The sequence below is a fragment of the Hyla sarda genome, chromosome 10, assembly GCF_029499605.1.
Source record: "Hyla sarda isolate aHylSar1 chromosome 10, aHylSar1.hap1, whole genome shotgun sequence".
NCBI classification, from domain to species: Eukaryota; Metazoa; Chordata; class Amphibia; order Anura; family Hylidae; genus Hyla; species Hyla sarda.
This window is the reverse complement of record NC_079198.1, coordinates 58,570,441-58,858,798: the sequence shown is the minus strand read 5'-3', so window position 1 is coordinate 58,858,798 and position 288,358 is coordinate 58,570,441. Positions and strand designations below refer to the sequence as shown.

General features: G+C 42.6%; 1 protein-coding gene across 1 annotated transcript; it reads left to right on the top strand.

Moving 5' to 3' along the window:
* The first annotated feature begins 52,982 nt into the window (after positions 1-52,982).
* On the top strand, positions 52,983-271,724 carry LOC130293840 (cytoplasmic phosphatidylinositol transfer protein 1-like). The gene is made up of 10 exons (XM_056542999.1): positions 52,983-53,322; positions 139,388-139,536; positions 179,096-179,184; positions 240,134-240,141; positions 242,873-242,944; positions 247,881-247,973; positions 249,997-250,152; positions 252,676-252,739; positions 264,997-265,083; positions 270,356-271,724. Exons 1-10 carry the CDS (start codon positions 53,275-53,277, stop codon positions 270,511-270,513), a joined length of 924 nt encoding a protein of 307 aa, XP_056398974.1. The 5' UTR covers positions 52,983-53,274; the 3' UTR covers positions 270,514-271,724.
* Positions 271,725-288,358: the final 16,634 nt, after the last annotated feature.

Genomic DNA, 288,358 nt, shown 5'->3' with positions numbered 1-288,358 from the left:
TCAGCTCAAACTTGCAGCCAGATACTTACTGTAAGCCTCCGCCCATGTGAGTGTACCCTGTACATTCACATTGGGGGGGGGGGACATCCAGCTGTTGCAAAACTACAACTCCCAGCATGCGCTGACAGACTGTACATGCTGAGAGTTTTAGTTTTGCAACAGTTGTAGGCACACTGGTTAGGTATCACAGAGTTTGTGACCTTACTCAGTGTTTCAAAACCAGTGTGCCTCCAGCTGTTGCAAAACTACAACTCCCAGCATGTACGGTGCATGGTGTAAGGTGACTGCTGGGAGTTGTAGTTTGCAACAGCTGGAGGCACACCGGTCGTGAAACACTGAGTTAGGTAAAAAAAAACCTCTAAGTTTCACAACCAGTGTGCCTTCAGCTGTTGCAAAACTACAACTCTCAGCAGTCACCGACAGCCAACGGGCATGCTGGGAGTTGTAGTTATGCAACCAGCAGATGCACCACTACAACTCCCAGCATGCACTTTAACTGTTTGTGCAAGCTGGGAGTTGTAGTTATACAACAGCTGAAGGTACACTTTTCCATAGAAAAAATGTGCCTCCAGCTGTTGCAAAACCATAAGTCCCAGCATGCCTATAAGGGAATGCTGGGAGTTGTGGTTGTCTGCCTCCTGCTGTTGCATAACTACAGCTCCCAGCATGCCCTTTTTGCATGCTGGGGGCTGTTGCTAAGCAACAGCAGGAGGCTGTAACTCACCTCCTGCTGCTGCTTCATCGCAGGAAAGTCCCTCGCCGCCGCCATCGCTCCTGGGGCCCCGATCCCCGGCGTCCATGTTGGGATCGGCAACCAGCACCCGGGGTCGTCTTCCCGCACCCGCTCACGCCCTCTGGAAGAGGGGCGGAGCGGGTGCGGGAGTGACACCCGCAGCAGGCGCCCTGATTGGTCGGCCGGTAATCCGGCCGACGAATCAGGGCGATCGTGAGGTGGCACCAGTGCCACCTCACCCTTGCAGGCTCTGGCTGTTCGGGGCCGTCAGAGACAGCCAGTAATTCCGGGTCACCGCGTCAATGGAGACCCGATTGACCCGGAATCGCCGCAGATCGCTGGACTGAATTGTATAATGACCCCCCTGGGCGATATGCCGGGATGCCTGCTGAACGCTTTCAGCAGGCATCCGGCTCCGGTCCCCAATCGGCTAGCGGTGGGGACCGGAATTCCCACAGGCGTATGGATACGCCCTGCGTCCTAAAGGACTCGGAATGCAGGGCGTATGCATACGCCCTGCGTCCTTAAGAGGTTAATATCCCACAAAATAAACAAGTAATAAAGTATAACAAAAACTAAACTTGGGATTGCTGTAATCATACTGACCTGCAGAACAAAGAAAATAAGTCAGTTTTACCAAACAGAGTGAACAACATGAAAACGGAACCCCGCCACCTCACATGATTTTCTAACTGATGGCTGTTATTAAGGACTGTTAGTCAGAAACACCTTTATTGTCTATGTACTTGTCCCATTGTACATCTTATGCTCGGATTATGTTTGTAAAGCATCTAAAGAGTGGCCCATTTATATGGATACACCTTAATAAAATGGCAATGTAGGTGATATTAACTTCCTTTGTGGCACATCAGAATATGTGAGGGGGGAAACTTTTCAAGATGGGTAGTGACCATGGTGGCCATTTTGAAGTCGGACATTTTGAATTCAACTTTAGTTTTTTCAATAGGAAGAGGGTCATGTGACACATCAAGCTTATTGAAAATTTCACAAGAAAAACAATGATGTGCTTGGTTTTAACGTAACTTTATTCTTTCATGAGTTATTTACAAGTTTCTGACCACTTATAAAATGTGTTCAATGTGCTGCCCATTGTGTTGGATTGTCAATGCAACCCTCTTCTCCCACTCTTTACACACTGATAGCAACACCGCAGGAGAAATGCTAGCACAGGCTTCCAGTATCTGTAGTTTCAGGTGCTGCACATCTCGTATCTTCACAGCATAGACAATTGCCTTCAGATGACCCCAAAGATAAAAGTCTAAGGGGTCAGATCGGGAGACCTTGGGGGCCATTCAACTGGCCCACGACGACCAATCCGCTTTCCAGGAAACTGTTCATCTAGGAATGCTCGGACCTGACACCCATGATGTGGTGGTGAACCATCTTGCTGGAAAAACTCAGGGAACGTGCCGGCTTCAGTGCATAAAGAGGGAAACACATCATCATGTAAGCCACTGGAAATGCGAAATTGCTACATGATGATGTGTTTCCCTCTTTATGCACTGAAGCTGGAACATTCCCTGATTTTTTCCAGCAAGATGGTGCACCACCACATCATGGGTGTCAGGTCCGAGCATTCCTAGAGGGACAGTTTCCTGGAAAGTGGATTGGTCATCGTGGGCCAGTTGAATGGCTCCAAAGGTCTCCCGATCTGACCCCCTTAGACTTTTATCTTTGGGTTCATCTGAAGGCAATTGTCTATGCTGAGAAGATACGAGATTTGCAGCACCTGAAAGTACAGATACTGGAAGCCTGTGCTAGCATTTCCCCTGCAGTGTTGCTATCAGTGTGTGAAGAGTGGGAGAAGAGGGTTGCATTGACAATCCAACACAATGGGCAACACATTGAACACACTTTATAAGTGGTCAGAAACTTGTAAATAACTCATGAAAGAATAAAGTTAAGTTGAAACCAAGCACATCATTGTTTTCTTGTGAAATTCCCAATAAGTTTGATGTGTCACATGACCCTCTTCCTATTGAAAAAACAAAAGTTGGATTCAAAATGGCCGACTTCAAAATGGCTGCCATGGTCACCCCCATCTTGAAAAGTTTCCCCCTCACATATTTTAATGTGCCACAAACAGGAAATTAATATCACCAACCATTCCCATTTTATTAAGGTGTATCCATATAAATGGCCCACCCTGTATAATAAAGAATTGTTTGTTTGCATATTCATATCAGGAGAATAATAAAAACTAACACCTGGTCTCTAAGTGGAAGCTATAAGGATAGAATAAAGATTGTTTTACAATTTTTTGCTATTTTCTAGAGCAATTTTATTATTTGCACACTGAGGTATTGCTTCTAGAGTAATAAAAAAGAAAAGTTAGTTGAACCCGCAACAGGATGTGTATGAGGGATTCTCCATGACTGATAGGGGAAAGAAGGATCAGGTCTGTTGAAGTTCAATGATTTTTTTAAGCTCCCTGGAAATAAACTGACATTAAAAGTGTTTTAAAATTCCTTACGCTCTTATCTCCCCATTGAAAAAACAAAACAAAAAAAAAAAAAAAAACATGCCTGCTTGGCCAAGCAAAGCATGCATGTGTATGGGGTGTGTCATGATAGTTACGTGTAGGTTACCAGTTATTGAAGATATATGGGCCCCTTCATAATAAGGTCACCTGTAGAAATAATTGTATTATTATTGCTTTCTAGTGAATAATAGATCTCATAATCAAAGGCTCCCTCTCAACCCCCTCTGGTCTGCTTGTGGTCCCAGAGTTGGTTGAAAAGCCAAAAACAGGCAAATGTGGACTGTTTTTATGCAGTTTATTCAACTGCCACAGAAGGTGATCAGAGTTGCATAAGCAGCTTAGCACCATGAACAATACTGTAACAGTGCTACACTGTTTTTGTAACTTTCATCAGCATCAATGGGATAGGCCCTCGATGTCCAGATGGGAATTTGCCTTTAAGTGATCACATACTTTCTGTTTGCAGCAACCACTAGGGGGAGTTCATTATATACAAATTTATATGCAGTAGCTCCCATTCACTAAATACTGTCTGTATAAATTTGCATCATGCAATCTACACCTAGAGGTAGCTTAAAGCAGAAACAATCCTATTATCTAATTCCATAATATTAGATATTGGCCGACAAAGCAGTCCCAATATTTGGCCAAGCCCCTGCAGGCAGCATAACTTACATTTCCCTGAAGGCAGCCCTGAAAACAGCATTTATCACAGAGCATCTTTGGAACAGATTATATGTCATTATGTTGCATTTCACGTTGATAGATAGCAATTGTAAAACATTGAAAGCATACTGCAGAGGCTCATCGACCAGCAGAAAGAACTAAAACATATACTCAGATAATCATTATAAAGGATAATTCTAATCAGCCATAATTGTTATTGTTATACAAATTATAAATCTATTATGTAAATCCCACAACTGTGTTTATTTCAAACATAATTAGTGACAAAATGAATTTATGGCAAGGACATCTTCTGTAGTGAACTTATGCAATCTGTAGTGTTTGCTGTAAATATTAATGCAAGTTTGCTCTCCTCCAGAAAGAAGAAAATGATCTCATACTAGCCAAACTTGAGTCTCTTTCAAAATGATGAGACACCTATCTGCAGACAACTTTTTCAGGTTCCTGCCCCTCATCAGTACAGATCAGGGAACTGATAAGCAAGAGAAAAGCCATAAACTAGGCATGCACATGAAACGGATGTCGGTCCAATACTCATTCGGACACCATTTATCTTCTCTGACCACAACTCCCTCCCCCCAACACACACAAACATGCCCTTGATTGATGAACATGCATATGTTCCAATAGAAATAAGTTAGAATTCCACCATCAGATACCAATGTCAGCAACATAAAGGGATATTCTGGTTATGTAAAAAGTTTGTGATTGCGGGGGGTGGGGGACTACTGGAGTCCCAAAGCATGATCTCCAGAACAAGGTAATCTCTTAACTAAGAGTCCTCTGGCCCCGATCTTCCAATGCAGACTGGTCTCAGGAGTAAAAGCCCTCTCTGTCAATCACCACCTACAGGGATGTGCCACCTTAGCCGGTGATCGGTGGAGATCACGGGGATCCCAGAGGACAGAATTCCTTCCCTATCCCCACCACACAAAACCCCCCTCCCACACCTCCCACACCTGTGATCTCACTCTTATTCCCTATCCTGTGAATTGAGGAAAAATTTTAACATTTTCAGAAATCCCCTTTAATATATATCCTTTGCGTACTTGTAGGAAAGTCATGAGTACTAGATAGCCACACTCTTAGATCCTTGGTATAAAGCCAGAATGGAGAAATTTGTTTAATCTTCCCAGATGGAGGAGAGATTGGATTTTTATAGGGAGAAGCTATGATTCCAGCTTTCCACAGCTTACCACCAGCAAACACCTGCTGAACAGGGGTCTACTTTCCCTTCCCTGCTGAGTCAACACACCAATCCCCCTACCAGCACTAGCCCTGCAAGAGGTGGAAAATGCAGCTACTTATTTTGGATTACATGATGATGGAGTTTTTACTTTAGGTATTCCACTCTGACATGAATTGCCGCCAAAGGAATGTACACAACCACCTAAATAACCAGGTTAATGCATACTTAAACTTTGCCATTTCTCAGACAGTCACCATGAACCAAGAACCCATAGACTTATGCGTCACCAGATTAGACAGTTGGCCAGAAGTTGCCTTGTTTGCCAATGGTGTTCTGTCTTGTCTGTCCAGTATTGCATCAGAGAGTGTTTAGTACAGCAGTCAATACCACCAAGCCATCACCTTTGCTGCTGCTTCTACTAACCATGCCTAAACATACACAAGCCATGATCCTCAAAATAGGGATATTTTGTTGGTTTCTATTCATAGGCAATTTCTTCTTCACTATTTTGGTACTCAAATACTATTGCAGCTCCCAAAAGGGAGAACTTTTGGAAAGCTTGGACAAATTAATTGTGTCTTCACCCAGACTCAAAACCTGTTACTACTGCCAAAGAGGAAATAACAAGTTTGGTGAGCCTGTTTAGTTCAACTCTAATTACAAGAATGATAGGTGATGAGTGATGTGTAGTAAGCTATACAGGACACAAATCCATTCATGCCATGGTGGAGAGAGCTTCACCAAATAATGGTAAGTGGCTGGTGTGAGAGAACATGGTCAGAGTTCTTCTTTCACAAGATAGTGGGTGTAACAGCAAGAATGAACACAGGAAGGAAGATGTCAAAGGGCTTAGAGATATTTTTATTTCTTCCATGGAGCACTTTCTCTATATAGTTCAATAATTACAATGCAATAGCAGGTATACATGACACTCTTAAAACGCTGGGTCATCTAACCTGCTAAGAAGGCACCAATTAAGCTTTATCTAGAGATAATCAATGGAAAAGGAATAATCATGTTTGTGGATATGTTCTTATCTGCATTCATAGAACTATACTTATTAACATTCACAATCATCCCTCATCTCTTTCAACAAGCCTCTTTTTTAATGCAATAAAATAAATTGAATGGATGAGAAAAAAAAAATCTCAATCCAAACAATTGGGATCGTCTCTGATTACTCGGCAGCTCTATTTGCAGTGGGTCATATTTCCATAATCCTCTACATACAGATGAGGATGCCAAAAACTGCAAAGCTTCAATGAACAATTCATGAATAAAAAAAGAGGAGGAGATCTTAATATGAATAATTAAAACTATTGACTATGAAAAATAACATGGAGTAATTCTCACTATAGTCATATATTTCAAGTTACAACATTTACTCAAGCAGCAATGCAACCAGCGAATCGCCACTCAGGAAGTGTGTTGGGATGCTGCAGGGATGCCACTCCTTAATTGAGCGAATGGTGATGCAACACTTGACAAGTAACACTTAGCACCGATTATGGAGAACACACACAAGCCACATGGTGTGCCGGCATCCATAATGCTTGAGGTGTCAGCAGTGAGGCCCTAACCCACTGCTGAAGGGTGAGACAGCTGCTGGGTCCACAGAGAAAGTGACAGCAGCCCTTGAGTTAAGGGAACAAGTGCAGGGTTTCCCTCCTGTATGTGCCTGTGAGAGCCAGATGAGGATAAGAATTGTCCCCAGAAACCATTTTAGCCAAAGAGCACAGCCAACATCAGTAATAACTGATAAGGGAGTGTGGGAAGAAAGGGCCCTCTCCGCCAAGGAGGCTAAAGAGAGAACAATTGTGAGGGTCTTCAGTACTGAATACCACTGAAGGCCTTGGCATCTCCCTTGAATCAGGAAGGCTCCCTGGTACTCGAGAAGAGTATGCTTATGTGCCAGATAAGGAGGCAGAGTGATCAAGGAGCTGTGTGAAAGCTCTACAGTTGTGTGGGTGTGATAAGTGACTGGCGCAGTGTGGTGCAATGCAGTATTGTGTAGTCTCTGAATAGTGGTCCAAGAGACAAGACTGTGCAGGTGGGATGATAGTACTTCCCATGGAAAGGATGCTAAATAGCTAGTGTTGCATTGTAGGCTCCAGGTGGTACAAGAGAGTGAGAAGGGTCCTTATTTAAATTGTGGTCAATGCTTACCGGACAACGTACTTACCGAACATTGTTCTAGCAACCTTACCTAACGGTCTGAGGTGTGCCAAAACCGTACGTGAGGGCACGCCTATAGAGGGCATGCCCTATGTAATGGTGACAAGAAAAAGGGGAGGGCTGGGAGGGATTGAACGCTACATACGCACCTGTTGCAGGTAAGGGGAGGGTATATGTAGGGACTCCCAGCTCCTCCCACAAATTAAGCCTGATAGGCTTCCACTTGTGGTCAATGCTTACCGGACAACGTACTTACCGAACATTGTTCTAGCAACCTTACCTAACGGTCTGAGGTGTACCAAAACCGTATGTGAGGGCACGCCTATAGAGGGCAAAAACACACAGATAGGGTTTGAAAAGGTTTATTTTCAGAAACAACATTACAAAGCCCCGAGTGCCCAGATATGGAGTTGGGATCGTGGCCCAAGGAGGCTACTAGTGTACGAACGTGTTTAACGAACCAAGAGGTGGTGATTGGTAGGTTATTGTGCGGGAGTAATGGAAATGTAAGGACCTGAGCTGATAGTGCCGCCAGCAACTGCCGCAAAACCAGAACCGGGCACCATTTATGCCCAGAGGGGAAGAACCTGACCGGTACTGGTGTGAGGGAAGTTTTAGTATGTTTCAGGGTGAGGGTAAAATATGGGTCCTGGAAAACTAACTGGCCCTTCGACAGCCCCAAACACTTAGTGGAGGAAACAGTAAACTCACCTGGTAGTAGGAAACCATAGAACCCTAAGTAAATGGCCGCCTTGATGACTAAACTGTCCAAAAACCCAAAGGGAAGGGCGTCCAGAGCATCAGACACACCTCAGAACAGTACACCGGAAATGGAGACTCGACTAGGGGCATTGCGTGCTGATAACTTGAGAATACCCCTTAAAATAGCTCTGATTGGATGGGTGGCAAACAAGGACGGCCTACTAGGATGTCTGAGGGCCATGTGGTGTTGGATACCTGCCAAGTAGTTTTTGATGGTGCTATGTGACAGATGCAAAGTAGAATGGCAAAAAGCCACAAAACAAAGTAGGGAAGAGATATAGTCCTCCGTGTCTTGAGGGTTAGTGGCTAGAAAATTCTGATAAGCCTCCCATGCCACCCGATAGGCCCTCCTGGTGTTGGCTGACAGTGAACTGACGATGAGGCCGTTGGCAATGTGTCTGTAGGAGCTCAACCCATTATCAGGGACTGAAAAGGGGGGACCAGAGAGCCCGCTGCGTCTGCCCCGGGCATTGTCTGAAAGAAGAGATGAAATTTAGCTCTAGACAGGGAATCTGCAGCAACATTGTTAACCCCTTCTATGAACTGTGCGGTGAATTGGAAATTATGCAATAATGACAAATACACAAGCCTCCTGAGAAAGCGCATGATTTGAGAGGACTTTGATCTGTCTATGTTGAGAATTTCCACCGTGGCTGCGTTATCGCAGACAAAGGTGACCACTTTCCTGGACCAGAGCCTACCCCACAGCTGGGCTGCTACTACTACAGGGAAGATCTCAAAAAGTGCAGAACACGTTGAAAAACCTTGAATACCTCTAACCTGCTCCGGCCACGTGTCGGCCACCCAATGGCTGTCAAAAATTGCTGCAAAACCTATGGATGAAGAGGCGTCGGAAAAAACCCTGGGAGAGTCTAATGAGACACTGGGCACAAAAAAGGACACCCCATTCCAGTTCTGTAAGAACTCCTGCCACATGAGCAGATCAGCTACCGCCTTATGACCCAGATGGACCGCAACCTCTTGACTAGGGGCTAGTGGCAATAGTTCCAAGAGACCTGACACAAAGGAGCGACTCTGTGGTATAATCCTCATAGCGAAAGCTAACATACCAAGCAAGCTCTGGAGCTCTACTATGGTGGCTACCTGGGACGTCGTGAACCTACCAATCACGGAATGGATCCTGTCCAGTTTGTCTGAAGGTAGCCTAGCCTCCATCTTTACTGCATCCAATACCACCCCCAAAAAGGTCAGCGCGCTCACTGGACCTTCCACCTTTTTTGGGGACACGGGCACCCCTAAATGCTCGAATAGTGCTAGACACTCCTGTAACTGGAAACGAATTACCCCTGAAGGCTCAATGATGAGGAAGTCATCCAAATAATGGAGTACATTCCTGCACCCAACAACGTTCTCCATGGCCCAATGTAAGGCAATGGCCAACTGATCGATCAGCCAGGGGCTGCTCTTTGAGGCAAACGTTAGCTTAACCGCAAAGTAGTACAGCTGCTGCCATTTAATGCCGTACCACTGCCAGAGGTCCTGCCTGATGGGCAACAATTTAAAAGCATCGGTGATGTCAATTTTAGACAAAAACGCCCCTGGGCCTAGCTGCAAGATCATTTGAATGGCTTTATCGATGGATGCATATTTCATGCCGAATTCCTCTGAAGGAATTAGGGAATTCAAACTGGGGATTAAGGATGAATGAGGTGCGGACAAGTCATAAATCATACGTTTTTATTATTAAACTTACCCACCACTACTCCAATCGGGCTGACCCTCCAGGAGATAAATGGTGGAAGACAAAAGGGGCCAATGACAAAACCCTTAGTCACCTCCGCCTGTAACAGTTCCGTCACTGCCAGAGGATCCGCCATGGCGGACCTGAGGTTATCACACTCATGTGTGGATTGAGGCAATGCCACCAAGCCGGTATGGAAACCTTGCCGGAACCCGGTAAGCAGCCAATTAACCCATCCTCGGTCAAGGTGATCTCGCAAGACCCTGTCCAGTGCCATCACCTCAAACCCACCTAGTCATGCCTGAGAAGCTTTGACAGGACATACAGACCGAGGATGAGCCCGAAAACAATTAAAGCAAACCTGAAGAAGCCTACATTGATTGTAGTTGCATGTTGATATATTAAAATTATGACAAATCTGGTTGCACCCCAGGTACCTGACCGGTCTTCCCAACTTGTCGACATTGGCCGCGCCTTTCTGACCCCCGCCAGCCAATGCGCCAGACCCTCTGCCCACCTGGCTGTCCTCTTGCGCCAGGGAACATCACGCAGCCGTATGAGAGATGGACTGACACAGGGTACAGGCAGGAGCCCTCAAGCCCGCAAAATGCCTACAGAAGAGGTCAGTAGCGACCCTGGACCAATCAGTGACGTATCCGTACTGGGCAAAAGCGGCCGCAGCCTTAGCTGCGAATGACTTGTGGTAGTCATAAAAAGATGATCCGGCATATCTGTAACCTAGATCCGTCACGTCAAGGAGGTACATATCTAACTCCTCCCTCCTGTTCGGTCTGGCGGAACAGATAACATCACGGAAAAGGCTAAAGGCAATCACAAACTCAGGTATGATCAACTTCAGGTTCAGCCTGGCATCCTTACTCCTGAAGGTTACCGCCAGCTCCCCACAAGACACCGTTTTAGCCTCCGTGATGTCATGGGTGGATATGAGGAGAGATGCCAGATTGACATCCCTGACATCCCATCCCTCCAGAATATCCTTGCGGATGCTGGCCGTGATGAAATGGGAAGGAGCTACCCTGGGCGGTACCTTCTGCGTACCTGCAGCGGGTGTCAGAAATGAGGATGCAACTGGCATCAAAGCAGAACTAGGCCCCGGGAGAGGCTGACCAGCCGGCTCCATGACAGGAGTGCTGGCAGCTTGTGCGGCCTGGGCGTTGCTTCTGTTCATGGCGTCGAGCCTAGCCTGAAAGACCGCCATGGTATTCATGACAGACGACATCATGTCCTGCATCTGACTCCCAGAAGCGGGCTCTGGAGCCACCGGCTCTGGGTCCTGGCAGAGCCAGCACCTGACTTGGCAGCCAGTAACCTATAGAGTTCCACTTTCCGGGCGCACGCAGGGTACGCAATGCCTCTCCTGCGGAGCTCGTCCATCAGCCTGGGGATGGTCCACAAGCGGTACTGCAACCCGCTGTCCCTCTGAGAACTTCCCAGCGGGGTAGCCGGTAGAGACATCGTCTCTTCGATGTCCGAGCCATGTGACATATCCGCTCCCACCTAACCGGGCCAAACGGGTACCGGAATAAGAAAACAATCGTAAGAACACTGTAACACCAAATGTACGTGGCTCATTTGAGCGAGAATACACACCTGATGACAAGCCACTAACCTTGTTATTAACTATATATATATATTATTATTATATATATTTTTTTTTTTTGTTACCCTTGTGGTACATACTCACTCATGCGTATTGTAGTGTGTTCCCCTACCCCTGGACGTGTATAACCGTATGACTGCGCTGAAGACGAGTCAGGAGGCAGTGATAGCGTGATTGTACTGAAAGAGACAGTAACAAATACCCCAGTATGAAATGTTAGATTAACTGTACTGAGTGGAGTCAGGAGACAGTTTCAACTACGAAATTGCACTGAAGACGTGTCAGTAACAAATAATTGTGTACGTACGGATTGCTGCTCTGAAGATGAGTCAGGAGTCAGCATGAACGAAAATTGCTCTGAAGACGAGTCAGCAACAATTCCCCGAATGGGTATCAACTTAAACTGCTCTGAAGACGAGTCAGCAGACAGTTCGACTACTTAATTGCTCTGAAGTAACAATTAATAGGATGTATGTAGGGAATAACTACTGCTCTGAAGACGAGTCAGGAGACAGTAATGGTAGTGCCATCGCTCTGAGGACGAGTCAGTAACAATGACAGGGTAGGCTGTGTTGCTGCCGTGACAACCGAGTCCGGGGACAGCAAAGCGTAAGATTGCTCTGATGACGTGTCAGTAACAATTAATAAGATGTATGTAGGGAATAACTACTGCTCTGAAGACGAGTCAGGAGACAGTAATGATAGTGCCATCGCTCTGAGGACGAGTCAGTAACAATGACAGGGTATGCTGTGTTGCTGCCGTGACAACCGAGTCCGGGGACAGCAAAGCGTGAGATTGCTCTGATGACGTGTCAGTAACAATATATGATGCCAGGAGTGTACCCACTCTGAGGAAGAGTCAGAGGCAGCTACTGAGGTAACTAATAGCCCTACCTGACCGAGTCAGGAATGACCTCATGTGTATTGAAAATACGTACTGGTGTGTACCTATGTCTGAGTATATGTAACGTGTAGAGGCCCCCCTTTTTTATCCCCCCCCCACTACCTATACCCGCGCACAACCCTCCACAGTCTCCCCCTTATTATAATTTTTTTATAATTAAATTTTTTTATTTATTTTTATTTTTTTATTTTTATAAAAAAAATGTTTTCTTTTTTTCGTAACCCGTAGCAACCAGGCCCAAACTAACATAAACAAAAACCCCAAGAGTAAAAATGAATGGGGAGGCAACGCACCTGACACACTAAACCAAAGACAACACTGATACAGCAACGAAACGGCAATGAACGAAAACCGAGCACCGGGAACACCAAAGAACGCCGGGAACGTAAGAGCTAGTGGCAGTGTACTATGAAGAAACACTGTTGAACGCTACATACGCACCTGTTGCAGGTAAGGGGAGGGCATATGTAGGGACTCCCAGCTCCTCCCACAAATTAAGCCTGATAGGCTTCCACTACTGGTTCTTGAAGCAAAACACAGCCCCTGAGCACCTTCTTTGAAACTTCCACCATGTTAAAGCCTCATCTGCCAGTGAAGATTGTTGACCATAGATTCTAGATAGGGAACATCCCATATAGAGTCTACCAGCAAAGATGAACTGCTCCAGTTTAAACCTGTAGGAGTTGAATGGCCCAGGGCCGGGATAAGGTATTTTTGGCACTCTAGGCATATAAGAAAAATGCAACCCACCCCCACACACACCAAAAAAAAAAAAAATAAATAAAATACACACAATATATTATCCCCATACATGTTACCATCATACTGTTACTGACCAAATCTGATGTAACAGGACCAATATTACCAGTAAAAAAGAAGGAAATATTATTATACGTATTGTTACTGAAAAAATCCGGCATACGAAGGCCGGCGTTACCAATACTATCAGGGAAAACTAAAACCACCACATCATGATCACTACCATTACCACCATAAATATCCCCATACAGTGACCATACAGTTGTAGATAAGATCTGTACACAGGCTCTGCAACCTGTAAAGTGATTAGAATTATATCCAGTGACTCACGGGTATCACCTTCTCTAAAAAGGATGCGTTTTCCTCCTTTTATTTTCCAACCGGCCCTGGAAGCCATGACAATGTATCCTATTAACAACCTGTATCTGCAGAAACTGTTGCGGGCCGTGCCAGGGAGCGGAGTCTAAGGTGCCGCTGGTGTTCACCAGAGCTTGCCGCAAAGCGGGATGGTCTTGCTACAGCACGAGGCACCCAGGTCACTACCCCTGGCACAACTCGACCACACAGGCGGCTGAGGTGATGCAAGGCACAGGTGGGTTTCGGCAAGATGTGGTCTGGATAGCAGGAGGTCAGGGCTGGTGGCAGAGGTGTCTGGTCAGAAAACGTAGCAGGAGGTCAATTGGCAGGCATCACTGGAGCAGGGTCAGGGCACGGAGCAGAGGGTCTGGACACCGCAGAGCAAACACAGAACAAGCTTTCTCTATGGCTCAAGGCTAACATAGATCTGGCAGGGGTATGTGGGAGGTGCAGCTACTTATAACAAGGTGCAGGTGCAAGACACAATTACGGGTGCACTGGCCCTTTAAATCTGAGAGCTCCAGTTAGCGTGCACCCTAGGAGGTGGGGGCACGCGCGCAGGCACTGAGGGAGGGTGGAGAGGGCAGGAGAAAACGGAGGTGAGTGACGGGCTGGGATTCGCATGCGGGCTTGTCCCGCAATGCGAATCCAAGCCCTGCCTGCTTGGGAGGCGAGAGAAGGGGAGCGCTCACGGCCAGGGTGTCTGGCCGGAGTGCTGGATGTGACAGTACCCCCCCCCCCCTTTGGTCTCCTCCTCTTTCTGGGTTTCAAAAAGTCCAGAAGTAAAACACGGTCCAAGATATTCTCCACCGGCTCCAAAGACCTCTCCTCAGGACCAAATCCCTTCCAGTCGACCAAAAACCAAGAACCAGAGACAGGAGTGGGAACAGTATTCTTTTGAGAGTAACAGTTGATCACAAGAAGTTTGAGAAGAGATACATGGAACGAATTTGGAATATGTAAAAAAGAAGGTATATGTAGTTTATAGGAGACTGGATTAATTTTTGTAACACCTTGAATGACCCAGGTAGCGAGGACCAAACTTGCAGCTGTGAATCTTGAAACAAATGTATTTGGAGGAAAGCTAAACCATGTCATCAGGAGAGAAGGCTGGAGGAGGTCTTCTTTTTTTATCTGCCTGAGCTTTCATGCATGAGGAGGCTAGAGACAAAGAATGCCGAGTTTGTTGCCAAATGGAAGAGATGTCTCGGACAAGTTCATCAACAGCTGGCACACCGGAGGGAACTGGAACTGGAAGAGGAGAACAAAGATGATGTCCATAAACAACAAAAAATTCAGCCCAAGGTAGAAGGTCTACCCAATCGTCCTGAGGAGCAGAAACAAAATGACAGAGATAAGTCTCCAGAATTTAATTCACCCGCTCCACGTGACTGTTGGACTGAGGGTGGTAGGCAGAGGAAAAGTCCAGATTGATGTGAAGACGGTTACAGAGAGCACACCAGAACTTGGAAACAAACTGCACCCCACGATCCAAGATGATATGATTTGGAAGGCAATGAAGATGAAAAATATGTTGAAGAAAGTACTTTGACAGCTGTGGAGCAGATGGAAGACCTGGAAACTAAATAAAATGAGCCATCTTGGAAAATCGATCAATCACCACCCTTATGGCCGGAGATTTGTTGAATGGTATTTCGTATTCCAGGGTGACCAGCCAGCAAAGAAGAATGTCACCAATTCTACGTCTCAGTTAAACAGGCAAAAAGGATTACCCAGGGGGAACTTGTTGTAGATTGGAGGGAGCTGCAGAGACCAAACGCCCTGGAGGAATTATATGCCTAGGTATGGAGTCCAATCCTACGACATTGGAGGACCTGGAAAGAGCATCGGCTCTGACAATTTTGTTAGCAGGACGGAAATGAATAAAAAAATGTAATCTGGAAAAGAAAAGAGAACATCTAGCCTGGCGAGGGTTCAATCACTGAGCAGACAGGAGATATAAGAGATTCTTATGATCAGAATAGATGCTGACCGGATGAGAGGAACTTTCTAATAAATGTTGCCATTCCTCCAAGGCAAGCTAAATAGCAAGGAGTTCTCGATCACCAATAGAGTAGTTCCTCTCTGCAGGTGAGAAAGTCTTGGAGAAGAAACCACAGGTTACAACCTTGCCCTTAGAGTTTTTTGATTCTGTAAATCAATAGGGCAATCATAAGGACAATGTGGTGGAAGGATCTCAGCCTTCTTTTCACAGAATACATCTGAGTAATCTTGATATGGAAGAGGCAGACCAGGCAGAGGAGGAAGAGAAGAGACAGCTTTAGACTGGACTTGTACAAGACAGTGATTTTGACAAAACTGTCCCCAGTGTGTGATTTCACCTGATTTCCAGTCAAGTTTTGGAGAATGACATTGAAGCCAAGGAAGACCGAGAAGAAGCTCCGAAGTACAAAGTGGAAGCAAATAGAACTCAATTTTTTCCTTGTGCAAGACTCCTTCTTGACAAGAGGCTTTGTGCGGAATAGCACCTTGCAGTCCAGATTTTGTCCATTAACAGAAGAAATATGCAAGGGCTTAGTAAGCCGAGTCACAGGAAGTTGATGTTTATGGACCAAGGAGGCATCAATGAAGTCGCCAGTGGAACCAGAGTCCAAAAATGCAGAAGCGATGAATGAAGACTTGGCAGAAGTATAAACTTGAACAGGAATGGTCAATCGAGGAGAGATACTATTCACACCTAGGGATGCCTCTCCCACATGTCCTAGGTGCGAGCATTTTCTGGATGCTGTGGATGTATAGTACAGTCTTTGAGAAAGTGCTCCGGACTGGCACAATATAGGCACAAATTCTCAGTGCATCATCGGGATCTTTCCAGCTGCGTTAAGCGAGAACAGTCCATTTGCATAGCCTCTTCGGCAGGAGGCAATGAAGACTGTAGAGGTGGACGTTGGAACACGGGTGCCAAGTGAGGAAATGGAAACTCTTCCTGCCTCTCGGCAAAGCACACATCAATACGAGAGGCTAAATGGATTAGTTCACATGGTAGATGGATGATCTTGTGAAGTGAGAGCATCCTTAATTCTACTGGACAGTCCTTTTTTAAATATTACACACCGCGTAGTTGCCAACAGAGGAATTCCCATGGCAGAAGTTCAGAAGAGCCGTCTTGGCAGAGGAGGCTCGTGCGGGTTCTTCAAATACACTGTGAAATTCTGCTAGGAAGGCTGGCAGGTTAGAGGTAACTGGATCCTTATGATCCCAGAGAGGAGTAGCCCAGGCTAGAGCTTTTCCGGACAAAAAACTGAACACAAATGCCACTTTAGCTTGTTCTGTCGGGAACAGATCCACCATGAGCTCCAGATGCATGGAACACTGAGTCACAAAACCTCTACACAACTTTGGATCACCTTCATACTTTGTAGGTAAGGGTAAACAAAGCTTGGATCCAGAAGAAGCTGCAGGAACAGGTGGTGAGACAGGAGCAAGTTGCGGCTGCTGCTGCGATTGTTACTGCATGGCTAGAAGCTGTTGCATCATGGCAGACATTTCACTCAGTTGTTCTCAGTTGTGCCTGACGGGCTAACTGCTGCGACTGTAGAACCACGACAGAGGAGAGGTCTGAAACTTCTGGCAGTGGTACCTCGGCAGGATCCATGGCCGGACCTTACTGTAAGACTCACGGCAGTAGGCAGGACACACACAGAGGTAGGGGATCCGCTGGACCTGTGTGGCAGATGACGCGGGCCATGCAAGGGAGCGGAGTCTAAGGTACCGCTGGTTTTCACTATAGGAGGCATCCAGGTCGCTACCCCTGGCAAAACTCAACCACACAGGTGGCTGAGGTGATGCGAGGCACAGGAGCAGGGTCACAACACGGAGCAGAGGGTCTGGACACAGCAGAGCAAACACAGAATAAGCTTTCTCTATGGCACAAGGCTAACAAAGATCCGGCAGGGGTATGTGGGAGGTGCATCTACTTATAACAAAAGTTGCAGGTGCAAGACATAATTACGGGCGCACTGGCCCTTTAACCCCTAAAGGACCGGGGGTTTTCCATTTTTGCATTTTCGTTTTTTGCTCCTTGCATTTAAAAAATCATAACTCTTTCAATTTTGCACCTAAAAATCCATATGATGTCTTATTTTTTGCGCCACCAATTCTACTTTGTAATTATGTCAGTCATTGTGCCCAAAAATCTATGCAAAAAAAAATCATTGTGAAACAAAATTGAAAAAAAACCCGCTGTTTTGTAACTTTTGGGGGCTTCCGTTTCTACGTAGTACATTTTTCGGTAAAAATGACACATGATATTTATTCTGCAGGTTCATACGGTTAAAATGATACCCTACTTATATAGGTTTGATTTTGTCGTACTTCTGGAAAAAATCATAACTTCATGCTGGAAAATTAATACGTTTAAAATTGTCATTTCTGACCCCTATAACTTTTTTATTTTCCGTGTATGGGGCAGTATGAGGGCTCATTTTTTGCGCTGTGATTAAAAGTTTTTAACGGTACCATTTTTGCATTGATAGGAATTATTGATCGCTTTTTATTCATTTTTTCATGATATAACAAGTGACCAAAAATGCACTATTTTGGACTTTGGAATTTTTTTGCGCGCACGCCATTGACCGTGCGGTTTAACTAACGATATATTTTTATAATTCGGACATTTCCACCTGCGGCGATACCATATATGTTTATTTTTATTTTTAATTACACTGTGTTTTTTTTTTTTTTTATGGGAAAAGGGGGGTGATTCAAACTTTTAATAGGGAAGGGGTTAAATGATATTTATTCACTTTTTTTTCACTTTTTTTTTGCAGTGTTATAGGTCCCATAGGGACCTATAACACTGCACACACTGATCTTTCACATTGATCACTGATTTCTCATAAGAAACCAGTGATCGATGATTCTGCCGCTTGACTGCTCATGCCTGGATCTCAGGCACTGAGCAGTCATTCGGTGATCGGACAGCGAGGAGGCAGGTAGGGACCCTCCTGCTGTCCTGTAAGCTGTTCAGGATGCCGCGATTTCGCCGCGGTATCCCGAACAGCCCACTGAGCCAACCGTCATGGACTCGTCCAGGACTCGGCCGAGATGAGACAGAGAATGTAAGACAATGTATGAATAGTCATTAGCCAGCGGTGTTGCGGGCCGGGCGGCGGTTATGTCACAGTGCCAGTTGAAGGCAGTAAGCCCGTGCCAGTTAGCAGCTAATTTGAATATACTGAAAACCAGCTATAACGGGCGTACGGCACAGCGGATCCGGGTAAGGTAGGACTCAAAATGTTCAGTGTCACCCGCACTATCCACAGGTACCTGTCAATGCGGGACAAAACATATGACAGTTTTGCTTTAAGGGGTTAAAAGAGAATTTTGATTAAAATATATATTTTTTTTTTTTTTTTTTTGGGGGGGGGGGGGGGGGGGGGCATGTTGCATTTAGGAAGCCCCCATGGTGCCAGAACAGCAAAAAAAAAAAAAAAAACACATGGCTCACTTTTTGGGAAACTAAACCCCTCAAGGAATGTTACAAGGTTTTTGTGCGCCTTAACACCTCACAGGTGTTTGACGACTTTGCATTGAAGTTTGAGGGGAAAATGAAAATTTTGATTTTTAACACAAAAACTATGGTATTACCCCAAATTTTTCTTTTTCACAAAGGGTAATAGGAGAAAATAGACCCCAAAATTTCTCCCGATTAAGAAAATTCCCCATATGTGGACGTTAAGTACTCTGCTGGCGCACTACAGGTCTCAGAACAGAAGGAGCCCCATTGGACATTTTTTTGGCCTCATACGTGCATACCACATATGTACATCTAATAAGTGTACCATTTTGTACCTGTTAATCTGTCAAGGGCCTACATACTGTGAAAGTCCAAACTATTGTACTCACTGGCTGGTGTTTTACAAAAATTACAGAGTTTTTAGGCTCATTGTAGCGCAGTTTTCGGCCCTCATCAGTGCCTACCGCATACGTACATCAAATTAGTGTACCATTTTGTACCTGTTAATCTGTGAAAGGCCTACATACTGTGAAAGTCAAAGCAACAGTACTCACCGGCTGGTGTTTTACAAAAATACTGAGTTTTCAGTCGTACTGTAGCGCATTTTTCTGCCCTCATCAATGCATACCGCATACGTACATCTAATTAGTGCACCATTTTGTACCTGTTAATCTGTCAAGGGCCTACATACTGTGAAAGTCCAAGCAAAATGACTCACTGGCTGGTGTTTTAAAAAAAATACTGAGCTTTTAGGCTAAGTGCATACCACATACCTACATCAAGGCAGTCTACTATTTTGTATCTGTAAATCTGTAACAAGTCTAGATACTGGGAAAGACCAAGCAAAAATAATCACTGGCTGGTGTTTTACGAAAATGTGTTCTACAAGTGTAATGTAGCGCATTTTTTCCCCTCATACGTGCATCTAAGTATTGTACCATTTTGTACCTGTTAATCTGTCAAGGGCCTACATACTGTGAAAGGACAGCCAAAAGTAATCACCTGCTACTGTTCTAGACAAATACTGTTTAAAGAGTAGTGAACCGTATTGTAATTAGTGTTGAGCGGCATAGGCCATATTCGAATTCGCGAATATTCGCGAATATATGGACGAATATTCGTCATATTCGCGAATATTCGCATATTCGTAATATTCTCGTTGTATTTTCGCATATGTGAATATTCGCGTGTGCCAAAATTAACATATGCGAACATTCGCATATGCGAAAATTAGCATATGCACATTTTCGCATATGCGAAAATTCGCACACCGTTCTCTCACACAGTAGTATTAGAGCTTTCTTTACCCCACACAAGCTGGAAGCAGAGAGGGATGATCACTGTGATGTGTACTGTGAAAAAATAAATAAATAAAAAAAAAAAAAACGAATATTCGTAATTACGAATATATAGCGCTATATTCGCGAAATTCGCGAATTCGCGAATATGCGATATTCGCGAATAATATTCGAATTGCGAATATTCGCGAGCAACACTAATTGTAATATCCTCATATACGCACTAAGTATGTAAGGCAGAGAAGTGCCAGGATGTGCAGAGAGGAGTGGCAGAGGCCTAAATACTTCAGGTAGAGGTCGCAGCAGTCTAGGGGCGAGTGGCAGCAGGAGTCGCAGCGAGAGGCCTGAGCTCCCGTAATCAGCTAGCGGTCGTGTCTCGACCAGCTACCCATCTGCTATCATCGATTGGTTAACCCGCTCATCCACTTCATCACAAGTGACATCTGACACCCTCAGTCAACAGTCGGCATGGCCCAGGAGCAGTTCCTGTCCTCCCATTGCCTCTGTCCTATGCTGTTCCCTCCCCTAAAGAAGTATCTTAAGCTGTGGGTTCAGCTCCACTATTCACTGAGGACGATCTAATAGAGGACAGTCAGCAGCTACTGCCCAGCCAAGAAGGCGAGGAGACATGCGCAGCTTGCTCCGCTAGGCAGCCAAGAAGTAATGAGGAGAGTGACGTCGGAGGCGGTGTTGCAAGGGTTAAGGGTCCTGAAGTAGACACTGTTGGGGAATCTGAGGAGGACATCAGTGACATGCACACACTTGATGATATTGAAGCTGATCGCAATTGGGAGACGGGTGCAGAAGGGGCTTCATCATCATCAGGAGAAGAGAGTTGCAGGTGGCCCTTGAGGCAGCAGCTGAGCCAGCAAGGCGGTAGCATGATTGGCAGTCAGCATGGTGGCAGAAGTGGAAAATCTGGAGCCAAACATGCCCGGGGAGACCACCTTTTTCGGGGCAGCCTACCTTTCCGGGAGGTAGTGGAACAGGGGTTCCTGGAGACGGCGCCAGTGGCAGTCAATTAGTGCGGACAGTTGGTGGAAAAATTAGCTACTCTGCGGTGTGGCAGTTTTTCATCAGGCATCCGGAGGAGGTTCACGTAGCCACATGCAAGATATTTAGGCAGAAGGTGAAGCGTGTTCAGGGTCCCAATGTCAGCACCACGGCCCTGCATCAACACATGCTTCACCACCATAAAGCGGTCTGGGAGAACCGTGGCTCCAATGTAGTGGTCCAGCCTGCTGCATATCCCAGTGGCCAGCCGCTCATTCCTTCAGCCAGCCAAGGCTCCACCACCTCAGCCGAAGAGAGCTGTGTGTCAAACCCTCCTTCTGTCGCTCCAGATGCTCCTGCTTCTCCTACTTTTATTCAGCCATTCCGCCAACAATCCATCAGTGAAGCAATGTCCAAGAGACAACAGTATGCGACCACTCATCCAAAAGCACAGAAGTTGAAAGTGCTCCTGTCTAAGTTGCGGATGCTGCAGTCCCTCCCTTTTCAAGTCTTGGACTCTGCACGTTTCAGAGAATTGATGGCTTGTGCCGGGCCGAGGTGGAGAGTCCCAAGCCGTCATTTCTTTGCGAAGACGGCAATACCAGCCCTTCATAATTTTGTACAAAAGAAGGTGGGCCAGTCCTTGAGCCTGTCGGTGGGTTCAAAAGTGCATGGCAGCGCCAACATGTGGAGCTGTAACTATGGGCAGGGACAAAACATGTATTTTTTGGCCCACTAGGTAAATGTGGTTCATGCACAGCCACAACAGCAACTTGGACAGGTCACACCGCTTCCTCCTCCACGCTCTCGCTCTCAGACAATTGGTCCTGTGACAGTGTGCGACTCTGCCTCCTCATTCTCCACCGTGTCCTCGGCCTCCACTGCACAGGGCTCAGTGGCCCTTCATCGTACCATGCGTGTAGGGCACAGCGGTGTCACGCTGTTCTTCACATGGTTTGCCTTGGTGAACGGAGTCACACGGGAGGAACTGCTAAAATTAATTCGTCAAGAAATCCGAGTATGGTTTACCCTATGAAATCTGGAAATGGGAACCATTCTGACGGACAACGGGAAGAACATTGTGTCCGCGCTGCGACAAGGAAGTGTGAAACATACGCCCTGCATGGCACACGTGTTCAATCTGGTTGTCAAGCACTTCCTGAAGTCTTCACCCCATTTGCAAGACATCCTAACAATGGGAAGGAAACTGTGCATGCACTTCAGCCACTCGTACACCGCAAAGCACACCCTCCTTGAGCTGCAGCGTCAGAACGGTATCCCACAACATAGTCTTATTTGTGACGTTGCCATATGTTGGAATTCCACCCTCCACATGTTGGACAGACTATACGAACAAAGAAAAGCCATCACCGCTTTTTTGATGATTTCAACATTGATCTTTAAATGTAAGGGGTTATGAAACCGTCTTGGGTACTGTGAATGCCTGCTCCTGACTCATCATTTGTCTTTCAGGAACTACTTGCCTCACTGATGCTTCTGGCCTTGTGCCTTTAATTTTTGGAAGTTTAGCAGTAGATAAATACATGCTTAATGCAAATTTCAACATTGATCTTTAAATGTAAGGGGTTGTGAAACCCTCTTGGGTACTGTGAATGCCTGCTCCTGAATGCTCCTGTGTGTTTCAGGAATTATTTGGCTTACTGATGCTTCTGGGCTTGGGCCTTAAATTTTTGGATGGTAGCACTACCTAATATGCATCTTCAATAGAGATTTCAATGTTCACCTTTTAATTTTAGGGGTTGTGAACCCCTCTTGTGTACTCATGCTGCTTCCTGCACCACTCTGTCAGCTTGTTGGTCCTGTGACCGTGTGCGACTCTGCCTCCACATCCTACACTGTTTCCTAAGCCTCTACTGCCCAGACAAGTCTCAGTGGCCCTTCAGCATACCATGTGTGCAGGGCACGGCGGTGTCACGCTGTTCTTCACATGGTTTGTCTTGGTAAAAAGTCTTGGAAACAATGGCCGGTCAGGGCAATGGAGACATTGTGCCTACATCTCACGGCCACATGTGCCCTGTGGGGGCTTGTTAGATTTGGTCCTTTGTACCCACACTCCAGGGTCCGGGACACTCAAACTTTGATTTAAATTTCAAATAAAAAAAATCAGACATTTCAATGGTCTCCTCATGCTTCAGCCAACTCAAGGCTGTGTCATTCAGGCAATATGTGGTTTACTGATGCTGCTGCTGGGCCTGGATCTGGGAATTAAAATTTTATGATAGGTAGCACCCGCTATCCAAAATCTTCATTCTAAATTTAAAAAATTCTTGTGTTTTTTCTTGGGGATTGTGAAGCCATGGTGTGTACTCATGCTTCAGCCAACTCCAGGCTGTGTCATTCAGGCAATATATGGTTCACTGATGCCACTGCTGTGTCTGGGTCTGAGAATAAAAATTTGGTTATGGTAGGTAGCACCAGCTATCCAAAATCTTTGGTTTAAATTTCTAAATTCATCTTAGGGATTGTGAAGGCCTAGTGCCTACTCATGCTGCTGGCAACTCCTGGCTGTGCCATTCAGCCACTATATGGTCTCCTCATGCTGCCAACACCTCCACGCTGTGTCATTCAGCCACTATATGGTGTCCTCATGCTGCCAACACCTCCATGCTGTGTCATTCAGCCCCTATATGGTCTCCTCATGCTGCCAACACCTCCACGCTGTCATTCAGCCACTATATGGTGTCCTCATGCTGGCAACACCTCCACGCTGTGTCATTCAGCAACTATATGGTGTCCTCATGCCGCCAATACCTCCACACTGAGTCAATCAGCCACTATATGTGTTCTCATGCTTCAGCCTCATCCAAGCTGTGTCATTCAGCCACTACATGGTCTCCTCATGCCTGCCAACACCTTCATGCTGTGTTATTCAGCCACTACATGGTCTCCTCATGCTTCCGCCTCATCCAAGCTGTGTCATTCAACCACTATATGTCTCCTCATGCTGCCAACACCTCCACACTGTGTCATTCAACCACTATATGGTGTCCTCATGCTTCCGCCTCATCCAAGCTGTGTCATTCAACCACTATATGGTCTCCTCATGCTGCCAACACCTCCAAGCTGTGTCATTCAGCCACTATATGGTCTCCTCATGCTGCCAACACCTCCACACTGTGTCATTCAGCCACTATATGGTCTCCTCATGCTGCCAACACCTTCATGCTGTGTCATTCAGCCACTATATGATTTCTTCATGCTGCCAACACCTCCACGCTGTGTCACTCAGCCACTACATGGTCTCCTCACACTGATGCCACCTCTAGGCTCTGTCATTGTTCCTCTCTGCGGTAGTGGTTCTAAAAGCGATGCCGGTATTCTGCATGGTATTCTGAATAACAGTATTTTTTCACTACCCCAGCACACTCCATATGCATGTTAGAACACAGCAAAGTGTTCTATACCCCTATTGAGGCTGTCTGTAGGCTAGAAATAGCCTTTTTTAATTTAGATTCACTGCAAAAAAATTTGGATCGAAACAAACTTTTTCGGAAAGTTCGTCGAATCGGCCAAACCAAATTTTTGAAAAGTTTGCTCATCTCTAATATTGAAAGTGTTAGCCCAAATGTTTCATTTTCACATGGTGTAATAGGGCAAAGGCCCCAAAGAAAATACCTTATTTGTGGATGTAAAGTGCTCTGCGGGCGAACTGCAATGCTCAAAAAGTTTGTTGGAATTAAAGTCGGGGGCCATGTGCATTTACAAAGCCCCCATTGTGCAAAAACAGCAGTAACCCCACACATGTGACACCATTTTAGAAATGAAACCCCTCAAGGAACATAACAAGGGTTATAGTGAGTACTTACATCTCACGTGTTTTGAACAGTGGGCCGTAAAAGTGATAGAATTGATTTCTAACACTGAATTGCTGCTGTTAATTTTTTTTAGTTTCACAGATAGTAAGATAAAAAAAATCTCCACAAAATTTATAGCCCAATTTCTCCAGAATAAGGAAATGCCCCATATAAGGTGGAAAAGCACTATGCTGGTGCAAAACAGGACGTAGGAGTGAGACAGCACCGATGAGATTTGAGGCCTAAAGTGGTGCACCGCAATGGTTGAGATTCTGACATAAAATCTAAAAAATTAAATTAAATTAAAAAAACAGCAAATGACCACAATTTTGAAATAGGAGAAATTGGGTTACAAATTTTGGAGGGCTTTTTCCCCTGACTATGGAAATACATCCACATATGGGGTAACGTGCTGGGCGGGCGCACAACAAGGCTCAGAAGTCATAGAGGTCTGTTTGCATTTGTGGCCTATGGCATATCAGTATCTGACAGTTACATTTAGAGGGAAATACAAAAAAGAAACACCCACATGTGACACCATTACAGAAAGTACCCACCCTGAGGAATGGTTATACGGCTACAGAGGAGATTTTGAAGGCATGAGTGTTTCCTAAATTCATTTTCCAGGAATGGATGAAGGGTAGCTTTTGATAATTGCAATTTTCAACCTATGCTTTGCTTCATCATTCTGTAAACAACTAACAAGTGACTCCGAATTGTCGCCTGTAAATATGACAGAGCTCATGAGCGAGAACTCCGCATTTGAGGCCAATATTTCTTACGGACCTAACAGTTACATACATTCAAAAGGAAAATACAAGAAAGGAACACCCACATGTGAGCCTATTACAAACAGTACACCCCCTAGGGTAAGTGTATAGGGGTGAAGTGGAGATTTGGAACAGACGGGTGTTCCCTAAATTTATTTTCCAGGAATGGATGAAGTGTACTATGGGTAGGGGGTGGGGGTGTAAATTGCAATTTTAATACTGATATACCAATTATTTTCCCAGAATGATGACCCAGAGTATAGCCAAAAGTAAAAATGATGCCCGCCCCAAACCCTGTGCTCTGAATCATCATTTTGGGAATGTGATGTGTGTGGCCGCCCCTAACCTGTTACCTCAAATGCGCACCCAGCTCAGGTGGGGAGAGAGCGCTGAGCATTTGTGGCAACTGCAAACCCCCAATGCTGTTGACTATGTGTCCCAAGACCCATTTTTGTGGGGGAAAAAATATTATCAGGGGTATTGTTTTTTTTTTTTTTTTTTTGGGGGGGGGGGAGAGGGAGGGAAGTGTTTGGTTTTAAATAATGGAAGACAATGTACTCTGGAATGGTATAATTCTGGGGAATTAAAATTAGGGAAAATGATTAAAAATGTTGTGCTCCATGGAAGTGTGATACTCCCTGAAGCAGTTTTTGATGGCCCGGATGATCGGGGAAAGTGTCACACTGAAGGGTGGTGCCCTTCAGAATCCCCCTCCTGTGACACACTGTGCATTTTTTCTGGGATTGTCCCTTCTTTCCAGTGTGGGGGACCTTACCTGAAAAGTGTTGGCCTGGGACGATCTGGGGAACTGAAGTTCCAGAGGTTCTCTAACCCGCTCTTTCACGGTCACCAAAGAGAGATCAACTCCTCTCATATACCGATTGTAGTCAAGAATACAATCGGGCTTGAGGACCGGTCCCACGGTACCTCGCACAGAGACAGGCGTGCTGCCGCTCCCATGAATTTTCGTGAGCATAAGGACATCCCTTTTGTCCTTATCCTGGACCAGCAACAGGCATTCATGGGAAAAGGCAAGGGACTCCCCCCGGGGGATAGGAGCGTGTATGGGACGGGGCAGAAGGCCTCTTTGATTCTTCTGGACTGACCCACAATGACCGTGGATCTGGCGGCGAGGGATGTGAAGAGAGGGATACTAGTGTAAAAGTTATCCACGTAAAGGTGGTAACCTTTATCTAGCAATGGGTGCAAAAGGCCTTAAACTATTTTCCCGCTAACACCCAGAGTGGGGGAACATTATTGGGGTTTAGTACGGGAATCTCGTCCCTCATACACCATAAACTTGCAAGTGTACCTGAAGTACTCTCGCAAAGCCGCCTCCCGGCATATACGCAGCTGTGATTTTGATAACTGGTTGTGATTATCCTGTCTAAACTGCAATAAAACAGAAGCATATGCAAATCCTAATTTTACCCGTGATAACAATACTAGAGCATCTTTTTGTTTGATGCTCTTCAGTTTAATAGTATTCTGGGACTATATCTGGTCTGTGCTGTATTGTCTTGTGTGGTTTACAGTGGGACAGTAGTCAGTATAACGCCTATATAGACCACTGTATGGTCACTGTATATTAGTATTATTAGTTATATGGAAGCAAAATAGTATATATATAGTGATACACTTTTTTATGACTTTTATAAGTGTTCTCCTTTCTCTGAATTTTCCTGCTCCTGTACATTGTGTGCACGAAGCATACTCTATGGGGGCTATTTATCAAAGGATTTATGTGTTTTTTTTAACTTAACTTTGGCGCAATGCTTTAAGCGCAGTGTCTTTTTGCGCTAAAGTTTGGCGCATTTTCTCCACTGTCCTTTTTACAACTTTATCAAAATCCCACGGTCCTGTGTGTGATTTTAACTTTAGTCAGTAATTCATAATTTGCGCCAATCGATCTTTGGCGCAATTTTGTGCCTTTAGGGTTTTTCTTTGGTGCAAATCACCGCCAAGACATTTTGCACATGGAAAGACACACTTAGCAATGTCAGAAAATGTAAAGGTGTCAAAATACATTAAAACATTTTTTTGTGAAAGCAGCGACGCCTCCAGGGCTGCTCAATACTATCCTGCGACATAGTTGTCTCTAAGGGACCTTCACTCTCCGTTGAGCCAGCATTGGACATGGCCACACAGGTTCAGGAAAGGTAAGCACTAAAGCAGTGGTCTCCAACCTGCGGACCTCCAGATGTTTCAAAACTACAACTCCCAGCATGCCCGGACAGCCAACGGCTGTCCAGGCATGCTGGGAATTGTAGTTTTGCAACATCTGGAGGTCCGCAGGTTGAAGACCACTGCACTAAAGTAACAAAAAAAAAAAACTCCTCAAGTTGAAAATAAAATCTATTTCACATGGTGGCTATAAACCCCACAAAAGAAAATAACTCACGTCGCTTGCTGATATACTGCAGGAGGGACTCCGAAATGGCTGCTCTACAGGGTAAAATACGCGTCCTCTGTGGTGGTAAGTTCTGTGTAAAAGGCGCTGGGAACAGCTGATTTCAACATTTGAGCCAAAATTACTAACAACTCGCACCAAATGATACATTTGGTGCATGTCCACGAAAACCAAAGTGAAAAAAAAGGGGTAAAAAGAAACTGTCAACAGGTAAAATGTATAAATACCCCCCTATATGTCTTGTTGCTCTTTTTATATTTACTACTCTGAGGACAGGATATATACTACTGTGATGTTGGCAGTCCAGGCATACAGTGTATTTACCACACAGTAAGTCTACAGGAGCAAGGACTTCTGCCAAACAAAAAGTGCCCCTGCTACTGTACTCTATGCGAGGAGGCCACCTTGATAAGCAGAACTGCTGTTTGCGTCACCATTTACACACAGTACATTTTGTTCTTGGGCCAGCTAATGTTAACTTGTCTGAACTTAATAGATATGTGTCTTTTTTCAACCATTCTAACTTGGTAACTATGTAACTGAGTGTCAAGGGCTCCAGCTATATGACAGAAATATTTGCTCATGTGGAAACTTGTCCTGTTTATGCCACTGAATCTGACTCGAATCAGAGATAACAAATGGTGTAGGTGCAGTAAACATTGCTTATCTAGAATTCAGTAAGGCTTCTGACACTGTCCCACATAGAAGACTCATCAATAAACTACAGTCATTGGGGGAGATTTATCAAAACCTGTCCAGAGGAAAAGTTGCTGAGTTGCCCATAGCAACCAATCAGATCGCTTCTTTCGTTTTTGAAAAGGCCTCTGAAAGAAGCGATTTGATTGGTTGCTATGAGCAACTGGGCAACTTTTCCTCAGGATAGGTTTTGATAAATCTCCCCCATTGAGCTTGGACTCCCATATTGTTTGAGTGGATTAGGAAGTGGCTGAGGGAAAGACAACAGAGGGTTGCAGTCAATGGAGTATATTCAGACAATTGATATAAACACAAGGGGAGTATATGGTTTTGCGTCCCAACCACGTAGTGCAAAATATCACCTCAGCATATGAGATCAAAAATAATAGGAACAACTAATAAGTGCAAAAAATATGAGGTGTGACTAACACCTAACTTTTATTTGGTTGCTAGCTGAGTACCCGGCGTTGCCCGTTTTTTCCTTCCTAATCCTTTTTGGGGAGGAAAATAAACAAAGGAGGAAGCTTTTGACTTCATATGCAGTCCTCATATATTGTTGTCATATCCCGACCCCACATCCCGACCTCCTCTCCCGACCTCCTATCTCGACCTCCTGTCCGACCTCCTATCCCAATCTCCTATTCCATCCTCCTATCTCGTCCTCCTATCCCGTCCTGCTATCCCGTTCTCGACCTCCTATCCTGTCCTCCTATCTCGACCTCCTATCCCGACCTCCTATCCCGTCCTCCAATCTCGAGCTCCTATCCCATCCTCCTATCCTGACCTCCTATCCCGTCCTCCAATCTCAACCTCCTATCCCGTCCTCCTATCCTGACCTCCTATCCCGACCTCCTATCCCGACCTCCTATCCCGTCCTCCTATCTCGACCTCTTTTCCTGTCCTCATATCTCGACCTCCTATCTTGACCTCCTATCCCATCCTCCTATCTCGACCTCCTATCCAGACCTCCTATCCCGTCCTCCTATCCCGACCTCCTTTCCCGTCCTCATATCTCGTCCTCCTATCTTGACCTCCTATCCCGTCCTCCTATCTCAACCTCCTATCCCAACTTCCTATCCAGACCTCCTATCCCATCCTCATATCCCGTCCTCCTATCTTGTCCTCCTATCCCGACCTCCTATCCTGACATCCTATCCCGACCTCCTATCCCGACCTCCTTTCCTGTCCTCCTATCCCGACCTCCTATCCCGACCTCCTTTCCCGTCCTCATATCTCGACCTCCTATCTTGACCTCCTATCCCATCCTCCTATCTCGACCTCCTATCCTGATCTCCTATCTAGACCTCCTATCGTGTCCTCTTATCCTGACCTCCTTTCCCGTCCTCATATCTCGACCTCCTATCTTGACCTCCTATCCCATCCTCCTATCTCGACCTCCTATCCCAACCTCCTATCCAGACCTCCTATCCCGTCCTCCTATCTTGTCCTCCTATCCCGACCTCCTATCCCGACCTCCCATCCCGACATCCTATGCCGACCTCCTATCCCGACCTCCTATCCCGACCTCATATCTCGTCCTCCTATCCTGACCTCCTATCCCGACCTTCTATCCCGACCTCCTATCCCGTCCTCCTATCCCGTCCTCCTATCCTGACCTCCTATCCCGATCTCCTATCCCGTCCTCCTATCCCGTCCTCCTATCCCGTCTTCTTATCCCGACCTCCTATCTCGACCTCCTATCCTGTCCTCCTATCCCGTCCTCCTATCCCAACCTCCTATCCTGATATCCTATCCCGACCTCCTATCCCGGCCTCCTATCCCGACCTCCTATCTCGTCCTCCTATCCCGACCTCCTATCCCGACCTCCTATCCCGTATGCAGTCCTCATATATTGTTGTCATATCCCGACCCCACATCCCGACCTCCTATCTCGACCTCCTGTCCCGACTTCCTGTACCATCCTCCTATCCTGTCCTCCTATCCCGACCTCCTATCCTGACCTCCTATCCTGTCCTCCTATCCCGTCCTCCTATCCCGTCCTGCTATCCTGTCCTCGACCTCCTATCCCGTCCTCCTATCTCGACCTCCTATCCCGACCTCCTATCCCGTCCTCCAATCTCGAGCTCCTATCCCTTCCTCCTATCCTGACATCCTATCCCGTCCTCCAATCTCGACCTCCTATCCCGTCCTCCTATCCTGACCTCCTATCCCGACCTCCTATCCCGACCTCCTATCCCGTCCTCCCATCTCGACCTCCTATCTCAACCTCCTATCCCGCCGTCCTATCTCGACCTCCTATCCTGACCTCTTTTCCCTTCCTCATATCTCGACCTCCTATCTTGACCTCCTATCCCATCCTCCTATCTCGACCTCCTATCCAGACCTCCTATCCCGTCCTCCTATCCCGTCCTCCTATCCCGACCTCCTTTCCCGTCCTCATATCTCGACCTCCTATCTTGACCTCCTATCCCGTCCTCCTATCTCGACCTCCTATCCCGTCCTCATATCCCGTCCTCCTATCTTGTCCTCCTATCCCATCCTCCTATCCTGACATCCTATCCCGACCTCCTATCTCGACCTCATATCCCGTCCTCCTATCCCGACCTCCTATCCCGACCTCCTATCCGGCCTCCTATCCCGACATCCTATCCCGACCTCCTATCCCGACCTCATATCTCGCCCTCCTATCCCGACCTCCTATCCTCACCTCCTATCGTGTCCTCCTATCCTGACCTCCTTTCCCATCCTCATATCTCGACCTCCTATCTTGACCTCTTATCCCGTCCTCCTATCTCGACCTCCTATCCCGACCTCCTATCCGACCTCCTATCCCGACATCCTATCCCGACCTCCTATCCCAACCTCATATCTCGTCCTCCTATCCCGACCTCCTATCCCAACCTCCTATCCCGACCTCCTATCCCGTCATCCTTTCCCAACCTCCTATCCCGATCTACTATCCTGTCCTCCTATCCTGTCCTCCTATCCCGCCCTCTTATCCCGACCTCCTATCTCGACCTCCTATCTTGTCCTCCTATCCCATACTCCTATCCCGTCCTCCTATCCCGTCTTCCTATTCCGTCCTCCTATCCTGTCTTCCTATCCCGTCCTCCTATCCAGTACTCCAATCCAGTCCTCCTATCTCGACCTCCTATCCCGACCTCCTATCCCGACCTCCTATCCCGACCTCCTATCCTGTCCTCCAATCTGGACCTCCTATCCCGACCTCCTATCCCGACCTCCTATCTCGACCTCCTATCCCGTCCTCCTATCCCGTCCTCCTATCCCGTCCTCCTATCCCGACCTCCTATCCCGACCTCCTATCCCATCCTCCTATCCCGTCCTCCTATCCCGTCCTCCTATCCCGACCTCTTATCCTGTCCTCCTATCCCGTCCTCCTATCCCGACCTCCTATCCCGACCTCCTATCCCGTCCTCCAATCTGGACCTCCTATCCCGACCTCCTATCTCAACCTCCTATCCCGTCCTCCTATCCTGTCCTCCTATCCTGACCTCCTATCCCGACCTCCTATCCCGACCTCCTATCCCGATCTCCTTACCCGTCCTCATATCTCGACCTCCTATCTCGACCTCCTATCCCATCTTCCTATCCCATCCTCCTATCCCATCCTACTATCCCGACCGCCTATCCCGACCTCCTATTCAGACCTCCTATTTCGACCTCTTATCCCGACCTCCTTTCCCGTCCTCATATATCGACCTCCTATCTTGACCTCCTATCCCATCCTCCTATCTCGATCTCCTATCCCAACCTCCTATCCAGACCTCCCAACCCGTCCTCATATCCGGTCCTCCTATCCCATCCTCCTATCCCGACCTCCTACCTGACCTCCTATTCCGACCTCATATCTCGTCCTCATATCCCGTCATCCTATCCCGACCTCCCATCCCTACCTCCTATCCCGACCTCCCATCCCGTCCTCATATCCCGACCCGTAATATGTATACCAGGTATTGAAATAGCTCCAGCCGTGCGGAAATTATATGGGAACATACATTTCCCATTGATTTGGGAAATGACCCTTACAAATGGGGGTAGTTAAGGGTTAAATTAACTATCCTATATTTTAAGTGGACATATAAGTAACATATGACCAAGTATTATCGAAATATCTCCAGCTGTTTGGAAGTTATGCAGTAACACATATTTCCCATTGACTTGCATGGGACTTTAAACATAAGCCCCTCCCCTGGAAAATGGGGGGTGAGTAAGGGTTAAATTACCCATCCTATGTTTGTTGTTGACATATAAGTAACGTGTGCCAAGTTTCATGTTAATATCTTTAGCCGTTTGAAAGTTTTTGTGGAACATACATACATACATATATACATACATACACACACACACACGTTGAGTTTATATATATATATATATATATATATATATATATATATATATATATATATATATATATATAATAAAAACCACCAAATTGTAGTGCCTGTATATACCAACACCTTAATGAAATTAAACAATAAATGGTCATCACCAATAGCAACCGCACATGAAAAGGCTCTGCTGGGCCCTGCCAGCCTATCATGTGCTAGATCAGAGCTGGGCATTGTACGGCCGACCGTGCGGGGCGGTCAGAGCCAAACAAAGGGCTGTATGTGGCCCGCGGGCCGTACAATGCCCAGGTCTGTGCTAGATAGTATTTAGAACCGCCAGCGTGTTTCTACCACCAGGAAAGAGGTGGCATCATCAGGGAGGTAGATTAATATGTTATACACTGATGACCATATAGTAATCATAAAACATGGTAAGAACAGCAATATTGACCCAAATTTTAGAAGTAGCCTGCATTATATGGACCTACTGTTAAAGTAAAAACCCTGATATTCCTGTAGAGAAAAATGGGATCCAATTCAGCGTCCTGTAAAGAAATAGTGGTCTGTCCCCTCTCGGTCAAATATCAATGGTTGCCATTTCCACTTGAAATAAAACACAGGCAAAAGAAAAGCCCGTTCAATAATGTATCCTGAAAAGGAAATGTAGGGACATACAGTGGGGATCAAAAGTTTGGGCACCCCAGGTAAAAATTTGCATTAATGTGCATAAAGAAGCAAAGGAAAGATGGAAAAATCTCCAAAAGGCATCAAATTGCAGATTAGACATTCTTATAATATGTCAACAAAAGTTAGATTTTATTTCCATCATTTACACTTTCAAAATAACAGAAAATAAATAAATGGTGTCTGCAAAAGTTTGGGCACCCTGCAGAGTTAATATCTTGTACTGCCCCCTTTGGCAAGTATCACAGTTTGTAAACACTTTTTGTAGCCAGCCAAGAGTCTTTCAATTCTTGTTTGAGGTATCTTTGCCCATTCTTCCTTACAAAAGTCTTCCAGTTCTTTGAGATTTTTGTTACGCACTGCTCTTTTAAGGTCTATCCATAGAATTTCAATTATGTTGAGGTCAGGAGATTGTGAAGGCCATGGCAAAACCTTCAGTTTACGCCTCTTGATGTAATCCACCATGGATTTTGAGGTGTGTTTAGGATCATTATCCATTTGTAGAAGCCATCCTATCTTTAAATTCAGCTTTTTCACAGATGGCATCAAGTTAGCATCCAAAATTTGCTGACATTTTTTTAAATCCATTTTTCCTTCTACTCGTGAGATATTCCCTGTGCCACTGGCTGCAATACAACCCCAAAGCATGATTGATCCACCCCCATGGTTAACAGTTGGACAGAGGTTCTTTTCATTAAATTCTGTTCCCCTTCTTCTCCAAACGTACCTTTGCTCATTCCGTCCAAAAAGTTCAATTTTAACCTCATCGGTCCACAGAACTTGTTTCCAAAATGCATCAGGCTTGTCTATATGTTCATTTGCAAAGTTCAAACGCTGATTTTTGTGGTGAGGACGTAGAAGAAGTTTTCTTTTGATGACTCTTCCATGAAGACCATATTTGTACAAGTATCTCTTTATAGTGGAATAGTGTACCACAACTCCAGTGTCTGTCAGATCTTTCTGGAGGGATTGTGCAGTCAAACGTGGGTTTTGAATTGTTTTTCTCACAATCCTGCAAGCTGTTCTGTCTGATATTTTTCTTGGTCTTCCAGATCTTGCTTTAACTTCCACTGTTCCTGATGACTGCCATTTCTTAATTACATTCTGAACAGAGGATATTGACATCTGAAAACGTTTTGCTAACTTCTTATAGCCTTCTCCAGCTTTGTGAGCGTCAACTATTTTCAGTTTCAGATTTCTAGACAACTGCTTAGAAGAACCCATGGTGCTGATTGTTGTGGCAAGGTCAGATGAGTCTGGGCATTTAAAACCTTTGAGATTGACATCACCTGGTCTTCCCAGATGATGATTGAGAACAATCCATGACACTGGCAGGTCACAGCTTTGCAAAGGGGGCAGTGCATGCTATAAATTCTGCAGGGTGCCCAAAGTTTTGCAGATGCCATTTTTTTTGTTTTCTGTTATTTTGAAAGTGTAAATGATGGAAATAAAATCTAACTTTTGTTGACATATTATAAGAATGTCTAATCTGTAATTTGATGCATTATGGAGATTTTTCCATCTTTCCTTGGCTTCTTTATGCACATTAATACAAATTTTTACCTGGGGTGGCCTAAAACTTTTGATCCCAACTGTAGTAGATCCCTCTGAAAGTACTCATGGTTAGCTGTATCAGGAGCCGGGCTCAGCATTACCTGCTGTTGGGCAGGGAGCCGGGGAATGTTCCAGCACAACTCTCCTAGTGCGGCGAGATGCCGGTGTCTGACGTAACTACCGGTCTAAGGCGGAAGTTATAGCGCCCGGCTGACAGCCCACTCCGTGACGCACATAAACAGAGCGGGCGTGCTGCCGTAATTAACCTAGCCAGTGCGCATAGTATCTAACCTCCCCACATTATAGTAGTAACTGTAGTAAACAGGGTTTAAGGTAAGTATTGACCGTGATGCCAAACAGATAGATTTGTATGAGATGCATTCATACAACCTATATGGAGACTCTCCAAAAAATTTATTCATGGGCACATTTCATCATTTAAGGCAGGGAGAAGAAGGGGATGATCACTTTATCACAGGCTCTGATCTCATATCAACATAAATAAAACAGACTTTATGGGGGGTTTTCTTCATCCCTCCAGTCTGTAGCTATCCCCATGATATATGGACAGGGACTATTACATGAACTCAGACATATTGTAAAGGGGTTGCATATTGATACAGCCATGAAAGGGGGATTGCTGGGAGAGTCCCTAAGGGGAGGGGTGGGAGGGCAATATCAGTGGCTCTAATGGGCCCTGACCTGTCCCTAGTCAGCCCTGGGTCTCAGTCCCTAAGCCTAGGTGGGGTGGCCGCCCTAAAAAGGGCAGTCCCACTCTGGAACCTCCTGATGATCCCTAAACATTGTATCTAGGGTGACCCCTAGCTCCTAATCTGGCCGACTACGGCCCTCCCTCTCTACCTAACAGGGACGTGCACACATAGGAGTGAAAGGGGGCTGGAGCCCCTGCCCTTTTCCTCACCTGCCCCTCTAGTTCCCTCACAAAAGGAGGTGAAGTAAAAAGGATCCATTGCTGGGGAGATTTTTTATGTGGTTTAATGGAGGGTGCTGTGCCCTCCCTGCAGTAAGGGGGCGCCACTCACCCTGTCATTATCTGCCATTTCTCTGCTTCTCTCCACACGGAGGAGACAGGAGCAAAAGAGGCAGAGAGAAGCCCCGCCCACAGCATGTCCGGCCTCAGACTTCAGCCTGTGCAGAGGGGGATGGAGCCCTTACTTACTGTAAGTAACTGAAAATATATGTGAGTGATTGTATGTGTGTGTATATAGCTTTATGTGCCTGTGCAGAGGGGGATGGTACCCTTACTTACTGTAAGTAACTGAAAATATAAGTGAGTGATTGTATGTATGTATGTATGTGTGTATGTATGTATGTGCCTGTGCAGAGAGGGATGGCTGGGGCCTTAGTGTAAGTGAGTGTGTATATATGAGTAATTGTATGTCAGTGTGTCTGTATGATGTGTGTGTGTGTGTGTATATATATATATATATATACATATATATACAGTGGCGTTGCGACCCGGGTGCGGGGGGTGCGGCCCGCACCGGGTGACACCAACCTAATGGGGTGACACCAAGACGCTCCGCAGCACCCACACCCCCTCCCCAGCTACACTGACACCCCCCTATGTGCCCGACCGGCCTCCCATCCGTCAGCACCCCCCCGCCTGTGCTGTGTGTGCGGTGCGCCCGTCCGTTAGCACCCCCCCCCTTTCAGTGCGCCCGTCCGTCGTCACGCCCCCCCCCCCCCCTCACCTTCACCAGTACTGTGCCCGGCCTCCGCTCCCACGTCTGCGCCGGCCTGACGTCACACCGCATGGCCGCGCAGGGGGACGTCAGTTACGTCACCCGCATTGCGCCCGGTGAGAAGGATCGCTGCGCTGGATGGGTGAGTGTGTATGTCTGTCTCTATCTATGTTTGTGACTCTGTGTGTGTGTGTGTGACTGTGTGTTTGTGTGACTCTGTGTGTGTGACTCTGTGTGTGACTGTGTGTGTGTGACTGTGTGTCTGTCTGTGAGTGTGTGTCTCTCTGACTGTGTGTGTGTGACTGTGTGTCTGTCTGTGAGTGTGTGTCTCTCTGACTGTGTGTGTTTGTGTGTGTGTGTCTCTCTGTGTTGTATGTGTTTTTTTGTGTGTGTGTGTGTGTGTGTGGGGAGACTTTGACGCATTGTGGGGAACCTGCAAGGGAACGTGCGGCCTAATGTGGGGAGTCTATGCTACCTAATGTGGGGAGTCTATGCTACCTAATGTGGGGAGTCTATGCTACCTAATGTGGGGAGTCTATGCTACCTAATGTGCGGAGTCTATGCTACCTAATGTGCGGAGTCTATGCTACCTAATGTGCGGAGTCTATGCTAGCTAATGTGGGGAATCTGCTACCGAATGTGGGGAAACTGCTACCTAATGTGGGGAAATTGCTACCTAATGTGGGGTAACTGGTACCTACCTAATGTGGGGAAACTGGTACCAAATGTGGGGAATCTATGCTGCCTAATGTGGGGAAAAGATGCTACCTAATGTGGGGAAACTGCTACCTACCTAATGTGGGGGAACTGCTGCCTACCTAATGCTCCCCCCCCTGGCAGTAGCACCCTCATCATCTGCCAGCAACTACCCCCCCCCCCCCAGCAGCAGCACCTCCATCAGCAGATCCTGATGGTGGATGATGGCGGTGCTCCTGCCAGGAGGATGATCCTGCCGATGGATGATGGGGGTGATACTGCCAGGGGGGATGGCCAGTAGCACCCTCATCATCCTTCAGCAACACCCTCCCCCAGTAGTAGCACCCCGATCATCCACTAGCAACACCACCAATACCCCCCTCCCGTGGTAATAGCATCAGCTAACGGATGTTGAGGGGTGTTACTGCGGTTGTGGTATTATATTCAGAGGGTGCACTGTATGGCAACGTTATATTCAGAGGGCGCAGTTTGTGGTAGTATTATATTCAGAGGGCACAGTGGGTGGTAGTATTATATTCAGAGGGCGCAGTTTGTGGTAGTATTATTAGAGATGAGCGAACTTACAGTAAATTCGATTCGTCACGAACTTCTCGGCTCAGCAGTTGATGACTTGCGTAAATTAGTTCAGCCTTCAGGTGCTCCGGTGGGCTGGAAAAGGTGGATACATTCATAGGAAAGATTCTCCTAGGACAATATCCACCTTTTCCAGCCCACGGGAGCACCTGAAAGCTGAACTAACTTATGCAGGAAAATACATCAACTGCTGAGCCGAGAAGTTTGTGACGAGTTGAATTTACTGTAGTTTGCTCATCTCTAAGTATTATATTCAGAGGGCGCAGTGGGTGGTAGTAATATATTCAGAGTGTACAGTATGTGATAGTATTATATTCAGAGGGTACAGTATGTGATAGTATTATATTCAGAGGGTACAGTATGTGGCAGATTTATATTCAGAGGGTACAGTATGTACAGTGTGTGGTATTATTATATTCAGTGGGTATGGTGTATGGAAGGTTTATAATCAAAGAGTGTAGTGTATAGTAGTATTATATTTAGAGGATACAGTGTCTGGCAGGTTTATAATAATTATTGTTTTCATATAGAGGATGAGAATGCGCTGACATAGTGAGGAGACATCTGGGCGTCACATTCTACAGACAGAAGTTTTAGCTGGACCAGGCGGTATGTACCATCTGAATTAGATAAGGGAAGACTATAGAGAAGACGTCACCTGTAGTCACTGATATTATTGTGTATTCTCCTCACTATAGAGAAGACGTCACCTGTAATCACTGATATCATTGTGTATTCTCCTCACTATAGAGAAGACGTCACCTGTAATCACTGATATCATTGTGTATTCTCCTCACTATAGAGAAGACGTCACCTGTAGTCGCTGATATCATTGTGTATTCCCCTCACTATAGAGAAGACGTCACCTGTAGTCACTGATATCATTGTGTATTCTTCTCACTATAGAGAAGACGTCACCTGTAGTCACTGATATCATTGTGTATTCTTCTCACTATAGAGAAGACGTCACCTGTAATCACTGATATCATTGTGTATTGTCCTCACTATAGAGAAGACGTCACCTGTAGTCACTGATATCATTGTACATTCTCCTCACTATAGATAAGACGTCACCTGTAATCACTGATATCATTGTACATTCTCCTCACTATAGAGAAGACGTCACCTGTAGTCACTGATATCATTGTGTATTCTCCTCACTATAGAGAAGACGTCACCTGTAGTCACTGATATCATTGTACATTCTCCTCACTATAGAGATGTCACCTGTAGTCACTGATATCATTGTACATTCTCCTCACTATGTCCTATCAGAGCTGTAGTCACTTGTCAGTTCTACAGTTATGGTGAGTGAAACTACAACTCCCAGCATAACCTCACCACTGCTCAAAGGGGTACTCTACTGGAAAACATTTTTTTTTAATCAACTGGTGCTACAAAGTTAAACAGATTTGTAAATTACTTCTATTTAAAAATCTTAATCCTTCCAGTACTTATTAGCTGCTGTATAAGCGATTCACAGGAAGTTATTTTCTTTTTTAATTTCTTTTCTGTCTGACCACAGTGCTCTGTGCTGACACCTCTGTCCATGTCAAGAACTGTCCATAGTAGGAGCAAATCCCCATAGCAAACCTATCCTGCTCTGGACAGTTCCTGACATGGACAGAGGTGTCAGCAAATAGCACTGTGGTCAGATTGGAAAGAACTACACAACTTCCTGTGGAGCATACACCAGCTTATAAGTACTGTAAGTATTAAGATTTTAAATAGAAGTAATTTAAAAATCTGTTTAACTTTCTGGCACCAGTTGATATAAAAGTAAATGTTTTCCAGTGGAGTAACCCTTTAAGTAATTCTGGGAGCTGTATATTTAAATGGTGAAAACTTCTTTAACACTTTCCCATTCTGTGGCAACTGGTATATCTGATTATTATACTGGAATTTCTCACAATGCGCTACAACAGTGGTGTCTGTCACAACAGGCTAAAAATTTACTGGGGGGAGGGGGGAGGTATGGGGGTGACACCATTTTCTACCGCACCGGGTGACACCAACCCTAGCAACGCCACTGTATATATATATATATATATATATATATATATATATATGTATTCATACAGACACACTGACACACACACACATTATATATATATATATATATATATATATATATATATATATATATATAATAATAATGTGAGCAATTGAATGTATGTATATGTCTGTGTAGATATCTGTGAGTGATTGTATGTGTGTACCTGTATGTATGATGTGCCTGTTGATTATATCTTTTAGTATATATTCCATGTTGTATGTATGTGTCAGTGTCTCTATGTATATGTGTATATTACCTATGTACTGTATGTGTCTTTATGTTATGTGCTTGTATTTATTGAATGAAGCACATTATTAGGGAATTATTGGAGGAATGTAAGCACAGTATATAGGGAATTTATGGAAGCACAGAATATATTTCATTATATTGGAACATTATATTTTTATGTATTCTGGCACTGTGTATAGATCCTTAATGGTGGCACAGTATAGTTAAATAATAGTGGCACAGTATATAGTTCATTAATGGTGGCACAGTATATAATGAATTAATAGATGAATGGTGGCACAGTATATAGTTCATTAATAGATGAATGGTGTCACAGTATATAGTTCATTAATGGTGGCACAGTATATAATGAATTAATAGATGAATGGTGGCACAGTATATAGTTCATTAATGGTGGCACAGTATATAGGGAATTAATAGATGAATCGTGGCACAGTATATAGGGAATTAAGGGGGGTACGGTATATAATTAAAAGGAAACTGACAGGCTGTTTACTCGCACTAAACCCAATACACCAGGTTACAGTGCATGTATACAAAAATTGGTCTTTCCATTTTCTAGGTATTGCCCCACATTGCTAGTATGCGAAGTTAGTCTTGTGCGCAATGGAGGTGGAGCTTCCCTGCCTCCATCCTGTATGCTGTGCTATGCCTGGCAGTCTTTGTATATTTATAATTATTTTTTTGCCAGCATATTGCAGCATGTAAGCATATATTAGTGTGGTGTCCATCTCTTCAGTGTAAGAACCAGAGCTGTGTGGAGATTGCTGGGTGATTGGGGATGGGTGCTGGGTGATTGGGGATGGGTGATGGGTGCTGGGTGATTGGGGATGGGTGCTGGGTGATTGGGGATGGGTGCTGGGTGATGGGTGCTGGGTGATTGGGGATGGGTGCTGGGTGATTGGGGATGGGTGCTGGGTGAGGCCAGATACAGTGCACGTTCTGTCATATAGAGCTCAGGCCGGGGCATATAGGGGGAGATTTATTAAAACCTTTGCAGAGGAAAAGCCTTCTGCAAAACGATCTGATTGGTTGCTATGGGCAACTGCTCCGCTCTTTCTCTGCACAGGTTTTGTATAAATCTCCTATATAATACAGTATATTATAGGGCAGCTGTCACATGTTTTCTGTAAATAAGACTGACAACACAGCCAAAGTGTATATACACATGGCCGACCTCAGAGAAAATGTTCTTGACTCTATTTTACAAAAACACCAACTTTTATGGGGCTAGGAATGTCGAGGAGGCCTGGCGGGAGTCCACTGTGTACCTGGGCCGCAGCACATCTGCCCATTAAGTCTGGCAGACGTTTTTTTAAATAAGTGCCCTCTTTTTTTACTTGAGCCCCTGCCCTCTAAAATGTCTGTGCACGTCCCGGCTACCTAAGTGGTCACCCATATCCCCCCCTTCTGATTATTTACAAAAGGCAGCTAAAGTTTAGCCCCTGTGGTGATACCATATTTAATCTGTATATCCACCTGCATTCTTTATGTAACAGGTGTCTGTCCGTATTACCCTGTCTCTGGGATGGTAAGATTTTGTCAATGCCAGCAAAGCGTATATCTGAGAGGCTACCCTTATGGATCTGGTTCATATGAGTAGCTAGGGCAGTGTCCCTGTGGTTTCTAATGTCCCCTATGTGTTCCAGTATTCTCCTTCTCAGTTCCCTAATTGTTTTTTGGAAGAGAAAAGCGGAAAGGCGCTCCTAGTGGAGTAACGTAGAAGTAAGGGTAAACAAATAGGTAGATTCAATACAGCTTACCAGATCAGGTTGTGCAACTACATACACAATAATGGGTAAGGTGTGTAGTTAAAATGGATTCTGTCTGCAGCCTTCCTGAGCACATGTAGAGTAAAATCAAAAGGAAGCTTCATTTGGAACAGGATAGTGGCCCTAAGTGGAACAGAGGATCACAAAGCCAGGATAAAATCCATCTGATTTATTACCAACAATGCAACGCGTTTCGCTGTGTATGCACAGCTTCTTCAGGCATGGCAAGGTAAGGGAACACCCTTGGTTTTATACACAATAGGGTGTTAACCCTTTACAGAATTTAATTGCACAACATTACAAAGAATTACAAAAAGTATATGTGAGCATTCCTATTATCAAGAAGGATAATGCTAAGAAATTATTATATACTTTTAAATTACTTGATATTTTTTATTTTATTTCAACCTATATATAAATAAAAGAAATTAATATAGTATGCAAAAGACAATGAGCGCTATCGGGCTACTTACGGGATCAAATTTATTAGAGGAAAAAATTATATGTGTAAAGTATATATGCACAAAAATATATATATAAAGAAAAGAAGGGCAATTGAAGAAAAAACGCATGCAACTGATCATATGATGCGTTATTTCCAGAATTTGATGGAAAAAGTATAATATTAATAAATAAGGACGGTCACAATCATACCTGTACATAGACAAACTCTACTACCGTAGAACTTCAATAAGATGCAACATTCGATATAAAATTATTATAACAAAAATTGTAACAAAAATTATTAAAAGTGGGAAGAAGAATTAACAAACATTTTTGATAGTTTCATAGAGACCAAAAGGGACCAACGAACCTAACTTGTGAATCAAAAACGATTCACGATTAATAAGGCGTTGGTACCTATTATGAACATGTTCTGGGATAGTTTCTAAAATTATTAATTGTAGTGACTCAAGGGAACTAGCATGTTTAATAGTGAAGTGTCTTGAAAGGCTATGTAACATAAATTTATGTTTAATGTTCCAACGGTGTTTATTCCTGCGGGACCGCACCGTCTGAATGGTGCGGCCCGCATACTGGAGATTACAGCTGCAAGATAGAAGATATACAGCAAAGGTAGTGTCACAAGATACACAAGCCTTTATTTTATAAATGTTATTAGTATGTGACGACTGAAATTGAATTTTAGGTGTACCCACCTAAATAGTTTTTCGCACATACAAAAGTGGACAGGTACAGTATGCAACATATATGATTGATTTCGAAGTACAGTTTATAAAGTTTCTAATTTGCAGAGATTCGTGTCGCATTGGTACTATAGATGTTTAAGTAATATACTGGCAGGCTCAGCAGTTATGACATTTAAAGCATCCTGTTATATTTCCCATTTTATTCAGCCAGTTCTGGGTTGAGGAGTTATCTGGATGAAGGTGACTCTGGACCAATACATCCCCAATGCTCCCACCTGTCTAAATGTTATCTGGGGAGAGGGACCTATAATATCCCATAGACCCGGGTCCATTTTTTAAATATCCCAATGATGGGAGATTATTTCCCGGATCTTTGGAGATTGTCTATCAAAAGTTCCAATAATTCTTGCTGGTTGGGGTCCAGACTCCATAGATCTAGGGGTTAGCAAGTCATTCCTGGGTGTCAGAATTGCAGTGCGGTAAGCCTGTGACAAAACAAAATCGGGGTTTCCCCTGCTTTGAAATCTCTGCCTCATGACCAAGGCCTCTTTCTTAAATTCTCTTGGCGATGAACAGTTCCTCCTGAGGTGGAGATATTGGCCCTTTGGGATCCCCCTTTTAAGGGGTCCCGGGTGAAAACTCTCTCACCTCAGGAGGCTGTTCATCAAAGTTTTTTTTTCGGTATATGGTGCTCTGCAGAGTCCCTTCTGCATCCTTATAAATCTTGATGTCCAAGAAGCTCAATTCGTATATTCAAAGCAAGGTCTTGTTACCAGTGGGGACCTCAGGGATCTGTACTGGGACCAATTTAGTTTAATATCTTTATCAGTGAGATTGCGGAAGGTCTCGATGGTAAGGTATTGGTCTTTTTGCTGATGACACAAAGATTGGTAACAGGGTTGATGTTCTTGGAGGGATATGCCAAATGGAAAAGGGTTTGGGTAAACAAGATAAATGGTCAGAACTCTGGCAACTGAAGTTTAATACGCATAAGTGCAAGATAATGTACCTGGGATGTTAAAACCCTCAGACAGAGTATAGACTGTGATACAGTCCCAACCTCAGTATCTGAAAGGGGGAAAGGGATTTAGGGGTCACTATTTCAGAAGGCAGACATTGAAATAGAGCAGCAGGTAATGCTAGCAGAATGCTTGGATGTATAGGGAGAGGTATTAGCAGTAGAAAGAGGGAAGTGCTCATGCTGCTGTACAGAACACTGGTGAGATGTCACTTGGAGTATTGTGCACAGTACTGGAGGCCGTATCTCCAGAAGAATATCGATATTTTGGAGAAAGTTTAGAGAAGAGCTACTAAACTAGTCCATGGGTTGAAGGATAAAACTTATCAAGAAAGGTTAAAGGACCTTAACATGTATAGCTTGGAAGAAAGACAAGACAGAGGGGATATGATAGAAACTTTTAAACACATAAAGGGAATCAACACAAAGGAGGAGAGGATATTTAAAAGAAGAACTACCACAAGAGGACATAGTTTTAAATTAGAGGGGTTATAGTTTTAAAAAGTAATATGAGGAAGTATTACTTTACTGAGCGAGTAGTGGATGCATGAAATAGCCTTCCAGCAGAAGTAGTAGCTACAAATACTGTGAAGGAGTTTAAAGGGGTACTCCACCCCTAGACATCTTATCCCCTATCCTTTGGATAGGGGATAAGATGACTGATCACGGGGGTCCCGCCGCTGGGGACCCCCACAATATAGCATGCAGCACCCACCTGTTTCTTGTCCGGAAACACTGGAGGGTCTGGGTCGCGACCACGGGAACAGAAGTCCGTGACATCATGACTCCACCCCCATGTGACATCACGCCCCATCCCCTCAATGCAAGCCCTCCAGCACTTTCGGACAAGAAACAGGTGGGTGCCACATGCTATATTGCGGGGGTCCCCAGCGGCGGGACCCCCGCGATCAGACATCTTATCCCCTATCCTTTGGTTAGGGGATAAAATGTCTAGGGGTGGATTACCCCTTTAAGCATGCATGGGATAGGTATAAGGCTATCCTTTACATAAGATAGGGATAGGTATAAGGCTATTCTTCATATAAGGTAAGGACAAGGACTATTCATAGTATTCAGAATAATGGGCAGACTAGATGGGTCAAATGGCTCTTTTCTGCTGACACATTCTATGTTTCTATGACAGCCAATTTTGGTGAATTTCCCAAAAATTTATTTTGGGAGGTTCACTCATCTCCAATGCTGGGTGAATACCCAGCATTGGAGATGAGTGAACCTCCCAAAATTATTTTTGGGAGACAGAGATATTGAGGACAAACAACTATTAACTTAGAATTCCCTAACAAGGTAATTTAAAATTATAGAAGGTGAAGAAAAACATGCGCATGTCGTGAAGGACTGTTACGCCGAGCGCTCCGGGTCCCCGCTCCTCCCCGGAGCGCTCGCTTCTCTCTCTCCGCTGCAGCGCTCCGGTCACGTCCTCTGACCCGGGGCGCTGCGATCCCGCTGCCAGCCGGGATGCGATTCGCGATGCGGGTAGCGCCCGCTCGCGATGCGCACCCCGGCTCCCCTACCTGACTCGCTCCCCGTCTGTTCTGTCCCGGCGCGCGCGGCCCCGCTCCCTAGGGCGCGCGCGCGCCGGGTCTCTGCGATTTAAAGGGCCACTGCGCCGCTGATTGGCGCAGTGGTTCCAATTAGGGTAATCACCTGTGCACTTCCCTATATTACCTCACTTCCCTTGCACTCCCTTGCCGGATCTTGTTGCCTTAGTGCCAGTGAAAGCGTTCCTTGTGTGTTCCTAGCCTGTGTTCCAGACCTTCTGCCGTTGCCCCTGACTACGATCCTTGCTGCCTGCCCCGACCTTCTGCTACGTCCGACCTTGCTCCTGCCTACTCCCTTGTACCGCGCCTATCTTCAGCAGCCAGAGAGGTGAGCCGTTGCTAGTGGATACGACCTGGTCACTACCGCCGCAGCAAGACCATCCCGCTTTGCGGCGGGCTCTGGTGAAAACCAGTAGTGGCTTAGAACCGGTCCACTAGCACGGTCCACGCCAATCCCTCTCTGGCACAGAGGATCCACTACCTGCCAGCCGGCATCGTGACAGTAGATCCGGCCATGGATCCCGCTGAAGTTCCTCTGCCAGTTGTCGCTGACCTCACCACGGTGGTCGCCCAGCAGTCACAACAGATAGCGCAACAAGGCCAACAGCTGTCTCAACTGACCGTTATGCTACAACAGTTACTACCACAGCTTCAGCAGTCATCTCCTCCGCCAGCTCCTGCACCTCCTCCGCAGCGAGTGGCCGCTCCTGGGATACGCTTATCCTTGCCGGATAAATTTGATGGGGACTCTAAGTTTTGCCGTGGCTTTCTTTCCCAATGTTCCCTGCATCTGGAGATGATGTCGGACCTGTTTCCCACTGAAAGGTCTAAGGTGGCTTTCGTAGTCAGTCTTCTGTCCGGAAAAGCCCTGTCATGGGCCACACCGCTCTGGGACCGCAATGACCCCGTCACTGCCTCTGTACACTCCTTCTTCTCGGAAATCCGAAGTGTCTTTGAGGAACCTGCCCGAGCCTCTTCTGCTGAGACTGCCCTGTTGAACCTGGTCCAGGGTAATTCTTCCGTTGGCGAGTATGCCGTACAATTCCGTACACTTGCTTCAGAATTGTCCTGGAATAATGAGGCCCTCTGCGCGACCTTCAAAAAAGGCCTATCCAGCAACATTAAAGATGTTCTGGCCGCACGAGAAATTCCTGCTAATCTACATGAACTTATTCACCTAGCCACTCGCATTGACATGCGTTTTTCTGAAAGGCGTCAGGAACTCCGCCAAGATATGGACTCTGTTCGCACGAGGCGTTTCGTCTCCTCGGCTCCTCTCTCCTCTGGTCCCCTGCAATCTGTTCCTGTGCCTCCCGCCGTGGAGGCTATGCAGGTCGACCGGTCTCGCCTGACACCTCAAGAGAGGACACGACGCCGTATGGAGAACCTCTGCCTGTACTGTGCTAGTACCGAACACTTCCTGAGGGATTGTCCTATCCGTCCTCCCCGCCTGGAAAGACGTACGCTGACTCCGCACAAAGGTGAGACAGTCCTTGATGTCTACTCTGCTTCTCCACGTCTTACTGTGCCTGTGCGGATGTCTGCCTCTGCCTTCTCCTTCTCTACAGTGGCCTTCTTGGACTCTGGATCTGCAGGAAATTTTATTTTGGCCTCTCTCGTCAACAGGTTCAACATCCCGGTGACCAGTCTCGCCAGACCCCTCTACATCAATTGTGTAAATAATGAAAGATTGGACTGTACCATACGTTTCCGCACGGAGCCCCTTCTTATGAGCATCGGATCTCATCATGAGAGGATTGAACTTTTGGTCCTCCCCAATTGCACCTCGGAGATTCTCCTTGGACTTCCCTGGCTTCAACTTCATTCCCCAACCCTGGATTGGTCCACTGGGGAGATCAAGAGTTGGGGGTCCTCTTGTTCCAAGAACTGTCTAAAACCGGTTCCCAGTAACCCTTGCCGTAACTCTGTGGTTCCTCCAGTAACCGGTCTCCCTAAGGCCTATATGGACTTCGCGGATGTTTTCTGCAAAAAACAAGCTGAGACTCTACCTCCTCACAGGCCTTATGATTGCCCTATCGACCTCCTCCCGGGTACTACCCCACCCCGGGGCAGAATTTATCCTCTCTCTGCCCCAGAGACTCTTGCCATGTCCGAATACGTCCAGGAGAATCTAAAAAAGGGCTTTATCCGTAAATCCTCCTCCCCTGCCGGAGCCGGATTTTTCTTTGTGTCCAAAAAAGATGGCTCCCTACGTCCTTGCATTGACTACCGCGGTCTTAATAAAATCACGGTTAAGAACCGCTACCCCTTACCCCTCATCTCTGAACTCTTTGATCGCCTCCAAGGTGCCCACATCTTTACTAAATTGGACTTAAGAGGCGCCTATAACCTCATCCGCATCAGAGAGGGGGACGAGTGGAAAACGGCATTTAACACCAGAGATGGACACTTTGAGTATCTGGTCATGCCCTTTGGCCTGTGCAACGCCCCTGCCGTCTTCCAAGACTTTGTCAATGAAATTTTTCGTGATCTGTTATACTCCTGTGTTGTTGTATATCTGGACGATATCCTAATTTTTTCTGCCAATCTAGAAGAACACCGCCAGCATGTCCGCATGGTTCTTCAGAGACTTCGTGACAACCAACTCTATGCCAAAATCGAGAAATGTCGGTTTGAATGCCAATCTCTTCCTTTTCTAGGATATTTGGTCTCTGGCCGGGGACTACAGATGGATCCAGACAAACTCTCTGCCGTCTTAGATTGGCCACGCCCCTCCGGACTCCGTGCTATCCAACGCTTTTTGGGGTTCGCCAATTATTACAGGCAATTTATTCCACATTTTTCTACCATTGTGGCTCCTATCGTGGCTTTAACCAAAAAAAATGCTGATCCCAAGTCCTGGCCTCCTCAAGCAGAAGACGCCTTTAAACGACTCAAGTCTGCCTTTTCTTCGGCTCCCGTCCTCTCCAGACCTGACCCTTCCAAACCCTTCCTATTGGAGGTTGATGCCTCCTCAGTGGGAGCTGGAGCTGTTCTCCTACAAAAAAATTCTTCCGGGCATGCTGTCACTTGTGGTTTTTTCTCTAGGACCTTCTCTCCAGCGGAGAGGAACTACTCCATCGGGGATCGAGAGCTTCTAGCCATTAAATTAGCACTTGAGGAATGGAGGCATCTGCTGGAGGGATCAAGTTCTCCTGTTATTATCTACACCGACCACAAGAACCTCTCCTACCTCCAGTCTGCCCAACGGCTGAATCCTCGCCAGGCCCGGTGGTCTCTGTTCTTTGCCCGATTTAATTTTGAGATTCACTTTCGTCCTGCCGATAAGAACATTAGGGCCGATGCTCTCTCTCGTTCCTCGGATGCCTCAGAAGTTGAACTCTCTCCGCAACACATCATTTCACCTGACTGCCTGATCTCCACTTCTCCTGCCTCCATCAGGCAGACCCCTCCAGGAAAGACCTTTGTTTCTCCTCGCCAACGCCTCGGAATCCTCAAATGGGGTCACTCCTCCCATCTCGCAGGTCATCCGGGTATCAAGAAATCTGTGCAACTCATCTCCCGCTTCTATTGATGGCCGACTCTGGAGACGGATGTTGTGGACTTTGTGCGAGCCTGCACTATCTGTGCCCGGGATAAGACTCCTCGCCAGAAGCCCGCTGGGTTTCTTCATCCTCTGCCTGTCCCCGAACAGCCTTGGTCTCTGATTGGTATGGACTTTATTACTGATTTACCCCCTTCCCGTGGCAACACTGTTATTTGGGTGGTCGTTGATCGATTCTCCAAAATGGCACATTTCATCTCTCTTCCTGGTCTTCCTTCTGCGCCTCAGTTGGCTAAACAATTTTTTGTACACATTTTTCGTCTTCACGGGTTGCCTACGCAGATTGTCTCGGATAGAGGCGTCCAATTCGTGTCTAAATTCTGGAGGGCTCTCTGTAAACAACTCAAGATTAAATTAAATTTTTCTTCTGCATATCATCCCCAGTCCAATGGACAAGTAGAAAGAATTAACCAGATCTTGGGTGATTATTTGCGACATTTTGTTTCCTCCCGCCAGGATGACTGGGCAGATCTTCTCCCATGGGCCGAATTCTCGTATAACTTCAGGGTCTCTGAATCTTCCTCCAAATCCCCATTTTTCGTGGTGTACGGCCGTCACCCTCTTCCCCCCCTCCCTACTCCCTTGCCCTCTGGTCTGCCCGCTGTGGATGAAATTTCTCGTGACCTTTCCATCATATGGAGAGAGACCCAAAATTCTCTCTTACAGGCTTCTTCACGCATGAAGAGATTCGCGGATAAGAAAAGAAGAGCTCCTCCCGTTTTTTCCCCTGGAGACAAGGTATGGCTCTCCGCTAAATATGTCCGCTTCCGTGTCCCTAGCTACAAGTTGGGACCACGCTATCTTGGTCCTTTCAAAATTTTGCGTCAAATTAATCCTGTCTCTTATAAACTTCTTCTTCCTCCTTCTCTTCGTATCCCTAATGCCTTTCACGTCTCTCTTCTCAAACCACTCATCCTCAACCGTTTTTCTCCCAAATCTGTTCCTCCCACTCCTGTTTCCGGCTCCTCGGACATCTTCTCGGTCAAGGAAATCTTAGCTGCCAAAAAGGTCAGAGGAAAAAATTTTTTTTTAGTGGACTGGGAGGGTTGTGGTCCTGAAGAGAGATCCTGGGAACCTGAGGACAACATCCTAGACAAAAGTCTGCTCCTCAGGTTCTCAGGCTCTAAGAAGAGGGGGAGACCCAAGGGGGGGGGTACTGTTACGCCGAGCGCTCCGGGTCCCCGCTCCTCCCCGGAGCGCTCGCTTCTCTCTCTCCGCTGCAGCGCTCCGGTCACGTCCTCTGACCCGGGGCGCTGCGATCCCGCTGCCAGCCGGGATGCGATTCGCGATGCGGGTAGCGCCCGCTCGCGATGCGCACCCCGGCTCCCCTACCTGACTCGCTCCCCGTCTGTTCTGTCCCGGCGCGCGCGGCCCCGCTCCCTAGGGCGCGCGCGCGCCGGGTCTCTGCGATTTAAAGGGCCACTGCGCCGCTGATTGGCGCAGTGGTTCCAATTAGGGTAATCACCTGTGCACTTCCCTATATTACCTCACTTCCCTTGCACTCCTTTGCCGGATCTTGTTGCCTTAGTGCCAGTGAAAGCGTTCCTTGTGTGTTCCTAGCCTGTGTTCCAGACCTTCTGCCGTTGCCCCTGACTACGATCCTTGCTGCCTGCCCCGACCTTCTGCTACGTCCGACCTTGCTCCTGCCTACTCCCTTGTACCGCGCCTATCTTCAGCAGCCAGAGAGGTGAGCCGTTGCTAGTGGATACGACCTGGTCACTACCGCCGCAGCAAGACCATCCCGCTTTGCGGCGGGCTCTGGTGAAAACCAGTAGTGGCTTAGAACCGGTCCACTAGCACGGTCCACGCCAATCCCTCTCTGGCACAGAGGATCCACTACCTGCCAGCCGGCATCGTGACAAGGACATTAGCGGGAAAAGCAGTGGTAAGAACACAAAAATTGCTTCTTACCAGGAGGTGTTATGCTAAGAGCACAACACCTTGTAGTGCTAGAGATAAAAAGTGATGGTCAGGAGCCCCAGATCCCTTCGGTGAAAATGGTCATCTAGCGATAGAAGGTCAGGTAGAAATGGCTGTATCCTTATCGGCAAAAATGGGACATAAAACCAGGCACTTCTCTGCAATGAACAGTAGTTTTATTAAGGAAACATGCAAAACTACTGTTCATTGCACAGAAGCATCTGGTTTAATGTCCCATTTTTGCCGATAAGGTTACGACCATTTTCATGGTTTGGCCATGGCCCCAAGGAAATTATATGCAATACGCACAATCACCTTCGAGATAATTGTGAGCTTCAAGCTTTGTTGCAACACATTATTGGTCTTGCATTTTTGTATGTTCACTGTCTTGTTATTATTATTTCATGCAAATACATAAATTAAACCTTTAAAAAATTTCAATTGTTAGTGGGTATGGGTTTCCCCCTGGGTACTCCAGTATCCTCCTATGCTCCTATTGGACACAGGGGCAGTAAACAGTGGCAATGTCTGTATAGTGCTGCAGAATATGTTAATACTACATCGGCACCAAAAACAAAAATACATATGGATGTGACATTCAGAAGTCCACATACCTTAAACCAGAGAGTGTATCCTTTTACTAGTATTTCCATTAGTCTTTTTGGTGTTTGGAGTGGCGTCCTCCTTTATTCTAAAACCAATAGGTCACTAGGCTTTCTATGAAATTGCCCCACTATATGTGTCTTATACAGTGGACAAGTATGCAGTATAATGGACTGCATTTAAAGTTAGATATAGAGGGGATACATGCTGAGGGTACTTCCATTTACTAGATACAATAGTGCACAGATTGTGAGGGTTCAGGGAGCAATGTGAGTGAATAAATTAGGTACAGTGCTACAGAATACATGTAATGCCATCTTTCTATAAATAAGGAAGAAGTAATAAATATATGTGATCACAATCTCTCTCTATGACTATTGACCAAAATCACATAAGATTGACAGGAATATGGTAGCATAGTGCATTCCCATGGTCCCCATTCCAAGTGTTATATATTTTCCATTTGATATGAAGCATAAATACATTAAGTGCCAGAAATGCCATTAGTCTAAATGTGCTCTATAAATATAGTCTGAGCTGAATTGGCGGCTCTGATACACTTTAGTGACTGTGTGTCTGCTCCTTGTATATACTAGTAAATAATGCACGAGAAAATGCACATTTAGGCAGAAATCACACATCAATCAGGAAAGGCAAGAGAAGGCATTATGTTGAAACGGAGAAGGGAGAGGGGGATGTGAGGGAGAGAGAAGGCAAGAGAGAGAGAAAACAAGAACACTGCACTGACAGAGCTGCTTCAGGCTGGAGATGGGAGGTTATAGCAGGAGACTTTAGTGTCCCCGGCCACCGCACAGTCAGCAATGAGTTAACATTTTTGTGTGTGTGGTGGTAGGTGGAGTTTTTCACTTTCATGCAAAGGTGTGCCTGAAGCCCTGCTGAGAAAAGGCACATACTGCAAGGTGAGGGAAGCACAGAGAGCTTGACAAAGTTTTCCCAGAGTACAGAACCAACGCTGGGCCCAGGATGTTGGTAAAGGAGTACCGGATCTGTATGCCCCTAACAGTGGACGAGGTAAGCTACCAAATCCCATTCTCCTTTTACAGAACTGCATATGGTTTGGGTTACTGTATTTTCTTTCAGCAAATGCCAAACGTGCGCGCTTAATTCATTGCAGTGTGAACGCAGACAGAAGGACAGGCTGTATGGAGCTAGAAGAGATGTCTGCATTCAGTCCTTTATACTCAGGTGCTTCACATAAGGAGGTCAAACATGAGCGTCGATACTGTAACCATCAGCTTTTCATGTTCCTCCATGAGGCAGAGGGTTTTGATATGCAGGCTGAATAGCACTAATTCTACTTGAAAAAAAGGCAAATGTACCTACGTCAAAGCATTTTCTCACTGCCTATGCCAGCCTGCATTTACCCCGGAGAGAATACTGGATGGGAAATGTCTTTAACTGTGATGGGAAGTGCTCCTAGTTATCATTCCACAGCTGGCTTTAACTTGTAGGTACATGCCATGTCGGACCAGTAACCTACGACACATTGCTTGTGATCCTTTCAGTTGCCAAGCTCTAACACAACTCTCATGACCGGTCATCTTAAATGTGCCTCTTGCTCCACAGAGTCCCCTCAAAACTGTGCACATTAAATCTACCATGATCCTCGTTCATTCTGAGTGAAAGGGAATGTCAATAAAACAGTGTCACATCAATAACACCTGCTTTATTCAATCTTTACATTGGGGACTTAATGGTGTGTGTATGGATGGATTTTATTAAACTGATTCTATGCAAAACCTGAAAATACATTTTGTACACACAAGTTCGGGAAGTTGAGATAGAATGAGTTGTCTGGTAAGACCCTAATAGTCTACAGAAAGTTCTTTTCTACACCAATAGGATCAGTTGCTCTCTAGTAAGATGACCCTCAGCTATAAGAAGTTTCACTATGGGCCACAACAAGTTCTATAACTTTGCTTCTTTGCCTTATGGCAGTTATTGGGGTTATGCATGAATTTTGAGTCATTGAATGAAGATGGTCTTCAAAGTGTTGTTGTTACAATAAGTGTACTGTATCTTGTTGATAGTACATTTCCTTCATAGCTTTCAGTTGGAGGAAAAATTATCTAGAACTTAAACTAATGTTTCTTATACATTCTTTGAGCATTTTATAATGTCTTACGATAGGTGCCTAAGGAAAAAAAAACACTTATTAGTGCTATAGCTTACCATGGACTTTGGGGGAAAATTACAAGATAGATAGATCATAGTGATTGATCAGCAGCCAAAAAAATCCAACACAGCCATCAGCAGATTGAAACAAATAGGTTACATCTGCAAAAGCAAGACCTAACAAGAACTAATATTAGATGATCATCTAAAATGGTAGAAGTCACCCTCTTCTGCTGTCTATGTTATACAGTGGCCCCCAAACTCTCCATCGACAGCTGATGTGGGTCAAGAGAAGGGACGACATGTTGAGTTTTCAGTGTCCTACACTTTTGTAATTTCAGGCATACCCTGCAACCGGAGGTGTCTTTCCCCTCCCATCCCATCCCCATAGGAGAAACCTGATTGTTTGGCCATGCTGAATGTTCAAGTGTATGGAGAGTTTGGAAGAGATAATTGTTGGCCAAACAAGTATTCAACTAGTTGTCCGCCAGGAGCACTTTTGGTCCCTGAGTAGCTTTGATGAAAGGGGACATTGTACCTGGAACCTTTTGACCTGGAGGTGAAGGGTTTTGGTTTATTGGGGGGGCTCTCTCCTATCAGAGAAGGGCTTGCGATGGACCACATCCTAGTGCACGTTTTTGTGTGAACACGTTTTGTATTTTTTTCTGCACTTGGGTGACTTGAGGGAAGTCCCTCAGCTCTTAAAAAAACAAACAAAAAAAAGACGTATTGTCTAGGCCATTGTTTTTCCCAAGATAAGTGAAGATAAGATTGCTTGCCAGCTGCTCATGTCCTTACATTCATGCAAGATTCTATTATCATTGAACTTCTTTTTATAGCTTACATATAGAAAATAATCTCCAAAATGCATATTTGCTTTGTAAATCAATGACATATTGGGTCTGTCAAGCGATGGATCTGGCACCACTGTCATTTTTGTTGTTCTGATCCTGTGACAGAGACAATAGACATTGTAACACGGATGGGAAAATGCCCTAAGGGTGTATTATCCAAAGTTCTTTGTGTAAGTCACACTTCAATAAACTCATTTTTCTAGTGCAGTATTTATTAGGTAAGATGTCAGTCATTTTCTTTGCTACTCTTACTCAAAGTCCCATGTAAAAGAGAATTAAAGTAAATTACCATGACTGGATAAGATCTGGGTAAAGATGCGATGATCCTTATATATAAATACCAGAATTTAATGAACTTCTTAATCTTTATTCTTTAATAAAATTAAGATTGTTTTAAAGTGCTCTGTTTGCCAAATGGACAATGTAAAGTCCATACAATAATACAACTCACATCTGCTTTGTGTCCAATGATCATCATCTTATTCATTGGTTCTGAAATATATACAGGGCGGACTGACCAGCCGGTCCATTCGGCCGTGGTCCGAAGGCCCGGCTGGGTAAAAGGCCCGCTGCAGCTACTGCGGATTCAGGACACTTGCCCAGGATCCCCAGTTAAACAAGCGCTACTTTCAGGTGATGTCTTTATATAAATATCCCTGCACTGCTCCTGCTCTGCATATCATTAGCAGAGACAGGCAGCAACGCAGGAATAAAGGGAACCTGATTGATGGCTCCGCCCCCAGCACAGGAAGAGGTTGAAAGCTGACAGGACTCCCGGGAACACAGAGCGGCCACTTCATGTGATCAGCAGTATAACTTGGGGCTGGGTGATGTGTATAGTAGCAGTCCAGTGGGGTCACTTTCCCTCCTCCAGTGTCCACAGGTCACCAACAGGTCACATTACCAGAACAATTTTTGGGAAAAATTGTGGGAAAAATGGCGCCGTTTTACCACGATTTTTCAAAATTGCTGTAAAACTGCGCCATTTTTGCCACGATTTTTCAAAAAAAAATTCTGGTAATGTGACCTGTTGGTGACCTGTGGACACTGGAGGAGGGAAAGTGACCCTACTGGGGCGACAACATGTGAACACACTGCTTGTTTATTTATCATTAACCCCTTAAAGGGGTTATCCACCATGAGGTGATTTTAGTACATACCTGGCAGACAGTAATGGACATGCTTAGGAAGGATCTGCGCTTGTCTTGGGGCTAAATGGCTATGTTGTGAGATTACCATAACACTGTGGCTAGCTGTTTGTGAATTGGTATTTCCTGTTTACCTTTCTTTTTTTTACTACAAATCCCACAATTCCATTTTCCTCCCTCCCACACATCAGCCACCCCACCCATTGAAACATAAATGAGCTACATCCATTCAAAGACCTGTGGTTTTTAATCAGGGTGCCTACAGCTGTTGCAGATTGATTTCTCTCCCACCAAGCGATCCCTCCACCCATTGAAGCAGGCAGGCTCCCTGTCATCATCTGACTAGTGAGTCAGGTCTTGGCCACATTGCAAGCTGGGAAAAATCTGAGACAACAGTCATTTTGTATGCTGGTAAAAATAAATATTGGAGCGAAAATCACAGAAGAATTGTGAGAAAACCGTCACACACAGGTACAGACACTATATTATGAACTACACTAATTTTACAGCCCCTGTAGCATAGTCATATAAAAAAAAAATCCTGGAATACCCCTTTAAGGGTACATTCACATGTTCAGGATCTGCTGCATATTTTTGCTGCACATTTTGTGCAGCTGACTTTGCAACCCATTAGCTTCAATAGGTCGCAAAATCAGCTGCAGAAAATCTACAGCAGATCCTGTACGTGTGAACGTACCCTAAGTGCTCATTCACATGGATGGATTTGTAGCATATTTTACGATGTGGATCCGCTGACAATGGACCCTACAGTGCTGCCTCCATCTGTGTCTGCTCATAGCAGCAATCCACCGCTACGAGCAGACACGCTTCAAGGTGCATGTTTGCCATGCACATATGCAGTATACTCACACACATCACAGGCGCTCCTCCTGTTCCCTGAGCTAGGCTGAGAGCAGCCACGATGTGTGCGAGTATACTGCGCATGCGCGCGGCAAACATGAACATCAAAGCGTGTCTGTTTGTAGCGGCAGATTGCCACTATGAGCAGACACGGATGGAGGCAGCACTGTAGGGTCTATTTACAGCGGATCCGCACCGTAAAATACGCTGCAGATCCTTCCGTGTAAATGAGCCCTAAGGACACAAGGCGAACATGTACACACAGTGCCAGCTCCCACTCCCTCGGCTAATGCCAGACATCACCAATCAGGCTGCTGTCCGAATAGGAGTGGGGCAGAGGTGTGGCCAGGGGCCGACTGGGGGCCCTTGCTTTATTTGGTTTATATATATATATGATGATTCATTGAATTGCAGAGTTTTCAGTGAGCTGGAAAAGCACTTGGCATTTTCTCATGGCTTCTCTTCAAGAACTGTCACAGCCCTTTACAACGTTAAGAGAAAGTGTTTACATCTTAATTGCATCTCGGTTCTTTTGAAACATTAACCAGCCACCTATTGGTATTACCATCATATTTTACATACTCTGTTACTTCTCATCCAGTCCGCAAGGTAAAGCTGATTTACACTAATAAAAGATAAAACAAATGAATCATTTAAGGCATGCTTCATTACTGGAAGTTGTAAGCTGTGAGTTCTTCAGGGATCCTCTATTTAATATTTAATGCAGACATGCTACTTCTGTTACAGCGGCCTTTATGAAGATTAGAAGTGGACCTACAAGTTGGCCATGCCGGCAGTGCACCCCCAGTTGTTTATGTAGACTTTAAAGCATACCTGCACTTGTATAGAGTGCTATGTATTCTGCATGTGCTGACTTGTGTATATAGGTCACTTATTTCTGCTTACATTGTATTCATGTGAAGTGAAAAATTAATTTGGTCAAAGCACTTGCTATTCCTGATGCGTTTAATGGTCACAATGAGTGAAATGCATCAAGGGCTACAATACTGAAGAATTGTGATCTGCACTCCTAAAAGGACTTGATGTATCATTTATTATGCTTTACAGTCAATCCATTAGTAGCCTAAACAAAGGAAGAGCTACACGTCATTTAGTGCTGCTGACTGTGTATGTCTGCAGAGATGTAAGTAATGTCACCAGAACTATAGCAACATAGGATAAACATTAATAGTGTAAGGGATTATATAACTAAAACTCAAATATCCCAGAACATTTGTTGCTAGTATTTAGTATATAGTTTCCATAGATTCTTATGCCAAAATTGGGACAATGAAGCCCTGCCCCTGAGATGGCCCTGAAAAACCCCTGAACACCCACTTTGTGGTGGGATTTACATAAGTAACTCAAATTTTGCGCCATGGCTCATGGGATTATCCTAGAAAAATTAGCTTTCCTAGAAAGTATGGTGCTATGTTGCATCTGATTCCAGAGAGTTGTTCCATGACCTTGACTATAGAAACCCCTAATGTTGCATGTAAATAAACTACTCAGACCCGATCCTAGAAATTATCCCTTAGAACAGTTAACAGGTTAGAGGTCTCCATAAACCATAACTAAGAGCCCTCAGCACTCATATTATTTGTGTACTACAGCTTGCTTTTAGCTCAGGGTATTATCCACTTGTTGTGGTTACTTATATAGCAACCAGCAGCAGCAGTAGATGTGTCCTTATACAGTAACTTATAAAAGTTTGTGAAAAATAAGTGCATGGGAGGAAACTTTTTACAAGTACAGGCTTTATACAAGAGTATAAACAATAGAAATCCTCACCTTGAAACCATTTACTATATGTTCTGTTGTTTGGGAAGTAAATTAAAATAGCCAATGTTGTTTTATGCCGCTTAAACAAAGGTATGGTCTGTTTGCCAACTGGGTTTGGTGTATTTATATAAAAGAATAGATCAATTAATGAATTAAACCAAAAATGTTATATACATTGTAAAAGCATGTATACCTCTACAGTTACATACATGCTATATGCCATTGGGGGGAAAAAAAGTATATTTTAGGCCAAGGCCACACTTTGACTTTTAGTAGTATTACTTTATTGATTTTTGTGTGACAGCTACAGTCCTGGAGATTGCATACAACTCTATCCATTGTTTGCCCTACAGCCGTAACTCAAAAGTTAAAATTATGCATGTAGTATTACACTAAAAACACAATGTAGTTGTAGTCTTATAGTAAATGTTCATCTCAACATTTATGGCATATCCAAAGGATCTGCCATAAATCTTTGATAAGTGGGGGTCCCCCTTATTTACACTGCTCACAGAACTCCCAAGTCTCCAATAAGTAGTATTCAGCAGATACTCAGCTCCCTCTAGAGACTACCAGAAGCAGTCATAATCCGGCCATTTAAAGAGGCTGCCTCACAAAACATCAGTGGCAGATCCAGGGGGGGGGGGGGTGAACAGGGCAATTGCCCCCTCCCCCCCTCCCAGATTAATTTCGGCTGCGAGGACACACACATGGTGAGTTACCAGCGGAAAATAATCTTCGGTGCTTTAGCCACCGCTCCTCCAGTCCCGGGACCTACTGCTATAGACTGTAGGCCATAGCAGTAGATCATGACCCCTGACCGGAGTAACGGTGGTCGGAGCACTAAAGTGTGGCAGTACAAAGACATACAGCCTCCAGCCATACACTGTATATGGCTAAAGGCTGTATGTCTGTGGGGGCCACTGCCTACCTGATGTGGGGGAACTACAACCTAATGTGGGGGAACTATATTGCTAACCTAATGTGGGGGGGAACTATACTGCCAACCTAATGTGGGGGAACTATACTGCCAACTTAATGTGGGGGAAACTATACTGCCAACCTAATGTGGGGGAACTATACTGCCAACCTAATGTGGGGGAACTATACTGTTAACCTAATGTGGGGGAACTATACTGCCAACCAAATATGAAGGGAACTACAACCTATTGTTGGGGGAAATATACTGCCAACCTAATGTGGGGGAACTATTCTGCCTACCTAATTTGGGGAAACCACAACCTAATGTGGGGGAACTATACTGCCTACCTATTGTTGGGGAACCACAACCTAATGTGGGGGAACTATACTGCCAACATAATGTGGGGAAACTATACTGTCAACCTAATGTGGGGGAACTATGCTGCCAACTTGTGGAGGAACTATGCTGCCAATCTAACATGGGGGAACTATGCTGCCAATCTAATGTGGGGGGAATTATGCTGCCAATCTACTTAGTAACATAGTTCATAAGGTTGAAAAAATACCAGAGTCCATCAAGTTCAACCTATATCCCTAATGAGTTGATCCAGAGGAAGGCAAAAAACCCTCATACAAGAGGTAAAAATTCCTTCCCGATTCCAAATATGGCATTCAAAATAAATCCCTGGATCAATGTTCTGTCCCTATAAATCTAGTATACATAACCAGCAATGTTATCACTTTCCAAAGATGCATCCAGGCCCCTTTTGAACTCTTTTACAGAGTTTTCCATGACCACATCCTCTGGCAGAGAGTTCCATAGTCTCACTGCTCTTACAGTAAAGAATTCCCCATCTGTGCTGGTGTAGAAACCTTCATTTCTCGTATAGGATGCCCCCTTGTTATGGATACAGTCCTGGGTATAAATAGATCATGGGAGAGATCTCTGTATTGTCCCCTGATATATGTATACAGTTATTAGGTCTCCCCTAAGCCTTCTTTTTTCTAAAGTAAATAACCCCAATTCTCATAACTTTCTGGATACTGTAGTCCTTCCATTCCCCATATTAATCTAGTTGCCCGTCCTTGAACCCTCTCCAGCTCCACTATATCTTTCTTGTACACTGGTGCCCATTATTGTACACAGTATTCTATGTGTGGTCTGACGCACATGGTGAGTTACCAGCGGAAAATAATCTTCGGTGCTTTGGCCACCGCTCCTCCAGTCCCGGGACCTACTGCTATAGACTGTAGGCCATAGCAGTAGATCATGACCCCTGACCGGAGTAACGGTGGTCGGAGCACTAAAGTGTGGCAGTACAAAGACATACAGCCTCCAGCCATACACTGTATATGGCTAAAGGCTGTATGTCTGTGGGGGCCACTGCCTACCTGATGTGGGGGAACTACAACCTAATCTGGGGGAACTATACTGCTAACCTAATGTGGGGGGAACTATACTGCCAACCTAATGTGGGGGAACTATACTGCCAACCTAATGTGGGGGAAACTATACTGCCAACCTAATGTGAGGGGAACTATACTGCCAACCTGATGTGGGGGAACTATACTGCCAACCTAATGTGGGGGAACTACAACCTGATGTGGGGGAACTATACTGCTAGCCTAATGTGGGGGAACTATACTGCCAACCTAATGGGGGCACTACAACCTAATGTGGGGGAACTATACTGCCTACCTAATTTGGGGAAACCACAACCTAATGTGGGGGAACTATACTGCCTACCTAATGTGGGGGAACCACAACCTAATGTGGGGGAACTATACTGCCAACATAATGTGAGGAAACTATACTTTCAACCTAATGTGGGGGAATTATGCTGCCAACCTGTGGAGGAACTATGCTGCCAATCTAATATGGGGGATCTATGCTGCCAATCTAATGTGGGGGGAACTGTGCTGCCAATCTACATAGTAACATAGTTCATAAGGTTGAAAAAATACCAGAGTCCATCAAGTTCAACCTATATCCCTAATGAGTCCCTACTCATTAATAAATATACTAAAAAACAGGATTCAAGACTGACCCCTGTGGTACCCCACTAGTAACAGTCACCCAATCAGAATAAGTGCCATTTATAACCACCCTCTGTTTCCTATCACTGAGCCAGTTACTTACCCACTTGCACACATTCTACCCCAGCCCAATCCCTCTCATTTTATGCACCAATCCTTGATGTGGCACCGTATCAAATGCTTTGGAAAAATCCAGATATATACGACATCCAGCGATTCCCCTTGGTCCAGTCTGGAGCTCACCTCCTCATAAAAGCTGTCCAGGTTAGTTTGACAGGACCAATCCCTCATAAAGCCATGCTGATATGGGGTCAGAAATTTATTTTTACCAATATACTCCAAAACAGCATTCCTTAGAAAACCCTCAAACTATTTACATACAACAGAGGTTAAACTAACAGGTTTATAATTCCCGGGGTCAACTTTTGACCCCTTTTTAAATATTGGCACCCCATTTGCCATGTGGCGGGCACCAGTCCTGGGGAGCAGTCCCTGTTACTATAGAGTCTCTGAATATTAAGAATTGTAGGGGTTTGTCTATCACATTACTTAATTCCTTTAGAACACGGGGGTGAATGCCATCTGGAGATTTGCCTATTTTCATTTTTTGTAGGTGGCACTGTACTTCTTCCTGGGTTAGACAAGTGACCTGTACTGGGGAGTTTACCTTATCTCTCTCTATTTCACCTGGCATTTAATTTTCCTCGGTGAATACAGTGGAGAAGAATTTGTTTAATATATTTGCTTTTTCCTTATTCCCGTCTACAATTTCTTCCTCATAATTTTTCAAAGGGCCTACACTTTCATTTTTGACCTTTTTTTTGCTATTTACATAGTTAAACAAAATTTTGATTTTAGTTTTAGTCTCTTTGGCAATGAGTCTTTCTGTATCTATTTTTGCGGCTTTTATCTGTTTTTTACATATTTAACATTTTTCTCTATAGCTTTTTAATGCTTCTTCACTGCCGTCCTGTTTTAGTAGTTTAAATGCTTAATTTTTGTCATTTATTGCCCCCTTACATTTTTTATTCACCCATGTTGGTTTACTTTTATTCCTTACCCTTGTATACACCTCTTACAGTGAGAATTTAAAATATTCTTAAAAGTCCCCATTTAGTGTCAGTATTCTTGTTTTGGAGGACATTATCCCAATTTATATTGTTAAAGGGGTTATCCTGGAAGAAACTTTTTTGTATATATCAACTGGCTCTAGAAAGTTAAATAGATTTGTAAATTACTTCTATTAAAAAAAATCTTAATCCTTTCAGTACTTATGAGCTGCCGAAGTTGAGTTGTTCTTTTCTGTCTAAGTGCTCTCTGATGACACCTGTCTCGGGAACTGTACAGAGTAGAAGCAAATCCCCATAGCAAACCTCTTCTAGAGAAAAGCAGATATGTCAGCAGAGAGCACTGTTGCCAGACAGAAAATAACAACTCTACTTCAGCAGCTGATAGTTATTGGAAGGATTAAGATTTTTTAATAGAAGTACCTTACAAATCTGTTTGAACATGACCTCAGAATCAACATGTTAACCTCTTAAGGACTTAGGGCGTACCTGTACGCCCTAAGCCCGATCCCGGTGTGAAAAACGGGGTCACGCCGTGACCCCGCATCACACTGGGTCGGTCCCGGCTGCTAACAATAGCCGGGACCCTGGGCTAACAGCGCGCGGCATCGATCGTTGTGCCGCGCGCTGTTAACCCTTCAGACGCGGCGATCAAAGTTGACCGCCACGTCTGAAAACTAAAGTAAACGGTTCCCGACAGCTCAGTCGGGCTGATCGGGACATCACGATAAAATCGCGATGTTCCGATCAGCTGGGACGCAGGCGGAGGTCTCCTTACCTCTCTTCGCAGCGTCCGATCGGGGATTGATTGTTCCAAGGCTGAGCTACAGGCTTGAGCAATCGAGCACCTATCTGACTTATCCCTGCAAAGCTATGGCTTTGCAGGGATCAGCATAAGAGATCAGTGTGTGCAGTGTTATAGCTCTTAGAGATGAGTGAACTTACAGTAAATTTGATTCGTCACGAACTTCTCGACTCGGCAGTTGATGACGTTTCCTGCATAAATTAGTTCAGCTTTCAGGTGCTCCGGTGGGCTGGAAAAGGTGGATACAGTCCTAGGAAAGAGTCTCCTAGGACTGTATCCACCTTTTCCAGCCCACAGGAGCACCTGAAAGCTGAACTAATTTATGCAGGATAAGTCATCAACTGCCGAGCCGAGAAGTTTGTGACGAATCAAATTTACTGTAAGTTCGCTCATCTCTAAAAGCTCCCTATGGGAGCTATAACACTGCAAAAAAAAAAGTGAAAAAAAAATGTAAAAAAGGTCATTTAACCCCTTCCTTAAAAGTTTGAATCACCCCTCTTTTCCCATAAAAAAAAAAAACTGTGTAAATAAAAATAAACATATGTGGTATCACCGCATGCAAAATTGTCTGAACTATAAAAATATATTGTTAATTAAATTGCATGGTCAATGGCGTGCGCGCAAAAAAAGTCCAAAATAGTGTATTTTTGGTCACTTTTTATATCATGAAAAAATTTATAAAAAGCGATTAAAAAGTCCGATCAATACAAAAATGGAACCAATAAAAACTTCAGAACACGGCGCAAAAAATGTGTCCTCATCCCGGCCCGTACATGGAAAAATCTAAAAGTTATAGGGGTTAGAAGATGAGAATTTTTAACATATACATTTTCCTGCATGTAGTTATGATTTTTTTCTGAAGTACGACAATATCCAACCTTTATAAGTAGGGTATCATTTTAACCATATGGATCTACAGAATAAAGATAACGTGTTATTTTTACCGAAAAATGCACTGCGTAGAAACGGAAACCCCCAAAAGTTACAAAATGTAAATTTTTCTTCAATTTTGTAGCACAATAATTTGTTTTCCATTTCGCCGTGGATTTTTGGGTAAAATGACTAATGTCACTGCAAAGTAGAATTGGTTGCGCAAAAAAATAAGCCATCATATGGATTTTTAGGTGCAAAATTGAAAGCATTATGATCTTTAGAAGGTGATGAGGAAAAATGAAAATGCAAAAACGGATATATAGCAATAGCTTGTTATGTATTATGTAATATTTAATAGTCAGTTAAAGGGGTACTCTGCTGGAAAAAAAAACATTTTTTTTAATCAACTGGTGCCAGAAAGTTAAACAGATTTGTAAATTACTTCTATTAAAAAATCTTAATCCTTCCAGTACTTATCAGCTGCTGTATGATCCACAGGAAGTTCTTTTCTGTTTGAATTTCCTTTCTATCTGACCACAGTGCTCTCTGCTGACACCTCTGTCCATTTTAAGAACTGTCCAGAGTAGGAGCAAATCCCCATAGCAAACCCATCCTGCTTTGGAGAGTTCCTGGCATGGACAGAGATGTCAGCAGAGAGCACTGTGGTCAGACAGAAAAGAAATTCAAAAAGAAAAGAACTTCCTCTGTAGTATACAGTAGCTGATAAGTACTGGAAGGATTAAGATTTTTTAATAGAAGTAATTTACAAATCTGTTTAACTTTCTAGCACCAGTCGAATTAAAAGAAAATGTTTTCCAGTGGAGTACCCCCTTTAACCTCTTTAACTCTATATCTGCATGGGGCTTTGGAACTCAGTAAGAGGAATAATGGGACATCAATATATATATATAAAGATATATTGAGAGACTTAACAATACCAAATGTTTCACTTTGTAAATATTAATTAATAAACATAACAATATATGTTCATGCACTATGGCTTGCTCTTTTATGGGTGGGATATTGACTTACGGAGAGGCTGTCTATAGATGGCACTAATGAAACATTTTCTTCCTTCTGGGGGGAAGCTTATTTGCATAGATCATTAAAAAAAATTATATTTATTCTCATAACTAGATATTTACTTTAAAGGGGTACACCGGTGGAACACTTTTTTTTTTTTTTATCGACTGGTGCCAGAAAGTTAAACAGATTTGTAACTTACTTCTGTTAAAAAAAATCTTAATCCTTCCAGTACTTATTAGCTGCTGAATACTACAGAGGAAATTATTTTCTTTTTGGAACACAGAGCTCTCTGCTGACATCACGAGCACAGTGCTCTCTGCTGACATCTCTGTTCATTTTAAGAACTGTCCAGAGAAGGAGAAAATCCCCATAGCAAACATATGCTGCTCTGGGCAGTTCCTAAAATGGACAGAGATGTCAGCAGAGAGCACTGTGCTCATGATGTCAGCAGAGAGCTCTGTGTTCCCCAAAAATTTCCTCTGTAGTATAGAGCAGCTAATAAGTACTGGAAGGATTAAGATTTTAAAGGGTGAGTTCACACTCTAGTAGCTAGCAGCAAGTTTCCCGCTGTGGGAAACCCGCTGCGAGGTACGCTACCATTGATTTAAATGGGTCCACGGACAGTCCACAAATCTAACACTATTGCAGACTGTCTGTGGACCCATTCAAATCAATGGTAGTGTAACTCGCCGCAGGTTTCCCGCAGTGTGAAACCTGCTGCTAGCAATAGCGTGTGAATGCACCCTTAATATAAGTAATTTATAAATCTGTTTAACTTTCTGGAACCAGTTGATTAAAAAAAAAAAAGTTTTCCACAGGAGTACCCCTTTAATGTGTACATTTATAGAAGTATGCTGTTGTAATGGACAAAGTTTATAAAATATGGTATCCAGATGTAAACCAGTTCAATATATGCCAAAAGGTCACTGCAAGCTACAGGAATCCATAGAAATATTGTAATATACACCTGGACATCTTCCAGAGTTGTATGTTGAATGCAGTTTGCAAACATGGAAAAAGATTATAGGAACCTTTCTTATAGAGCCATAACAAACATGGGTATAAAGAACCAAAATGAAACCTAGAACTCAACTTAATAGGTATTTAATCCGTCAATAATAATTTAAATATAAACACAATATAAATAATATTTAATTCCCCTTATAATTAAACCAATACAGTAAAGCATCTTTACTTTAAGACATATAGAGCTCTTAAAGGAGATCCGCAGCCATAGATACTTATCCCCTATCCCCTATAAGTGTTTGATCGCGGGGGGTATTGGCTGAATGCTGGGACCCCCACAATCTCCTGTACACGGCTCTCCCGCGCAGGAGGCATGTCGTCATGACGCTGTGGCCGACATGTCCTTCTATGTATCTCTATGACAGAGATGCATCTCCGCCTTTCCCATAGAGCTGTATAGAGGGGCCAAGTCGTCAAACTCAGTGAGGTCTTACGACACGCGCATTAGCCGTGCAGAGCTGCGGCAATGCCGGATCCCAGTATTAGAGATCGCAGGGATCCCAGCGTTCGGACCCCATGCAATCAGACACTTATCCCGTATCCTGCTGATAGAGGTAAGTGTCTATGGCTGCAGTACTCCTTTAAAGTGTGTCTGTCACAGAGACAATTTGAAAGTTTTGATCGGTCAGAGTTTTCACACCAGTAGAACAATAGAATGTAAGTGTGCTTCTCTCTTTGCTGTCTGTTTATGGGATCCAGACAGTCACATAGACTTGCATTTTTAAACCAATTTGGTTACCTGGTTTAGGTGGGAGAGAACGCACTAAGCACACGCTACTCTCACCACTATCTAGCCATCAATTGGGGTCTGTATGACACATCAAAAAAGCAGTTCCATGACATTGCCCATTTAAAGACTTTTTTTAACCAACATACAGGAAACGTCAGTGTTTGAGAATGTTCTTGTTAATGCCAAGTTCCAGACACCCACTGGGAAGATTGTTGGTATTTTCTCAGAACCAGTCTGTTCTAATGTGAATGGAGTCCACACTGTGCAGAAATCCTGGTCCTATAAGTGCTATGTTCCCATACTGCTAAAATGTTTGCATTAGAAAGTTCTCTTCTGGTATGCAGTAGACCTTATTATTATTATTATTATTAGTCATTATATGGAAAGGTTTTACCAAGACTATATTCATTTATATCTATTTAAAAGAGGCTTGCAATTCTCTCATTCTGTAATCCACAATTAGAGATACTTTTCATAAAGCTGTTTGTTTTGTCAGTTTGCCTTTGAAATGTTTTTTGGCCTTATAGGATTAAAATTGAATGATCAGATGCTGTAGGCTGGGTATGCACATTCAGCGTCCAAAAATGGTTTATTTACTTTCTTAAAGAATAAGCTATTAGAAAAAGCCAATAACAGAGGGGGATACTCTGCTTAAGAGAAAAGGGGTATAGAATATGAAGTGAGGCATTTATACTTTGTGGTTAGTCATGAAGGGAAAGAATTACAAATTGCTTTTCAGTAAATTCATTCCCTATATATTTTTTTTGTAATCTGGTTATACTGTATGACTGTACATTTTATTTAATTTTTTTTGCTTATTATTATGGGGGCAACCATCTTTGGGGGCAACCATCTTGTCTGACCAGCTGTTAAAGGGGAACTCCGGTGGAAAACAAATTTTCTCTAATCAGCTGGTGCAAATTACTTCTATTTAAAAAATCTTAATCTTCCAGTACTTGTCAGCTGCTGTATACTACAGAGGAAGTTGAGTTGTTCTTTTCTGTCTGACCACAGTGCTCTCTGCTGATATCTCTGTCCATGTCATGAACTTCTCAGAGCAGCAGAGGTTTGCTATGGGGATTTGTTCCTGCTCTGAACTGTTCCTGACAGAAAAGAACAGCTCATCTTTCTCTGCAGCATACAGTAGCTGATAAGTGTTTAACTTTTTGGCACAAGTTAATGTAAAAAATTTTGTTTCCCACCAAAGTACCCCTTTAATAGCATATTGTGATATGCATTACAGCTAGCCCCACAGGGGCAACAGATTAGAGCTAACTATATTCATTGCTATGGAAGATCATTGCCGAGGTCATTGTGCATTGAGGTGACCATCGCCTATTGTAAATGGCCTGATGTCGTCTCATCTACTGGTGTTACCTTTTACTCTATTCTTGTCTGTGATGTTAAAAATGACACTACTGAAAAATGAGCTCCACAGAATAGGAAGTATCAGATTTTTATTGGACTTAGTGACGAGTATGAAAACTACATTTAATGATTTTTTTAATAATATACATAGTAAAATATAAAATTTTAGGATTATTTTATAATATAGATAGTAAAATGTAAAATAAGAACAAAACAAAGAAAGAGTTACAATAAACTTGGGTGAGGAAAGATTGCACTGGAAAACAACTTTAGGGAGGGACAGCATGGTGGCTCAGTGGTTAGCACTGTTGCTTTGTAGCGCTGGGTTCAAATTCCACCAAGGACAACATCTGCAAAGAGTTTGTATGTTCTCTCTGTGTTTGTGAGGGCAATCTCCAGGTACCCTGGCTTCCTCTCACACCCTAAAACAGATTAAATTATTCGCAGAAGCTCAAACTCCCAACGAGAAACTCACTGTAAACCCACACCTGTGTGAATGTGAAACACTACACTACACAAAAAAAAGTAAAACACTACATATACACCCCCTCACACAGTCCACCCCCCACCCAATAAAAAAAAAAAAAAACGTCTTGTGCGGCACTGTTTCCAAAACCTCCAGCTGTTGAACCTCCAGCTGTTGAAAAACAACAACTCCCAGTACTGCTGGAAAGCCACTGACTGTCAAGGCATGCTGGGAGCTTTGCAACAGCTGGAGACACCCTGTTTGGGAAACACTGCTGTAGGGTGTTTTTGTGGTGGCTGCAAATCCCCAATGTAGGCCTCAAATGCGCATGGCGCTCTTTCGATTTGGAGCCCTGTAGTATTTCAAGGCAACAGTTTAGTGTCACATATGGAGTATTTCTGTACTCGAGAGTAATTGCGTTACAAATTTTAGGGGGGCTTTTTCTCCTTTTACCCCTTATGAAAAGCTAAAGTTGGGGTCTACACCAGCATGTTAGTGTAAAAAAAATAAGCTTTTTTGCACTAACATGCTAGTGTTGCCCCATACTTTTAATTTTCACAAGCAGTAAAAGGAAAAAAGACTCCCAAAATTAGTAACACATTTTATTCTGAGTACGGAAATACATTATGTATGGAGGCAAAGTGCTCTGCGGGCGCACAACAAGGCTCACCAATTTGAGGTGTAAATTGGTGATTTGCACAGGAGTGACTGATTTAACAGTGGTTCTGACATAAACGCAAAACAATAAATATCCACATGTGATCCCATTTTTTAAACTACACCCCTCACGAAACATAACATAAGGGTATAGTGAGCCTTAACACCCCATAGGTGTTTGACAAATTTTCATTAAAATGAGATGTGAAAATGAAAAAAAAAAACACTAAAATGCTGGTGTTACCCTACATTTTTCATTTTCACAAGGAAAAATAGGAAAAAATCCCCCCAAAATTTGTAGCCACATTTCTTCTGAGTATGGAAATACCCCATATGTGGATGTAAAGTGCTCTGTGGGTGCATTACAATGCCCAGAAGAGAAGGAGCGCCATTGGGCTTTTGGAGAGAGAGAATGTGTCTGAAATTGAAGGCATGTGTGTTTACAAAGCCTCCATGGTGCCAGAATAGTGGACCCCCCACATGTGACCCTATTTTGGATACTACACCCCTCACTGAATGTAATAAGGGGTGCAGTGAGCATTTACACCCCACAGGTGTTTTTTTTTTTTTTCTAAATCAACTGGTGCCAGAAAGTTAACCCCTTAAAGACCAAGGACCTATGAGTACGTCCTTGGTCCCGCTCCCGTGATATAATGCGGGGTCCCACGGAGACCCCAAAACATATAGCGGTGGGCCTGGCATAGTGAAGCCGGGACCCGGCGCTAATAGCGCTCAAAGCTGAGCCACGCGGCTAAAAGTTAAAGTAAAAAGTGGCGGTTAGCTCAGGGAGCTGTTCGGGATCGCCGCGGTGAAATCGCGGCATCCCGAACGGCTGCACTACAGGAGGAAGGTCTCTTACCTTCCTTCCTGCAGTCCGATCGCCGATTGAATGCTTCAAGCCTGAGATCCAGGCTTGAGCAATCAATCGCCGAAAACCCTGATCAATGCATCCCTATGGAGATGCATTGAGCACTGTTAAAGATCAGTAAATGCAATGTTATAGTCCCCCATGGGGGCTATAATATTGCAAAAGAAAAGTGTAAAAAAATCATTAACCCTTTGAATTATCCCTTCCCCCTAATAAAAGTTTGAATCACCCGGCATTTCCAATAATAAAAAAAAACTATGTAAATAAAAACAAAAATAAACATATGTGGTATCGCCACGTGCGGAAATGTCCGAATTAAAAAAATATACCACTAATTTAACCGCACGGTCAATGGCGTACGTGCAAAAAAAATTCTAAGTCCAAAATAGCGTATTTTTGGTCACTTTTTATATCATGAAAAGATGAATAAAAGGCAATCAAAAAGTCAGATCAATGCAAAAATGGTACCACCAAAAACTTCAGATCACGTCGCAAAAAATGAACCCTCATAGCACCCTGAACACGGAAAAATAAAAAAGTTATAGGGGTCAGAAGATGACAATTTTAAACGTATAAATTTTCCTGCATGTAGTTATGATTTTTTTTCTGAAGTACAACAAATTCAAACCTATATAATTAGGGGATCATTTTAATCGTATGGACCTAGAGAATAAAGATAAGGTGTCACTTTTACCGAAAAATGTACTACGTAGAAACGGAAGCCCCCAAAATTTACAAAATAAACCATAATACAGATTTTTAGGTGCAAAATGTAAAGAGTTATGATTTTTTAAAGGTAAGGAGGAAAAAATGAAAGAGCAAAAACTGAAAAACGCCCAAAATATTTACCCTTCCAATACTTAATGGCAGCTATATGATACAGAGGAAATTCTATTCTTTTTGAATTTCTTTTTTTGTCTTGTCCACAGTGCTCTCTGCTGACACCTGATGCCCGTGTCAGAAACTGTCCAGAGCAGGAGAAAATCCCCATAGCAAATTTGTGCTGCTCTGGACAGTTCTTGACACGGACAGAGGTGTCAACAGAGAGTACTGTGGACAAGACAAAAAAGAAATTCAAAAAGAATAGAATTTCTTCTGTAGCATACAGCTGCTAACAAGTACTGGAAGGGTAAATATTTTTTAATAGCAGTAATTTATAAAGTTGTTTAACTTTCTGGCATCAGTTTATTTAAAAAAAAAAAAGTTTTCCGCCGGAGTACCCATTTAAGAGGAAAATGGTCTTGGTCCTTAAGGGGTTAAAAAGTATGTTAGATTAAAAAAAATGCTCCTCTTTTTTTAACCCCTTAAATGGCCATTTTGGCCTCGAGGACGCAGGAACTTTTCTTTTTTGCTTTTTCATTTTTTTCCTCCTCATTTTTTAAGAGCCTCTCTTTTACCTTTCCATCCACAGACCCTTATATGGACTTGTTTTTTTGTGGCACGACCAGTTTTACTTTGTAAAGACAACTTGTATTTAACCATAAATGTACCGTGACTCAAAAAAAAAATATTTATAAAAAAAAAGTACAATTGTGAAACTTCTGTGGGGTTTTGTTTTTATGTAGTGCACTTTACGTCAAAAATGACATGTTCTCTTTCTTCTGAAATATGATGTGACCAAAAATATGCATTTTCAGCTTTTGTTATTCTTTACGTTTAACTTTGCTGTTGGCGCGTCCCCAGGGTTTCCCCGACGCTCCGGCAAGGCCTCCGCTTCCCCGGCATCGTCACTCTCCGTCGCCGCCATCACGTCACTATGCACGCCGCTCCTATTGGATGATGGGACGGCGAGCGCAGCGACGTTATGACGACAATGGAGAGCGCCGATGATGCAGGGAATCCTGAAGAGGACGTGCCGGAGCCCCGAGGACAGGTAAGTGATCGTCAGCGGACCACACGGGGCACCGTAAACGGCTATCCAGTGGCAGCTGAAGTAGTCTGCGCTGCCGGATAGCCGTTTATGCGATGGCCCCGACATACAAAAGTCATATGTTGATGCTGCCTTCAACATGTAATGGCCTCTGAGAGGCCATCGTATGTTGAAATGATCGTATGTTGTGGCCATCATAGGTCAGGGGGTCACTGTATTTCCTCCAAGAGTTCCAGGCTATTGCCATGACAAGTATCTAAGAGGCGGGCTCAGCTATGATTGACAGTGCTAGCATCCACTCAGGAGACATCTAGAAGTGTCAACCATGGCTAAGAGAGGGAACCGAGGAAGCTATAGACACAGAGAGTTCAAGCTACTTATCCAGAAGAGCTGGCCTCTTGGGCATTCACCATAGCAGCTAGCAGGACATCAAACATGTTTTTCAGTCATGCAGGTTGCATGACTAAAACAGCAGGTGATATTACATTCTCTGACCTCTGTATAGCGCTGTTGCCAGTTTTGATTACACAAAAATTGCAGACTGACTCCTACCTATTGTGGGAAAGTAATATAACTGAAGCAATACAAGACAGTAGGTTTCCTACAATACAAACAATATAAGATTCATAAAGTCTGCGGGGAATCTTGTGTATGACCAGCTTAAAGGGGTAATCCGGTACTACAGTTTTAGCAAGTTTAGCACTTTTGTAATTCACACGTTATACACCTGCCCACAGCATATATGTTTTTTACTGACCTCTTTTCTGGGAAGGAAGTTTAGTAATTTTTCTGGTTGCTTTTGACTGTTTCCAAACTTGCGGCCATGTTTGTTCACTGTTGTGGACAAGACGTCAGTGCTGCAGGTGTTGCAGTTTGTTTTTTTCCTCCAATGGTTTTGCCCCTTTTCCACACCCCTGTAATGAATATTCATTGAATTGTTGCAGGGGGATGGATGTCTCCCCCCTCTGTCAGCGAGCCCTGCGCCTGGCTCACAATGTACTGAATACCCTGTATCAGCGCTGCGGCTGACATGTAAGCCCTTCCCCGCCATGGGGACCGTGCGCACGTGGGGAAAATCGTCTATCATCATTCCCCCCGTGGGCGAACGTTCCCCATGGCGGGGGAATTAGTAACATGTCAGCTGCAGCGCTATCATGCAGTCCCCACATCAGGGAATGAATCAATTGTCATCCACAGCGCGCTGTCCCCACATTAGGGAACTAATCATATGTGACCCGCGGGCACTGTTCTCCTTCTCCTCCCCCCCAATGAATTGTCATCTGCAGCGAGCTGTCCCCACATTAGGGAACTAATCAAAGGTAACCCGCGGGCGCTTCCTCTGTATTATACAGCAGCTGATAAGTACTGGAAGGATTAAGATTTTTAAATAGAAGTAATTTACAAATCTGTTTAACTTTCTGACACCTGTTGATTTAAAAAAAAATGTTTTCCATCGGAGCACCCCTTTAGCTTATCAAGCATATATATATATATATATATATATATATATATATATATATATCAAGTATTAACCCCTTAAGGACTCAGCCTTATTTTAACATTTTCGATTTTTCCTCCTCGCCTTCAAAAAATCATAACTCTTTTAGATTTTCATCCACAGACTAGTGTGAGGGCTTGTTTTTTGCGCGACCAGTTGTCTGTTGTAATGCCATCACTCACTTTACCATAAAATGTATGGCACAACCAAAAAAATACTATTTGTGTGAGGAAATTAAAAGGACAATTTTGGAGGAAATAAAAACCACAATTTAGCTAATTTTGGAAAGTGTTGTTTTCACGCCATACCATTTACAGTAAAAATGACATGTGTTCTTTATTCTTTGGGTCAATATTATTAAAATTACACCCATGATATCATGCCTTTCTATTACTGTTGCGCTTAAAAAAAATTGCAAACTTTTTTAACCAAATTAGTACGTTTAAAATCCCCTTATTTTGAAGACCTATAACTTTTTCATTTTTCCGTATAAGTGGTGGTATGAGGGCTCATTTTTTGTGCCGTGATCTGTACTTTTTAATTGATACCATCTTTGCTTATATAAAACTTTGAATACATTTTTTATAATTTTTTTTTTTTATATAATCTTATAAAAAAGCAGCTATTTTGGACTTTTTTTGTATATAAATATGTATATAAAATATTTTTTTTACACTTTTTGGGGGTGAAATAGGGAAAATGGGACAATTTACGTTATTATTGGGGGAGGGGTTTTTAAAATGTTTTTTTTTTACTTTTATTTTTTACTTTTTTTACTTTTATTTTTTCACTTTAATAGTCCCCATAGGGGACTATTTATAGTAATCATTCGATTGCTAATACTGTTCAGTGCTATACATAGGACATAGAACTGATCAGTATTATCGGTCATCTTCTGCTCTGGTCTGTTTGATTGCAGACTAGAGCAGAAGACCCGTGGAAGGCAGCGGAGGCAGGTGAGGATGTTCTGGATGATCGGATCGACGCGGTAGCGATGCGGGTGATCCGATCATCCATTTTAGTAACCACAATGCTGCAGATGCCGTGATCTGTATTGATCAGGGCATCTGAGTGGTTAATGGCAGACATCCGCCCGATTGCGGATGTCCACCATTACCGGCGGGTCCCTGGCTGCTATCAGCAGACAAACAAAATACAGCCTGCTAGGGATTTAAAATAATAAAATACACAGGCTGTCTGGTCAGCCTCAGTGACTTTGTTTTCTTCCCTGATGATGCACTCTCTCTACTCTTTCGATGACATCCTAAGCATACTGCAGACATTCACTGAGGCTGCATTGGGTTTAGAACAAGTAGGGACAGTGCATCATCAGGGTCAGTGAACAAAGGGAATGGGGCAGGCCAAAGCACCCCAGTGCCTCTGGTAAACCAGAAAACTAACTATCAGGTTGCATTTTGTTTCTTATTTGAGTTGGAGAATGCCTTCAAAGATGGTGTTTGATAGCATAATTATATTGAGCTTTGAAGTGAAATGAATAAAAATAAGATGTCCCTTATTTGTTTTGTTAATCTGAACACTGAAAAGACGGGCGAATCATCACACCTCATGAAATCTAGTGACGAAAAATGAGCCCATGTCAACAATGTAGTTCCACCAGTTCTAGAAACAAAAAAAAAGGAACTCAGCTAAGACTTGTATTGTAGGCAAAGGCCACCAAAACTGGTTTAGCTTTTTTTTTCTTCCCTGTAATTCTGTAATTGACATCAGCTGAACAATATTTACCTTGTTACAAGTGACACCTGAAATGTCACAAAGTACACTTAAAACACCTGGAGCCAGATATTTCTTCTGTTTTTATGTAGTCAGATTTTGTCAGTGATATACAATGGGGCAAAAAAGTATTTAGTCAGCCACCAATTGTACAAGTCCTTAAAGAGGTACTACCGTGCTGACAACTTATCCCCTATCTAAAGGATAGGGGATAAGTTGCCTGACCGCGCGGGGTCCCGCCGCTGGGGACCCCCGTGATCTCGCACGCAGCACCCCGCTCTCATCAGGCCCCGGAGCGAACATCCGCTCCGGGTCTGATGACGGGGCCGTTGATCGTGACATCACAGCTCCACCCCCATATAACGTCACACTCCGCCCCTCAATGCAAGTCTATGGCAGGGGGCGAGACAGCTGTCTTGCCCCCTGCCATAGACTTACATTGAGGGGGTGGAGCATGATGTCACATGGGGGCGGAGCCGTGATGTCACGATACTCCGGCCCCGGTGATCAGAAGTCATCAGATGCGGAGCGATGTTCGCTCCGGGGCCTGATGAGAGCGGGGTGCTGCGTGCGAGATAGCAGGGGTCCCCATTGGCAGTACCTCGCACGATCAGGCAACTTATCCCCTATCCTTTAGATAGGGGATAAGTTGTCAGCACAGTACTACCCCATTAAAAAGATGAGAGAGGCCTGAAATTTTCATCATAGGTATACCCCAACTTTGAGAGACATAATAAGAAAAAAAAAATCCATTAAATCACATTGTCTGATTTTTAAAGAATTTATTTGCAAATTATGATGGAAAATAAGTATTTGGTCAATAACAAAAGTTCATCTCAATGTTTTGTTATATACCCTTTGTTGGCAATGACAGAGGTCAAACATTTTCTATATGTCTTCACAAGGTTTTCACACACTGTTGCTGGTATTTTAGCCCATTCCTCTATGCAGATTTCCTCTAGAGCAGTGGTGTTTTGGGGCTGTCGCTGGGCAACACAGACTTTCAACTCCCTTCAAAGGTTTTCTATGGGGTTGATATCTGGAGACTGGCTAGGCCACTCCAGGACCTTGAAATGCTTCTTACAAAGCCACTCCTTCATTGCCCGGGTGGTGTGATCATTGTCATGCTGAAAAATCCAGCCATGCTTTATCTTCAATGCCTTTGCTGATGGAAGGAGGTTTTCCCTCAAAATCTCACAATACATGAACCCATTCATTCTTTCCTTTACACGGATCAGTCGTCCTGATCCCTTTGCTGAAAAACAGCCCAAAAACTTGATGTTTCCACCCCCCATGCTTCACAGTAGTTAAGGGGTTCTTTGGATGCAACTCAGCATTCTTTCTCCTCCAAACACGTAGAGTTGAGTTTTTACCAAAAAGTTCTACTTTGGTTTCATCTGACCATATGACATTTTCCCAATCCTCTTCTGGATCATCCAAGTGCTTTCTAGCAAACTTCAGACGGACATGTACTGGCTTAAACAGGGGGACGCATCTGTCACTGCATGATTTGAGTCCCTGGCGACGTAGTGTTTTACTGATTGTGGCTTTTGTTTCTTTGGTCCCAGATCTCTGCAGGTCATTCACTAGGTCTCCCCATGTGGTTTTGGGATTTTTGCTCACTGTTCTTGTGATCATTTTGACACCACAGGGAGAGATCTTGTTGTGGAGTCTCAGATTGAGGGAGATTATCAGTGGTCTTGTATGTCTTCCATTTCCTAATAATTGCTCCCACAGTTGATTTCTTCACACCAAGCTGCTTACCTATTGCAGATTCAGTCTTCCCAGCCTTGTGCAGGTCTGCAATTTTGTTTCTGGTGTCCTTCGACAGCTCCTTGGTCTTCGCCATAGTCGAGTTTGGAGTGTGACTGTTTGAGGTTGTGGATAGGTGTCTTTTATACTGATAACAAGTTCAAACAGGTGCCATTAATACAGGTAACGAGTGGAGGACAGAGGAGACTCTTAAAGAAGAAGTTACAGGTCTGTGAGAGCCAGCAACCTTCTTTGTTTTTAGGTGACAAATACTTATTTTCCATCCTAATTTGCAAATAAATTCTTAAAAAATCAGTTAATGGCCCTCATTTAATATTCTAAACCCCACTTGTTTTGTCGTTTTTTTTTTGGCGCTTCTTTGTCTGCGACATGTCGCAGACATCGTGCGCCAGTCTGCGACACGATGCTAATTTTTTCCCAACGGACCCGATGTGGATTCTCCCAAACCCGAAAAAGGGGCGTAAACGACATTTCTGAGCTTTCCCACGTATTTATAAAGGTTTCCAACCTGAATTTGTTGAATTGTTGTGGATTTTTTCCCGACAACTCAGAGGAGTTGGAAACCAAAACCAACAAAACCCACGTGCGACAAACAGGATGCGACATAATAATGAATATCAGGGGAAAAAAGCAGTCGGGTAAGAAAGCAAGATAGACTTACAACCCGATTTTCTAAGTAAATGAGGGCCAATGTGATTTTATTGATTTTTTTTTCTCATTATGTCTCATAGTTGAGGTATACCTATGATGAAAATTACAGGCCTCTCATCTTTTTTAAGTGGGAGAACTTGCACAATTGGAGGCTGACTAAATCCTTTTTTGCCCCACTGTGTTTATCGTTTGCTAAATATATGTTTTTGACTGTACCTGACTATGTTATAGGTTAATATATCACAATATTCATTAAAATGCATTTCTTGAATATTGTACTTACACCTCCTGACTCCTATTGCACTTTTTGGCCTTAAGTACATGTAAAATTATCCATTATTACTTTTGTTCCCTGTACAAAAGAAGCAGCCTATAAAAGACTAAGGCCAAATTTACATAGCAGTATTTTGAACTGTATTATGCATCACTATTTGTAAGCAGAAACCAGGATTTAAACTTACATGTGGAAGAGGTGCAAATCTTTCCATTACACTGTACTTTTTCTCCCTGCAGTTTGCACTCCTAGTTTTGGCTTACAGTTTCTAATATAAAATACAGATCTAAATGATGCTGTGTGAAAGAGGCCCCATACTGCATCCACAGGATACCTCAGCAAAAATGTTTTGTGGTGATGTAAACAATGTAAAATTCATAAATAGTCTGAAGAAAAAAAAAAGTTTCCTTAGGCCACATCAGATCACCAAATGTTTGCAATAAAATTTTTAGTAACATATATGTCTATACTCTACCTCACTATATATATATTTATATATTATAAACTTTAAGGACATCTAGTGCTTTGCTAAATAAAGCTCACATAGAAATCACAGCTCTTAATTTTATCCATGCTGTGTTGTCATCTTGAAAGATCCTACTTAAAGGGTTTTTCTTTTGATAGGGCAAATATAGGATAAAAAATAAATACTCACCTGACTCTGATCTCCCACTGATACCATTTCTATACTCATAGATTTGTGATCCTCTGCTCAAAAGTGCCAGAACAGTCAAATACTGGCCACACCAGTGACAGCTTTAGTGATTGAAAGGAGCAAGAAAAAAACGGAACCTTGTCTAGGTGCTGTTCGCAAATCAAGGACAATCAAACACAATTGTGTAAGAAAGTCCCAGGAGGCTCTATATTTATTAGTATAATTCCAATGATGTGTTTTGGAGGGTATTTCCTCCTCCCTCAGATTGGCCAATCTGAGGAATGAGGAAATACCCTCCGAAACGCATCATTGGAATTATGTGAATAAATATAGTGCCTCCTGGCGCTTTCTTCTTACACAATTGTGTTTGATTGTCCTGGATTTGCGAACAGCACCTAGACAAGGTTCCGTTTTTTTCTTGCTCCTTTCCTTACTACATGGGAGAAGATTCTATCCTCTCCTGTTGGACCCTGGACCTTGCAGTTCGCTCCTGTCTCCACGTCTAGTACCCCTGAGGGGCGATATGCCTGTTTTACTATCTATCTGGTGAGTGGCCATTTTAAAGGGGTACTTTGCCCCTAGACATCTTATCCCCTATCCAAAGGATAGGGGGTAAGATGTCAGATCACGGGGGTCCCGCCGTTGGGGACCCCCGGGATTTTGGCTGCAGTACCCACCTGTTGCAGCTTCCGGAAACGCTGAAGGCTTTGGCTCCCGACCACGGTGACGTGAGATCGTGACATCACGACTCCGCCCCCAGGGCAGTGTCATGACGTCAGAACCCTTTTTAATAAAGCAGTGCACCATATCTTCTTCCAGGGGAGTTGCCAATGTGTATCTTTGTTTCAAGGACTAAAGTAACATAATTAACACAAGTGGCAGACAGCAGTAGCAATAGTATAAATATTGCCTGTGGTAGCATATTAAATCAAAATATCTGGTCCTTGCTAAATATTTGGAGTGATTGATTTGGAAATTGTAATATTTGGTAGAAGGATTTATATTTATACTCTGTGCATGAATTCAGGGTGTCCCTTAAGAACGATAGTTGTAAATGTACATCCTGATGCGCTGGTACTTCGTGCACCAGGACGTACATTTACATCCTGTACATGACGCAAGCACTGTTCCAGTGCTCGCATCATGCCTGGCAGGCCCCGGCTGCTATCAGCAGCCAGGGACCCGACGGTAATGGCAGTCATCAGCGATCATGCTAATGTCAGCCATTAACCCCTCAGATGCCGTGATCAATACAGATCACAGCATCTGCAGCAATGTGGCAGTTTTAAAGGGGTTATCGAGGAAAAAACTTTTTTTTATATATATCAACTGGCTCCAGAAAGTTAAACAGATTTGTAAATTACTTCTATTAAAAAATCTTAATCCTTTCAGTACTTATGAGCCTCTGAAGTTAAAGTTGTTCTTTTCTGTCTAAGTGCTCTCTGATGGCACGTGTCTCGGGAACCGCCCAGTTTAGAAGCAAATCCCCATAGCAAACCTCTTTTTTATTCTGGGCGGTTCCCAAGACACATGTCATCAGAGAGGATTTAGACAGAAAAGAACAACCTTAACTTCAGAAGCTCATAAGTATTGAAAGGATTAAGATGTTTTAATAGAAGTAATTTACAAATCTGTTTAACTTTCTGTAGCCAGTTGATATATATAAAAAAGTTTTTTCCTGGATAACCCCTTTAAGGGCTAATCTAATTGCCCACAGCATGGCCATGGGGATCAGATCAGCCAAGATGGCAGAGAGAGGTCTGTCCTCCCGACATCTTCTTATCTGGTCTGCCTTCTAGCACTGAACAGTATTAGCCCTATTGTGACATAAAAAGTATGAAATAAATAAAAATGTACCTATAAAAATGTAATACAAATTATTAATAAACATATTTGCTATTGAAAATGTCCGAACTATCAGAATAAAATGTTAATGATCCCATACATTTTAAACATAAAAAAGTAAAAAAAAAAAAAAAAACTGTGTAAGCATAAACAAAAAAATAAATAAATCTGAAATTGCTGCTTTTAGGCCACCAGAGATGAGCGAACTTTTCAAAAAATCAGCTTGGCCTTTTTTTGCCAAATTTTTCCGAAAAGTTTGTTTCGGGTCGAATATATTTGCGGCGAAACTGTGTTAAAAACGGCTATTTCTGGACTACAGAGAGCCCATTAGGGGGGTAGAACACTTTGCCTTGCTGAAACACGCATAGGGAGTGTGCTAGGTTAGTGAAATCATACTGTTATTCACTTTAACATGCAGATTACAGGCATTGCCATTAGAATCACTACTGCAGAGAGTCTGTGTGGCAGCAGGGAGACCATAAGGTATCAACATTGAAGAGGATAAAGAGATCTTTTATGTCATATTTAATGTCATTTGATGTGAAAATAAAATTTTTATATTACCCATTCTGGCGAGCAACGAGCTGGTGGTCCTCCGCCAGTTGAGATACCACCTGTTCCAACCCCTGTCTCTCCTGTCTCTCAGTGCCCCCCTGATTATGAAAGTACAAATGTTTCATTTAACCCCGTAACGACCATTGACGTAAATGTACGTCCTGGCATGGTGGTACTTTGCACACCGGGATGTACATTTACATCCTGTGTATGACCGCGAGCATTGAAGCGGTGCTCGCGTCATACACGGCAGGTTCCCGCCGTTTATGGCCGACATCCACGATCGCGCGGATGTCCGCCATTAACCCCTCTGATGCCGTGATCAGTACAGATAAAAGGCATCTGCGGCAATGCTCGTGTTATAATAGATGATCGGATCAGCGATATGGTCATCTGTAATGGCGGACGGAGGTCCCCTCACCTGCCTCCATCCGTCTCCTTGGGTTTTCTGCTCTGGTCTGAGATTGAGCAGACCAGAGCAGAAGATCACCTATAATACTGATTAGTGCTATGTCCTATGCATAGCACTGAACAGTATTAGCAATCAAATGATTGCTATAGATAGTCCCCTATGGGGACATACATTTTTTTTAAAAAAAAGTTGAAAAATGTAAAATTAAAAAGTGGAAAAAAAAAAGAAAAATCCCCTCCCCCAATAAAAATGAACATTGTCAGTTTTTCCCATTTTACCCCCAAAAAGCATAATTTTTTTTAAATAAAAATATTTGGTATCGCCATGTGCGTAAATGTCCGAACTATCAAAATATAATGTTAATGATCCCGTACGGTGAACGGCGTAAACATAAAAGTCAAAAAATTCAGATTTTTTGTCACATTTTATGTTTATTAAAAAATGAATAAAAAAATCTGAAAGTTTTATATATGCAAATGTGAAATCGATAAAAAGTACAGATGACAGCGCAAAAAATTAGCCCTCATACCGCCCTATATACAGAAAAATTAAAAAGTTATAGGTTGTCCAAATAGGGCAATTTTAGATTACTGATTTTGTACAAAAGATTTAGATTTTTTTAAGCGATAAAAAAATATAAAAGTATCTAGCCAATGGTATCATTTTAATTGTATTGACCCACAGAATTAAGAACACATGTCATTTCTACTGTAAAGTGTACAATGTGAAAACGAAACAAAAATTGTGGTTTTCAATTAAATTTCCTCCCTAAAAAAATATTTTTTGGGTTCGCCGTACATTGTATGGTAAAATGAGAGGTTTCATTACAAAGGACAATTGGTCACGCAAAAAAAAAGCCCTTAAATGGGTCTGTAGATGGAAATATAAAAGAGTTATGGATTTTAGAAGGCGAGGAGGAAAAAACTAAAACGCAAAAATAAAATTGGCCTGGTTCTTAAGGTTAAAATGGGCTTGGTCCTTAAGGGGTTAATCAGTTATGCTCCATTACTATTGCTCCAACAGGTTTAATTGGATTCTTGTGAAAATGCCACAGGTCATATGACGTCGAGTGCCAAAGGGCCTCAGTCTTGAAAAAATAACAACCCCTAAAATTAAAAGATGAATGTTGAAATCTCTATTGAAGATGTTCACTATGCGGGTGAAGAAAGGTACTCATCAGCGACTGTAGACTCTGGCTAGTGCTGATGGAGCTGGTACTGCTCCTGCCACCCCACCCCTCCCCAGCAGCCATGGCAGTGGAAGGTGAGCGCAGAGGGCCCTCCCAGAGTAAGACCTGCTAGTGGATGAACGATGGCGCTGATAGGCATTAGCCAACTGATTGCGCAGGATTTCTCTGTAGTAGGTCAGTTTGTCCTCCCTCTCAGTGGGTGTAAAAAAGGCACCTATTTTGTGCCGATAGCGAGGGTCCAATAAGGTGGAGACCCAGAAGTCATCCCGCTGCCGAATGGTTACAATTCGACTGTCACTACGCAAGCAAGTGAGCATGCATCTTGCCATTTGTGCAAGTGACTCGGAGGGACTCTCTGCCTCCATCTCCACTGCATTCTGCCACGGTGTGTCTGGGTCCTCTGTCTTGCCTTCCTCATAACCCTCTAGCTCCTCTAGTTCATCATGCTCCTCCTCTCCTCAGATGACTAGAAAACCGCCCATCTCATCAAACCTAAACTGTGCTCCACTGTGCCCCTCATCCTCCTCCGGTTCAGCCCCCACAGGGACCATGTGACTGTGAGACGTAGGCGCAACGTTTCCATTGCCCTGACCAGCCATCGTTTCCAACACTTGTCCCCGGTAATTAGTGGTGTACCCCAAGGTTCTGTACTGGGACCGCTGTTTTTTAATTTATTTATCAATGATATAGAGGATGGCATTAACAGCTTTGTTTCTATCTTTGCAGATGACACCAAGCTTTGTAGCACGGTACAGTCTATAGAGGAGGTGTATAGGTTACAAGATGACTTGGATAGACTTGTCTGGGCATCCACTTGGCAAATGAGGTTCAATGTGGATAAATGTAAAGTTATGCATCTGGGTACTAATAACCTGCATGCGTTGTATGTCTTAGGGGGGATTAAACTGGCAGAGTCACTGGTAGAGAAGGATCTGGGTGTACTTGTAGATCACAGACTACAGAATAGCATGCAATGTCAGGCTGCTGCTTCCAAAGCCAGCAGGATATTGTCATGTATCAAAAGAGGCATGGACTCAAGGGACAGGGACATAATACTCCCCCTTTATAAAGCATTGGTACGGCCTCACCTGGAATATGCTGTTCAGTTTTGGTCACCTGCCCATAAGGGACACTGTGGAGCTGGAAAGGGTGCAGAGACGCGCGACTAAACTAATATGGGGCATGGAACATCTTAGCTATGAGGAGCGATTAAAGGAGTTACAATTGTTTAGTCTTGAGAAGAGACGTTTAAGGGGAGATGTGATAAACGTATATAAGTAAATTAATGGCCCATACAAAAAATATGGAGAAAAACTGTTCCAGGTTAAACCCCCCCCCCCAAAGGACGAGGGGGCACTCCCTCCGTCTGGAGAAGAAAAGGTTTAGTCTCAAGGGGCGACACGCCTTCTTTACCATGAGAACTGTGAACTTATGGAACAGTCTACCTCAGGAACTGGTCACAGCAGGAAAAATTAACAGCTTTAATACAGGATTAGATACATTCCTGGAACAAAATAACATTAAGGCTTATGAAGAAATATAAACTCCCATCCCTTCCCCAATATCTCGCCACACCCCTACCCTTCAATTCCCTGGTTGAACTTGATGGACATATGTCTTTTTTTTTACCTTTCTAACTATGTAACTATGTAACTTGTTGTAGGATATGAAGCAGTGGAATTACGTCGTTCATCCCGTAATCCTGGTGACTTATGTATAATGTGGCTTCCTCAAGGGCCTGAACAAACGGCAGGTGTCACGTATGAGCTGCCATTGGTTCACATTGAAGTTACACACGAGATTACCCCATCTGCTTGGATCATCAAGAAATTGGTTATGGCTTTTCTCTGTTCGTACAGGCGGTCCAACATATGGAGGGTGGAATTCCAATGTGGGGCAACGTCACAAATCAGACTATGTTGGGGGATACCATTCTGACACTGCAGCTCAAGGAGGGTGTGCTTTGCGGTGTATGAGTAGTGATGTCGCGAACATAAAATTTTCGGTTCGCGAACCGCGAACGCGAACTTCAGCAAAAGTTTGAAAAAATTTACTTCAATGGGCAGGCGAATTTTACAACCCACAGGGACTCTTTCTGGCCACAATAGTGATTTAAAAGTTGTTTCAAGGGGACTAACACCTGGACTATGGCGTGCCGGAGTGGAATCCATGGCAAAACTCCCATGGAAAATTACATAGTTGATGCAGAGTCTGATTTTAATCCATAAAGGGCATAAATCACCTAACATTCCTAAATAGTTTGGAATAGCGTGCTTAAGCCCCCTTTAGGCATCACATAGTTAGATCCCCCCTTTAGACAGCACATAGATTCCCCCATATTAAGCAGCACATAGTTAGAGCCTCCCTTTAGGCAGCACATGGATTCCCCCATGGTAGGCAGCACATAGTTAGAGCCCCCCTTGAGGCAGCACATAGTGGGATTTGAACCCAAGGATGCTAAAATGGACAGAGATGTCAGCAGAGACTATCAGAAAAATTAGGCATGTACACATGCCTGAAAAATTTGATATTGTTGCAGCCACTTCTGTAGCAGCGGCCAGAAAAATTGCAGCACCATAACAAGTGCAGCAGCAGAGGCCAGAAGAATTAGGCATATACACATGGATGAAAAATTTGGTATTGTTGCAGCCGCATCTGTAGCAGCAGCCAGAAAAATTGCAGCACCAGAAAAGTGCAGCAGCAGAGGCCAGAAAAAATAGGCATGTACACCTGACTGGAAAATTTGGTATTGTCGCAGCTGTAGCAGCGGCCATAAAAATTGCAGCACCATAACAAGTGCAGCAGCAGAGGCCCGAAAAATTAGGCATGTACACCTGGCTGGAAAATTTGGTATTGTCGCAGCCGCTGAAAGCCGCAGTAGCAGAAAAATTTCTGTTTGTTTCATCAGGCAGAAAGTGCCCTAAAATATTGCGGCTTGAACCCTAGTTGGTGGCGGATAAGTCACGCAAGTCATCCGGCATTCAGAGTTCAAATACAGCAGCGTGTGGACCATTTTTAGCCCAAGGCAGCTCATCTGATCAGGCCTTGTCCAGTGTCAGTCCCTTCAGGATCCATCCCTCATTCATCTTAAGAAAGGTGAGGTAATCCAGACTTTTTTGACTAAGGCGACTCCTCTTCTCAGTGACAATACCTCCTGCTGCACTGAAGGTCCTTTCTGACAGGACACTTGAAGCGGGACAGGCCAGAAGTTCGAGCGCAAATTGGGATAGCTCAGGCCACAGGTCAAGCCGGCACATCCAGTAGTCAAGGGGTTCATCGCTCCTCAGAGTGTCGGTATCTGCGGTTAAGGCCAGGTAGTCTGCTACCTGTCGGTCAAGTCGTTCTCTGATGGTGGACCCCGAAGGGCTGTGGCGATGCGTAGGACTTAAAAAGCTCTGCATGTCCTCCATCAACTCCACCATCTGTACAGCATCCTGTCCTTGCAGGCATGTTCGTGGGAGGAAGAGGAGGATTACTTTCACCTCTTCCCCTGTTAGATCCCTGTTGTGCTGTGACATGACCCTTATACGCTGTGTACAGCATACTTCTTAATTTATTTTGGACCTGCTGAATCCTTTCTGCCTTGCTGTAATGTGGTAACATGGCAGTTATGTTTATACCGGGGGTCTAGTAGCGTGGACACCCAGTACAGGTCGTTCTCTTTCAACCTTTTTATACGAGGGTCCCTCAACAGGCACAACAGCATGAAAGACCCCATTTGCACAAGGACGGATGCCGAGCTACTCATGTCCCATTCCTCGTCCTCAGTGATGTCCGGGAAGGTATAATCTTCTTCCCCCCTAACACGTACAACACCACAGGAACCAGATAGGTGACAAGGAACACCCTGGGATGCCTGCTGTGGTTGGTCTTCCTCCTCCTCTTCAAAGCCACATTCCTCCTTTGACTCCTCTTCCTCACAATCCTCTTCCAGCGTTGCCACAGGTCCAGCAAGCGATGCTGATAAGGCTGTTTCTGTTGGTGATGGTGTCCACAATTCTTCCTCTTCACGCTCATCTACTGCCTGATCCAGCACTCTTCGCAGGGCAAGCTCCAGGAAGAAAACAAACGGTATGATGTCGCTGATGGTGCCTTCGGTGCGACTGACCAGGTTTGTCACCTCCTCAAAAGGATGCATGAGCCTAAAGGCATTGCGCATGAGCCTCCAGTAACGTGGCAAAAAAATTCCCAGCTCCGCAGATGATGTCCTAGCACCCCGGTCATACAAATATTCGTTGACGGCTTTTTCTTGTTGGAGCAGGCGGTCGAACATTAGGAGTGTTGAATTCCAACGTGTCGGGCTGTCGCAAATCAAGTGCCTCCGTTGTCACAAACCACCTTGCCAATCTCCAGTTGGTGCAGAGTCAGCCACTGGTCCATCTGTGCGTTCAGGGCCAACAGGAGCGCTGGTGCGGTGTGACTCTCCGCTTTGAGGCAAGTCAACCCCAAGATGGGGTGACACTGCCGTAACCGGGATGTGGAATAGCACCTGGGGAGCTGGGGGGGTGCCGGTGATGTGGAGCAAGACGCAGCAGTGGAAGAGGACTCGGCCGAGGATGTTATGGAAGAGGATGGAGTAGGAGGAGTAGAGGAGGTGGCAGCAGGCCTGCCTGCAAGTCGTGGCGGTGTCACCAACTCCTCTGCAGAGCCACGCATTCCATGCTTTGCAGCCATCACCAGGTTTATCCAATGCTCAGTGTAGGTGATATACCTGCCCTGACCATGCTTTGCAGACCAGGTATCAGTGGTCAGATGGACCCTTCTTACCCCTACACTGTGTACCAGACATGCCATAATTTCCTTTTGCACAATGGAGTAAAGGTTGGGGATTGCCTTTTATGCAAAAATTTTTTGTCCGGGTACCTTCCACTGCGGTGTCCCAATGGCTACACATTTTTTAAAGGCCTCAGACTCCACCAGCTTGTATGGTAAAAGCTGGCGGGCTAGCAGTTCCGACAAGCCAGCTGTCAGACGCCGGGCTAGGGGGTGACTTTGAGACATTGTCTTCTTGCGCTCAAACATCTCCTTGACAGACACCTGACTGTGGGCAGATGAGCAGGAACTCCTCAAGGTGAGAGACGGAGAGGCAGATGGTTGAGAGGGGGCAAGGAGGGCAGCAGTGGTTGACCTGGCTGAAGATGCTGGACCAGGAGGAGGATGGCGGCTTTGACTTTGTGTGCTGTTGGTACTGACGTTTTGATCCCATAGGCGTTTGTGATGTAACATCATGTGCCTTCGCAAAGCAGTTGTGCCTAGGTGGTTGTTGGACTTCCTACGGCTCAGTTTCTTCTGGCACAGGATTGCAAATGGCCTCGATGTTGTCAGAGGCAGACACACAAAAAAAATGCCACACTGCTGAGCTCTGAGATGACGGCATTCTGGTGGTGGCAACAGCATGCGTTGATTGGCGTCCCGTCTGGCTGACCCCGGATGCCTATGCATGCTGTCTGACTGTGCCACTAGCTCCTTGAGACGACCTCCCCCTGCTTCCAACTCGTCTCCTCCTCCTCTCTGTCTCCCCATCTGAACTTTCCCCCTCTTCTTCTCTTCTAGCGGGCACCCACGTGGCATCCACGGACACATCGTCATCCTCAACACCTTCACCGCTATCTGACACCTCAAGAAAGGAAGCAGCAGCGGATACAACATCATCATCACACCGTACGTCCATGTGTATAATGCTGCCTAACTGAGACATATCCCTGTTAATTACATCCTCTGGCAATAATGGTTGCACATCACTCATGTCTTCAAACTGAAGTGTAAATATTTCCTCTGACGGATCAAGTAAAGCTGCTGTGCTGCTAGTGTTGGTGGGGGCGGCAGGCGGGCAAGTGGTAGCATGAGAGGTGCCCGAAGCTAAGCTAGAGGAGAAGGATGGTGCATCAAGGTTCCAAGCGGAAGCTGTAGTAGATTGGGTGTCTTGTGATAGCCAGTCAACTAAGTCCTCAGAACTTTGGGGGTTCAGGGTACGTGGCCTCTGAACACTGGCCATTCTAGGGCCAAAGGGAATCCCAGCACCACGACGGCCCCTGCGGGGTAGCCTTCCTCTGCCTGTCATTTTTTTGGTTAAATTTGCACAAGTGTCACACCAAATGTGATTTGCACTTGAACTGACAGTGACGACTGGTTTTATTAACAGCCAAAAAAGTTTTTTTTTTTTTTTTTTTTCATTTGCACAACTGTCACACCTAATGTGATTTGCACTAGGTTGACACAATTTTCCCTGCAGGCAAAAAAAACTGGCAACTGTGACGTGAACTGACAGTGACGACTGGTTTTATTTAACAGCTAAAAAAGGTATTTTTTTTAAATTTGCACAACTGTCACACCTAATGTGATTTGCACTAGGGTGACACAATTTTCCCTGCAGGCCAAAAAACTGGCAACTGTGACGTGAACTGACAGTGACGACTGGTTTTATTTAACAGCCAAAAGAGGCATTTTTTTGTAATTTGCACAACTGTCACACCTAATGTGATTTGCACTAGGGTGACACAATTTGCCCTGCAGGCAAAAAAACTGGCAACTGTGACGTGAACTGACAGTGATGACTGGTTTTATTTAACAGCCAAAAAAGGTATTTTTCTTTTATTTGCACAACTGTCACACCTAATGTGATTTGCACTAGGGTGACACAATTTGCCCTGCAGGCAAAAAAAACTGGCAACTGTGACGTGAACTGACAGTGATGACTGGTTTTATTTAACAGCTAAAAAAGTTTTTTTTTTTTAATTTGCACAACTGTCACACCTACTGTGATTTGCACTAGGGTGACACAATTTGCCCTGCAGGCAAAAAAAACTGGCAACTGTGACGTGAACTGACAGTGACGACTGGTTTTATTTAACAGCCAAAAAAGGTATTTTTCTTTTATTTGCACAACTGTCACACCTAATGTGATTTGCACTAGGGTGACACAATTTGCCTTGCAGGCAAAAAAAAACTGGCAACTGTGACGTGAACTGACAGTGACGACTGGTTTTATTTAACAGCAAAAATTTTTTATTTTTTTATTTGCACAACTGTCACTCCTAATGTGATTTGCACTAGGGTGACATAATTTGCCCTGCAGGCAAAAAAACTGGCAACTGTGAGGTGAACTGACAGTGACGACTGGTTTTATTTAACAGCCATAAAAGGTATATTTTTTTTAATTTGCACTACTGTCACACCTAATGTGATTTGCACTAGGGTGACACAATTTGCCCTGCAGGCAAAAAAACTGGCAACTGTGACGTGAACTGACAATGACGACTGGTTTTATTTAACAGCCAAAAAAGTGTTTTTTTTAAATTTGCACAACTGTCACACCAAATGTGATTTGCACTAGTGTAACAATGAGCAAAAAAGCTTGACAGCGGAGTTCCCCTTTTAAGCAGTGGTCCCCAACCAGGGTGCCTCCAGCTGCTGCAAAACACACAGACTGATATATTTCAGCACTTTGAATATTGTAGTAGTTAGTTGCTTTAAAGAAAAAAAGCTTGCCAGCGGAGTTCCCCTTTTGAGCAGTGGTCCCCAACCAGGGTGCCTCCAGCTGCTGCAAAACACACGGACTGATATATTTCAGCCCTTTGAATACTGTAGTAGTTAGTTGCTTTAAAGAAAAAAAGCTTGCCAGCGGAGTTCTTCTTTTAATCAGTGGTCCCCAACCAGGGGGACTCCAGCTGTTGCAAAACACACAGACTGATATCTTTCAGCCCTTTGAATAATGTAGTAGTTAGTTGCTTGAAGGAACTTAAGTTTTATACTGGAGTACCCCTTTTAACCAGCGGTTCCCTCCCAACCAGGGTGCCTGCAGCTGTTGCAAGACGCACGGGCTGATATCTTTCAGCCCTTTGAATACTGTAGTAGTTAGTTGCTCTAAGGAACTTAAGTTTTATTCTGGAGTACTCCTTTTAGCCAGCGGTTCCCTCCCAACCAGGGTGCCTCTAGCTGTTGCAAGACACACGGACTGATATCTTTCAGCCCTAAAAAGGATTTTTTGGGTGCTGTCCTGAAAGCAAATGTTACACTAGTGCTTCAGGAGTAAACTGGACCCTGAATACACCACCTAGCAGCAACCTAGCTGTCGCTTTCCCTATACAGCAGGAGCAGCTTCTCTGACCCTCCACTTCCTAAGCCTGCAGCATGCTGAATGAGGGTAAAATGGCATCCGTGCAAGAGGTAGTAGGGTCTGGAAGGGAGGGACTGCTGCTGATTGGCTGTAATGTGTCTGCTGACTCTGATTCACAGGATCAAAGTTTACTGCAATGTTAAAGTATAGGGGGTGGATCGAACTTCACATATGTTCGCCCGGCGATGCGAACATGAACATGCTAAATTCGCCGAGAACTGTTCGTTGTACTCATGCCAGCAGTTGGAGTAATTTCCTTTTTGATCTCTGTGAGCAATGGCACAGTTTCAGTTTTCCGGTTTCTAGTTATAATGTGTCTGGCTGCGATTAGAGAGTGTATGATAACAGTTCTATGAAAGTGAGAGTAGGCATGTATTTCCATATTCAGAAGGGCTATAGCAGGGCTAAGTATTATCGGTAAACCACACAAATGGGAAAGGAATCTGCCCAGTTTCCTCCAGAACTATAGTATTTTAGGGCATTCCCACCAAATATGTAGGAATGAACCTGACTCTGGACAGCACCAAAATTTATCAGGGGAGTCTGAGAAATGGGCCAACCTGGACGGAGTAAAGTACCAATGGAAAAGGAGTTTTTTAGAGGTTTCTCTATGACTGGCACATTTAGTGTGTTTGTGTATTTCTGAGAGAGCTTGATCCCAATGGTGATTCGTAAAGTGATCGCAGAGTTCAAGTTCTGATTTAGTAACATGTTGGTTAGGGGTAGGGGGAAGAGGAAGCCACCAAGAACGCATAGTTCCAAGTAATACAGTTAGTCAAGTTGGAGGGTTTAGAGAGCCAATTAATCAGTTCAGAATTATTTCTGTTATGCCAGTATTTTTAGGAGTCAAGGGCATGGCAGGTCTGGGGATACTTTTAAAAGTCTTTATTACCTATAGAGTACCTACTGTGCAGTTCCTCAAAAGCCACACATGTTTTGCCATCCCAAAAGTCTGACAGCGTGCGAATGTCCCCGTCAGACAAATGAGAGATATGAAGGTCAGGAATGGAAGCTTCCAATGTAGAGATGGGTAAAGAGGGGAGATTGGTGTGACATAAGTTGTTAGGGCAGAGATAAGATTGCCATACATGATATATCGCCCTTGTAGTTGGGTAAGAACTAAAAATTGTAATATTAAATATAAAGGCTGCTAAAAGAATATGTTTAATTGGCCCTGTTTTCATGAGGGAGGCCTCAATTGATACCCACAGTTTAGCATCATCTTGAAGCCACAATGATTTAAGTTGATCTAGCACTATAGCCCTGTAGTATTGAACAATGGAGGGGCATCCAATGCCTCCTTTTGTGATGGTGTGATAATGATGATGCTTTAATTCTCGTTTTTTTGTTGTACAATATATATTTCATTACGACCGATTGGAGATAAGAAATGGGTAAATATATTGGGATGCTTCTAAAAGTGTACAGGATCTTGGGTAAAATCATCTTTTTAATGGCAGCGACTCTACCTAGCCAAGTGATTCCCATGGTGGGAATATTAGAGATAATATGTTTGATATTACACAGGAGGGGGGAGCAGTTCACTTCGAATAAGTCGGAGCTGGGATTGACAACCAGATTTAATACGTGTTCCATGCAGACTGCATGGTTCACCCTTCCTTGTCACAGCGCGGCCACAATGTTCTTCCTGTTGTCGGTCACCATGGTTCCCATTCCCAGTTTTTGTGGCATTTTCTTTACAAATGACTTTTAGCAGTTCCAAGGCAAACCATGTGAAGAACAGCCTAACACAGCCGGGCCCTGCACACATGGTATGCTGAAGGGCCACTGAGACTTGTCCAGGCAGTGGAGGCTGAGGACATGGTGGAGAATGAGGAGGCAGAGTCGCACACTCACAGGACCAACGGGCTGACAGCGTGGAGGAGGAAGCGGCGTGACCTGTCCAAGTTGGGGTTGTGGCTGTGTAGGAACCACATTCACCATAGTGAGCCTTAAAGGTCATGTATTTTCCCTGACTGTAGTTACATCTCCAGACGTCGGCGCTGCTGTGCACTTTGGTACACACCAACAAGCTCAAGGACTAGCCCACCTTCTCTTCCACAAAATTGTGCAGGGCTGGTACTGCCTTTTTCGCAAAAGAAATGACAGCTTGGTACTCTCCACCTCGGCTCGACACAAGCCATCAGTTCTCTGAAAGGGGCAGAGTCCACCACTTGAAAAGAGAGGGACTGCAGCACCAGCAATTTAGACAGGAGCACATTCAGCTTCTGTGCCGTTGGATGAGTGGGCGCATACTGTTATCTCTTGGACAATGGCTGACTAAAAGTGGGAGAAGCAGGAGCATCTAGAGCGACAGAAGGAGGGTATGACATACAGCTCCCTTTGGCTGAGGTGGTGGAGCCTTTACTGGCTGAAGGAGGGAGCAGCTGGCCACTGGGTGATGCAGTAGGTTGGACCACTACATCGGTGGCACGATTCTCCCAGGCAGCTTTATGGTGGCGAAGCATGTGTTGATGCAGGGCCGGGGTGCCAACATTGGGACCCTGGTCACGCTTCACCTTCTACCGACATACCCTGCATGTGGCTATGTGAACCTTCTCCGGATGCTTGATGAAAAACTGCCTCACCGCCGAGTAGCTGATTTTCCCACCAACTGCCGCTGTCTCCGGGAACCCCTGTTCCACTACCTCTCGGAAAGGTAGGCTGCCGCGAAGCAGGTGGTCTCCCCCGTGCACGTTTGGCTCCAGAATTTCCACTTCTGCCACCACGCTGACTGCCAACCATGCTACCGCATAGCTGGCTCAGCTGCTGCCTCACGGGCAACCTGCAAATTTCTTCTCCTGATGATGATGAAGCCCCTTCTGCACCTGACTCCCAATTGCGATCAGCTTCATCATCTTCGAGTGGTGTCTGCACGTCACTGATGTCCTCCTCAGGTTCCTCAACAGTGTCTGCTTCAGGACCCTGAACCCTGGCAACACTGTCTCCCACGTCACTCTCCTCATCACTACTTGCCCGCCTAGCGGAGAAAGCGACGCATGTCTCCTCCCCTTCTTGGCTGGGCAGTAGCTGATGACTGTCCTCTATTAGATTGTGCTCAGTAAATGGTGGAGCTGAAACTGGGCCATGCCAACTGAAGGTTGTGTCTGAGGAACACAACGACTGTTGACTGGGGGTGTCAAAGGTCACTTGTGATGAAATGGATGACCGTGTTAACCAATCGACGACGACAGATGGGTTGCTGGTCGAGACACGACCACAAGCTGATAACGGGAGCTCAGGCCTCTTGCTGCGACTCCTGCTGCCACTTGCCCCTAGTCTGCTGTAACCTCTACCTGAAGGATTTAGGCCTCTGCCACTCCTCTGTGCACGTCCTGGCACTTCTCTGCCTGACATACTTAGTGCGTATATGAGTGGAGTAAAATACACTTCACTACTATGAAAACAATATTTGTCTAGAACAGCAGCATGTGATTACTTTTGCTTTGAGTTTCACAGTATGTAGGCCATTGACAGATTAACAGGAGCAAAATAGTACACTACTTAGATGTAGGTATGCGGTATGCACTGATGAGGGCAGAAAAATTAGCTACAATACGCCAAAAAACTCTGTATTTTTGTAAAACACCAGCTAGTGAGTACTGTTGCTTGGACTTTCACAGTATGTAGGCCCTTGACAGATTAACAGGAGCAAAATAGTACACTACTTAGATGTGGGTATGTGGTATGAGGGCAAAAAATGCGCTACAGTACACTTGGAAAATGTATTTTTGTAAAAAAAAACATCCGCTGATTACTTTTGCTTGGACTTTCACAGTATGTAGGCCCCTGACAGATTAACAAGTACTAAATAGTACACTACTTAGATGTATGTATGCGGTATGCACTGATGAGGGCAGAAAAATTAGCTACAATACGCCAAAAAAGCTCTTGTGTTTTTGTAAAACACCAGCTGGTGAGTACTGTTCCTTGAACTTTCACAGTATGTAGGCCCTTGACAGATTAACAGGTACAAAATAGTAAACTGCTTTGATGTAGTTATGTGGTATGCACGTATGAGGGCAGAAACTACTGTCCGCTGAAAAAACTTATTTTTGCACAGCAGCAGGACACAACAGTACAGCACCAGAAAAAAAAAGAAAAAGAAAAATGTGTATTAAACCCAAAATTGCACTCTGTCACAGAGTATTAAGAATGGTGTGAACTGCTGCTGGTTATTCTATCGTCTACAGACTAGTATAAGCAGCAGATGATTTCTTGTGGGAAAAATACACAGAATTGCGCTGAAAAATCTTTCCTGACTCCTGTGATAAGGTTCATGAAGTTATGGCAGCTTGTTGATATGTATGAGGCAACGAAAAGCTAACTGCCCCTCTGATAAAATGCTGAATAACGTGACTGGGTGGTTAATGGCTAGCGTAAAAATCCTTCTCAGTGAGAACAAGCACTGCATTTCTCTCTGTCCACAACTAGCAGTTGGAAGTGGAATGCTGCGTTATGATCAATTCAGCATGTCTGTAACACACAGAGACACAAAGCTGTCCTCTCTCTCTCTGCAGTGTATGGCAGGAAATGAGCAGCCGCAAAATGGCTGCCGATTATATAGGACTGTGACATCACAGGGGTCAATGAATGCTGATAGGCTGCATCCTGCATGTGATTCAGGGTCATCCTGCCTACCTACCTTCCCGCCTTGCCTTCCCAGCATCCCCTGCCCCATGTACTGACAGGTAGATCTGCCATTTTAGGTGTCCCGGAGCCTGGAACGCTGTTAAATGGAGTTTAATGAAGCAATTTGTACGATAGAATTGCGGCGATATTCACATTGGTTGCAAATTGAATAAATAATGAAATTCGTAACAAATTTGCATTCATCTGCTTCGATTCGCTCATCTCTATTGGCCACATCCCATTCCTGAAAAATAAAATAAAAAGGGATCAAAAAGTCACATATACACAAAAGTAATACTGATAAAAACTAAAGATCACAGAGCAAAAGATTAGACCCCATACAGCCCTGTATACGGAAAAATGTTGTTTAAAGTTTGATATTTTTTTAAGTAGCACAATAATAAAAAAAACATGTAAACATGGGTATCATTTTAATCATATTGACCCACACAAAAATGAAATATGTAATTTTTACTGTAAAGTGTACTGTGTAAATAGGAAACTCAAAGAATAGGGGATAAGATGTCTGACTGCAGGGGTCCCGCCGCTGGGGACCCCCCCCAATCTTGTCGTCATACAGGCGGAGTCGTGATGTCATGATAGTCGGGCCCCGTGTTCGTCACATGGCAGATTCTGAGCTGGCAGGGAAGGCGTACAGCTCCCTGAGGTGAGTGCTGAATGCAAGATTGCGGGGGTCCCCAGCGAACCCCCACGGTCAGACATCTCATTCCCTATCGTTTACATAGGGGAAAAGATGTCTTAGGGCTGGAGTACCCCTTCAAGGCCAAAATGTGCTGTGTACTTAGGAAAAATAGTAAATTAGCAAAATAGTAAATCTGCTAAATATTTCATAGTTCATAAAAATAAATTCTAAATTACGAATACCAAATTGGTTCATTTGCTTTCATTCTAGTCTGTAAAGAATAATTATAGAAATCTGAAATGTTCATTTTGTAAACCAATCATTGTGGAAGGCTTCTCTTTTAAACATTAGATTGTGTTCTTTTAAGAGGATTATATCAGAAGTGAGTATGACTAATTGAGGATGATGACTGGAGGCTTAGTTAAAAGAAGAGATTGGCAGATGATGGCGCCTCTGATGTAAATTTGACAGTTACTTAGTAATTTCTTCCCAGTTTTTGGAGCTGACCAAGATAGTGCATGACAAAATGATACATTTTGAAATGATGTCTAATTGTTTCTCTAGACATGTTGTCAGTGATAAAATAATGAATTTGCTAGTATTGTGGCATAACAGATTTGTGTTTTACCTTCGCTCCAGCAGTGTCTTTTATAGTTGTGAGTTATTGCAAATGAGAGCTAGTAGACATATTAAGGCAAATGGGATTCTTAAAATTCTAGATTATTTTATCATTTTTGACAGAGTATCCTGCTTTCACCTTTGTCTTCTGAATGTGAAAGTCCGAATTTCCTTTAGATGTTACTTGTAACATTGATATCAGACCATTTTTTTCATCAGCTTTAGTATTTCTCTGCATAAAAGCCAGGACTGATAAACAATTTCTGGTATTTTTAATATGGGTTGTGATTCTGAAAGGACTAGAGGATCGGTCTCTTTAGGGTCTATTGACACAGCAGAATTTCCACTTCAAATTAGAGCCCATAGACTTCTATAAAGCGGAACCACAAGTGGAAATTCAGAAGTGTGAATGGGAGTGCGGAATCCCATAGAAGTCCATGGGCTTTAATTTGAAGCGGAATTCCGCAAGCGGAAATTCTGCCGCATGAATAGACCCTTACCTATTCTCAGATAAGATTGCAGTAACCATGTTAGCCTACTTGAACTGATTGCTGTCTTATTTTCTGGCTTATCTTTTGTTGAAGTCCTCAATAAGAAGATCAGGACCTCGCTGTCTGGGGCATACTCCCCAACAAAAAGGTTACAATTTTGAAATTTATACTCACAACCAGACATTAGCACTACATATTGTTTACACCTTTAGAGTCTATTCACACGTACAGAATTATGCGCATATTTATGCACATGATTTGAAGCTGCATATTTAAAGCTGTTTTCAGCCATTTAGTTTACCCTGAAATCTGCAGCTCCAAATTCTGTGCAAATATGTGCTGGATAGTACACATGTGAATACACCCTTAAATGGGTTTTCCAAGTAAGCCAATTGCATTCTAAAGAAAGAGAATGAAATAATTGCATTCTAAAAAAAAGCATGTAGGACCAGCTTGAAAAATCCATATTTTTGGAATTAGGTTTCCATTTGCCTCAAGGTTTCCATTCAGAACAATAAACTTTCAAGATGTGATGCACAGTGTATACAGCTGGCAGACAAAAAATCTTAACAAAAAAAAAAAAAATTAAATACAAAATAGACCCAAAAAAGTAGATAGACCATGTTGTCTGTTTCTGCCATCAATCTTCTATGTTTCCATGTTGTTTTGACAAAAGAAAAACACACTTTATGCTTTTGTTTTTGTTTTTTCCAAAGTTAAACTGTGCTGATGTGGATGTGAGTATAGCTTTACTACTCTGTAGGGTTGTTGGTATTTGTCCTGGAAAAATTGTTGCCAGTCCTCAGTGCTGAACAGAGATAAACACTCACGCAGCTGCAGTTTTCAGAGATATTAAAACATTTTTAAAAGTTCAGAGTGATATTTAGCAACGAAAAATTTCCATTATTCCTTTTCCCTTCATTGACCTTGCTGCCATTTGCCCTCCCGTTCTGCTGTGCCTAAATTCAGAACAATGTCTGAGTCAGTGTCATTCTCGGCATAAGAAGATATCTGATGGCTGCTTCAGACTCCTGTCACACTGGCAGACATCTGAAATGTAAATGTGTTTACATCACCAGCATGCTTACAAAACAGCGATCAGTAGATCACCTGAACATTGTTGCTCTTAGGGCCCTATTACATGGAGCCATAATGAATCATGACCTTAAATGGGTCCTCCACTGTAAACATCTTATCCCCTATCCAAAGGATAGATGATAAGATGTTAGATCGCGGGGGGTCCAGCTGCTGGGGACCCTCGCGATCTCCGCTGCGGCACCCCTGTCATTCTGTGCACGGAGCAAACTCCACTCTGTGCCTGATGACTGGTGATGCCGGACGCCAGACCCCCTCCATTCACGTCTATGGGAGGAGGCGTGATGGCTATGATGGAGGGGGTGTGGCTTGACGTCACAAACGCGGAAGCTGCAAGCTTCTGTGTTTCGGACGGCACTGCTGCCGGCGGTGGGACCCCTACAATCTAACATCTTATCCATTTTTATTTTTTTTTTAAATAGGCCTCTGAAAAATTTAAGAAGCTTTGATAAATCTTTGATAAAGCTATCAAGTTTTGATAAATCTTCCCCATTTCTTTGAAAGTTAACACATTGATCAATGTTAAAGAGAAACTGACAGCTAATTCACCCCCACTAAACCCAATAAACTGGGTTATAGGACGAGTGTATAACTGTAAAAAGAGGGGTTATTTACATATTTAAGTAAAGTATTTCCAGAGTTATTCCTGTTACAAATTCTGTTTCACTCCAGCACGCAATAGAGGCAGGGAGGCGGATTACCCAGCTCCCCTGCCTCATTAATATTTACTCTGCTCCTTGCCACATCTGACTGTAGCTAGGCAGCGGTGCCTGCTCCCCCTCCCCGCTGCAGGCTCCTAGGTCACAGAAGGGGGCAGGCCAGGGAGTAAGTATTAATGAGGCAGGGGAGCAGGGCGAAATTAGTAACAGGCATAACTCTGTAAATACCTTATCTAAATAAGTAACCCTTCTTTTTACAGCAATTCACATGCACTTTAACCCAGTAAATTAGGTTTAGTGTAGGGGAATTAGCTGTCATTTTCTCTTTAAGTCTTAATGTAATAGAAATTTTGAAAACCCCTTTAAAGTTACAGTATCTTTTGACATTTTGACATAGGTAGTGGGCTTATATGTTTGCTAGTCGGGTTTTCCTGCTTTATCAGTCAAAGTTGTGGTATTCTCTTCCATTCTACTCTCTGTTTTGTTAAATTCCTTCCAGCAATGGGAATGGGACTAGCAGCTATGTCTTTTACAGTGTCAAGTAACATCATGGAATACATTGAAATGACTGTATTAGCTGTTGTGAGCCATATTCATTATCTCTACTTTGTAATTACTCGGTTGTCTTCGTGAAACTTAGAAAATGTTCCCTAAATCTTTACCGCCACAACACTTACAGTAGTGCCTCTCCAATTATACTCCTTTTCATGACCTTTTTATACAATGTATATAGTAATGGAAAAACAAAGAAATCATGAAACTGTTTTAAAGGAAACAGTGTTTATGATTATTTTATTATCTATTTACAAAGGGCCCAGCATTGTATAGGAATTGTCAGCATTTACATTGGACTCTCACAATCTCATGTCCCCTTTGTAAACACTCACTATGGTACATTTTTTTATTGGAAGTCTAATAACCTCTCAATATATTTTTGGAGAGTGAACACCCACCCACAGGGAGAACATAAAAACTCCATGCAGATAAACCCGGAACTCCTGCTTTGCAAGGCAACAGGAATAATCTTGGAGCCGCTACAGTCTATATAAAAGAGCACCTGCCATCTCTCCTGTCATGTCTGTTTAAGTTATTACTTGTAATACCCATGACATAATTCTGATAATCTTCTCTTAGTGTATAGTGTGTATTACAGCTTTCTTTGATTATTCAGCTTGCAAATGTAGGACCAAATAAACAATTGGGCATTGCAATGTTCCTGGTTAATAGAGTTTGCCCTTGCACCTACAGTTTCACCCTGTCAGCAGTGACTGGCCAGGGTTAGGCTACTGTATTTTTCGCCCTATAGGACGCATCGGCATATAAGATGCACCCAATTTTAAAGGTGCAAAATCTAGAAGAAAAAAAAATTCTGAACCCAACAGTGATCTTCAACCTGTGGACCTCCAGATGTTGCAAAACTACAACTCCGGGCATGCCTGGAGTTGTAGTTTTGCAACATCTGTAGGTCCGCAGGTTGAAGACCACTGGTAGGAGGTAATACTCACGTGTCCCCACCGCTCCGGACCCGTCACCGCTCGTCACCGCTGCCCTGGATGTCGCTCCATCGCTGTCGCCGTGTCCCTGTGGTGTCCCCGACGCTCCGGAAGTCTTCTTCCCCAGGATCCACGCTCTCCGTCGCCGTCATCATGTCGCTACGCACGCCGCTCCTATTGGATGACGGGACTGCGTGCGCGACGACGCGATGACTACAAAGGAGAGCGCCAGCCATGCAGGGGATCCTGGCCCGGAGCAGACACCAAGGAGGCAGGTAAGGTCCCTCCTGGTGTCCGGTAAGCTGTTTGGGACGCCGCACATTCACCGCGGCAGCCCGACTGAGCAGCCGAGTTAGTGTCACTTTCGCTTCAGACGCAGCGGTCACCTTTAATCGCCGCGTCTGAAGGGTTAATACAGGACATCACCACGATCGGTGATGTCCTGTATTAGCCGCGGGTCCCGGACATTGATGGCCGCAGCGACCGACCCGATAGGTGTGTGTTCGCCATATAAAAAAAAAAGAAAAGAAAAAGTGCATCTTATACGGCGAAAAATACAGTATATTCACAAGTTTTAATTTGATGCTCAACAATATTCTTGAATTAGCAATTTGCCAAATAAACCTTTAATTTTTAAGATTTTTATTTTTTGTGGGTATCTTATGTATGTTTTTGTTTACTGTGCATCTGCTCATCAGACCATTGCAGGCAAATCTCAGGTAATTTAAACCTGAGATAGCTTAAAGCACTGATATTATATCTGAAATAGGAGACATGTAATTTCTCTTCTTACAGCCATAACAATTATGCCCTAAAACCCCAATTCCCCCCCCCCCCCCCACCCCCACCCCCCGGAAAAAAAAAAAACATAAATTTTTTATTCAATGTAGTTAAGTGGAGAAGAGCACATAAAATAATTGTATTTTGAATCATAACATGAGCCTTTAACAATTTAAATACTATATGAATATAGCCTCAGAGTGTATAGATACATTCCCTATAGGAAAGGGAAATGGTGAGACTAGAGCTGCACAGTGACCTTGCCTACCAAGAGTCATGCAAGGCCAAAAGTTATCATTTCATTCTCAAATGTTTTCATATCAACCGGTGCCAGAAAGTTGAATAGATTTGTAAATTACTTCTATGTAAAAATTCTAATCCTTCCAGTACTTTTCAGCTGCTGTATACTACAGAGAACGTTGTGTAGCTCTTTCCAGTCTAACCACAATGCTCTCTGCTGTCACCTCTGTCTGCGTCAAGCTTTTCCCCACAGCAAACCTCTCCTGCTTCAGACAGTTCCTAACACAGACAGAGGTGGTAGCAGAGAGCACTGTGGTCAAACTGGAAAAGAACTACACAACTTCCTCTGCAGCATACAGCAGCTGATAAGTACTAGAAGGCTAAAGATATTTAAATAGAAGTAATGTACTAATCTGGATAACTTTCTGGCATTAGTTGATTTAAAAACATGTTTTTGCCCAACAGAGAACACCTGCAAGGATTGTGCTGCTTCAGCCTTCATGATTGTTGGGTCACAGTGGTGCAACCCCATTCGATCACAATTTGGGAAAACAATATGGCAATCTTTGGCCCTGTGACTTGTGTAATGGTCATAGCAATTTATTCAAACATATTCTAGAGGAAAAACAGATGAATGGCGCAATAATCAAGTTGAAATGATTGTTTATTAAGAACTGATATTTTATGGAACTATCAAGTATTTCCTAAAACATACTTATTAATACAGGTGTTTTTACATAATGGTGCGCTTGATCTATATTGAAATCATGTTCAGATCACAACTTTGCACAAAGCATATACAGTATACCAAGCAATGCCAGGATACAAATCAATAGAATATTTCCAGGCCAATTAACTGACTGACAGTAGGAAACTATATTTATATTTAATTGTATAAATATTTTAATTGTTAGAAATCAAAGTAATTTATTTTCTTGAAGAAGAATTCTCTTGATACGTAAGATTCCCCATAATAACACTGGATCCTTTCTTACCTATCTGCATTCTGCTGTTCCTTTGTTATTTCTCCTGGATGTGTATGAATAAAGAACTAGCAGATACCATTCCACAATGTAGAAATCAGAGATATATCAAACTAAGAAACACACCCAATTGACAAGAGGAGTAGTAAAGTTGTCAATGGATTCATACATTTCCAGGAGGAGTAATAGAGGAACTGTTATAATAAAAAATGGGTCCTGCATTAATATTTAATAGGGTTAGGAAGTATAAGCACATGCATTTACTGTTAAATAATAAAGCCGGATCTCCTGTACAGTAAGTGTCTGGGGTATGGTCTGGAGTATGTATTAGTTAAGGAAGTCTGGTTAGGGGTCTGTATTAAAGCAGCCAGATCTGGGATCTGTATTAGTTTATAATGACTTGGGGTCTTATTTAGGGCGTCTGTATTAGGTTGGGGGGAGTCTAGCATGGGGATTATATTTATTTAGGGGTCTGCTGTAGATTCTGTATCTGTTTAGAGGGTCTGGTCTGGAATCTCTATTAACCCCTTAAGGACGTAGGGTTTTTCCATTTTTGCACTTTCGTTTTTTCCTCCTTACCTTTTAAAAATCATAACCCTTTCAATTTTGCACCTAAAATTCCATATGATGGCTTGTTTTTTGCGCCACCAATTATACTTTGCAGTGACATTTGTCATTTTGCCAAAAAATCTATGGCAAAACGGAAAAAATATATAATTGTGCGACAAAATTGAAGAAAAAATGCAATTTTGTAACTTTTGGGGCTTCCGTTTCTATGCAGTGTATTTTTCAGTAAAAATAACACCTTATCTTTATTCCGTAGCTCCATGCGGTTAAAATGATACCCTACTTATATAGGTTTGATTTTTGTCTTACTTCTAGAAAAAAATCATAACTACATGCAGGAAAATGTATATGTTGACATTTTTCATCTTCTGACTCCCATAACTTTTTTATTTTTCCGTGTACGGGCCGGTTTGGAGCTATTTTTTTTTGCTGTGAAATTTTTATTTGTACCATTTTTGTTTTGATCGGACTTTTTGATCACTTTTTATACATTTTTTGATGCTATGAAAAGTGACCAAAAATATGCTATTTTGGACTTTTCAGAATTTTTTTGCGTGTATACGATTGACCGTGTGGTTTAATTAACGATATATTTTTTTAGTTTGGACATTTCCAAATGCAGCAATACCACATATGTTTATTTTTATTTTTATGAACACATTTTTTTGGGGGGGGGAAATGGGAAAAGGGGGGATTCTTACTTTTATTAGGGAAGGGGTTAATTCATCATTAGTAACTTTTTTTGCTATGTTTAACACTGATCATCGGCATAGAACTATATGCGGATGATCACTGGATCTCAGGCATGGAGAAGTCAATCGCCAATCGGACACCGAGGAAGCAGGTAGGGGAACTTCCTTTGGCATCCTAGCTGTTCCGGACACCGTGGTTTCACCGCGGTGTTCCCGATCAGCCCGCCTGAGCTGCCATGGTGCACGTTTTCAACTGTAGACGCGGCGATCAACTTTGATTGCCATGTCTAAAGGGTTAATAGCGCACGACAACGACCGGTGCTGCACGCTATTAGCCCAGGTTCCTGGCTTTCATTAGCCGCCGGAAACTACCCACTATGACGTGGGGTCACGGCGTACACCGGGATTGTGTGCAGGGCGTACACTTTTTTTTTTTTTTAAATCAACTGGTGCCAGAAAGTTAAACAGATTTGTAAATTACTTCTATTAAAAAATCTTAATCCTTCCAGTACTTATTAGCTGTTGAATACTGCAGAGGAAATGGTTTTCTTTTTGGAACATAGAGCTCTCTGCTGACATCATGACCACAGTGCTCTCTGCTGACATCACTGTCCATTTTAGGAACTGTCCAGAGTAGGAGAAAATCCCAATAGGAAACATATGCTGCTCTGGACAGTTCCTAAAATGGACAGAGATGTCAGCAGAGAGCACTGTGTTCCAAAAAGAAAACCATTTCCTCGGTAGTATACAGACCCTAAAAAGTACGGAAAGGATTAAGATTTTTTAATAGAAGTAATTTACAAATCTGTTTAACTTTCTGGCTCCAGTTGATTAAAAAAAAAGTTTTCCACGGGAGTACCCATTTAAGAGGTGAAGTGGATTTGGTCTGGCCCTGTATATGTTGAGGCAGTCTGGTTTGGGGGTCTGTATTTAAAAAAGGGAATCTCTCAGTTGTATTTGCTGCTTATAGCTGAATACACCATTGGATAGCTGTTGGGATGTAAAAGTAAATACATGCTACCTTTCCTTGAGCTAATGCTTTTTGCAAAACCTATAAAATCTCCTTTAAAATTTTTCCGCCAGGTGTCACAAAGGTGTGGCCTAGCAGATTAAGTGCCACAATCAAGCACTTCTCTTTATTCCTCTTTACCTCAAATCCCCTTCTTGACATACACAAAGCCCTATTCATCAGTCATGGAGTGTTTGGGAGGTGAGAGCACGCAAAGAGGCGTACCAGGATGTGCACCTAAGCTGCGAGGCTCTACCACCTTGACACTTGGAAAATAAATTAAAAAGGGGATTGTATAACTTGTTAAAAATCATCAGCTCCCAGAAAGGTACAGTTTTTTTTATACATCCCAACAGCTATACAATGGTGACTGCAGATCTTAGTTAAGAGGTTTGGTCTAAGATTTGTAGTAGGTGATCTGGAAAGTATCGGACCCCATCTACCTGATGTCAATAGTCAATAGTAGGCAATAGAGTATACCTTATTCTATGTGTGTACGTCACAAACCCAGCCATAACTATTCATGTAAGTGTGGGTGCTCCTGGTCATCTTTTGCCAGCCTAGATGTGGAGGAGTTATTGGGGCACAGATAGAACTGTATTCTGAGGAGCTAAATATACCTCTTACTTTTAACCCCTTCACTATCAATGAATCAATCGCAACCATTCTAAAGCGAATATATGGCAGGCATGGGGAACAAATTTACCTTATCTGCGCCTGGCCTGCTCTTATTAATTATAAATAATAAGTGTCATTTTCTAGGTAATAATCTGTGAAGAATCAATTGGCTCTGTACAAGCTACCAAAGCATGTGTCAGGAAAATAAAGCATTTTCCCAATGTTCAATTATATAGAACAAACCTAATAGAAAAAAAGTGATTTTCTCACATGAGTCATTCCATATTGTGACAGTTATCTAGCATTTCTACCAACATCTTTAGTAACAAGCGGACATCTGGAAACCATTTCTTTGTTGGCCAGACTAGATTTTAATTTACTGTTATCTGGAATGCTGCAGCACTGAATCCATTGTCAGCTAGTGATGCCTGCTTGTTTAAAGTTACAGTCCCAACAACAGAGAATGTTGTGTTTAATGTCTTCAAGCTGACTTATAAGTCAGGAAAGGAGCCACATGACAATAAAGCAGGCCACCGACTTGCCATTCAATATTTCTTGCCATTTTCTTATGCATAAAGGATCCGGCTGCCATTTATAGCTTCCTGCCACAGCAGTCACAGACTGACAGAAAGCAGCCTGTCATCTGCTGTACTGTTTGAAAGCTGGGAAGAGAAATGCCAAAATGAATGATAAAGATATCAGGTGGCTAACTTCTGTACCCCTACTTAAAGGGGTACTCCGCCCCTAGACATCTTATCCCCTATCCAAAGGATAGGGGATAAGATGTCAGATCACCGGGGTCCCGCTACTGGGGACCCCCTGGATCTACCATGCAGCACCCAGACTTCCGGAACCGTTGGAGGTCCTCAGACTGAGTCCATCTCGACCACGGGGACGGAAGATCGTGACGTCACGACTCTGCCCCTGTGTGACGACACACCCAGCCCCTCAATGCAAGTGTATGGGAGGGGGCGTGGCACGCCCCCTCCCATAGACTTGCATTGAGGGGCGGGGTGTGACGTCACACGGAGCAGAGCTGTGACATCACAATCTTATGTCCTGGTGGTCGAGATGGACTCAGCCTGAGGACCTCCAGCAGTTCCGGAAGCCGCTACAGGTGGGTGCTGCATGGTAGATCCAGGGGGTCCCCAGCAGCTGGACCCCGGTGATCTGACATCTTATCCCCTATCCTTTGGATAGTGGATAAGATATCTAGGGGCGGAGTACCCCTTTAATGAGTAATTCTTGCCAGTATTTTTGCTAGTGTTGCACTTTTTTTTAGGTTTAACCCCCCTTATGGACGCAGGGATTTTTCATTTTTGCACTTCCTTTTTTTTCCTCCTCACCTTTTAATACTCATAAAGTTTTAAATTTTTCACTGACAGATCCTCACCAGGGCTTGTTTATTTATTGATTTATTTTTTAGCGTTGATAGTTGTACTCTGTTATGAGGGGCTCTGTTTGGGGGCTTCTGTTTCTATACAGTACACTTTTCAGTAAAAATTACACATTATATTTTTTTTTGTAGGTCCATGTGATTAAAACTATACTAAATTTATGTAGGTTTTATTTTGTTTCACAACTTACAACATTTAGTATGTTTAAAATTGCCCTTTTCTGACCTCTATGACACTTTTATTTTAATGTACACAGGGATGAATGAGAACTCATTTTTTTGTGCTGTGATCTCTAGTTTTATTGGTACCATTTTTGTTTTGATGGGACTTTTTGATAATTTTTTATAATTTATTTTTCTGGTATATAAAGTGACCAAAAAACAGCAATTCTGGATTTTGGTATTTTATTACTTATACGCCATTAAATGTGCAGTTGAATTAACATAATATTTTATAAGTGTGGACATTTACACAGTTGGCGATGCCACATATGTTTATTTTTGTTTACATTATTTTATTTAAAAAATGGGAAAAGGGGCTTATTCACATTGATTTTTTTTGCACATTTTTTCACTATTTTGTAGTCCCCATAGGGGACTATTACAAGCTATTTTTCAATTGCATACACTAAAAAATGATGTGCTATAGCACTGCATTGATCATTGTTATCGGCACTTATACTGGTGAAGCTGTCTGCACTATAGGAGTGCTGATTGGACAAGCCAGAGGGAGGGACCCCCCGCCCGTCCGCTGAGCTGATCAGGACACCTTGATTTCACTGTGGTGGTCCCAATCAACTCCCTTGAGCTAACTGGCACTGTATTATAACACATTCAAGCATCACAATCAACTCTAATCATGACGTGTAAAGAGTTAATGCCAGGCATTGCCCTGATAGTTCATGTCTGGCATTATCATGATAGCAGTCAGGACCAACCATCCCTGAGTGCCCTTTATAGTCTGGGAGCAGGCACAGGGTGTACCTTTATGTATCCTTAAAAGGAAACTGTCTTAAGTGTCACCCACGCAAACCTGATGGTACAGGCTTATAGTGCAGGGGACATAGGTAAAAGTGATACTTACCACCCTATCCACGCAGCAGGTTTGGTGCACGCGTGTCTCTCCAGGAGCACACAGACTTCACATCTGCTGCTTCTTCAAGCCTGATCACAGCTCGGTGGAGTGAGGAAGCAGCGACCGTGATGTCAGCATGCTTCTGCCCAAATAAGGAGGATAGTGGGTGAGCGGGGCACAATGATCGACTCCTGGTTAATATCACTTTCCTCAATGTCAGTGAGGACACTGGTGACAATAATGACAGATTCCCTGTAAGAGGTGAAACTTTTGTAATTCTAATTTAGTTGCAGAAAATGAGTATATGCATGAAGGTCTCACCTGTTCTGTTGATGCAAGTACTATTCACTGTACTGAAGGGGCTTTCTAACAAAATATTTGATTGAATAAGGGGGTCCTTACCAATTCTGAAAACAGAGGTCCTGTGTCAGCTATTATAGTAAATACAAGATACAGAATTATCTGGCCACGTTCATTTGCCCTTTATCTATTTCACATAAAGTACAGTGAAACATCTCCAAAAGATTACCCCTGTGAGAAGATGACTCCACTGTCCAGAAAAGATTTCTTGTGGCACATATAATGCACAGTGGCTTCTTCTTTGAGAAGATCATCCCACTTAAGAGCACTTTTTAGAGCAATTTTGGTGTCATCTTAACGGTTTCACTGTTTAATAGAGGGTGACAATATATGTGCAGTAGCTCATTTACTCTAAATGTGGGAAGCAGGACATTAAATGCAAAGTTCTGCCCTCAAAAAAAAAAAAAAAAAAAAAAAAACAGAGGCCCATATATATGTGTCAGCCAGACCACCACTGGTCTTCTTCACAGCAACCCAATCTTTTTCAGTTGGGCCCTTATCTAGGAGTAGTCCATGCCCAAATTGGTAAATGGTGTGTCTTAAAACACTCCTCCAGAAGATTAAAAAAAAACTAAAATAACTATAAAAAACTTAAGGCTTAAAACAAATTAAAAATGCTAGAGATTGGGGCAGCAAGAAAAAAGCTTTTGCAACTTGCAACACTTCTGAAAAAACTACAAATCCAGCTTAGCCTTAAAGGGGTACTCCGCCTCTAAAAATCTCATCCCTTATACAAAGGATAGGGAATAAGATGTCTTATTGTCGGGGTTCCACCGCTGAGGACTCCTGCGATATCGGCTGCCACCCCAGACATCCGGTGCACGGAGCAAACTTTGCTCTGTTCCAGATGACTGGCGATGCGGGGTGGATGCTTGTGACATTACAGTCATGCTTGTGATGTCACAGCCACGTCCCCTCAATGCAAGTCTATAGACTTGCATTGAGGGGGCTTGGCCGTGACATCATGAGCAGGGGGCGGCTATGACGTCACAAGCCTCCAGCACTGCGCCCAACACTCTAAACGAACACCAGGTACAGCAGGGAAATCACAGGGGTCCGCGATAAGATGTCTAGTGGTGGAGTACCCCTTTAAGTAAAGGTTGCCTGATCGGTGCGCTAAATAAAACTGAAGTCTGAATGATCTTGAAGACAGCAGTTTTGATTCTTTTGCCAGCACCAGTCTGCAGTTAAAGGGGTCTACCAGGTCAATTCACTTATCTTCTGTCTACAAGATAGGGGCTAAGTGTCAAATTGTGGGGTCCCTAGCAATCTCAAGAGCAAGAACCTGAGTATGTGTTTTAAACAGAGCATTGAATCGACTCCATTCATTCTCTGTGGAGCTGCCAGAGATGGCAAGCACAGTGTAAGCATGAATGACGCAATGGTGCCCATTCACAACTCGCCGCTCGGTAAAAGACACACTAAACAAACACTGTTCTCACAACAAGTTAAACCCACTAGCAATCTGAAACTTATCCCCAATTTTGTGATTTAGCTTGGAATACCCCTATAATAATTTCAAGATTTTTTTTGTCAATGAAGTTAATATTCTGGATTGGTAAAAAAAAATCTATTATACAGCAATGCAGCATCTAAAAAAGTTAAACAATGTATCGGATTTCAGTTGTGTTCACTTATTTTACAAGATTTTAGACCGCTGGACAACAAAACAGCTCAAAAGCTCAGATTTCTCAAACTGTGTGAGAGAAAAAGTGGAGAGATTTTCCCACAGCGACCAATCACAGATCATAGTTGGGATTGGTCGCTGTGGATAAATCACTCCGCTTTTTCTCTCGCACAGTTTGATAAATTTGGGGCTATGTAGAGTATATGAATGTCCTTAGGGACTAAGGAAAGCATTTGTATACTCTTTGAGCTGTTTAGTTGACCAGCAGAATAAAATCTTGTTGTTACATAAGTGAACATAACTGAAATCCATTTTTTTTACATTTACGGTACACATTTTATAGCATTTTTAGAAGCTGCATTCTTGTAATGCTAGGTTTGCAGTCCAATGGAGTTACTCCCTGGCTCTATCAACAGTTCTTGGCGCTGTACAGATTTGTTTATCACACTTGGCAGCTTGTCTTTCCTGAATGACCAGGCTGGTATGAGCACTTAGGTTACTACATAGTATTTCTGAATAGCTACTTTGTAATAAAAGATAAGTCCCTATCACGCTGCCTTTTTCTTCTATTTAAAGTTTACCTGATTCTAATGTAATGTACTGTATATAGTTTATTTATACAATAAATCAATAGAAACTCTGCTTGGCCCATTTTTATAAATAATATAGAGGATAAAACCTTAATATCTGATTTCTCTTGGTTCTGTCTGTCCCTGTTTTATTCTGGACTGTGCGTATCCCAGTATCAAAGTGATGAGCCATATTGGCATATGACCAGTGTACAATAGAGACTGGAAGCTTCCATTATTATCAATTTACACAGTATTTCACTATTGCAGTTGGATGAGAAATGTTTTATTTATAATATATAACTTTTTTTTATTGATTGATTTATTATTGCAGAGGTACTGTTTATTAGTAATGAGCGGCATATGCCATATTCGAATTTGCAATATTTTGTAAACATAATATATAATATGGAGCTAGAGTAGTATAGATCCGGCACTGCAGAACTAGGGTCTGTATGGGAGTGCGGGATAATGGCAGTGCAGGTGAGGCATGAGTGTGGACAACGGTGGTGCAATTCAAATCAAGAAATGTAATCATCAAAGAAAGAAAGTCAGAGAGAATTGCACTCACCATCCACAAGCTTTATTCGTGGGAGTACGGGCATATTTAGCGGAGGTAGGGGCACAATGGGACAAGTTGTTTCGCGCTAAGGAGCGCTTCTTCTAGCCGAAGTGATAATGTATAATATAATATTCGTCCTATATTCACGAAATTTGCATATTCAATATATTTGCTGTTATTTTCGCTTTGCGTAAATGCGCATTTACACAAAGCAACAATAATTTATCTACCTATCTATCTATATTATCTATCTATCTATATCCTAATAATCTTTGTCTATACAGAAGTGATAATGGGTCTAAGACATTTTTCATTTTGAATATTGTCATGTCATATTCGCGAATATCATCACTATCTATCTACCTAATTTTAGTGATGATATTCACGAATATTCGCTCTCTAGTCTCACACAGTAAATAGTATAGGAGCCTTCTATGGACCAAAAGCTGGAAACAGGCAGGGATGAGATCACTGTCATGTGTTCTGTGGGGAAAAAAATATGAATATTCGTAATTGCGAATACATAGTGCTATATTTGCCGTATTCACGAATATGGGAAAATGCTAAATTCGTGTTAAATATTCGAATTGCCAAAATTTATGCTCAATACTAATGTTTATAATGAAATATACACACACAGATGACAAAAATGACACAAAATTAAAATACTACCACACTTTATTATCATGAAAACCAATCATTAATCATATTGATAAGATTTTGGTTTTTGAGCATAGAAATGACATACGGTAAGCTATTACATCTACAATAACAGGCAATAACTACACTGTGCCCCTGTGCAAGAACTGCATATGAGTCCTTCTATTACCGACCAATTTGTTGCTAGTTCAATGTTACACTTGGTTTATATATCCCAATCTTACCTGATGACAACACAATTGTGAAAGGACCTATGATGTCACATCAATGTACCTGACATAAAGAGAATTGTAATGTCAAAATAGCTTTGTAAGATTATGTAATCCGCCAGCAACTTACCTGAGAATAAAGAAATGTATGATGTCAAAGCACCTACCTGACACCGACCTGAGTTATGTCATAGCTACTTACCTAACTGAAACACTCTTGTGATATCGATGTAGCTGACACAGTGGCTGATACAAAGAACATCAGAATGCTGTGTAAGAACAGTATATGGTTTCCTTGACTTCCAAAATAGCATCGGGTGTTAGCCATAGACCTCTTTATTCATGAATGTTGCTCCATAAATGGGACCTGAAGGGCTTCCGGAATCTGCACAGGATGCACATATGATTCGTCTGCCACTGACAATGAGCCTTGTGTGGTTTAAGCAACATGTTTTATGTACCATATGTACTCGAGTATAAGCCGACCCGTATATAAGCCGAGGCCCCTAACTTCACCCCAAAAACCCAGGAAAAGTTATTGACTCGACTATAAGCCTAGGGTGGGAAATACATCATCCCCCCATGTCATCATCCAGACCCCCATCATTAACACCCTCGTCATCATCCCCCTCGTCAACATCCCCCCCCCCCCCTTCATCATCAACGCCTGTCAATCCCTTCATCAGTGGTCTTCAACCTGCGGACCTCCAGATGTTGCAAAACTACAACTCCCAGCATGCCCGGACAGCCATCGGCTGTCCGGGCATGCTGGGAGTTGTAGTTTTGAAACATCTGGAGGTCCGCAGGTTGAAGACCACTGCGGCCTTCGTCATCATCCGGGCCATCTATGCTGCTGGGAGTTGTAGTTTTGCAACATCTGGAGGTCCGCAGGTTGAAGACCACTAAGAAGGGATTGACAGGCGGAGAGTTCACTCGAGTATAAGCCAAGGGGAGCGTTTTCAGCACGAAACTCTGCTTATACTCGAGTATATATGGTACCATATATGCTATAAATAAACATAATTTTGGCTTAAATGTTTATACCAAACATAATATGTAAGGCTGCCACAAATTTTACTAATCTGATCATTTCTGTGGATTTGGTAGTGTTCAAACCTTTGAAAGGAAATAACAGAATGCGTCTCCATTCATATACTAAGTTAACCTCATTTCCATTCTAATGAAAATCTATTCTTACATGTAGTTCAAACAACAGGATTATTCTGGGCATGACACATGGCAGGGTAAAAGTGCAGCAACAGCTTTGTCCACTTCAGTCACATTAAATGTTTTGATACTTTGCAATGTTTGGAAGAAATATGTTTTGCTTTTTTCTTTTTAATTACCTTTCGTCGAGGAGCTCACTAAATCTTGGGGTACTTTTACATGGGCCGATGGGGGGCAGGAAATGAGAACCAATCTCAATTGGAGCTTGCTTGAAGAGCCAGTACAAGGCTCATTTAATTGTGCACCCAATTCTTTACTATTGGCCGCACATCCCCTTTTTAGATATGGGTATGGAGACACAAAGGTGTGATCAGCCAAAAAGCCATGACCCGTGTAAAAGGGCCTTAAGGCTGATCTGTGTTGCCTTTCTCTTTGCTTTATAAGACACTAGCTATTATGAGATAAGAAGTGTTGGGTGATCTCATATTACCATTGTTCCCTTATTCTCAGTGAGATAGTTTCCAGTGATTTACATTATAGGATCAGAGAAGTAAATGTTCTTGTCTGAACTTCTCTGTCTCCCGCCATTCTCTGCACTTACTGCCATCCCCTGAAGCCGGTGTTGGGCTGGGGCACATTAAGTTGCTGTAGCAAAGAGGCCGGCTGGAAAAAGACTTTCAATGTCAGCCTGTGCTTTGAAGTCTGCTTAGCACTTGAGTTGTGCGCGGCTGGAAGTCGTCAGCTTTACATATTTATAAAGATAATCGTCTGTTCTTACTTCTCTTCCATGCAAAGCTTAACAAGAAGAAACATACTCCGTGCTATTTTCATTAGACTGAAACCAAAACAGAAAAAAAGGTTACAGAAGGAGAACAAACAGAAAACATTTTATCTTTTGTCTTTAGGGGGTGAATGGTCTAAACAGTTCATCCAAATCGCTGTAGGTTACTTAAACATCTTCAAAAGAATTTCGAAAAAGAAAACAGCAAGTCTGGACTCCAACATGGCAAAAAAAATATACATATATTTGAATATTGCTCAATAACATATTGCTCAATAACAAGATGTGGACATATATTGCTCAATTGTATAACATTGTTCAAGATGTGGACAAAATGTGCATAAAAAAACAAGGCCATAGTCTACAATATACACACTGAAAACTGTTGTAGTTGACGGCCAAACTATTTGACACACTTTGTCTGAGCTAGAAACAGATTGCATTCTGTATTGCATTAAATTTGACAGAAGCACTTTAAACCTTAAAGCGGTTATCCAGGAATAGAAAAACAATGCTAATTACTTCTGAAAACAGCACCACATCCCTTTCCGCTGTTTGACGCCATGTTAGGCTGGGTTCACATATATCAGGCCTCCGGCATAGGGGAACTCAGCCTAGATCTCAACACAACTGATGACAAGTTGTCATCAATTGTATGGCATTCAGCATTTCTGCAGCAAGCTGCATTCCCCTGTCCGATGCCCTCCAGCATGTCCAACTATCGGGCCTCAAAATTGAGACGCTGGATGATTGTGAACTGTCTCATTCAAATGAATGGGATCAGTTCTAGCATCAGTTTCCCTCTGGTGCACGCCAGAGTGAAACTGTGACGGATGCCAGATATATGTGCACCCAGCCTTATAGAGCAGGTAGAGCTGAGCAGATTGATATAGCATTTAGAGAAATAAGTTTCAGGATAACTTGTAATTTATTCATGTAAACTTCTGCTTATTCTGGGCAAAGTAGTTAAGTGGGCGGTCCTTCTCAGTTATCTGTTTAGAAGTGTGCATATATAGAGAGCTGTCAATCACTGGTTAGGACCGCCCACATGGCTGTTTAGTCCAGGGGTTTAGGTGTTACATGACTAAATGGCATATTATCTTGGAACTTCTCCTGCAAAACTATATATCAATCTGATTAGCTTCCCTTACTGTAATATAAAATCTGCACATGCAGTTTTATAGATATTATGCCCTTAATGTTGTACTCCGCTGAAAACACCCTATCCAAAGGGCCGTCAACATCAGAGTCCGGAACACGAAAGCTTGCAGCTTCCACGTTCGTGACATTACGCCACCCCCCCCCTCCATTCATGTCTATGGGAGGGGGCGTGAGGCATTGTTAGTCATCAGTAACACAGCAGAGTTTGCTCTGTGCACCAAGTGACAGGGGTGCTGCAGCGGACATGGCGGGGGACCTCAGCATTAGTACCCCAGCATTTAGACATTTTATCCTCTATCCTTTGGATAGGGAATAAGATGTTTTCAGCAGAGTACCCCTTTAATTGATCGAAAGAGCTAAAATGCCAGCCCGCGGTTTCCTATTGACCTCCATGCTGCCAATTGTTGCTATTCTGATACAGTCTGCCACAGGCTGATATTACTTTTTTTGGGCTAAAAACACTGCAGCCAGGTATTAGCTGGCTTATTTTTTAAATAAAATAATGTAATACAAAATAAACATAAACATATGTGGTATCACTGTCTGCATAAATGTCCAAACTATCAAAATATAAGTTTAACCTCACAGTTGATGGCATACATTTTTAAAAAAAATACCAAAGTCCAAAATTGTGTATTTTTGGTCACTTCATAAACCATGAACAAATTTAATAAATAGTGATCAAAAAGTCCCATCAAAATAAAAATGGAACTGATATAAACTACAGACCACGGCGCAAAAAAAAAAAAAGGAGCCCTCATATAGCCCTTTGTTTCCAGGACTGGAGGTGTGACAATGGAGGGGGCATGAATGGAGGGGGCATGGTATGACATCACAAGGGGGTGTGGCATTGTATCACATGCCCAGTCCCGAAAACAAAGAGCTTTCCAAGACTGGAGAAGCATCCCTGCATAGAATGCAGGTGCTGTTCTTTGACCAGATAACCCCTTTAAGGACAGGCCAATTTTCATTTTTGCACTAGTTTTTTCCACCTCCCCTTCTAAAAATTATAACACCTTTAGTTTTGCAGGTGTGCACTTGCAGAATGCGGGTGCTGCACGGAGATCGCGGAGGGTCCCAGCCCAGGGCCCCTGCAATCGGGGATAAGATGTCTTTGGCTGGATAACCCCTTTAAGGCCAAAATGAGCTTCGTCCTTAAGGGGTTAAGCACAGTGGCTCAGCTTTTCAAAATGGCAGCATGCCCTGGGTGTGGAATTCTATTTCATATAGACATCAACAGGTGGAAAAAAAAACATCAGAAAAGCATGCCATGTTGGTGTTTGTTCTGATGTTTTTTTCGCCAATTCTTCAATAGAAATCACATGACATCATAAGAAAAGCACAGGGGATAAAATGGCAATTAAAACAACTATACTAATCTATTTTTTATGCATTTTTTAAATTTTTTTAAAGGTCACACAAACTGCATCATGGAAGAGAAAAATAAAACCGCCAAACAAGCTGTATATATCTGTAGCTTATTTTTTTTAAAATAAATTGGACCAAAAAAATACTGAGCTCTGAACAATGAAGAGAGGCTTTCCTAGGGATCCATTCTGTTATTAACAGCTGTCACGCCCCCTCCCATAGGCTTTCATTGAGGGGGCAGAGCATGATGTCACATGGGGGGCAGGGCCATGACATCACAATGCTCCGTCCCCCGTGATCGCCAGTAATCAGACCAGGAGCGAACGTGCTCCAGGGACTGATTGTAACGAGGTACTGCGTGCAAGATCACGGGGTCTCCAGCGGCGGGACCCCCGCGATCAGGCATCTTATGCCCTATCCTTTGGATAGGGGATAACATGTCTTAGCGCTGGAGTACCCCTTTAACTTGATTGAATATGATTGAATACAGATTAGCATCTGCAGGTTCAAACTTACAGAAATAAATATGCAGCAGATCCTGTTTGTAAAAATACACCTTTAGGGTCTGATCACACATCTTTATTCTTCTGCAGCAAAAATAAGTATGTGTGAAAAGTCCCTACCGAGTATGAAGATGGCACATTTCCGAATGGTCCAATCGCAGCTTGTTGTACTGCCGCTTGCAGTCTGTGGAACACACACCCAGAAATGTTCCAGGCAGACGTTCCGACGCGTGAACATACTTTTAAAGTCACAGTGAAAATTTGCAACTCTGCAAAATAAAAAGCATGTAATGAATCTAAGAATTCTGTAGTAAATTGGAAAAGCTTTGCTGGATTTTCAGTCTTCAACAAATGTGCAATATTTAAATATATATTAGTACACAAAACATATATAAATTCGAGAGAACCAGCACTGAGAGAAGCAGAAGACGGGTGCAAGGAAGTTGAAGTTGGACCAATAGAATAGTATGGTTCAGTCTTATATAAGGATCTTTTTTTAAGCTTGCTTTATTACAACAAAAAAATCTAAACGTATTAGGCAGTAAAGTGACACTATCACAAATGCTGCTAATTCAGCATAGTAAAAATAGAACAAACCATCAAAAACCAGTTTTTCTATTTCATAAGTTAGACTTTTTTTTCTTGGGTGGATCTTTCCTGTTAGGCTAGAACTTTTTCTTGGTGTTTCAGTAAAAATAATTATGCTGTGATCTGCTGCTTCTGTTACAACAACAAAATTAATGTTATTATTTAAATTATAATCAGATTTATTATTATTATTATTGCATAGACTCTAATTTATCATTAGAGCATTAGAATTATGTCAGGAAGGCAATTTATTCCCAGTGTTCCCTACCTTGTCTGGTCCTTCAGCGCCTGAACTCCACGTTCCTTGGAGGTTTTTGTTTTGCATTGCTACACTGGTGGAATGGCAGCAGTGGACCACTGTCACATACTCTCACCCAAGTTGTGCTGGCCCATGCACAACTTGCTTTGGTAAGCGCTATTTTCCACCTAGTGTCTTACATTGATTTGGCGATATTACACCATGGAGTGCTCCTTCTTTGTCTTTTTCTTTTTATATATGAGCCTGCCTGGTGACTAGCTGTTATCACTAGGTAAAGCCTTGTCTGGACATAACATTATTGAGAATAATGCTCTGTTCATATAACAACTATCAGTTTAACCCTTGGTTCTCACTGTTTTCCCATATTTAGCTGTCAAAAAAAATCTTTAATCTATATACACGGATTGCTGTGAGCATACAGGACTGTTATTATAAAGGTTAGCAATCACGCCTGTCTTTCACCTAAGCATTCAAGCCCCAAGTGGATTATAACACTAGAAAGTAGGTTGGCATAGCAACTACTGAAATTATTATACTATGTACACAGGAAATAATTCCAAAGACTAAAGCCCCACACACAAATATGTTTAATATAATACCTTACATGATATATTCACTGTATACTCCATAAATGTTGTATTGGTGGTTATCTATCTTACTGCTTGTGCTAAAACCAATGGCTACAATAGTTACTTAGTCACCTAGTTGATAAGGTTGAACAAAACTCTATTGGAGAGATTTTTCGAAACCTGTGCAGAGAAAAAGTGTTGCAGTTGCTTATAGCAACCAATCAGATAGCATTTTTCAGTTTCAAAAAGTCTTGTGAAACATGAAAGAATCAATCTGATTGGTTGCTTTAGGCAACTGGGAAACATCTCCTCTGCACAGGTTTTCATAAACCTCCCCCTATAACTCTACTGTGATTATCCAGAGAAAGACAAAAAAAAACAAACCCTCATGAGGCTGATACCAATTGCCCCAGGGGGGAAAAAAATCCTTCCCAAGTCCAAATGTGGCAATCAGAATAAAATCTTAGATCAGTAAGGATTTCCAGTCTCCTTAACTCCCACCACTAGAAAATATAACAACTATAGAGTGGTAGGTTATTTCTGTAAATTCAATAGAGTTTTATGGAACCAAAATCTGCATGCTCTATCTTCACTCCATCCAAACTTATTGTGCAGTAGACAAGGAACTGTTAGGGTATGTTCATATTACAAAATCTGTGCCAGGAGATATGCTGGGCAGCTGTTCCATCTGCAGCGGCCAACGCCAAAATCCATGTGGTGTCACCACTTCCGTACATAATTTTTTTGGCAGGTGCAGAATCCAGAATTTCTGCTGTGCATTTTCCACAGCTGAAGTTCTCATCCACACCAATGTTAAATTAATGAAGAAGAATTTTTTTTGCAGAAGTGTTCCACAGTGTGAGCATACCCTTAATGGGGATTTGAAGCAATATAACATTTATCATCTATGTAGCTGGATATAGGATATCGGTTTTCTGCTGAATTTTGCAGTAAACTAAAAAAAAAATAAAGTCATAAGAACACAGATTTGACCTGCAGCACTGAGGTCTGGTTGATCTGATGGCTGGTTAAAGTTAGTTTTATCTTTTAGATCAATGTTGGCTTAACTCAGGTCTAGCCTTAGTGAAGGCTTAAAAATACTGATTCTGAACATAACTTTACTGAAATCCTTACAGACTTTAACAACTTTCTTATATATTGACAATGGGTGGGGAATAATTTAGCATGCCTCCTAGAGGTACATGAGGGCAACAGGGCATAGTTAGTAGGTAGTGGCCTGGGCTGCCCAGTGTAGCTGCAACAGGCAGGAATCCATTTTTTCTTCCTTTTTATTTTATTTACTTTAACCCCTTAAGGACCAGGCACGTATGAGTACGTCCTGGCACCCTGGGCTTTAAGGACCAGGCACGTATGAGTACGTCCTGGCGGTTTCCGGTCCCTGCCGCGCGCCGGGCAGAGATCGGAATCGGATGCCTGCTGAAATGCTTCTGCAGGCATCAAGGGAAAACGCAGAGGGGGGCCATGTAGACCCCCCATGTTGGCGATCATCGCAAATCGCGTGGAAAATCGCCCCTGCGATCTGCGGCGATACCGGGCTGATCGGGTCTCTGGGACGCGACCGCCCGGTAATTTTGCATTAATTTTGCAGCCAGGACCATGCTGGAGTATAGGAGTTAGGTGGCAAGCCTGCCACCTCCTCCTATCCCCTGCGATTCCTCGGTTAGCTAACCGACCAATCGCAGGGGGGGCGGTTACTTCCTCCCGCCCTGCCCGGCCCCTGGAAGTCCGGAGAGAACGGGAGGAAGACCGGAGGGCGCGGCGGGGGGGACAGGGGAGTGTTGGGGCCTGGCCCCGGTACTTTCCCCGTCCCTGAAGACCCGGATCCCGGCGGCGGAGATGGCGGCAGCGGCGACAGGTGAGTGGATCTTCGGAGGCGTTGTGGGACCTTTGCAGCAGTCCAGACCGCTGTAAAGCGATCTGGACTGCTCCATCTGGTCCCCTTACACTACAACTACCAGCATGCCCAGACAGCCCTTGGCGTCTGGGCATGCTGGGAGTTGCAGTTTTTGCAACATCTGGAGGTCCACAGTTTGGAGACCACTGTGCCCTTCCAGATGTTGCAAAACTACACATCCTCAGCATGCCCTTACTGTCCAGGCATGCTGGGAGTTGTAATTCTGTAAAATCTGGCCCTTCAGATGTTGCAGAACTACAACTCCCAGCATGCCTGGACAGTTTTGGCATACTGGGAGTTGTAGTTTTGCAACATCTGGAAGGGCACAGATTGGGAACCACTGTATTAGTGGTCTGCAAACTGTAGTCCTCCAGATGTTGCAAAGCTACAACTCCAAGCATACTGGGAGTTGTAGTTCGGCAACATCTGGCTCTAAAGATGTTGCCGAACTACTACTTCCAGCATGCCTGAGAATGTTTGGGAGTTGTGGTTTTGCAACAACTGGAGGCACAGTGGTTGGGAAACATTGTCTTTTTCCTAACTCAGTGTTTCCCAACCCGTGTGCCTCCAGCTGTTGCAAAACCATAACTACCAGCATGCACTGATAGACCGTGCATGCTGGGAGTTGTAGTTTTGCAACAGCTGGAGCCCCCCCCCCCCCCTGTGAATGTACAGGGTACATTCACATGGGCAGGGGGCTTACAGTGAGTATCAGGCTGCAAGTTTGCGATGCAGCAAATTTTGTGCGGCAGCTCAAACTCGCAGCAGGAAACTCGCTGTAATCCCCCGCCCGTGTGACTGTACCCTAAAAACACTACACTACACTAACACAAAAGAAAAAGTAAAAAACACTACATATACACATACCCCTACACAGCCCCCCTCCCCTCCCCAATAAAAATGAAAAACGTCTGGTACGCCACTGTTTCCAAAACGGAGCCTCCAGCTGTTGCAAAACAACAACTCCCAGTATTGCCGGACAGCCGTTGACTGTCCAAGCATGTTGGGAGTTTTGCAACAGCTGGAGGCACCCTGTTTGCAATTTCTCCCGACTACAGAGATACCCCATATGTGGGCGCAAAGTGCTCTGGGGGTGCACAACAAGGCCCAGAAGGGAGAGTGCACCATGTACATTCGAGGTGATTTGCACAGGGGTGTCTGATTGTTACAGTGGTTTTGACAAACTCAAAAAAAAAAAAAAACATGTGACCCCATTTCAGAAACTACACCCCTCACGGAATGTAATGAGGGGTACAGTGATAATTTACACCCCACTGGTGTCTGACAGATCTTTGGAAGAGTGGGCTGTGCAAAATAAAAATTTTGTACAGCCCACTGTTCCAAAGATCTGGCAGACACCAGTGGGGGGGTAAATGCTCACTGTACCCCTTGTTACGTTCCTCAAGGGGTCTAGTTTCCAAAATGGTATGCCATGTGGTGGTTATTTTGCTGTCCTGGCACCATTGGGGCTTCCTAAATGCGACATGCCCCCCGAGCAAAATTTGCTCTCCAAAAGCCAATTATGACTCCTTCTCTTCTGAGCATTGTAGTTCGCCCGTAGTGCACTTCAGGTCCACTTATGGGGTACCTTCATATTCAGAAGAGATGGGGTTACAAATTTTGGGGGGTCTTTCCTGCTATTAACCCTTGAAAAAATGTGAAATTTGGGGGAAACACACATTTTAGTGAAATTATTATTATTTTTTTTTACATATGCAAAAGTCGTGAAACCCCTGTGGAGTATTAAGGCTCACTTTATTCCTTGTTATGTTCCTCAAGGGGTCTAGTTTCCAAAATGGTATGCCATGTGTTTTTTTTGCTGTTCTGGCACCATAGGGGTTTCCTAAATGCGACATGCCCCCCGACCAGAATTTGCTCTCAAAAAGCCAAATATGACTCCTTCTCTTCTGAGCATTGTAGTTTGCCCATAGTGCACTTCAGGTCAACTTATGGGGTACCTCCATACTCAGAAGAGATGGGGTTAAAAATTTTGGGGGGTATTTTCTGCTATTAATCCTTGCAAAAATGTGAAATTTGGGGGGAAACACACGTTTTAGTGAAAAAATATATTTTTTTTTTACATATGCAAAAGTCGTGAAACACTTTTGGGGTATTAAGGCTCACTTTATTCCTTGTTACGTTCCTCAAGAGGTCTAGTTTCCAAAATGGTATGCCCTTTGTTAGTTTTTTTGCTGTTCTGGCACCATAGGGGCTTCCTAAATGCAACATGCCCCCCAAAAACCATTTCAGAAAAACGTACTCTCCAAAATCCCCTTGTCGCTCCTTCGCTTCTGAGCCCTCTACTGCGCCCGCCGAACAATTTACATAGGCATATGAGGTTTGTGTTTATTCGAGAGAAATTGGGCTACAAATATAAGTATAAATTTTCTCCTTTTACCCCTTGTAAAAATAATAAAATAGGGTCTACAAGAACATGCGAGTGTAAAAAATGAAGATTGTGAATTTTCTCCTTCACTTTGCTGCTATTCCTGTGAAACACCTAAAGGGTTAAAACGCTGACTGAATGTCATTTTGAATACTTTGGGGGGGGGGGGGTGCAGTTTTTATAATGGGGTCTTTTATGTGGTATTTCTAATATGAAGACCCTTCAAATCCACTTCAAACCTGAACTGGTCCCTGAAAAATAGTGAGTTTGAACATTTTGTGAAAAATTGGAAAATTGCTGCTGAACTTTAAAGCCCTCTGATGTCTTCCAAAAGTAAAAACATGTCAATTTTATGATACAGTCATAAAGTAGACATATTGTTTATGTGAATCAAAAAAAATTATTTGGAATATCCATTTTCCTTACAAGCAGAGAGCTTCAAAGTTAGAAAAATGCAAAATTTTCAATTTTTTCATCAAATTTTTGAATTTTTCACTAAGAAACGATGCAAGTATCGACAAAATTTTACCAATAACATAAAGTAGAATATGTCACGAAAAAAATATCTCGGAATCAGAATGATAGGTAAAAGCCCGTGCTCGGGCCTCAAAAATAAACTACGAGCCCCCGTTGGTCTGGCACAGGCCTCATGGTCCGGCAGTGCTGACCTCATTCCAATTCCTGGGGACACCGCAGAGCCGTCGGCGTATCACCGGCCGAAGCGATGTCCCGCCCAGCCTGTGATAGGCTAAGCCCACTGTCATGTAAGGAGCTCTGGCCGGTTTCTTACATGACAGTGGGCTCAGCCTATCACAGGCTGGGTGGGACATCGCTTCGGCCGGTGATACGCCGATGGCTCTGCGGCGTCCCCGTCCCCAGGAAGTGGAATGAGGTCAGCACTGCCGGACCATGAGGCCTGTGCCGGATCACGGGGGCTCGTAAGAAGGTATGTATGAGTTTATTTAGTTTATTTTTGAGGCCAGAGCACGGGCATATATAAATGTTTACCACTGCAGTTGCCCTTCTAGATCTAGAATTTATTTGCACTTAAAGAGGTTCTCCGCCCCCAGACATCTTATCCCCTACCAAAGCATAGGGGATAAGATGTCTGATCGCTGGGGTCCTGCCACGGCGGGTCCCAGCACTGGGAACCCCTGCGATCTCTCCTGAAGCACCCCCTGTCATCTGGTGCAGGGACAGAGCTTCGCTCCATTCCTGATGACTGGCGATCGTTCCTAAGATGACAGGAGTGCTGCAGGAGAGATCGTGGGGGTCCCGCCGCTGGGAACATGCACGATCTCTCCTGCAGCACCCCCTGTCATCTGGTGCAGGGACCGAGCTTCGCTCCATTCCTGATGACTGGCGATCGTTCCTCAGATGACAGGAGTGCTGCAAGAGAGATCGTGGGGGTCCCGCCGCTGGGAACATGCACGATCTCTCCTGCAGCACCCCCTGTCATCTGGTGCAGGGACCGAGCTTCGCTCCATTCCTGATGACTGGCGATCGTTCCTCAGATGACAGGAGTGCTGCAGGAGAGATCGTGGGGATCCCGCCGCTGGGAACCTCCACGATCTCTCCTGCAGCACACCTGTCATTTAGATAGGGGAAAAGATGTCTAGGGTTGGAGTACCCCTTTAAGCATTAAATGAAGCCTATTGCACAATAATAATTTATATAGAAAGTAAAACAAGTTTTCTAGTTCAAGCATGCAGTGAAGTGCTGTTGTCTAGAAATGTCAAGTAATATTTATAGCCACAACTGCTAAACCAGAAAAGTGTTTACAAACAAGTTATGTACTCCATTACTTCCAGGCATGAGTGGGTGACAAGGTGTGAATACTTTAGACTCCTGCTGTAACTCATAGGCATTATAATCTTGCTAGAATGCCACCTTGAAAACAAGGATTTCAACTGAGTTGCGGAATAATTTTCCACTACAGGTATAACAGGAATAACATATAGATGACATATAAGCATGAAAAATATTTTTAAAAAATATTCCTAATCTTCTCTTTTTTCTTGTTATGTTGCAACTTTGTGCTAAAAAAATGATATTTTATTGAGAAGGAAAAACTAAAATATAGTATTAAAATAAAAATTTAGGCTCAGTACTTAATGCACCTTAGTTAAGCATTTGGCGCGGCCTGAGGTCCAGAGCACTCAGAATCAGTTTTTTTATTATTATTAAGAATGTCTCTGTACTTTGCTCCATTCAGCTCTCCCTCAACCATGACCAGTCTCCCTGTCAAGCTGCTGAAAAACACCAGCGCCATGCTTCATTGTAGGGATAGTATTAGAAAGGTCATACGTAGTGCCTGGTTTCCTTTAGAGAAGACACAAATTGAACATATTTAAAGCCAAAAAGTTCAAACTTGGTTTCATCAGACCAGAGTATCATGATTTTACAATCTTAGTCTTATAGGAGCTTTGTTTTTGCATGCTTTAGACAGGCTTCCATAGGTTTTTTTTTTCTGGCTGAGGAGAGGCTTCTTTCTGGCTACTATGCCACAAAGCCCAGATTGGTGGAGAACTGCAGTGATGGTTGACCTGGAAGTTTATCCCATCTGGACACAGGATCTGTGGAGCTCAGCCAGAGTTTTCATTGGGTTTTTGGTCACCTCTTTTACCAGGGTCCTTCTTATCCCTGATTACTTAGCATTAGGAAGAGTCCTGTTTGTTGCAACCACAGTCAAGGGTCTGAATACTTCTGTTCATGTGATTGTGATTGTAGTTTTTATTTTTAATAAATTAGCAAAAATTTCTCAAATTGTGTTTTCACATTCTCATTATGGGGTATTAAAGCGGTATTCAGGCCTTATGCATCTTATCCCCTATCCAAAGGATCGGGGATAAGATGTCTGATCACAGGGGTCCCGCCACTGGGACCCCCGTGATCTCGGTGCAGCCCCCGGCATTCTGTGCCAGGCGCTGCCTCCGAGACGTGAGATCGCGCTACGCCCCCTCTATTCATGTCTATGGGAGGGGGCGTGATGCCCCTCTCATAGACATGAATGGAGGAGGCATGGCATGATGCTACGAGAGGGCGTGGCTGTGATGTCACATCTTGGAGGCAGCGGCTGGCACAGATTGCCGGGCACTGCACCGAGAGGGACCCCCATCGGTGGGACCCCTGCAATCAGACATCTTATCCCCTGTGCTTTGGATAGGGGATAAGATGTATTATGCCGGAATACACCTTTAAGTGCAAACTGATGGGAAAATACTTTAGATTTTAGACAAATGTCATGGTAAATGAATCAGATTATTAGATCATTGATTTAAATTTTAGAGAAAGACCATCATACATAAACAAAACAACAGCTACACTAAGATAATGCCCATGTTGTGGTTTTCTCTGGACTCTTTTATTTCTTTACACTAAAAATGCTGATATGTCAAATTGTTTGCTATAAAATGGGTCCTTTAAAGAATACGTGTGTGCTGAAATGGTAATTTAAAATATGAAGCCTTATACGGTTAGGGACTGTTTCCTTCTTTTAGCCCTGAAAGCTTTTGGTAGAGGTAAGTATTTTTATGGGAATATGTATTCATTAGCTGTAATTCAAATGTGATTACAAGATCTAGATGACAGGAGAAATCTCAGTACATCCTGAAAATTTTTATGTTAGATAAACTTGTGTTTTGGTAGTTTGTATGATGAAACAACTCACAACTAATATGTAGAAACTTGTGAGCAGTGTAACTTGCATGCACTTCAATAAATGAGATGACTCTTGTGTGACTACCAAAAGTGTGTAAATGTTTACTTACAAAAATCACTCAAATCCTATTCACAAAACAGGAGATGACCAGAGAGAAAGGCAATGTCCAGCGCTTGACTCAGGAACATTTCTTTATTAATATGCCAGGATAAACATACAGAAACGCGATAAAAAGTGACATGTTTCGGCTTGCACTAGAAAGCCTTAGTCATAGCTATCATTTTGGTCTAAACCTGCCCTTTACAGGAGATATCCAGTGCTGAAAACGTATCCCCTATCCAAAGGATAGGGGATACGTTTCAGATCGCAGAGGGTCCGACTGCTGGGGCCCCCCACGATCTCCTGTACGGGGCCCCGTCAGCCCGCGGGAAGGGGGCATGTTGACCACCACACAAAGCGGCGGCTGACACGCCCCCTCAATACAACTCAGAGGGACGACAGACTGGGAAGGTGAGTGACGGGCTGAGATTTGCATGCGGGCACATCCTGCGACGCGAATCCCAGCCCCGCCGGCAGATGAAGACAGAGCAGGGGAGTGCCCACGGCCAGGACGTAACAGTACCCTTTCGTCTCCCCCGCTTTTTTTGGCACAAAGTTCTGGAGTAAATATCACGGTCTAGGATATTCTCCTCCGATCCCAAGATCTTTCCTCTGGACCAAATCCGTTCCAGTCAACCAAAAAGAATCATCTTTCTCTTACAGTTTTAGTGGCAAGAATTTCCTTGACTCCACCAGTAATGCCGGGAGATAAGTTGAACAGTCTTCCGTATTCCAGGGTGACCAGCCAGCAAAGAAAAATGTCCCCAATTCAATACTTTACATCTCAGTTAAACAGGCACAAAAGATTTCCCAGGGTCAAACGAGGAGAAGCAGAATTCACACCCGGGGTTGTCTCTCTCTTGTCCTAAATGTGAGCATTCTCCCAAACGCTGAGGACGTATAGAACAGTCTTTGAGAAAGTGCTCCGTACTGGCACAATATAAACACAAATTCTCATTGCATCTATGGGATCTTTCCTGTTGTATAAGGCGGGAGAAGTCCACTTGCATAGCCTCTTTGGCAGGAGGCATAGAAGACTGTAGAGGTGGACGTTGGAACACGGGTGCCAAGCAAGGATATCGCCATGTTCAGGCAGGTTCTTTTTCCATATGAAGCTCTTCCTGCCTCTCAGCAAAACACACATCAATACGAGTGGCTAAAGGAATAAGTTCATTCAGGATAGAAGGAGGATCTCGTGCAGCACCAACAGAGGAGATTCCTTGGCAGAGGTTCAGTAGAGCCGTCTCGGCAGAGGAAGCTCATGTGGGTTCTTCAAATACACTGCGAAATTCTGCTAGAAAGGCAGGCAGATTAGAGGAGAGCGGATCATTACGATCCCAGAGAGGAGTTGCCCAGGCCAAGGCTTTTCCAGACAATAAACTGACCACAAATGCCACTTTAGCTTACTCCGTAGGAAACTGAGCCAACATGAGCTCCAGATGCATACAGCAGTTTGTCAAGAAGCCTCTACACAACTTGGGATCACCTTCAAAGTTCATGTGTAGGGATAAACGAAGCTTGGATCCGAAAGGAGCTGCAGGAACAGGTGGAGAAACAGGAGCAGGTTGCAGCTGCAGTTGCTGTTGTTGTTCCTGGGCGGCAAAAAGCTGTTGCATCAAGGCAGTCAATTGATTTAGTTGTTGCACCTGATGGGCTAACTGCTGCGACTGTTGTGCCTTGACGGAGGAAAAATCCAAAACTTCTGGCAGAGGTACCTCAGCGGGATCCATGGCCGGATCTTACTTTCAGACTCATGGCAGTAGGCTGTAGCTCTCAGGGTAGTAGTGGATCCGCTGGACCTGTGTGGTAGATGGCGTGGGCCGTGCCAGGGAGCGGAGTCTAAGGTGTCACTGGTTTTCACCAGAGCAAAGTGGGATGGATTTGCTCTCGGCAGGCGGCACCCAGGTCGCTACCCCCGGCACGACTTGACCACACAGGCGGCTGAGGAGATTTGAAGCACAGGAGGGATATGGCAACTTGTGGTCTGGATAGCAGAAGGTCAGGGCAGGTGGCACAGGTGCTAAGTCAGGAACATAGCAGGAGGTCAATAGGCAGGTGGCACAGGAGCGAGGTCCGGTCTCAGAAACAATGGGGTCTGGAACATGGCAAGGCAATACACACAATTGCTTTCTCTCAGGCACTAGGGTAAACAAAGATCCAGCAGAGGTTAATGAGAGGTGCAGATACTTATAGAAAATGTGCAGGTGTAAAGGATAATTACTGGCGCACTGGCCCTTTAAATCTATGAGCTCAAGCGTGCGCACGCCCTAGAAGGTGGGGGCACGCACACCGGCGCTGGGAGAGGACCGGAGGGACAACAGGCAGGATGTAACTTGAACACATATCCTGCCTAATATAAAGTAAGAAATTTGAATTAGGTTCTAGAAATCCCTAAATAGAAATATGTCCCTATAATTGTGATTTTAATAAATATCACACTATGTACATTTCTTTTTGTTACCCCATGATGGGTCACACTTCACTCATCCAATTTCATCAGTGCCAAAAGGCCTGAAATGTACTCAATGACCTCTAGCTTATAAGGAGCTAATCCTGTCTTCCTTTTATGCTAGAAAAGCAGTAGCTGAGAAGCTCCAGAGAACATGGGCAAAATCATTTTCAATAGTTCTCAGTATTGAGACAGTAACTATTACCAGAACTTGATAGGACTGCTTATCCTTCTTTACTGAAAACAGGGCAAAGTACTACTTGAATTTCCGAGAACACTAATATACCAAGAAAAAGTAAAAAAGTAAACAGTACTTTAATTTTCATTTGACCCATTTTTTATGTAACTGCTTGGTTAAAATATTGTCACTTTAATGATATCCTTAGCATTTGAACAGACTTTTTGCTCTCCTATGAAGAAGGAGCCAAAATAAACACATAAAATCTGGTAGAGAAAATATTTCTAGACCTGGAGGCACACCCGGGAGAGTAGAATATCTGTGATACACTTTCCAGATGTCTGGCATTTTAATACAAAGTATCTCTGAAAAATTCTAGTTTGCTAGTAAAAAATGCATTAAATCCAGTGGAGATAGCTGCTGTTGCAATCCACGTGTTATGTATTTTTCCTTTATTAGTGGAAGCTCTCTAATGAAACAAAGACTGCAACAGGCTGGTAAAAGAACTTTAAGTGAAGCTATCAGGTGATTTCTGCTCCCCAACTAAGGATGTGATAGAGGGAGAGAAGCAGATCTCTTAGATATATAGGTTTATGTGATTTGAAGGAGGATTTCTGAGTAAAAAGCTTAGAAAATCCTGGCAGGACTCCTAGGAGAGACAGTAAGAGTCCTACTTTACCCGCCCACACAGGATGATTGACAGTTCACTCTGTACACACACTGATACAGGAAAAACTGTCAGGCATCATGTGTGGATACTAGTATTGTGGACTAATATTGGTGTCCACTCCCTTAATTAAACAACTCCCAAAGAGCATAGAGAAAATTGTAAGGGGGAGAAAATTATTGACGTGCTAGTTAAAACATAGCTTTTAATGTATAGATTAAAACACACTGAATTAACAAGGTGATGTATAGATAGTGACAGGGCAATATTGTCAGCCCTGTAACTTAAGAATAGACACAAACAAGGCTGTTAAAATTGCATGTGTAGAGATTGCCCCACACATGCAAAAGCCTAATTAGAATGTATGCTGGTACTGTAATAATTCAAATTAGAACTACTAGCTCCGTCCAACGCGTTTCAGCACATTGTTACATGTGACCTCATCAGGGGCTGACAGGCATAAAAGATTACAGTTATTACATATAGTGAATAACATCAGAGGTAGCTGATACAGTAGCGACCCCTGAGAAGAGCGTGCTTGATGTCCTGCACTAGTGCTCTACACAGCATATAGACAACAGGACCCACATGCAACAGTTCTGGCGTCTATCTAGGATAAATCCTGATGATGTGTGTGTAAACCCGCAGAGGCGGGGAGCCAAGCGTTCAAGCTGGCTGCTAGCACACAGGCGCTTGGCTTGGCTCCCCGCCACTGCGGGTTTACACACACATCCTCAGGATTTATCCTAGATAGACGCCAGAATTGTTGCGTGTGGGTCCTGTTGTCTATAGGCTGTGTAGAGCACTAGTGCATGACATCAAGCACGCTCTTCTCAGGGGTCGCTACTGTATCAGCTACCTCTGATGTTATTCACTATATGTAATAACTGTAATCTTTTATGCCTGTCAGCCCCTGATGAGGTCACATGTAACAATGTGCTGAAACGCGTTGGGCAGAGCTAGTAGTTCTAATTTGAATTATTATAGTACCAGCATACATTCTAATTAGGCTTTTGCATGTGTGGGGCAATCTCTACACATGCAATTTTAACAGCCTTGTTTGTGTCTATTCTTTAGTTACAGGGCTGACAATATTGCCCTGTCACTATCTATACATCACCTTGTTAATTCAGTGTGTTTTAATCTATACATTAAAAGCTATGTTTTAACTAGCACGTCAATAATTTTCTCCCCCTTACAATTTTCTTCAGGCATCATGTGTGGGCAAGGTAAACAGGAATCTCAATGTCTTCCCTGGAGTCCTATCTAAATTTCCTTTGTTATTTACTCAGAAATATTTCTCCAAATCATATAAACCTACAGGATATGTCATAGAGATCAGCTTTTCTCCATCTTTTAAAAGCTGCTGTCAGATAGGGCAGCAGAAATCCCTTGACAGGTTTTCTTTAAGAGCAGTAACTACATTGCTTTTTTTAATGGAGCTTTTTAATGTAGATCCCATACAGCCATTTCATATATTTTCTAAAAACTCTTATAGTGCTTGCCTAGTAAGGAGTCTACATACATCATCAGCATCGAGCAAACAAAACCAGACGGGCTCTTCCATTATGCAGCATTCTTATCATTGCACTAACCTATATTTCTACCAGTGTCCTAGAGTTATATAGTTAAAACATAAGAACACTGAAGAGAGTTTGAGCATCTATAAACATGTAGTGTACCATAACACATCATACATTCAACCACATTATGACTCCATACAACCTCAAGGCTATATGAAACCATAATATAGCACCTACAGAAGTGTATATGGCCCTTGTGTGGTTCTGTATACCTGCGGGTTCACACAAAGGCTAATTTTGGTTTAATTCATAACAAACCTATCTGAAAAAAATGTGCCATGTTCCATCTAGTGCGACATATTAGAAATATTTACAACTAGAATAGAAACCTTCAGAACAAATTGCTGTACCTAGGCAACTTAGACAGCATTGTAGTAATGGTATTCAGCCCTATGTTCCACCATAGAGGTTCTATGCATATGGCTCTGTCAAGTGTATGATACCTGAGGACATACATATAGATATGGCCTAGACTTCATTAGCACAATGCAGAAACGGAGTACTGTAAAGTCATTTGTACAAAAAAAATCAAGTACACAGACACAGGAATGGCTGTCTGTCAACCAATAAACTTCAATGCAGTGTAGGATCAATTTGCAAACTTGAATTGCTTAAAACTTAACGTTAGTAATAATAAAATAAGGAACCAAACATGCAAACAAAAGGTGCCCCAATCAGTGAGGATGTCCCGCCAACTGCTGCCACCAAGGAGGTGTATTAAAGTATCTCACAAATGAGTATCACCGATTCATACACTTTACATGTGAAAACATTGACTGCTTTTTGCGATACTCATTGTATTGTAAATATAATATGCAAATAATACATGTAAATAAAATAATCAAATACATTCCGTAACTTTTATTTTATAATTTATTTATTTATTTAATAAACAAATATATGGTATGTGATAGTCAACACAGCACTGCTTAGCCAGTCTTCGGACTAAATGATGTCCGCATCCGAGACCACAAGGGTTAGTAAACACAGTGACACAGCAAGCCAGCTCTTTGAGAATAGTGGTTTTTATTACCTCATGTACCACATGCAATGTTTTAGTCTCTCCATGACACCTTTATATTTGAGACATGAGTTAATAGAAACCAATGTGCTTAAGATATATATATATATATATATATATATATATATATATATATATATACACACACATATATATATATATATATATATATATATATATAGATATATATAGATTAGTTAGGAGTAGCCGTATTAGTCCAGTGATGCAAAAAACAAAATCATCGGTAGTTGCAGTATCTTGTAATACCTTTTTTATTGGACTAACAAGAGTTAGTCTTGTTAGTCCAATAAAAAAGGTATTACAAGATACTGCAACTACCGATGATTTTGCTATATATATATATATATATATATATATATATATATATATATAGTATAGATTCATGTCTCTGCATAGTAAAATATGGAATGTCCTTGCACTTTTCATTAGCAGTTGAGTCATTTTGCAATAACAGCAATATATTGTCACACCATAGAGAGACATAGGGGGAGATTTATCAAAACCTGTGCAGAGGAAAAGTTGCCCAGTTGCCCATAGCAACCAATCAGATCGCTTCTTTCATTTTTAACAAGGCCTCTGCAAAATGAAAGAAGCAATCTGATTGGTTGCTATGGGCAACTGGGCAACTTTTCCTCTGCACAGGTTTTGATAAATTTCCCCCATACAGTTTATATATTTTGCATGTATGGGTCCATAGAAATTCTGGATGTGCATATGTAATATGACCTTATAGTAGTGCAGGGATATACTCCATGGGATGCAATTATGTTTGTGAAATGTGTGGAATGATTTGCTTGTACTCCGAATAATAAGTATTATCCTGTAACTTGGTTTCTTAGGTTAGGACACATCTAACAAGTTTAAACTTTCTCTGACCTAAGTGTTAGATTGAGAGTAAGGAAAAACTAAACCCTCCTGGTCACTTAAAACCACTTTTAGCTCCAGGGCAATAATACAGGAATTTATGGGAACTAAACCCATAGCCCGTCCCAGCCCTCTCACCAACCTATGTATTTGTCTAAATATCATTCATTAGCTATGTACAGCAGTTTGTTTCCCTATTTCATCTGTCACTTACAGGCAGGAAATGAGAGAAAAATGTAATTCTCAAATCCACCTCGTCTTGGCGTAAACCCCTCACTGAGACAAGCCTCCACCCTTCAGGACAACACCACCTGATTTCTCACAGATTTCTATTTGGTCTAGACCTCTGGCTGTACAGCCACACCTCGCCTCCTCCTCCCCTCCCTGTGTGAGAGCTTGTGAGCTGTGAAAGAAAACCAGTGAAGATTCATAGTCCCAACTGAGCACATAGCTGCTGTTTTTCTGCTGGAAATCTAATCACTGACTTCTGCTATTCAGAGCACAGCATTATTTATAGGAGCGATAGTCTTAAAGAAAACTACAGTGTGTGTGTGAGCTTCAGTGTAAGCCTGCACTCAGATAGTGAAAGCAGTTGGCTGGCAGGCATTACACAGAGCTGCACTGACTTCTGGGAATTGCAGTCTGTGCTGAAAACAAGTAAAAAGTAATTAGGAGACATCAGGGGCCAAAGGAGCTGGTTTTTGTTTTTCTTTACTTCCCTGGAGTACCCCTTTAATGGTTGTCCAGTGAAAGAAACAACCTGTGTTTGGTGTCAAAACATGGGACCACGCTGTAGTATATGTTTTTTCTGCATACCTCTATGTGCTGCAAATTAAAATTGGGAGCGGAAATGCAAGTTTGCGCAATGAAAATAATTTATCATTCAAGTACACCAATTTATTTAAAAAAAAAAAATGTCATACTTTTGCGTCGCTTATGCCACTTTGCTGCAGCCAAGAGCAGGTCATTGGTATAAACTATAGCAGAAGTCTAAGCCAATTTGTGTAGGGGCTAGCATATCTTATTAGTAAGGCCAGCAAATGAAACAATGGACTAGAATCCCCACAAAATGTTTTGTTCACACGGCGGAAGGGTCCTATTATCTTCAACAGGATTCTCCTGCACCATGCATGCGGCTGAATTTTTTGCGCTGAAAAATCTGGCTGCAATTCAAATTCTGGCCTCCGCTAGTGTTGAGCGGCATAGGCCATATTCGAATTCGCGAATATTCGCGAATATATGGACGAATATTCGTCATATTCGCGAATATTCATAATATTCTCGTTTTATTTTCGCATATGCGAATATTCACGTGTGCGAAAATTAACATATGCGAAAATTTGTATGTACAAAAATTTACATATGCGAATATTCGCATATGCAAAAATTCGCGCACCAGTCTCACACAGTAGTATTAGAACCTTCTTACACCACATAAGCTGGAAGCAGAGAGGGATGATCACTGTGATGTGTACTGTGAAAAAAAAAAAACGAATATTCGTAATTACGAATATATAGCGCTATATTCGCGAATATTCGCGAAGTCGCGAATATGCGATATTCGCGAATAAAATTCAAATTGCGAATATTCATGAGCAACACTAGCCTCCACAGGAAGAATTGACTTTCCAAGTCTTTTGGGGGAATCCACTCACAAATGCATTGTCGTCTATGGGGACAGCACATTTCTAAGCGGTCTGAGCACTGACTGATTCAGCACCTGCCACAGAAACAATGTCCAACCGGAAGTTTTCTGGCCGGACATTTCGCAAAAATTCTGCTGTGTTAACAGGGCCTTTCTGTCCTCAGAGCAGAATACTTGTTTATATTTTTCTTTATATGAGTTCATAAGTATGAAATGTATAGGTTGTCCACTTTAAAATGCCTAATGAAAAGAATAACCTGTTCAGTAATATGTTCTCTATTACTATGGGACTTGTTGGTAAATCATTTATATTTCTGGGAAAGATTTCAAAAGATCATTGCCAGAGATGTGCCACTTAGCATTACATAACAAACATGCCGTTTTCTTCTTTTCATTAGGGATATTCTGGGTACTTCCTAGTGTAAATACGAGCTGGTTCATTGCCCAAATTAAGGCATCTTTCAGAAGCATAAATAACAATGGACTTGGAGATGTGTTTTCCTTTTTCCTTTCCTTTTACACAGTGACTGCAGATATCCCCCTGGCCTTTTTAACACATCATCAACTCTTGAGGCCCCCACCTTAAATCACCTTGCTGAAACTGTTGGTGACATGCCAAAATCCCTTGTCTTTGTTTTTTTTTTTTGTATGTGTGCTAACCTGTGTTGTGTACAAACAATTGGTATATGACACAGTCTGTACCTGTGTATTTTAGCTATGTTTTCAAACTGGAGTTATAGTGCTATATGTCTATATACCTGTAATCAACTGTTACAAAAATCCCATGTCTTAGGCAATGTCAAGACCCTCTATTTCAAAGATTTCTTATGAAAAATGTAGGTCTTAAACTTTTATAAATGTTTTTTGTATGCACATCAAGCATTTATAACTCCTATAGACATAACTTCCTGAATGTATAAATTGTGTATGGATTCTCTGTAGTAAATCAAAACAGGTCGCTGATATGTTCTTCAAGGTCTATTGAAGACAAAAGCCACAGACATAGAAGGGTTATAAAAAGACACAGCCAGTGATGTAATACAGTTGTATGGGTGAATTATCACTAAGAAAATACATTGTTCTCAATCAGAAAATTGCTGTAATCAAAGAAAATTATTCAGGAGAAACTAACATACTATGTGAGGCATAGAACATAAATACACAACACAATGGAAATGAGTCATTACCCATTTCAGAGAAGATGACAGCTTTTACCCATGATGTGCTTACCTTTAAAATAAAAAAATATATAAAAAAAATAATTTAAAGTACTTAAAGCATCATTGAGATAACCCTAGTAGCTGTTATTGGACTCATGGCATGGAAAGATCTAGCTTAAACCCGTTAAGGACAAATCCCATTTTCACCTTAAAGGGGTACTCCGGCGCTTAGACATCTTATCCCCTATCCAAAGGATAGGGGATAAGATGCCTGATCGTGGGGGTCCCGTCACTGGGGACCCACGTGATCTTGCATGCATCACCCCAGATAAAATCAGTCCCCGGAGCATGTTCTCTCTGGGTCTGATTACCGGCACCCACAGGGCAGGCGGCGTGTGATGTTACGCCTCCGCCCCCGTGTGATGTCATGCCCCGCCCCTCAATGCAAGCCTATGGGAGGGGGCGTGACCAGGCCAATTTTATTTTTGCACTTTCATTTTTTCCTCCTCGCCTACTAAAATCCATAGCTCCTTTATATTTCCATATAAGGGCTTGTTTTTTTGTGTGACCAATTTTACTTTGTAATGAAACCTCTCATTTTACCATAAAATGTACGGCGAACCCCAAAAAACATTTTTTAGGGAGGAAATTTAAATGAAAACCACAATTTTGCTCATTTTGGAGGGTTTTGTTTTCAGGCTGTACACTTTAGGGTAAAAATGACATGTGTTTTTTATTCTGTGGGTCAATATGATTAAAATGATACCCATGGCTAGATACTTTTATATTTTTGTAACGCTTAAAAAAAATCTGAACAAAATAAATCTGTACAAAATAATTCATCTAAAATTGCCCTATTTTGAAAACCTATAACTTTTTCATTTTTCCATATATAGGGCGGTATGAGGGCTAATTTTTTGCGCCATCATCTGTAATTTTTATCGATACCACATTTGCATATATAAAACTTTTAGATTATTTTTTATAAATTTTTTTGTAAAATGTGACAAAAAAGCTGCATTTTTGGACATTTTGTTTAAATTTTTTACGTTTATGCCATTCATTGTACAGGATAATTAACATTATATTTTGATAGTACTGACATTTTTGCACGCGTCAATACCAGATATATTTTTAAAAAACAACAATTTTTAAATCTGTAGCAATCGTTTGATTGCTAATACTGTTCAGTGCTATGTATAGGACATAGCACTGCTCAGTATTATCGGTCATCTTCTGCTCTGGTCTGCTCGATCTTAGACCAGAGCAGAAGACCCCGGCAGACGGCCGAAGCAAGGTGAGGGGACCTCCGGCCACCATCCTGGATGATCTTTTTGGAACACAGAGCTCTCTGCTAACATCTCTGTCCATTTTAAGAACTGTCCAGAGTAAGTGAAAATCCCCATAGAAAACATATGCTGCTCTGGACAGTTCCTAAAATGAACAGAGAGAGCACTGTGGTCATGATGTCAGCAGAGAGCTCTGTGTTCCAAAAAGAAAATAATTTCCTCTATAGTATTCAGCAGCTGTTAATGGGGTATTCCAGGCCAAAACTTTTTTTTAAATATCAACTGGCTCTTGAAAGTTAAACAGATTTGTAAATGACTTCTATTAAAAAATCTTAATCCTTCCAATAGTTATTAGCTTCTGAAGTTTTCTGTCTAACTGCTCAATGATGATGTCACGTCCCGGGAGCTGTGCATGATGGGAGAATATCCCCATAGGAGCTGCACAGCTCCCGGGACGTGAGTCATCAGAAAGCAGTTAGACAGAAAAAAACAACTCAACTTCAGAAGCTAATAACTATTGCAAGGATTAAGATTTTTTAATTGAAGTAATTTACAAATCTGTTTAACTTTCCGGAGCCAGTTGATATATATATATATATATATATATATATATATATATATATATATGTAAAAAGTTTTGGCCTGGAATACCCCTTTAAGTACTGGAAGGATTAAGATTTTTTAATAGAAGTAATTTACAAATCTTTTTAACTTTTTCGCACCGGTTGAAAAATAAATTCTCCACCGGAGTACCCCTTTAACAGGCTGGCATGCCATAGTGGCACTTGTTTGCATTGGCATTGTTGTTTTTTCCTTTTTTGCCGCATTGTTACTATTATCTTTCTCTCTTTTATATACATTTTTGGGTTATGTTTTTAAGACAGGAAATTCATATTTAAAGTAACAATGATCCAAAATGAATTTATTTCCTAGATGCTTACATACATGTGACTAGTAATAATTTATACATGTACAAGTCTATTTGCATTTCAATAAGTGTAGCTTTAATTCCTCACATAAAATAGAATATGCTTCACACCTTCTTCATAATGGGTAACATTATTAACATTATAATACATGAACCTTTCTTTGTAAAAAAAAAAGAGCAGCAGTGGGCGAGGAAGCTGTGTTATCCTGCCGTTCTGTAGATTTAGATCATTGCAGTATGTTCATGAAAAAAGAACATAATTATATGGTAGGGAAACCCTGTAACTAGTTCTCTCTCACTCCATTGTTTCTCCATGAGGCTTGACTTTTCTAGCACTTCTGAAGTCAGTGGGAACTAATGCTGCTTGTCTGGACAGGAGAACAATGTCAGTTCTTCCCACGCTTTCCTCTGCCTGTGATTCTCTGCCTATGAGCAATGCAGTGTCTAACAAGTTAGCATGCCCCAGATTCCCACCTGTTAAAACATGTTGTTCTGCATTGATTTCAGCTTAAAAATGTCATTTCAAACATGAAAAAAAATCTGGAAGCTGCGCCACCAATGCATGTCAAATCAGGTCTTGTGTTATACAGAACTCTGCTTACACATACAGAGCTTGTTGTATCACAATCCACTTACCTTGTCACGTGCCTCTTCTCTTTACAGTACAGGATTGGACAGCTGTACATGATCAGCAAGCACAGCCATGAACAAAGTTCTGATGGAGAAGGAGTAGAAGTGATCATCAATGAACCTTATGAAGATCCCATTCATGGCAGAGGACAATACACCGAGAAGAGAGTCTACCTGAACAGGTGTGATATTGCTCTGCCATAAAGCATTTGGATACCATTATCAAAATACAGTGACCCCCCCCCGACCTACGATGGCCCCAACATACGATCATTTCAACATATGATGGCCTCTCAGAGGCAGCATCAACATACGATGCTTTTGTATGTCGGGGCCATCGCATAAACGGCTATCCGGCAGCGTAGACTGCTTCAGCTGCCACCGGATAGCCGTTTACGGTGCCCCGTGGGGTCCGCTGACGATCACTTACCTGTCCTTGGGGCTCCGGCGCGTCCTCTTCAGGATCCCCGGCATTGCCAGCGCTCTTCATCGTCGTCATCACGTCGCTGCGCACGCCGTTCCATCATCCAATAGGAGCAGCGTGCATAGCGACGTGATGGCGGCGATGGAGAGCGAGAATGCCAGTGAAGCAGAGGCCTTGCCGGGGATGCGGGGACAGCGATGGAAGGCGACATCCAGGGCAGAGGTGACGAGCAGTGACGGTCCAGAGCAGCAGGGACTCGTGAGTACAAACTCCAATACCAGTGGTCTTCAACCTGTGGACCTCCAGATGTTACAAAACTACAACTCCCAGCATGCAAGTTTTGCAACATCTGGAGGTCAGCAGGTTGTAGACCACTGTCCTATACTTTACATTGCACGGATCCCTCAACATACGATGGTTTCAACAAACGATGGTCCATTTGGAACAGATTACCATCATATGTTGAGGGACCACTGTATAAACACCCTCTTTAGATAATTTCCTATTGATTACATTTATTGGTAAAATTGAAAGTTACTTTTTTAAATACTTGCAATTTTAGGAAGAGCTTTATAAAAATGACATGTATGCAAAGTTATACCTTGTTTATATATTTCTGCCACAATTTCTGATACCTTTGCTAAACAGTAGCTGAAGAAGCCAAAGCAGCTGCTACAAAATTCGGCTTGGAAATTGTGGTGTAGCAGCCTCACGTTGCCTTTAATGGAATTTTGCTGTGGTTGGACATCCTGTATATGCCATCATTTTCATAAATATTGGGTTAGGGAATATGCTGCTGTCTGGCTTAAAGTGAACTCTGGTACTTAACAACTTTTCCCCTATGCACAGGCTAGGGAATAATTGTTTGATCGTGAGGGGTCCGACCACTGGGACCCCCTAGTGTGTGTAGACCTCTGCACGAATTAGTGGTTGACACATGCCCATCGTGTATCCCTAAGGGAGAGCAGAAGATACACAACCGAACTATCTCCGGCTCTCCCATAGAGATGCATGGAGGGGGTGTGTTGGCCACTGCTTTGTGTGGTAGTCGGCACAGCTCTGTGCGTGGGGCGAGCCAGGGATGCCAGGCAGGAGATCACAGGGGGTCCCAGCTGTCTAACTCCCCCCCCCCCCCCCCCCCCCGCGATTAGACACTTATTTCCTATTCTGTGGATAGGGAATAAGTTGTTACCTAGTTAAGTTGTTACCTATGCTACCAATCATTTGGTTACCTTGGTGTTATTTAGTTTAACGGACAGTTCAGTCACAAATAGGTATTCTTTAACTTAATGTTCATAGATAACAATGTTTTTTTTTATTTAAGCAGTTATGCAATTACACATTAAATACAATATATTCGGTTTCTTGAGCAATTAGCACAAAGGAAAACATTTCTGAAGGGGAAAAGTATATTTGCAATCTTGTGTTAATAGAAGGAGGAGGATTGGAATGGTAGAATGACAGCAAGACAACTTTTATGTTCTTTTGATAGAACTTGATAAAGACAAACATGGGCAATGAAAAGTGAAATAGATTAAGGAGAAAAGGTCAGTGCTTAAAGGGAGGGAAAATAAGACAAATCTACCAGTAGGAAGGCATAGCTGATATATACTGCCTATGTGCCATGATACAAGGCCAGACCCCTGATTAAAAACATTGGGCAGACTCCTTTTCTAACCCTTTCATACACATAGTACAGAAATCTCTGTTTATGACAAAGTTTTGGCTGTACCCTACATACATATATAGTGAAATGGCCATTGTCATTTCAAACTACTTCCCTCCATTTGAGAGCCTAAATGAGTTCAAAAATATTTGTAAATCACTTCATTTTCCAGAAATATCCCACTAGGTGTCTCACTTTCCTACAAACCGCTGTCTACTACGTGTTATTAGAGAATTCTGTCTCTATAGGGACCAAGACAGAACACAGATAAATACCTACGTTCCTATTATGTATACAGTAATGCCTCCTGAATGTAACCCCAACCCTTTAGTCATCATCATTTTCAACAGTTCACTGTGCAGGCCGAGGCTGCTTTTGCAATGTAACCCCTTTCTGTAATACTCTCTGCTACTGTTCGTTTCCTTTCAGCTTAAATAGCAGTTTGCAAGTCAAGTACATCAGTCACCCCCATATGCACTTTTACCAGCACTAACTATATCATGGCATGGCAGGGGAGGAGGGTTTACAAGTAGGTGCTTCCCTGTGACTGGCCAGAACAAAGAGGAAAGGAAGGCCAGGTGAGAGTAATGGTGAAAGCTGGGCCTTATAGTCGGTATCTGTGGAGATGTAGTTGAACCCTTTCTCACATACTCTACATGTTGTAAGTGTATCTTAACTCATTGCTACATTGCTACTTCATGTACAGTTCCTCCAATCGAAAATTTACCACAGAGATATTCTTTTAAAATAATAGAATATCTTTATACTATGATATTTGATGGAGTATGCCACATTTATTTATTGGAAAAAGCTCTCTTACCTCTGTATAAAATGGGAAGCATATAGAGATAAAATAGGGCCTTTTCCACCTCTATGGTGCCATATTTCAGTTTTGGGTAACTCTGAGTTTGTCGAAAGCCATAATATGATCATTTGCAGAAGTGATATGTTTACTATATGAAAAATGCTCATTATTCTTAATCCTTCTTGTAGTGAACTATTTCAATATGCCAGTATTACGTTTTATTTTGTTCTTCTCCATTAAGGCTTCTAAATGTATGTATGACAGCAAATAATAAACATACAAATTATAAGGCAAACACACAGCTCTGTATCTAATTGCTTGGAACTATAAATCAACCATTAGCAAAACAACATCACACATTGATGTTCTGACCATATTCAAATTATCCTTGATGTTAAAATCTATAAGGTATTAAGGGAAGAGCAGCATGTGTAGTGAGCTGTAACAGTAGGAGAGCATTAACCATATTACATCTCTCCGACACCTCACAGTTTGTTCTAGAATAGCTGAGAGGAACTCATCAAAGTACACTGCGATGGAGATGTCAGTTGCGAACATACTGCAAAGACTCTGACTCACCCTCTTTGTATAAAAGTAGGGGAGTAAAGGCTGAAAATCTGCTAAAACTAGCAACTACAAAAAAGATAACTATAAATTTTCCCAGCTAACCTGGTGACATGCATGAATGCCTGCCCGGGTCAATCATTCACAGAGTACAATATGAATGTATATCCCAATCATTACCTGGCAGAAAAAAGGTGTCTGTATTTGAATAGAAAAGATTACAAGAAGAAGTGAGAGTATTATAAATCATTTGCTGTTCCATTGTGCTTTATCTCAATTGATATCATATTCACAGTGTGACTTATACGGCTACTGGGTGTAACCAATGTTTTCTATGTTTGTGTAGAGAGCACTGAAGGTCATTGAACAAAGTTTATTTTCACTAAAGGATAATTTAGGGATTTTGGGGGAGATTTATCAAAACCGGTGCAGAGGAAGAGTGGTGCAGTTGCCCATAGCAACCAATCAGATTGCTTCTTTCATTTTCCACAGGCCTCTAAAGAGGCCTGTGGAAAATGAAAGAAGCAATCTGATTGGTTGCTATGGGCAACTTCACCACTCTTCCTCTGCACAGGTTTTGATAAATCTCCCCCTTTGTCTACAAGGGCTCCCTAAAACTCAGTGAATTCAAATAATGAAATAGCTGAATGGTGAAAGCTGTTTCCCTTTTTTTCCAACTTTCTGGTGTTAAGAGATGAGGGACTTTTTTTTTGGGGGGGGGGATACTCAGCAATTTTTAATTTTATTATCTATCTTACGAAGCAATATGATTTTGTAAGAAGAAAAAAACATTTAAGGATAAGATTTGAGTATGACTATTGAAGTCTGAGAAATGGTGTCTAAGAAAACATGGTGAGGCCTATGTATTATGTAGGTGCCAGTGGCTACATATTGTAGGCAGTGATTTGCATTTGCCAAAAGACAGATTTTGCTTGTATTGATGACTGATTGCCAGATGGCCTAGTCAAAGGCCCAAAGTATACTCAACCCGAGTCAAAGAATGCAAAGATAAGCATCTTATCAAAGATGAGATTTAGCATTGGGTAAACCAGCTGGACTTTAACCCCTTAATGACAATGGACGTAAATGTACAACATGGTGCCGTGGTACTTAACGCACCATGACGTACATTTACGCTCCGCCATGACCGTGGCTATACGCAGCCAAGGATCCGCCGATAATGGCGGACATCTGCGATTGCGCGGATGTCTGCCATTAACCCCTCAGATGCCGTGATCAATACAGATAACGGCATCTGCGGCAGTGCGGTACTGTAAATGGATGATCGGATCACCCGCAACGATGCCGCGGGGATCTGATCATCCAGCATGGCAGCTGCAGGTCCCCTCACCTGGCTCTGGCTGTCTCCCAGGGTCTTCTGCTCTGGTCTGAGATCGAGCAGACGAGAGCAGAAGATCACCGATATACTGATCAGTGCTATGTCCTATGCAAATGATTGCTATAAATAGTCCCCTATGGAGACTATTAAAGTGAAAAAAAAAAGGTAAAAAAATTTGAAAAATCCCCTCCCCCACTAAAAATTAAAACGTCCGTTTTTCCCATTTTACCCTCCAAAAAGTGTTTAAAAAAAATTTATACACATATTTGGTATTGCAACGTGTGTAAAAGTCTGAACTATAATATATTAAAATATATTGTTAATTATCCTCTACGGTGAATGGCGTAAACGTAAAAAATAAAAAAGTCCAAAATTGCTGCTTTTTTGTTACATTTTATTCCAAAAAAAATGTATAAAAAATATATAAAAAGTAAAACCTAGGCAAAAGTGGTACTGATAGAAACTACAGATAATGGCACAAAAAATTAGCCCTCATACCGCCCCATATACAGAAAAATTAGAAAGTTTTAGGTGGTCAAAATAGGGCAATTTCAAACATACTCATTTTGTTAAAATGGTTTGAGATTTTTTTTTAAGCGGTACAATTATAGAAAAGCATATAAGATGGGCATCAGTTTAATCGTATTGGCCCAAAGAATAAAGAAAACATGTAATTTTTACCAAAAAGTGTACAGCGTGAAAACAAAACCTTCCAAAATTTGCTAAATTGTGGTTTTCTTTTCAATTTTCCCACATAAATAATATTTGTTTGGTTGCGCCGTACATTTTATGGTAAAATAAGTGATGTAATTACAAAGTAAAATTGGTGACACAAATAACAAGCCCTCATATGGGACTGGGGATGGAAATATAAAAGAGTTATGATTTTTAGAAGGCGAGGAGGAAAAAACGGAAATGCAAAAATAAAATTGGTCTGGTCCTTAAGGGGTTAAACCATAAACTAATGTTTGTCATGTAAGGTATAAGTGTATCTGAGTAGTCTTAAGAGTCAGTATTATTGAGCAAAATGTAATGCTGATGTGGAGCTCATGTTAAAGGGTCACTCTCATTAAAACTAATTTTTGCTATTGCACTCCTTATGGTAAATGAAAAATATTTCTAATATACCGTATTTATCGGCGTATAACACGCACTTTTTAGGCTAAAATTTTTAGCCTAAAGTCTATGTGCGTGTTATACGCCGATACATTGCCGGCGCCTATAGCCAGGGGGAGAGAAGCGGCGCCGACAGCCAAGGGGAAAGAAGGGGCAGCGGCACCCATTGCCGGCTCCGCTTCCCCGTTGCCTCCCCCCATCCCCGGTGGCATAATTACCTGGGTCGGGTCCGCGCTGCTGCAGGCCTCCGGCATGCGTCCCCGGCGTCGTTGCTATGCGCTGCACGGCGCGGCGCATGACGTCAGTGCGCCGCGCCATGCATAGCAACGACACAGGGGACGCGTGCCGGAGGCCTGCAGCAGCGCGGACCCGACCCAGGTAATTATGCCACCGGGGATGGGGGGAGGCAACGGGGCAGCGGCGCCGGCAATGGGTGCCGCTGCCCCTTCTCTCCCCCTGGCTGTCGGCCAGGGGGAGAGAAGGGCCGGCAGCAGGGCTCTAGACCCCAGGAAAGGCAGGGGGAGAGAAGTGGGCAGCGACGGCCTCTCTCCCGCTGCCTTTCCTGGGGGTGTATTGGGGTATACACGCGCACACACGCACCCTAATTTTACCATGGATATTTGGGTAAAAAACTTTTTTTACCCAAATATCTTTGGTAAAATGAGGGTGCGTGTTATAGGCCGGTGCGTGGTATACCCCGATAAATACGGTACTTTGTTTAAAAAAAAATTATTTTTCTATGTTTTATTTGTGCTTAACCTCTTAAGGACGCAGGGCGTATAGATATGCCCTGCATTCCGAGTCCTTAAGGACGCAGGGTGTATCCATATGCCCGTGGGAATTCCGGTCTTCACCGCTAGCCGATTGGGGACCGGAGCCGGATGCCTGCTGAAATCATTCAGCAGGCATCCCGGCATATCGCCCAGGGGGGTCATTATGCCCCCCCCCCATGTCGGCGATGGCCGCAGATCGCTGGACAATTCAGTCCAGCGATCTGCGGTGATTCCGGGTCAATCGGGTCTCCAGTGACCCGGTGACCCGGAATTACTGGCTGATCGGGGCCGTCTCTGCAGGGGTGAGGTGGCACTGGTGCCACCTCACGATCGCCCTGATTCGTCGGCCGACCAATCAGGGCGCCTGCTGCTGGTGTCACTCCCGCACCCGCTCCGCCCCTCTTCCGGAGGACGTGAGCGGGAAGAAGACCCCGGGTGCTGGGGACCCCGATCCCTGGCGTCCCTTTTAGGATCGGGGCCCCAGGAGCGACGGCCGCGGCGAGGGACTGACCTGCGACGGAGCAGCAGCAGGAGGTGAGTGACAGCCTCCTGCTGTTGCTTAGCAACAGCTCCCAGCATGCAAAAAGGGCATGCTGGGAGCTGTAGTTATGCAACAGCAGGAGGCAGACCACCACAACTCCCAGCATTACCTTATGGGCATGCTGGGACTTATGGTTTTGCAACAGCTGGAGGCACATTTTTTCTATGGAAAAGTGTACCTTCAGCTGTTGTATAACTACAACTCCCAGCTTGCACAAACAGCTAAAGTGCATGCTGGGAGTTGTAGTGGTGCATCTGCTGGTTGCATAACTACAACTCCCAGCATGCCCATTGGCTGTCGGTGACTGTTGAGAGTTGTAGTTTTGCAACAGCTGAAGGCACACTGGTTGTGAAACTCAGAGTTTTTTACCTAACTCAGTGTTTCATGACCGGTGTGCCTCCAGCTGTTGCAAACTACAACTCCCAGCAGTCACCTTACACCATGCACCGTACATGCTGGGAGTTGTAGTTTTGCAACAGCTGGAGGCACACTGGTTTTGAAACACTGAGTAAGGTCACAGACTCTGTGATACCTAACCAGTGTGCCTACAGCTGTTGCAAAACTAAAACTCTCAGCATGTACAGTCTGTCAGCGCATGCTGGGAGTTGTAGTTTTGCAACAGCTGGATGTCCCCCCCCCCCCCCATGTGAATGTACAGGGTACACTCACATGGGTGGAGGTTTACAGTAAGTATCGGGCTGCAAGTTTGAGCTGCGGCAAATTTTCTGGCGCAGCTCAAACTGCCAGCGAGAAGCTACTGTGAACCCCCGCCCGTGCGACTGTACCCTAAAAAAACACTACACTCACACAAAATAAAATAAAAAGTAAAAAACACTACATATACACATACCCCTACACAGCCCCCCTTCCCTCCCCAATAAAAATGAAAAACCTCTGGTACGCCACGGTTTAAAAAACAGAGCCTCCAGCTGTTGCAAAACAACTACTCCCAGTATTACCAGACAGCCACTGACTGTCCAGGCATGCTGGGAGTTTTACAACAGCTGGAGGCACCCTGTTTGGGAATCACTGGCGTAGAATTCCCCTATGTCCACCACTATGCAATCCCTAATTTAGGCCTCAAATGTGCATGGCGCTCTCACTTTGGAGCCCTGTCGTATTTCAAGGCAACAGTTTAGGGTCACAAATGGTGTATCGCCGTACTCGGGAGAAATTGTGTTACAAATTTTGGGGGGTATTTTCTGCTTTTACCCTTTTTAAAAATGTAAATTTTTTTTGAAAAGAAGCATTTTAGGTAAAAAGTTATAATTTTTTTTTTACATATGCAAAAGTCGTGAAATGTCTGTGGGGTATTAAGGTTTACTTAACCCCTTGCTACGTTCCCCGAGGGGTTTAGTTTCCAAAATGGTATGCCATGTGTTTTTTTTTTGTTGCTGTTCTGGCACCATAGGGGCTTCCTAAATGCGGCATGCCCCCAGAGCAAAATTTGCTTTCAAAAAACCAAATGTGACTCCCTCTCTTCTGAGACCTGTAGTGTGCCAGCAGAGCACTTTTCACCCCCATATGGGGTGTTTTCTGAATCGGGAGAAATTGGGCTTCAAATTATGGGGAGTATTTTCTGCTATTACCCTTTTTAAAAATGTAAAACCTTTGGGAAACCAAGCATTTTAGGTAAAACATTTTATTTATTTTTTTTACATATGCAAAAGTCGTGAATCACCTGTGGGGTATTAAGGTTTACTTTACCCCTTGTTATGTTCCCCGAGGGGTCTAGTTTCCAAAATAGTATGCCATGTGGGGTTTTTTGCTGTTCTGGCACGATAGGGACTTCCTAAAGGTGACATGCCCCCCAAAAACCATTTGTTGCTCCTTCCCTTCTGAGCCCTCTACTGCGCCCGCCGAACAATTAACATAGACATATGAGGTATGTACTTACTCGAGAAAATTTGGGTTTCAAATACAAGTAAAAATTTTCTCCTTTTTACCCCTTGCAAAAATTCAAAAATTGGGTCTACAAGAACATGCGAGTGTAAAAAATGAAGATTGTGAATTTTCTCCTTCACTTTGTTGCTATTCCTGTGAAACCCCTAAAGGGTTAAAACGCTTACTGAATGTCATTTTGAATACTTTGGGGGTGCAGTTTTTATAATGGGGTAATTTATGGGGTATTTCTAATATGAAGACCCTTCAAATCCACTTCAAACCTGAACTGGTCCCTGAAAAAAAGCAAGTTTCAAAATTTTGTGAAAAATTGGAAAATTGCTGCTGAACTTTGAAGCCCTCTGGTGTCTTCCAAAAGTAAAAACACGTCAATTTTATTATGCAAACATAAAGTAGACATATTGTTTATGTGAATAAAAAAAAAAATATTTGGAATATCCATTTTCCTTACAAGCAGAGAGCTTCAAAGTTAGAAAAATGCAAAATTTTCTAATTTTTCATCAAATTTTGGGATTTTTCACCAAGAAAGGATGCAAGTTACCACAAAATTTTACCACTATGTTAAAGTAGAATATGTCACGAAAAAAAAATCTCGGAATCAGAATGATAACTAAAAGCATTCCAGAGTTATTAATGTTTAATGTGACAGTGGTCAGAATTGCAAAAAATGGCTGAGTCCTTAAGGTGAAAAAGGTCTCAGTCCTTAAGGGGTTAAAAAAGCTCAAGAGCACATTTTCCCCCAACTCATACACAGACTTTGGACCAAAGTCCAAACACAGGAAGTGCCGCCTGGAGTGCTGAGGGGGGGGGGGGGGGATGTCCAACCAACAGCATATGGCAGTTATGTGTGAGAGGAGCTATGATTGGATGAGGCTGGACACCCCCCCCCCTCCCTCAGCACTCCAGGCGGCACTTCCTGTGTTTGGACTTTGGTCCAAAGTCTGTGTGTGAGTTGGGGGAAAATGTGCTCTTGAGCTTTTTTAAGCACAAATAAAACATAGAAAATTTAATTTATTTTTAAACAGAGTATATTTAGAAATATTTTTCATTTACCATAAGGAGTGCAATAGCAAAAAAAATGACCCTTTAAGTTATTATACTGAGTGCCCAAAGTGCCCCTGCCGTCTCTGCCACATCCACCGACCCCTGATATGCACTGCTAGCTTACAGTAAAGGCATAGCCTGGATGGTGAGTGCCGTCTTCTGTCTTTTCTTTATGTTCATGTAGGATCCTATCCATTAGACTGAGCACCGCTACAGTCCAGCTATAAGTGTCTGCCTATTCTCCTCCACCCTGCTATTTGTGAACCATTTCTAGTGAGGTAGTTGCTGGCTCCTCACTCCTCTATATGGAATGAATTTATCATACTGATGATGCTGTTCTGTACTAAAAGCAAATCTCCTATAGATGAGGCTCATGACCATCAAGTTATAAATGGTTGCACTTGAAGGACCTGAGTCTTATTTCAACTGTACTAAAAATGTAACTAAGATGGTTTCCCTTTATTGTTTTGGCCACATAGTGATCTGGGACCATATTCTTGTTGCACAAATGTTGGGCTATGCACATACAAATCTGAAAGGGGTAAGGATACCTTATCATTTAAAGCTCCTGTTTGAGGAAGAAAAATATGTTTTTCTTGTTTTCCAACAATGTGCCATAATAACAGCACACATTTCTCTAGAAAAAGTTAAAAAGGGTTCCATAATCTAATGACATTTATGGGAATCTTGGTTGGCAGAGCATTGGTTGCACCCTTTTAGCAGGAACAGGTAGAATGATGGCTTGTGCAGTTATGACAGTACAATGACAACAGATCTAAGGCAGAAATTCAAGACATGCCTGTGGATTTCTACCATGGATTTTCACTTTCTATTCTGCTGATTCTGCTACGGTGTTGGTGCAGATTTAGACCAATAATGGAGTTGATCAATGTCCAGGATAATGAGTGCAATTTCCTTGCAGAATTTTCCTTAGAAATTGATATTTCAGTTTTTTTCACATACATATTTCTAAATCTGCTTCATAAGTTTAGTATAAACTATGGCGAAAAATTCTTATTTAAAAAAGTAGGATATGGTCTGCAAGTACCATATTTATCAGGGTATACCACGCACCGGCCTATAACACGCACCCTCATTTTACCAAGGATATTTGGGTAAAAAAAGTTTTTTCCCAAATATCCATGGTAAAATGAGGGTGCGTGTGTGCGCGTGTATACCCCGATATACCCCCAGGAAAGGCAGGGGCAGAGAGGCCGTCGCTGCCCGCTTCTCTCCCCCTGCCTTTCCTGGGGTCTAGAGCGCTGCTGTTGGCCCTTCTCACCCCCTGGTTATCGGCGCCGCTGCCCGTTCTGTCCCCCTGACTATCGGTGCCGGCGCCGATAGCCAGGGCGAGAGAAGCGGCGCCGACAGCCAGGGGGAGAGAAGGGGCAGCGGCACCCATTGCCGGCGCCGCTGCCCCGTTGCCTCCCCCATCCCCGGTGGCATAATTACCTGAGTCGGGTCCGCGCTGCTGCAGGCCTCCGTCGTGCGTCCCCAGCGTCATTGCTATGCACGGCGCGGCGCACTGACGTCATGCGCCGCGCCGTTCAGCGCATAGCAACGACGCCGGGGACGCACAACGGAGGCCTGCAGCAGTGCGGACCCGACTCAGGTAATTATGCCACCGGGGATGGGGGGAGGCAACGGGGCAGCGGCGCCGGCAATGGGTGCCGCTGCCCCTTCTCTCCCCCTGGCTATCGGCGCCGGCACCGATAGTCAAGGGGACAGAACGGGCAGCGGTGCCGATAACCAGGGGGTGAGAAGGGCCGACAGCAGCGCTCTAGACCCCAGGGAAGTCAGGGGGAGAGAAGCGGGCAGCGACGGCCTCTCTCCCCCTGCCTTTCCTGGGGGTGTATCGGCGTATAACACGCACACAGACTTTAGGCAAAAAATTTTAGCCTAAAAAGTGCGTGTTATACGCCGATAAATACGGTATCTTCAATGCCAGAATCAACCTCAGAATCCATGCAGATTTTCTTCTGTGTAAAATGACTAGAGATGAGCGAACTTTTGAAAAATTTTATTTGGCCAATTCTCAGAATTTTCCAGAATTTTTTTTTCCGCGCCGAATTTGTTTGCGGCAGATATATATTAAAAATGGCCATTTCTTGCCTACAGAGAGCCTCAATAGGGGTGTAGAACACTTTGCTTTGTTCTAACATGCACCTGTAGTGTGCTGGGTTAGTGAAATAATACTGTTATTCAGTATAACATGCAGATTAACGGCATTGTATTTAGAATCACTGCTGCACAGCAGCACAATGACAGAGCCTGGAGGGGTCATCAGTATGAGGAGACCATATAGTGGCTGAATGACACAGCATGGAGGTGTTGGCAGCATGAGGAGACCATATAGTTGCTGAATGACTAGGGCTTCACAATTCCTAAGATTAAAAGATGAATTTTGAAATTTATGGTAGCTAGTGCTACCATAAACATTTTTAGGCCCAGGCCAAGCAGCATCAGTAAACCATATATTAGCTGAATGACACAGCCTGGAGGTTGTTGAATCAAGAGGAGACCCTATAGTTGCTGAATGGCACAGCCTAGAGGTGACTGAAGCTTGAGGAAACTATATAGTGGCAGAATGTCACAGCCTGGAGGTGGTTGAAGCATGAGGAGACCATATAGTGGCTGAATGGCACAGCCTGGAGGTGGCTAAAGCATGAGGAGACCCTATAGTGGCTAAATGAGACAGCCTGGAAGGAACTGAAGCATTAGGAGACCATATAGTGTCTGAAAGGCACAGCCTGGAGTTGGCAGAAGCATGAGAAGACCATTGAAATTTTAAATTTTCAAATTAAAATTGAAGATTTTGAAAGTGAAATTGAAGATTTTGAAATTTAAATTTCACCTCCCAAGTTTTAGTGTTCCGGGCCCCGGCGTGTGGGTACAAAGGACCAAATCTAACAAGGATTCACATGTCACATGGCAGCACAATGACAGAGCCTGGAGGTGACATCAGTATGAGGAGACCATATAGTGGCTGAATTACTGCCTGGAGTTTGTGGCAGCATTGGGAGACCATATATTGTCTGAATGGCACAGCCTGGAGTTGGCTGAAGCACGAGGATACCATATAGAGGCTGAATGACACAGCCTGGAATTTGCTGAAGCATAAGGATACCATATAGTGGCTTAATGGCACAGCCTGGAATTGGCTGAAGCATGAGGAGACCATATAGTGTCTGAATGGCACAGCCTGGAGTTGGCTGAAGCATGAGAATACCATATAGTGGATGAATGAGACAGCCTGGAGGTGGCATCAGGAGTCCTGAAAGTGATCCTAATGCAGAGGAATTTCTGAAACTGGGTGGCAGCATCAGCATGAGGAGACCATAGAGCAGCACAATGAAAGAGCCTGGAGGTGGTAGCATTAGCATGAGGAGACCATAGAGCAGCACAATGACAGAGCCTGGAGGTGGCAGCAGCAGCATGAGGGCCATACCAACTGAGGGTTGAGTGTGAGGAACCCACCAACTGTTGACTGAAGGTGTTGGCTGTCACTTGTGGATGACCAAGTGAACCGATCAATCGTGGCTGCTGGGTTGCTGGTCACGACACAACTGCTAGCTGACATCGGGAGCTCAGACCCCTACGCTGCTGCGACCTCTGCCTGCACCTGATGAATTTAGGCCTCTGCCATTCCTCTGTGCATGTCCTGGCACTACTCTGCCTGACATATTTATTGCATTTATGAGGGGAGTACAATATGCTTCACTATGCTTAAAACAATATTTGTCTAGAACAGCAGCAGGTGTGTACTATTGGTTGCCCTTTCACAGTATCTAGGCCATTTAGAGTTTAACAGGAACAAAAAAGTACACTACTTAGATGTAGGTATGTGGTATGCACTTATGAGAGCAGAAAAATGTGCTACAGTACACTTAAAAAAAAAGTATCTGAGTAAAAACACAAGCCGGTGATTACTTTTGCATGGACTTTCACAGTATCTAGGCCCTTGACAGATTGACAGGTACAAAATAATACACTACTTAGATGTACATATGTGGTTTGCACTTATGAAGGCAGAAGAAGAATGCGCTACAGTACACTTAAAAAAGTATCTTAGTACAACACCAGCCGGTGAGTACTTTTGCCTGGACTTTCAGAGTATCTAGGCCCTTGACAGATTAACAGGTACAAAATAGTACACCACTTCGCACTTATGAGGGCAGAAAAATGCGCTACAAAACGCGCTAAAAAAAAAGAAGGAGATTTGCCACACAACACAAGCAGTACACAACAATGCTGCAGCACACAGTCACTGTACTGAACCCAAAATTGCAAAAATACTTTCTCTCAAATACTATTAGGAATGGACTGCTGAGTATGGATTATACCGTCTACAGACTAGTATAACCAGCAGACCAGTTGTTGTGGAACAAAGACACAGATTGCCCTTAAAAACTATTTATCCCTCCTCTGAAAATGTTTCTGCAGCTGAGGCAACACACAGCTCTCTGCCCCTCTCTGCAATACAATGTTTTTCACAGTGACTGAGGGGTTAATCACTGCAGTAAGAATTTTGGTGCAAAAACACTATGCTCTGTGTCCTACAGAAGGCTGAGGTGACTGAGAGGTGAAACGCTGCTGCAAAAACCTTTTCTGTGTAACACACACACAGCGATGTCCATCCTATCTCTCTACAGTATAATGAATAAAATGACGAGCCAGAAAATGGCTGCCGAATATATAGGGCTGTGATTTCACCGGGGGGATTGGCTGCTGATAGGCAGCATCCTGCATGTGATTCAGAATCATCCTGCGTACCTGCCTTCCCACCTTGCCTTCCCGCCTTCCCAGCGTTCCTTTTTACTGACATGTGGATCCACCATTTTAGATGGAGATTAATGAAGCATTCGTTGCGAATAGAATTTTTCATGAAATTCGTAACGAATTTGGGTGCGTCAGCTTCGATTCGCTCATCTATAAAAGTGACCTAAGGTAAACTACAGATGTAGGGCCAATGATTTGAAGACCCTACTGACAGTAAGGTGCAACCCTCTGACCCTGGTGTTTTGTAAGCTTAGTGCTTTACATGGCGAATCTGTATTCTTTTGCCTTCTAAGTAATTCCATGCTATGGTTTTCCTCAAAGGCACACAGCTTCCATTTTTACAGATCAGCAGTTTATATTTGAAAATTATGATTTACGGTGACACTTTGGGACATTGTCCAGTGTTAATTATTGAAGAGATCAAATGAATGCCAGGATAACATTGCTTTTCTTGTGCTGGTATGAGACCAGAGGTAAATACACTAAATGGGAGGATGGGACTATGTACATCTGTTCATTTTTCCACATGAACTATCAGCAGGTTTTGAAAACAGATTGAATGTGACATTAATGTGACTGTGGAACGCAAGCTTAGCGTAAAGATGTTAATAATAACTTGAGGAAGCAGACATGTTGCAGACATGCTAGATAGCAGTTTTATGCGTCAACTTGTGCAGCCTAGCATTAAAGGGGTACTCCGGTGAAAACCTTTTTTCTTTTAAATCAACTGGTGGCAGAAAGTTAAACATATTTGTAAATTATTTCTATTAAAAAAATCTTAATCCTTCCTGTACTTATTAGCTGCTGAATACTACAGAGGAAAATTATTTTCTTTTTGGAATGCTCTCTGATGACATCACAAGCAAAGTTCTCTCTGCTGATGTTATAATAATAATGCTTTAGTTATTGTTGTTCTTAGTGGGATTTGAACCCAAGTCCCCAGCACTGCAAGGCAGTAGTGCTGACCACTGAGCCACCATGCTTCCCTTAGCATACATCTGCTATGCATCTGCTATGCATGGTTGCTAAAATGGACAGAGATGTCAGCAGAGAGCACTGTGCTCGTGATGTCATCAGTGTTCCAAAAAGAAAGGAATTTCCTCTGTAGCATTCAGCAGCTAATAAGTACTGGAAGGATTACGATTTTTTAATAGAAGTAATTTACAAATATGTTTAACTTTCTGCCACCAGTTGATTTTAAAGAAAAAAGGTTTTGACCGGAGTACCCCTTTAAGGAAACAATGGATTAACCTAACTGTGAAGAGAAGGGCATTGTTGTTATAAGCATTGAACACTGACTTGAAATGTTTTTTGTTTATGATAATTTAGAAATATGTGTCATATCAGTCTCAAAAGTGTTTCTACTTAGTCTCAAATAAAATTGACAATCTGCTGTAAATGCAAAAATGTATACATCTCAGCTGCAGCATGTCCTACAATAGAATGGAATTTAAATTGTAATACATTTTTAACCCCTTAAGGACACAGCTCATTTTCACCTTAAGAACGCAGGCCTTTTTTTGCAAAGCTGACCACTGTCACTTTAAGCATTAATAACTCTGGGATGCTTTTACCTTTCATTTTGACATATTCTACTTTATGTTAGTGGTAAAATTTCGTCGATACTTGCATAATTTGTTGGTGAAAAATTCCAACATTTCATGAAAAATTTGAAAATTTTGCATTTTTTTTTTACTTTGAAACTCTCTGCTTATAAGGAAAATGGAAATCCCAAATAAATTATACATTGATTCACATATACAATATGTCTACTTTGTGTTTGCATCATTAAGCTGACATGTTGTTACTTTTGGAAGACACCAGAGGGCTTCAAAGTGTAGCAGCAATTTTCCCCAAAATTTTCAAAATCTGAATTTTTAAGGGACCAGTTCAGTTTTGAAGTGGATTTGAGGGGTCTTCATATTAGAAATACCCAATAAATTACCCCATTATAAAAACTGCACCCATCAAAGTATTAAAAATGACATTCAGTAAGTGTGTTAACCCTTTAGGTGTTTCACAGGAATAGCAGCAAAGTGAAGGAGAAAATTCTAAATCTTCCTTTTTTCCACTCGCATGTTCTTGTAGACCCAGTTTTTGAATTTTTACAAGGGGTAAAAGGAGAAAAATCTTCCTAAAATTTGTAACCCAATTTCTCAAGTAAGGAAATACCTCATATGTGTATGTCAAGTGTTCTCTGGGTGCACTAGAGGGCTCAGAAGGGAAGAAGCTACAACAGGATTTTGGAGAGCGAATTTTTCTGAAATGGTTTTTGGGGGGCATGTCACATTTAGGAAGCCCCTATGGTGCCAGAACAGCAAGAAAACCCCCACATGGCATACTATTTTGGAAACTACATCCCTCAGGGAACATAACAAGGGGTCCAGTGAGCCTTATCACCCCACAGGTGTTTGACGACATTTCGTTAAAGTTGGACGTGTACATGAATGTATTTTTCTTCTCACTAAAATGCTGGTTTTTCCCCAAATTTTTCATTTCTACAAGGGGTAATAGGAGAAAATGCCCCCTAAAATTTGTAACCCCATTTCTTCTGAGTATGGAAATACCCCATGTGTGGACTAAAAGTGCTCTGCTGGCGCATTACAATGCTCAGAAGAGAAGGAGCGCCATTGAGCTTATGGAGAGAGAATTTGGTTGGAATAGAAGTTGGGGGCCTTGCGCATTTACACATGGTACCAGAACAGTGGACATGTGGACATTGTATTACTGAGGACAGGTGTCAGGTAGGAGAGGGGGTTCATGGCCCCTCCCCTAAGTTGTGTGCTGACTTTAGTAAGCCAGAGATTTTACTGTTTTAAAAAAAATGTTCTTGTGTGCAATTGCATGTTCTAATGTATTTTTGTATTAAATAAACATTTTCAATCATATATACTGGGTGTGCTACCATTTATCAGTGATGGCTCTTTCTGGTTTAGACATTCTGTTGTTTTTTTCACTGGGTAGCACCCCGCTTGCACTAGGTTGAGCCCCTCCTGTCTTTTTGTGTTTCTATCCAGAAGCTAACTCAGCTGTTTGGCAGATGAAGCCAAGATGGAATTCTGGATGTACAACTTGGCCCTACTGAAGCCATAACGCCTACCAGAATGGTACTACCGGGGTGAACATGGATAAAGGTAACCCAAGTGACCGCGATAGGAAATGTAGGAGAAGTGCTAGACAGACAGAAGGTACAATGAGTCAGTAAGATTGAGAAGTGGCCAAAACACAGACGTCAGTAAGTATTTACATAGGAAGTGCCAGAAGAGAAAAATTTGCAAAGTGTCCCGTGCTACACATATAAGTAATCCTATTGAACCATGCCATACGAAAAGTGACAACAACAGAAAGACCTGCATAGACAAAACATAAAAGGATATAACATACTTAACCCGAGGTTTTGTGTACCAGTAAGGCAGCATCCTCATGCTTATCGCAAAAGAAAAGGTACATGACAGCAGTTTACAAAGACCGATAAGGACAAATTTCCCAATAGGTACATGCGTGACAAGACATGAACAAGCTGTACCCACATCAAGAACTTAAAACTAAGACATGTACAACTAAGACCACAGATACATAGTTGCAAACATAAGAGGAAGAGAGAGATGACAACATGAGGCTCATGGACTGACATTGCAATCTGCCTCGGACAGAATAGTAAATAACACAGAAACAACATGAGGCTCGTGGATGGTCAAGCAATCTGCCTCTAACAGAGGAGTATGTAACGTACAAAATCAAATGATGACAAGAGGCTCGTGTATTGATGTTACAATCTGCCTCAAACAAGAACGTTTGTAATGTAAAAAGGAATGACAACGATATGAGGCCCGAGAATTGTCGGGCAGCCTATCTCTCACGGAGCGTGTGACTTATGAAAGCCATTTAAAGTGACGACTTAAAGCTTACCTGGAACGGCAAGGTCAAACTGGCTGTAACAAGGCATGTGTAATAACCAGAAAGGAAACTATAAAGATGAGGCTTTACGAATTGACGACAGCAATCAGCCTTCAACCACACCAAAGTATAGAGCTAAGAGGTAAACCAACCTGGTCATAGAATAATACCTGCTTGTGTATCCTAGGAATGTTGCCAACTATAATGACCGATAAGGGAAAATTTCCCAACAGGTATATGTGTGACAAAACATGAACAAGCTGTACCCACATCAAAGAACTTAACACTAAGATGTGTACAACTAAGACCACAATCAGACTCATAGTAACAAATAGACATGAGTGAATCGAAGCTGACGAACCTGAATTTGTTACGTATTTCATGAAATATTCGATACGAATGTGAATATCGCCATGATTCTATCGTGCAAATCACTTCATTAAACTCCATTTACTGAGGTCCAGCCTCCAGGGCATCTAAAATGGCCGATCCACATGTAAGTACATGGGGCAAGGAACGCTGGGAAGGCAAGGTTGGAAGGGAAGTAAGCGGGATGACCCTGAATCACATGCAGGATGCAGCCTATCAGCAGCCAGTCACCCCTGTGATGTCACAGCCCTATATATTCGGCAGCCATTTTTCAGCTCGTCATATCATTAATTACACTGCATAGAGATAGGATGGGCATCGCTGTGTGTGTGTTACACAGAAAAGCTCATTCCAGCAGTATTTCACCTCCTAGTCACATTGGCGTTCTGGTGGGCAGAGAGTAGTGTTTTTTTCACTGAAAAGGATTTTTACTGCAACCAATAACCTCCCAGTCACTTTCTTCAGCATTGTATTACAGAGAGGGGCAGATAGCTGTGTATTGCCTCACACATTTCAACAAGCTACCTCAACTTCATAAACCTTAGCAGAGGAGGCAGGAAAAACATTTCAGCGCAATTCTGTGTCTTTGTTCCACAACAAATCGTTTGACAGAGGGAAATTTTGTGTTTAGTACACAGCTTTTTTTGTGCTGCAGCACTATTGTGCTCTGCTGGTGTTGTGCAAAAATATGTTTTTTTAAGTGCACTGTACCGCATTTTTCTGCCCTCATAAGTGCATACCACATACGTGCATCTAAGTAGTGTATTGTTTTGTGCCTGTTAATATGTCAAGGGCCTAAATAATGTAAAAGGACAGCCAAAAGTAATCACCTTCTGATGTTTTACTGAAATTTTTTTTTAAGTGTACAGTAGCACATTTTTCTGCCCTCATAAGTGGATACCGCATACCTACATCTAAGTAGTGTACTACTTTGTACCTGTTAATCTGTCAAGGGCCTAGATACTGTGAAAGAACAGCCAAAAGTAATCACTGGCTGTTGTTTTACTCAAATATGTTTATTAAGTGTACTGTAGCTCATTTTTCTGCCCTCATAAATGCTTACCACATACCTACATCTAAGTAGTGTACTACTTTGTACCTGTTAATCTGTCAAGGGCCTAGATACTGTGAAAGTCCTGGCAAAAGTAATCACTAACTGGTGTATTACAATTTTTTTTTTTTAAGCGCACTGTACCGCATTTTTCTGCCCTCATAAGTGCATACCGCATACCTACATCTAAGTGGTGTACTGTTTTGTGCCTGTTAATATGTCAAGGGCCCAAATACTGTGAAAGGACACCCAAAAATAATTACCTTCTGGTGTTTTAATAAAAAAAAAATGTAAGTGTAGAGTAGCGCATTTTTCTGCCCTCATAAGTGCATAACACATACCTACATCTAAGTAGTGTACTACTTTGTACCTGTTAATCTGTCAAGGGCCTAGATACTGTGAAAGGACAGCCAAAAATAATCACCGGCTGTTGTTTTACTCAAATATGTTTAAGTGTACTGTAGCGCATTTTTCTGCCCTCATAAATGCTTACCACATACCTACATCTAAGTAGTGTACTTTAAACCTGTTAATCTGTCAAGGGCCTAGATACTGTGAAAGTCCAGGAAAAATACTCACTGGCTGGTGTTGTGCTCAGATACTTTTTTAAGTGTACTATAGTGCATTTTCTACCCTTATAAGTACATACCACATACTTACATCTAAGTAGGTAATTAATCTTTAAGGGCCTAGATACTGGGAAAGTCAAGCCAAAAGTACACACCTGCTGCTGTTCTAGACAAATACTGTTTTAAGCATTGTGAAGCGTTTTGTACTCCCCTCATATATGCACTAATTATGTCACGCAGAGAAGTGCCGGGACGTGCACAGAGGAGTGGCAGAGGCCTAAATGCATCATCCAGAGGTCGCAGCAGACTAGGGTCGAGTGGCAGCAGGAGTCGCAGCGAGAGACTTGAGCTCTAGGTATCAGCTAGCGTTCGTGCCTCGACCAGCAACCCATCTGCCGTCATCGATTGGTTAACACTGTCATCAACTTCATCCCAAGTGACATCTGATACCCCCCGTCAACAGTCGGTGGCTTTCTCAGACACTACCCTCAGTTGGCATGGCCCGGGAGCAGTCCCTGTCCTCCCATTGCCCCACTCTGTCCTATGCTGTTCCCTCCCCTTCAGAAGTATCTTATGCTGTGGGTTCAGCTCCACTATTCACTTCGGACGATCTTATATAGGACAGTCAGCAGCTACTGCCCAGCCAACAAATGGAGGAGGCATCCGCCGCTTTCTCCGCTAGGCGGGAAAGTGATGAGTAGAGTCACGTGGGAGGGCGGTGTTGCCAGGGTTCAGGGTCCTGAAGCAGAAACTGTTGAGGAACCTGAGGAGGACATCAGTGACGTGCAGACACTTGTTCATGATGAAGCTAATCGAAATTAGAAGCCGGGTGCAGAAGGGGCTTCATCATCATCAGGAGAAGTGAATTGAAGGTTGCCCGTGAGGCAGCAAGGTGGTAGCATGAATTAGATAAAAGAAGGTGTAGCTCACTCAGTGGGTGAATATACCTGAGGTTAACTGGTGTTACCTTCACCCAAAGGTCTAAATAGTACAGAAAAACGATTTAATTGATAAATCAACTAGGTACCAGTCCTCAAGGTATATGTAAAAGAAAGATAGTGGAATATAAAGAATAAGAATAGATGGAGATCCAGATATTAATTGAAAAAATATAATATATTTATTAAAGGTGATGTTATTCACTGGTATCTAGTGTCCCTGCAGGGCCCTTGCATGGGACAAAAGGCGCAGCGTAGAATAATAAAAATGTATAAAATCAATGAATTAATAATTCAATAGAGAGAATAAAATAAAATAAAATAAAACTTGCATCTATAGTTCATCCAATGTTGGCATCAATAATAATCAGTTAACAGTGTGCGTAACTGCTCAGTCTCTTATAAGCACAATGTGATGCCGATAGCCAAATACAATGTCAAATAACGGCTTGTTGTAACAGTTGCAGTGTCCAATCTCAATGAATCAGCCGATGGTAGTGCAGCGTAACAAACTGTCTCACAGATGTGAAGGATAACGAAAGTCCGGTGCACAGCACCACTCACCACCCTTGCGACCGCTGGTATTGCTGGTATCGGCAGAGGAGCTGCTTCTGTGATGTGGCACGGAGGTGTCAGGCCTCCGGCAGTGAAGGTCTGTATCTCCTGTGTCCGGCAGCGTTATAGGTAGCGCTGGAGTTGTCCTCTCCGCAAGGTCCGCGGCTGGCACGCAAGGCACCGGCCTCGTAGGTAAGCCGAAGGTCCTTGGCTGGTGGAATAAAGCGGTGCGTTCAAGGTAGCGGTGGGAGTGCGTGCAGCGCGCCCCGTGTAGTTGAGCGCTTGCACGCGCGCAGAGTGTCAGTGAAGCCGCAGTGGTCCCAATACTGGGGGCTTCCAGCTGTTTCAAATAGAGTTCAGTATAGAGCTGGGATATGGAGATGATTATAGATAGATGCAAGTAGAATACACAATTCTAGACGTGTTTCAAGGCCTCGGGCCTTTTCTTCAGTAGATACCTCTGATACCTCTACTACCGCTACCTTGAACGCACCGCTTTATTCCACCAGCCAAGGACCTTCGGCTTACCTACGAGGCCGGTGCCATCCGTGCCAGCCGCGGATCTTGCGGAGAGGACAACTCCAGCGCTACCTATAACGCTGCCGGACACAGGAGATACAGACCTTCACTGCCGGAGGCCTGACACCTCCGTGCCACATCACAGAAACAGCTCCTCTGCCGATACCAGCAATACCAGTGGTCGCAAGGGTGGTGAGTGGTGCTGTGCACCGGACTTTCGTTATCCTTCACATCTGTGAGACAGTTTGTTACACTGCACTACCATCGGCTGATTCATTGAGATTGGACACTGCAACTGTTACAACAAGCCGTTATTTGACATTGTATTTGGCTATCGGCATCACATCGTGCTTATAAGAGACTGAGCAGTTAAGCACACTGTTAACTGATTATTATTGATGCCAACGTTGGATGAACTATAGATGCAAGTTTTATTTTATTTTATTTTATTCTCTCTATTGAATTATTAATTCATTGATTTTATACAAGGTGGTAGCATGGTTGGCAGTCAGCTTGGTGAAAATTCTAAAGCCAAACGTGCCTGGGGGAGACCACCTGTTTTGAGGCAGCCTACCTTCCCGGGAGGTAGTGGAACAGGGGTTCCTGGAGATGGCGGCAGTAGCAGTCAATTACTATTGGTGGGAAAATCAGCAACTCAGCGATGTGGCAGTTTTTCATCAAGCATCTGGAGGAGGTTCACATAGCCACATGCATGATATGTTGGCAGAAGGTGAAGCGTGGCCAGGGTCCCAATGTTGGGACCACAGCCCTGCGTCAACACATGCTTCGCAACCATAAAGCGGCCTGGAAGAACCATGGCTCCGATGTAGTGGTCCAGCCTTCTGCATCACGCAGTGGCACGCCGCTCCCTCAGCCAGCCAAGGCTCCCCACCCTCAGCTGAAGGAAGCTTTGTATCATACCCTCCTTTTGTCGCTCCAGATGCTCCTGCTCTTCCTACTTTTAGTCAGCCATTCCGCCAACAATCCAGCGGCAAAGCAATGTCCAAGAGACAACAGTATGAGCCCACTAATCCAACGGTGCAGAAGCTGAATGTGCTCCTGTCCAAGTTGCTGGTGCTGCAGTCCCTCCATTTTCAAGTGGTGGACTCTGCACCTTTCAGAGAACTGATGGCTTGTGCCGAGCCGAGGTGGAGAGTGCCAAGCCGTCATTTCTTTGCGAAGAAGGCAGTACCTGCTCTGCAGAATTTTGTGGAAGAGAAGGTAGTCCAGTCCATGAGCCTGTCAGTGTGTACCAAAGGGCACGGCAGCGCTGACGTCTGGAGCTGTAACTATGGTCAGGGACAATACATGTCATTTACGGCTCACTGGGTGAATGTGGTTCCTGCACAGCCACAACACCAACTTAGACAGGTCACGCCGCTTCCTCCTCCACATTCTCAGGCCGTTGGTCCTGTGACAGTGTGCGACTCCACCTCCTCATCCTCCACCGTGCCCTCAGCCTCCACTGCCCAAACAAGTCTTCAGCATACCATGTGTGCAGGGCACAGCGGTGTCACGCTGTTCTTCACATGGTTTGCCTTGGTGAAAAGAGTCACACAGGGGAGTAACTGCTAAAAGTAATTCGTAAAGAAATCGGAGCATGGCTTACTCCATGAAAACTGGAAATGGGAACCATGGTTCACATGTTCAATCTGCTTGTGAAGCAGTTTCTGAAGTGTTCCCCCCATTTGGAAGACAGCATAACAATGTGAAGAAAACTTTGCATGCACTTCAGCCACTCGTACACCACAAAGCACATCCTCCTTGAGCTGCAGCATCAGAATGGTATCCCCAACATAGTCTGATTTGTGACGTTGCCACTCGTTGGAATTCCACCCTCCATATGTTGTACCGACTGTCCGAACACAGAAAAGCCATCACCGATTTCTTGATGATCCAAGCGGATAGGGGTACTCCTCTGTGTAACTTCAATGTGAACCAGTGGCAGCTCATATGTGACACCTGCCGTTTGCTCACGCCCTTTGAGGAAGCCACATTATTAGTAAGTCGCCAGGATTACAGGATGAACAACGTAATTCCACTGCTTCATTTCTTACAGTATGTGATGGAAACAATGGCTGGTCAGGGCACTGGAGATGTGGCACCTACATCTCACGGCCACATGAGCCTTGTGGGGGCTGAACTGGAGGAGGAGGAGGAGGAGGGGCACAGTGGAGCACAGTTTAGGTTTTGCCAATTGGGCGTTTTTCTAGTCATCTGACAGGAGAGGAGGAGTCGGAGCAGCCAGAGGAGCAAAAGGGTTATGAGGAAGGCGAAACAGAGGACCCAGACACACCGTGGCAGTATGCAGTGGAGATGGAGGCTGGGAGTCCCTCTGAGTCACTTGCACAAATGGCACGATGCATGCTCACTTGCTTGCGTAGTGACAGCCGAATTGTCACCATTCGGCAGCGGGATGACTTCGGTATCTCCACCTTTTTGGACCCTCGCTACCACCACAAAATAGGGACCTTTTTTACACCCACTGAGAGGGAGGACAAAGTCATCTACTACAGAGGCGTCCTATGTAGTCAGTTGGCTGATGCCTATCGGCACTATTGTCCATCCTCTCGCAGGTCTGAATCTGGGGGCTCCCTGCACTCACCTTCCACTGCCATGGCTGCCAGGGAGGGGTGGTGCGGCAGGAGCCGTACCAGCTCCATCAGCAGCAGCCTGAGTCTATAGTCGCTGATGAGTAGCTTTCTTCACCTGCATAGTGAATCAACTCATCAGCAGCAGGTAGACATGGAGCAGGACCTGAACCAGCAGGTGGTGGCATACCTTGACATGCCCATGCCAACACGCCTTGAAGATCCGCTGGACTTCTTGGCAGCCAAACTTGATTTGTGGCTGCAACTAGCAGAGTTTGCCCTGGAAAAGCTGTCCTGCCCGGCCAGTAGTGTGCCATCAGAGCGGGTGTTTAGTGCAGCAAGGGCCATAGTCACCACAAGGAGAATTCATTTGTCCACGAAAAATGTGGAGAGGCTGACCTTTGTGAAGATGAATCAGGCTTGGATCAGCCAGGATTTCCAACCACCAATGCCTGGTGCATGAGAGTAGATTGACAATGGTGCCACACCAACACAAATATGGATAGTGCCAAACAGATTTAAGGCGCTGTTCCCAGTTACAAACATTCCTCCGCATCAGACCTTTTTTCACCCACCTTCATCACCGGGTACTGGTATTGCCACCCACCGCACAACTCTGTCACCGGGTCACTTTCAGGACTCCTGATGCTGCTGCTGCCACCTCCAGGCTGTCTCATTCAGCCACTATATGGTCTCTTCTCATGCTTCAGCCAACTCCAGGCTGTGTCATTCAGCCACTATATGGTCTCCCCATGCTTCAGCCACCTCCAGGCTGTGCCATTCAGCCAATATCTGGCTTACTGATTCTTCAGCCAGTTCCAGTCTGTGTTATTCAGCAACTACATGGTTTAGTGATGATCCTGGGCCTAGGACATTACGAATATGTTTATGTTAGCACTAGGTTACATACATCTTCAATGGAAATTTTTAAATTAATCTTTTATTCTTAGAGATTGTAAGGCCCTGTTGTCTCCTCATCTGCCGCCGACTCCAGGCTGTGCCATTCAGACACTATATGGTCTCCTCATGCTTCAGCCAACTCCAGGCTGTGCCATTCAGACACTATATGGTCTCCTCATGCTTCAGCCACCTTAAGGTTGTTCCATTCAGCCACTGTATGGTCTCCCCATGCTGCCACAAACTCCAGGCAGTCATTCAGCCACTACATGGTCTCCTCATACTGATACCACCTCCAGGCTGTCACATTTAGCCATTATATGGTCTCTTCTCATGCTTCAACCAACTCCAGGCTGTGCCATTCAGCCACTATATGGTCTCCTCATACTGATGCCACCTCCAAGCTCTGTCATTGTGCTGCCATGTGACATGTGAATCCTTGTTAGATTTGGTCCTTTGTACCCACGCGCCGGGGCCCGGAACACTAAAACTTGGGAGTTAAAATTTAAATTTCAAAATCCACAATTTTAGTTTAAACATCTTAAATTTCTATTGAAAAATCTTAATTTTCAATGGTCTTGTCATGCATCTGCCAACTCCAGGCTGTGCCATTCAGACACTATATGGTCTCCTCATTCTTCAGCCAACTCCAGGCTGTGTCATTCAGTCAATATATGGTTTACTGATGCTGCTTGGCCTGGGCTTAAGAATTTTTATGGTAGCAGTAGCTACCCTAAATCTTCAATTTAAATTTCAAAATTTATCTTTTAATCTTAGGTATTGTGAAGCCCTAGTGTCTACTCATGTTGCTGCCAACTCCAGGCTGTGCCATTCAGACACTTTATGGTCTCCTCAATCTTTAGCCAACTCCAGCCTGTGTCATTCAGCCAATATATGGTTTACTGATGCTGCTGTTCCTGGGCCTAGAAAATTTTATGGTAGCAGTAGCTACCCTAAATCTTCAATTGAAATTTCAAAATTCATCTTTTAATCTTAGGGATTGGGAAGCCCTAGTGTCTACTCATGCTGCTGCTAACTCCAGGCTGTGACATTCAGACACTATATGGTCTAATCATGCTTCAGCCACATCCAAGCTGTGTCATTCAGCCACTATATGGTCTCCTCATGCTGCCAACACCTCCACACTGTGTCATTCAGCCACTATATGGACTCCCCATAATTATGCCACCTCCAGGCTCTGTCATGGTGCCACTCTGCAGCAGTGATTCTAGAAGTGATGCCTGTAATCTGCATGTCATTCTGTATAACAGTATTATTTCACTACCCCAGCACACTCCATATACGTGTTAGAACAAAGCAAAGTGTTCTACGCCCCTAGTCCAGAAATAGCCATTTTTAATATAGATTCGCCACAAATAAATTCGTATCGAACTAAATTTTTTCCCAAATTTCGGCGAATCGGCCGAATCGAATTTTTCAAAAGTTCGCTCATCTCTACTAACAAACATAAGAAGATAGAGATGACAACAACATAAGGCTCGAGGACTGACAGTGCAAACTGCTTCGGACAGAATCGTGTGTAACACAGAAACGGAAGCAACATGAGGCTCGTGGATTGTCAAGCAATCTGCCTCTAACAAGGGCATATGTAACGTACAAAAACAAATGACGACAAGGGGCTTGTGTATTAATTATACAATCTGCCCCAAACAAGAACATTTGTAATGTACAAAGGAATGACAACGATATGAGGCTCGAGGATTGTTGGGCAGCCTATCTCCCACGCAAGCATGTGACGTACGAAAGGCATGTAAAGTGACAACTTAAAGCTTACCCTGAACGGTAAAGTCAAACTGGCTGTGACAAGATGTGTATAATGACCAGAAAGGAAACTATAAAGATGAGGCTTTACGGATTGATGACAGCAATCAGCATCCAACCACACCAAAGTATAGAGCTAAGAGGTAAATCAACCTGGTCATAGAATATTACCTGGAATGTTGCCAACTATAATGATGTTTACTATACCTGACCTGCCTACAAGAACAACATGATGCTATACTAATATACCCGACCAAAGACAATGAAAACGTGAGTGGGATACTATGACCACAGCCTTAAATAATTGAATAGCGTACATAACTTAAGCATAATGTGACAGAGCTGAAACAAAAGAATGGAACAATAAACTATGAAACGTACACTGTAAGGAACTGTATGCATATTACCCTGTAGGGAAAAGTATGTATGTCACACTGTAGGTAATTGTACATATGTCACACTGTAAGTAACCATATGTATCGTATGAATGTCACACTGTAGGGAACCATATGTATGTCACACTGTAGGTAACTGTATGTATGTCACACTGTAGGGAGTCATATGTATGTGACACTGTAGGGAACCATATGTATGTCACACTGTGGGGAACCGTTAACGTTGAAGCATGGTATATCACTTGAGGTAACGTAAGCACCGTATAACATCTCCGGTAACATCAAGGCACAGTATATGAGCTTATAGTAATATAAGCCCTGAACAACATTAATGTTCAACTTAACAGCTAAATGAACCACTTATACACAGTATATATAAGCAACTGTAAAAACCACAAATTACCAGCAATAGTAACATAGGCCCATATGTGAGCTAAAATAATGTTAAATACCCAATATATCCGCAACATAAGCCTCAAGTAACATTAATGTACCGTATATATCAGTTAATTAACAATAACGCATAGCATATAGTACTAGTCACGTAACGCAAATTATTAGCTATAGTAACATAAGCACCGTATGACCACTATAGGGACAATAATGCACCATATGACAGCTATGGAAACGTAAACACAATATCGGCTTTAGTAACACAAAGCCCAATATGTCAACTATACCAAAACGAGCACAATACATAAGCTATGGTATCAACTCCTGGTAATGTATACCGGATATTATAATGTGAATCACGGTATCAGCTCAGGTAAAACACATGCCATCGGAACTAATGTAGCAGAAATGCCATAGTCACGTATGCGCAATGTGACAGCTCCAGAAAGGTATACGTAATTGTGAACGTTATGGGGTAAAATGACTCATATTCAATAAGATACAAAGGAGTAACATGACAGCGATGAACATGAAAAACCTCACATTGAAGGAAGCTATACGTATGTTACATCGTTAGGGAAGCATATGCATGTACACTGAGTAGGAACCTGAGTAATACACTGTGTGAAACATAAGTATGGAGCACTATGTCAAATGTAGGCATGGTAAACTGTGTGGAGCATAAGCATGGTCAGCGTGGTATACTGTGAACGGTCAGCGTGGTATACTGTGTGGGACATAAGCATGGAAAACTATGTGGAAGGTAAGCGTGGTATACTGTGTGGAGCTTAAGCAAGGAACACTATGTGGAAGGTAAGGTTTGTGGTACACAAACAAGTCAAATGTGACTATAAACCTATGAAACATGCATTGACGTAGCAGGTGGGCGCACAGTATATTCTATGGTGACATAACCCATACGTGACTACGTGTATGTAATAATAAAGTATACAAGTTATATTAATGGTGACATAAAACAGTATAGTAGAGACACATGGTGTATCTACGATAAGTGACATAACCACGGTGATGTATAACAGTATACTGACAGCAACTTACATGGTATATACTAAAGGAGGTATGCCTGGTGTACATATAACCATGACAATCACAGTAAATAATTGCACTGGTGTTGTATAACAGTACAATGTATAATGACAACTTATACACGGCCTATAAATGGATGACATGCTGCATGAGATAGAGCTCTGTCCTGGGCTGCAGCATGAAAGAGCGTACAGATGCGGGGAGACAGAAAAAGAGTCTCCAGCGAGGGGACAGTACAGAGAGCGGCTGTGAACATAAAACTGGATTACACCAGGTCACATATAAATGAAAAGGTAATCTCGTAAATGTAAGAACACAGTGAAAACATATAACACTTAGCAGGAATATGGAGCCCAACGTGGAGAGGGTTAAACCTGGGGATTCAGCAGCCTGTGCTGCTGTCAGCCCAAACACATCCTCCTTCTGCAGTCAATTATATGTATAAGCCACAGCTGTGACATCCTGACTTTATAGAGACCTACTATGAGTGATCTCTGCAGACTAAGAGACCGATGCAGGAAAGAGTTAACCTCAGGCTGAAATATGCAAGTTACCTGATAGCCAGCGGTCCAGGGCTGGAGTCTGCACAGCTACATATGTTTACTGAACCAGGGTTCATACTGACCAGACAGCATATTGTAGGAGCAAGATGTAGCTGCTTCACAGCCTGCAGCATGAAAGGTACCGTGACACATTACCGTACTCCCTGCAACATAGTTAGGCTAGCAAACAGTGCTTTTCTGCAATGTATGCAATCAAACCTCCCACCAAGACCACAGCATCTGGTGCAATGATGTCTTGCATGCTGCCGACAGCACCTGTGTGGATCAGGTGGGTATATAAAGACCAGACTCCTCCCACAAATCAGGTTAACTTAATTAACCTGTTGGGGACGGAGGGCGTACCCCTACGCCCTTCGCCCACTCCCGTTCTATAATAGCAGGTTGGGCCCGGGATCCGTGGCTAATAGCGCACGGCACTGATCACGGTGCCGTGTGCTATGAACCTTTAGGCGCAGTATTTTTTTCGAAATCGCTTGGTGTGCCGGCAATATGGTGGTGGCTTATTGTAGGTGTGGATTGCTGTGGGTTGGGTTTGTGGGGGTGTGGCTTGTCACAGAGTGAGTTTTTTTCTGAATTGTCCCTATATATTGTTCTCGCTGCAAGGACCTTACAGTGAGAACAACCATTTTAACTCAGACCTGTATAATACAGACCCCAGAATCAGTCCCCATCACAACACAGACCCCAGAATCACCACCCGCCATAATACAGACCCCAGAATCAGACTCCACCATAATACGGACTCCAGAATCACCACCCACCATAACACAGACCCCAGAATCAGTCCCCACCATAATACAGACCCCAGAATCACCAGCCACCACAATACAGACCCCAGAATCACCACCCACAATACAGACCCCAGAAACAGACCCCCACCATAATACAGACACCAGAATCACCACCCACCATAATACAGACCCCAAAATCACCACCCACCACAATAAAGACCCCAGAATCAGTCCCCACCACAATACAGATGCCAGAATCAGACTCCACCATAATACAAACCCCAGAATCAGACCCCTACATAATACAGACCCCATAATCAGACCCCACCACAATACCGACCCCAGAATCAGATCTCTCCATAATACAGAGCCCAAAATCACCACCCACCATAATACTGACCCCAGAATCACCACCCATCATAATACAGACCCTAGAATCAGACCCCACCATAATACAGACCCCAGAATTAGACCCCAGAATCAGACTTCACCATAATACAGCCCTAGAATCACCACCCACCATAATACAGACCTCAGAATCAGATCCCACCATAATACAGACACCAGAATCACCACCCACCATAATACAGACCCCAAAATCACCACCCACCACAATAAAGACCCCAGAATCAGTCCCCACCACAATACAGATGCCAGAATCAGACTCCACCATAATACAAACCCCAGAATCAGACGCCTACATAATACAGACCCCATAATCAGACCCCACCACAATACCGACCCCAGAATCAGATCTCTCCATAATACAGAGCCCAAAATCACCACCCACCATAATACTGACCCCAGAATCACCACCCATCATAATACAGACCCTAGAATCAGACCCCACCATAATACAGACCCCAGAATTAGACCCCAGAATCAGACTTCACCATAATACAGCCCTAGAATCACCACCCACCATAATACAGACCTCAGAATCAGATCCCACCATAATACAGACCCCAGAATCACCACCCACCATAATACAGAACCCAGAATCGCCACCCACCATAATACAGACCTCTGAATCACCATTCACCATAATACAGACCCGAGAATCAGATCCCACCATAATACAGACACCAGAATCACCACCCACCATAATACAGACCCCAGAATCACCACCTACCATAATACAGACCCCAGAATCACCATTCACCATAATACAGACTCCAGAATGAGACCCGACCACAATATAGACCCTCTCCCCCCCCCCTCCTTTACATAATACAGACCCCAGGATCAGACCCCAGTAGTGTTGCGCAATAATATACATGCAGTTACAGTAACTGACTCACAATTTACATCTTTCATGGTTGGCATTGTCCTCTTTCCTTCTGTTCTCCTTCTGGCTCAAACCACCATGATGACTTCTTCCAGCCAAAACCCATCACTGCAGCATCTGCAGGACAAAATCTTAGTTTCTGCATTTTTCTTTTGCAGTCCCCAGAAGTGCAGAATTCAGTGCAGTTTATTCCATTCCAAACAGTGTTACAGAGCAGGCTACGTTTCAGCAACCTGTCTTCGCCTTTGTCAAGTATGAGAGGCGACAAAACGTTGCCTGCTCTGTAACACTGTTTGAAGTGGAATAAACTGCACTGAATTATGTACTTTATACTTTGGTGAGCCACAATTTTTCTTGGATATAAGTAGTTAGGTAGGTAGCTATGAAGGTAGGTAAGTAGATATGGAGGTAAGTTCATAGGTAGGTAGCAAGGTAGGTAAATGGGTAGCTATGTATGTATGTACTTTGGTTGCTATGTAGGTAAGTAGCTATGTTGGTAGGTAACCAGATGGTTAAGTAGGTGAGTATGTAACCAGGAAATTAATAAGGTAGGTAGCCAGGCAGGTAATTGTGTAGGTAGCCAGGTAAGGAAGTAGCCAGTGCTCCTTCACATCCAAATCATTATCCCCCTCCCTGTCACTTGCTCCCCCTTCCCCCGTCACCTGCATCCCCCTCTCCGTCACCTTCCCTCCCCTGCTCTGCTAATGCCAGGATGATTAAAAAAAACTAACTTTTACTCACCTATTTCCCACGCTGGGATCTCCTGGGCAGCACAGGCTGGCTGCGTTCTCCCGCTACAGTGCAGGCGCCGATGAGTGACGTCATCGGCACCTGAGCTGTGTGCGGGCATAGGTCACCGGTCTCCTCTCAGTGAAGCTGCAGGTCCTGCAGCACATGCTGAGAGGAGGCTTTAGCTGTGTGTGCGTGTGCGTACACAGCTGAAAGCGGCACTCACTTGCCTGGGGATCCAGGACAAGTGTCCTGGATCCCAATTAGCATAGTGGGCGCCTCTCCGCCCGGGGCCCCATGTGCCACTCAAAAGCACCCCGCGTGCCGATGCCTGGTGTAGTGTAACCTGAAATCTGTCTAAATGTCAAACTCAACTTTTAAGTCCCTATGGGCTGAATATATGGGAGATCAAATGGAAAAGAAAGTTCAGGGTTACTGAAACAATACATAGAAGTTTGATTGACTGTAATTATTTCTGTGTTGGTGTGAAGATTCATTTTCCTGCTAAATAAGATGATAAGCATTTTAAAAGTAGCAGGTTAATTTTAAAGAGGGTGCCTGGCTATTTATAAAATAATAAAAGAAGAGATATTAACCTTACCCAAGCTCTGACGCTCCCTTCTGATGCTTCCTCGGTTCCCCACTGGTCTCTACTTACTTGCCCTTTTAACACAGAATCAGGGTGGCATCCAAACCAGATTCACAGGATCAGAAAGGTGCAGTACAGCTATTTGATGTATTACAACATTATGAACTGGATTTCAATGGCCATTGTCAGTTCAAATAACGTGTCACCAATGTGATTCCTGACATGTTTGTATAAAATTAATTTACCAAAAACCACCTCTTTTCCAGCCAAAATGTTCCAACGTCTTGGCTACTAGCTGTCTCCCTGCTCTTCAATTTACTTTCCACTACTAGTTATTAGGAGAATTCTGTCTCTAGTAACAACTAGATCATAAGAAAACACACTGCTGTAGGTACTGCTGTATTCAGTGGATGAGAAAGAGAGAGCCTTGGCTATGTACCTGAAAACTGAGCAAATCTAACTCTGCAATCTGTTGTTGTTATAGAAAATAGATGTCAGGTAACAGGTAGACCGGAATGGAACACAGGAAGTGGGGGCAGGACTTAGCTTCTCGTCTGTGCAGGATTAGGGTAGTAAGCCTGGACTATTACCCTGCAATCTGTAAAATTCCAGATCCTTATGGTTCCTGAAAGGCTTCCCTCTCATCCCATCAGCAGTAGGTCAGTGCTAATGAACTACCTCTTTGCTTGTCTGCCTGCTCCCTTCCTTGCTATTCTGCTGTTTCCTTTATTTCTGGTCACATAGCTCATTGCAAAGCCAATGCATCAGTGAACCCTCCCTGTATCCTTTTTCATTTTGTGTCCTATAAATCATCCCCAGCACAGCCTGATCAGGTAGTGCAATTTCACTAGCACTATACCATAACATGTCATTAAAGAGTAAATGCAATGCCATAATTGGCCAGACAAATAAGGGAAAGAAAGAACCTGTGTGTACTACTGGCCCAGCTTTGGCAACACCCCGCTGAAAAGGAAGAACTGAGAAATAGCTGTTAATCATGGAGGGGACTCTAAGGGACTCAATAACCACAGTGAGAACACTAAAATCACCTTGTTACCACTCTGAAGGGTTAACTTAACAAAGCCATTCGGATTTTTAAAAAATCTTCTGAAGTGACAGATGGGCTTTAACAATAATTAAAATGACTGGATACCTCATTTAAATTTTGAACTTTGAACATCTTCTTGTAATTCATTTAAGAGCGTATTTTACTTAGTTATTCTTTAACCTTTTACTAGTTATGCTTCATATTGTGCTATACTTATAAAAATAGAAAGGTTACAAATGTAAGATCTTGTTAACCTAGCATGCCTTATAGCCTTATGTTACCTTTTAGTAAGCGGTATTCTAGGTTATAACTATATTAAATTATTACATTATGTTCGGTAAGACTTCTGAAATTGTCTCTCAAGACAAATATAACTGTATAGCTATATCATATAGGTTTTCTCTGACTTGTACAATATGAAAAAGATATAAAACAGACAAAAGCGCAAAAGACATGTGGCATTACTCCGATGGTACAGAGGTAAATGAAAACAGCAGTAAGAATAACCACTCACTTGTAACCCAATATTAGGGTAAGATGTCGGGAAGCAGCCTGGATCCTGCCCGTCTCTGTGTAGCACAGTAGCGGTTGGGGAAATCACGTTTGAAACTGCAAGAGTTGCAGAGGAAAAAACTTGGATCCTCCTGGCGCTCACCAACCATAGTTAGCAAATAGGTGCTGTATGGCTAGGTTACAAAACATGTGACCGGTCTCCAAAAGCCGCTCGATGTACATTGCGGCTCAGGTGAGGATGGGAGACGGCCCGCAAACAAAAAGCAGTCTAGCCGTAATCGGAGGGCCATCATCAAACTAAGGAGATATATGTATTATATTATATTATATCGGTCGCTCTAGGTGATATATATATATTAAGTTATATATATATATATTACATTATATCGGTCGCTCCCATCCCACGAGCTTATAATAAATATCCAACATTTAGCATATAAGGCAAAAAGCTCAAAAAGATACATACATATCTAGACCAACACTATTTAAAATGAGTCAGTTCAATGGTTTCAGCAAAATTTCCAGATATAGCATAAAAACAAAATCATAACTGGTGAACGCTAAATTCTAGGCGCTAAAAGGAGTAAATGGTAATTTTTAACAAACAAGTTCAGTAATCTCATTTAAGCCAAACTGTTGCAGGGAGTGTAATGTATAAATCTAATACATTTCCTTACGGCATAGGACCTCAAATCGGTTCAGTACTGATATCGGGGTGTGTTCGAGTGGCATAATTGTGATTAGATTTGATTCTTCTAATTTATGTGTTAATGCAATATGACGTGAGAAACCGTGTTGTAAGAAACCTTTTTTGATGTTATTGCGATGTTGAGTCAAACGTAGGTGTAACTGTTGGCTTGTACGTCCGTCGTATTGTCTGACACATTTACAGGTTAGTAAGTAGATGGTAAAAGAAGTTTGGCAATCAATATGGGTTTTCATTGGGTATTTCTCTCCAGTATGAGTATTTAAAAACATAGTGCTTCCATGGTTAATCGACCGGCAGCAAAGGCATCTGGATTTGCCGCATTTAAACACTCCTTTCTTAACTAGAGAGCCGGAGGTCCTGGTGATTCTTCTAATTTATGTGTTAATGCAATATGACGTGAGAAACCGTGTTGTAAGAAACCTTTTTTGATGTTATTGCGATGTTGATTCAAACGTAGGTGTAACTGTTGGCTTGTACGTCCGTCGTATTGTCTGACACATTTACAGGTTATTAAGTAGATGGTAAAAGAAGTTTGACAATCAATATGGGTTTTTATTGGGTATTTCTCTCCAGTATGAGTACTTGAAAACATAGTGCTTCCATGGTTAATCGACCGGCAGCAAAGGCATCTGGATTTGCCACATTTAAACACTCCTTTCTTAACTAGAGAGCCGGAGGTCCTGGTGGAATTTATAGCAGGTGTAGTATATTTATTTGTACGACAATATTACGCAGGGAGGGAGCCCTGCGAAAAGTAATGCCGGGTTTATTTCGGCAATATTTTTCCCAAGTAGGGATCTGATCTTAAAATTCCCCAATGTTTATGAAGAATCTTCTTAATCAAAGAGTGTACTCCTGAATAAGTTGTAATAAAATTATTCCTGTGTTGTTGTCCTCCTGATGTCGACAGTGGATTATTTGGGCTAGATTTCAAAACTGAGTCAAATGCAATTTTGGACGAAGGTAGGCAATCATCTTGGGTGAGATTTGATGCTCGAGAATATGCGTTTTTAATAAGTTCATTAGGATAACCTTTCTTCAGGAACCGGTTTCTTAGAATTTTTGCTTGTTTCTTGAAGGTAGAAAGGTTGGTACAGTTCTTCCTTATGCGTCGGAACTGTCCATAAGGGATGTTAATTTTCCATTTATGATAATGTCCACTAGAAAAAGGCATATAGCTGTTTGAATCCACCGGCTTGAAATATGTTTCTGTAATTATCTCTCTGCCGGTGTGAGAGATGGAGAGATCTAAAAACTCAATGATATTGGCGGAATAGTTTGGAGTCAGAGTTATACCCCAATTGTTACTATTAATATGTTTCACAAAATCTTCTATTTGTGTCGGGGTACCTCTCCATAGGATGAACAAGTTGTCAATATATCTTTTGTACATCACTACATGCTTTTGAAAGAGGGGGTTGGATTTAATCCAAGTTTCCTCGAAGACCCCCATAAAGAGGTTCGCATACGAAGGGGCCATTCGAGTTCCCATTGCCGTACCCTTCTTTTGGTGGTATGTTCCACCATTAAAAATAAAAAAATTATTTTTAAAAATGAATTCCAAACACTGTAACAAAAAAGGAATCTGCTCATGTGTCATATCAGGATCGTTCTCTAAGAAAGATCGGGTGCTAGATATACCCAGATCATGATCTATATTACTATAGAGAGTGGTGACGTCCATAGCTGGAAAAATCATATCATCCTCCCATAGATGATTTTTCAGGAGGAGGATGAGATCGTCCGAATTTTTCAAATAACTCAGGAGTCTTTGTACATGAGGTTGCAGAATCAAATCGAGGTATTGTGAAATATTGCTAGTTGGGCTGTTAATCCAAGAGATTATTGGTCGTCCTGGGGGATGGGTAGCATTCTTGTGAACTTTGGGAAGATGGTAATAGAAAGAAACACTAGGATTCTGAATGTATACTTTTTTTTTTCTTTCTTTGTGATCAGATTCCTACTGAAACTGTCATTAATCAAATTGAGAATGGTTTTCTGAAGTTGTGGAAATAGGTCCCCAACAGTTCTCTCATAATAGGTGGAGTCTCCTAGTATCTTGGATGCTTCCTTTTCGTAATCCACAAAATCTTGGATGACAATCCCCCCCCCCCCCCCCCCTTTATCAGCAGGTTGAATTATAATCGCTGTGTTCTCTTTTATTCTTTTCAAAGCCATCTTTTCTTTCTTAGTTAAGAGCCCTTCTTTGGAGTGTGGTGGAATCGCTGTCGGAAACCTTCAGATTTAATTTGCCACAAGTTCGTGGAACGTTTTGATGTAGTGTCCCTGGCTAGCAGTGGGGTAAAACCGCGATTTAGTTTTGACCTCTGGGTGTACCCCTGGCAAGGGATCCTCGATATTGAATTTATCGGGTTTTCTATTAGGAAGTAAAAAGTGCCGTTGCAATGTGAGCCGGCGTGTAAATTGATGAAGGTCCAAAAAAAGATCAAATTTCTTAGAACTGTAGTGCGGGCAGTAGGACAAACCTTTCTGTAGCAGTGATGCTTCGTCATTGTTCAGGACATAATGAGATAGGTTAATAATTTTTATAGTAAATTGGTTAAAACTGGTAGAAGTGCCCCCTTCAGTTGTCTCCAAAGGGGGGATTCTAATCTCTTGTTGCTATTTTTCCTTGTTTTTTTGTTGGCTCCTCCTATTCAGCCCCTTCTAGTTTTCTTTTTCCAAATGTTCTCGGGAAGAAGTCTGTGATGGTTTCAATTTCACAGGTATCAGGGGGGCTTTCTCTAAAAAAGGAGGAGAAATGGAGGTAATGGTAGGGGATGATAGAGCAAAGAGATCCAATATCTGTGAATCCCCTTGGTCTGCCACCAAATGTAGTGTATTGATGGGTCTGATGCTAAACGGACTAATAGATGGTGGAATCAAGAGAGTGTTAAGTTTAACATTGTGATGGACCAGGGCCCATGTAGTGATTGTAGTGGCAATATTCAAAAGTGGTCGTAGGAACGGTACAGAGGCGGACACCCCTTACTGTTTTGCGGGCTTTCCCCCGTATATATATATATATATATATATATATATATATATATATATATGACGTGTATGACACCCATCCTATCAAATGACCTGACGAAGAGGGGGTCCCACCCCTTGAAATGCGTAGTCTCTAGCGCAGATTAAAGAATTGTGAATATTTTATCTACTGTCCTTCACGGCTTCTTCATTTATCGGGTCAGCACCAGGAGGATCCAAGTTTTCTCCTCTGCAACTTTTGCAGTTTCAAATGTGATAGTTTTTTTCTGGACACAGTTATACTAAAATTTGTAGGTGACTGCTTTTTCAATACAGTTGAGGCAACCAATATATACCAGTCAAAGTCTAAGGGCCTGTTGTACAGTTCTAGACATTTCACTAACATATATACTGAATGTGCACCACAGACATGGTGTGAACCTAGCCTTATTTTTATAATCATTACAGCTTTTGCCAAGTACTTCAGATAAGTACTTTCTAATACACAATTGTGCCGAAAGTTACTACCTTTGCAACATACATATGTTTAATGCACCATTTATGATGATGATGATATAAAGAAGATAACATTTTTTGTTAAATTCACAGTTATATTGATTATTTTGTGTTGGACTTTTTCAGCAAACTTCCAACATGGGTGAGAGGATTTGTGCCAAAGATATTCTACATTACAGAAAAGGCTTGGAACTACTATCCATATACTATAACAGGTAATAAAAAAACATACTTTCTAATGGAATAGTAATATAAAGTGTGAATGCATGACTGAATGCATGATAACAAGTATGATAAATAGTACTCAAATGTAAATATCCACTGAACATGGGGGTCGTTGCACATTGCATTGTTCTGCACCCCATAATTGTATTGTATCCCCCCCCCCATGTAGACCAAGTCTTCACAGTAAAAGTAAAAATGAGCAAATGTTGATATATTTACCATAAAAAAATTAAACAATTTTGGAGGCATATTGACCAAAATATATTGAGCAGAGCAAAGTAAGACATACACATTAGAATTGTGTTTGACAAAATTCAAAATTTTGGCAGGGCCAGCTAACAATTTAATGTGTACAGGAACTTTGAGGTTCTCTCTTGACAGCACATCTCCGGGTAGAGAAAGATCGGTAGTTGGAAGATGAACCACCTCCAGAGTCTTGCCTGTTATATGTATACAGACAGCTTTAAATGAGCACTATCAATAAAAAAATTTTTTTTGCATATGATAGAGCAGGTAAAATAAAAAAGATTTGTAATTTAATCCCTGTAAAAAAATGCATGGCCTTATAAATCTGGGCACTACGAGTCTCCCTTCTTGTCCAGACCGCATTCCTCATAGCACTTGCTCTCCCTGTTTCATACACAGGCAGATAACGAGTGTTATTCACTGCCTATGGCCAGACAGCACTTCCTGAGTTTGGTCTCCTGCCAGTCCAGCAGGAGACCAAAGTATGTGCTTTTGACGGAATGCGGTCTGGTCCAGAAGGGAGACCCCTAGTGGCCAGATGTATAAGGCCATGAAAGTGACATAAAAATATATATATTTTTTTTTACAGGAAGTAAACTACAAATCTTAATTATTTTACCTGCTCTATCATATGCCAAAAAATAATTTAAGTAAACTGCCAGTTTATTCTATTGGTTGATGCACCTCTTGCAGCTGAGACTAGCATACAAATTAAATGGGTGTCTGGGGAATAACTTTTACAATTTCATGTGGCCAGGATGTACAAATAATAAAAAACATCTATACATCTGTCTCGCTCTCCCTGGTGGCACTGTACAGCGCTTCCTGTTCTCCATCTTGACACAAGGAAGTGCCTGATTAGCCAATCAGTGGCTAGTCAAGTCTCCACTGTGGCCAATCAGTGGAGGGCACACTTCCTTGGGCCAAGATAAAAACTAGGATGTGCTATGCAGAAGGACCAGTAGCAGGTGAGTATATGTTTATTTGTTATAGTTTTTACCCCATTCTGGCAACATATGATTGTAAAAGTTCCCAAGACAACATTTTGTGTGGTGCAATATTCAGTTACCAAGGAAATCAACTATAGGCCTAAAAACCAACTTGTACCATTTTACATTCATTTCACAGTCTATAGTACAGTATACTGTATATTTTCATTGACTTATATGGAAACTATTTGTTAATATAAGTGGTATATTTTCATCAGAAGAAAAATAAAAACAAAATGCAAGGGGTTTAATTTTTTGTGATCCTTTTAAGAATTCTATTAGTTTGACTGATATGAGCACATTCACTCAGCTGTTATATTGAAGTATCTCTAGCATTATAGTTATTTAGAACCCATTAACACAGCAAGTATTCAAGGCTTCCAATATCTCATTTCCTGAGAAGGAACAACTACATTGCTTTACACTTTAAAATAACATTATACCAGTTTTAATAGCTTTGTAGGTGTAAAGATTTCACATTTCACACAGGGTCTATGGACTGCGCGACAACATTAGGCTCTATTCATGTCACATTTGAACACAAAGTTCGTAAAATATGGATATGAGGTAGATACCAGGAGGTGGATGTGCTCTTTTGTCTGACATTGTAGCTATTTCTTATTGTAAGGAGAAGATTATATTGCTTACACTTCAAAAAAAGGAAGAAACCACAAAAAATAATTGTAAAAAATACCTTTTTAATAATGGAAGTTAGTGACAGTTGTACGTATGTTTGCACAGCACATGTTTGGATCCCATAATGCATAAATTAGATGCTAGCTGAATGCAACTGTATGGATCTATTTATTGGATACCTAGAACATTTACAATTCATATACAAAGTCCAGAGGAGAAGTCAGCACTTGACCAGTTCTGTGCCATGCAGGTGACCAGCCAGTTTGGCAAGGCGGAAGCAACAATACAAGAAAATAAAAAAGTCACAGCACAACTTCATGGACCCAGTGTTCAAATTCAGGGCTGAAAATGTATTGACTTTTTTAAAACATTTTTGTACAATTCATATACAGTTTTTTTAATGCTTTTTTTTTGCCTTATAACCAACTTTTTATCACCATTTTACCATAAAATGTTATGTAAAACAAATATTTTGTGGGATGTAAAAACAACTCTTTAATTCAGCAAATGGGGGGGGGGGGGGGGATGCTTACTTTTATTCAGTTCACCATACAGTAACATTGACATGTTGACATTGTTCTGCAGATCAGCACTACCCAACATATATTGTTCTTGTTTAGTGTTGGGTGCGAATATTCGCAATTCGAATATTTATCGTGAATTTATCGTGAATATTTATCATGAAAATAACCGTGAATATATCGAATATGTGAATTTCGCAAATATAGGACGAATATTCATCCATACATTCGCGAAATATTGCAAATTCGAATATGGCATCACTATTCATGTTATGCAAACACAAAAGAAGGGAAAGATCCGCCACAGCCCTATATACCTGTCGGTGTAGACCTTCTACATATACACTAAAATGCACCAGGTGTCTGTTCTCCTACGGGTGGTGCTCTACGCTGAAAATATGCACAAATTCAAAGTTCACAGAAAAAAGAAATAGCGGACCAATTCACCCGATACTGAGGGAGTTATATCAAACAATGAACATTGCGAACAGGTGACAGTGCAGCGGGAGGCGGAGGATGTTACGGGGGGGATTAAGGCGTCGGGACACAGCCGTATCGCACCTCTTGATGCTTTGTCAGGCCCCTGCGACCTAAGATCCCATAGAAAACCTCTCCTGCTATGGACAGTTCCTGACACAAACAGAGGTGTCAGCAGAGAGCACTGTGGTCAGACTGGAAAGAACTACACAACTTTCTCTGGAGAAAACAGCAGCTGATAAGTACTGGAAGGATTAGGATTTTTACACAGGAGTACTCCTTTAAGGACCAGCACCTGTCAAATAATCATTCAGATACAGTGGTTGTTCTTGACTGTGGCATCTAGGAAGGTAAATTGCTGGAATCAGACAGAAGTTTGACAGTGAGTGTCAGCTATTGTACATAGCTGGCACCAGCCTTATAGAGAGCAAGCTCAGTTCATCCCATTCATCACATACATGGACATGAGAATGAGAAAAGGGGTTAAAGGTATTTCAGAGATGTAGATAGGCTGTCAGTCATCAGGAGCAAAGATTTAGCCCTTGCTTAGCATCTAGATACCTGGGACATGGTAAATAGTGATGAGCGGCAAGGGCCATATTCGAATTTGTGATATGTCGCAAATATATGGACAAATATTGTCCTATGTTCCCGAAAATCGCATATTCGCTATGTTCGTTCTTTTTTTTTTTCCATACGAAAATTCGTAATGAAATTCACATAGTGTGCATGTATTTTTCACCTAAAAGAAGGGAGGGATCAGTGTCCAGTCTGGAAGTGCCGATATTCATATAAATATTCGCGTAAATTCACATAAAAAAAAAAAAATATTCGTCAATACGAATATATCATTATATTCTAAATATTTGCCAAATTGCAAAGGGCCGATATTCACGGTAAAAAGTCGTATTTCGAATATTCGCACTCAACACTAATGGTAAAGTAGCTTTCTGGCTTCTTGTTGGCACCCAGCACTGAAGGCACATGACCCACCAGAGCATTGATACCCTAAGTTGCATCTAGTTAAACTAGATTGGGGATTTGTTTTGCTTGGCACAGTATATTAGCAGTCTGGTGAACTCTGAACCAGGATGAGCAGCACTGTCTATATATAGCTGTAATGTTTAGAAAAACATTGAAAATGAAATCACTGCACAATACAGAGCACCTGACAATTTCTGCATTGTCATAGGAATTTCCAGTCGTGTCATGAAGAGGAATTTATTTCTTGTTAATGTCATGACAGCAAGTTCTTATAGCTCTAAAAGTGACTTTTTACAGCTACTTTGTTTTAGATCAGTAATGCTAGGTTTCTATAGAGGTTTTTTTCTGGAATTTTTTTGGGAAAACTACTGCTGCTGTTTTTGAGCCTAAGCCAGAAGTGCATTCAAGGAATGGGAAATATAAAGGAAAGACTTATTTATTCGTCCTACTGGATCCACTTCAAACTTTGGCTCAAAAACTGTAGTGGAAGTTTTCCAAAATAAAAACGCCAGAAAAAGCCTACAAGAAAACCTAGATTTAGGCAGACAAATCTTACTAAAATATGAAAAAAACACCTTTCATTGTAGGAAGATACAGGGTTTGTATCTTTCATATCTACGTACAGACACAAGTCTCGAAAAAAATGTGACTTTCCAGAACCTCTAAAATCCAATGGAGCCAGTTTTCAGCTATTTTCTTGCTCTTTTACTGCTGTTTTAGAGCCCTGAAAATTCCCAGCACATCTATCACCATATATATGTGTAAAGTTGAAGGGGTTTTCCAGAGAAACAAAAAAATTCAGGACCCAGGGTGCTGCCAAAAATCAAATTTTTATTTCTTGTAAATGCTTTTTTAGTGAAGCATCACTTTGTGACCTTATTTCACCCCTATACCTTATTTTACTTACTTTATCTAGCCACATTGTGTAATGTAATGTTAGTGTACTGTCCATGACGAGCTGTGGAGATCACATGACAACATCCAATGATCACAGAAGCCACCCATCCCGATTACTGTTTGTTAAGAGCTGTATGCACTTGTCTGGTTTGGTTTTACAGGCTGTTTCTTTGATACCCAACACTTTCATTATATTATTATGTTACAGTCAAACAACAATATGCATGATATGTTTTAATAAAGACAAGTAATTGTTGAGAAATCTGGAGCATTAAAGAACGGATAAACAAATGTGTCTATGAATCCAATGTAATGTTTATTAACCTCCATTTATTAACCCCTTAAGGACATAGCATTTTTTCCTTCTTGCACTCTCGTTTTTTCCTCCTTACCTTTAAAAAATCATAACCCTTTCAAAAAATCATAACATCCATTATACAGAGTGCAGGCACTCATTAATGCATTGCCATAGCATAGCATTGATCAGTGTCATCGCCGCTTGACTGCTCCTGCCTGGATCTCAGCCACGCAGCAGTAATTCGGCGATTGGACGCGGAGGAGGCAGGTAAGATACCCTCCTCGTGTGTCCTAGCTGATCCGGACACTGCAGTTTCACCACGATGGTCCCGATCACCCCTACTGAGCTGCTGGGAAGCTTTCACTTTAGACGCAGCGATCAACTTTGATTGCCGTGTCTAAAAAGTTAATGCCGGACATCTGCCGGAATGGCAATGTCCAGCATTAGCCACGGGTCCTGGCTGCTGAAAGCAGAAAGGACCTTGCGGGTATGATACGAGCTCAGCTCCTGAGCTCGCTTCATAACCCTGCCATGCCGCAGCACCGTTTATAAATGGCGTTTTGCGGCAAGGGGTTAAAGCCTTTATAGAAGCAGATGAGCATAATCTCACATACAATAGGTGCCACAATACTTGAGTTTACTGTGTAAATGTTATGTGTAGTAAGAAGAGAAGAACCTTTACCCATTATTCCCCTAACTCTATAGTAGCTCTATTTCAGGCTGTGAAACTCACCATCCACAAATATTGACAGGATTGGCTGATTAGCTCTTGTGTATGGGGCCTACTGACAAGGGAAAAGAGGAAGCTATCTTGTTGGGTTATTAGCATGCCTGTTTCTTTGTTCTATTATTTACAGTCATGGTCGTAAATGTTGGCACCCCTGAAATTTTTCAAGAAAATGAAGTATTTCTCACAGAAAAGGATTACAGTAACACATGTGTTGCTATACACATGTTTATTCCCTTTGTGTGTATTGGAACTAAACCAAAAAAGGGAGGAACAAAATCTAATTGGACATAATGTCACACCAAACTCCAAAAATGGTCTGGACAAAATGATTGGCACCCTTTCAAAATTGTGGAAAAATAAGATTGTTTCAAGCATGTGATGCTTTTTTAAACTCACCTGGGGCAAGCAACAGGTGTGGGCAATATAAAAATCACACCTGAAAGCAAATAAAAAGGAGAGAAGTTCACTTAGTCTTTGCATTGTGTGTCTGTGTGTGCCACACTAAGCATGGACAATAAAAAGAGGAGAAGAGAACTTGAGAACCAAAATTGTGGAAAAATATGAACAATCTTAAGGTTACAAGTCCATCTCCAGAGATCTAGATTTTCCTTTGTCCACAGTGTGCAACATTATCAAGAAGTTTGCAACCCCTGGCACTCTAGCTAATCTCCCTGGGCATGGACAGAAGAGAAAAATTGATGAATGGTGTCAACGCAGGATAGTCCAGATGGTAGATAAGCAGCCCCAAACAAGTTCCAAAGATATTCAAACTGTCCTGCAGGCTCAGGGAGTATAAGTGTCAGCGCGAACTATCCGTTGACATTTAAATGAAATGAAATGTTATGGCAGGAGACCCAGGAGGACCCCACTGCTGACACAGATATAAAAAAGCAAGACTACAGTTTGCCAAAATGATCTTAAGTAAGCCAAAAGCATCTTGTGGACAGATGAGACCAAGATAGAGCTTTTTGGTAAAGCCCATCATTCTACTGTTTACCGAAAAACGGAATGAGGCTAAAAAAGAAAAGAACACAGTACCTACAGTGAAATATGGTGGAGGTTCAATGATGTTTTGGGGTTGTTTTGCTGCCTCTGACACTGCGTGCCTTGAATGTGTTCAAAGCATCATGAAATTTGAGGATTAGCAATAGATTTTGGGTCGCACTGTACAGCCCAGTGTCAGAAAGCGGGGTTTGTGTCCGAGATATTGGGTCTTCCAGCAGGACAATGACCCCAAACATATGTCAAAAAGCACCTAGAAATGGATGGATACAAAGCGCTGGAGAGTTCTGAAGTGGCCAGAAATTAGTCCAGATCTAAATCCCATTGAACACCTGTGGAGAGATCTTAAAATTGCTGTTGGGAAAAGGCCACCCTCCAATAAGAGAGACCTGAAGCAGTTTGCAAAGGAAGAGTGGTCCAGCATTCCGTCTGAGAGGTGTAAGAAGCTTATTGAAGGTTATAGGAAGTGACTGATGTCAGTTATTTGTTCCAAAGGGTGTACAACCATAAGTTAAGGGTGCCAATAATTTTGTCCATACCATTTTTTGGAGTTTGGTGTGACATTATGTCCAATTTGCTTTTTTTCCTTCCTTTTTTGGTTTAGCTCCAATACACAAAAAGAGAATAAACATATAGCATAACATGTGTTACTGCAATCCTTTTCTGAAGAAATACTTAATTTTCTTGAAAAATTTTAGGGGTGCCAACATTTACGGCCATGGCTGTACCTCTTTCTATTAAAAGCTACCAATATGCTGGGCCAAGTGAGTATGTTTACTGTGAAGCTGGTAGAGGTAGCTGTCATCCAACAGCACTCCAATGTGTATGTCCAAGAGTAGCTTCTTGTAATTCCTAAACAGTTCTTTGGAACATGCAAACTTGAAAAATAATATTTATTTATGTACATTTTACATATTTCTTTCAGACCTTTTCCTGCTTTTCATTAGCACAATATAAACAGAAACATAAAAAAATATTATCATTCTAGATTGTAAATATTAGTTCTTCTTTTTTTAAGAACATGTTTATGTGACCTTTGTATAAAATATATTTACATTATAAATCTTTGCATTCAAATGTTTTCTTTGGTTAATAAAGGTTGTGTAGAAGAGTCAAACTCTTCAGCATACCTACATTTTTCCAGGTGGTAACATAGCAACAAATAGCTCTCAGAGTACCCCTTTAATGACATTTTAACGGGAAAAAAAAATTAGAATTTTGAAAAATAAAAGGAAATCAGTTTTGGCTGCTTTTGTGTGCACTTAGATTTTACTACAGCTAAGATATAAGAGACAAAATAAACAGTCAGTGACCCTTAGTGCCACTGCCGGAGGCCTGACATTTTATGATGCTTATTTTGGCATCTAGTTTTATACTAAAGTGATGGCGTTTGAGGATGTGAAAAAAGCCTTTTCTTGTGAATTAGAGTAGTTTAACTCTCTAAAAGGTACACTAAAATTGCAATATCCCTTCTAAATATGTAACTTTTTTGTGAAGATTTAAAATTTATGCCTCAAGTAAATCTAGTTGGTAAATAACTCAAGTTAGTATTTCTCTAAAGTTTTAACATATGTGACCTAGTATTTAACAGGATAACTGATAGCTTTTATAAAGCCTTTTGTGGTACATGTTATATAAAATATGGACAAATAGATTACCGCTATATAAGACGCACTTTTTCTTCCCCAAAACTGGTGGGGGAAAGTTTGTACCTCTATAAGGCGAATACACACCTATCGTGGCCGATCCCTGCGGTCATCAATGGCCAGGACCCGCGGCTAATACAGGACATCACTGATCGCGGTGATGGCCTGTATTTACCCTTCAGATGTGGCGATCAAAGCTGACCGCCGCATCTGAAGCGAAAATAACACTAACCCGGCTGTTCAGTCGGGCTGTTCGGGACTGCCACGGTGAAATCGTGGCGGCCCGAACAGCTTACAGGACACCGGGAGGGACCTTACCTGCCTCCTTGGTGTCTGCTCCGTGCCGGGATCCCCTGCATGGCCGGTGCTCTCCTACATCATCATCAGTTCGTGGCGCACGCCGTACCGTCATCCAATAGGAGCGGCGTGCGTAGCAGCGTGCGTAGTGACATCATGGCGGCGACGGAGAGCGGGGATACCGGGCAGCAGAGACTTTCCGGAGCGATGGGGACCACCCGGGGACGCGGCGACAGCGATGGAGTGCGACATCCAGGGCAGCAGTGACGGGTCCGGAGTGGCGGGGACACGTGAGTACTACTTCCTATACCAGTGGTCTTCAACCTGCGGACCTCCAGATGTTGCAAAACTACAACTCCCAGCATGCTCGGACAGCCGTTGGCTGTCCGGGCATGCTGGGTGTTGTAATTTTGTAACATCTGGAGGTCCGCAGTTTGTAGACCACTGTCCTATACTTTACATTGTATTTGGTTCAAAATCTTTATTTTCTAGATTTTTATCCTATAAAATGTAGGTGCGTCTTATATGCCGGAGCGTCTTATATGACGAAAAATACGGTAATTACAAAATAACGAATTAATAAAAAAATGCCCTAATTTTCCAGTGATTAAAAAATATTTAAAATAATTAAAAATAATAAAATTAATAATAATTATAATAATACTGCACCAATGTAACCTGTGCATTCTTAACTACACATAGACTATATACATCAAGTTATTAGGTACTTTAAATGCATTGGTTTTGTGGATCTACCTCTGCTGTGTAAATGGCTTTATTTTTTCCTTTAATCTGGTATATCTGGGATAATTTTTGAACAATATGTAATTTTGCATGTTAGCGCAAACAAGTAAGACTCCTCTGCAAGGGCCAGCAGGATTGGAAATCAAAGAAAAGAGAAGTGATGAATCCTTTATATTTCATATAATAGCCTGTATGGTACATACTTAACAATGGGATTGATTTTAAATACCAGCTGCTGTAGAATGAATAAATGCCAGGGGTCAGATATGTGTTCTCTTATAATTTTCACTCACTGAATTTTGTTTTTGTAACTGGGAAACAAGAACTATAATTTAAATAGATAATGTGAGAGCAGTAAGAGTCATTTTGAAACAAAGAGTAATATACAGATGAAAAGTTTCTAGTTCTTTTTCAATATTAAGCAATTGCTTTTACTTATGTGCACCTGTTTTACCACATAAGTGCATGGTATTCTTCAGTATTCTTGACGGTTACTAAAGGATGGGTTTGAGCGTTTGTCACTGAGGATGTGATTCATTTTTACTTTTTAAAGAGAGAACATACTATGTATCAACAGTGTATTCAAAGATTGCATTGCTAGATAAACTACAGGCTAAAATTAATGATTTAGTTAAATGAAATCTGTCATCAGTTTCACCTGCACTAACCTGTCGGTACAGACAGGTAGTGCAGGTGACACTGATGACAACGGTACTTACCTTATCATGTTTTGTGCTGTAGTTCTCCAGCAATCCTCTTCAATATCTTCAGCTCCGAGCCTGACTTGGAACATGGGCAGAGCTTAGTGACGTTACCGCTTTTTTTTGCTAGCAGTGGGACCCAGCAGAGAACAGCAGTGATGATGTCACTAAGCTCCGCCCATGCCCTAAGTCAGGGCCGGAAGTAAATGAAGAGGATTGCCGGAGAACGACAGCACGGAATGGGACAAGGTAAGTACCGTTGTCATCAGTGTCACCTGCACTACCTGTCTGTACTGACAGGTTAATGCAGGAGACACTGATGACAGATTTCCATTAAGTATACAGTTTTGCAATAGATTACATTTCAAAAGAAAAAGCATAAAGCTAATGTCACTTACAACAATTTCAAACCACTTGATGAAGCCAAATACAGACATTTATCGTCTTTTCTCTTAAGCTCAAAAACGTGATGATACATTGCCCCAAAAACAATATTATGTTTCTAAAAATACTGTCTGTAAACTCCCCCTTAAAAGGGTACTCCTCTAGATATCTTGTCCCCTATCCAAAGGATAGGGGATAAGATTTCTGATCGTAGGGGGCTTGACCACAGCAACCCAGCCCCCTCCCATAGACATATATGCAGGGGTGTCACATCATAACTCATCGCCCAAAACTGGTGTTCTGAACATACGTGTTCAGAACGCTGGGTGCCAGTGGAATCGAGATGCTCATTGGACTCCCACAGTGAGATGATGGGAGTCTAATGAGTTAAAATGGCAGAGAAGGTCGCTTTTCTTCTTGCTGCAGGCAGGATCGTTACTCCACTGATTTAGCCTGGCAGGGCCAGGCTGAATCAGTAGAGCGCTGATCTCCATGAACAATGCTATGCAATAGCATGGCATCGTACTGTTAATGCAATCCAATGATTGCATATAATAGTTCCCTCCCCAAATAAAAATAAAGTAGCAATTAAATTTACCACCTTTTCAATTTTATTAAAAAATAAATAAAAATAAACATATTTGACATACTCACGTGCAGAATTGCCTGAACTATTAAAATATAATGATCACAATCCCGATTGGTGAATGGCATAAAGGAAAAAATTATTGTGATATTTCAGGAAAATTTGTACCAATAAAACAACAAATTACAAAAAAAAAGCCTAAAAAAAATAAAATAAATAAATATATCTATATAGAAGCAAATCATAAAATGTTGCAGTATCTTGTAATACCTTTTTTATTGGACTAACAGCATTTTGTAGAGAAGCTTTCGGGATTCCTCCCTTTATCAAGTCCAAAGCAAATCTAAGCTCACAAGTAGAAGACACAGGTTACATCTCACAAATATGCAGGGGTTAAGACAATAGATGTGGAGAATTCACACTAAGATGGGCCATAAATTGTCCTGTTATGGAAACATAGACTAAATAAATAAGGATGAGAAAAAAGGGGGAGGGAGGGGGTAGCAGGGGAGAGACTGATAATTAGCAGGACATAGTGAGATGCCAAAGAGAACACAGTGCAGGTTATAAGAGAATCCAGTATATAGCACAGGTTATAAGAAATGTTGATAATGAGATAAGTAGCTCAAATCCACATTGAGTCCCCTGTTTTTCGAGTCAAAAAACAGTATCATTTCTGCTTCAAATGTCTTTCTCTCTTGTGTGTTTTTGAAATTCCCTCGCAGTATCTTGATTGGAAGGTCATGTATGGAGTGGCCTGTTTGGGTAAAATGGTGTCCAACTGGGGTGCAGTAGTCATTTTCTTTATGGCGGTTGATTGAATGTCTGTGTAGATTCATCCTTTTGTTGAGTTTCCGGCTGGTTTCACCAATGTAGCATCCCATGTCACACTTGGTGCATTGTATCATGTAGACCACATTTGGGGATGTGCAGGAGTATGACTTAATGTGGATTTGAGCTACTTATCTCATTATCAACATTTCTTATAACCTGTGCTATATACTGGATTCTCTTATAACCTGCACTGTGTTCTCTTTTGCATCTCACTATGTTCTGCTAATTATCAGTCTCTCCCCTGCTCCCCCCTCCCTCCCCCTTTTTCTCATTCTTATCTATTTAGTCAATGTTCCCATAACAGGACAATTTATGGCCCATCTTAGTGTGAATTCTCCACATCTATTGTCTTAACCCCTGCATATTTGTGAGATGTAACCTGTGTCTTCTACTTGTGAGTTTAGATTTGCTTTGGACTTGATAAAGGGAGGAATCCCGAAAGCTTGTCTCTACAAAATTCTGTTAGTTCAATAAAAAAAGGTATTACAAGATACTGCAACATTTTATGATTTGCACCTGCATCACTGGACTAATACGACTACTCAAATATACAATATATATATATATATATATATATATATATATATATATATGTACTAGACATGTGCACACGGGAAATTTTTGTTTCGTTACTTTTTTCTTTCTTGCCTATTTGCAAGGTTAAAATACAAAAAAATACATATTAGATAAACATTATTGTATTAACAGAAAGTATATATTCAAATCACATATTTTACTATAAATATCTACATGAAAAATACAATAAAAATAAGCAACATGTCATGTTATACATAAATCACCCGTCAATCAAAAACAGGTTACCACGAAAAAGAAAGATGCTGTAGGGAATTGTGAGAAACTATTTTTATTTTATTTTTTATAACGAAATTCTTTTTTATTTTGAAGCAGGGGACCATTATCGGGAGCGGGTGCAGGAAAAGAATTGGAAGACAGGTAAGTGAATGTATCATTTTATATGATTTTTTAATACATGATGTAATGTTGAATGAATGAATGAATGAATGCTGCTTGAATGATTGATGTGTTTGATCGATGTGTTTGATTTATGTATAACATGTCATGTTGGTTATTTTTATTGTATTTTTCATGTAGATATTTATAGTAAAATATGTGATTTGAATATATACTTATTGTTAATACATGAATTTTTATGTAATGTGTATTTTTTTTGAAAATTTTAAATATGTTAGATACGTGTTTTACACTTGCGCTAACCCAGCGTTTCTGTTACCCAACAAACCAGGGTGCCTCCAGCTGTTGCAAAACTACAACACCCAGCATGCCCTGACAGCCAAAGGCTGTCTGGGCATACTGGGAGTTGTATTTTTGCAACAGCTTGAGGCACCCTGGCTCGTTTGCAAACAATGCCAACAATTTTTTTAAATTTACCTCTCTTTTCACTGAACTGGTTAGTATGTTAATGAAATGCATAGTAATTTGTCGTGGGAAATTTTTTTATTGACAAACCACAGACATAATTTGATAATTGCCCTTTAAAACGTTTGTGGCTTGGTCAATAAAAAAATGTCCCAAAACCTACTAACCAGTTCAGTAAAAAAGAGAGGTAAATTTAAAAAAGAAAAAACAGAAATAGGTTAGCGCATTGTTTGCCAATGAACCAGGGTGCTTCCAGCTGTTGAAAAACTTTGGCTATCAGGGCATGCTGGGTGTTGTAGTTTTGCAACAGCTGGAGGCACCCTGGTTTGTTGGGTAACAGAAACACTGGGTTAGCACAAGTGTAAAACACGTATCTAACATATTTTACATTTTCCTAAAAATACACATGACATAAAAATTTATGTATTAACAATAACTATATATTCAAATCACATATTTTACTATAAATATCTACATCAAAAATACAATAAAAATAACCAACATGACGTTATACATAAATCACCCGTCAATCAAACACATCGATCAAACACATGAAGCATTCAAGCAGCATTCATTCATTCATTCATTCATTCATTCATTCAACATTACATCATGTATTAAAAAATCACATAAAATTATACATTATCCTACCTGTCTTCCAATGTTCTGATCTCCGCGGGTCTCGTCTTTTCCGTGCACCTGCTCCTGATAATGGTCCCTTGCTTCTAAATTAAAAATAATTTTGTTTTAACAAAAATAAAATAAGTTTTTCACAATTTTGTAGGCATGTTTTGTTACAAATTCGGATTCATTTGGATGTAAATATTTTGTACATTTGGATCAGTCTGAATGTATGAAATATGAATAATTCGGGTAAAAACTAATTTCTTAAGAAACTAATTGCACATGTCTAGTGGATACAGTACTTTATATCTACATATTTCCATGAATACATTAACCCATTAAACATTTGAAGTTTGCTGGGTCTGAATGCCATTGGAGGCTGAGTATGACATAAGCCTTCAGGGTCTATTGGTGGTGTATAGGAATGGATGGGCTAGATCTTTAACATTGTGATTTTTTTGCCCATTGAAATCAATGGGCCCATTGTCGTCTATGGTGATCTTGCAGCAAATGGGGAAGAAAGCTAAACAGTAGGGTCCTGTTAGTAATGTGGATGGGAGACCTTGGTGTAGGTTCAATTCCCCGTTGATCTACAGTGTTGAGATTATACTTTAATTAGGATAGACATATCTGGGTCAATTGATAGTTAAAGGGGTATTCCAGGAAAAAAACTTTTTTTACATATCAACTGGCTCCAGAAAGTTAAGCAGATTTGTAAATTACTTCTATTAAACAATCTTAATCCTTTCAATAATTATCAGCTGCTGAAGTTGAGTTGTTGTTTTCTGTCTGGCAACAGTGCTCTCTGCTGACATATGTGCTTTTCTCGGGAACTGCACAGAGTAGAATAGGTTTGCTATGGGGATTTGCTTCTAAACTGGGCGGTCCCCGAGACATGTGTCATCAGAGAGAACAACTCAACTTCAGAAGCTCATAAGTACTGAAAGGATGAAGATTTTTTAATAGAAGTAATTTACAAATCTGTTTAACTTTCTGGAGCCAGTTGATATAAAAAAAAAAAAAGTTTTTTCCTGGATAACCCCTTTAAGTGTTTGAACCGTGGGAACTAGGTAGGTCAATTGAATACCATAAATGGGCAACTAGGTTAATTGAAACACAAAGTAATGTGTGGTATCCAATTGACCTAGTTCCCACGGTTAAAAAAAATCATGTCTATCCTAATTAAAGTATAATGCTAACATTGTATATCAACCCAGGAATTGAAGCTACATCAGGGTCTCCCATCCACTTTACTACCAGTCCCCTACTGTTTAGCTTTCTACCTCATTTGTAGCAAGATCTCCATAGACCACAACGGGCCCATTGATTTAAATGGGCAAAAAATCACAATATTATAGATCTAGCCCATTCATTCCTTAACACCCCCCCCCCCCCCCCAATAGACCCCGGAGGCTGACATCATACTCAGCCTCCAAAGGCATTCAGACCAAATGTTTAATGGGTTAATGTATTCATGCAAATATAAATATATAAAGCACTGTATCCACACACTGTAACTCGGACCTTAGGAAGGAGGGAGCCCCTCAGAAACGCATAGTCCTACCATGTATTGCCACGTTTTATGATTAGAAGTAGAAGAAACCCTGCAACAGAAATAAAGCTGCCTGCGACAGAATTTACAGTGCGAAAGAAAACCCTGCGACAGAAATTACTGTGCGACAGAACCATGAAACAGAAATTACCGTGTGACAGAATTTATCCCTGCGACTAAAAATATCTGGAAAAGTGCGACAGATTAGTAAATACCAAGTAAAAAAAAAGCTTGAAAACACAAAAAAGAAACACAAATCGACACTCCACTCTTACAAAATGAGGTCGCCACTGTGTCAGTTTTATTGTAAAGTGCATTATGTAAAAACAAAACCCACCAAAGTTTGCAAAATTGTAGATTTAAAACAAAAAAATTCCGTAAATATTATTTTTCTGGTTTCACTGTTCAGTTTATGGTAAAATAAAAGTGGTAGTTACAAAGTAAAATTGGTCCTGTAAACAACAATCTCTTATATGGGTCTGTAGATAAAAAAATAAAATAATGAGTTATGTTTCTTCATAGGTGAGGAGAAAAAAATGTAAAAGAAAAATGAGAACTGGTTGTGTCCTCAAGGCCAAAATGGGCTCTGTCCTTATGGGTTTAAGGGGTTGTCCCGCTCCACCAGCTTGTTTGAAGATGCCAAAATTTGCCAATGGGGAAGTTATCCGATTCTAGGAATAATATAAAGAGCATGGCCCACGGAGATACGCCTTTTGCTCAACTTTCATTAAAGTCAATGGGAGTTACTCAAATCTTGTATCTTCTTTACTTCGCCTGTGTCAGCTTTGCAGATCATCTCCAGCCACTGCAAACAGGCTGGAAGAGTGGATAAAGCCAAAAGGAGAGAGCTGGGACAACTCCTTTAAGCATTCCTTTATATTTTCCTCCATTAATTCAATTTATTTTATGGATCAACGTAAACTGAATTGTGAGATCACAGAGTTCACCCACAACTAGTTTCTACAACATGTCCTGAAAAAAAACGTAAACACACATCTAAATACATTCAAGACTCACTAACATTTATCTTACCAGTTTTCTCTAGGTGTAAACAGGATCTGTATTTTCTGAAAAGGGACAAGAAAAGTGGGCATATTCTTCAGAAGGCATTCAGGAGTACATTAACCCCTTAAGGACCAAGGGCGTACAGGTACGCCTTTGCTCCCTGGTACTTAAGGACCAAGGGCGTACCTGTACGCCCGTGGGAATTTCGGTCCCCGCCGCTCGCCGGGCGGGGATCGCGCCGGGCTGACTGCTGATATCTATCAGCAGGCACCCCGCGCAAATGCCCAGGGGGGTCATTAGACCCCCCCATGTCGGCGATCGGCGCAAATCGCAAGTGAATTCACACTTGCGATTTGCGCAGATTCCGGGTCATACGGGTCTATGGTGACCCGGTGACCTGGAATAGAAGGGGGATCGCGGGTGTCCTAGACACCCACGATCCCCCTGTAGCGATAGGAGTGAGGTGGCAGGGTTGCCACCCCTCCTATCTCTGCTATTGGTGGTCTAGACGCGACCACCAATAGCAGATCGGGGGCGGAGGGGTTTACTTTAGGTTTCCCCGTCCTGCCCTCCCACAATAGGCGGGGCAGGACGGGGAAACCAACAGGGACCGGCACCGAAGATCCACTTACCCATCGGCGATGGCAGCGGCGACGATCAGCGGCGGCAGCGGGCGACGATCGGCGGAAGAAGAGGACCGCGACGCAGCTCCCTGGATCCAACGGAAGCCGGTGAGTTACTTAGCAACATCTGGAGGGCTACAGTCTGAGACCACTATAGTGGTCTCTAAACTGTAACCCTCCAGATGTTGCAAAACTACAACTCCCAGCATGCCCAGAGAGCTGTTTAGGCTTGCTGGGAGTTGCAGTTTTGCAACAGCTGGAGGTCTACAGTTTGAGACCACTGCAAAGTGATCTCTATACTGTGCACCTCCAGATCTTGCAAAACTACAACTCCCAGCATGCCCAGACAGCAGTTTGCTGTCTGGGCATGCTGGGAGTTGTAGTTTTGCAACATCTGGAGGTCCACAGTTTGGAGACCACTATGCATTGATCTCTAAACTATAGCTCTACAGATGTTGCAAAACTGCAACTCCCAGCAAGCCTAAACAGCAAACAGCTGTCTCTGCATGCTGGGAGTTGTAGTTGCGATCCCTCCAGCTGTTGCATAACTACATCTCCCAGCATGCCTTTCGGCGATCAGTACATGCTGGGAGTTGAAGTTTTGCAACAGCTGGAGGCACACTGGTTGGAAAATACTGAGTTAGGTAACAGAACCTAACTGAAGGTTTTCCAACCAGAGTGCCTCCAGCTGTTGCAAAAGTACAACTCCCAGCATGCACGGTCTGTCAGTACATGCTGGTAGTTGTAGTTTTGAAACAGCTGGAGGTTTGCCCCCCCATGTGAACGTACAGGGTACATTCACACTGGCAGGTTTACAGTAAGTTTCCTGCTTCAAGTTTGGGCTGTGGCAAATTTTTCACCGCAGCGCAAACTCCTAGCGGTAAATTCACTGTAAACCCACCAGTGTGAATGTACCCTAAAAACACTACACTACACTTACACATAATAAAGAGTAAAACACAACATATACACCCCCTTACACTGTCCCCCTAATAAAAAATAAAAAACGTATTGTACGGCAGTGTTTCCAAAACAGAGCCTCCAGCTGTTGCAAAACAACAACTCCCAGCATTTCCGGACAGCCACTGACTGTCCAGGCATGCTGGGAGTTTAGCAACAGCTGGAGGCACCCTGTTTGGGAATCACTGGCGTAGAATACCCCTATGTCCACCCCTGTGCAATCCCTAATTTAGTCCTCAAATGCGCATGGCGCTCTCTCACTTCGGAGCCCTGTCGTATTTCAAGGAAACAGTTTAGTGCCACATATGGGGTATCTCCGTACTCGGGAGAAATTGCGTTACTAATTTTGGGGGCTTTTTTTCCTTTTACCCCTTATGAAAAAGAAAAGTTGGGGTCTACACCAGCCTGTGTAAAAAAGTGTAAAATTTTTTTACACTAACATGCTGGTGTTGTCCTTTACTTTTTATTTTCATGGGAGGTAAAAGGAAAAAAAGACCCCAAAATTTGTAATGCAATTTCTCCTGAGTACGGAGATACCCCATATGTGGGCGTAAAATGCTCTGCGGACGCACAACAAGGCTCAGGAGTGAGAGCGCACCATGTACATTTGAGGCCTAAATTGGTGATTTGCACAGGGGTGGCTGATTTTACAGTGGTTCTGACAAAAACACAAAACAATAAATACAGACATGTGACCCCATTTTGGAAACAACACCCTTCACGGAACGTAACAAGGGGTATAGTGAGCCTGAACACCCCACAGGTGTTTGACAAATTTTCATTAAAGTTGTATGGGAAAATGAAAAAAAAAAAAAAAAATCACAAAAATGCTGGTGTCACCCTAAATTTTTCATTTTCACAAGGGAAAATAAAAAAAAGCCCCCCAAAATTTGTAACCCAATTTCTTCTGAGTAAGCGCATACCCCATAAGTGGATGTAAAGTGCTCTATGGGTGCACTACAATGCTCAGAAGAGAAGGAGCGCCATTGGGATTTTGAAGAGAAAATTTGTCCGGAATTGAAGGCCACTTGTGTTTACAAAGCCCCCATGGTACCAGAACAATGGACCCCCCCCATATGTGACCCCATTTTGGAAACAAAACCCCTCATGTAATGTAATAAGGGGTGCAGTGAGCATTTACGCCCCACAGGTGTCCCACAGATTTTTGGAACAGTGATCCGTGAAAATGACAGCCCACTGTCCCAAAGATCTGTCAAACGCCAGTGGGGTGTAAATGCTCACTGCACCACTTATTAAATTCTGTGAGGGGTGTAGTTTTCAAAATGAGGTCACATGTGGGGGGGGGGGTCCACTGTTCTGGCACCACGGGGGGCTTTGTAAATGCACATGGCCCCTGACTACCATTCCAAACGAATTCTCTTTCCAAAAGCTCAATGGTGCTCCTCCTCTTCTGAGCATTGTAGTTTGCCCGTAGTGCACTTCAGGTCCACTTATGGGGTACCTCCATACTCAGAAGAGATGGGGTAACAAATTTTGGGGGGTATTTTCTGCTATTAACCCTTGCAAAAATGTGAAATTTGGGGGGAAACACACATTTTAGTGAATTTTTTTTTATTTTTTTTACATATGCAAAAGTCGTGAAACACCTGTGGGGTATTAAGGCTCACTTTATTCCTTGTTACGTTCCCCAAGGGGTCTAGTTTCCAAAATGGTATGCCATGTGGGTTATTTTTGCTGTTCTTGCACCATAGGGGCTTCCTAAATGCAACATGCCCCCCAAAAACCATTTCTGAAAAACGTACTCTCCAAAATCCCCTTGTCGCTCCTTCGCTTCTGAGCCCTCTACTGCGCCCGCCGAACACTTTACATAGACATATGAGGTATGTGCTTACTCGAGAGAAATTGGGCTACAAATATAAGCATACATTTTCTCCTTTTACCCCTTGTAAAAATTCAAAAATTGGGTTTACAAGAACATGCGAGTGTAAAAAATAAAGATTGTGAATTTTCTCCTTCACTTTGCTACTATTCCTGTGAAACACCTAAAGTGTTAAAACACTTACTGATTGTCATTTTGAATACTTTGGGGGGTGTATTTTTTATAATGGGGTCATTTGTGGGGTATTTCTAATGGGAAGACCCTTCAAATCCACTTCAAACCTGAACTGGTCTCTGAAAAAAAGCGAGGTTCAAAATTTTGTGAAAAATTGGAAAAGTGCTGCTGAACTTTGAAGCCCTCTGGTGTCTTCCAAAAGTAAAAACACGTCAATTTTATGATGCAATCATAAAGTAGACATATTGGAAATGTGAATAAAATAAAAAAATATTTTGAATATCCATTTTCCTTACAAGCAGAGAGCTTCAAAGTTAGAAAAATGCTAAATTTTCTAATTTTTCATCAAATTTTGGGATTTTTCACCAAGAAAGGATGCAAGTTACCACAAAATTTTACCACTATGTTAAAGTAGAATATGTCACAAAAAAACAATCTTGGAATCAGATTGATAACTAAAAGCATTCCAGAGTTATTAATGTTTAAAGTGACAGTGGTCAGATGTGCAAAAAACGCTCTGGTCCTAAGGTGTAAAATGGCCTGGTCCTTAATGGGTTAAAAAGGGAACATTTCTGATACATATGTTTATTTTTCTGCCAAGATTAAAGATCAAAAGTGAGAAGCGTATATCTCATGGTGCAAGTCACACCAACAACTCAATTAGTGGGGTGTACTTTAAAAAATTGCAATCTTAGTTAACATGGGCTTCAACACAAAAACATTTCACTTGGAATGAGCATTTAGATATTCACCCATTATAAAGCATTGCTCATATATAATGATGATGACCAATAATTTCCCACCTGAAGGATATTGGCGTGGAGCAGACAAGCATCAAGTATGAAATGATTAATACTGATGAATCAACGTTATGCAAGAAATAGAGGTACTGTAAATAGTGGTGCCTGTGGCTATGTGAACTTGTCTATTTAAATCAGTCCCTACTGTAATGAGAAAGGTTGGTGAAAAGTAAAATGCTGACTTATGTTAAGATAAGATCAGTGTCCACAGAATGTTTGCTTGGTCTTGCTACCTAAACCTTGTAAGTGAGAAAAAGCAACAAAGATGCTCTTTTCTTCATAACCTATCCTAATATTCTGTCCTCATATCCTGACCCCATGTCCCGTTCTCATATCCCGACCTCCTATCCTGTCCTATCCTATCCTTATATACTGTTCTAATATCCCACCCTCATATTCCAACCTCATATTCCATCCTTATATTCTTTCCTCCAAAATTGTCCTTATAGCCCAAGCTCATATCCTGATCTCAAATTACATCCCCCGTACTACATTTTCTTTGCAGCTGCCTGCCAGATAGTCAGCAGCAAGTTTAAAAGTTCTTGGTAATCTCTCTAGCCTGAGAGTAACACATTCAAGACAATACGATAAGTCCTATAGCCTTTTATGGGACTTCTGACAAAAAAACTCTATCCTCACAAATGGGGATGGGTTATGGTTGATTAAACATCCTCCTTTACTTTTAGTAACATACATTATGTACAAAGTTTCATCAAAATATCTCCAGCCATTTGGAGGTTATGCTGGAACACAGAAAGATGCATACATATGTTCAGTGTTATATCTGTACCAGCAGAGCCATATCCTGTTCTTATAATACCCTCCTCCTATCCGGACCTTATATGCCATCCTTATATACCGACCTCTTATTATGTCCTCATATGCTGACCGCATATTCACACCTAATATCCCACCCTCATATTTCATCTTCAAATCCTGACTTCATATCTCGTCCTTATATCTCATCCTCATATCCCGACCTCATATACCAACCACATTTCCCACCCTCATGTCCTTATCTCATGTCTTGCCCTCACATCCCATCCTCTTATCCAATCCTCATATACTGACTTTATATTCCATGCTTATATCTCGACCTTATATTTCATCCTCTTATCCCACCCTTATATCTAGTCCCCCGCACTAACTATTCTCTGCACCTGTCTGCTGGACATTCAGCAGTGTGTTTAAGGCTCTGCAGCCCAAGAATAACGCGATCAGAAGATGTATGGGAAGTCCCATAGACTTGCATAAAGCTTTAGGGAAAATACCCTACCCTTGCATAAGGGGACAGGTTGGAGTTAGCCTTTCCTAAAGATGATACACAAGAAAGCCTGCTAACTGTTTGCAAAAGACAAGCATATTAAGAACATAGTAACATAGTTCATAAGGTTGAAAAAATACCAGAGTCCATCAAGTTTAATCTATAACCCTAATGAGTCCCTACTGAGTTGATCCAGAGGAAGGCAAAAAACCCTCATACTAGAGGTAAAAAATTCCTTCCCGACTCCAAATATGGCATTAGAATAGATCCCTGGATCAATGTTCTGTCCCTATAAATCTAGTATCCATAATCAGCAATGTTATCACTCTCAAAATTCTTTTACAGAATTCCCCATGACCACCTCCTCTGGCAGAGCGTTCCATAGTCTCACTGCTCTTTCAGTAAAGAACCCCTGTCTGTGCTGGTGTAGAAACCTTCTTTCCTCAAGACTTAGAGGATGCCCCCTTGTTATAGATACAGTCCTGGGTATAAATAGATCATGGGAGAAAACTCTGTACGGTCCCCTGATATATTTATACATAGTTATTAGGTCTCCCCTAAGCCTTCTTTTTTCTAAACTAAATAACCCTAATTCTGATAATCTTTCTGGGTACTGTAGTCCGCCCATTCCTCGTATTACCCTGGTTGTCCGTCTTTGAACCCTCTCCAGCTCCACTATATCTTTCTTGTACACTGGTGCCCAGTACTGTACACAGTATTCTATGTGTGATCTGACTAGTGATTTGTACAGTGGTAGAATTATTTCCTTGTCGTGGGCATCTATGTCCCTATTGATGCACCCCATGATTTTATTTGCCTTGGCAGCAGCTGCCCGACACTGGTCACTACAGCTTAATTTACTGTTAATTAAGACTCCTAAGTACTTTTCCACGTCAGTCGTCCCAAGTGTTCTCCCATTTACTACATAACCCCAGCCCGGATTTTTCTTCCCCATGTGCATTACCTTACATTTATCAGAGTTGATCCTCATCTGCCACTTCCCAGCCCAAACCTCCAACCTATCCAGATCCATTTTGTAACAGTGCACTGTCCTCTATTGTGTTGACCACTTTGCAGAGTTTAGTATCATTTGCAAAGATTTCTACTTTACTATTCAACCACTCTACAAGGTCATTAATGAATATATTAACCCTTAAGGACCAAGGCCATTTTCACCTTTACCCCTTAAGGACCAAGGGCGTACAGGTACGCCCTTGGTCCTGCTCTCCTGATATAACGCGGGGTTACACAGTAACCCCGCGTCATATCAAGGCGGGCAGGCGTCATAGTGAAGCCGGGACCCGCCTCTAATAGCGCGCAGCGCCGATCGCGGCGCCACGCGCTATTAACCCTTTAGGCGCGCGCTCAGAGCTGAGCCGCGCGGCTAAAAGCGAAACCGAAAGTGGCCGGCTAGCTCAGTCGGGCTGTTCGGGATAGCCGCGGCTAATCGCGGCATCCCGAACAGCTGACAGGACAGCGGGAGGGCCCCTACCTGCCTCCTCGCTGTCCGATCGCCGAATGACTGCTCAGTGCCTGAGATCCAGGCATGAGCAGTCATGCGGCAGAATCGTTGATCACTGGTTTCTTATGAGAAACCAGTGATCAATGATGAAGATCAGTGTGTGCAGTGTTATAGGTCCCCATGGGACCTATAACACTGCAAAAAAAAGGTGAAAAAAAAGTGAATAAAGATCATTTAACTCCTCCCCTATTAAAAGTTTTAATCACCCCCCTTTTCCAATAAAAAAAAAAAACACAGTGTAAATAAAAATAAAAATAAACATATATGGTATTATTGCGTGCGGAAATGTCCGAATTATAAAAATATATCATTAATTAAACCGCTCGGTCAATGGCGTGCACGCAAAAAAATTCCAAAGTCCAAAATAGTGCATTTTTGGTCACTTTTTATATCATTTAAAAATGAATAAAAAGCAATCAATAAGTCCTATCAATGCAAAAATGGTACCGTTAAAAATTTCAGATCACGGTGCAAAAAATGAGCCCTCATACCGCCCAATACACGGAAAAATAAAAAGTTATAGGGGTCAGAAGATGACAATTTTAATCGTATTAATTTTCCTGCATGTAGTTATGATTTTTTCCAGAAGTCCGACAAAATCAAACCTATATAAGTAGGGTATCATTTTAATCGTATGGACCTACAGAATAAAGATAACGTGTCATTTTTACCGAAAAAAACGGAACGGAAGCCCCCAAAAGTTACAAAACGGCATTTTTTTTTTAATTTTGTCGCACAATGATTTCTTTTTCCGTTTCACCGTAGATTTTTGTGCAAAATGACTGATGTCATTACAAAGTAGAATTGGTGGCGCAAAAAATAAGCCATCATATGGATTTTTAGGTGCAAAATTGAAAGAGTTATGATTTTTTAAAGGCAAAGAGCAAAAAAACGAAAATGCAAAAACGGAAAACCCCCCGGTCCTTAAGGGGTTAAAGGGGTATTCCAGGATTTTTTTTTTATTTGACTATGCTACAGGGGCTGTAAAGTTAGTGTAGTTCATAATAAAGTGTCTTTACCTGTGTGTGATGGTTTTCTCACAATTCTTAGGTGATTTTCATCCCAATATTTATTTTTAACAGCATACAAAATGACTGCTGTCTCGGATTTTTCCCAGCTTGCAATGCGGTTGAGACCTGACTCCCTACTCAGCTGATGACAGGGAGCCTGTCTGCTTCAATGCAACCTGCAAGTAATGCAACAGCTGGAGGCACTCTGATTGAAAACCACAGGTCTGCAGCTCATTTATATTTCAATGGGTGGGGTAGCTGATGTGTGGGAAGGAGGAACATTTTATCATGGGATTTGTAGGCAAACAATAAAACTGAAAACAGGAAACACAAGTTCACAGAAAGCTAGCCACAGTGTTCTGGTAATCTCACAGCATAGCCATTTAGCCCAAGACAAGTGCAGATCCTTCCTAAGCATGTCAATTACTGTCTGCCAGGTACGTACTAAAATCACCTTATGCTGGATAACCCCTTTAAATGGGCACTGTCATGAAGTACAAAAATTGATATGATGTAGTACTTAAGTACTACAACATATCTCTAATATACTTTAATAAAAAAAAAAGTGATTTTAAACAAGTTTAAAATCACTTTTAAATTCTGCCACTAGGGGTCGCCCTCCTAGTGGCCGAATGCATTCGGCAGTGACTACACTACTGAATTTCGACTCATTGAAGACTGGCAATGAGTCGAAATTCAGGCACTGCGGTGCTCGCTCCCGCCTGTCAATCAAACAGGCGAGAGCGAGCACGCTGATAGCTGGGGCTGCGCACATTGGCCAGCTCCACTGGCCTCGCGCACTGCCCCGCCCGCCCCTTTTACCCTGTCCCTGTGCCCACTAGTGTCACATGTGCCCCCCGCGAGCGCCATCGCTACCATCACCGCTAGCGGGGTCCCTGTGCCCACTAGCGGTGTCACAAGAATGTCGAGCGTGGCTCTGTTCCCCGTCCCTGTCAGCTGTCAGGGTATGGGAACAGATTTAAAAGCCTTGCGCGCAGCTAATATAGTACTACGCATGCGCAGTACTACGCAAATAGTGTAGGGCTAACGCCAGGCTCCTAGCACTGCCTACGTTAGCCCTACTCTATTTGCGTAGTGCTGCGCCTGCGCAGTACTACGTTAGCCGCGCGCGAGGCTTTTAAATCTATTTCCGTACCCTGAGACTCTCAGGGTACGATAATAGATTTAAAAGCCTTGCACGCGGCTAACGTAGTACTGCGCAGGCGCAGCACTACGCAAATAGCATAGGGCTAACGCCAGGCTCCTAGCACTGCCTACGTTAGCCCTACACTATTTGCGTAGTGCTGCGCCTGCGCAGTACTACGTTAGCCGCGCACGAGGCTTTTAAATCTATTCCCGTACCCTGAGACTCTCAGGGTACGGGAATAGATTTAAAAGCCTCGCACGCGGCTTACGTAGTACTGCGCAGGCGCAGCACTACGCAAATAGCGTACGGCTAACGTAGGCAGCGCTAGGAGCCTGGCGTTAGCCCTACGCTATTTGCGTAGTACTGCGCATGCGCAGTACTACATTAGCTGCCCGCGAGGCTTTTAAAGGGGTTATCCAGGAAAAAACTATTTTTTTATATATATCAACTGGCTCCAGTAAGTTAAACAGATTTGTAAATTACTTCTATAAAAAAATCATAATCCTTTCAGTACTTATGAGCTTCTGAAGTTTAGGTTGTTCTTTTCTGTATAAGTAATCTCTGATGACATGTGTCTCGGGAACCGCCCAGTTTAGAAGAGGTTTGCTATGGGAATTTGCTTCTAAACTGGACGGTTCCCGAGACACGTGTCATCAGAGATTATTTAGACAGAAAAGAACAACCTTAACTTCAGAAGCTAATAGTACTGAAAGGATTAAGATTTTTTTAATAGAAGTAATTTACAAATCTGTCTTTCTGGAGCCAGTTGATATATATATAAAAAAGTTTTTTCATGGAATACCCGTTTAAATCTGTTCCTGTACCCTGACAGCTGACAGGGACGGGGAACAGAGCTGCGCTCGGCATTCTTGTGACACCGCTAGTGGGCACAGGGACCCCGCTAGCGGTGATGGTAGCGCTCGCGGGGGGCACATATGACACCGCTAGTGGGCACAGGGACCCCGCTAGCGGTGATGGTAGTGCTCGCGGGGGGCACATTTGACACCGCTAGTGGGCACAGGGACCCTACTAGCGGTGAAGGTAGCGCTCGCGCTCGCGGGGGGCACATTTGACACTGCTAGTGGGCACAGGGACCCCACTAGCGGTGATGGTAGTGATCGCGCTCGCGGGATTCATTCTTGTGACACTATGATATTAGACAATAGGGTGCCTCCAGCTGTTTCACAACTACAATTCTCAGCATGGCATGACAGCTAATAGCAATCATGGCATGCTGGGAGTTGTAGTTGGGAAACAGCTGGAGGCACCCTATTAGATAAATAAAACACTCATGCATAGACGATGTGAGGGCGGAAGCAAGCGCCCAGTAAGGCATCGGTGACGTCACGCCTGCTGGGAAGCGCTGCTTCCTGCCCTGCTTTATAGAGCAGATTTAAAAGCACTAAATCTGCTCTATTAAAGCGATTAAACATTTTTTGAAGCCAGGTAGGGGGTTAGGGCCAGATTACTACTAGGTAGGGACATATTAGATTACATAGTACTTGGTGGGAGCTACCCTTTAAGGACCAGAGCATTTTTTGCACATCTGACTACTGTCACTTTAAGAAATAATAATTCTGGGATGCTATTGTTTATGAATTTGATTCCGAGATAGTTTTTTCAGGACATATTCTACTTTAACATAGTGGCAAATTTTCGTAGATACTTGTATCATTTCTTGGTGAAAAATTCCAAAATGTCATGAAAAATTAGAAAATTTTGCATTTTTCTAACTTTTAAACTCTCTGCTTGTAAGGAAAATAGACATACCAAATTAATTACATATTGATTCACATATACAATATGTCTACTTAATGTTTGCATCATAAAGTTGACATGTTTTTACTTTTGGAACTATCAGAATGCTTCAAAGTTTCACAGGAACGTGAAGCAACATGAAGGAGAAAATTCTAAATCAAAATTTTTTTACACTTTTTTAGACCCAGTTTTTGAATTTTACAAGGGGTAAAAGGAGATAAAGCCCCCAAAATGTGTAACTCAATTTCTGTAGAGTAAGGAAATACCTCATATGTGAACATAAAGTGTTCTGTGGGTGTACTAGAGGGCTCAGAAGAGAAGGAGTGACAATGGAATGGTTTTGGGGGGGGGGCATGTCACATTTAGGAAGCCCCTATGTTGCCAGAACAGCAAAAAAAAAGCCCCACATGGCATAGTATTTGGGAAACAACACCCCTCAAGGAATGTAACAAGGGGTACAGTGAGCCTTTACACCCCACAGGAGTTTGACAAATTTCCGCTAAAGTTGGACATGAAAATGAAAAATTAACCCATATGTGGATGTAAAGTGCTCTGCAGGTGAACTACAATGCTCGGAAGAGAATGAGCACCATTGGGCTTTTGGAAAGAGAATTTGTTTGAAATGAAAGTTGGGGATCATGTGCGTTTACAAAGCCCCAATGGTACCAGAACAGTGGACCTCCACCCCTACATGTGACCCTATTTCAGAAACTACACCCCTCACGGAATGTAATAAGGGGTGCAGTGAGCATTTACACCCCACTGGCGTTCGACAGATCTTTGGAACAGTGGGCTTTGCAAATTAAAATTTACATTTTTACATTTACATTTTGCCTACTATACCCCTTATTACATCACGTGAGGATTGTAGTTTCCAAAATGGAGTCAAATGTGGGGGGAGGTCCACTGTTCTGGCACCATGGGGCTTTGTAGACGCACATAGCCTTCAAATCCAGACACATTCTCTCTCCAAAAGCTCAATGGCGCTCCTTCTCTTGGGAGCATTGTAGTGTGCCAGCGGAGCACTTTATGTCCACATATGGGGTATTTTTATATGGTGTTACAAATTATGGGGGGCATTTTTCCTATTACCCCTTGTGGAAATTAAAAATTTGGGATAACACCTGAATTTTAGTGGAAAAATACTAATTTTCAATTCCAATATTAACGAAAATTCTTCAAACACCCCTTGTTATGTTCTGTGAGGAGTGTAGTTTCCAAATTGGGGTCACATGTGGGTGTTTTTTGTTGTGTTTATGTCAGAACCACTGTAACGATCAGCAACCCCTGTCCAAATCACCACAAAAGTACATGGTGCTCTCACTCCTGAGCCTTGTATATATAGTGTTTTACTTTTTATTTTGTGTTAGTGTAGTGTTTTTAGGGTACATTCAAATGGGCGGGGGTTCACAGGTAGGTTCCCGCTGGGAGTTTGAGCTGCAGCGGAATATTTGCCGCATCTCAAACTTTCAGCGAGAAACTCGATTCTCCCTGGTCCAGTCTGGAGCTCATCTTCTCATAAAAGCTGATCAGGTTAGTTTGACAGGACCGATCCCTCATAAAGCCATGCTGATATGGAGTCATACATTTATTTTTATCAAGATGCTCCAAAATAGCCTCTATTAGAAAACCCTCAAACAATTTAAGGTTAAACTAACAGGCCTATATTTCCCAGGGTCACCTTTTGACCCCTTTTTAAATATTGGCACCACATTTGCCATGCGCCAGTCCTGGGGAACAGTCCCTGTCACTATAGAGTCCTTGAATATAAAAAATAGGGTTCTGTATATTACCTTACTAAATTCCTTTAGAACACGGGGGTCAATGCCATCTGGACCTGGTGATTTGTCTATTTAGATTTTTTGTAGGCGGCACTGTACTTCTTCCTGGGTTAGACAGGTGACCTGTACTGGGAAGTTTACCTTATCACACTGTATTTCACCTGGCATTTCCTTTTCCTCGGTGAATACAGTGGAGAAGACTTTATGTAATATAGTATATTTGCTTTTTCCTGAACCCCATCTAAAATTTCTTCCTCATCATTTTTTAAAGGGCCATCACTTTCATTTTTGACCTCTTTGCTATTTCTATAGTTAAAGAATATTTTGGAGTTAGTTTTACTCTCTTTGGCAATGAGTCTTTCTGTCTCTATTTTTGCGTCTTTTATGTGTTTTTCACATACCGTATATACCCGAGTACAAGCTGAGTTTTTCAGCACAATTTTTTGTGCTGAAAACGCCCCCCTCGGCTTATACTCGAGTGAACTCTCCGCCTGTCAATCCCTTCATCAGAGGTCTTCAACCTGCGGACCTCCAGATGTTGCAAAACTACAACTCCCAGCAAGCCCGGACAGCCATCGGGCGTCCCTGTGCGTAGTCGTCAAGGCAACGTCACTACTCCGGGGCCGGGGCCGAGGCACGGAGAAGAGGCCCCCCGGTGAAAATGGACAGCCTGCAACGACTAACCATCCCCACCGGACGGTCCCTGCAGCATAGATGGCCCGAACCAGCTCACATTAACGTCCCGCTGAGGGGAGGTGTGTACAAAACAAAAGGGGGGGGGGGGGCTGGATGATGACGAAGGCCGCAGTGGTCTTCAACCTGTGGACCTCCAGAGGTTTCAAAACTACAACCCCCAGAATGCCTGGATAGCCAGTGGCTGTCCGGGCATGCTGGGAGTTGTAGTTTTGCAACTCGGATTGACAGGGGGTGATGATGAAGGGGGGGATTATGACGGAGGTCTGGATGATGACATGGGGGGATGATGTATTTCCCACCCTAGGCTTATAGTCGAGTCAATAACTTTTCCTGGGTTTTTGGGGTAAAATTAGGGGCCTCGGCTTATATTCGGGTCGGCTTATACTCGAGTATATACAGTATTTTACATTTTTTCTCTATAGCTTTTTTTTATTATTATATATATATTTTTAAATACAAACAAAACAGCTTACAGTGAAATCAAACAATGGAATTCAACTTACTCCACATAGATCTCTACTTTTCATTCACTCTATCCCTCTGCAATAATTGAGTCCAGTATCGAATGCTAACACAATTGAACTACCAAGCAAGATAGGATAGGTTGTGAATAAGGGGATGTGGTAGAGGAGAAACAGAAAGAGAAAAAGGAAAGAGAGCCGAAAGGAAAAAGAAGAAACAGGAGGAAGCCTAGAATCAAGCCTGTCCTTAACTTAAGAAATGTTTATCTTTAATGGGGTACTCCCGTGGAAAACTTTTTTTTTTTCAATCAACTGGTGCCAGAAAGTTAAACAGATTTGTAAATCACTTCTTTTAAAAAATCTTAATCCTTCCAGTACTTTTTAGGGGCTGTATAATAAAGAGAAATCCAAAAAAGAAATGCTCGCTGTTGACCTCTGCTGTCCATTTTAGGAACTGTCCAGAGCAGCATATGTTTGCTATGGGGATTTTCTCCTGCTCTGGCCAGTTCCTAAAATGGACAGCAGAGGTCAGCAGAGAGCACTGTGGTCATGACATCAGAGGAAATGCATTTCGTTTTAGGATTTCTCTTTAGTATACAGCCCCTAAAAAGTACTGGAAAGATTGCTAAGTATAGTTGTTACATTTGTGTCCCTAAGGGAGACTCCACCTTTCTTGTGGACTGCAGGAGATGAAATAATGTTAGGGAGAAATTTATTTTTTAACCTGTGGAGGTCCTTGTCTTCAAGGTGTGTCTCCTGGACACAATTGTGTCTCCTGGATCTCTTATATGGTGAGTTCAGACCCTTAACATTAAGTGAGATAATCTTAACTACCATTATTACTAAACTTCCCCATGCTTAAAATGAATGCATTGTTCCAACAAGCTATCAACGTATCATATTCTATTTTATTTCTTTTATACCATTTTGCCACAAAGGAGATGGCTACTAGATAAATTGATTTAGATTTCAACAGGCTCATAGGAAAGAAGGCGACAGAGCGGATAGTAGGGAAATTAAAAGACTTATCTATAGCTTTTTAATGCTTCTTCACTCCCGTCCTGTTTAAGTATTTTAAATGCTTTATTTTTGTCTTTTATTGCCCCCTTAACATTTTTATTCATCCATATTGGTTTTCTTTTATTTCTGATCCTTTTATTCCCATGAGGTACATACCTCTTAAAGGGGTATTCCAGGCAAAAACTTTTTTTTTTAACATATATCAACTGGCTCCGGAAAGTTAAACAGATTTGTAAATTACTTCTATTAAAAAAATCTTAATCCTTTCAATAGTTATTAGCTTCTGAAGTTTTCTGTCTAACTGCTCAATGATGATGTCACGTCCCGGGAGCTGTGCATGATGGGAAAATATCCCCATAGGAGCTGCACAGCTCCCGGGACGTGAGTCATCAGAAAGCAGTTAGACAGAAAAAAAACAACTCAACTTCAGAAGCTAATAACTATTGCAAGGATTAAGATTTTTTAATCAAAGTAATTTACAAATCTGCTTAACTTTCCGGAGCCAGTTGATATATAAAAAAAAGTTTTGGCCTGGAATACCCCTTTAAAGTGAGAATTTAAAATATTCGTAAAAGTCTCCTATTTAGTGTCAGTATTCATGTTTTTGAGGACATTATCCCATTTTATATTGTTAAGGGCTTCTCTGAGTTGATCGAACTTTGCCTTCCTAAAGTTCATTGTTTTTGTGGCCCCTCGAGAGATTCCCTTATTGAAGAACAAGTTATAATGTATTATATTATGGTCACTATTTCCTAGGTATCCTTCTACTTGCACATTCGTTACTCTATCAGGTCTGTTGGTTAATATTAAGTCTAGTAGGGCGCCCCCTCTGGTCGGGCCCTGTACCATTTGGGACAGATAATTGTCTTTAGCTATAGTCAGTAACCTGTTTCCTTTATGAGATTGACAGGTCTCAGTCTCTCAATTTATATCAGGATAGTTAAAGTCCCCCATTATTATCACATCATTCTGATTTGCTGCCTTGTTTATTTGCCTCAGTAATTGATCTTCTGCCTCTTAAATTATGTTTGGTGGCTTATAGCAAACCCCTATCAGAATTGTTTTATTTATATCTCCATATATTTCTACCCATAATGACTCCACATTATCATTTCACACAAGTATTTTACATAAAGACAGACTCCTCCCCCTTTCCATTTTGTGCGATCCTTACTGAATAGACTATAACCCTGTATGTTGACCGCCCAGTCACAGGTATCATCCAAACAAGTCTCTGTTATACCCATTATGTCATTATTTTCCTCAGACATTATCAACTCCAGTTCGTCAGTTTTATTGGACAGACTTCTGGCATTAGTCAACATGCAATTCAAAGGTGTATGTTTTTTTTTCCCTATGAAGCCTATGCCTATTAACTATTCTAACCCCTCCCTCTGCTCCACCCCCTAAGTACATTAATAAGTCCCTACACTATCTTCCCCTTCTATGTTCTAGGTTCCCTAGTCCCCAGTCCCTAGTTTAAACACTCCTCCACCCTTCTAGCCATCTTCTCACCAAGCATGGCTGTACCCTCCTCATTGAGGTGAAGTCCGTCCCTACGGTAGAGTCGGTAACCAACAGCAAATTCGTCCCAGTTCTCCATGAACCAAAACCCCTCCTTTCTACACCAGCTTCTGAGCCACTTGTTTAACTCCCTAATCTCCCACTGCTTCTCTGGTGTGGCTCGTGGTACAGGTAATATTTTAGCTTGCGGTCTAGGTCCCTGAAATCATCTTTAAGGACACTCCATCTACCTCTTACTTTGTCATTGGTGCCGATATGTAACATGACCGCTGGGTCTTCTCCAGCCCCACCCAGCAACTTGTCAACCCGATCCGTAATTTTGCCGAACTCGACCGCCAGGTAGACAACACACTGTTCAGTGATCCTGGTCAATGTGACAGATCGCCCTGCCTGTCCTCCTAATAATAGAGTCCCCCACTACCAGTTCTTTTTGGCCTGCCCTTTTCTTTTCCTTCCCTCCTTACTGGAGCAGACACCCCCCTGGGGGTCAGAGGCAGTATCTTGCTGCAGTACTGCTAGCTTTGAAATGTCATCCGCCTCATCTGCCAACTGGGCATGCTTGTTGGGGTGTGCCAGTTCAGGACTAGTCTCCCTTACACTTTTCCCTCTACCCTGTTTTCTAACTGCAACCCAGCTATCTGCCTGACTGTCCTGCAACTCAGTCCCACTATCCTCCCCCAATTCTCTACCCCTGAGAGTGCTTGCTCAGTGTACAGGAGACTCCTCTCCAAGTTGTCAATGCGTCTCAGTGTTGCCAGTTGGTCCTATAGATCCAGAATCTGGGCTTCCAAATGAACAACCCGCACATATCTCGCATAGCAGTTTGCACCCTCAAACTGCTGTTCAAGGATTGCATACATCGAGCAAGATGTACACCGGACTGCATTTTCCAACATGGAGGCTGTTACGCCGAGCGCTCCGGGTCCCCGCTCCTCCCCGGAGCGCTCGCTTCACTCCCTCCGCTGCAGCGCTCCGGTCACGTCCTCTGACCCGGGGCGCTGCGATCCTGCTGCCAGCCGGGATGCGATTCGCGATGCGGGTAGCGCCCGCTCGCGATGCGCACCCCGGCTCCCCTACCTGACTCGCTCCCCGTCTGTTCTGTCCCGGCGCGCGCGGCCCCGCTCCCTAGGGCGCGCGCGCGCCGGGTCTCTGCGATTTAAAGGGCCACTGCGCCGCTGATTGGCGCAGTGGTTCCAATTAGGGTTTTCACCTGTGCACTTCCCTATATTACCTCACTTCCCTTGCACTCCCTTGCCGGATCTTGTTGCCTTAGTGCCAGTGAAAGCGTTCCTTGTGTGTTCCTTGCCTGTGTTTCCAGACCTTCTGCCGTTGCCCCTGACTACGATCCTTGCTGCCTGCCCCGACCTTCTGCTACGTCCGACCTTGCTTCTGCCTACTCCCTTGTACCGCGCCTATCTTCAGCAGCCAGAGAGGTGAGCCGTTGCTAGTGGATACGACCTGGTCACTACCGCCGCAGCAAGACCATCCCGCTTTGCGGCGGGCTCTGGTGAAAACCAGTAGTGGCTTAGAACCGGTCCACTAGCACGGTCCACGCCAATCCCTCTCTGGCACAGAGGGTCCACTACCTGCCAGCCGGCATCGTGACAGTAGATCCGGCCATGGATCCCGCTGAAGTTCCTCTGCCAGTTGTCGCTGACCTCACCACGGTGGTCGCCCAGCAGTCACAACAGATAGCGCAACAAGGCCAACAGCTGTCTCAACTGACCGTTATGCTACAACAGTTGCTACCACAGCTTCAGCAGTCATCTCCTCCGCCAGCTCCTGCACCTCCTCCGCAGCGAGTGGCCGCTCCTGGGATACGCTTATCCTTGCCGGATAAATTTGATGGGGACTCTAAGTTTTGCCGTGGCTTTCTTTCCCAATGTTCCCTGCATCTGGAGATGATGTCGGACCTGTTTCCCACTGAAAGGTCTAAGGTGGCTTTCGTAGTCAGTCTTCTGTCCGGAAAAGCCCTGTCATGGGCCACACCGCTCTGGGACCGCAATGACCCCGTCACTGCCTCTGTACACTCCTTCTTCTCGGAAATCCGAAGTGTCTTTGAGGAACCTGCCCGAGCCTCTTCTGCTGAGACTGCCCTGTTGAACCTGGTCCAGGGTAATTCTTCCGTTGGCGAGTATGCCGTACAATTCCGTACACTTGCTTCAGAATTGTCCTGGAATAATGAGGCCCTCTGCGCGACCTTCAAAAAAGGCCTATCCAGCAACATTAAAGATGTTCTGGCCGCACGAGAAATTCCTGCTAATCTACATGAACTTATTCACCTAGCCACTCGCATTGACATGCGTTTTTCTGAAAGGCGTCAGGAACTCCGCCAAGATATGGACTCTGTTCGCACGAGGCGTTTCGTCTCCTCGGCTCCTCTCTCCTCTGGTCCCCTGCAATCTGTTCCTGTGCCTCCCGCCGTGGAGGCTATGCAGGTCGACCGGTCTCGCCTGACACCTCAAGAGAGGACACGACGCCGTATGGAGAACCTCTGCCTGTACTGTGCTAGTACCGAACACTTCCTGAGGGATTGTCCTATCCGTCCTCCCCGCCTGGAAAGACGTACGCTGACTCCGCACAAAGGTGAGACAGTCCTTGATGTCTACTCTGCTTCTCCACGTCTTACTGTGCCTGTGCGGATGTCTGCCTCTGCCTTCTCCTTCTCTACAGTGGCCTTCTTGGACTCTGGATCTGCAGGAAATTTTATTTTGGCCTCTCTCGTCAACAGGTTCAACATCCCAGTGACCAGTCTCGCCAGACCCCTCTACATCAATTGTGTAAATAATGAAAGATTGGACTGTACCATACGTTTCCGCACGGAGCCCCTTCTTATGAGCATCGGGTCTCATCATGAGAGGATTGAACTTTTGGTCCTCCCCAATTGCACCTCGGAGATTCTCCTTGGACTTCCCTGGCTTCAACTTCATTCCCCAACCCTGGATTGGTCCACTGGGGAGATCAAGAGTTGGGGGTCCTCTTGTTCCAAGAACTGTCTAAAACCGGTTCCCAGTAACCCTTGCCGTAACTCTGTGGTTCCTCCAGTAACCGGTCTCCCTAAGGCCTATATGGACTTCGCGGATGTTTTCTGCAAAAAACAAGCTGAGACTCTACCTCCTCACAGGCCTTATGATTGCCCTATCGACCTCCTCCCGGGTACTACTCCACCCCGGGGCAGAATTTATCCTCTCTCTGCCCCAGAGACTCTTGCCATGTCCGAATACGTCCAGGAGAATCTAAAAAAGGGCTTTATCCGTAAATCCTCCTCTCCTGCCGGAGCCGGATTTTTCTTTGTGTCCAAAAAAGATGGCTCCCTACGTCCTTGCATTGACTACCGCGGTCTTAATAAAATCACGGTTAAGAACCGCTACCCCTTACCCCTCATCTCTGAACTCTTTGATCGCCTCCAAGGTGCCCACATCTTCACTAAATTGGACTTAAGAGGCGCCTATAACCTCATCCGCATCAGAGAGGGGGACGAGTGGAAAACGGCATTTAACACCAGAGATGGACACTTTGAGTATCTGGTCATGCCCTTTGGACTGTGCAATGCCCCTGCCGTCTTCCAAGACTTTGTCAATGAAATTTTTCGTGACCTGTTATACTCCTGTGTTGTGGTATATCTGGACGATATCCTAATTTTTTCTGCCAATCTAGAAGAACACCGCCAGCATGTCCGTATGGTTCTTCAGAGACTTCGTGACAACCAACTCTATGCCAAAATTGAGAAATGTCTGTTTGAATGCCAATCTCTTCCTTTTCTAGGATATTTGGTCTCTGGCCAGGGACTACAGATGGATCCAGACAAACTCTCTGCCGTCTTAAATTGGCCACGCCCCTCCGGACTCCGTGCTATCCAACGCTTTTTGGGGTTCGCCAATTATTACAGGCAATTTATTCCACATTTTTCTACCATTGTGGCTCCTATCGTGGCTTTAACCAAGAAAAATGCTGATCCCAAGTCCTGGCCTCCTCAAGCAGAAGACTCCTTTAAACGACTCAAGTCTGCCTTTTCTTCGGCTCCCGTGCTCTCCAGACCTGACCCTTCCAAACCCTTCCTATTGGAGGTTGATGCCTCCTCAGTAGGAGCTGGAGCTGTTCTTCTACAAAAAAATCCTTCCGGGCATGCTGTCACTTGTGGTTTTTTCTCTAGGACCTTCTCTCCAGCGGAGAGGAACTACTCCATCGGGGATCGAGAGCTTCTAGCCATTAAATTAGCACTTGAGGAATGGAGGCATCTGCTGGAGGGATCAAGATTTCCTGTTATTATCTACACCGACCACAAGAACCTCTCCTACCTCCAGTCGGCCCAACGGCTGAATCCTCGCCAGGCCCGGTGGTCTCTGTTCTTTGCCCGATTTAATTTTGAGATTCACTTTCGTCCTGCCGATAAGAACATTAGGGCCGATGCTCTCTCTCGTTCCTCGGATGCCTCAGAAGTTGATCTCCCTCCGCAACACATCATTCCACCTGACTGCCTGATCTCCACTTCTCCTGCCTCCATCAGGCAGACTCCTCCAGGAAAGACCTTTGTTTCTCCACGCCAACGCCTCGGAATCCTCAAATGGGGTCACTCCTCCCATCTCGCAGGTCATGCGGGCATCAAGAAATCTGTGCAACTCATCTCCCGCTTCTATTGGTGGCCGACTCTGGAGACGGATGTTGGGGACTTTGTGCGAGCCTGCACTATCTGTGCCCGGGATAAGACTCCTCGCCAGAAGCCCGCTGGTTTTCTTCATCCTCTGCCTGTCCCCGAACAGCCTTGGTCTCTGATTGGTATGGATTTTATTACTGATTTACCCCCTTCCCGTGGCAACACCGTTATTTGGGTGGTCGTTGATCGATTCTCCAAAATGGCACATTTCATCCCTCTTCCTGGTCTTCCTTCTGCGCCTCAGTTGGCTAAACAATTTTTTGTACACATTTTTCGTCTTCACGGGTTGCCTACGCAGATTGTCTCGGATAGAGGGGTCCAATTCGTGTCTAAATTCTGGAGGGCTCTCTGTAAACAACTCAAGATTAAATTAAATTTTTCCTCTGCATATCATCCCCAGTCCAATGGACAAGTAGAAAGAATTAACCAGATCCTGGGTGATTATTTGCGACATTTTGTTTCCTCCCGCCAGGATGACTGGGCAGATCTCCTTCCATGGGCCGAATTTTCGTATAACTTCAGGGTCTCTGAATCTTCCTCCAAATCCCCATTTTTCGTGGTGTACGGCCGTCACCCTCTTCCCCCCCTCCCTACCCCCTTGCCCTCTGGTCTGCCCGCTGTGGATGAAATTTCTCGTGACCTTTCCATTATATGGAGAGAGACCCAAAATTCTCTCTTACAGGCTTCTTCACGCATGAAGAGGTTCGCGGATAAGAAAAGAAGAGCTCCCCCCGTTTTTTCCCCTGGAGACAAGGTATGGCTCTCCGCTAAATATGTCCGCTTCCGTGTCCCTAGCTACAAGTTGGGACCACGCTATCTTGGTCCTTTCAAAATTTTGTGTCAAATTAATCCTGTCTCTTATAAACTTCTTCTTCCTCCTTCTCTTCGTATCCCTAATGCCTTTCACGTCTCTCTTCTCAAACCACTCATCCTCAACCGTTTTTCTCCCAAATCTGTTCCTCCCACTCCTGTTTCCGGCTCCTCGGACGTCTTCTCGGTCAAGGAAATTTTGGCTGCCAAAAAGGTCAGAGGGAAAAATTTTTTTTTAGTAGACTGGGAGGGTTGTGGTCCTGAAGAGAGATCCTGGGAACCTGAGGACAACATCCTTGACAAAAGTCTGCTCCTCAGGTTCTCAGGCTCCAAGAAGAGGGGGAGACCCAAGGGGGGGGGTACTGTTACGCCGAGCGCTCCGGGTCCCCGCTCCTCCCCGGAGCGCTCGCTTCACTCCCTCCGCTGCAGCGCTCCGGTCACGTCCTCTGACCCGGGGCGCTGCGATCCTGCTGCCAGCCGGGATGCGATTCGCGATGCGGGTAGCGCCCGCTCGCGATGCGCACCCCGGCTCCCCTACCTGACTCGCTCCCCGTCTGTTCTGTCCCGGCGCGCGCGGCCCCGCTCCCTAGGGCGCGCGCGCGCCGGGTCTCTGCGATTTAAAGGGCCACTGCGCCGCTGATTGGCGCAGTGGTTCCAATTAGGGTTTTCACCTGTGCACTTCCCTATATTACCTCACTTCCCTTGCACTCCCTTGCCGGATCTTGTTGCCTTAGTGCCAGTGAAAGCGTTCCTTGTGTGTTCCTTGCCTGTGTTTCCAGACCTTCTGCCGTTGCCCCTGACTACGATCCTTGCTGCCTGCCCCGACCTTCTGCTACGTCCGACCTTGCTTCTGCCTACTCCCTTGTACCGCGCCTATCTTCAGCAGCCAGAGAGGTGAGCCGTTGCTAGTGGATACGACCTGGTCACTACCGCCGCAGCAAGACCATCCCGCTTTGCGGCGGGCTCTGGTGAAAACCAGTAGTGGCTTAGAACCGGTCCACTAGCACGGTCCACGCCAATCCCTCTCTGGCACAGAGGGTCCACTACCTGCCAGCCGGCATCGTGACAGAGGCCATCAAGTTATGGGGATTTCACAGATTGCCAGCCAAAAACAGACAGTAAATATTACAATTTAAATTCTCTGTAGACTATGTGAGTTTAACCCCAGGGTTTTTCCGTTTTTGCACTTTCGTTTTTTCCTCCTTACCTTTAAAAAAAATCATAGTTCTTAAAATTTTGCACCTAAAAATCCATATGTGGCTTATTTTTTGTGCCACCAATTCTACTTTGTAATGACATCAGTCATTTTTCCCAAAAATCTACGGCAAAATGTAAAAAAGAAAATCGTTGTGTGACAAAATTGAAGCAAAAACACAATTTTGTAACTTCTGGGGGCTTCCGTTTCTACACAGTACTTTTGTGGGTAAAAATGACACCTTCTCTTTATTCTAGGTCCATATGATTAAAATGATACCCTAATTATATAGGTTGGATTTTGTTGTGCTTCTGGAAAAAATCAATACTACATGCAGAAAAATTTGTACATTTAAAATTGTCATCTTCTTACCCCTATAAATTTGTAATTTTTTTGCATATGGGGCGGTATGAGGGCTCATTTTTTGCACCGTGATCTGAAGATTTTAGCAGTAGCATTTTTTTATTGATCAGACTTTTTGGTCATTTTTTATTCATTTTTTCATGATATAAAAAGTGACCAAAAATATGCTATTTTGGACTTTGGCATTTGTTTGCATGTACGCCATTGACCGTGCGGTATAATTATTTATATATTATTATAATTCTGACATTTCTGCATGCGGCAATACCACATTTGTTTATTTTTATTTACACAGTTTTTTTTTTTAATGGGAAAAGGGGGTAGATTCAAACTTTAATTAGGGGAGGGGGCCATAAGACTGCACACACTGATCTTTTACATTGATCATTGTTATCTCATAGGATAACATTGATCAATGACTCTGCTGCTTGACTTCTCATATCTGGATGTCAGGTACTGAGCAGTCATTCGTCAATTCGTCAATTGTGACCAATCTACCCCTCCTCCTAGAGACAGAGTAGAGAAAAAAATGTGAAAAGGCTGTTTAAAATTCAGTGATCCCACTATGTGCAAATGTAAGTACTCACACAAGTCACTCCAACTCCACAGATTCACTCCGCACAGCAGATATCTCCTGTTTTTAAAACTCTCTTTCAGCAGCCTCTCTTCCAAAGCAACACTCAGACAGAGCATGATATGGATTAGGGTGCATGCACACCACGTTGTTGCTATCCAGTTCCCGTATCAGTTTTTTTGTAAAAAAAAAAAACGGATAGGCAAAAACCGGACTCAACCGTATTAAACCGTGTGCACATAGATCAACCTGTATCCGGTTTGAAACCGTATACGTTTGAATTGTGATGTACGGTTTAATCCGGTTGTATCCGTTTTCACCCTAAAAAAATGTATACATCTGTCAATGTTCACCTTGTTTTTAAATAAAGTTTTTCCAGAAAGAACATTCTAGAAGGTGGGTGGTGTTTTCGGCTTGCATTGCGCATGTGCAATAATAAAAACGGAGGGATTAAAACGGATGCAACCGTACACTCATGCGGTTTAGTCCAGTTCTCATTGACTTCCATGTTAATAAAAACGTATCCGGTTAGGATACGGTTGGTCAACCGGACCTAAAAACGCTTTATACTCCGTTTGCAATACGGTTTGCAATGTAAAGTCAACACATCTGGTTTTCAATACGTTTTAGTACGGTTTTTGAAGGAAAACCGTGTACAGGAACTGGATAGCAAAAATGTGGTGTGCATGCACCCTTACTGGGACCAAGTCTGCCTTGCCTACAGTCAAGCATGGTGATGGGAGTGTCCATGCTGGGAGCTGTAGTACCTGTACTAATAGACAGATTGCCCCGGTGTCACTTCTGAAACCCGTTGCAATCCTCCTTTATAATACTGAGATGCAGAGCCTCTCTCTGCAACGCACGCATCTCAGCTATGAACTCCGGGCCAGCCAGTGATGTGAATAGAAATTCCCATCACTGATTCCTATTTGCCGCTCAGAGCAATAATTGGCCAGATGGTGCTAGCCAATAACCGATCTAAGCGGCATCTATGAATCTGCGATGTGAATTTATATTCACATCACTGGCCGGCCGTATCACTGGCTGCTCCGCATCTCAGAAAGATAAAGGACAATTCCAAGGGTGTCAGGAGTGACACCAGCTGCGATCTGTCCCTTACTCCAGATACTACTGCTCCCAACATAGAGCACACTCTGCTCCATGATGGGAGCTGTAGTACCTGCATTAATAGACAGATCACAGCGGATGTAACTCCTGACACCCATTGCGACCCTCCTGTATAATCTATAGAAGCCGGCAGCACGGCCGCATTTCTCTGCTCTGTTTTTCTTCACATCAAAGTATCAGTACAGATACTACAGCTCCCAGCATACATTATTAACAAAAATACATTGCTAATAAAAAGTTTCACAAAATTAATTAAAAAAAAATAACAATAATAAAAAAAAAATTATTTTTACAATTAAATGGCTCCTTTATACATTTTTTACATTGCCGGCTACATTTTTATGTCCCTGCCCGCTTACATATATTGAAGATGCAAAAAAAGAAAAAAACAGGGGCACATCCTAGTGCCTTATATCTGACATAAAAAGGGGTCATTATATTAGAGCAGATTAGTTATGCTCACCAATGTAGGTTTTGCTAAGAGCAGAGCATCTGTTGCAGCGTGTAACAGGAGCGGGTAGGCAGCCCTGGAGACCCGATTTCCAAAGGATTTCGGCCGAGGTAGAGAGATGCAAGCAAGAGGAATAAAAGAAAAATGTTCTCCAGACTTGGCGCTTTTACCCTTAAAATTGTAGATTTATTCAATAAAAGATCCAGACAAGTATTAAAAGGCACTGGCTAGTGCCTTTTAATACTTGTCTGGATCTTTTATTGAATAAATCTACAATTTTTAGGGTAAAAGCGCCAAGTCTGGAGAACATTTTTCTTTTATTCCTCTCGCTTGCATCTCTCACTTACATAAATTGGTCCCTGTTTAAAAATCAATAAAGATTAGGTTCTAAAAAAGTACATTTTGGTCCCTACAATTTTTTTCCATCCTTACTTTTTTTTTTTTTAAATGGTGGTAACCTATGAAATTTAATTTAAAAAAAGCTAACTCCATCGATTTTTTTTGGTTTGCTAAAGTCCAAAAATAAATAAAAATCACCCGCAAAAATGCTAAAGTTAAAACTCACATAGTGTTTTTCTTGGCATTTTTCTTGGCGAGTCTCAACATGCTGTGATTTTGAAAAACTGCCAAGGAGCAGGAAAACGCCAAAGAGGAGTGAAAAAAATTCCAAAAGCATTAAAAAAACACCAAACTGAAAAATGCCAAGTGGATATGGCATTTTGCAGTTCCCTATTGACTTGCAGCTAACATCTGACCGCAGAGTTTTTTCACAAAAAAACAAAACAAAAAACAAGTGGAAACTTAGCTTTAGAGTGCTTTTAAACTGGCTGACGGGCAGCAGATGATGTTCCAATCTCGCGATCGGCACTTGTTTACTGAGCCTTCACACAGCTTGATCAATTGTTCACCCATTGTATTTATCACTGTTTACATAGGGCTATGCGGTCGATAATCGTGCCAAAGTTTGCACTATGAAAAGAATAAGACAGTGATAGTTAATCTGGGTTATGATCTTTGAGTGTATAGTTCCACTTTAGATAACATCACTATTTACATCTATCAAAATTATTTTTGCAGATAGTTTGTTTTATTGTCTTCCATCTGATTTAGAGATATTACATATAGAAATTAACCTAACAAACAATGCAACTTATATTAACTCTACTGATATGTGACCTTCAAGTATAACAGTGACAGTATAATTGTCACCTGAGGTCCCACTTGTCTCTGCCAAAATCCAGCAAAATACTTAATTCAGCGTAAAGGGGTACTCCGGCGCTTAGACATCTTATCCCCTTTCCAAAGGATAGGGGATAAGATGCCTGATGGCGGGGGTCCCGCCGCTGGGGACCCCCGTGATCTTGCACGCCGCACCCCGTTAAAATCAGTCCCCGGAGCGTGTTCGCTCCGGGTCTGATTACTGCCGATCACTGACGTCATTTCCCCCGCCCCCTCAATGCAAGCCTATGGGAGGGGGCGTGACCCCCGCGATCAGGCATCTTATCCCCTATACTTTGGATAGGGGATAAGATGTCTAAGCACCGGAGTGCCCCTTTAAGACAAGAATAAAGACTAATGTAGCTCTAAACAGATACAGAATTTCTAAACATGAAATCACTGGTAGTGATCAGTCTGGATTTGAAAGAATGAACAAGTGAAATATAAGTTTATGTGTAGTGTTAATACAGAAGTGTACAAAACTAATATAGGTCACTCCTAGTACAGCCTGTTAAACTGCAGTATTGGTGTAGAGAATTGCACAAAAAAGCCAATTTTCCTAATTTTAGGGTAAAAATGTGTTCCAAAGATAAATCGCATTTCCAGACTCAAGGTAACTTATGGTGGAAAATATGTAGGAGTCCTCCTAAGGAACTGGAACTGCTGCTGTGAATGCAATTTCCAGAGAACATAGAGAAAAGAGAATTTAAAAATCTCACGGTCTCACTTTTACTTTACATTTATCTCTCATATTCACACCCTAAGAAGTATGTTGTCCTTGAATGTTCCTTATTTAAACAAAATCTATTTTAATCTTTCCTTTTCCCTTATGCTCATTTTTGATGTTAGGGTACCCTCCTAATGACAAGCAGTAAACAGTAACGTATGGTAACAAACAGCTTGTTTAAAAATTAAGAATGGTCCAAAAATTTTTCATTTTTGGTGGCAGTTGCCTGCCAGTATAAATAGGTGCATGGAGGTACCCAAAGAAGCAATGGCTTTTTCCAAGCAGTCCAACAAATATCTCTTTTTAGAAGTAGCAATAGTACGTCACTTTGGCACACAGACTTTTTAAATTCAGAGGTGCCAGTTTTTTGTGGTAGAATATTCTTTGTCAATAAACCATAAATATGGGGTTTTGTGTTGTTTTCAAACTTCAAAGGATAAATATTTTTGGTAAACAAAAGGGTGAGACAGAACAGGTTAGAGAAAACAACACCCCCGCTATGTCCTCTGGCAGGAAGGATGTTTGTGCCAGTGCCAGGCCCAGTACCAGTATTGTGCATACCAGCCATGTACCCAGGCCCACTACAAGTAGCTGCAGCCATGTGCTCAGGTCTAGTCCAATTGTAGCAGCATCATGTACCTGGTAGTGGTAGCAGTAGAAGCCAGATTTGTCCATTTCCTTTGGTGGATGTTATGTCAGAGGATACATCAAAACCCTCTATGCACTGCTTTTTCCCATCTTATTTGTGTACTACTATGAATAATTGATACAATTGAATATGCAATTAAACAATGTGTTTGCAAACGTGACACAAAACCCTTATTTTTACTATTTTTTTTTTTATCACCGTTACGTGTATCCTAAAAAAAGACACCCACTAATCAGCACTTAAAAAACTGTGCACAAAAGGGAAACAAAAACCTTGTCTTTACTGCTTTTTCCCCTGAGTGTATTACACACAAAAACTGGCACACTTAAAAATGACTCAAGTCTTGTCCTGACAGAACAAATGCAGCACACTGTCTGCACCTTCTCTCTGTACTCTGCTTTGAAATATTGTAGTACTGGAGTGCTCCTATTCCTATTTGGGAGGTTAGATACATACTGCACACACTGTCCCTCACACAGATCTGCTTCTTACAGCTGCGATCCCTAAAATGACCACGGTGTGCATGGGTTTTTTTGGTGCCACTGACCCATTCCTGAGCTATCTTCCAATTGGCTGGATGCTATTTGCAAGTTATTATTGGCTTTCTTAAAGTCATGTGATCCTTCCTTCCAATTGCGAGGTATTCTGGACTACCCCGAGATCATGTGTTCCTTCACCTGATTTGATTTACTCAACACTAACCTGCAATATGCAATCTTTCCCATTTCTAGAGTACCAGCTCCAAATGACAAGGGATGTTATAATTTACCCTATTTCTACCCTAAACTACCAAGGGTATTATGACCATTCATGTTTTTTTTAAAGAAACAAACAAACAAAAAAAAAATATTATGTTTAAATATGAGCTAAAACCTGCAGGTGTAAAGCACAATGGGGGCCCACACCCTGTTTTTGCACTGGGGCCCTTAGATGTTTATTATGTGGCCCCTGGTAAGTAGTATGACCAAGTTGTTATCACCAGTAATTGCTGCTGCATCTGTAGCTACTATGGTTATATATTTTTACACCATTAGTGTAACATGCATGGTTATAGTCACTCATAAATGGTTCAGCTTTTTTGTGTACAGGTTGTATGTCCACTGTCACAAACCACTGCTAAGGGCCAACATGAATTCTCTAGTGACTATTTAATAATATGGTGTCTCTAGTGAACATTTACTTAAAAAGCTTAAATCAAGCAGGTGCACTCTGCTGTGCCAGCGAGGGAGTTTGACTGAAGCTTGTCACTGAACTGGCACAGAGTAAATGCAGAACAAATGTTTGCAAGACTGTTATTGGAACAAGAGTCAACATGGGGGAGGGAAGCTTTATATTCACAGAAGGCACAGTGAAAGGGTTTATAGACAGAGTGAAAGCAAGATTTACTGGGGGAGTCTATGAATATAGCCTGCTATTTAAAAACTGAAGAATAAATAGCAGTAGCCAAACATGTCCTAGAGGATAGAAAATCTAATGAAAATCAGCAGTAAGACTCTTGTGGTATAGGGGGCCCAAAGCTAAACAGATTCTTCTCTGACAACATTGTGCCTTGCATGTACTGTGGCAGCCTAGTATTTATTTTCACAAATTTAAGTCTAAAGTATCTTGTACTTTTCTGCATCCACATGATAATGATTGGGCAGAGCACCACTGAAGGACAACACTGATTAAGAGGTACCCTCCAGCACTAATGGCCGAGATTGGAGAAAACTCTGATCCCAGCTGTTTGGTCCTTTCTGCACATCATCAGTGCAGATTATATTGCTGATATAGGGAATGGCTTCCTTTGTCATCTTACCACCAGCCCAACATGCTGCAGAATCGATGTCCTAAACAGCTATATAGTTATAACAATTAAAGGTTGTGGCTGAAAGAATGCTGACAGGAAACAAAAAAAACATCTCTGGTCCTTAAAAAACACTTAAGGAATGAGTGTCTGATCAGTGAAGGTCCAACCACTGTGACCCCCCTACAGATCACAAAAATTGAGTTCTGTGTCTCTATTTAAACAGATTGGCAGTCGAACATATGCATTGCCTTACAAAGACAGTTTAAAGGGGTAGTTTGGCAAAAAACAACGTATCCTCTATCCACAAAATAGGGGATACGTGTCTGATCATGGGGGTCCAATCTCTTGTCTGGTGCCTCGGCTCTCTGATGGGAGAGTGTGCTGCAGACAGCCTATCCTCCATTCATTTCTATGGGAGCGCCAGAGATGCCCGAGTACAGCACTTGGGTCTCTTTGCTGTACTGGGCTATCTTCCTCAGGTCCATAAAATTAAATATAGCAGTAGCCTGCATGTCCAGCTACTGTTCCATTAAATCAGAGTTACACAGTGCAAACATTTTAGTGATCAGTGGTGGTCCCAGTGTTTAGACACCCAACCTCAGATATAGGATAGGATAAGTGTTTAGTGCTATTGGTGGGATAACTTTTTTAAGACCAAAAATGCTTTTCCTATGTTACATTTACATAGGCCCATATTTATCAATGTCTTTAGACAGTTTTTTGTGTCTAAAAAAGGGGCAAAAAAGGTGCAAGCAGGGTTTTTTGCGCCTTTTTCTGCCCCTTTTTGTTTACACATTTCTGCTGATTTTGAGTTGCAATCCACTGATTTTGGCAATAGACATGATATGGAAGTGCTTTATCATTGCGCCTTTTTGTAAAAAGGAGCAAAAAAAGGCGCAAAGCTACTGAAAAGTCTCTAAAACTACACCAGCCCAGACATGGTGTAGCTTTTTGGTGTATATGTAGACAGAAATTTCAGAAAATGTTTCCCTGCACAAAATTTATCAAAGCTCTTTTACCTTTTAATAAATTTGGGGCTCCTACACAATATTAGCACACAAAAAAAAAGGTGTAAAAAAATGCTTCACTTACACTGCAATGATAAATGTGGGCCATAGTCTCCACCTTGTAGCTGATTTTCTTTGGTTCGTAAATGCTTCCACTTTTCGTTTTCATTTTTTATTTAAATATTTTTCGTATAATAAACATAAAAGCAAAGCTTGAAACAGTGAATATTCATGAAGAGTTGATATGCAGTTCAATCAGATTAGGGGTTAGGCATCAAAAATGACAACAGTATAGATAACTATCATCAAGTAGGATGTGTCTGTATAAATAGCAGAATCCAATGATAATAGCATATCCAATATGAGGAAGAGAGATGGATTCAAGAAACCAGCAATAAACAAAAGTTGAGTACCACTAAAAGCTGGCTTGTAGCAAACATGGCATCCTATAACAATACCACGCTGGATTGCAGAGCGCTCTTCAGAACCAAAGTTCACAAGTACAGGATCTGTTGCATGTTTTTGCTGCATATTTTTTTCAGCTGATTTTGCTACCCATTGCAGAAAATATGCAGCAAAAATGAGCAGCAGATCCTGTACGTGAACATATTCTCACAAATGTTTGTAAAGGCAGACAAAAATGGTAGGTGCTGGATTCTATACACCTGAGGCAAGGGAACTGAATAAAATACCTGAATGTAATGATTAAGAAGCCTTTTCTCATTCTTTTGTCCATATACAGTGACCCCCCCGACCTACGATGGCCCCGACATACCATAATTTCAACATGCGATGGCCTCTCAGAGGCCATCGCATGTTGAAGGCAGCATCAACATACAATGCTTTTGTATGTTGGGGCCATCGCATAAACGGCTATCCGGCAGCGCAGACTGCTTCAGCCACCGCCGGATAGCAGTTTACGGTGTCCCGTGGGGTCGGCTAATGATCACTTACCTGTCCTCGGGGCTCCGGCACGTCCTCTTCTGGATCCCCTGCATCGTCGGTACTCTCCATCGACGTCACTGCGCACGCCGTCCCGTCATCCAATAGGAGCGGCATGCGTAACAACGTGATGGTGGCGACAGAGAGCAAATATGCCGGAAAGCAGAGGCCTTGCTGGAGCGTCGGGGACACCCCGGGGACACGGCGACAGCGATGGAGGGCGACATCCAGGACAGCGGTGACGAGCAGTGACGGTCTGGAGCGGCAGGGACAGGTGAGTACAACTTCCTCTACCAGTGGTCTTCAACCTGCGGACCACTGTCCTATACTTTACATTGCACGGATCCCTCAACATACGATGGTTTCAACAAATGATGGTCCATTTGGAACGGATTACCATCGTATGTTGAGGGACCACTGTATTGTGTCCTAACTTAACACTACCCTATGAAGCACTGTCCAAATTCCAGTTTTTTTAAGCAATAAAAGCTAAAAGAGGCTGAGGTTTCCTGCCAACTCAGACGTGAGAATGTGAAAAGATAAAGATATCTTTTATGGGTTGTTTATGGGAGGTGATTTATTATGTTATTATGGTTATGTATACCTATCTTGTGATGTTGGGTAGACTAAGTATAATGTTTTATGTCTATATACAGAGTTATTTTTGGATTGATGATAACATACCCAGTAGTGTCAATAATGCACACTTTGAAATGTTGACAAGTAAGACAAAACTTTTTTCCTCCATACAGAAATAACTAGTTCTAGCCAGTAACTATGTGTACTGAATATATAGCCACCAATAAAAAAATATGAGTGTCTCCGGTTGGTCTACAGTTTCTGGCATGACAATGACATTTCTTTTTAGAATATAATGGGACTATATTGGCCACAGATTATAGACTTTTGTTATGTCTTTTTGGGGTGCTCCAACAATCTCATGGCTCTGTGTTCATTGAAAAAGCTCAGCTGATTCAGTCAAAAGAAATGGGTCTGACATGTATAGTATTTTTCCAGTTTGATTATTTGGATCCCTGCGCAATGTTTATCTGTCAGTCACAATGTTGTCCCTCTCAACTATAATCAGAATTAAGAGCACATAAAGTCCGGGCATTGAAAAATGTATTTTGGTCTCTACTGCAAACCTTGTATCTTTTCCATTTCGTGTATCTTTTCCATTTCGTGTATCTTTTCCATATCCTGTATCTTTTCCATATCGTATATCTTTCCAATATCCTACATCTTTTCCATATCCTGTATCTTTTCCATTTTGTGTATCTTTCCAATATCCTGTATCTTTTCCATATCCTGTATCTTTTCCATATCCTGTATCTTTTCCATATCCTGTATCTTTTCCATACCTTGTATCTTTTCCATACCTTGTATCTTTTCCATACCTTGTATCTTTTCAATACCTCGTATATTTTCCATATTGTGTATCTTTTCAATACCTTGTATCTTTATCCATATCCTGTATATTTTCCATATCGTGTATATTTTCAATACCTTGTATCTTTTCAATACCTCGTGTATTTTCCATACCTTGTATCTTTTCCATATCATGTATCTTTATCCATATCCTGTATCTTTTCCATACTTTGTATCTTCTCCATACCTTGTATCTTCTCCATAGCCTGTATCTTTTCCATATTGTGTATATTTTCCATATTGTGTATCTTTTCCATATCCTGTATCTTTTCCATACCTTGAATCTTCTCCATACCTTGTATCTTTTCAAAACCTTGTATATTTTCCATATTGTGTATCTTTTTCATATCCTGTATCTATTCCATACATTGTATCTTTTCAATACCTTGTATCTTTTCAATACCTCGTATATTTTCCATACCTTGTATCTTTTCCATATCATGTATCTTTATCCATATCCTGTATCTTTTCCATACTTTGTATCTTCTCCATACCTTGTATCTTCTCCATATCCTGTATCTTTTCCATATCGTGTATATTTTCCATATTGTGTATCTTTTCCATATCCTGTATCTTTTCCATACCTTGAATCTTCTCCATACCTTGTATCTTTTCAAAACCTTGTATATTTTCCATATTGTGTATCTTTTTCATATCCTGTATCTATTCCATACATTGTATCTTTTCAATACCTTGTATCTTTATCCATATCCTGTATCTTTTCCATATCGTGTATATTTTCCATACCTTGTATCTTTTCCATATCGTGTATCTTTCCAATATCGTGTATCTTTTCCATATCCTGTATCTTTTCCATATTGTGTATCTTTTCCATATCCTGTATCTTTTCCATACCTTGTATCTTCTCCATACCTTGTATCTTTTCAATACTTTGTATCTTTTCCATATCGTGTATCTTTATCCATACCTTGTATCTTTTCAATACCTTGTATATTTTCCATAATGTGTATCTTTTCCATATCCTGTATCTTTTCAATACCTTGTATCTTTATCCATATCCTGTATCTTTTCCATATCGTGTATATTTTCCATACTTTGTATCTTTTCCTTATTGTGTATCTTTTCCATACCTTGTATCTTTTCCATATCGTGTATCTTTTCCATACTTTGTATCTTTTCCATATTGTGTATCTTTTCCATATCTTCAGTTAACTACAGTCCCTTCCACAAAGTCCATCAACTACAGTGATCAGTGATAAATTCAGACCAATATATCTACTAATCTGGCAGCATGGACACAGCCACATGTGGCATATTTGCTGCAGGTTTTTCATACGTACATAATTACCATGTGAAACATGCCCTGAAGCAGTGTAGCCTATGGCACATGTACCTTCAATGTATCTTACAACCTTGAGACCACATGGCCCCCAGGAAATCTAGATGGAAGGATCCAATTATAATAATCCCACTTATTTACTATAAAGTTCTGGTGCATTCTAGGAATGTCAGAGATTATTAGACAGTTAAAGAGATATTTTGGTTTCATAAAATGTAAATAATAATATTATCTCAAAATATATAACCTACTAACAGGGCCGGCCTTAGGTGTTCAGGCGCCCTGTGCGAGCTAACCTTGTTGCGCCCCCCCCCCCTATAATCTTTGCAACAAATATTCATTCCCATCACCAAAACCCTTGGCCACCCATTCAATGAAAACCTTGCCTCCCTTAATCAGTCCCATGTCCCCCTTAATCAGTCCCATGTCCCCCTTAATCAGTCCCCTACCCCCCTTCACCAATCCCCTGTCCCACTTAATCAGTCCCCTGTCCCTTTAATCAGTCCCCTGTCCCCCTTAATCAGTCCCCTGCCCCCTTAATCAGTCCCATGCCCCCTTAATCAGTCCCATGTCCCCATTCACCAGTCCCATGTCCCCCTTAATCAGACCCCCCCTTCACCAGTTCTATTTTCTTATTACTCAGTCCCCTGTCACTCATTATCAGACCATCACCCCCCTTTCCCCCTTAATCAGACCCCCCCTTCACCAGTCCCCCTTAATCAGACCCTCCCCCCTTCATCAGACCCTCCCCTCTTCACCAGTCCCCCTTAATCAGACCCGTAGCTGCAGCAGGAATGGGCTCCGTGATGCTCACTGCCGACAGCTCCGAGTTTAGGCCGGGATGTGAGGAGCGCTTGGTGATCCGCAGGACTGCTGTGTGTGGCAGCTACTAATTTTGTGGTGCTCTACTTCCTCATCCCCACAGCCAGGGTTTATTCCACCAGCTCCATGTAACTTGCTGGGATCGCTTCTCCCTTTCATTTTCCGCATCATCAACGCACCTACGCCTATCCCCATGTGCACTGGCGGTCAGCAAGTATGAAACAAATTTAGCGCCTGGAACACTTACTGTTAGTAATCATTAGGAACCCAGCTATAGATGAGGAGAATATAAGGGAGTGGAAGCAATGTGGTAGTACCTCATAACTTTCATAAATTGGACTTATAGAAGAAAAATACAGAAGCCAGCGCTCACCATTCAGGGGTCACTTTTATTCATAGGATACAGTGCATCGATGGTACATCAGCGGGCAGGGTACCGTATCCTATGAATAAACGTGACCAGTGGCGTTGCTAAGGTTGGTGTCACCCGGTGCAATAGAAAATGGTGTCACCCCATACCTACCCCCCCTCCCTCCAGTAAGTTTTTAGCCTGTTGTGACAGGCGCCACTGATGTAGAGCAGTGTGAAAAATTCCAGTATAATAATCAAATATACCAATTGCCAAAGAATGGGAAAGCGCTAAAAAAGGTTTCACCAATTAAAACTACAGCTCCCAGTATGACCTAAGCAGTGGTGAGGTTATGCTGGGAGCAGGCCCGGTGCTGTCATAAGGCAAACCATGAGTCCGCTTGAGGGCGCATGGACTCGCAGCTGATGGGGGCGGAAAAATTAAGACTTTTTTTTATACTAAGACCCCCACCTGTGCGCCCCGCCGCCGCACAGCAGAGGTCACTGCCACCACTCCACCCTCTCTGGTTTTATTGCTGCGGCCCACCGAGATTCCCGAAATGGAGCTTCGCTTGTGTAGGCAGAAATCCTTGCAGCGGCCCTGGCTGGGAGTTGTAGTTTTACTCATCACAACTACAGAACTTACAAGTGACTACAGCTCTGATGGGACATAATGAGGAAAATACACAATAATCACATATCAGTGACTACAGGTGACTTCTCTATAGTCTTTCCTTATGCACCCTCATCATACATAAGGAGGATCATCCTCCTGCCAGTGGCACCCCCATCATCCAGGATGGTGGGGGTGCTACTGGCAGAAGGATGATCCTCCCAATGGATTATGAGGGTGCTACGGCCAGGATGATGGGGGTGCTACATCTGCAGGATCATCCTCCTGCTAGTAGCACCCCCATCATCCCGGAGGATGATCTGCTGATGGACGATGGGGGTGCAGCACCCCCATAATTCATCAGTAGCACCCTCATCATACATAAGGAGGATCATCCTCCTGCCAGAGGCACCCCCCATCATCCAGGAGGATGATCCTGCTGATGGATGATGGAGGTGCTACTCACAGTAGGATGATCCTGCTGATGGATGATGGGGGTGCTACTCACAGGAGGATGATCCTGCTGATGGATGATGGGGGTGCAGCACCCCCATCATTCATCAGTAGCACACCCATCATACATAAGGAGGATCATCCTCCTGGCAATGGCACCCCCCAGAGCCTCTCAGCACCTCCTTTCTCCCTGTTACATTAAAACATTAAATCAGTGTTTCCCAACCAGGGTGCTTCCAGCTGTTGCGAAACTACAACTCCCAGCATGCCCGGACAGCCAAAGGCTGTCTGGGCATGCTGGGAGTAATAGTTTTGCAACAGCTGGAGGCACCCTGGTTGGGAAACACTGCATTAAATACACAGTTTTGCAGAGAGGTCTCAGCAGTCTCTTGTCTTCACTTTCTCGTCTCCCCGGGCGGCTCCAGGTCCAGGAATGTCCGGGGGGTTGGGGAGGAATTTATCACCCATGAATCCTCAGAAGACGCGGAGCACATGAGGCAGGGACACGTCGGGGGAGGGAGCAGACGTGCGCACGGCACTTCTGTTCCCAGAAAGCATTGCAGGTCTTAAAGAGGAAGCTTCCTGGGGCTGGGGGATAGGATTGTGTCGGGGGCTGAAACTGGAGTGCGGCAGCCTGCAGGTCATGAAAGAAGCCTCTTCTGTCTGGGGATGCTGCAAATACCGGCTGAGTTGAGTGACGGTGTGCAGATGTGGGGGGTGCTGCCGGCCGTGGTGTCACCCCTCCAGGCTGGTGTCACCCGGTGCGCTCCGCACCCCCCGCACCCGGGTCGCAACGCCACTGAACGTGACCCTGAATGGTGAGTGCTGGCTTCTATATTTTTCTTCTATAAGTCTACATATGAACATTTTACAGCATCGTGCACAACTGTAATCAGGGGGGAGTTAGCTGAAGTTAGGCATTCAATCCAGGTGAAGTGCAGCTGGATTACTAGTGGTGGAAGTGCCGGTGTCCTATTTCTCCTTATTTACAGTCATAAATTGGGACTCACATGGACCCTATATACAGCACATATACTTTACCGCAGCAGCATCGGATTAAGGCAGTTTTCCCCAACCAGTGTGCCTCCTGCTTTTGGCTGTTTGGGCATGCTGGGAGTTGTAGTTTTGCAACAGCTGAAGGCACCATGGTTAGGGAACACTGGATGAGGAATCTTTCCTGCAGGCATTTTTCAATTAGTGCCTCATGTCTAAAGGCACAGGACACTAGCTTTTAAATGCCTGTAGGAAAGCATCCATGGTCCGATACTGCTACAGTCTGTTGTGTAGACGGATTTATGGCACCATTATCATTAGATTTTACAGCCTCCTACCAATGGTCAGCAGCAGCTCTGATCGGAGCATACAGTAGGAGAGGTGCAGGCTGTTCCTAATCCTCCCCTCGGTCTGCATATTACAGAAGCTTCGGTCAGTGCAAGGAGTGACAGTGGGAGGGGCCTCCGGACCATGTGACTGCACTGCCCTCACCGTCCTACTCTTCTCTTCTCAGCTAGACTGCGGGCTGCCTGTAGTGCTGCATTAATGGGTCTATGTAACCCATTATTGCAGATAAAGGCAGCAATATATAGTGTAGTGGCGGGGGGCCTGCGAGCTGTGTTGGCCGCCCGGCGCCCCTGTTACTATGGTGCCCTGTGTGGCCGCACAGCTCGCACACCCCAAAGGCCGGCCCTGCCTACTAACCTAGTGTGATCACAAATTGTACTGGCTACATCATGCTTTTGCCTGATAAACCCCTGAAAAGAAGTTCCATTGTTCTTTAATTTTCAATGTGGTGTTCAGGGCTGACATCAGAAGTTTTGGGGACACAGTTGGAAGTCTCCTCCCCGCCCTGTGGCACATGCTGGATTTTATCATAGTATTAGGTATAAAATAATCCCTCCACTCCAGGACAACATTTTACTTCTGCAGTGACTAAAAAATACTATCATACTGTAAGGAAATAAAAAGTACTATACACAGACCAGTATTACCAATAACACAAAGGAAAAAATAATTACCTCACACCATGATCACTGCCATTACCACTGACTAGTACTGCTACATTGTTATTGAATAAAAACCACTATACAAAGACTAATATCTTCCCATACAATGACCATTTAGAGGTAGATACCAGCTGCTGTGCACATGTGCTGCAGACCATATAGAGGTAGATACCAGCTGCTGTGCACATGTGCTGCAGACCATATAGAGGTAGATACCAGCTGTACACATGTGCTGCAGACCATATAGAGGTAGATACCAGCTGCTGTGCACATGTGCTGCAGACCATATAGAGGTAGATACCAGCTGTACACATGTGCTGCAGACCATATAGAGGTAGATACCAGCTGCTGTACACGTGCTGCAGACCATAAAGAGGTAGATACCAGCTGCTGTATACATGTGCGCAGACCATATAGAGGTAGATACCAGCTGTACACATGTGCTGCAGACCATATAGAGGTAGATACCAGCTGTACACATGTGCTGCAGACCATATAGAGATAGATACCAGCTGTACACATGTGCTGCAGACCATATAGAGGTAGATACCAGCTGCTGTACACATGTGCACAGACCATATAGAGGTAGACACCAGCTGTACACGTGCTGCAGACCATCTTAGTGACTACAGTTACATACTCGCAGGAGACATCTTCTCTGATTGGAGTCATTCATTTTTCTCCTTCTACCGATTACAACGCGTCTTCACCGAATCTGCCTGACAACCATTTAAGGCTCCTTGCTACAGCGCAATCCCCACATCTTATTGCCCCCATAGTATATTATACCCCTCACATTGCCCCATGGTATATTATGCCCCTCATATTGACCCCATAGTATATTATACTCCTCACATTGCCCCCATAGTATATTATGCCCCTTACACCACTGAGAGAAAAAAAAAACATCACTCACATCTCCTTTTTTCCCTAGGAGCTCCTGTCACTCTTCTTCTAGATAAAAACTAGACATCATGGTACAAAAAATCCCTGTATGTGGAAATAGAAAAAAAGTTATAGGGGCCAGAAGAGGACAATTTTAAACATGCTAATTTTCATGCAAAAAAAATATAATATTTAAAAGAAGGGTATCATTTTAATTGAATGGACCTAAAGAATAAATATTAGTTGTAATTTTTAACGAAAAGTGCACTGCGTGGAATTGAAACCCAATAGTTACAAAATGGTAGTTTTTTTTTTCAATTTTGCCTGACAAATAATATATTTTTTTTTGTTTTGCCATAGATTTTGTGGTGAAATGATTGATGTCACTACAAAGCAAAATTTGGGGCACAAAAAGCAAGCCCTCATATAGGTTTGTAGGTGGAAAATTGAAAGCGTTATGATTTCTAGAAGGGGAGGAGGAAAAAAATGAATGTTCAAAAATTAAAAATGGCCCGGTCCTCAAGGGGTTAAGCATTGTCTATCAATAATTTGTCTTCCTTGGTCCCAACAGCAGCACAGGTGGGGTATTACAGTCCCTGTGAAAAACTAGGACAGGTAGAAAATGAATGAATTTCACGATCAAGTAAAAAATTAACCCTCTAATAACTCCTATGAAGTGAACTTCCCTCCAAACACCAGAGTGCTATTATACAAGAAATATTTACAAAAGAGGAAGGAATATTTGTGTGCTGCCATTAAGACTAAGGGAAAACAAATTATCATTAGAAATTAATGATTCATTTATGTCCTAACTGGTAGCACAAGTTGGAAAATAGCTAAAAGATGATTTCGTTGATGGCTTCCTATATCCACACAAATCGAGTTAATTGTTTATTTAATTGTGAAATTCATACATTTTTGGTAACATTTGAAAAGTGCTGTTCAACAAGGTGATTCTTCCTCAAACCACTCTAAAGTACTTGTAGGCCTCGTTCACAGAGCATAATTAATGCGCACAATCCCACAGAAAGGTTCCGCTAGGAAATTCCATTACAGCCTCCACAGAAAGAATTGACTTGTCAATTTTTTCTGCAGAATTCGTTCGTTAATGCATTGCCATCTACGGAGACATTGCATTTCCAAGTAGGCCTAGCACCGGACATTCCGCCAAAAAAATATGCTGTGTAAACATAGCCGTACTAGGATCTTATTAGCATTTGCTTGCATATTGCTTTGTTGTGTATCACAGGATAGAATGTAATATCACAATGTTTCTTTCTGCCATTTGCAAAGTGGCAACATTCAATCAACATTAGTTTATATTGCACGCAGGTCATTTTATAGGTAAGAAACATTTATACATAATACCAAGTTCACTGATGTTTTCTTTAGATATGAAATGTATTTAAAACCATTTAACAGAATATATAGTGTTGAGCGGCATAGGCCATATTCGAATTCGCGAATATTCGCGAATATATGGACGAATATTCGTCATATATTCGCGAATATTCGCATATTCGTTATATTCTCGTTTTATTTTCGCGTACGCGAAAATACGCGCATGCGAAAATTAACATATGTGGAAATTCGCATATGCGAAACTTAGCATATGCTAATTTTCGCATATGCGAATTTTCGCACGCCAGTCTCACACAGTAGTATTACAGCCTTCTTTACACCACACAAGCTGGAAGCGGAGAGGGATGATCACTGTGATGTGTACTGTGAAAAAAAAAAACAAAAAAAAAACGAATATTCGTAATTACGAATATATAGCGCTATATTCGCGAAATTCGCGAATTCGCGAATATGCGATATTCGCGAATTCGCGAATATGCGATATTCGCGAATAATATTCGAATTGCGAATATTCGCGAGCAACACTAAGAATATATACGGTACGTGCTATACATTTCTCATAGTGCAACAATGTTACAGAGGCAGGTTATAGTTGAAATGCATTACATATTTGTATTCCATAGTTGAACCTTCCTATGAAAGCACACAAAAGCAGGCCTTACACTTAGAACAGTCATTTAGCTGACAGCTCCTTCCCAGCCCCCCTATTGACATGATTTCTTAACTTGGCTGCACATACATATATTCTGTAATTATGTAAGGGGGAGGAAAAATCTGCTGCCAGACACTTTTGGCAGCATCTTATGGCCCTCAAGAACATAAGTAAGTGGCATGTTTATGTCCAACTTCCTGATCCTTATCTCCTTACAAAATATTCTAAGAATAATTTCTATCTTTAACCCCTTGCCGCAAATGGACGTTCATTAACGTTCATTTGCAGCTCCCGCCGTATGACGGGCGCTCAGCAGGTGAACGCGCATCATAACCGATGGGTCCCAGTTGCTATAAGCAACCCGGACCCATGGCTAATGATGGACATTGCCGATCAGGCTAATGTCCAGCATTTACCCTGTAGACGCAGTGATCAAACTTGATCGCCGCATCTAAAAGGAACGTAAACATTGCCGGTTAGCTCAGTGGTGCTGTTTGGACCGCTGTGGTGAAATCACGGCATTTCGAACAGCTTGCAGGATGTGAGGAACCTCTTTGCTATCCGATTGCCGAATGACTGCTCTGTGCCTGAAATCCAGACAAGAGCAGTCAAGCGGCGATAACACTGATCAATGTCAAGCTATTGAATGTATGCAGTGTTATAGTCCCCTGAAAATAAAGTGTTAACAAATGTGAATTAAACCCTTCCCTAATAAAAGTTTGAATCACCCCCCTTTTTCCATAAAAAAAAAAAAAATGGGTAAATAAAAAAAAAAAGCATATGTGGTATTAAATGTCCAACTATAAAAATATAATGTTAATTAAACCGCATTGTCAATGGCTTACACGTAAAAAAAGGGAATAAAAAGTGATCAAAAAGTGTGATCAAAACAAAAATGGGCCCTCATACTGCCCCTCATGCAGAAAAATATAAACGTTATAGGGGTCAGAAGAGGCGCATTCATTTTGATGCATGTAGTTATACATTTTTTTTTAGGAGTAAAATAGAATGAAACCTATATAACTTGGATATCCTTGCGACCATATGGACCTACAGAATAAAGATAAGGTGCAATTGGTACTGAAAACTGCAAAAACTGCACTGCGTAGAAACGGAAGCCACAAAAATTCCAAAATGTCTTTTTTTTTTTTTGCCCCACAACTAATTTTTTTTTTTTTGCTGCGCTGTAGATTTTGTGGTGAAATTATTAATGGAATTACAAAGTAAAATTGTTGGCACAAAAAACAAGCCCTCATATGGATTTTTAGGTGGAAAATTGAAAGTGTTATGATTTTTAGAAGATGAGGAGGAAACAACAAAAGTGCTAAAATGAAAAATCGCAGATCCCTGATCCCGCATTGGTCTCCTGTTCACCCACACTATAACCCAGTGTATTGTATTGGATATATGTACTCACCTGCTGCTGCTCCTCTCTGGTGCCAGTCCCCACTACTAAACGCCTCCTGCTTTCATCTCGGCACACAGGAAATTACCATGCTGTGGAGAGTGATTGGCCAAGAAGGTAGTAGGAAGTGATCAGCAATGGGAACTGGCACTGGTGGGGATTGGTGGTGGGTGAGTTTTTTCCTGACTTTTAAAGATAAAAGCAATTCTCTAGGCAACCTCTTTATAATCCAAAAGTAAGCGTAGTAGTAGTGGTGGTAGTTTTAACCATTCCCCTGAAACACATTTACAGAAATTTCCTTCAAAGTTTTTTCTTACAAATGTTTTATTGGTCACATGCCCACTCCATGTATCTCTATAGATATGTGCAGGGGTCTTAGGGACTGCTGGGATGCCGTGCAAGGACATGGTGGTGGTGGTGGTGGTGGGGGGGGGGGGGCATCTCTCATCGGTTGGACCCCTTGCAATCAGACACTTATCCCCTCCACAGTTCAGCTTTCATATTACCCGCACATCATTATGGACACATCACAATTTTTTTCTGATTGATAGATTTATAAACCTGGGCTCAATGCTGAATTTTCTCAGCAGACACAACAAAGGATACTAATTTATTGTCTTTACATTGACATATAACAGTGTTGACTGGTTTTAAAAACACTGTAATACAAAATCTTATACAATAAAACATGTGAACACTTATCATAGATGTTCAGACAACTTTGATGTCTGGACCAAGTTTAGACATATATTTTCCTGGCAGTCAGACCATGCTAGAGTTCAAGAATCTCTAGTTTATTATCATTTGCAGAGAATGGAGCTTGTGGGTAATTTTCCACTAAACTGTACAATTAACATAAAAAAGGGATTAAAATAGCATAAATATTCCGAAGTGGGAGTTTTTATGTTGGCAATATATTGTTAGCCTGATATCTGACTGACATTGTGCTCAGCGTGTCCCCTACACCTGACTAATGCTTTTCTTCTTTTTTTTTTTTTTCTTTCATGGTTTTGTGTTGGCTGGCAAAAAGAATACACAGTAAGTCTCACAATGTTACGTCCTATTTGTTTTGTCTTTTGTACATTATCAAGGTGTAATACTATGTTACTTATGTTACATTAAACCGTTACAAGAATGTCTCATTTTAATGTTGAGATGGAATTTATGTAATCTAAATATAGTATGTATTCTAGAGGACATTCCTTTTTTAAATCAGTATAGCTGTCTAAAGTAAGTTTTTTACAATGTCCATTGGAGTTTGTTTTCTAAATTTTATCTTGCATTTAATGCCTAGGATAATCCGTAGGAATATAAATGATATAGATTCCTTTGTACTATTGGTTAATACAAAGTTAATCAATAGTACATTAATACAAAGTTTGTTGAAAGTGTAGTAACCATTTAAGCAATTTTGCCAATATTGAATTAGTGGATATACCTTCCAGTTTTGAAACTCATACAGCCGGTAAACCTGAAATGTAGGTTGCTTTATAAGGTTAGTTTGCAGCAAAGAAAGTCACACACATTAAATAGAAGTTTGTTAAACAGCTATTGAACTAGTGAACATCTATTGAATTATATTTGTGTTAATACTCATTTAAGTACATACTGGTCATTATACTTAACTCCTGGATGACATCAGGCGTAAATGCATGCCTGGAATAAATGCATCAGGGCATAAATGTATGCCCCGAAGCATTAAAGAAAAGCTGTCATTAGTGTTACTTGCACTAACCTGTTGGCAAAAGGTCTGTAATGCCTGTGACACTGAAGAAAATCATACTTACCTGTCCCCATTCCGTGGTCCTATTGTCCCACTATCTTCCTCCATATTTTCCATTCTGGCAGCAAGCTTGGGGCAAAGGCAGAGCTTCCTGATGTCCCCACTGCTATTTCCGCAGGCCTGCTCACAACTGGGGCCAGCAGAGAAGCAGCAGCTGTGACATCAGGAAACTCTGCCTGTGCCCAAAGCCAGCTCTGAAATGGAAGATATGGAGGAAGATAGCCGGACAATGGGATAAAGGAATGGGGACACGTAAGTATGGTTGTCATCAGTGTCACCCACATTAAAACAACAGGTTAGTATGGGTAACACTGATGACAGTTTTCCTTTAAAGGGGTAGTCCAGTGCTGAAAAACGCATCCCCTATCCTAGGGATGGGGATAAGTTTCGGATCACGGGTGGTCCTAATGCTGGGGCCCCCCGCGATCTCCTGTACGGGGCCCCGGTTCACTGGCCAGATAGCCGGTGTCGACTGCCGCACAAATCGGCGGCTAACATGCCCTCTCAATACAGCGCTATGGCAGAAGCGGAGATTGCCGAAGGCAATATAGAGTTGTATTGTGGTGGTGTGTCAGCTGCTGCTTCGTGCAGTGGTTAACACGGCCCCTTCCTGCGGGCTGCCGGGGCCCTGTACAGGAGATCGCGGGGGCCCCAGCGGTCAGACCCCCCGCGATCTGAAACGTATTCCCTATCCTTAGGATAGGGTATACGTTTTTCAGCACTGGATATCTCCTTTAAGTAATTATGAAGTGAGAGCGCAGGAGCTGAACTCGCTTCACTAACAGTAGCCAGACACTTCTGCTGACAGGCAGCAGCAATCCCACCACTGACCATCATTATCATGATAGGTGCTGTGATTAATACAGATCACGGGGTCTAAAGCATTAAATTAGATTTACCAGTTTGCATAGTGGACTTACCGGACGGGCTCATACGCACTGCATAAAAATGAGACCCCCCAAATTTTTTTTTCAGATTTCCCTCCCAGAAATATTTTTTTTTTTTATTTGCCATACATTTTATGGAAAAACTAAAGGTGTCATTACAAAGGAAAATTGAGCCAGAGGAAAAAAAAATATTATGGGGAGGAGGAAGAAACAAAAGCGTAACAGTGTCCTTAAGGCAAAATGGTCTGGGATTAAAAGTATGTGATCAAATGCTGCTCACAAGATAAACAACCTTTCTGTTGCAACAGTAGGTCATTCCTCCTATGAGCACTTGTGTTGCAGTGGTGGTGGTCGCCACCCAGAGTCATACCATTTAGGTTAGGGAACAACTTAAATCAGGTGGCCTTCAAGTGGAAAGTTGGTTTATACAGCTTGATTAAAATGTGTACAAACTACTTGATGTTAGATATTGAAATATGGATCAACACCTAACATGTGGATGTGCTGCTATGACTTTCTTTTTAAATTGATGTGTATATGGTATGTCTACGCTTGACGGTTGACTCCTCTCAATAGCAGCACATTCACAACCAGGATTATTTTATAGGACTGGCTATTCTTTACAAATACTGTAATATCCTGCCATTGATCTAGGATCTACTTTAATATAATTGTATGTGTTTAGTATAAACAATGGCACTGGTATTTATTTAGTACACTTTATGGCTCTATAAAATACAATGGTTCCTGTAAACCTAGCATTGGGAATGCTTTGAAAGACAGTTTTTCATAGAAACTTGGAGAATTGTCCTACTGAGTGTACACAAAGACATTTCAAAGTTGAAAATCATGTAGCTCCAGACAGTTTTATTGGTGAAGGCTGTATTCAGGCCAGTGTCGTTTGCAAATATCCAGCCCTTTGTACATCAATGTTTAGAGTATTTTAATTGAATTCTAGGAATGTTTTGTTGTGCTTACCTTTTACCACTTTATTAGCTTTAGTTTGAGCTGTATAATCAAATGGTACAGGATGCAAATGTAATTTTCACAATGGTTTATTGACATAGTAAAACAAGTGTTTCATGTTTTGTTTCCATAGTGCTCTTTTCTGCCAAAATTTCAAATCCGAATAGAAACCAAGTTTGAAAATAACAATGGCTGCAATGCACAGGTAAGCATTCTCTACTACATAAAGCATTATAACCAGTATACATTTAACAATGTACACTGAATGCTGATTTTCTTATGTCTTGGACAAAAGGATACCTATTCAATTCTTTAAAACCATTTATTGCCAAAAAGGGATTTTCTGGGTTTTTCCAATTTGTGAAAACTTAGCTAATGGAGGAAATGTGTTAAAATGACAAAATAACCATTACTCTCTCAAAGCTGCTGCCCCATTCTATCCATATATAAAGCATTGTCAACCTAACAAATACATGGTGTTAAGAGGTAGATTCATTATAGTTACATAGTTATTTAGTTACATAATTGAAAAAAGACCATAAAAAAGTCAATCATATTCACCCTTAGACCCTAATGTGTTGATGCTGAGGAAGACAAAAAAAAAAAAAAGGCTGATGTGGATTGGCTTATGACAGGAACAATTCCTTCCTGACTCCACTATGGCAAGAAGAATAAATCCCTGGTTTAACCTTCTATCCCCATAAATCTGTTATCCATAACTTGTAATATCACATTTTTCCAGAAAAACATCCTGATCCCCCTTGAACTTATTTATGGAGTCAGACATCACAACATCATGTGGCAGAGTGTTCCATAGTCTCACTGCTCTTACAATAAAGAATCTCTGTGATGATGGTGAAACCTTCTTTCCTCTAGATGTAGAGGATGCCTCCTTGTCATAGTTATCGGCCTAGGTATAAAAAGATCACTAGAAAGATCTCTGTACTTTCCGTTCATATATTTGTACATTGTAATCAGATCGCCCCTAAGACGTCATTTCTCCAAACTTTCCGTAATAACCCCAAGCTTGATAACCTGTCAAGGTCCTCTAATCCTCCCATGCCATTAATTATCTTTGTTGCCCTCCTCTGCACCCTCTCTAGTTCAGCCATGTCCTTCTTATATACATGTGCCCAAAATTGGGCACAATACTCAATATGCGGTCTGACTAGTGATTTACACATTATAAAGGGGTCTGACCTAGTGATTTACACATTATAAAGTTCACCAACATGCTAACAACCATTTGTAAATTTGTAAAAGGTAATTCCAGTTGGAAAGAAAAAGGAAAGAAAATAAATATGTATGTAAAACTGCCATTTAGCATTCAATAAAAATGTATTTAATTTTTTAGTTGCACCCCTCCATTTTATTGTTGCACCCCTGTTGCACCCCTCCATTATTTAGTCAACTGTCTGCAAACAGTGGTCTTAATACTAGCTTGGGAAGGGGGTGATATAAAAATGTTGCTGACGAACTGGGAATTTATAATTTTTCATCCTCCCTCACCTACTCACCCACTGTAAACTGCAGCCCCTGCCATGCTATAGGATGGGCCTTTAAGTAATGATTCGACACTCAACCTTCAAAATAATGCATGCCTCCCTTCCAACTTGGAGAAACTAAGTTTGCCAGGGCTGAGACAAGGACTGTGGAGTCCACATGGATGGATACGACCAGCAACAACACATAGCTTTACCTATCAAGTTCTCCATGTTCTACTACTCCACCTAATTTTTGTGCCCATTCATATATAGTATGCAGCTCAGTATATGGTATAAGCCAACCAGAGACATGCACCATTGTGTAGTAAAGTGTAGTGCAGTAAACTTTCCACTTGCTTCACTGATTCAAAGCAGCCACGGTCGTGTATACAAACTAAAAGATGGATTCCAACTTTTAATGAGTTATCAGAGAGATTACAGACGTAGTGTTGTACATTGTTTATAGATAAGCTGCCCTCCCTCTCTTCAGCCTCCAAACAGCTTGACAATCAGTGAGTTTTTTACAGTCTGTTTTTAAAAGTACAAGCATTTTGGAGGCTTTTTAAAGTGTTTTTTTCAAGCTTCAATTAGTTTCAATGTTAGCTTCCAAGAAGATCTACTGGTCAGTGCTTTTTGAATGCTTTTTCCAGTTGAAAAAAAATATGTTTTGGGGGCATTTTATGACTTTATTTCTAGGTTTTTTTCTTCAGTGTGAACATAACCCTAGACTTATAATCAGGCTGTCTAGTAAAGCTGTATGAAGATCCTTGCATACGCATGTGCTTCTCTCTGCTTGTTTTACTGTTCAAAATTTTTGCCATGTCTCTGTGACTTGTCAAAAGTTTTTATTTTTTTTATTTTTATAAATGATAGGTACACTTTAAAGCTATCTAATCACAGCCATAAGCTTACAAATTGAATAACATCAACACTACACTAAATGAACTTCATTATAGTACTAAGTCTCTGTCATTTGAAATAGGAGGTTCTCTTCAGTCTACAAATATTCCCTTTTGCGCTCCTATTTTTATAATAATGCCATTCAGATCTTCTGATTATCAGCTGTTCTGCATATTAAAATGCCATGAAAATAACTATTACCATTCTATTAAAGTAGTCAAAAACAATTGAATATATATGACCTCTCCTCTTATCTCAGAGGGAAACAAAGCCATCAGGCATGAAAAATTCATCCTGTCAGATCCATCTACCCGCAGATCAGGGTCTGCCAGACCACCAACATTAAAAGTCTATGGTTAAAATGGAATCCCTACTTAACTTAGTTGCTGGAAATGTCTTTGCTATCTCAAGTCATTTCACATTTCTTTCATTTGGGATACAGAGAGTTTAAGAAGTCAGATCCTGACATCACTTTAAATGGATTTTGGCATTTCATATGTATCAATGATAAACCACATATATAAACATATATAAATAAACCACAACTCTAAATAAAAATGTATCACAGATCATTTGAAGTTGTTGGTCTTGCTGGGTTGTGTTCTATTGGAAGTTCATGCATGTTGGAGGTCAATAGTTTTTCCTGGAAATGTATAAATTTGTATTGCAAATCACAAAGTGCAAATGTCTCAGCCATTTGAATCAAAGTGAAAAGACACTAAGCAAATACTTATACAAATCAAACACATACAAAGAACAAAGATTTAGCTGGCAAAAGATTAGCTGGCAGGCTGCAGTCATGGTTAGAAATGCAGCCAGCAGTATAAGCTTGGAAGTATTCCAGACTGTATTTATAGCTATACTCAGATTGACAATATATCCCTTTGGGTGATTCCACATACATTTTTTTCATGCAGAAATATACAGCAAAAACCACATGCATTAAGTGTGGATTTTGTGGCAGATTCACCGTGGATCTCACCATTATGCATAGAAAGTGATGAAAGCAACAACAAATAGAAAAAAAATGAGTGATTGCAAATCTGCAGGAAAAATTTGCAGCAATTCCGAACAAAAGTATCTTTTTTTTTTTCTTTTTTTTAATACTTTGTCAGTCATAAGTATTGGGAAGCAGCAATTGGCACCTAATTAACCCCTTAAGGACGCAGGACGTAAATGTACGTCCTGGTGCGGTGGTACTTAACGCACCAGGACGTACATTTACGTCCTGTGCATAACCGCGGGCATCGGAGCGATGCCCGTGTCATGCGCGGCTGATCCCGGCTGCTAATCGCAGCCAGGGACCCGCCGGCAATGGCCGACGCCCGCGATCTCGCGGGCATCCGCCATTAACCCCTCAGGTGCCGGGATCAATACAGATCCCGGCATCTGCGACAGTGTGCAAATTCAATGAATGATCGGATCGCCCGCAGCAGCGGGGATCCAATCATTCAGAACGCCGCACGGAGGTCCCCTCACCTTCCTCCTTCCGGCTCCCGGCGTCTCCTGCTCTGGTCTGAGATCGAGCAGACCAGAGCAGAAGATCACCGATAACATTGATCTGTTCTATGTCCTATACATAGAACAGATCAGTATTAGCAATCATGGTATTGATATGAATAGTCCCCTATGGGGACTATTCAAGTGTAAAAAGAAATGTAAAAAAATGTAAAATATAAAAAGTGAAAAATCCCCTCCCCCAATAAAAAAGTAAAACGTCAGTTTCTTCCTATTTTACCCCCAAAAAGCGTAAAAAATAAATTTTATAGACATATTTGGTATCGCCGCATGCGTAAATGTCCAAACTATTAAAATAAAATGTTAATGATCCCGTACGGTGAACGGCATGAACGAAAAAAAAAAAGTCCAAAATTGCTACTTTTTTAATACATTTTATTAAAAAAAAAATTATAAAAATTTATTAAAAGCTTTTTATATGCAAATGTGGTATAAAAAAAGTACAGATCATGGCGCAAAACATGAGCCCTCATACCGCCGCTCATACGGAACAATAAAAAAGTTAGAGTTAATCAAAATAAAGGGATTATAAATGTACTAATTTGGTTAAAAAGTTTGTGATTTTTTTTAAGCACAAAAATAATAGAAAAGTATGTAATAATGGGTATCATTTTAATCATATTGACCCTCAGAATAAAGAACACATGTAATTTTTACCATAAATTGTACAGCGTGAAAACGAAACCTTCCAAAATTAGCAAAATTGCTTTTTTCTTTTTAATTTCCCCACAAAAATAGTGTTTTTTGGTTGTGCCATACATTTTATGATATAATGGGTTATGTCATTACAAAGGACAACTGGTCGCGCAAAAAACAAGCCCTCATACTAGTCTGTGGATGAAAATATAAAACAGTTATGATTTTTAGAAGGCGAGGAGGAAAAAATGAAAACGTAAAAATTAAATTGTCTGAGTCCTTCAGGCCAAAATGGGCTGAGTCCTTAAGGGGTTAAAGTAACATTTCAGGGATTTCTACTTTTATTTTTCAAGTTTAGCCATTATTCCAACTGTTAATTAATAAAAGAATAAATAAATAATAATAATAGAAGTAAAAGCTGATCTTTATTAAGGTCTCTATAGTTCGTTGGCCCTAGCTGTAAAGGACCTAAAACGCTGTTAATTCTGTGTATTGCCATTTCACTGCAGACCATTCTATAGGCTTTTGCCCCATATGGGGGAAATTTAGCAACCTTATCATAGAGAATAGCAATCATAGTAAAAACAACTGTTGTTTTTCTAGGTATTTGGTGAAAAACCAACTCCAGAAGATGATATGTGTTATATTGACATTGCATGTGATGAACTTCCAGAAGGTTATTACAAAAAATCTGAGGTAAGAATGAACACATTCCAGATTTATCAATCTTAGATAAAAACTAATATGCCCAGAACAACCAATCACAGGTCAGCCTTTATTTTACCAGAGCAATCTGAGACATGAAAGCTATGCTGTGATTAGTTAATATGGACAAAGCAGACTACTTCTACAGCATGTACACCTTTGGGGGAGGGAAAACTCTTTGGTGCCTATAGCATTTTGTTTAAAGGGCTTATCCATATTGTAATGTTTAAAGGATTGTTCCTTATTGTAAAATCCTATTCACACTATAGGGAATAACTAGCTGATCGCAGGGGGTCCAACCACTGGGGCCTAATGATTCCAAGAATGGAGCGTCGGGTCACGCATGCATGCCAATGCTCCATTCATTCTCTATGGGAGCAGCAAAAACATATATGAAAATAGAGTTCCACTGTTTCTGGCAGCTTCCATAGAGAATGAATGGAGCAGAAGAGAACGCATGCATGACCTGCCATCCCATTCTAACATGAAACTAGGGTCTCCGTTCTCAAGATTTGCAGGAGCCCTAGTGGTTGGATCCCCATTGATCACCTAGTTGTCTCCTATCCTGTTGGATAATTTTACAAGATGGCACAACCTGTTTAATATATCCTCCAAATGTAGGTAGGTATACATGGGATCAGAGTAGGTTTCAAATACCCACACAAATGTTCCTTGATTCTAATATTTACATTTACAGGTATTGCTCTGGTATAGGACTTTTATATAGCCAAGTGGTTTCGAAATATATACCGTACCACCCAAATGTGTCCCCCACAGCTGCTGCTGCTGCTTCACAGTTTTTGTCTTTCTTCTTAAAAAGTCCCTTTCACTTTTTACTTTTCATCTGTACTTAAGGGAAGGCCTGACAAAAAGTTTTGATCTGTCAAGGTCTTAGGTGACACCCCTGACAATTAATAGAAAGAGCTGAGTAAAGCACTCACTTAAGTACCTTTTTCCCTAGCTCACTGCTATCTCCTTCCTACTGCAGGAGACAATGTCCATAAACAAAATGAAGCCTCCTGCAGCAAGATGGAAAAGCCAGGGCTTTACTTACTTAGCTAATCAATTCTCCCCCTTTTCTATCTTATGATCTGGGGTGGTCTCAACACTGAAAACCTGACTAATCAAACTTTCTAGGGCTTTTTTTTTAAGTTTCAGTGACCATTTAAAGTAGTATTCTGAGTTAACATCATTTAGTATTAACATTACTTTTCACAGGCTAAGTGGCTAAGTGTCAAATTGCAGTGGAGTCCAACTGTAAGGAACCCCTGGGTTGTCCAAAATGAGGCCCCCAGTCTTTGTTATTAATGGAGTGGTGAAGCTAAGCGTTTTGTACTCTTAGGAAGCTCCATAGACACTGAATGGACCAGTGACTTGCCGCTTCATTCTTGACAAAGACCAAGGTCCCCTTTTATCTACTATCATGTGGATGGAGGACAAGTAATGTGTATTCAAAACACCATTTTTAACTTTAGTTATATGCCACTTCTGCCAACTGACCTCTTTTAAACAAGCAGAATTTTGGGGCTGGAAAATGAATGGATACACAATCGATATCAAAATCTCCAGTATTTGCTGTAAATTTTGTTTACATTTTAATGCATGGTACTTTTGAAGTACTTGTTGCTCGACACTTTTTCTCCAATGTGTGAGCCTGCAAAAGACTTCTCCACTGTAAAGTGGCAAGCAACCAAGAACCACAAGTCCTTTTTGTTTTGCAACAAATACCAGCCTTCCCTGTTATAAAGGTGGTACAGTGATATGAACCAGCAGCAAAAGGAGGACCCATGTTGCTGCATCCCTGATCCCACCACTGAATTAATACCACCAAAAATGTGAATGTTAACATCTAGTTGCATTTAGTTACATAGATCTTATCTTTATTTATCTTTATTGTAATAATATATACAGTATATATATATATATATATATATATATATATATATAATTTGTCTAAGAAAGCAACCACAGAGTTGTTTTGTCATCACATTTTATATGCTGTATTATCTATTAGGACCTCAGAACTTTCCGTTCAGAAAAAACTGGTCGAGGGCCATTACTGCAGGATTGGCAGCAAACCACAAAGCCCATTATGTGCTCTTATAAATTAGTTGCAGCTAAATTTGAAGTGTACGGATTTCAGTCAAGAGTAGAAAGCTTCATTCATAAGGTAAGTGTATCATTGTTGTACAGAAAACCCAACTTAATTAAATATTATTATATTTATGAGTAATAGTGGAAAATAGTAATAGATAGAGTGACGGACTGACTCCGCCAAAAGGGACTTCTCCTTCCGAATGACAAGCCCCAGCGTATCACAGGCAATATCCCCAGGCAGAACTAGAGATTATTGCATCCTTGTACCCAAAGAACCAGGCAACACCAGTCTTCAGGTATAAAATCAGAACTCTTTATTGTGGAACAAGTGTCTCATTTATAGGAAGGACATCACAGGGGGAAGGGTCAGTAAAGACAATACATGTGACAGGTAGTCTGGGAGATAATCCAACAAAAATAGCTCTCCCTATACAGTGCCCTGAGTGCAAAAGGTGGAGGTGTGCAGAAGTCAGACTGTGTGCAAAAGGGAGAAGCATGTGTAGAATGAGTGCATTGTACAAAAGGCGAACCGTGTGCAAAAGGTGTACTGTGTAAAGGAGGTGGACCATGTGCAAAAGGTAGACCATGTGCAAAAAGGTGTATTGTGCACAGAAAGTGGACCGTGTGCAGAAAGTGTATGAAAACAATAAATAAAAGTATTTTAACTCTGAGCTTTATGTCACTGGACAACATCAACTGAGGGGTACAAATAGCGATGTCCCAAAGTCCATCCAAGTAGGTAGGGTGACTCTAGGATCCGTCACAGATAGGTTTCTAAACAAATAATGCAAAAGATCATAACTAATTTCTATGGTTTCATTCACATCCTGTGCAGCCTATGGCAAGAATATATCGTTAAAAAAAAAAACGGGATGCCGACATATGTGTGCACAGACAGGAACAATACACCTTATATTACTTGAATATGTCTAATTACGTAAACTCAAAAGAGTAACAAACCTTGCTTTTTGAGTACAAGTAATAATATGTGTATGTGTGGGAAATTACCCAAGCGTAGTTGCCGACTACATTAGAGTTAATGTGACCCATGCTTGCCTGTGCAACTATACGCCAGTATTCTAGATTGTAATTTTGCAGACATTTGTGCCATGGAGTGTAATCTTACTGTTCACCTTGCCAATGTAATAAAGATCAAACCGGAACAAATTCTGTCACCAAGGATAGAAGGGCATAGTGAATTTTTTCCTCTCTATGTCCTGTATAAAGAAGGGAGTCCTGCACAGGACTTAAGCAAGGTAGGACTAACCAAAATGGGGTTTTCTCTGTCAAAAGTTCAAAATCTTTTACTGACAGAACAAGTAGACAAGGTGGCAGATTACAGAATACTTCCAACATTACCTGAGGAGTGGCTGGCATGTTTGGGTGGGTTTTGCATTAAACCAAAAAGGAACTGTGGGCAAGTATTGTAATTTTCGCTGTATAAGACGCACTTTTTCTTCCCCAAAACTGTGGGGGGGGGGGGGGGGGGAAGTTGGTGCGTCTTATAAGGCGAATATACACCTATCGCGCCGGTCCCTGCGGCCATCAACGGCCGGGACCCGTGGCTAATACAGGACATCACCGATTGCGGTGATGCCCGGAATTAACCCTTCAGACGCGGCGATCAAAGCTGACCGCCGCGTCTGAACTGAAAATAACACTAACCTGGCGGTTCGGGCTGTTCGGGACCGCCACGGTGAAATCGCGGCGTCCTGAACAGCTTACAGGACACCGGGAAGGACCTTACCTGCCTCCTCAGTGTCTGCTCCGTGCCGGGATCCCCTGCATGGCCGGCGCTCTCCTTCGTCGTCATCACTTCGTCACGCACGCCGTCCCATCATCCAATAGGAGCGGCGTGTGGAGCGGCGTGTGGAGCGGCGTGTGGAGCGGCGTGTGGAGCGGCGTGCGTAGTGGTGTGCGTAGCGACGTCATGACGGCGACGGAGAGCGAGGACACCGGGCAGCAGAGACATTCCGGAGCTACAGGGACACCCCGGGGATGCGGCAACAGCGATGGAGGGTGACATCCAGGGCAGCGGTGATGAGCGGTGACGGGTCCCGAGCGGCAGGGACACATGAGTACTACCTCCTATACCAGTGGTGTTCAACCTGCGGACCTCCAGATGTTGCCACACTACAACTCCCAGCATGCCCGGACAGCCGTTGGCTGTCCGGGCATGCTGGGAGTTGTAGTTTTGCAACATCTGAAGGTCCGCAGGTTGAAGATCACTGTCCTATACTTTACATTGTATTTGGTTCAGAATCTTTATTTTCTAGATTTTTATCCTAAAAAATTAGGTGCGTCTTATATGCCGGAGCGTCTTATATGACGAAAAATACGGTATGTTACAGTCAGAAGACAGACATGTACTCCTTTACACCTTGTTTTCTCTTTGGGATATCACATGCAGAATGTATTTCTAGTTACCTCTTGTACTATGCAATACATGATCATAATTCCTTTTTTTACTTTTGAACTGGCTCCATTGGGAGACTAGCTTACACTGTCTCTATATTTGCCAATATTTATCAAACATAATACCAGTATATTGCAAAATCCCATGAAAGTAACTTTATTTTATTTTTATTTTTTTTAGAACATTAAAGACATTTTGCTTGCAGGCCACAGACAAGCTGTGGCTTGGATGGATGAATGGTATGGTAAGTACCTGACTTCTTGTAATTGGACACCTAGAGCATATTATTAGTGCTGGATCAGAGGTTACTTCTGTAAGGAAAGATCATGGGCACAGCGGATTATTATATCATCAAAATGGGAAAAATGTATTTACTGCCATTAGATAATACTTTATGCAAACAACCTTGTGCATTGCAATGCATAATATGTGGTATGGAAGTATATTGTATAAGGCAGTCAGTTTCTGTAGTTTCATGTTCATTTCTGTACTACTGTCACAAAGTTTATTGTGGGATTTCATGTCTGCAGAAATTTTTGGTATGCATTGCTTTATTGAAATGCATTACCACTTAACTCGAGATCTGTGGGATATGAATCCCAAATATAGTCAAGTGCGTTAAGTCTTATGATAACAGGTGATTGTCGTTCTGAAGGTCGTGAATAGAAAATAAAATTTTAAAAAAATGGGAGATAGACAGTTTATCTCTTCCTAGAAAGTGCAGTGCCAATTACTGTGCAGAATGCCACTGCGAGCTCTACTCTATCACTTTTCACAGCGGAGATATTTCTAAACTACGTCACACATTCTCCCATAGGAATCAATGGAAAATGTTATTTTCCAAAAATATCAGATAGACAGTACTGCAATCTGTGCTGTTTTAAATTTTTGTTGAATTACATTGCACATGGTACCATACAAATCAATTGAAGAAGACATTTTGAAATCAACTAGTTGGGTGATCTATTTATTTATGTTGCTTATTTTGCAGCAACATACTCCACAGTGTAGTTTGTTAGGATTCATGTCAGTTTCTGTCCCCAGTGGAGCTCACCAATTTTTTAGACAAATAAATACTAACCTCTTATATTTCTATTGTGTAGAAGAGGTAAGTATATTCACAACATTTTTCCAGGAGCCAGGCCTAAAGTGTATAAAACCCACAGCCAATTAAAAAAAAAAATAATAATTATGAAAAATCTGAATTGTTTGTAAAATTCTGAACAAATCTGTTTCATTGTGACCCACTTTTTTCATCACTAGAAATGAGCAAATCAAATGTGACGAATCTGAATTCGTTACAAATTTCAGGAAAAATTTGATTCACAGCAAAAGCAAATATCTCCGAGTTTCTATCACTTGAATCGCTTCATTTAACTCCATTTAGTGCGGTCCAGGCTCCAGGGAATCTAAAATGGCAGATCCACAAGTGAGGATATGGGGCAAGGAATCCTGGGAAGGTGGGAACAAGGGTGGGCAGGATGCAGGATGCACCCTATCAGCAGCCAGTCACCCCTGTGATGTCACAGCCCAATATAATCGGCAGCCATATTGCAGCCAGTCACTTCAGCCTTTCACTGCAGAGAGATATATAGGGACAGACAGTGTTGTGTGTTGCACAGAAAAGCTTTTTCCAGCAGTGATTCACCTCCTAATCACATCAGCGCTCTGTTTCACAGAGAGAGGGAAAGAGGGCAGTGTTTGTTTCACAGAATAGCATTCTTACTGCAGCGATTTACCTCCCAGTCACTGTCTACAACATTCTATTACAGAAAGCAGTGTGTTGCACAGAAGAACAGCAACAATTCAGCTCAAGCACAAATCCTGCCTAGAATTACTTATAGAGAGAGAAAGTGCAATTTTGGGTGCAGTACACAGTGACTGTGTGCTGCAGCACTGGTGTGTACTGCTGGTGTTGTGCACAAATACTTTTTAAAGTGTACAGTAGCGCATTTTTCAGCCTTCATAAGTGCAGAGCACATATGTACATCAAAGTGGTAAACTATTTTGTTCCTGTTAAAGTCTCAAGGGCCTAAATATTGTAAAAAGGCCAGGCAAAAGTACTCACCGGCTGGTGTTGTACACAAATACTTTTTTAAGCGTACTGTAGCACATTTTTCTGCCCTCATAGGTGCATATCACATATGTACAGCTAAGTCATGTACTATTTTGTTCCTCTTAAAGTCTCAAGGGCATGGATACTGTGAAAGGTCAGCCAAATATGTACATCTAAGTGTTGTACCATTTTGTTCCTGATGGCCTAGTTACTGTAAAAGGCCAGCCAAAAGTACATACCTGCTGCTGTTCTAGACAAATACTATTATAAGCGTAGTGAAGCGTATTGTACTTCCCTCATATACACACTAGGTATGTCAGGCAGAGAAGTGCCAAGACATGCACAGAGAAGTGGCAGAGGCCTAAATTTATCAGGCACAGCAGACTAGGGGCGAGTGGCCTCATCTCCCGGTATCAGCTAGCGGTCGTGTCTCGACCAGCAACCCTTCTGCCATCATCGATTGGTTAACACGGTCATCCACTTCATCATAAGTGACATCTGATTCCCCAGTCAACAGTCGGTGGGTTCCTCAGACACAACCCTCAGTTGGCATGGCCCGGGAGCAGTCCCTGTCCTCCTGTTGCCTCTGTCTTATGCTGTTCCCTCCCCTACAGAAGTACCTTATGCTGTGGGTTCAGCTGCACTATTCAGTGAGGACAATCTAATAGAGGACAGTACGCAGCTACTGCCCAGCCACGAAGTGGAGGAGATATCCGCCGCTTCCTCCGCTAGGCGGACAAGTAGTGATGAGGAGAGTGACGTGGGAGGCAGTGTTGTCAGGGTCCTGAAGCAGAAACTGTTGAGGAACCTGAGGAGGACATCAGTGACATGCAGAAACTTAATGATGATGAGGGTTCCTGGAGACAGTGGCAGTAGCAGTGAATTAGTGCGGACTTTTTGTGGGAAAATCAACTACTTGGCGGTGTGGCAGTTTTTCATCAAGCATCTGGAGGAGGTTAACATAGCCACATTAGAGATGTGTCGGCAGAAGGTGAAGCATGGCCAGGGTCCCAATGTTGGCAGCATGGCCCTGCGTCAACATATGCTGCACCACCATAAAGCAGCCTAGGAGAATCGTGGCTCTGATGTGGTGGTCAAGCCTGCTGCATCACCGAGTGGCATGCTGCTCCCTCTTTCAGCCAGCCAAGGCTCCACCACCTCAGCCAAAGGGAGTTGTGTTTCATACCCTCCTTCTGTCGTTCCAGTTACTCCTGCTCCTCCTACTTTGAGTCAGCCATTCCGCCAGCAATCCATCCGCGAGGCCATGTCCAAGAGACAACAGTATGCACCCACTCATCCAATGGTGCAGAAGCTGAATGTGCTCCTGTCCAAGTTTCTGGAGCCGCAGTCCTTCTCCTTTCAAGTTATGAACTCTGCACCTTTCAGAGAACTGATGGCTTGTGCCAAGCCGAGGTCCCAAGACGTCATTTCTTTGGGAAGCAGGCAGTACCAGCCCCGCGCAGTTTTGTGGAATAGAAGGTGGGTCAGTCCTTGAGCCTGTCGGTGTGTACCAGAGTGCACGGCAGCACCAACATGTGGAGCTGTAACTATGGTCATGTCCTTTACGGCCCACTGGGTGAATATGGTTCCTGCACAGCCACAAAAGTAAAATGGACAGGTCACACCGCTTCTTCCTCCGCACTCTCAGGCCATTGGTCCTGTGACAGTGTGCGACTAAGCCTCCTCATCCTCCATCATGTCCTCAACCTCCGCTGCACGGACAAGTCTCAGTGCCCCTTCAGGATACCATGTGTGCAGGGTACGGTGATGTCACGCTGTTCTTCACATGGTTTGCCTTAGTGAACGGAGTCACACAGGGGAGTAACTGCTAATAGTCATTCATAAAGAAATCGGAGCATGGCTTACTCCACAAAAACTGGAAATGGGAACCACGGTGACTAACAATGGGAAGAACATCTTGTCTGTGCTGCGACAAGGAAGGCTGAGCCATCCACCCTGTATGGCACACGTGTTCAATCTGGTTGTCAAGCAGTTCCTGAAGTATTCCCCCATTTGCAAGACATCCTAACAATGGTAAGGAAACTTTGCATTCACTTCAGCCACTCATACACCACAAAGCACACCCTTCTTGAGCTGCAGCATCAGAACAGTATCCCCCAACATAGTCTGATTTGCGACATTGTCACATGTTGGAATTCCACCTTCCATATGTTGGACCGACTATACGAACAGAGAAAAGCCATTGATTTCTTGATTATCCAAGTGGATAGGGGGAGACCCCAGTTTAACTTTGATGTCAAGCAATGGCAGATCATACGTGACACCTGCCGTTTGCTCAGGCCCTTTGAGGATGCCACATTATTAGTCAGTTGCCAGGATTACGGGGTGTTTGACATCATTCCACTGCTTCATTTTCTACAACACGTGTTGGAAACAATGGCTGTTCAGGGCACTGGAGACGTGGCGCCTACAACTCATAGCTACATGAGCCCTGTGGAGGCTGAACTGGAGGAGGAGGGGGAGGGGCACAGTGGAGCACAGTTTAGGTTTCATGAAATGGGCGTTTTTTCTAGTAATCTGACAGGAGAGGCGGAGCAGGAGCAGCCAGAGGAGCTAGAAGGTTATGAGAAAGGTGAGACAGAGGACCCAAACACACCGTGGCAGAATGCAGTGGAGATGGAGGCAGGGAGTCCCTCTGAGTCACTTTCACAAATGGCACGATGCATGTTCAGTTTCTTGCTTAGTGACCACCGAATTGTCACCATTCGGCAGCAGGATGACTTCTGTCTCTCCACCTTATTGGACCCTTGCCCACTGCACAAAATGAGGGCCTTTTTTACACCCACTGAGAGGGAGTACAAACTGACCTACTACAAAGACATCCTACGTAGTCAGTTGGCCGATGTCTATCGGTGCCATCGTCCATCCTTTCGCAGGTCTGACTCAGGGGGCCCTCTGTGATCACCTTGCAACTGCCTTCGCTGATGAGTAGCTTTCTTCACCAGCATAGCGAAACAACTTATCAGCAGCAGGTAGACCTGGAGCAGGACCTGAACCAGCAGGTGGTGGCATACCTTGACATGCCCATGCCAACACACCTTGAAGATCCGCTGGACTTCTGGGCAGCCAAACTTGATTTGTGGACGCAACTAGCAGAGTTTGCCCTGGAAAAGCTGTCCTGCCCAGCCAGTAGTGTGCCATCAGAGCAGGTGTTTAGTGTGGCGGGGGCCATGGTCACCCTAAGGAGAACTTGTCTGTCCACGAAAAATGTGGAGAGACTGAGCTATGTAAAGATGAATCAGGCATGGATCAGACAGCATTTCCACAAATATGGATAGTGCAAAACAGATTAAAGGCGCTGCTCCCCAGTTACAAACATTCCTCCCCATCAGACCTTTTTTTATTCACCTTCTATCCACTCTGTCACCGGGTCACTTTCAGGACTCCTCATGCTGCTGATGCTGCTGATACCTCCAGCCGCTGCTGCTACTACCTGTCTCATTCAGCCACCATGTTCTCCTCATGCTGCCACCTCCATGCTGTGTCATCCAGCCACCATATGTTCTCTTCATGCTGCTGCAAATTCCAGGCTGTGTCTTTCAGCCACTATATGGTCTCCTCATGCTGCTGCAAACTCCAGGCTGTGTCATTCAGCAGCCATATGGTCTCCTCATGCTGCCGCCACCTCCAGGCTGTGTCATTCAGCCACCATATGGTCTCCTCTTGCTGCTTGTACATGACTTTAACCCCTTAAGGACCCAGCCATTTTACACCTTAGGACCCGGCCATTTTTTGAACATCTGACCACTGTCACTTTAAACATTAATAACTCTAGAATGCTTTTAGTTATCATTCTGATTCCGAGATTGTTTTTTCGTGACATATTCTACTTTAACATAGTGGTAAAATTTTGTGGTAACTTGCATCCTTTCTTGGTGAAAAATCCCAAAATTTGATGAAAAATTTGAAAATTTAGCATTTTTCTAACTTTGAAGCTCTCTGCTTGTAAGGAAAATGGATATTCCAAATATTTATTTTATTTTATTCACATATACAATATGTCTACTTTATGTTTGCATCATAAAATTGACGTGTTTTACTTTTGGAAGACACCAGAGGGCTTCAAAGTTCAGCAGCAATTTTCCAATTTTTCACAAAATTTTCAAACTCACTATTTTTCAGGGACCAGTTCAGGTTTGAAGTGGATTTGAAGGGTCTTCATATTAGAAATATCCCACAAATGACCCCATTATGAAAACCGCACCCCCCAAAGTATTCAAAATGACATTCAGTCAGCGTTTTAACCCTTTAGGTGTTTCACAGGAATAGCAGCAAAGTGAAGGAGAAAATTCACAATCTTCATTTTTTACACTTGCATTTTCTTGTAGACCCAATTTTTGAATTTTTACAAGGGGTAAAAGGAGAAAATTTATACTTGAATTTGTAGCCCAATTTCTCTCGAGTAAGCACATACCTCATATGTCTATGTAAAGTGTTCGGCGGGCACAGTAGAGGGCTCAGAAGCGAAGGAGCGACAAGGGGATTTTGGAGAGTACGTTTTTCAGAAATGGTTTTTGGGGGGCATGTTGCATTTAGGAAGCCCCTATGGTGCCAGAACAGCAAAAAAAAAAAAAAACACATGCCATACCATTTTGGAAACTAGACCCCTTGAGGAACATAACAAGGAATTAAGTGAGCCTTAATACCCCACAAGTGTTTCACGACTTTTGCATATGTAAAAAAAAAATAAAAAATTTTCACTAAAATGTGTGTTTCCCCCCAAATTTCACATTTTTGCAAGGGTTAATAGTAGAAAATACCCCCCAAAATTTGTAACCCCATCTCTTCTGAGTATGGAGGTACCCCATAAGTTGGCATGAAGTGCATTACGGGCGAACTACAATGCTCAGAAGAGAAGGAGTCATATTTGGCTTTTTGAGAGCAAATTTTGGTCAGGGGGCATGTCGCATTTAGGAAGCCCCTATGGTGCCAGGACAGCAAAATAACCCCCACATGGCATACCATTTTGGAAACTAGACCCCTTGAGGAACGTAACAAGGGGTACAGTGAGCATTTACCCCCCACTGGTGTCTGTCAGATCTTTGGAAAAGTGGGCTGTGCAAAATATTTTATTTGCACAGCCCATTGTTCCAAAGATCCGTCAGACACCTGTGGGGTGTAAATTCTCACTGCACCCCTCATTACATTCCGTGAGGGGTGTAGTTTCCGAAATGGGGTCACATGTGTTTTTTTTTTCTTTTTTGCGTTTGTCAAAACCGCTGTAACAATCAGCCACCCCTGTGCAAATCACCTCAAATGTACATGGCGCACTCTCCCTTCTGGGCCTTGTTGTGCGCCCCCAGAACACTTTATGCCCACATATGGGGTATCTCCGTAGTCGGGAGAAATTGCATTACAAATTTTGGGGGCTTTTTTCTCCTTTACCTCTTGTCAAAATGAAAAGTATGGGGCAACACCAGCATGTTAGTGTAAAAAAATTTTTTTTTTACACCAACATGCTGGTGTAGACCCCAACTTCCCCTTTTCATAAGGGGTGAAAGGAGAAAAAGCCCCCAAAATTTGTTAGGCAATTTCTCCCGAGTACGGCGATACCCCATATGTGGCCCTAAACTGCTGCCTTGAAATACGACAGGGCTCCGAAGTGAGAGCGCCATGCGCATTTGAGGCCTGAATTAGGGATTTGCATAGGGGTGGACATAGGGGTATTCTACGCCAGCGATTCCCAAACAGGGTGCCTCCAGCTGTTGCAAAACTCCCAGCATGCCTGGACAGTAAACGGCTGTCCGGCAATACTGGGAGTTGTTGTTTTGCAACAGCTGGAGGCTCCATTTTGGAAACAGTGGCGTACCAAACATTTTCATTTTTATTGGGGAGGGGCGGGGGGCTGTGTAGGGGTATGTGTATATGTAGTGTTTTTTTACTTTTTATTTTATTTTGTGTTAGCGTAGTGTAGTGTAGTGTTTTTAGGGTACAGTCACACGGGCAGGGGGGATTACAGCGAGTTTCCCGCTACGAGTTTGAGCTGCCGCGCAAAATTTGCTGCATGGCAAACTTGCAGCCTGATACTCACTGTAAGCCCCCTGCCCATGTGAATGTACCCTGTACATTCACAGGGGGGGGACCTCCAACTGGTGCAAAACTACAACTCCCAGCATGCACAGTCTATCAGTGCATGCTGGCAGTTATAGTTTTGCAACAGCTGGAGGCACACGGGTTGGGAAACACTGAGTTAGGAAACAGACAATGTTTCCCAACAAGTGTGCCTCCAGTTGTTGCAAAACCACAACTCCCAGCATGCCCAGACAGCCGAAGGGCATATTGGGAGTAGTGGTTACGTAAGAGCTGGAGGAGAACAGTTTGGGGACCACTGTGTAGTGGTGTCCAAGCTGCAGCCCTCCAGATGTTGCAAAACTACAACTCCCAGTATGCCAAAACTGTCCAGGCATGCTGGGAGTTGTAGTTCTGCAACATCTGAAGGGCCAGATGTTACAGAACTACAACTCCTAGCATGCCTGGACAGTAAGGGCATGCTGAGGATGTGTAGTTTTGCAACATCTGGAAGGGCACAGTGGTCTCCAAACTGTGGACCTCCAGATGTTGCAAAACTGCAACTCCCAGCATGCCCAGACGCCAAGGGCTGTCTGGGCATGCTGGGAGTTGTAGTTTACAGGGTCCCATTACAGCAATGCATGTCGCTTTACGGCGACGTGCATTGCTGTAAAGGGCCCGACCGCGGCTGAAGATCTACTCACCTGTTGCCGCCGCCGCCATCTTCATCGCCGGGATCCGGGTCTTCAGGGACGAGGTAAGTACCGGGGCCGGTCCCCAGCACTCCCCCGTCCCCCGCCGCATCCTCCGGTCTTCCTCCCGTCCTCTCCGGACTTCAAGGGGCCGGGCAGGATGGGAGGAAGTAACCGCCCCCCCTCCTGCGATTGGTCGGTTAACTAACCGACAGATCGCAGGGTATAGGAGGAGGTGGCAGGTTTGCCACCTCGCTCCTATACGTTAGCATGGTCCTGGCTGTCTGTGGCTGCCGGGATCATGCGAAATTACCGGGTGGTCGGGTCCGAGAGACCCAATCAGCCCGGTATCGTCGCAGATCGCAAGGGCGATTTCCCTTGCGATTTGCGGCGATCGCCGACATGGGGGGCCTACATGGCCCCCCTCGGCGTTTGCCCTGGATGCCTGCTGAAGCATTTCAGCAGGCATCCGCTTCCGATCTCTGCCCGGGGCGCGGCAGAGACCGGAGAAACACCAGGACGTACTAGTACGTCCTGGGTCCTTAAAGCCCAGGGTGCCAGGACGTTGTAGTACGTCCTGGGTCCTTAAGGGGTTAAAAATTTTAAGGTAGCACTAGCAACCATAAATCTTCAATTGCAATTTGAAAATTCATCTTTTAATCTTAGGGATTGTGAAGCCCTATTGTCTCCTCATGCTGTCGCCAACTCCAGGCAGTGTCATTCAGCCACTATATGGTATCCTCATGCTGCTGGGACATTTCCTAAACATTTTTATAGTAGCACTAGCTACCATAAATCTTCTATTTTACCCCTAAAGGACCAATCGTTTTTCCGTTTTTGCTCTTTCGTTTTTTCCTCCTTACCTTAAAAATCAGAACCATTTCAATTTTGCACCTAAAAATCCATATGAAGGCTTATTTTTTGCGCCACCAATTGTAATTTGTAATGACTTTAGTCATTTTACCCAAAAACGGCGAAACGGGAAAAAAAATCATTGTGCGACGAAACTGAAGAAAAATTAAAATTTTGTAAATTTGGGACGCTTCCGTTTCTACACAGTAAATTTTTCGGTAAAAATGACAGTTTATCTTTATTCTTTAGGTCCATACGATTAAAGGGGTATTCCAGGCCAAAACTTTTTTTTATATATCAACAGGCTCTGGAAAGTTAAACAGATTTGTGAATGACTTCTATTAAAAAATCTTAATCCTTCCAATAGTTATTAGCTTCTGAAGTTGAGTTGCTGTTTTCTGTCTAACTGCTTTCTGCAGCTCCTATGGGGTATTTTCCCATCATGCACAGCTCCCGGGACGTGACATCATCATTGAGCAGTTAGACAGAAAACTTCAGAAGCTAATAACTATTGGAAGGATTAAGATTTTTTAATAGAAGTAATTTACAAATCTGTTTAACTTTCCGGAGCCAGTTGATATATTTAAAAAAAAGTTTTTGCCTGGAATACCTCTTTAAAATGATACCCTACTTATTCATGTTTGATTTTGTTGTACTTTTGGAAAAAATCATAACTACATGCATGAAAATAACACATTTAAAATTGCCCTCTTCTGACACCTCTAACTTTTTTATTTTTCCGCAAACGGGGTGGTTTGAGGGCTCATTTTTTTGCGCTGTGATCTGAAGTTTTAATCGGTACCAAATTTGTTTTGTTTTGTTATTTTAGTTTTATTCCTTTTTTTATGGTATAAAAAGTGACTAAAAATACGCTATTTTGGACTTTGGAATTTTGTGTACGCCATTGACTGTGTGGCTTAATTAACCATACATTTTTTAAGTTTCGACACTTACGCATGTGGCGATACCACATATGTTTATTTTTATTATGTTTATATATTTTTTATATGGAATTTGGGAAAAGGGGGGTGATTTAAACTTTTAATAAGGAAGGGGTTAATGTGTGTGTTTTTAAACTTAAATCCCCTTAATCATTTGATTCCTCATACAGATCTATGTGGTTCCATAGAACCACATTGATCTGTGTGCTTTTTGCTTGATTGGTAAAGCCTGGTCCTGCCAGGCTTTATCATTCTGAGCGCCGGAGCCGGTACAGGAGGAGAGGTAAGCTCTCAGGCTACCTCCAAAGTGGATCATACCCCCCCCCCACCACCATCATGTTGCGAGGGGGCGATCCACCCCACTGGACCACCAGGAATGGGATAAAGGCACCTTTAGAGGCCGATGTCAGTTTTGACAATGGTAATCTAAAGGGTTAATAGCCCTTTATCCCATCCATGATGTGGGCTCGAGGCCGGAGCCCGTGCCATACCACCTTAACGGCACATGGACGAGTATACACGTCCATGGTCGTTGAGGTGTTAAATTTGAAAATTCCTCTTTTAATCTTAGGGATTGTGAAGCCCTATTGTCTCGTCATGCTATCGCCAACTCCAGGCTGTGTCTTTCAGCCACTATATGGTCTCCTCATGCTGCTGGAACATTATCTAAACATTTTTATGGTAGCACTAGCTACCATAAATCTTCAATTTAAATTTGAAAATGTATCTATGGTCCTATGGTCTCCTCATGCTGCCGCCAACTCCAAGCTGTCTCATTCAGCCACTGTCTCCACTTCCTGCCACTAATTCCTGGCTGTGTCATTATGCCAGATTATGGTCTCCTCATGCTGCTGCCTCCTCTAGGCTCTGTCATTGGCTCTGTCATACATATATATATTTATATATATATATATATATATATATATATATATATATATATATACAAAAGTCTTGCAGAAGATAACCTCATTAATAGTCAACCTTTTCTATAAGTTCTTTTTCTTATACCTTCATTATCTATTAGATATATATATATATATATATATATATATATATATATATATATATATATATATGTGTGTGTGTGTGTGTGTGTGTGTGTGTGTGTAAAGATCTAATAGGTAATTTCAGAATGAAGGTGTAAGAAAAATAACCTATAGAAAAGGTTGACTATTAATGAGGTTATCTTCTGCAAGACTTTTGTGGCCTACTTTTGTGCCCAAACCTGGGGTCCACTGGAGGAGGATTTTATAGCATGAGTTGTCTAAGGGTATGCCTACATGACGGAATTTACATAAATTCCACTGGAAAATTCTGTTGTAGCAGAATCCCATTGCTTTCAATGGGATTCTGCTGCAGTAACATCAGATTCAGTGGCATTTCTGCAGCAGAAACATCTGCTGCAAAAATCCCGATTCCAGCCCCCACAAAAAGAATTGATGAGTCAATTCCTTTGTCGGAAACCCCTCTGAAATGCATTGTCATCTGTATAGACGGAGCATTTCCAAGCAGCTTTAGTCCCATATATTCTGCTGGAATGTCCACTGGGAGATTTTCCTAGTTGATATTCTGCAGTCTGAAAATTCCCTTTTAAAAAAAAAAAAAAAAAACACCCCCACTTACTGCACAAGCCTTTTGTGTATGATGATGTGATGATGGGACTAGAACATTATTTTGGATCCACACATATGGTGATGTTGGGCCAGTTTAACAGATGAAGTAACAGTGTGTGGCCAGTGTTATTTAATTAGCATGCTTGTGTTTTCTCTTGGTATGATTTGCCAATTGTAAGAATGACTATTCAGTCACTAATCCATCTGTTTATGTTACATCCAAGACATAAGCCCCTGATTTATTGTTCCCGATTGTAAATCTCTGATTGTTTGCTAAAAGAATGTACATGTAAAGATCATATGTTGCATGTTTACAGGCATGTCACTAGAAGATGTTCGGAAGTTTGAGAAAAAGCTTCAGGAGGAAACAAACTACAAAGTCAATTCTCAGAAAAAGAATGCAGGTGAGCAAATAGGTGCTACAAGCCTTTCACATTGAAATTTTTGTACATTGACAGGTTGTCATAATAAAAATACTTTAAGAATATTTCCTCCTAAAAAAAGAAATACCTGCAACTAAAAGTTCCTAGATTTTTTTTCTACAGTTAAATTGTACAGTACAGTTAAATCATGTTCTGCAGTTTGCTATTTTTATCTCTTTATCTAAAACAGTTGAGTGACAATGATTATGGGTGGAAGTTATATGGGACTGAGTAGTACTGTATATAAGATTGGAGAAAAAGGTATCTCTACTGTAAAACAACAAAAAACAGGCTCTGTCTGGATTTTGCCCTTCAACAGAAAAGAGTCTGCATCATTTTTGCATCTTATACATGTATGTATTAATGGTAAAATTGGAATAGTACCTTTTAACAGGATGCAAAAATGTCATATGAACCTAACTTAACCCCTTTAAGGACGCAGGGTTTTTCAGATTTTGCATTTTCGTTTTTTCTTCATCGCCTTCTAAAATTCATAACACTTTCAACAATTTACTCCTTTGATCGTGGTGTCTAAAGGGTTATTACCGGACATGTGCCCGATGTCGGTGATGTCGGGTATTAGTTGTGGGTCCTGACTGCTGATATCAACTGAGATATTAAGTGCGCTTAGCTCCTGAGTGTGCTTCACATAACGGGAGCCAGCCACGAGTGTAAGTTTACCCTCGTGGTCATAAAGGGGTTAAAGAAGAGCATCCAAGAATTAAATAAAGTATAAAAAAAAAGCCCATGGCCAGATAGGGCTTCTCATCAGGATTCCAGGCATACCTTTGCTATTTCTATAATTCTTTACCATGCAAACTGTTAATCAAAGAACAAAAACAGTGAATAAGAAAAGAGGGGCTGGCTAACCTGGGGATCTTACTGTGCTAGGTTATGCCCCCCAGGGCACTTGAGCCTCATTTACATATCAACAAGAAGGCTTATATTTCAGATTGATGAACACAGTTGGCTGATATAGTGTGGGCTCAAAAGCTAAGCCAACTCCATATGCAGCAGGTAACAGCTATATGTTACAACTGGCTACTGAAATCACCCAGGGTTGCCAGGTATGGATCGGGATGGAATTACACATAGTGTTGAGCGGCATAGGCCATATTCGAATTTGCGATATTTCGCGATTATATGGAAGAATATTCGTCATATGTTTACTAAATTTGCATATTCGGAATATTCACATATGCGAAAATGCGTACGCCAGTCTCACACAGTAGTATTAGAGCCTTCTTTAGACCACACAAGCTGGAAGCAGAGAGGGATGATCACTGGGATGTGTACTGTGAAAAAAAGAAAAAATGAATATTCATAATTGCGAATATATAGTGCTATATTCGCGAATTCACAAATATGCGATATTCGCGAATAAAATTGGCATTGCGAATATTCGCGAGCAACACTAATTAGACACCATACATCTTTACCAGCCCTGTGATGTAAATAAATGTAATGGGGCGGGAGAGGGTTGAGGCTAGTTTTACATTGTCATTATATGACCACAACATCTGGAACTTCTGTGGAACAAAACTACTGAATCAAAGTATTATGGGACCCATGACCCTATGGTGATTATGGTATGGTTTTTCAGTTCACTAAAATTATGCATAGTGGCTATTTTGTGTGAGCACATCACCTCCTTAGCAGACCTATTTTGAATTCAGTTTAAGGGGTCTTCTCAAAGAGGATTCACTGTATCAATCTGAAAGTTTTCCTTTCAATAAGGATTTTCCAACATCTGAAAAAAAGACCTATGTTACTGTTCATTTACTATATGTAAATCATCAGTATCTGTTTCCAAAGTTTGATAATGCATATGTTTTAATGATGGCTGATTTTGTAAATAATGACATGTAACCATGACTTTGAAGCAAAGATGGCAAGACACAAATTTCTTCTTGCTCAAAAAGTGACAAAAGTTGCACAAGGCTTTATTTATCCATTCATTGGTTATAATTTATTTAATTCATTTATTTTAAAAAATGTAATAAAAATTCCATTCACATTGATCACAATCTATAGTAAGCAGAGCTATTACTAATGAACCTTCTAGTGTCTGGTTTGATTCGGTAAAAAATCAAGTAAAATCTAAGTGATACATTCACTTTGAGCATGAGTTTTGCCTAAAGTGTTTCTTTAAAGGGGTTATCCAGACAAATACAATTTTTGACATTTGTCGTGATAAAAAAAAAAAAAATAATATCCCAGTGGGACATCCTCCAGTCTCCCAATCATGATCACTTTTAATGCTTAAAAGTTGGATTTGTATTGCCAGAAACTCGTCTGATCCAAATTACTGAGGCAGGCTGAGATTTTTCCAACTCAAAAGCAGGAGGGAGTGGTGACAAGCGGGAGTTGCAGGAGACCATGGTAGGGAAGTGTAACGTTTTTTTTATTCTTATTGTGCCCCAAGAAAAATATCCAAAATGTTATGTTCCCGAACAACCCCTTTAACTTTACATTGGTGTGACATATGATGAATGGTGATAGAAAATTGTCAACCTATCCCAAGTGATTGCTTTAAAACAAGGCATGAGAAAGACTGGAACAGATTTATCAAGAATGTCAAAAGGAAACCATGTCTACATTTTAAAATGTCACACTGCTCATAATAGATGTCATTCACATTAAGGACAATCACAAGCTCTAGATTATGTCTGACCTGTTCTACCAGTCCTTTTGTAAAACAAAATTCAGAAGACATTGATAAATGTGTGAAACAAGAACATTACTAAGTGCCTTCTATTTCATATGCAACTGTAACTGTTTTATAGATTTAGAACCTTATATGGCAATTTAACAACTACATAAGCACTTGATAAATACTGTCCATTATATTTATGTTTTCTAAACACTTATTAATATCAGTCCCTTTTAATTTTTGAGCTCACAACGGTGTTTCTGAGGGCATCCACTCTTAATTTAGTGTATATGCAGGTAGCCCATTTGTTTCCAATTGTAAAATGTTTTGTTGTTCAAGAGATAAGTAGTGTCAGAGATGTCTGGCAACAACTTATTACTCTCTCCCTAAAGCAATAAACATTTACACTTGAACATGCCAGTCTATGGGAGAGCTGGATGGGGTAGATCTTTATGTGGGCCACATACAGTACACACTATTTGATTTAAAATGTACAGAGTATTGAGGAACATTGACTGCAATTGCTCAATTAAATAAATAATGTTAGTTTGGTTGCATTGTTTGCATTATTATGTTACATAGTTACATAGTTACATAGTTAGTACGGTCGAAAAAAGACATATGTCCATCAAGTTCAACCAGGGAATTAAGGGGTAGGGGTGTGTATGTTAACAAAGTCTTGCTTGAAGTTTCACCATATTTACACTGTTACTTTTTTATTCCTTTTCCCAGTTTCAATAATTGCAGACCATCATGTAAAGGTGCTCACAGACCTTCACTAGCTGTTAGCCAAATAGGATATTTCAACCTACAACCCCCCCCCCCCCCTCCCTCCCCTCTCTCCCATGGCCAAGCATGCATGTTTTTTTTTTTGGAAGAAAGGAGAGAAAGCCACAGCCAAACTCTTTTGGTGGCTGCTCATCTTCAGGGAGAGCATTAAGAGCAGGCATTAAAAGTCCAATCTTTTTTTTTTTTTCACTGACATCATCTGTCAGGGGAAAGTTAGGAGGCCCCAATACACAATAGATAGCCATCCAGTCCTAGCAAGATTGGTAGGTTCAGACAGCTTTTCTCTAATCCTGTCCTCTCTTGTGACTTTTGTTTAAGTAAATACTGATATTGCCCATAAAATAACAAATCTAGGGAATTATTTCTTAGAACTCTGCATTATACCATACTGCTTTTCTTGATGCTATAAATTTATAAATATGTTGAGAATTGAGTGTTGCCAATTCCCTTGTCAATGGTGTACAGAACATCTCTATGTAGTCCAATACTGTCAGCACCGATGGGACAGTGTGTGTGCTAGGACACATCCTCTACTAGTAACACCCAGCTGTCAATTGATTCATAAACATCTTGGAACAGAGCAACAAAGATTATGGTGCAGCACTGTTATTTATCAGGGAATGTAAGTATTTGCTAGAGCTGCAGGTCCTCCTTAAGAATTAAAGTGATTGGTCAGAAATTAGATTGATTAAAAGGTTGTCCAGCTTTAAAAAAAAAAAAAAAAAAAAAAGAAAACTAAACAAAAAATAACATATATACTATCCAGGGACCTGCTCAGCCAGTCACTGACTGAGGCGGGACACCGCTGTGGCTGGTCACTCACTTGGATGGGGGCCAGAGTGCTCAGGGGAGTCGGGCTCTGTTCTGGAGATTGCAGGGGGTCCCAGTGGTTGGACTTCCCATGCTGACACTTATTATAAATATTTTTTAAAGCTGGATAACCCCTTTAGGGCTATACTTGCTTTCTGGATGCATTACATAAAGACTACATACACACACACATGCTTTGTGTGTAGACAGATTAAAACACTGTCAAATACTTAATTTGCTGTTTTCGCTCCTCTACCATGATAGATCCTATATGAAGGGGACTGACAACAGAAATTCCTTGCTGAAGCTATACACAGAATTGTGTAGTACAATAGCTTTAGTTTCCATTATTAGGAAGCAGTTTTTTTTTGTTCATTAAAGTGCAGATACATGCAACTTTCATTAGATGTTCATATAGCTGAGAAATATATCAACAAGTAAAAACATGTTCAGAATTCCTAGGACAGTTGTCATAGTAGCTATCATAGAGCTGTCTACTTACAAAACGTCTGTGTATAACCACAGCCTGAGGCCAGATTCATATGAATGTAATATGGACACATTTTTGCACCCATATTTTCTCTGACCACATGGCTATTAAACCTAGAAACATGGAAATCAATGAACATGTTACCTAGGGAACTGGAATGCCTGAAAGTAAAACTTTCTCACATCTCTTAGATTTTAGGTCTTCTAATCGAAGCTGTTCCCAGCCCTATTACAAAAACATTCCCGGAATACAGTAAGAGATGATCCACCAAGGAATTTTTCCCTTTTCTTTCATAACACGCACTTGTCAGCAATGGTTTGTTCTAAAGCTCTCAATGCAAACTAATACATAACTTTACCTCCTTTAGTTTTGTATACAGGGCAAAGAATCAAGTTCTTTAGTTGCATGACAACAGATCTTTTCTCCTATTTTACCCCTTATCTTCTTCTTTTTTGTTTCTGTGTGATGTCCTAATCTATAAAATTGTTGACAATTTCTGTCATCTGTTACAGATCCAAAGAGTGAAAACTTGCTGAACATTGGTGGAGGAAAGCATTCTATTAACAGATCAACCTCTTGGAATAATGGAACGGAAGCATGTTCTTATGCATCAACCAATGGAACTACAGAATCCAAACCTCGACCAAGGCTGCCGTCAGCTCCAGAATAATATTAAGAATTGCTAAGATCTTCAATTACAGAATAGGACATTGCTACACAAGTCCTGGAAGATGTTACTGGAGCTTGAGAACAAACCATTTACTATATACTTGATGGGGTGAGGAGGTCACTGATCTCCATCTTGTTTACCTTTGATTAGTATGATGCAGTAGAGGGCTACAGACCTGAACTTGTCCACGTACATTTGCAGCGGGTGAAATTATTATAACGTAAGGGAGAATTAAATCTACTTTAATGCAATGATATTTATAATAGGATAATGTTTTAATGAGTGTAGGAGAAGTAGTCGACAAAACCACAAGAACGTACACATTGAAAATGTCACCACACTTTGTTGTGGACAAATAATTTTAAACTGCAGATGAGAAACAACTTGTAAATATGTTTAATACATGTATATTCTTTATGTTGTACATTGGAGTTATGCTGGCAATTGTATGTACTATGTTTTTTAAAAATTACTTTCTCTATGGCTTAAGAAAATGTCCAGGCAGCTTGTACAGAGCTGCAATTAAATGATAAATAGGTGACACTAATACAGACTCCGCCGTACATGTACAAATAAGACACTGGCCCTTATTTACTAAGAGTGTTGTGTAGGTTTCTTTGTGGGTTGTAATTCCTTTATTTTCCACGGTATTTACTAAGGTTTCCCTACATTTTCCACTTTCCCTACACTTTGCTTTTTTTAACACATGCTCTGATCTGTCAGGTTTTCCTCAGCTCAAATCCACCACATTTTATGTGGAAACCTTAGTAAATATGTTGGGTTCTTGTGAAAATGTCGGGAACATGCCCCTTTTCAGAGACCACGCCCCATTCTCCCGGCAACCACGCACCTTTTTGGGGTTTTCTTAGCAAAATGGAGAGTTAGTCAGGGTTTTTTCAATTCTGGCACAAATTCTGGCACAAAATCTGTCGCAGACATAATTTCTGGTGCAATGTAACAGAATCTGGCGCACAACCTGACAAAACATGTCGGGTTTGCAATAGTAAATGAGGGCCAATGTGTATAAATCCAGGCCTTCAGGTAACCAATATCCATCTGAACAAAAGTTGACTCAAGCAAAGGAGTACACAGTAATGTAAAGTAACCCTCCTAGCCTGATAACTGTAGTGTATAGTCAGATTTGGTCAAGACTTAGAGAAGCCATATGATCATTCCACTTGGGAAATAAACATGGTTACTCCATATATCCATATAGATATCTAATATATATATATATATATATATATATATATATATATATATATATATATTACCAGAAAAAGGTACAGCACTCCAACAAAAAAGGGTGATTTAATATCTCATGTCAACATGACAACATTTCAACTCCTCCTGGAGCCATTTTCAAGCATGAAAATGCTTGAAAATGGCTCCAGGAGGAGTTGAAACGTTGTAATGTTGACATGAGATATTAAATCACCCTTTTTTGTTGTAGTGCTGTGCCTGTTTCTGGTTCTTGTCTGTGGATGGACTCTAATCAAGTCCTGAGGGACGCTGGCACTGTTTTTCATATTGGATTGGATAAGTAGTGCTGCGTTGTTCTGGAACTGTATTTATATATATATATATATATATATATATATATATATATATATATATATATATATATATATATAAGAACAGATCTGCTGCAGCACACAAAAGTAGTGACAAGTGGTTTATTTCATTCCAATCGCTACGTTTCAGCCGCCCATGCAGCCTTTTTCAAGCTGCATGGGCGGCTGAAAAGTAGCGATTGGAATGAAATAAACCACTTGACACTACTTTTGTGTGCTGCAGAAAATCTGTTCTTATAGCATTGTGGACCTGGGACCTTCTGCTGCGTGCACCCATCCTTTTATATTTTGAGGTGCAGCCCACCCTGTGTCATATATATATATATATATATATATATATATATATATATATATATATTATTTGCTTCAGTATAGAAAAATGTCCCACCACCATTATTGGGATAGATCAGCATGATATAAAGATTGTCCAACAAAGTAAACAAGTACTGGCAAAGTCACAGAGTTACAATGATGTAATATTGGGTGACAAAATGGAAAAAAGGGCTTTTTTATACATTTTGTACAATAACGTAAAAGATGTATCTTTGGCCTGCCTATTGTTGAATTATCTCCTTTCATGGGACAGACTGTTTATTGTGGAGAAGAGTGGTATGTGACTTCTCATTGTTCTGTCCACTATTGCTATTTCTGCTCTAACTTGAAATTGTAGTCGACTGTTTGATATTTTACTTGCTATTCAATATTATGTGATTACATTGATACTGTGCTGTGAGATGCTACCACACATGTGGCTCCAACTACAGTAGGTTGGTAAGGTGGTATTTAGGGGAACCAATATTTTATGGTTTTGTAAAGTAATTTTATAACAAGAAGACAAACTATAACTTCAGGCAAAACATAGGGTTGGGATTTAACCTTAACCACACCAGAGTTAGGATTGATCTCCCAAACCTACATTCTTATTTATCAGAAGTTCAGCCATATGGGTTTCTTTGTGCCTGCTTGCACTGTTACATGATGTACTTAGTGCCTGCATGTGCTTTCATGAATTGCCAGGTTATCCGTATGAAGAACAGCCCCTGTGCTAGGTCCTATAATAACTAGTCAAGGGAAAAGGCACTTTTTGTGCAGAAGATATTTGTGATGCAGGCATTAACTAAAAATGTTCTAAACCTTTACAAAAAACTAAAAATTATAATATTAAATATCTTCTCCAATCCCCGGCCACCAGCCGCTTCCAGTCTTCTTTGCATCTGTGAATACCGTATTTATCGGGGTATACCACGCACCAGCCTATAACACGCACCCTCATTTTACCAAGGATATTTGGGTAAAAAAAGTTTTTTACCCAAATATCCATGAAAAAATGAGGGTGCATGTGTGAGCGTGTATACCCCGATACATCCCCAGGAAAGGCAGGGGGAGAGAGGCCGTCGCTGCCCGCTTCTCTCCCCCTGCCTTTCCTGGGGTCTAGAGCGCTGCTGTCGGCCCTTTTCACCCCCTGGTTATCGGAGCCGCTGCCCGTTCTGTCCCCCTGACTATCGGTGCCGGCGCCGATAGCCAGGGGGAGAGAAGCGGCGCCGACAGCCAGGTGGAGAGAAGGGGCAGCGGCACCCATTGCCGGCGCCGCTGCCCCGTTGCCTCCCCCCATCCCCGGTGGCATAATTACCTGAGTCCGGTCCGCGCTGCTCCAGGCCTCCGTCGTGCGTCCCCAGCGTCGTTGCTATGCACGGCGCGGCGCTCTGACGTCATGCGCCGCGCCGTTCAGCGCATAGCAATGACGCCGGGGACGCACGACGGAGGCCTGGAGCAGCGCGGACCGGACTCAGGTAATTATGCCACCGGGGATGGGGGGAGGCAACGGGGCAGCGGCGCCGGCAATGGGTGCCGCTGCCCCTTCTCTCCCCCTGGCTGTCGGCGCCGCTTCTCTCCCCCTGGCTATCGGCGCCGGCACCGATAGTCAGGGGGACAGAACGGGCAGCGGCGCCGATAACCAGGGGGTGAAAAGGGCCGACAGCAGCGCTCTATACCCCAGGGAAGGCAGGGGGAGAGAAGCGGGCAGCGACGGCCTCTCTCCCTCTGCCTTTCCTGGGGGTGTATCGGCGTATAACACGCACACAGACTTTAGGCTAAAAATTTTAGCCTAAAAAGTGCGTGTTATACGCCGATAAATACGGTACATTAGATGGGATTGCAACATTATATCACTGGGGCTACAGTCTTTTTGGTCTATAGGAACATAATTTCCTACATCACTGATTGAATGAAAAAAATAACATAACATTATATCACTATGGGTACAAGGTCACTGATGTCTTGGTATCTATACAAGCCCAATAGGGACCAGAAGTTAATGGTGGTGTGGGACCAGCGGAGAACATCATGAATATTAATAAAAAAAAATATATATTTAGCATTTCCTCATGTTGGATCCTGAAATGAAAGGCTGGTAATTAAAAAATGTTCAGGGGGTATACTTAAAATTTTCTACTTTTATATGTTATTAATTAACCCCTTAAGGACCCGGGGTTTTTCCATTTTTGCATTTTTGTTTTTTCCTCTTTACCTTTAAAAAATCATAACTCTTTTAATTTTGCACCTAAAACTCCATATGATGGCTTATTTTTTGTGCCACAATTCTACTTTGTAATGACATCAGTCAGTTTACCCAAAAATCTACGGAAAAACAGAAAAAAAATCATTGTGAGACAAAATAGAAAAAAAACACAATTGTGTAACTTTTGGGCGCTTCCGTTTCTACACAGTAAATTTTTCGGTAAATATGACACCTTCTCTTTATTCTGTAGGTCCATATGATTAGAATGATACCCTACTTATATGGGTTTGTTTTTTCGTACTTCTGGAAAAAATCATAACTACATGCAGGAAAATGTATACGTTTAAAATTGTCATCTTCTGACCCCTATAACTTTTTTTTTCCGCATATAGGGGGGGGGGGGGGGAAATGAGGGCTCATTTTTTGCGCCATGATCTGAAGTTTTTAGCGGTACCATTTTTGTATTGATCAGACTTTTTGATCGCTTTTTATTCCTTTTTTCATTATATAAAAAGTGACCAAAAATACGCTATTTTGGATTTTGGAGTTTTTTCGCGTGTACGCCATTGATCGTGCAATTTAATTAATGCTATATTTGTATAATTCAGACATTTCTACACACAACAATACCACATATGTTTATTTTTATTTACACAGTTTTTTTTTAAATGGGAAAAGGGGGGTGATTCAAACTTTTATTAGGGAAGGGGTTAAATGATCTTTGTTCACTTTTTTTTTTTTGCAATGTTATAGTTCCCATAGGGGGCTACAATACTGCACACACTGATCTTTTACACTGATCAGTGGTTTCTCATAGGACACCACTGATCTATGATTCTGTAGCTTGACTGCTCATGCCTGGATCTCAGGCACTGAGCAGTCATTCGGCGATCGGATAGCATGGAGGCAGGTAAGGACCCTTTAGCTGTCATGTAAGTGGTTCGGGATGCCGCGATTTCACCGCGGCGATCCCGAACAGCTCCCTGAGCTAACCGGCAATGTTTTAGTTTCACTTTAGACATGGCCATCAACTTTGAATGCCGCGTCTAAAGGGTTAATAGCGTGGCACCGCGATCAATGCTGCGCGCTATTAGCCACGGGTGCCGGCCGTTGTTAGAGCAACGGCCTAGCCCGACCCACTATGTTATAGAATGGGAGCAGACTCATGACGTACCAGTACGTCATGGGTCCTTAACAGGTTAAATAATAGGAATAGCTAGAAAATGTGAGCACACATAAAATAGACGTGAAATTTCTAAGCACAATAATTTGAGACGTCCACCTCAAATTATTTAGAAAAGTGTTTTTCTAAGGAGTGGTCTTCTTAAAGATTAAACCAACAGTGGAACCAAAAAATCTGTAACAGAAAATCTGTTCTGCTTAGGATGATGATCTATAGGACAGGTTACTGTGTATAAACATTTATTTAGATCCTAACTTATTTCAAGTACTACCTTTCTCTTTGATGGTATATAAAATAAAAGAACCACCACCAAGATGTATATGTGCAGACTCCCTGGTCAACTACAGATATGTATTATGTGTAGAGTCTATTTTCTTCTTCTGAGCATATATGTCATGGTGATATGCCTGACATTTATCAGTTTGCTTCTGTAAAAGAAATTATATTTACTATTTGAGGTATTTTTCAAACACTGTGTACTGTACAGTATATTTTGCACCTATCTTAATAAATCATAACGTGAACTATTTTTCACTATACTTTTATGTTTGAAATGTCTTTTCATTTACTTATCAATGCAAATGAAGAGCTTGTTTTATAGATTTTATCTGCCTGAAGCTATATAATATATTCTGGGTTAGAATCTTTACATGTTGTATGTACATTGATGTTTAGTCTGGATGAAGATCTGGACAGGAACATAGTTGCTCCAAGAGTATATTTGCACACACTTGCTTTAAACACAGTTGAGTCAATGGTATTGACATACTATGCCAACCAACTCAATGCCAAAAGGAATCTCTTATGGCAGACGTTGGGGTAATGAATCCTATAGTATACATCAGTAGAGTTTTCCCAACCAAACCGAAACCTCAAACAAAGTGTGAATGAAGGAAAATGTAATGGCAGAAAGAGTTTTTTTTTCTATTTGGCAGGATGTGCCGACATAGCTATAAAAGTGATAATGTCAATCTATGCAACTATACATAAATGAATGTTATTCTTGGTTATTGTGGAAAATGTTACTTTATATTCCTCACAAAATATAAATGGCCACAATTAGGGATGAGTGAATTGAATCTGATGAATTTGAATTTGTTACGAATTTCAGGAAAAATTTGATTCGTAACAAATCCAAATATCGATGCAATGAACTCTGGGAAGGTGGAAAGGCGGGTAGGTGGGATGACCCTGAATCACATGCAGCATGCAGCCTATCAATAGCCAGCCAGCCCTATGATGTCACAGCCCTATATAATCAGCAGCAATCTTTCGGCTAGCCTTTCCAGTGTTTTATGTCAGAGCGTTTTATTGCAGAGAGAGAGAGAAAGCAGTGTGTGTGTTGCACAGAAAAAAAGCTTAACAGCAGCGATTCACCACAAGCCAAAATCACTGTAGAAAAGCACTGACAGGGAAAGGAAGGAGCAAGAGAAAAAATACACTTTTGGGTGTACTACTCAGTGACTCTGTACTGCTGCAGTGGGGTGTACAACAACTCTTAAGTTTATAGGGGCCAGTTAGGCTGAGCACTAAAAGCCATAGTCACCTTCTGTTAGTGCATAATAATACTGTACTGGGCTGTACTACACAGTGATACAGCTGCAGTGGGTGTACAACAACTCTAAAGCTTATAGGGGCCAGTTAGTCTGAGCACTAAAAGCCATTGTCACCTGCTATTAGTGCATAATAATACTGTACTGGGCTGTACTACACAGCAACTCTGTACTGCTGAAGTGGGGTGTACAACAACTCTAAAGCTAATAGGGACCAGTTAGGCTGAGCACTAAAAGCCATTGTCACCTGGTATTAGTGCATAATAATACTGTACTGAGCTGTACTATACAGTGACTCTGTGTTGCAGCACTAGTGTGTACTACAACTCTAAAGCTAACAGGGGCCAGTATGCATGAGCATGAAAACCCATAGTAACCTGATTTCAGTGCCTAATACAGGTTGCATAGCAAAGCGTATTGTTCTCTCATAAGTGTAACCTGTGCGTAAATAGGTGGCGTACATTGTTTTTCCTGTCAAACTAATTTGGGCCTACTTACTGTGAAAGGCCAGCCAAAGCTACACACTTGTTTTTGCAAAAATACACAAAAAGGTACGGTCGGACATATACAATTATCATGCATTAATCTTATGTCTTGATTCTCTATGTCCTCCTAGCCTTACTTTGAGTACTAAGTACTCTACTTCTATACATCGTATACCAAATAAATGTAGAGCTTACACTTAAATAAGTAATAAAAAAAATACAATTTTATTGAGCATGTTTTAAAATCACATCAAGCTTTTACAGACAGGATCCACCAATAATAAATATATATGGAGTGTGCGGTTCAGTCCTCTAAATACTTTCAAGCACTTTATATGGATAATATTATTGCTCAGAGAAACCTCTAACAGAAAGCCCTATGTAATTTAACTGAGATGATGCGATTAATACTCTGTGAGTACACCTGAAGTATCAGGACTAACATCCTATGAGTATCAGTCTAGTATGGCACCATACTACAGTGCTGCATAGTACGAAAAGTGCATGTGCATATAAAGTGGCTACATTTTCTCACCCATGTTATGGGAACCACTTCGCTCCACTACCCCAACAGCTCCTGTTTTGTTGCCTTCCTCAGGGGATTGCACTAACCTAACACTTGTTTCTGTAGTCTAATATAGTTTTAAGCATAGTGGAGCGCATAGTCATCCTCTCATAGGTGTAAACTGTACGTTCACTTACGTGGTGTCCTTTATATATTTTCCTGTTAAAATAAATTGGGCCTAGTTACTGTGAAAGGCAAGCCAAATCTACACACTTGTACAGTTTTAAGCGTAGTGGAGCCCATAGTCCTCCTCTCATAAGTGTAAACTGTACGTACACCTACGTAGTGTCCTTTATATTTTTTCTGTTAAACGAATTACTAATTTGGGCCTAGTTACTTTGAAAGGCCAGCCAAAGCTACACACTTGTTTTTGTAGCCTTATACAGTTTTTAATGGAGTGTATAGTCCTCCTCTCATAAGTGTAAACTGTATGCACACCTACGTGGTGTCCTTTATATATGTTCCTGTTAAACTAATTTGGGCCTAGTTACTGTGAAAGGCCAGCCAAAGCTACTCACTTGTTTCTGTAGTCTAATACAATTTTAAGCGTAGTGGAGCGCATAGTCCTCCTCTCATAAGTGAAAACTGTACGTACACCTACGTGGTGTGCGATTTTGTTCCTCTTAAAGTCATAAGGGCCTAGTTTCTGTGAAAGGCCAGTGAAAGCTACACACTTGTTTTTGTAGTCTAATACAGTTTTAACCCCTTAAGGACCGAGGGTTTTTCCGTTTAAAAAAATCATAACTCTTCCAATTTTGCACCTAAAAATCCATTATTATTTCTATTTTTATTATTATTTTTTGCGCCACCAATTCTACTTTGTAATGGTATCAGTCATTTTGCCCAAAAATCTATGGTGAAACGGAAAAAAAATCATTGTGAGGCAAAATTGAAAAAAAATGCTGTTTTGTAAAATTTGGGGGCTTCCGTTTCTACGTAGTCCATTTTTCGGTAAAAATGACACCTGATATTTATTCTGTAGGTCCATACGGTTAAAATGATACCCTACTTATGTAGGTTTGATTTTGTCGTACTTCTGGAAAAAATCATAACTTCATGCAGGAAAATTAATACGTTTAAAATTGTCATTTCTGACCTCTATAACTTTTTTATTTTTCCGCGTATGGGGCGATATGAGGGCTCATTTTTTGCACCGTGATCTGAAGTTTTTAACGGTACCATTTTTGCATTGATAGGACTTATTGATTGGATTTTTTTTGCGTGCACGCCATTGACCGTGCGGTTTAATTAACAATATATTTTTATAATTCGGACATTTCCGCACGCGGCGATTCCATATATGTTTATTTTTATTTACACTGTGTTTTTTTATGGGAAAAGGGGGGTGATTCAAACTTTTAATAGTGAATGGGTTAAATGATCTTTATTCACTTTTTTTTTCACTTTTTTTTTTTGCAGTGTTATGGGTCCCTGATCTTTCTCATTGCTCACTGGCTTCTCATAAGAAACCAGTGATCGATGATTCTGCTGCTTGACTGCTCATGCCTGGATCTCAGGCACTGAGCAGTCATTCGGCGATCGGACAGCGAGGAGGCAGGTAGGGATCCTCCTGCTGTCCTGTAAGCTGTTCGGGATGCCGCAATTTCCCCGCGGCTATCCCGAACAGCCCACTGAGCTAACCGGCACACTTTCACTTTAGTCTAAAGGGTTAATAGCGTGCGGCACTGCAATCAATGCCGCGCGCTATTAGCCACGGGTCCCGGCCGTTGTTAGAGGCTGGGCCCGACCCACTAAGACGCGGGGCCACGGCGTGGCCCCGCGTTATAGATTGGGAGCGGGCACATGACGTTCCAGTACATCATGTGTCCTTAAGGGGTTAAGCGTAGTGGAGCATTTTGTCCTCCTCTCATAAGTGTAACATATACGCACTCAGCTGGTGTATCAGTATGTCAAGCAGAGAAGTGCCAGGACGTGCACAGAGGAGTGGCAGAGGACTAAATTCATCAGGCGCCAGCAGAGGTTGCAGCAGAGTAGAAGCGTGTTGCAGGAGTCGCAGCGAGGGGTCTGAGCTCCCAGTGTCAGCTAGCAGTCGTGTCTTGACCAGCAACCAAGCAGCCGTGATTGATAACTTCACTCGGACATCCACCTCATCCCAAGTGACATCCGACACCCCCAGTCAACAGTCAGTGGGTTCCTCAGACTCAACCCTCTGGCTGCTGCTGCCACCTCCAGGCTCTCTCACTGTGCCGCCATATGGTCTCTTCATGCTGATGCTGCCACCTCCAGTCTCTCTCATTGTGCCGCCATATGGTCTCCTCATATTGATGCTGCCAGCTCCAGGCTCTCTCACTATGCCGCCATATAGTCTCTTCATGCTGATGCTGCCACCTCCAGGCTTTCTCATTGTGCCACCATATGGTCTCCTCATGCTGATTCTGCCACCTCCAGGCTTTCTCATTGTGCCACCATATGGTCTCCTCATGCTGATGCTGCCACCTCCAGGCTCTCTAATTGTTCATGGATACTGCCAAACATAAATTAATTCCTCCGCATCAGACCAATTATTGAGGATATGCATTAGCTAAAACGTAACTTTTCTTAGGATAAATATATGGATCAAATTTTTTTTAAATCTAACAAAAGGAAAGGTGTGCAAAAAACACCACGTGCCACCTACACCACTAAGTATTGATGCGATGTAAAGACCTCTAAAAGGTGGAAGGGAACAACGCATGGTCCATTGTAACAGGTGGCCCTACTCTCGCACTATTAATTCCCTTCTTTGTAAGTGTTATTCGCCCTAAAAAGATAATCTAAAAGGAAAGCAGAAGGTGCTTCATGTGCGGGATCAGCAGGTCAGGCCCATAGGGAAAGGGAAACGATCTATCCCACGCCGCTTACCAGAGTTGGTTGTGTGCACACACACAACAATGGGAAGCGCCCGTAAATGCTTGTGTCCTCATCCGCAGCCCTCCTAAGAGGTAGTAGATAAGCAATTTGACCGTGTAGTAGGAGATGTCGGCGCTGGATGGAGGAACCAGGAGGAGTGCAGCATAAAATCAAGTTGGGTTTATTAGATGCAACGCGTTTCGCTGCGCATGCGCAGCTTCATCAGGCATCAAGACTGATGAAGCTGCGCATGCGCAGCGTAACGCATTGCATCTAATAAACCCAACTTGATTTTATGCTGCACTCCTCCTGGTTCCTCCATCCAGCGCCGACATCTCCTACTACACGGTCAAATCGCCCTAAAAAGGGCAGCCCCACACAGGAACCTCTCCCTATTTCCGCCAAAAAATACTGCCATTTGCCAGGGTTTTTAGGTGAAAATAAGGAGAGGTTCCTGTGTGGGGCTGCCCTTTTTAGGGTGAGTAACACTTGCCAAGAAGGGAATTAATAGTGCAAGAGTAGGGCCTTACAGGGGAAGTTTTTACCCCCCACTGTTACAATGAACCATATTTTGTTCCCTTCCACCTTTTAGAGGTCTTTGCATCTCATCAATACTTGGTGGTGTAGGTGGCACATGGTGTTTTTTACACACCTTTCCTTTTGTTAGATTAAAAAAAAAAATTGGGGTCCATGTATTTTTTCCTAAGAATAATATTAAAAGTTACGTTTTACGTAATGCATATCCTCCTCAATACTTACTTGTGCACACTAACACTTTTACAAAAGAGACCACTTTCTTCTACCTACCTGCCTCAGCTACTGTTCTGATCCTGCCACCCGCCTGATGCCACACACCTTTATCACCGGCTGCTGGTATTAACACCCACCACCCTACGTCACCGGGTCACTTTCAGGACTCCTGATGCTGCTGATGCCACCTCCCATCTGTCTTATTCTGCCACCATATGTTCTCCTCATGCTGATGCCACCTCCAGGCTGTGTCATTGTGCCACCATATGGTCTCTTCATACTGCTGCCACATCAAGGCCCAATGATAGTGCCACCCTATGGTCTCGTCATGCTACAGCTACCTCTAGGCTCTGTCATTGTGCTGCCATGTGATATCCTTATTATATTGATCTTGTAGTTTGTCAGTATCTTTTCAAAGTAAATGCTTTGGGCACCCGGGACACTTAGTCATAAGCATGGGGGGGGGGGGGGAGGGATTTAGAGGCAGGGCCTGGAAAGGTGGTAGCTGGCCTCAGGGCGGACCGCCAGCTCGATTTTAAGATACAGGTACGAGCTTATCCAACAGCAAAGAAGCTGAATGTGCTCCTGTCCAAGTTGCTGGTGCTGCAGTCCCTCCCTTTTCAACTGTTGGTTTGTGCCGAGCCAAGGAAAAGAGTCCCAAGCCGTCATTTATTTGAGAAAAAGCCAATGCCAGCCCTGCACAATTTTGTGGAACAGAAGGTGGGCCAGTCCTTGAGCCTGTCAGTGTGCACTGAAGCGCCGATGTGTGGAGCTGTAACTACGGTCAGGGACCATACATGTCCTTTACGGCCCACTGGGTGAATGTGGTTCCTGCACAGCCACAACAGTAACTTGGACAGGTCACAACACTTCCGCCTCCACGCTTTCCGGCTGTTGATCTTGCAACAGTGTGCAACTCCGCCTCCTCATCCTCCACTGTATGGACAAGTCTCAGTGCCCCTCCAGCATACCATGTGTGCAGGGCATGGCAGTGTCACGCTGTTCTTCACATGGTTTGCCTTGGCGAACAGAATCACACAGGGAAGGAACTGCTAAAAGTAATTAATCAAGAAATCGAATCATGCCTTACTCCACGAAAACTGGAAATGGGAACCATGGTGACCGACAACAGGAAGAACATCTTGTCTGCACTGTGTCAAGGAAGCTTCATACATGCACCTTGCATGGCACACATGTTCAATCTGGTTGTCAAGCGGTTCCTGAAGTGTTCCCCCCATCTACAAGACATCCTAACAATAGAAAGGAAACATTGCATGCACTTCAGCCACTAATACACCGCAAAGCATAACTTCCTTGAGCTGCAGCCTCAGAATGGCATCCCCCAACATAGTCTGATTTGCAACGTTTCCACACATTAGAATTCTACCCTCCTTATGTATGACTGACTAAAAGAGAAAAGCCATCACAGATTTCTTGATGATCCAAGGGGATAGTAACATAGCAACATAGTTCATAAGGTTGAAAAAAGACCAGAGTCAATCAAGTTCAAACTATAACCCTAATGAGTTCCTACTGAGTTGATCCAGAGGAACGCAAAAAAAAAACTAAAAAAATTACTAGTGGTAAAAATTTCTTCCCGACTCCAATATGGCAGTCAGAATAAATCCCTGGATCAACGTTCTGTCCCTATGAATCTAGTATACATAACCAGCAACGTTATTATTCTCCAAAAATACATCCAGACCACTTTTGAACTCTTTTACAGAGTTCCCCATGACCATCTCCTCTGGCGGCGAGTGCCATAGTCTCACTGCTTTTACAGTAAAGAACCCCCGTCTGTGGTGGTGTAGAAACCTTCTTTCCTCTATACGTAGAGGATGCCCCTTGTTATAGATACAGTCCTGGGTATAAATAGATCATGGGAAAGATCTCTCTACTGTCCCCTGATATATTTATACATAGTTATTAGTTCTCCCCTAAGCCTTCTTTTTTCTAAACTAAATAACCCCAATTCTGATAATCTTTCTGGGTATTGTAGTCCTCCCATTTCCCGTATTACTCTGGTTGCCCGTCTTTGAACCCTCTCCAGCTCCAGTATATCTTTCTTGTACACTGGTGCCCAGTACTGTACACAGTATTCCATGTGTGGTCTGACTAGTGATTTGTACAGTGGTAGAATTATTTCCTTGTCGTGGGCATCTATGCCCCTATTGATGCACCCCAGGATTTTATTTGCCTTGGCAGCAGCTGCCCGACACTGGTCACTACAGCTAAATTTAATTGTTAACTAAGATTCCCAAGTCCTTTTCTACATCAGTCGTCCCATGTGTGCTCCCATTTAACCCCTTAAGGACGCAGGACGTAAATGTACGTCCTGGTGAGGTGGTACTTAACGCACCAGGACGTACATTTACGTCCTGTGCATAACCGCGGGCATCGGAGCGATGCCCGTGTCATGCGCGGCTGATCCCGGCTGCTGATCTCGCGGGCGTCCGCCGTTAACCCCTCAGGTGCCGGGATCAATACAGATCCCGGCATCTCCGGCAGTGCGCGATTTGAATGAATGATCGGATCGCCTGCAGCGCTGCTGCGGGGATCCGATCATTCATAACGCCGCACGGAGGTCCCCTCTCCTTCCTCCGTGCGGCTCCCGGCGTCTCCTGCTCTGGTCTGTGATCGAGCAGATCAGAGCAGAAGATCACCGAAAACACTGATCTGTTCTATGTCCTATACATAGAACAGATCAGTATTAGCAATCATGGTATTGCTATGAATAGTCCCCTATGGGGACTATTCAAGTGTAAAAAAAAATGTAAAAAAATGTAAAAGTAAAAAAAAAGTGAAAAATCCCCTCCCCCAATAAAAAAGTTAAACGTCCGTTTTTTCCTATTTTACCCCGAAAAAGCGTAAAAAATTTTTTTATAGACATATTTGGTATCGACGCGTGCGTAAATGTCCGAACTATTAAAATAAAATGTTAATGATCCCGTACGGTGAACGGCGTGAACGAAAAAAAAAAAGTCCAAAATTCCTACTTTTTTTATACATTTTATTAAAAAAAAATTATAAAAAATGTATTAAAAGTTTTTTATATGCAAATGTGGTATTAAAAAAAGTACAGATCATGGCGCAAAAAATGAGCCCCCATACTGCCGCTTATACGGAAAAATAAAAAAGTTAGAGGTCATCAAAATAAAGGGATTATAAATGTACTAATTTGGTTAAAAAGTTTGTGATTTTTTTTGAGCGCAGCAATAATATAAAAGTATGTAATCATGGGTATTATTTTAATCGTATTGACCATCAGAATAAAGAACACACGTCATTTTTACCATAAATTGTACGGCGTGAAAAAATTAAACCTTCCAAAATTAGCAAAATTGCGTTTTTTCGTTTTAATTTCCCCACAAAAATAGTGTTTTTTGGTTGCGCCATACATTTTATGATATAATGAGTGATGTCATTACAAAGGACAACTGGTCGCGCAAAAAACAAGCCGTCATACTAGTCTGTGGATGAAAATATAAAAGAGTTATGATTTTTAGAAGGCGAGGAGAAAAAAATGAAAACGTAAAAATTAAATTGTCTGAGTCCTTAAGGCCAAAATGGGCTGAGTCCTTAAGGGGTTAATGTATAATCCCAGCCCAGATTTTTATTCCCCGTGTGCATTACCTTACATTTATCAGTAATTGCAATAAAATAACTGGACAGGTGTTCTGCACTCACCGCATAAGCTCTGGTCACTCGGCTCCCATCTTGGGCTGCTCCTCTGGGTGGGCTGGCAGGGTAGCATGGGGCGATCATAGAAATGCGCTTCTTCCGGCCTCATTTATGTCATCGCGCTGTGCAATAAAATAGTGCAGCATAGTGATCATGTTATCCCGCAATGTGATTGCAGAGAAAATATAAAGGTAAGATAGACAAAGCAAAAACAAATCTTCTTAATGATGAAATTTAAACATGTAGGCAGAACTTTAGATTACTTTCTTTTGAACCTTAATTTGGTTCATAGGAAAGGGGATAGGTCGAGCCTATCATTTAACCCTAAAGGGCCCTGTGCGTCTAACTGCAAAGTCCAATGGGCCTCAGCTTGTAGTAACAGCTGGCCCTGATCTATCCTACTAGTACCTCTTCTTATCAATTCCAAGCCTACAAATTTCAAGTGTGAACAGTCAGTACTGTATATTTCTTGCATATGTGGAATAAATCTTGGCGATCCTCCTTCTTTTTTCACAGAATATATATGTTCTCTTATCCTTATTCTTAGCTGTCTCTCCATTTTCCCAATATAGAATGTTTGGCAGCTGCAAATCATGAAGTAAACAACATCTGTACTTCGGCAGGTTATGAGTTCCTTTGCAGAATATCCATGTCCCTCTAATGTGCCACTGGTGGAGTTAGAGTTAAATTTGCATTGGAGGCAGAAACCGCATTTCCTACTTCCTTTTGGAAGATTCAAGGCTAACCAATTATCTTCCTTCTTTTGATGTCTCAGATTTTTTTGTTTTTCCGGAATTCTGCAATGGTGGTATTTTTTTTCTAAATGTAACAATTGGCCTATTAGCTGCAGTCTCAGCTATATCTGGATCTGATAACAATAAATGCCAATTACTAGTTATAGCGGCTCTTACTGTGTTGTTCATAGGACTATTTTTAAAAGCAAAATTAAATATTGTATTGCTGTTATCGTCCTTAGTAACGGGCTTGGTACCAAAGGTGAGACTCTCCCTTTCCCTCGTATTGGCTCTACAGTACGCTTATCCAACACCTTCTCCGGATACTGATGGGTCCTTTATCTAGCTAATACATCTTCTGCTTGTTCTCTATAATCTTTCTCTTCACTGTTGTTTCTTCTTAATCTCAGGAGTTGACTATATGCACAGGATGCAAACTTTTATAGTGCAATAATGCATTCTCAGACACCTTTTTCCTAAAACCTTGTGATTTCAATTAATTATCTTGAACAAAAAGACATAGGTCTAGAAACTCCAAACTTTTGTCACCATACACACTAGTGAATGCCATATTAATTTTATTTTCTCTGTTCAAAAAGGACACAAAGTTTGCAAAGCTCTCTTGGGATCCTTTCCATACTACCAATATGTCATCCATATATCTCCAAAATGCACAGATCTGGCTCACAAATGGATTTTTTGTATTGTACACATATTCCTGTTCAATATAGTCAGAAATAAATTTGCATAGGAGCAAGAAGTGGGACTCCCCATGGTTGTACCTTCACATTATCTAAACCACTGGTTTCCAAAATAGAAGGTGTTGTTCAAAGCTTCACAGATGAAATCTATGTATGAAGAGGATTTGTCGGTCTGAGACAAGACTGTGCGGATGGCCCGTACACACTCATCATGCGGGATGCGGGTGTACAGAGCCTCCACATCTATGGTAGCAAGGCAAAAAGACTCCTGCCACTGGAAATTATGTATAAATTTTAACACATCTCCTGTGTCTTTGAGATATGTTGGTATTGCATGTAGAAGTGGTCTCAGGGTTCAATCCACAAATTTAGACAGATACTCATTTGCCGATCCCGCCCCTACTACTATGGGTCTGCCGGGGGGGGGGGGGGGGGGGGAAGTACCATTTTGGATTACCATTTTGGATTACCATTTTGGATTACTTGGTGAAGGTGGTATGAGACGTTATGCTTGCTTCTGATCCAATACCCCTAATTCCACATATCGTCTTAAGAACAATCTAAGTTTCTCTTTGATACTTGGGGTCGGATTTGGATTATACTTTCATACTCAGTTTCATACTGATTAGTAGACAACACCACTATACTCCCTCCTTTGTCGGCCCTTGAGATAACTAGATCTTCTCTATTTGCTATCCATTCCAGACCTTTTCTTTTCTCCACAGATAAATTGCTGGAAACTTGAGGATATATGAGAGCCTTCATATCCTTTTTGACTGCCTTTAAAAATAAATCAATGGGACTTGCTATCACTAATGGGGGATGGGGGAGTTGCCTTGTTACCTGTATTGCCATTCCACAACCCATCTCAGGCAGCTGTAATGTTAAGGTATCAGTGCCGCTTGCCTCTATCTTAGAGTTATTGCCTGTTTTTCTTATTTTCTCATTACCGTATATGCCGGCGTATAAGACGACCCCCAACTTTTACAGTTAAAATATAGAGTTTGGGATATACTCCCGTATCAGACTACCTCTTCTACCACGATGTACAGTACCTTGTAGTTCCCCCCACATCAGGTAGGCAGTATAGTTCCCCCCACATTAAGTAGGCAGGATGTTCCCCCACATTAGGTTGCAGTTCCCCCATATTAGGTTGGCAGTTCCCCCACATTAGGTTGCCAACTCCCTCACATTAGTAGGCAGTTCCCCCACATTAGGTTGCAGTTCCCCCACATTAGGTTGTAGTTCCCC

Excerpts from the sequence above, each read along its gene's own strand:
- LOC130293840 (XM_056542999.1), top strand. The coding sequence starts at position 53,275 with ATGTTGGTAAAGGAGTACCGGATCTGTATGCCCCTAACAGTGGACGAG. Across the intron at positions 250,153-252,675 it reads TAGAAAGCTTCATTCATAAG|AACATTAAAGACATTTTGCT; the intron begins GTAAGTGTATCA and ends TATTTTTTTTAG. Across the intron at positions 265,084-270,355 it reads TTCTCAGAAAAAGAATGCAG|ATCCAAAGAGTGAAAACTTG; the intron begins GTGAGCAAATAG and ends CATCTGTTACAG.